This window comes from Rhipicephalus microplus, chromosome 3 (assembly GCF_043290135.1).
Source record: "Rhipicephalus microplus isolate Deutch F79 chromosome 3, USDA_Rmic, whole genome shotgun sequence".
Taxonomy (NCBI): domain Eukaryota; kingdom Metazoa; phylum Arthropoda; class Arachnida; order Ixodida; family Ixodidae; genus Rhipicephalus; species Rhipicephalus microplus.
Genome location: NC_134702.1, coordinates 69350311 through 69638668, shown reverse-complemented (window position 1 = coordinate 69638668; position 288358 = coordinate 69350311). Strand labels below are relative to the sequence as shown.

At 46.4% G+C, this 288358-nt stretch overlaps 3 protein-coding genes across 10 annotated transcripts in view; 2 read left to right on the top strand and 1 right to left on the bottom strand.

Moving 5' to 3' along the window:
- The window catches only part of LOC119173915 (E3 ubiquitin-protein ligase MIB2), a 121614-nt gene extending 9129 nt beyond the window's left edge, over positions 1–112485 (top strand). The window contains exons 2-19 of one of the 6 annotated variants that reach the window (XM_075889747.1): positions 10013–10064; positions 10766–10863; positions 20724–20775; positions 26901–26998; positions 38115–38216; positions 40903–41035; positions 42951–43075; positions 50091–50195; positions 69202–69326; positions 71026–71101; positions 73420–73571; positions 81066–81228; positions 83310–83464; positions 98025–98151; positions 103428–103607; positions 105571–105737; positions 108290–108498; positions 111765–112485. In XM_075889747.1, coding sequence (XP_075745862.1) covers positions 10025–10064; positions 10766–10863; positions 20724–20775; positions 26901–26998; positions 38115–38216; positions 40903–41035; positions 42951–43075; positions 50091–50195; positions 69202–69326; positions 71026–71101; positions 73420–73571; positions 81066–81228; positions 83310–83464; positions 98025–98151; positions 103428–103607; positions 105571–105737; positions 108290–108498; positions 111765–111976 — 2319 coding nt within the window. In that variant the 5' untranslated portion in view covers positions 10013–10024 and the 3' untranslated portion in view covers positions 111977–112485. Of the gene's footprint in view, positions 1–10012; positions 10065–10765; positions 10864–20723; positions 20776–26900; positions 26999–38114; positions 38217–40902; positions 41036–42950; positions 43076–50090; positions 50196–69201; positions 69332–71024; positions 71102–73419; positions 73572–81065; positions 81229–83309; positions 83465–98024; positions 98152–103427; positions 103608–105570; positions 105738–108289; positions 108499–111764 lie in introns of all 6 variants that reach the window. The other 5 variants (XM_075889746.1, XM_075889748.1, XM_075889749.1 and 2 more) reach the window with 5 other exon arrangements.
- A 12154-nt stretch (positions 112486–124639) lies between these two features.
- On the top strand, positions 124640–162489 carry LOC119161091 (uncharacterized). Its single transcript, XM_075888335.1, has 23 exons — positions 124640–124763; positions 125771–125950; positions 126873–126933; positions 127305–127435; positions 129300–129406; positions 130004–130161; positions 131091–131189; positions 131473–131587; positions 132521–132593; positions 133929–133991; positions 135185–135260; positions 135624–135763; positions 137448–137627; positions 140324–140387; positions 141277–141410; positions 148634–148734; positions 153976–154130; positions 154772–154873; positions 155922–156036; positions 157806–157878; positions 160377–160439; positions 160623–160698; positions 162094–162489. Exons 1-23 carry the CDS (start codon positions 124714–124716, stop codon positions 162244–162246), a joined length of 2469 nt encoding a protein of 822 aa, XP_075744450.1. The 5' UTR covers positions 124640–124713; the 3' UTR covers positions 162247–162489.
- Positions 162490–170897: 8408 nt separating this feature from the next.
- Positions 170898–265649, bottom strand: LOC142803775 (uncharacterized). 3 transcript variants are annotated; one of them, XM_075889744.1, is made up of 16 exons: positions 265404–265649; positions 257869–258326; positions 256070–256279; positions 252417–252806; positions 251472–251704; positions 245484–245598; positions 243956–244198; positions 219717–219904; positions 219455–219569; positions 179763–179891; positions 178544–178646; positions 176949–176989; positions 174966–175166; positions 173491–173699; positions 172839–172917; positions 170898–171670 (listed from the first exon to the last, which is right to left on the bottom strand). In XM_075889744.1, the coding sequence occupies exons 2-16, from the start codon at positions 258307–258309 to the stop codon at positions 171572–171574; spliced, it is 2796 nt and encodes a 931-aa protein (XP_075745859.1). In that variant the 5' UTR covers positions 258310–258326; positions 265404–265649; the 3' UTR covers positions 170898–171571. The 3 variants fall into 3 exon arrangements, with proteins under 3 accessions (XP_075745859.1, XP_075745858.1, XP_075745860.1); XM_075889743.1 differs by having other exon boundaries at positions 256070–256282; positions 265404–265648; XM_075889745.1 differs by lacking the exons at positions 219455–219569; positions 219717–219904 and having other exon boundaries at positions 256070–256282; positions 265404–265647.
- Positions 265650–288358: the final 22709 nt, after the last annotated feature.

The following is a 288358-nucleotide window of genomic DNA, read 5'->3' as shown; positions in this document are numbered from 1 at the left end:
AACACCACATGAGATCACTGTCACGTTTGCGAAGTAACTCGCAAGCACAGAGACTATTGTGTGTAGTACGGCTTGAGTCGTACGACATGCACAGTTTCGGGCCGATGTTGTCGACGTGACGACACTGTGCCGTCCGGAAGTACTTCGTATGTAAGGTCACTCACACGTCGGATAACCTTGTATGGTCCGAAATAACGGCTCAGAAGCTTTTCAGACAAGCCTGGTCGTCGGACAGGAGTCCACACCCACACTCGTTCACCCGGGTGGTATGCGACGTTTCGACGGCGAAGGTTGTAACGTCGTGCATCTGCGTCTTGTTGGTGACCGATGTTCACGCGAGCCAGTTGACGAGCCTCTTCGGCGTACTGCGTGTATTGCTCGGCTTCTGGAGAAAGAGCATCGCTATTATCGTACGGCAGCATAGCGTCAAGCATCGTTTGTACGTTGCGTCCATAAACAAGGTGGAAAGGTGAAAATCGGGTTGTTTCCTGCATTGCCGTATTGTATGCGAACGTGACGTATGGGAGGATATCGTCCCAGGTTTTGTGCTGCACGTCCACGTACATTGACAGCATGTCCGCTATGGTCTTGTTGAGCCTTTCCGTCAGTCCATTACTTTGTGGGTGGTAAGCCGTTGTTTTTCGGTGACTCGTGCAGCTCAGTCTGAAAATGTCCTCTAGCATTTGTGCCGTAAATGATGTTCCTCTATCCGTAATCACACATGACGGCGCGCCGTGCCGGAGGACGATGTGCTGCACGAAGAACTTCGCCACATCAGACGCCGTGCCGCGGGGTAATGCCTTTGTCTCAGCATACCGGGTCAAGTAATCGGTTGCCACTATAATCCATTTGTTACCAGTGGCCGACAAAGGGAAGGGTCCTAGAAGGTCCATTCCCACGAGGTCGAAAGGTGTCCGTGGTGGTGTAATAGGGTGGAGAAGGCCCGCAGGTTTCACGGGTGGCGTCTTGCGACGCTGGCACTCGCGGCAGCCTTGCACGTAGCGGTGTACACTGGTCGAAAGTCGTGGCCAATAGTACTGCTGGCGCACTCTGGCGAGAGTCCGCGAGTAGCCCAAGTGTCCCGACGTGGGCTCGTCGTGGCACGCGAGTAGGATGTCATCCCGCATGTCGGCTGGTACAACGAGGAGGAAGGCTTTGTTGCTACCTCGAGCATTTTTCTTGTAAAGAATGCCCCTCCTTAGACAAAAGGATGACAATTCGCGAGCGATGCGCCGAGGAGTGTGAGAATTTCGGCCTTCTAAGGAATCAATAATAGGGCGCAATTCCTGATCGGCTCTCTGTCTAGACATAAAGTCAGAATCACTGAGGGCTCCGAGAAAACCATCAGCATATTCCGAGTCCATATCAGGATGTCCCACGGGTGCTCGAGAAAGTGCGTCGGCATCTTCGTGCTTGCGCCCAGACCTATACACAATCATGATGTCGAACTCTTGTAAGCGTAAACTCCACCGAGCGAGACGACCAGACGGATCACGGAGATTGGCCAGCCAACACAGCGAATGGTGATCGGTCACCACCTTGAAGGAACGGCCGTAGAGGTAAGGTCGAAACTTTGCCGTTGCCCACACGACTGCGAGGCATTCCTTCTCTGAAGTGGAGTAGTTGGCCTCGGCTCGAGAGAGAGTACGACTGGCGTAAGCTATGACATGTTCTACGCCGTTGTGCCGTTGTACAAGGACAGCGCCAAGTCCGACGTTGCTTGCATCCGTGTGAACTTCGGTATCAGCGTCCTCATCAAAATGCGCAAGAACAGGTGCCTCTTGCATTCGCTGCCGTAACTCTGTGAAAGCTGCTTCTTGCTCTGTAGTCCAGGCAAACGGTACATCATCTCGGGTGAGTCGCGTGAGCGGTTCGGCTATCGTCGAGAAGTTGGTAATGAATCGGCGATAATAAGCACACAAGCCGAGAAAACGCCGCACCGCTTTTTTGTCTGACGGCACAGGAAAGGTGGCGACTGCTGCAGTTTTTTCTGGGTCAGGCCGCACTCCATCCGCACTCACAACATGTCCCAAAAATTTCAGCTCATCGTAGCCGAAATGGCACTTCTGGGGTTTTAGCGTGAGTTCGGCCGAACGAATAGCTTCCAGAACCATTCTTAGACGCTTCAGATGTTCTTCGAAACTCTCGGCAAAGATGACCACATCATCAAGGTATACAAGGCAGCTTTGCCACTTCAAGCCAGCGAGAACGGTATCCATCATTCGCTGGAATGTTGCGGGAGCCGAACAGAGGCCGAAAGGAAGAACTCTGAATTCATAAAGCCCATCGGGAGTTACAAACGCTGTCTTCTCTCTGTCTCGCTCATCGACCTCTATCTGCCAATAGCCGCTCTTCAAATCTATCGATGAAAAATACTTCGCGTGTCGTAGCCTGTCGAGAGAATCATCAACCCGTGGGAGCGGGTAGACGTCTTTTTTTGTGACGCTATTGAGTTTCCTGTAGTCAACACAGAATCGCAGCGTTCCGTCTTTCTTCTTTACTAGAACGACTGGCGAGGACCACGGGCTGCTCGACGGTTGTATCACCCCGTCGTCAAGCATCTCCTTTACCTGCGTCTGTATAGTCTCGTGTTCTTTAGCCGAAACACGGTAAGGTTGCTGGCGGATTGGGCGAACATCATCGTCGGTAATAATTCGGTGCTTTATGAGGGGTGTTTGACCGACTCTAGATGAAGAGGCGAAGCAAGATTTAAATTCCTTCAGCAGGGTATGCAGTGCGGCCTTCTTCTCGTCCGAAAGCTTCGAACTGACGTCGATGTGGTCCAGAAACTTATCTCCATCAACCATTTCCTCGGATGCGAAGCACTCGGTGACATCCGCTACACGGTCTCCGAAGGCCACGGTGGTGCCGCGGAAAAGATGTCGGTGCTCGAAGTTAAAATTTGTGACGAGTATCTGCGACCGTCCGTCACGCACACGCAGAATGCTTCGCACTGCACACACACCTTGAAGCAGTAAAAGGGATACGTTGCTCTCGGCGACCACGTCACCGTCTTGGAGGTCTTCACAGGTGACTTCTACGAAAGCAGTCGCTCGGGGAGGCAACGTCACGCTTTCGTCGGCAACACGCAGCGCAGGTCTACGACAGCTATCAGCGCCTCGATCGGTTGCAAGTTGCGTCGAGAAAGTCACCATTCGCTCGCGGAGATTTATGATCGCGCCATTCTCTCGAAGGAAGTCCATTCCAAGGATGAGCTGACGAGAACAGTCGCGTAGTACGAGGCAGGTTACCACAAACGTTGACTCGCGTATTTCCACTCTTGCGGTACAGCGACCCAATGGAGTAATAACGTGGCCTCCAGCAGTGCGAATACGCGTCCCATTCCAAGGTGTCATCACTTTCTTAAGACTGGTTGCCAATTTTCCGCTCATAATAGAATAATCTGCACCTGTGTCCACCAATGCGCTAACCTGAAGACCGTCTATCAGCACGGGAATGTCGAGTGAGACTCGGCCACTGGGTTCAGACGCACAATCCGGCATTTCTCTCGCACTGCACTCAGACGTCAATTCAATGTCTGCAGCGTTTTGTGGAAGCGTCGATAGGAGGTCTTCCGCACTTTTAGTCCCAGCGACCTCGCCCCCGAAGGTCGCTGCCTTCAGTTTTCCCGACGAGGGCTTGGGGAACGTCCCCGTGCCATCGTACTGAGACGTGGTCCAATAGCTGCGGGTCGTCGTGGAGATGGAGACCGCGATTGACGCCGTGAGAAAGGCAGGCGTTGCTGCGCGAGGTAGTCCTCAATTTCTCTTGGCCTCTGACCAACTAGGGGACGAGGCGAATGAATAGAGAAACCGCGCAGTCCAAGTTGTCGGTATGGACATTCCCGGTAGATGTGGCCGGCTTCACCGCAATGGAAGCAGAGGGGTCTTCTATCCGACGTACGCCAAATATCGGACTTCCGCGGAGGGGCACGGCGACCGTCGATGTCCAAACCAGCATGCGCAGATTGAATTGAAACTGGCGGCATCGTCTGGATTGGGACTGCAGGGCTTGAGACCGGCATGGAAGTGCGCAGAGCTTCGGCATATGTGCGGTTCCCAACATCAGTGGACGCAGGAGGTGGTTCTAGATTTGTAACCGTTGGTTGAGGGCGACGGCTGTGAAGCACCTGCTGGACCTCGTCCCGAATAATATTGGTGATGCTGCTTACCTCCGGCTGTCTCGCCCCGTGTAGTTTCGCGATTTCCTCGCGGACGACGGAGCGGACGATTTCGCGAATCCACTCAATGCTGTTGCTCCCGAAGCTGGCGGAAAATTCAGTAGGTGATGCAGAATTCACTTGCCGGTTGAGTAGGGCTGACCGCTGATGAAGTACCCTCTCCATCGTAGTGGCTTCGGTCAGGAATTCTGCTACACTCTTCGGAGGACTCCGCACTAGACCAGCAAAAAGCTGCTCCTTCACGCCTCGCATCAGATAGCGTAGCTTTTTTTCTTCTGGCATTGCCGGATCCGCTCGCCTGAAAAGCTGCGTCATGTCCTCCACGTACATGGTGACGGTCTCATTAGGCATCTGGATGCGTGAATGCAATGCACGTTCAGCACGATCGCGGCGGTCGGGGCTCCGGTAGGTCTCCAAGAGGCGATGCTGGAACTCGCGCCAGGATGTCAAGACATCACTTCTGTTCATGAACCACGTTCGGGCGCCGTCTTTCAAACACGCGTAGACGTTGCGGAGTTTGGCGGCTTCGTCCCAGTAGTTGATCGCTGCGACGTGTTCGAACTCGCTCAGCCAGTCGTCCACATCCTCAAACAGCTCTCCGTGAAAAGGACTAGGCATCAGCGGGTTCTGGACAGTGCAATAAATTGGTGCCGACGACGTAGGAGTTTCCATGACGCCTTGAGGCGAAGTCATAGTCGCTCTATGGATAAGCTGTGCCGGTGTCTCTGGTGGTAGGCCTCGTTGGCGGCGGCTTGTTCTGTGAACTGGCGTGTCCACGGGCACAGGGCTTGTGTTCCGGCTCCTGGGCGGGCTCTTGTGCATGGGGTGCGTCGTCAGTTGTCGTACCCAGCAGCTCCACCAATCTTGTCACCAATCTTGTCACCAATCTTGTCTTACTCAAGGAAACCTTCCGCAGAACTGCTCGTCAAGCTAGGAAAAACAAAAGCGGCCCAGTCCCAACTTCTTCGTCCTCTTCCACACGAAAACCACGCGAATTCATGCGGCAATATCATGCTCTACCAAAGAGGTTTTCCCTGGTTTGTCACAAAACACGTCTGCGTAGTCTCTAACTACTTTCGTGAGGTCATCACGCTGACTCTCCGTGAGACTTTGCTCTTCGGCAATAAGCTGTACGAGCCTGTTAGTTGGCGCGTCGCTTTCACGTGGAAAACTAGTGGATGTTGGACCAAGCAGGGACGCCTGAACGCTCTGCTGAAGCGCCCTGCTTTCATCCACCTCCGCAGGCTCGTCGCGTTCGGCAGCCAATACCGTATCCGGAGCCCTACTGTCTTCGATGTCCTGTGATACACTAGTCGCCTCTTGGCCCGAGTCTCCCTGGGGAGTTGTCTCACGCTCGACTGCCTCTTCGTTCGAAACCGAGACCTCAAGTCTCCCCGCGAGAGCGCGGGACCGCGATCGCGTGAGTGCCATGCACGCGAGGGAAGATGAAAATGACTGGCACTTTTCTTTAAGGAGCTGCTCTGATTTGTTGGAAAAAATGTACGGAAAATCTTGGGGCAAATTAGGGCTCACGGCCGCCTCAGTGCGCAATTTTCCAAAACTTCCCTCTAGAACAACCGCAGCAATTGGCAAACAGGCACTTTGCTCTTCTGCAACCTGTCTGATCTAGGCGCATTCACCAGTATAGTCGCCAGGGGAGATGCAAGATGGGTGTGCTATGTCCATCGTCGCAGCTGAATCACGGAGTGCCCGGCATTTCTTTCCGTTGACCACAATTTCGCGCATGTAAGGCTCGAGTAACTTCAAGTTCTCGTCCGACTCGCGAATGCCAGCGAAAACAAACTTTTGCTTACAGCTAGATGAGATATGACCCTCCTTTTTACAATTGTAGCATACAATTGATCGTTTTGATTCAAAAGCTCGAGCGGTGTTGACGCGTTCCCTCGCACTTGCTGTCGACTCAGGTGCCTCTCCTGGCTTTCTCCTTTCCCTCTCAATGTTAGTCGCTCCTTGACTGAATTCGTCACGCGGCGGAGCCATCTTTTGTGCTGCATTTTGAGCAGCAAGCCACCTTGAGGAGTCCCTCTTCTCTTTTGTATCCTCGCGATCCAACTGAAAATTCCTTCGCGTATGATACTCATCAGCGAGCTCAGCAGCTTTGTCAATGTCTGTTCCCTTCATTCTATCCTGAAGCCAGAGTCTGGCAGCTTCAGGCAAAACACGATAGAATTGCTCGAGGGCCACACAATCAATCACCCTGTCGTGGTTACCGTAAGCATCCGCACTTCTAAGCCATTCTTTCAAATTAGACTTAAGCTGGTACACGAACTCTGTGCATGATTCACTGCCCCTTTTTGCTTGCCTAAATCGCTGCCGAAATGTCTCGGCAGACAAGCGGTACTTACGAAGGAGGGCCGCTTTGACCTTAGCGTAGTCGTCAGATTCTTCTTTAGACAACCGTGCGATTACTTCCGCGGCCTCTCCCGGAATGACTGACAGAAGCTTCTGGGACCAGACACCCTCATTTATCCCAATTTTCTCGCACGTGCGCTCAAAGTTGACTAAAAAAAGCGCGATGTCTCGACCCGTCCTAAACGGCAGAATCAAATCTAGGATTTTCTGTCTTGGCATTTCGTCTGCCAGGGATAGCGAACTAGACTGTGCCGATGTTATGCGAAGTTGCTCAAGTTCCAGCTCTTTCATTCTAAGAGCATATTGACGCTCTTCTCGCCTTTTACGCTCCTCAGCCTCCTCAGCTTCGCGTTTTTGACGCTCCTCAGCCTCCTCGCGTTCGCGTTTTTGACGCTCCTCAGCCTCCCGCTGTTTTTCTTTAATTGTCTCCATAGCCTCTTCTACCTCCTCTTCAGTTATTCCTTCCGCTCTCATGACATCAAGAATATTTCCTTTACGGCTCGTCCTAACAACAGAAACACCCAGCTGCTCACAAACATCGAGAAGGTCCCTCACTCTAAGCTTCTCCATTGTGTACCGCAACTCGTGCACGTTCCTTTCTGAAATAGCTTTGTCTCAGAAGCTATATTCTTCGACGTGAAGCAAGTCGAGAACCAGCCAAGCACTATCCAGCTAAAGATCTAAAAGAACATATTTGGATACTCTGTGCTAACAGGGTCTGACGACAAAAGACGAACGTCCGGCACTCACCCAACTAGAGCGGGTGACTTCGGCCATCTGGTCGTTGCCGTCGAGCGGTGTCGTGGGTGTCCTCGGGCCTGCCAAGAGCCGCTTCAACTTTCAAGCCGTAGAAGTCGGCGTAGCGGGTCCCAGGGCAGCAAAACGATATCACGGTGGTCGTCTTCGGGCTTCCAGGGATCCGATCCAACTTTTCAGCCGTTGAGATCGGGGTAGCGGGTCCCAGAGCAGGAAAACGTTGAGGACAGGGGTAGCGTATACCCGCGTATCCAAACGCTGATATCAGGTCGGTCGTGCTCGAGCTTCCAGGGGTCTGATCCAGCGTGCCAAACGTAGGGTATCGTATCCCGTAGCTGCCAACCACTGTTAGGAATTCGCTCTGTCGTGATGGTAGCGGTGGCGAAGAGCGGCGAGCCGTCGAGCGTACTTCGCTGAAGCCTTAGCCCGAAGGTGAAACAGGGAGGCAATCCGTTTGGAAAACAGCAACAAAAGGAGCGTTTACTGTAGCAGGTTGTCGTTTGTACATAGCCGGCCAGCGCGAGAACGTCGGCTGGGGCGAAATCTCCTAACATGGGGCCGGCTCGGCCTGAAATAGCGTCTTTGGTCCATTCTCTCAGACCAGTTCTCGGGCTCGGAGGGGGAGACGTAGCCATACCCGGAACTGCAAAGTGGTTCGGCGGAGGAAGCGACGTTATCCCCGGAGCTGCACGGTTCTCCTGCACAGAAGGCGGCGCTGCGAGGGGGGGGGGGGAGACAGTTCGTCGAAACAGCGCTCCATCTTGTGAGACGTGCTCCCGAACGAGGAACATGTCTGTGGCACAACACCGCTTTCCCTTCACCCCGCTCCGCGGCCTCGTCTTCCATCCGGTGACTCCGGGTGCAAGAGAAAGCGCGCAACATGCATTACATGTATAGAGTAACTGTATACGCTACTTACGGGAGCAGAGTAGCGCATAGGCCCGCCATCTTGCGAGGTTAGCAACGATAATTACGCGGCGAAGCCGTACTCTGTTTTTGCATGAGATTTGCTTAAGTCTGTTGCCAATCGACGAAGCGTGTCGCGCCACTTGCCAGTCGACGTGCCTGGCGTGTCAACAAGTGGCCAAGAAAAAAGAAACAGATGCTTTCGGGACTGTGCCACGGGAATTAAACAGGCAATTTTAGTCTGTCCGGTAACTAAAGCGCTAATAAGGCGTAGCGTAGTGCCGAATAGCATGTACCTTACCGCATGGTGAAGTGGCGCACGCTATGGAAGATGAGCTGAAATTCACAATCACAAAATATAGGTCCTGCAAGTTCAAGGAACGCCCCACCTAGCCAACAGCATTGATTATTTCAGTATGTTTTTTTGAAAATGGCACCGAATCCACGCAAATACTTTGCTGTCGAAGCTTAAGGACATGAATCTAAAGCGAATGTGAGTACCAGCTCGTAGCTAACGATCTACAGCGCGCACGACAGTCACTTTATAAATTCTAGTTGCACGGCGACCGCTTTTGGTGGTGCGGCCTGTGCACCAGCTTCTCCGCAGCGCATGGTTGCTAGCGGCTATCCAAAGCAAATGCGCTACTGTGCTGCCTAAATGTAGCATATACACTTACGCTATATACACTTACGCTATACGGATGAATGGATGGGTGGATGTATCCGGTGGTGCCCTTTAGATCGGGTGGTGGCTCAGAGGAGGAGGAGAAGGAGGAGAAAGAGAAGAAGTTTTTAGTGATGCGAAAAAGATAATACATATAAAATAATATACATAAGTTATCCAGGGCATGGGTATGCGACGGACAACTCTATGAAAGCGCCGACCGTGAGAACGTGAGAGGACTCGCATTCGTCGAGCCGATGTGACAATCCGGGCACAACAACAAGCCAGGGAGAGCCTGTTTTAGTGCCCGGATCCGGCATGTGTTGTGCCCGGATCCGGTTGTTGTACCGCCGACCCGGCAGCTTTCCAAGTTGCGCTAAATCGCGAATGGGAACGCAAGCGCCAGTGACGGACGGATCCTGCAAACCACGCTCGCGATGTCAAGCGCTTGCAACAACGCGGTGCCGTAGCGGGAACGACAGCGTCAACGCGAAGATTGCGGGAGAGCGTTCGTATGGGGGCGAACGCACGCTTTGGGCGGGAGTTTTCTCAGCGGCACATTGGCTTCGGCAGCGACGTCTGTGACCGCCTGTGGTTCGAGGACAACCACTATGATTAACGCGTTGCGAAACGCATTTGAACCCCTCAGTACGCTCCTCCATGACCGTGATCATGCGCGACGCAATGTGCGCCATGTGAAACAAAGGCTATGGTAAACCCAAACCAAACGTGCCCAACCTCATTCAGAAGCACGGACATGTAACCAATAATTGCGAAAGGCTTCCGTGTCACATCGGGCTCAAACCACTGTTAGACACCGGGGCCGCACGTTTCAGCTTTCTCTTTCTAACCATTTTTTTAACGGAATGCTTTGGCGGCGATTTTTCGAGGCGTCCTCCTTTATCTCTTTCATGTGTACTTGCCTCACTCCAGTGGGCGGACGCCAGTTGTAGGCAGTGAAACCGCAGATTGCTGGTGCCGCTCTCATTATTGTGCTGAAATTAACGCCTCATTTTCCCGAACAAGAAATATACATTCATAAAATAACATTATAGCCCTTCAAGTCGTACTCAACCCGAATAAGTCTTGTGCTGCGTGTTGGAAGGCGTGCTCAATTCCCTCTTTATTTGCAGCTTCCTTCCAAGATGGGGAACAGCTCTTCTACTCCATCTCGACAAGCTACGAGTAAGTATGTGTGACAAAACACACCAGAAAGAAAGCTGTAAAAGAAAAAAAACATTCTGGTGGCTCGGCAGCTTCTTGCATGCAGCTTGATATTCGTCGCTTGCACCTCATCAGCTCTTCATTCTTCGAAGCAGAGGTGTTCGTCAGTAACCGAAACAATGGATTCGAGCTCTACATTGGGTCACTGCCGCCTATAAGCGAAACACCAATGAGCATATATATAAATAAATAAATATATATATATATATATATATATATATATATATATATATATATATATATATATATATATATATATATATATATATATATATATATATATATATATATATAGGTGTGCGCTGCATTTCCTTTCGTGGGAGAATGGAGGAGTGAATGCTGCTCGCAGTGCCTCCCTCCCTATTATGTCAATCCTCCCCACCCCTCTTAGGCAACTAGGAGCTTCCCGCCCACCCCCGCCTCCTCTCCCACGCCACCCTGCGTAAGACTATGTCAGTGAGCTTGAGCGTATTGTTTCCAACGCGTACGGCTATAGTCGGAGCAAGGAAGGGAGGTACAGGAAGGAAAGACGGGGATGTTAGCCATGCAGCTTGAGAGGGCTGTTACGCTATCCTGCACAGGGGAAAGGGGTGGGGGAGTTACGCAAAGAGGCGTATTGACACAGCTGAGGGCCGACACTGATATAACTTGTCTGTCGACAGCTCCTCCACAACGTCCGAATGCCGGAGAGCGAAACGATGGCGCTGGCTCGCAAACGACTGAGCGAGTTTCCATCACCGGGAATGTCGCAAGGCCACAGGTAAATACCGAATAAAAAATTAACGGTAGGTATCTGAAAAAAATGCAGTGCGCATTTTGGAAATGAACAAAGTGACACTGATCATATTACACAGTACTAACGATGCCTGAACTGGCAACGCCCGGCCTATTTAGTGAATGTGGATACACTCCAGGCCTTAACTGTTCGTTATGCTTGGTTGCCGAGTTTAACAGTGTAAGAGCTTCTCCAGTAATTGGCTTCAAGGAATTGCATGATGACCTGCAACATTGATAAGGGGACGTTTTGATGAGACGGTTCGTCGTGCTGGTGGTTACTGACTGTGCGTCAGTGTATCTTTATTTCGTGTGGGCGCCAGTTTCTGAACGCATGAATGGAGCACGCTGTGTGGATCAATTTGTAATGATTCAACGAGAATACAAATTTGTCTTAATTCGGGCAAGAATAAAATTAAGTTTATTCCTCCTAGATGTTTCAATCCTTTTATAACCTACAGTACTGCAATGAAAATTGTACCATTAAAAAAACTAATACTCTGCATTATTTTGTAACTTCCTTATGTTTGGCCGCATTTCTGGCATTTTTCATAGCGTGCTAAATAAATTCAAGCAGCTTTTTCTTATTTGCGAATTTGGAATTAAGCAAGCGTGGGCTTGAGAACAGCATTACTTCAACGTATAAAATTGTGTCCCTAGGCATTTACGTTCGTTTTTATGGCCTTTTTATTCAAGCCTAATTATTTTTCTTAATTTTAACGAGATTGTATTGATTCAACATCCGGGCGTCATTTTTCCCGCGAGTATTCATATCAGACTATATTCTAATATCTCACTGTCTGAACATCTCGAGTGCGTGTGCATGCTTAGTTTTACAAATGCACACATGTTTACGAGTAGCAGCGAATTACGATGGACGAAATGATTGAGGCGGGGACATTCTCATTTTCTTTCAAAAATGTTTTTCCTTTTTTCAAGTGAAGCATAGAGTTGACTCGCAAGGCTTGGAAACTCTCTGTGCCTTCTATGTTCTTTGAAATACTGGAATATCAAATTTTTTAATAACAAGAATATTCGAAGAAAACTGTTTTCCAATATGAAGCAATGACACTCAATTGTTCTAAATTTCATTCAAATCAAAGTGAAGGACAGAGATTGCATGAATTCTTTCGAAAAAAAAACAACGTACGTACGTTCACGTACGTATACACCTGCCATTATAATGAACCAAATGTTTTGTGAATGAGTAGCAAGTGAATTGTGATTGTCCGTAGTGCATGATTAACATAATAGTAAAGGAAAGAAGTGTGCATTTAAGGACTCGTTTTTTTTAGTTAGACATTATATTTACGCGACAGCGTTAAAGAAATTCTGGCGGTGGGGTCGGTGTCGTTGCTTGTGAGCGAAAAAGCATATTTGCGGGAGTGAAAAAATTGAAAAAGATGCAAATAAAATAATAAGAACGCCAGGCCTGCGCAGAAGGCGGAGCAAAGTCGCAGCGAAATCCAGAAGAGTGTCCTTTCAGAGCCCTTTCCAAACACTCGTTGGGTAACTGCTGCAAGCTCACTTGCTTGATACCCACTACAGCATTAATAATAAACATTTTTGGGTAGTAGGCCGGCATTCGCTGCGCTTTTTTTGTCATTGTTCTGAGAATCGTGGTATTCGCTAAACGCTTGCAAGGAATTTTGTGCTATTTTTCATGCAGTGTCTGAGGTCGATGAGGAATTATGCCTGAAGTGGGTATGCGCCACATTCCAGAGCACAAGATGCGAACGCCCTAATACCGCAATTTTAGCCCAAAAGCACTTAACCGTCACTTGCCCATATTTTGACGGTATCGACATCGATCATGACTTCGTAGAAATACTTCTTGAAAAGACGAGGTCAGATCCTCTTTACATTCTTAATATTTACAGCAGTCCCAGCTCAAGACACCGTGGATTTACCACCATTTTTGCTCGGGCTAAACAGGAAGCCCGGAGAAACCCACTGCTCATTGTTGGCGACTTCAATTCTCCAAATCAGTTATAGGGTCACACAACATCCACGCCTAAAGGATGAGCCTTATGGGCCCACATACAGGATCATCAACTCACCCTGCACAATGACTTCGACATGCTTACCCGCTTAGGGAACAGCGTCTCTAAAGACACATCACCAGATCTCACCATGACCTCTCGGGTTAACTCAGTGTCACAGGTCCCGCTAATTTGGGAGGCAATCGCCGGGCTAGTTCCAAGGGCCGAAGTATCGGCCCCCCAAACCGCACCATGAAAGCGTGGACAATTTAGAAGTGGTCCTATTTGGCGCGCCAGCGGACGCCGGCTGTGGTCCAAAGAACAAGTCAGAGATGAGAGTTGATAAACAAAACAATAATATATTCTCAATAATGGCAGATCAAAAACAATACACAAGTATGAACACTCCACAATAGTTAAATACAATATGCCACCAATCAGACAATGTACTACACAGTACAATAAGCCACACTCGAAGCAACGGACACAGACAACAATACGCACTACAACGCAGTCGCATGCATTGAACAACCAAGACCCTTAAAGAATAAAGAGATAGAAAACCTATTCAGTCCAAAGTTCTTGGAACAAAAGTCTGGATGATACTCTTCCGAGAATCACTCACTCAAAGTCCAATGTTGTTGTCGTTCCGCTGCCCCCAAAGTTTCTCTTCCAGGAAACCTCGCTCTGCTGCCTCCGAAGTTTCTTTTCCAGAAAACCTCGCTTTTTCACTTGACGTTCTCCAGGCTCCAAACTTCTTCGCCGGAAACACGTCGGCTTCCCACACGCAGCTGTTGCCACGCGTCTTCGCTCGATAGCGGTAAACACACACTCTTGCCTGTAGCTCGAGTCGTCACCCCTCAGGTGGAAATCATCTTCTTCTCCTGCTTTGTCTCTACGGACAAAACCTTCGCCGACTACACGGCGGAATCCTTACGCGCTCTAGCGCTAAGTTCCGTCTTCTCCTGATCTCTCATCTCGGCTGCTCGATTAAATACCTTCCGCGCGAGATTCCAGAAAGTTCTCATCGTTTCGTCGGCGCGATACGCAGCGAAGGCTGGGGAGAGGGCGAGATGGTTCGAAGGCCGTCCGCGTCGGATGACGCAACCTGGCATCACCCTACCCCTTTACATCTAGAACATTCGAGGGCTTGCTCGGGCGCCGATGAGAGGAGGTTCGTCAGCGAACCCCCGCTTCCGAGGGGAGAAGGACGCTCGCCCGGGGAGTCTTTGGGTGCTTGTTTTCTTTTTTTATTATTGTTGACCTCGCGGCGTCACGCCGGCGTTTCGTCGCGAGAATGTGGCGGCGCGCCCTTTTGTGCGCTCGTTTTGTGACACTGCCCCCACTTTAAGAATATTATCTCATAATATTTAAAACCACACCAACGAGCGCGAACAGTCCCCACACTCTGAAAGAATGTAACCTAGTCCGTCGCTCATGACACGTCACATTCACAATATATCACTCAATACAATTGTACATTGTACTTCAATCTCACAACACATGAAATATAACGACAGGTGCATGAGTACAACACTCCATCACATATTCCAGACAATACAAATGTACAAAGTTCTCTCAGTACAACAATTGCACAACCCTATAAATCACGTCAAAGCACAAACACTTCGACACTTGTTACACAGGATAACGCAATAACAACACAGCCAAACGCATTCCGATTTGACCTCAGCACCTATACCGTGTACTTCGAGCTGCGCTTGCGTCCTTTCTTGCGGTGCTCGCTCGATCTCTTCTTATTTTTCCTCGTTCTTTTTCGGCGAGCCCTTTCCAACGACGGGGTCTGAGGCGGCGTTTCAGCCATCGTTGTCCCTTCCGTCACTGTTAACGGGTGATAACGTTCAACCGATCCTGTTCGGTCATTCACCCGCTTGTTCATGTCATGACATTGTGCCTGGCTGGCCGACTCCGTCATCTTTACATTGTCGGTCAGTTGAGGTCGTGCCGACGTAAGTCCAGCTGCCCAGCACGCGAACTCATTCAACACGATCATTTTCTCATTCACTGTCCCTTGCACTGCGGCTTCCCCTTGGGCTCGAGTGACATCCGTCACGGGATGCTCCTCCACTGTATCTCGCGGTCCCTGTGTCGGCGGGGCCTCCATCTTCGGGTCTTCCTCCAAACATTCTGGATCATTCGGCCCTCGCGCCCCGTCGATGTTTCCGATGACGAGGTCGTACGGGGGGGTCGTCATGCATAGAGCCGTAACCTTCCCGTTGAAGTACGGAGTTTCAACCACGATTTCTGCTTCGGGAAGCATCCGAACCGTACTGTCAATTAGGCAGACTGGTTTCGTTTTGCCTCTTAACTCACTTTCCCGTACCAAGTTTTTCCGCACGATAACAGTGGAGCTGCCGGTATCTCTTAACACCGTAACCTTCTTGCCCGCAACTTTTACAGGCAGCGTTGGCATTCCTTTCGTAACACCAGTTGGCTGTTTTGTCATTACAGCACCCACAATAGGAAGTTTCTCCCCACTTTTCGACTCTACAAATCCGTCGGTGACAGCATCACCATCCGATTTCGGTGCTGTTAGCACACAGGATACCCGGTGAGTTTGACTCACTCCGTTACGACATGCGTTTACTTTGTGCCCAGTCTGACCACACTTGAAACATTTTACTACCGTAGGGCTCGTAAAGTTAGTACGACAGTTGTTCGTGCGATGACCCACTCGGTTACACAGAAAACATCGCGGAACACTCTCCGGTGCACGCTTCTTTTGTTCGGGTGCCGAATTTTTCGAATCTTCGGGACACTCCTTCTTGACTCCGGCCAAATTTGTGCCACCTTGCGCTTCCAAGAATTGATCAGCCAATTCAAGCATGTCTTCAAGTGACTTAGCTCTCCTCTATTTCAAGTACAGTGACAGGCCTGGGTGGCAACTAGTAAGAAATTGTTCTCTAATTAGGAGCTCTCTAAGCTCATCGTACTCCTGCGCTGTCCCTGAAAGTTCAATCCATCTGTCGAAATAATGGCTAAGTCGGGCGGCATACTGTGTAGCCGTCTCACCATCAGCTGGCTTTCCTGTCCCAAATCTGTCCCGGAATCTTTCCACAGTAAATCTAGATCGCTTCAGTAAAGCAGCTTTCGCCTTTGCATAGTTGGCTGCATCGGTCGGCGTCAGCCTACCGTACACACTGAGTGCTTCACCACTCAAGCAAGTACTCAAAGCAGTTGCCCATTGATGTTCCGACCAATTCTGGCTTCTCGCAATCGTCTCAAATCTGTGAAGGTACGCGTCAAGGTCTTCCTTCCTTTCATCAAATGCTACGAGCAGCTGCTTGGGTTCAAGCGGAAGCCGTGGTCCTCCCGTTCGCTGCTTTCAACTCTAGCTTGGACCGAAATTTCACTTCGCTCTTGCAAACGGAGCCGCTCAAGTTCCATCTCGTGCTGCCGCTGCTGTTCGCTTTCAGCCATCTCCGCTTTTCTTTCTTCTCTCGCCCTTTAAGCTGCCAACTTTTCTCTCTCCAGCTCCAAATTCAATTGCTGCTCTCTTTCTTCCTTCAGCTGTCGCTCCTTTGCTTCTCTTTCTTCTCTTGCCCTTTCGGCTGCCAACTTTTCTCTCTCCATCGCCTCTTTCTCCTTCTGGCTTACCCACTTCCGTAGTTCGGTGCCAGAAAGACCCATCTTCTCACCAAGAGCAACTAACTTTTCGAGATCCATGGTGTCTCGCAAATAAAGTCTTGCCGCGTGTAAAACGTATCTGCCTAAATCAGTCTATCAGAACACTCTCCTGCACTTGTTAACAAGAACACTGAACAACACAGAAAATCGTTCCGATAGCACTATCAACAACTCGAGGCTCTTTCTCAATACTTTGGACACACTGTGCACCAAAAGGTGCTGTCGCGGACGCCAGAATAATTGTCACAGGTCCCGTTAATTTGAGAGGCGATCGCCGGGCTAATTCCAAGGGCCGAAGTATCGGCCCTCCGAACCGCACCACGAAAGCGTGGACAATTTAGAAGTGGTCCTATTTGGCGCGCCAGCGGACGCCGGCTGTGGTCCAAAGAACAAGTCAGAGACGAGAGTTGATAAACAAAACAATAATATATTCTCAATAATGGCAGATCAAAAACAATACACAAGTATGAACACTCCACAATAGTTAAATACAATATGCCACCAATCAGACAATGTACTACACAGTACAATGAGCCACACTCGAAGCAACGGACACAGACAACAATACGCACTACAACGCAGTCACATGCATTGAACAACCAAGACACTTAAAGAATAAAGAGATAGAAAACCTATTCAGTCCAAAGTTCTTGGAACAGAAGTCTGGATGATACTCTTCCGAGAATCACTCACTCAAAGTCCAGCGTTGTTGTCGTTCCGCTGCCCCCGAAGTTTCTCTTCCAGGAAACCTCACGTCGTTCCGATGCCCCCGAAGTTTCTCTTCCAGGAAACCTCGCTCTGCTGCCTCCGAAGTTTCTCTTCCAGAAAACCTCGCTTTTTCACTTGACCGTTCTCCAGGCTCCAAACTTCTTTGCCGAAAACACGTCGGCTTCCCACACGCAGCTGTTGCCACGCGTCTTCGCTTGATAGCGGTAAACACACACTCTTGCCTGTAGTTCGAGTCGTCACCCCTCAGGTGGAAATCATCTTCTTCTCCTGCTTTGTCTCTACGGACAAAACCTTCGCTGACTACACGGCGCTATCCCCACGCGCTCTGGCGCTAACTTCCGGCCTCTCCTGATCTCTCGTCTCAGCTGCTCGATTAAATACCTTCCGCGCGAGATTCCAGAAAGTTCTCATCATTTCGTCGGCGCGATGAGCAGCGAAGGCTGGGGGAATGGTCGAGACGATACGAGGGCCGTCCGCGACGGATGACTCAACCCGGCATCACCACGCCCCTTTCCATCTAGAAATTTCGAGGGCTTGCTCGGCCGCCGATGTGGGGTGAGGAGGTTCTTCGGCGAACCTACGCTTCCGAGGGGAGAGAGTCGCGTGCCCGGGGAGTCTTTAGATGCTTGTTTTTTTTATCGTTGACCTCGCGGCGTCACTCCGGCGTTTCGTCGCGATAATTTGGCGGCGCGCCCTTTTTTGAGCACTCGTTTTGTGACACTGCCCCCCACTTTAAGAATATTATCTCATAATATTCAAAACCACCCAAACGAGCGCGAACAGTCCCCACACTCTCAAAGACTGCAACATAGTCCGTCGCTCATGACACGTCACATTCACAACAGATCACTCAATAAAATTGTACATTGTAATTCAATCTCAGAACACACGAAATATATCCACAGGTACATGAGTACAACACTCCATCACATATTCCAAACAATACAAATGTACAAAGTTCTTTCACTACAACAATTGTCCAATACATCCCATCACACCACCGTAACAAACATTTTGACTCGCTCGACATACAGTTGTGACACAGGATAACAACCACAGTAACTTAACATATAGCACTGTCAAACACATTCCGATTCCACCTCGGCCCCTATCCTGTGTACCTTGAGCGGCCTTTTTTGTGGTGCTTGCTCGATCTCTTCTTGTTTTTCCTTGTTCTGTTCCGGCGTGGGGTAAAGTATCTATCTATCTATCTATCTATCTATCTATCTATCTATCTATCTACCTATCTATCTATCTATCTATCTATCTATCTATCTATCTATTTATCTATCTGTCTATCTGTCTGTCTGTCTGTCTGTCTGTCTGTCTGTCTGTCTGTCTGTCTGTCTGTCTGTCTGTCTGTCCTTGCCTGTAGTTGTCATGGTCGAACAACGCCGCTGCAGTGCCACTGCTCCACTTTCGCGAAGGGCAGGGTCTTCGCGCCGCCGTCGCTCAGCTTGTCGAGCAGCCTCGGCATTGCAAGCTCTCGCCTCAGGATTTTGCCCGCGAACGCGCGCTGCCGCCGCTTTCCGTTACCTCCGCTCCACAGCCTTGTCTTCCATCCGGCGACTCCGGGTGAAAGCGAAAGCGCGCAACATGCATTACATGTATAGAGTAACTGTATACGCTACCTACGGGAGCAGAGTAGCGCATAGGCCCGCCATCTTGCGGGGTTAGCGACGGCAGTTACGCGGTGAAGCCGTACTCTGTTTTTGCAGGAGACTTGATTAAGCCTGTTGCCGATCGACGAAGCGTGTCGCGCCAATTCCCAGTCGCCGTGCCTGGCGTGTCAACAAGCGGCCAAGAAAAAAGAAACAGATGCTTTCGGGACTGTGCCACGGGAATTAAACAGGCAATTTTAGTCTGTCCGGTAACACAAACCGCTAATAAGGCGTAGCGTAGTGCCGAATAGCATGTACCGTACCGCATGGTAAAGTCGTGCCAGCTATGGAAGATGAGCTGAAATTCACAATCACAAAATATTGGTCCTGCAAGTTCAAGGAACGCCCCACCTAGCCAAGAGCATTGATTATTTCAGTATGTTTTTTTGAAAATGGCACCGAATCCACCCAAATACTTTGCTGTCGAAGCTTAAGGACATGAATCTAAAGCAAATGAAAGTACCAGTTCGTAGCTAACGATCTACAGTGCGCACGACAGTCACTTCATAAATGCTAGGTGCACGGCGACCGCTTTTGGTGGTGCGGCCTGTGCGCCAGCTTCTCCGCAGTGCATGGTTGCTAGCGGCTATTCAAAGCAAATGCGCTACTGTGCTGCCTAAATGTAGCATATACACTTACGCTATGTACACTTACGCTATGTACACTTACGCTATACGGATGAATGGATGGGTGGATGTATCCGGCTGTGTTCTTTAGATCGGGTGGTGGCTCGGAGGAGGAGGAGGACGAGAAGGAGGAGGAGAAGGAGGAGAAGAAGGAGCAGAAGAAGAAGGAGAAGGAGGAGAAAGAGAATAAGTTTTTAGTGATGCGAAAAAGATAATACATATATAATAATATACATAAGTTATCCGGGGCATGGGTGTGCGACGGACAACTCTAGAAAAGCGCCGACCATGAGAACGTGAGAGGACTCGCATTCGTCGAGCTGATGTGACAATCCGGGCACAACAACAAGCCAGGGAGAGCCCGTTTTAGTGCCCGGATCCGGCATCTGTTGTGCCCAGATCCGGTTGTTGTACCGCCGACCCGGCAGCGTTCCAAACCGCGCTAAATCGCGAATGGGAACGCAAGCGCCAGTGACGGACGGATCCTGCAAACCACGCTCGCGATGTCAAGCGCTTGCAACAACGCGGCGCCGTAGCGGGAACGACAGCGTCAACGCGAAGATTGCGGGAGAGCGTTCGTATGGGGGCGAACGCACGCTTTGGGCGGGAGTTTTTCCAGCGGCACATTGGCTTCGGCTGCGACGTCTGCGACCGCCTGTGGTTCGAGGACAACCACTATGATTAACGCATTGGGAAACGCATCTGAACCGCTCATTACGCTCCTCCATGACCGTGATCATGCGCGACGCAATGTGCGCCATGTGAAACAAACGCTGTGGTAAACCCAAACCAAACGTGCCTAACCTCATTTAGAAGCACGGACATGTAACCAATTATTGCGAAAGACTTCCGTGTCACGTCGGGCTCAAAGCACTGTTCGACACCGGGGCCGCACGTTTCAGCTTTCTCTTTCTAACCAGTTTTTTTAACGGAATGCTTTGGCGGCGATTTTTTGAGGCGTCCTCCTTTATCTCTTTCATGTGTACTTGCCTCACTCCAGTGGGCGGACGCCAGTTGTAGGTAGTGAAACCGCAGATTGCTGGTGCCGCTCTCATTATTGTGCTGAAATTAACGCCTCATTTTCCCGAACAAGAAATATACATTCATAAAATAACATTATAGCCCTTCAAGTCGTACTCAACCCGAATAAGTCTTGTGCTGCGTGTTGGAAGGCGGGCTCAATTCCCTCTTTATTTGCAGCTTCCTTCCAAGATGGGGACCAGCTCTTCTACTCCATCTCGACAAGCTACGAGTAAGTATGTGTGACAAAACACACCAGAAAGAAAGCTGTAAAAGAAAAAAAAACAATCTGGTGGCTCGGCAGCTTCTTGCATGCAGCTTGATATTCGTCGCTTGCACCCCATCAGCTCTTCATTCTGCGAAGCAGAGGTGTTCTTCAGTAACCGAAACAATAGATTCGAGCTCTACATTGTGTCACTGCCTATAAGCGAAACACCAATGAGCATATATATAAATAAATAAATAAATAAATAAATATATATATATATATACATACATACATACATATATATATATATATATATATATATATATATATATATATATATATATATATATATATATATATATTTAGTGTGGGCATTTGTAACTTACATCGTCCTCATCCCTGCATAATCACAATCACCTTCATCCGCTTGTCTGTTTGCCCTCATTGCCACTCTGGTCATCATCATCGTCATCGTCTGTGTGCTGGCTCTGCCCGTTCGTTTTGCGAGGTCTTTCCTCAAATAAACGCTGTCGCAGCCAAGACTACCAAGACTTCATACGTGGTGGAGGTGGATTTTCGGTCCTCTGACCTCCCTGAGCCCGGTATACCCCCTGGAGCTTCGTTCAGGCCGCCGCTTGCGCCCACAGTCAGGCAGCATGTCCCAGACTGAGCCTGCCGGCACTGATGTCATCAACCACGCACCGCCGCAAGCTGCCCCTCCTACTTACATAGACGGACATCAGCGGGAACCCCCGCTCTTCGCTGGTCTTTGGGGAGAAGACGTAGAAGACTGGATTGATGACTACGACCGCGTAAGTGCCGCTAATAGGTGGGACGAGGCCGCCAAACTGCGTTACGTGCCTTTTTATCTGGTCGGAGTCGCGAAGACATGGTATTTTAACCACGTCGTTGACTTACCCGACTGGGCTACCTTCGAGCAGCAGCTGCGGCACGTCTTTGGGACACCAGTCATTCGATCGGCCGTCGCGAAGAGAACACTCGATGCTCGCCGACAACATCCCGGTGAATCGTATACTTCATACATCGAGGATGTCCTCGCACTCTGCCGGCGTGTCAATAAATCCATGCCGGAATCGGACGAAGTGCGCCACATATTGAAAGGCATTGGGCCTGTTGCCTTTAATGCCCTCGCTGTGCAAAACCCAGCTACCATCGCTGATGTCGTGGCGACATGCCAGCGCCTTCATGCACTGGACTCCGTCCGCCTTCAACCAGACATCGGCGACCACCACTCCACGTCAGATGGCCATCTGCGTGACCTCATCCGGGACATTATACGCGAAGAATTGCGGTCCATGGGCTTCACACCTCCTACACCGGGACCTACAGAGCCTCCGGGAATGCCCTTACGTGACATCATCAGGGAGGAACTTACATCCCTGACTGGCTCTGCGCCCGTACAGCCATTTGCTTCTCACCCTATACCCACGTACCCTCAAGTTGCTGCCGTGCCTCCCAGCGACGCCCATGCGACATTGCCACGTCCATCCTACGCGTCAGTTGCTGCCGCTACCCCTGTGAACTACCATTCCGTGCCCCCTGACCCTTCGGCCCACCTGACCGCGCTAGCTCCAGGTGCCCCGAATGCCTTCTATTCCCCACCGTGGCGCTCCTCTCGCCCTGTATGCTACTACTGTGGCTATCGCGGCCACATATCTCGTTTCTGCCGAAAGCGCCAGCAAGATGAGCGTCGGAACGATGTGCGTGAACGGGATTTGTACACCGGGGCGTATTATCAAGGTCGGCGTTATTCGTCTCCCCGGCACCAGTCACCATATCCTCCGGCATCGACTGCACCACGAAACAGCCGAAACACGAGACGCCGCTCGCCTTCGCCCTTTCGCCGTTCCACTTCTCCACTTCGGCCCGCCTCATTCACCTCTAATATTCATTCGGAAAACTAAGTGATGCAGTTTGTGGAGGAAAAACTGCATTCGGAATTAGAACTGAAATTCCTTTATTAGGCTCGTGTAACATGGTTTCTGTGGAAGTGGAAGGAGTGCGAGTCGATGCTTTGTTGGACACAGGTGCGACATTGTCTGTGATACGTGCTGATTTGTGTGAATATTTAAGGAATGTAATGACGCCTTACGATGGCCCCACGTTAGTTGCTGCACAGGGGAACATCATTCGCCCTTCCGCGCTTTGTACTGCGCGTGTTTTCATCGACGGCATCCGCCATCATGTCCACTTTGCGTTCCTGTCCCGCTGCTCTCACCAACTAATTTTAGGGTGGGATTTTCTATCATCTGCTTCAGCGGCGATTTGTTGTGGACAACGCGTCGTTCACCTCGCTGACACCGACTACATGCTTGACGACGATAATCAGAAGCCACTTCGTCTGGTCGCTGCGAAAGACATCGAACTCCCGCCACTACACGAGCAAATTGTCAGCATTACGTCCAACGACATCTATCACGGGGATGTATTGGTCTCACCGTCACCACTTTGCGTTCGCAAAGGTATAGTTCTTCCGTCCGGTGTCGTTCGTTTTTGCAATGGCTCGGCACTTGTCACCGCTGTCAACTCTACACCGGAGAAGATCTTACTGCCATAGGGCACTACTGTGGCCCGTGTTGCTGACTTCGAGCCTGTACTCGTCACGCCACTTCAGGCCATCGCATCCAAAGAACCTTGCCTCGGTGAGCATGTTTCTTCCTCCGCCTTTACCACCACAATCAGCAGCGAATTGACATATTCACAGAGGCAGCAGCTGCTCGCATTGTTACAGAAACATGCCAATTCTTTCGATATTTGCTCGTCTAAGCTGGGCCGCACTAATACTACAGCACATCGAATTCAAACTGTTGGGACATCTATTGTACACCGCCGACCCTACCTCGTGTCTCTAACTGAAAGAAAAATTATAGAAGAAAACGTTGCGGACATGCTTAAACGGGAAGTCATCCGTCCCTCATCTAGCCCTTGGTCGTCTCCTATTGTTTTGGTCCATAAAAAGGATGGCTCTGTGCGGTTTTGCGTGGACTACCGGGCGCTCAATAAGATCACACGCAAGTACGTGTACCCTATGCCACGCATTGACGACGCCCTTGATTCCCTACAAGGCGCGGAATTCTTTTCAAGCATCGACTTGCGTTCTGGGTACTGGCAGATCCCTATGCATGAAGACGATAAGGAGAAAACGGCATTCGCAACCCCCGACGGGCTATATGAATTCGACGTGATGCCTTTCGGGCTCTGCAACGCACCCGCGACTTTTGAGCGCATGATAGATACCGTGCTGCGCGGCCTGAAATGAAAAAGTTGCCTTTGCTACCTGGACGACATTATTATCTTTTCGTCAACGTTTCCTGAGCACCTAGAACGATTGGATCAAGTTTTGACGTGCCTTGCCGGCGCCGGGCTTCAAATAAACACGAAAAAATGCTCTTTCGCTAGCAAATATATTAAGGTCTTAGGACACGTCGTTAGCAAAGATGGCATCCGGCCCGACCCTGACAAGATTTCTGCAGTCCTTCACTTTCCGCGCCCCGAAAAACCAAAAGAGCTTCGCAGTTTCCTTGGCCTTGCCTCCTATTTTCGCCGGTTTATCCAGAACTTCGATTCTATTGCTGCTCCATTACACCAACTGCTTGCCTCCAACGTCCCCTTTCTGTGGTCTCAAGAATGCCAAACAGCATTCGACCTGTTGAAGCGGGCACTCACGTCTGAACCTCTGCTCTGCCACTTTGACGAAGCCGCACCAACTATCCTCCATACCCACGCTAGCGGCCTTGGTATAGGAGCCGTTCTTCTACAACGCGACAAGTCTTCCCTAGAGAATTTTGTTGCATATGCCAGTCGCGTACTCATCGCTGCTGAAAAGAACTACACTATAACTGAGCAAGAGTGTTTGGCTGTGGTTTGGTCGGTTCAGAAGTTCCGTCCCTAACTCCACGGCCGTCACTTCACAATCGTTACGGACCACCATGCCTTATGCTGGCTTTCTACACTGAAGAACTTGTCCGGACGCTTGGGTCGGTGGATACTACGCTTGCAGGAGTACCACTTTGACATAACTTACAAGTCAGGCAGAAAACATCAAGACGCCGATGCTTTATCTCGTTGCCCGCTTCCAACTACCCATATGAGCGTTGGTGAGAACTCAACCGCCACATCTACCAAAGTTCATACGCTCGCATAAATAACGCAACCCTTTTCGGACGACGAGCCAACATTTATCTCTCGCCAGTGGTCTAATTCATACTGCAGACGCATCATGGACCACCTTTCGGGAGTTTCTCATCCACGAAACGCACGACTCCGTCATCAACTCCTGCACTTTAAGCTGGACAATGGGGTTCTCTACCGCCACGTCTACCACCCTGACGGTCAGCGCTGGGTTCCTGTACTGCCACGCTCTCTTCGACTTCAGGTGCTCGAAGCCTTCCACGATGACTTGACTGCTGGTCATTTTGGTTTAAAAAAAAGAACTCTTGACCGCATTCGATGTCGTTATTACTGGCCTGGCCTTTCTTCTAGTGTAGCTCGGTACGTCGGTTCCGGCTACCCATGCCAGCGTCGTAAACTCCCCACGTCGGCACCTGCTGGACCTCTACAGCCACTTCCGTGCCCTTCGATGCCGTTCGAGGTTGTAGGTGTTGACCTTTACGGGCTTCTCCCCGTCACATCTGCTGGCAAACGATGGATAGTGGCTGCCGTGGACCACCTGACACGCTATGCTGAGACTTCCTCTGTTATTACAGGCTCAGCGGTGGAAGTTGCAGACTTTATTTTTCACGCAATAATACTGCGTCATGGGGCTCCTCGTGTACTGCTTAGTGACCGCGGCAAAGTGTTCCTGTCACAAGTTGTAAATGAAGTACTGCGCGCTTCTGGAACTACTCACAAGACAGCTTCAAGCTACCACCCTCAGACAAATGGTCCCACAGAAAGATTTCACCGAACCCTTGCAGACATGATAGCCGTTTACGTCCAACCCGACCACAAAAACTGGGATACTCTTTTACCATTCCTGACATTCGCTTACAACACCGCTGTTGAGCGAACAACTTGCTACTCACCGTTTTACCTCGTGTACGGACGCACCCCGACTACCTTTCTCGACGTCTCCTTCTTTAGCAGCCATGGGAATTCATGTCAGTATTCTAGCGAAGAATACATTTCCCGCCTGGCCCAGTCTCGCCATCAGGCTCGCATCAATACTGAAGCGAGACAGCACGAGCGGAAGATCATCTATGACGAATCCCACCACGTTGTGTCTTTCCAACCTGGTGACGAGGTGCTGCTTTTGACACCTATTCGCACTCCGGGTCTCTGTGACAAATTCTAACCACGCTTCATCGGGCCATACATTGTTTTAGAACAAACTTCGCCGGTTAATTATCGTGTGACACCACTCGTCGCCCCAACAGACCGCCGCTACCGCAGCACAGAGATTGTCCACGTTTGTCGCATGAAACCTTTCACGCGACGTTCCCCGTCACTTTGACTTACGGCGGCCAGGGTGTCCGCTTCCAAGTGGGGGGCATTAGTGTGGGCATTTGTAACTTACATCGTCCTCACCCCTGCATAATCACAATCATCATCATCCGCTTGTCTCTTTGCCCTCATTGCCACTCTGGTCATCATCATCGTCATCGTCTGTGTGCTGGCTCTGCCCATTCGTTTTGCGAGGTCTTTCCTCAAATAAACGCTGTCGCAGCCAAGACTACCAAGACTTCATATTATATATATATATATATATATAAATATATATATATATATATATATATATATATATATATATATATATATATAGGTGTGCGCTGCATTTCCTTTCGTGGGAGAATGGAGGAGTGAATGCTGCTCGCAGTGCCTCCCTCCCTATTATGTCAATCCTCCCCACCCCTCTTAGGCAACTAGGAGCTTCCCGCCCACCCCCGCCTCCTCTCCCACGCCACCCTGCGTAAGACTATGTCAGTGAGCTTGAGCGTATTGTTTCCAACGCGTACGGCTATAGTCGGAGCAAGGAAGGGAGGTACAGGAAGGAAAGACGGGGATGTTAGCCATGCAGCTTGAGAGGGCTGTTACGCTATCCTGCACAGGGGAAAGGGGTGGGGGAGTTACGCAAAGAGGCGTATTGACACAGCTGAGGGCCGACACTGATATAACTTGTCTGTCGACAGCTCCTCCACAACGTCCGAATGCCGGAGAGCGAAACGATGGCGCTGGCTCGCAAACGACTGAGCGAGTTTCCATCACCGGGAATGTCGCAAGGCCACAGGTAAATACCGAATAAAAAATTAACGGTAGGTATCTGAAAAAAATGCAGTGCGCATTTTGGAAATGAACAAAGTGACACTGATCATATTACACAGTACTAACGATGCCTGAACTGGCAACGCCCGGCCTATTTAGTGAATGTGGATACACTCCAGGCCTTAACTGTTCGTTATGCTCGGTTGCCGAGTTTAACAGTGTAAGAGGTTCTTCAGTAATTTTCTTCAAGGAATTGCATGATGACCTGCAATATTGGTAAGGGGACGTTTTGATGAGACTGTTCGTCGTGCCGGTGGTTACTGTCTGTGCGTCAGTGTATCTTTATTTCGTGTGGGCGCCAGTTTCTGAGCGTATGAATGGAGCACGCTGTGTGAATGAATTTGTAATGATTCAACGAGAATACAAGTTTGTCTTAATTCGGGCAAGAATAACATTAAGTTTATTCCTCCTAGATGTTTCAATCCTTTTATAAAATACAGTACTGCAATGAAAAGTGTACCAGTAAAAAAAAACTAATACTCTGCTATATTTTGTAACTTCCTTGTGTTTGGCCGCATTTCTGGCATTTTTCATAGCGTACTAAATAAATTCAAGCAGCTTTTTCTTATTTGCGAAATTTGAATTAAGCAAGCGTGTGCTTGAGAACAGCTTTACTTCAACGTATCAAATTGTATCCCTAGGCATTTACGTTCGTCATTATGGCCTTTTTATTTAGGCGTAATTGTTTCTTTTAATTTTAACGAGATTGTATTGATTCAACATCCGGGCGTCATTTTTCCCGCGATTATTCATATCAGACTATATCCTAATATCTCACTGCCTGAACATCTCGAGTGCGTGTGCATGCTTAGTTTTACAAATGCACAAATGTTTACGAGTAGCAGCTAATTACGATGAACAAAATTATTGAGGTGGGGACATTTTCATTTTATTTCAAAAATGTTTTTTTTAAGTAAAGCATAGAGTTGATTCGCAAGGATTGGAAACTATTTGTGCCTTCTGTGTTCTTTGAAATACTTGAATATCAACTTCTTTAAAATCAAGAATATTCGAGGAAAACTGTTTTTCAATATGAAGCAATGACACTCAATAGTCATAAATTTTATTCAAATGAAAGTGAAGGACAGAGATTGCATGAATTCGTTCGAAAAAAAAAACAACGTACGTACGTTCACGTACGTATACACCTGCCATTATAATGAACCAAATGTTTTGTGAATGAGTAGCAAGTGAATCGTGATTGTCCGTAGTGCATGATTACCATTATAGTAAGGGAAAGAAGTGTGCATTTAGGGACTCGTTTTTTTAGTTAGACATTATATTTACGCGACAGCATTAAAGAAATTCTGGCGGTGGGGTCGGTTTCGTTGCTTGTGAGCGAAAAAGCATATATTCGGGAGTGAAAATATTGAAAAAGACGCAAATAAAATAATAAGAACGCCAGGCCTGCGCAGAAGGCGGAGCAAAGTCGCAGCGAAATCCAGAAGAGTGTCCTTTCAGAGCCCTTTCCGAACACTCGTTGGGTAACTGCTGCAAGCTCACTTGCTTGATACCCACTACAGCATTGATAATAAACATTTTTGGGTAGTAGGCCGGCATTCGCTGCGCTTTTTTCGTCATTGTTCTGAGAATCGTGGTATTCGCTAAACACTTGCAAGCAATTTTGTGCTAATTTTTCATGCAGTGTCTGAGGTCGATGAGGAATTATGCCTGAAGTGGGTATGCGCCACATTCCAGAGCACAAGATGCGAACGCCCTAATACCGCAATTTTAGCCCAAAAGCACTTAACCGTTACTTGCTCATATTTTGACGGTATCGACATTGATCATGACTTCCTAGAAATACTTCCTGAAAAGACGAGGTCAGATCCTCTTTAAATTCTTAATATTTACAGCAGTCCCAGCTCAAGACACCACCGATTTACCACCATTTTTGCTCGGGCTAAACAAGAAGCCCGGAGAAACCCACTCCTCATTGTTGGCGACTTCAATTCTCCAAATCAGTTATAGGGTCACACAACATCCACGCCTAAAGGATGAGCCTTATGGGCCCACATACAGGATCATCAACTCACCCTGCACAATGACTTCGAATTGCTTACCCGCTTAGGGAAGATCTTCTCTAAAGACACATCACCAGATCTCACCATGACCTCTCGGGTTAACTCAGTGTCACAGGTCCCGTTAATTTGGGAGGCGATCGCCGGGCTAATTCCAAGGGCCGAAGTATCGGCTCCCCGAACCTCACCACGAAACCGTGGACAATTTAGAAGTGGTCCTATTTGGCACGCCAGCGGACGCCGACTGTGGTCCAAATAACAAGTCAGAGCCGAGAAATGATAAACAAAACAATATTATATTCTCAATATTGGCAGATCAAAAACAATACACAAGTATGCACACTCAAGAATCGTTGAATACAATATGTCACCAATCAAACAACGTACTATACAGTAGAATCAGCCACACTCGAAACAACGGGCACAGACAACAATACGCACTACAATGCAGTCGCATGCATTGAACAACCAAGACACTTAAAGAATAAAGAGATAGAAAACCTATTCAGTCCAAAGTTCTTGGAACAAAAGTCTGGATGATACTCTTCCGAGAATCACTCACTCAAAGTCCAGCGTTGTTGTCGTTCCGCTGCCCCCGAAGTTTCTCTTCCAGGAAACCTCACGTCGTTCCGATGCCCCCGAAGTTTCTCTTCCAGGAAACCTTGCTCTGCTGCCTCCGAAGTTTCTCTTCCAGAAAACCTCGCTTCTTCACTTGACCGTTTTCCAGGCTCCAAACTTCTTCACCGGAAACACGTCGGCTTCCCACACGCAGCTGTTGCCACGCGTCTTCGCTCGATAGCGGTAAACACACACTCTTGCCTGTAGCTCGAGCAGTCACCCCTCAGGTGGAAATCATCTTCTTCTCCTGCTTTGTCTCTACGGACAAAACCTTCGCGGACTACACGGCGGAATCCCTACGCGCTCTGGCGCTAACTTCCGTCTTCTCCTGATCTCTCATCTCGGCTGCTCGAATAAATACTTTCCGCGCGAGATTCCAGAAAGTTCTCATCATTTCGTCGGCGCGATACGCAGCGAAGGCTGGGGAGAGGGCGAGACGGCTTGAAGGCCGTCTGCGTCGGATGACGCAACCTGGCATCACCCCGCCCCTTTCCATCTAGAACATTCCAGGGCTTGCTCGGATGCCGATAAGAGGAGGTTCGTCAGCGAACCCACGCTTCCGAGGGGAGATGGACGCTCGCCCGGGGAGTCTTTGGATGCTTGTTTTCTTTTTTATTATTGTTGACCTCGCGGCGTCACTCCGGCGTTTCGTCGCGAGAATGCGGCGGCGCGCCCTTTCGAGCGCTCGTTTTGTGACACTGCCCCCACTTTAAGAATATTATCTCATAATATTTAAAACCACACCAACGAGCGCGAACAGTCCCCACACTCTGAAAGACTGTAACCTAGTCCGTCGCTCATGACACGTCACATTCACAATATATCACTCAATACAATTGTACATTGTAATTCAATCTCACAACACATGAAATATAACCACAGGTGCATGAGTACAACACTCCATCACATATTCCAGACAATACAAATGTACAAAGTTCTCTCAGTACAACAATTGCACAACCCTATAAATCACGTCAAAGCACAAACACTTCGACACTTGTGACACAGGATAACACAATAACAACACAGCCAAACGCCTTCCGATTTGACCTCAGCACCTATACCGTGTACTTCGATCTGCGCTTGCGTCCTTTCTTGCGGTGCTCGCTCGATCTCTTCTTATTTTTCCTCATTCTTTTTCGGCGAGCCCTTTCCAACGACGGGGTCTGAGGCGGCGTTTCAGCCATCGTTGTCCCTTCCGTCACTGTTAACGGGTGATAACGTTCAACCGATCCTGTTCGGTCATTCACCCGCTTGTTCACGTCACGACATTGTGCCTGGCTGGCCGACTCCGTCATCTTTACATTGTCGGTCAGTTGAGGTCGTGCCGACGTAAGTCCAGTTGCCCAGCACGTGAACTCATTCAACACGATCATTTTCTCATTCACTGTCCTTTGCACTGCGGCTTCCCCTTGGGCTCGAGTGAGATCCGTCACGGCAGGCTCCTCCACTGTATCTTGCGGTCCCTGTGTCGGCGGGGCCTCCATCTTCGGGTCTTCCCCCAAACATTCTGGATCATTCGGCCCTCGCGCCCCGTCGATGTTTCCGATGACGAGGTCGTACAGGGGGGTCGTCATGCATAGAGCCGTAACCTTGCCGTTGAAGTACGGAGTTTCAACCACGATTTCTGCTTCGGGAAGCATCCGAACCGTACTCTCAATTAGGCAGACTGGTTTCGTTTTGTCTGTTAACTCACTTTCCCGTACCAAATTTTTCCGCACGATAACAGTGGAGCTGCCGGTATCTCTTAACACCGTAACCTTCTTGCCCGCAACTTTTCCAGGCAGCGTTGGCATTCCTTTCGTAACACCGGTTGGCTGTTTTGTCATTACAGCACCCACAATAGGAAGTTTCTCCCCATATTTCGACTCTACAATTCCGTCGGTGACGGCATCACCATCCGATTTCGGTGCTGTTAGCACACAGAATACCCGGTGAGTTTGACTCACTCCGTTACGACATGCGTCTGCTTTGTGCCCAGTCTGACCACACTTGAAACATTTTACTACCGTAGGACTCGTAAGGTTTGTACGACAGTCGTTCGCGCAATGACCCACTCGGTTACACAAAAAACATCGCGGAACACTCTCCGGTGCACGCTTCTTTTGCTCGAGTGCCGAATTTTTCGAATCTTCGGGACACTCCTTCTTGACTCTGGCCAAATTTGTGCCACCTTGCGCTTCCAAAAGTTGATCAGCCAATTCAAGCATGTCTTCAAGTGACTTAGCTCTCCTCTTTTTCAAGTACAGTGACAGGCTTGGGTGGCAACTAGTAAGAAATTGTTCTCTAATTAGGAGCTCTCTAAGCTCATCGTACTCCTGCGCTGTTCCTGAAAGTTCAATCCATCTGTCGAAATAATGGCTAAGTCGGGTGGCATACTGTGTAGCCGTCTCACCATCAGCTGGCTTTCCTGTCCGAAATCTGTCCCGGAATCTTTCCACAGTAAATCTAGATCGCTTCAGTAAAGCAATTTTCACCATTGCATAGTTGGCTGCATCGGTCGGCGTCAGCCTACCGTACACACTGAGCGCTTCACCACTCAAGCAAGTACTCAAAGCAGTTGCCCATTGATGTTCCGGCCAATTCTGGCTTCTCGCAATCGCCTCAAATCTGTGAAGGTACGCGTCAAGGTCATCCTTCCTTTCATCAAACGCTACGAGCAGCTTGCTTGGGTTCAAGCGGAAGCCGTGGTCCTCCCGTTCGCTGCTTTCAACTCTAGCTTGGACCGAAATTTCACTTCGCTGTTGCAAACGGAGCCGTTCGAGTTCCATCTCGTGCTGCCGCTGCCGTTCCCCTTCAGCCTTCTCCACTTCTTTCTTCTCTCGCCCTTTCAGCTGTCAACTTTTCTCTCTCCAGCTCCAACTTCAATTGCTGCTCTCTTTCTTCATCCAGCTGTCGCTCCTTTGCCTCTCTTTCTTTTCTCGCCTTTTCGGCTGCCAACTTTTCTCTCTCCTTTGCCTCTTTCTCCTTTAGCTTACCCACTTCCGTAGTTCGGCGCCAGAAAGATCCATCTTCTCACCAAGAGCAACTAACTTTTCGAGATCCATGGTGTCTAGCTAATAAAGTCTTGCCGCGTGTAAAACGTATCTACCTAAATAAGTCTATCGGAACACTCTCCTGCACTCGTTAACGACAACACTGAACAACACACAAAATCGTTCCGATAGCACTATCAACAACTCGAGGCTCTTTCTCACTACTTTGGACACACTGTGCACCAAAAGGTCCTGTCGCGGACGCCAGATTAATTGTCCCGTTAATTTGAGAGGCGATCGCCGGGCTAATTCCAAGGACCGAAGTATCGGCCCTCCGAACCGCACCACGAAAGCGTGGACAATTTAGAAGTTGTCCTATTTGGCGCACCAGCGGACGCCGGCTGTGGTCCAAAGAACAAGTGGTCCAAAGAATGCCTAAAGGATGAGCCTTATGCGCCCACATACAGGATCATCAACTCACCCTGCACAATGACTTCGAATTGCTTACCCGCTTAGGGAAGAGCTTCTCTAAAGACACATCACCAGATCTCACCATGACCTCTCGGGTTAACTCAGTGTCACAGGTCCCGTTAATTTGGGAGGCGATCGCCGGGCTAATTCCAAGGGCCGAAGTATCGGCTCCCCGAACCTCACCACGAAACCGTGGACAATTTAGAAGTGGTCCTATTTGGCACACCAGCGGACGCCGACTGTGGTCCAAATAACAAGTCAGAGCCGAGAAATGATAAACAAAACAATATTATATTCTCAATATTGGCAGATCAAAAACAATACACAAGTATGCACACTCAAGAATCGTTGAATACAGTATGTCACCAATCAAACAACGTACTATACAGTACAATGAGCCACACTCGAAACAACGGACACAGACAACAATACGCACTACAATGCAGTCGCATGCATTGAACAACCAAGACACTTAAAGACTAAAGAGATAGAAAACCTATTCAGTCCAAAGTTCTTGGAACAAAAGTCTGGATGATACTCTTCCGAGAATCACTCACTCAAAGTCCAGCGTTGTTGTCGTTCCGCTGCCACCGAAGTTTCTCTTCCAGGTAACCTCACGTCGTTCCGATGCCCCCGAAGTTTCTCTTCCAGGAAACCTCTTTCGTTCCGCTGCCCCCGAAGTTTCTCGTCCAGGAAACCTCACGTCTTCACTTGGCCGCTCTCCAAGCTTCAAACTTCTTCACCGGAAACACGTCGGCTTCACACACGCAGCTGTTGCTACGCGTCTTCGCTCGATAGTGGTAGACACACACTCTTGCCTGTAGCTCGAGTCGTCAACCCTCAGGTGGAAATCATCTTCCTCTCCTGCTTTGTCTCTACGGAAATAACCTTCACCGACTACGCGGCGGAATCCCTACGCGCTCTGGCGCTAACTTCCGTCTTCTCCTGATCTCTCATCTCGGCTGCTCGATTAAATACCTTCTGCGCGAGATTCCAGAAAGTTCTCATCGTTTCGTCGGCGCGATACGCAGCGAAGGCTGGGGAGAGGGCGAGGCGGTTCGAAGGCCGTCCGCGTCGGATGACGCAACCCGGCATCACCCCGCCCCTTTCCATCTAGAACATTCGAGGGCTTGCTCGGGCGCCGATGAGAGGAGGTTCGTCGGTGAACGTACGCTTCCGAGGGGACTGGTCGCGCGCCCGGGGAGTCTTTGGATGCTTGTTTTCTTTTTTTTATTGTTGACCTAGCGGCGTCTCTCCCACGCTTTATCGCGAGAATTTGGCGGCGCGCTCTTTTGAGCGCTCGTTTTGTGACGCTCAGCTAAATGAAAAAAAACATTCAAATCAATTTTGGTAGCGACCACTAGGTCATTCAGACCTTTCTTAGTTTATCTCATAAACCGATTAACATCAAACCTCCCAAACTAACGGGTTGGGACAAATTTCGGCAAACTCGTGTGAATAATTCTCCCACTTTCATAGAAGATTTACAAGAATGGATGCGCCAACTCCAAGCCGAAGTTGACAAACATACTAGAACTATGTCTTTCACACATTTGATGCGAAGCTATACTGCATATGTGGGAAGCAAAGGAATCGCTATTAAAACGATGGAAAAAACACTGCCATAACCGCAGGTTTCGCATCCGTGGCTCGATCACGACATACATGCACCTGCTTCCCAGCTAGTCAAGTCAACAATGGGATCAAATGTGCCAGAGCATGCTCGGTAATCTCGATAGTAAGAAGACTTGGCCATTTCTGAGACATTTGCTCGACCCATCGACATTGCGTGCGCATCAAAATCATTACATAACTCGGTTATTGCACAAACACGAGGTTAATATCCCGCATCTTTTTCAGGAGCTTGCGCGATTGCACTTTCTCCTCATTTCAGCCCACGCGCATTCAGATTATGCTGGCGAGGTCAATGAACTTCTTGACGCCCCAGTAAGAGAAACGGAAGTTAGACATGCTTTATTTTTTTCTTAAAACTACATCTGCCCCGGTTATCGATAAGGTAACTAATACAATACTTCGAAATCTCGACGATCAATCGATCACTGTCCTCACAGACTACTACAATCACTGTTTCAATACTTGCTCTCCGCCTAACTCGTAAAGCTAATAAGCCCTCAGACATAGCTAACCTTAGACCTATTTCTTTGACGCCATGTTTAGGAAAAACTCTCGAACATGTCCTTCTTAATCGCTTAAACAAGTACGCAGACGATAATCGGTTTTTCCCACCAGAGATATTTGGCGTTCGTCAATCGCTCTCTTGACATAATGCCATGCTGAGGCTCAAGCATGACATTCTTACTCCCAGTGGCAGTAAAGACACTCAAGCCAGTCTAGGGCTATGTTGTTAAACGGACCTGCACGGTCCGTTTAACAACATAGCTCATGCCTCCATTTTATGCGAATTGGATAACCTTAACTTTAAGAAGAAAATGTATGACTATATCTGCGAAACCTTCAGCAACCGCATGGCTATCATTAGTCTCAATGACCCAAATTTTCCCCCAATTACCCTAGGTAGCTTTGGCACACCTCGGGAATCAGTCCTCTCGCCATTACTTTTTAACCTAGCTAAAAGTTATATTTCTGAGACGCTAGTTAAAATACCAGATCTCCAATATATTGATCTTCGATAACATTACCATATGGATGAAGGGTGGATCTGATGGATACATTCAAGATACCTTACAAGAGGCTGCAGACGCAGTTACTACGACAGCTAGGCTTATGAACCTCGAGTGCTCGCCAGCTAAATCTGAGCTTTTACTGATCTCTGCTAAAAAGTGCGACAAACCCAGCATTCATATACACCTGAATGGGAAGCAAGTTCCTGTCGTATACAAAATACAGGTACTAGGCATGCACATTCAGTCTAACTCAATACTTACATGCTCCAAACGGTTGCCACCAGCATAAACCACACAACCATAATTATAGGAAGAGTGTCCAATAAGCACGGATGCCTTCGTGTGGCAGATTTATTAAGACTCGTACAAGCATTTGCCATCAGTTAAATCACCTTCTCCCTCCCATATCCTCACCTCAAGGCCTGAGGAAGATAAGGCTCTAATTCTCTGATACGCAAGCTTTACAAGTTTGCTCTTGGAGTGCCAAGTACAGCTTCTATAGAAAAACTTTTGGCTACAGATTCGTTCAATACCTTTAGCAATCTCGCATAACCCTACCTGACAGCTAAATGCCAACGCTTATTGAACACCCACACTGGTAGGCGTATTTGAAACTCCCTAAATCTTACTCCAGCACCGATGACTAAGGAGAAATTTAATATTCTCACCAGCTACATGAAAACTTTCGTATCCCCCCAATCCCTAAAATTATGCACCTTGTTCATCATGAGCATAGAAGAAAAGAACGAGCTAAATCTCTTCAGAAAAAGTTCTTGGTCTGCAATGATGTGGTCTATGTTAATACCGCAGATTATCCTTGTGGGCAGAGATTTGCGTTAACAGTTATTAATTCTGACGGCAGTGTTGCAACGGCAGCATCCATTCGAGTCTCGTCTTCGGAAGAGGTGGAGGAGGCAGCGGTTGCACTTGCTGCTGCGATTGCTCATCCTTCTGTCATATAGTGAGTGATTTGAAAACTGCCATATACAACTTCGGGGCGGGTAGGGCTCGCAGGACACCCCTAGCCATTTTCTCCTGTAATCCGCCATCCGAACTTGTTGCGTTAATCTGGACACCTGCTGACGCAGGCTTAATTAATAACGAGGCAGCCCACGCAAGTGCTCGAGCTTTCACTATCCGAAAAAGCTCTCCCAGGGAACGTTTCAGAAACCAGCAAATTACCTATGTATACCTTAAGAAAGATTACTTACATGCGACGACATTTGCGGGCACTGCCACCTCGGTCGCCTATATAGACTTACCGCCTTTACAACGTCAGTTCTCCCGCAGGCGTGAGGTCCTCTGGCGTGAACTACAAACCCGAACTTTTCTCTCCCCTACCTTACGCCACAAAACTTATCCCGGACTTTACCCCAATTCCGACCGCAAGTTTTGTACGGTAAGGAAAGCGGACCTTAACCACATTATGTGGCAACGTCGAAATCACTCTTTTACCCCAAGCCTTCGTAAACAAATAAGTAGTCAGGAGCTGTGGGAGGCTGTCATGCGCAGGTACAACCCCGACCTTCAGGAGGCTACCCTGAGGTGGGCTGAGGTGGTAGAAGAGGCCTACTGCGAGTAGGATCCCTCACCTTCTCTCAGCCCTTTTCCCTTAAGATGGGATAAATAAAGTTGTTTCTCTCTCTCTCTCCGCCGAGTTGGCTCGCTGTTACGTTTTGCAACAGACGTGCCGAAAGCACCTGACAAGTTCCGTGTGAACGACGTTTATTGACCCATGCTTGTGGGTTCGTGGCTCCGGCAAGAAGAGGAGCGCTATCTCTGCTTTTTAACACCTAGTGGCGCATGCGCACTTCGCAGAGTGCTCTTATCAATGGAGCGCAAGCCGACACAACACTCGCGATATCAGATGCTTTCAACAACGCGGCGTCGCGGCGTCAATGTGACGATTGTGGGAGAGCATTCACCGAGGCGAACGCTGCTTTCGGCGGTAGTTTCTCAAGCGGCACAGTGACTTCGGCAGCGACGCCTGTGACCGCCTTTGGTTCGAGAAGAACCATTGTGATTAACGCATTGTAAAACGCTTTAACTGCTCATTACATTCCTTCATGACCATGCTCATGCGAGGCACAATGTGCGGCATGTGAAATAAACACTGGTAAATTCAAGCCAAGCGTGTGTCTAACCACATTAAGAAGCGCGAACGTGTAACGAGTAATTGTGAAACGCTTCAGTGCCACGTCGGGTTGAAGCCACTGCTAAACACTGGAGCCGCACGTTTCAGATTTTGCTGGTTAACCATTCGTACGGAGTGCTTGGGGGTGATTTTTAACTTTCAGATGTGACAGTCGATTGGTGGCGTATTTTGTGTATAAGCTGACAACGGCTTTCAGGCATCGTTTTCTCCTGGAGACCTGGTGAAGGTCATCGACAACCTGACACAACTGAAGATCCTCCAGCAGGGTCACGGTGGATATGTCGACAAGATGGCACGGGTGAGATGTGTCGTCATTCTCCACTGTAGATGATCATTTCGTTCCTCGAACGTCAACATTGTTGAGCTTTCTTCAACGGCAGTTAAAGGGAATTATTTACGCCGAAGCGGGCGTAGCCAGGCGTGTAGGAATGGCAGTGTTAAAACGGGACGCCAAGTGTGCCACATATCTCTGCCCAGTTTCAGCCGCACTCACTGTGTTAAGTGCATCCAGGGTTATGGTCATGCAGGTTTCTGTCAATAAGGATCCCTGATGTTGCGTCCCAAGAGGTGCTTGATACCAAAGTTTACCCCTGCAGAAAGCCGACGATAAATTGCAGACCTTTGTGAGGAGGAACGTGATCGGATAATTTCCATTTTTTGAGTTCGTAGCGAACATGACTTCCTTTCGGACGCAAGCAATCTGTGGAGACCATGGTCACTGCGCTGTAAACTTGTTTGTACTTCAAATGATTCAGCTGTTTATCACTAGTTGAATGCAGGCCTTGTAAGCCTCTCACGAATCACGTGCCACAGGGAAGAATGATGCTATAGTAGCTGCAGTCATAAGATTGGTATCGATGCGATGCCTCTTTACTGGTACAATAATCACAAGTTCTACAACTGTCTGTCATGTAGCGCTATAACGCCTACGCAGCTTGTAACGTGTTCACGCGTGAGTGTGTACCATATGCTGCGGACAAGTCCCACGTACCCATCATTTGCGACGCGATGCAGCATCCAACGGCACGTAGTGAACAGCACATGTTCCACGCACGGAGAACGGCGTAAAAGCAGACATGATGGGCGGTCACGGACGACTGTGGAACAGGCTCTATGCAAACAACGGGGTACAGATGCTCAGGATTATTTTGCCCTCTGTGTCAAACCGTTTATTGCAAATTGGTTTTGATATTTGTTGTTGCAGGAGAGCGCATATTGCTTTCTTTCTGAGCTGCATGGTAACTAAAATGTGAGTAATTAGCTTTATCTTTGATGTAGTGTTTCCTTCTTTCGTCTTTCTTTTTATTCCGCCGAAACGCGTGTGCATGCTGTGTTCTTTCGGTGATCATGTGCGAGAATAATGTATTCTCTCTTTGTGCTCATGTACGAGAGTTTTTCTATCCGGTCACTTGCTGAATCAACTGTAATCGGCTGGGAAGCTTAGTCAAGCTCAAAGGAGCTTTGTCTTCCAATGCCCCCTACTTTTTGAAACGGTAAAAAGAAACGTACAGTTTCGCCAAAAGCGTGAAACAATGAATGCGATAGCAACACATTCGAATGTTTTACGAAGCAAGGCTAGCATATTGAGGAGGAATAATAATTGTAGTAAACATGCGCTTGCTAAGTAACCAAGTTTCCTGCGGCGTGGCCACTGTGGATGACAAACAAGGCTCGTGCGTAGTGACGGCGTTGATGAGAAGCGCCTCCCGTGGGCAACGCATGCTGTAGCAGGCTATATGTCGTGTGTCACCGCTGGTGGCAGTTGGTTATGTGTAGAGCGGATCTATATGTGAACGGCCGCTTCAGTTACATTTTTGGCACCGTTTTTTCGTGTTGATAGCGCAGCCCGTAGAAGCTCCTGCCTGCTTTGGGGGCAAGAGCCACGCGCTTATCGTTGCCGTGATAGCGCGTCAACTATAAGCGCCCCCCTCCCTTTCTTCGCTCACGATATAGACGGTTTTCCACAGTTTCAAGCACGTGATATAATGGTCTCCTTTTCGCTTCTGCACCGTCGCCGATGGCCGGCCGATTCATCCCCGCCGCTCCCGGGTAGAAAGCCACCAAAGCAGGCGTAGAACATAGTCCTCGCCGCCCTTTTTTCATTTTCTTTTTTTATTCTTACGCACTGGCAGACATTAGGTGTCCTTCTCCTTCTTCAAGAGCCACTACCACAACCATTTCTCGCCGTAGGCTGCAAGGCAACGTTTGGAGCACGCCACATCGCGGCCGCGCTGCCGAGAAGGCCGTGGCACCATCTAGTTTTGCATAGACAAACTAGCTGCAGAAAAGCGTCTATAAGAGCGCTTGCAGATGACGTTCGCACCGCAGTTAGAGAAGGCTAGCGCATTTTCCCCCGTATATTTACCCGCGACAACATATATATGGCGGCGAGGGCAAAAACCAGCCGAGACTGTTCATATAATTGCTCTCGCAATAACAGTCGACTGTTTGACTCTTGCGGCCAGCGCTCGTGTGCGTGGTGCCCGCCCCGCCGTGGCATGGGCGTGGAAGTGCTGTTCGGGTCATGGAGAAAAAATGAATACGGCAATCAAGGGTTGTCGACACCACCGAGGGTCCGCAAGGACCACTGCAAGAAGCGTTGCAAGGAAGCATCATGAAGGGCATCATTAATGGCACTCGGCATCCCAAGGGGGCGTCATGAACATGATCCTATATAGCTTCGCTCGTGGATCATCTTCGCGAAGTGGATAGACAGACGTTGTGAAGGGCCAGTTGGTACATGATATTGAGGAGGAAACAGCGCAGAAACTGGACAAAGAAAAATGACCACACAACACAGCGCTTGTGTCATTCTTTATTCGTCCCGTTTTTGCGCTGATTCCCCCTCAGTACTATTATATGTTTCAGTGCGCCCGTGCTGTCTCCCATCAGCTTCCATTGGGGACAGATGGTTCGAGGAATCCCATAGTACTAAGTGTTTAAAGAAGGGCAGTGTGTTTGTTCATTTTATTTACGTTTTGCAGTGCGTCGGGAAAGTTGGTGTCGTGGATCGTGTATATACGAGCCGAGACGTGGAGGTGATAGTCAACAATGAGTCCTGGACGTTCAACCCCCTATGTTTGACTTCACTGGGAAACAGTGCAGGCAGCGAAATCAGTTGAGTTAACCAAAGTTCTTCCTCACTTTTTGCAATTTTAAAAGCCCAGTGTATCCAAGGGCATGATCAAACAGAGAAAGCAAGAGAGCAGAGCCCACAGAGTATACTTTATTTTTATCTGAGGGCTTTGTTGTTTTCTATATACCACTAGCTTCTAGCGACATTACGTTCCTTGCTTGGCGACTTTTGGCCCGCTTCTTGTGAACCGTATGTTGAGATGCTCGGCTGTGTCTGAAAACCCAGAATAAGATGTTTTAGGTTAATTGTAAGACATAAATGCATAATTTTGCTTAAGATACGAAACACGAAACAAGACAGTCGGGATAACTAAGGAAGGTTATTGGAGTATGATCATTGTAAGAGTGGACGGTTTTGTTGGAAGCAGCTGCTATTATTGCGGCACCTGGTGAACCTTATCTCAACCACGTGCTGATTTCAACAGCGTGATGGCGCTATAGGAGTTCATTGCGGAAGTCATGCAGAGGGAAGCGCAGCTGTCAAGTCCCAGCCTTGACGCAACTGTAAAGGGTAAAATAGTGCAAGTTAATCGAGCAATGGCAAGTACGCATCGAAACTGCACAAACTAACACATCACCTCACGTAAGTGAAACAAGGAAATCGACGTTTAGCAGTTCACTCTTTCGCTTAGTGGTACCCGTTTCGTGCCTTCTTTTGTGCAGTAAGTACTAGAGGCTCTATACTGCCGCCCTAGGTACTCGAATTAGCATTTCGGTCACCTAAGTTATTTTTGTAAGGGACTCATCTATCTGTGAAGAAGAAGATGCACCTTTGGCAAGCCGCATCGCCAACGCCTTGGTACTGGGCTCTTCTCTCACCTCGTGCTGATCGTCACCGGCATCTGCTTTAAAGGCTGTTCTGTTCCGATTGCGTTTTATTCGTGGAGCCGCCGTCACAGCACACGTCAATAAACCCCTTTTCCCATCATTCTTTTTTGGGGGGGTGGGGGTGGATGACTGTGACTCAACTTTGGTTCCTGGAAATATTGATAGGTCTTATCGACTTTCTGACGGTGTGTCTGAGACACATGTATTCGTAGACCCCACAAAGAGAGACAAAGAGAGAGTACGAGGAATGCATTTTTATTGAATGGCCAGGTTTTCGTCTGAGTAACAACTGAGTCGTTTCCTTCTTCCTAAATGTCGCGAACTTAAGCTGCTCGTATTCACAAGCTAACCACTGAAGCAATGTGTACGACTGGGCCATGGGGTATGCTTGTACACGACAGCGTATAAGCACAACCCAAGCACACGATATCGTTTCTGTGTTTTATCAGTCATCTCCGTTGCACTGCTTTTTTAACTATGGTCCCACTCGCCCAAACTAAAGTTTTATTTCAAAGATCGTCGTTTTCACAGGCTCGCTATTGTTCGAAGGCTGTAGGGACATGACATGTGATTGTATGCTTGTTTTTGGAGCTTGCGTTATCTTGAAAAAGCATCCCGCACAGCAGCGGCCGACGGAAAACACTACTCACTTGTGAGCGCCCGCCGAAAAGCGCACCCACCAGCGAGCGCTGGCGACATCTACCGAACAAAGTATGTCACATGGTCCGTGCCTTTCACGATGCTACAGAAATACCTCCTAGGCTCTAAATGAACACGGTAACGTTATATCTGAAAAATAGCGCGTGAACAGTGAGCGGAAAGGGTCACGTACGTTACTGTGCATGCGCATTTAGATACCGCTATCCCGGTAAGCCTGGTAAACTTTAACTGCCTAGTAAAAAGGAGCAGATACGAGATGATGTCGCAGAGACTATAGCGTTCGGAGGAACCGTTAGGGTCGCGTGTTTTAAGTTCTTCATAGAATGTTTAACACTGATGCTGGTTCACTACAAGTGTGAAGCTCGCGGGGCAATTCACCACTTGCCGCCTGCCTTGAATCTTTCAACAGGAGCAAGGCTGCGTGCCCGTGCAAGTGGCAGGGATGTTTCCGACGAAATCGCCGAACACTTAACTCGTGCTTTCTTGGGCTCGTTCGAAGCTTCGCTTGGACTCAGAACCAGTGGCCGCAAGACGGTGAGATTATCGACTTCACGAGTTCGCTTTAGAATGCAGATCTGCTTACCTTAGCTTTTAGTTGTGCAAGCCATTATATCTTACGTTGTTTGCTATCTAAATGCTAAACTAATCCTCTATCATATTTTGCTTAAGGAGACCGACAACCAGTGTTTATGGTACCTGCTTTCTTTAGCACTCCCGAAAGCTCTGGTCACATTGTGTAATCAAAGAATGGTAAAGATCAAAATGCGCTTAAACACCTGTAATCAATTTTTTGCCGGCTACTATAATGCCGTATACGCGCAACATTTTGTTACGATCAGTGGAAGGCGAGTGCGAGGTTGGTTCGTGTTATTGCGCAGCGGTTTGCCGCACATACTTGCACTCTATGCGCATGCGACATGTTTCGTTAGTTGTCGCGATGGTAACGCCGCAACTCAGCGTTCAACTCAGTTTATCTCGTAAGCAACAAGGAATAGAGCGTGGGAGTAACACCACCAGGTCTTAAAGGTGAATGCACGCCGAAGACAACTCCAGAACAAATAATGTCACCACCAATATGCCTAGAAGCGCCTGGTGGAAGCAAGACAAGACTACTTCTTAAGGCGAGTGGAAACAGAAAGAATACCGCGAGGTCACAGATGCAAGTCCCTTGTACTGCATTTAGGTTCCCCTCTTTTAGGAAGCTAAAAAAATGGCAGCATATCCACGGAGTGAATGATGGAGAGTGGGGCGAAGAATTCGTCCGTCCATTCGTTCTTGCTTCCGTCCGTTCATGCGTCCGTCAGTGTGACCGTCCATGCGTCCATCAGCCCGTCCGTGCGTGCGTCTGTTCGTGCGTCCGTCCCTGCGTTCGTCCATGCAGCCGCCCCTGCGTCCGTTCATGCGTCCATCCATGCATCTGTCTATGTGTCCGTTCGTCCATCTATTCAACACTCCAAGTACCACCATCTCGCATCTTTTCATTATATATTTCCCATATAGAAGCACCGTCATCCAGCGGACATTCCAAGGACTAAACGAGAGGTGGCACACGCACACTTTCTTACGGCTTGCGCTTCGGGTCCACTTCCCACCTTTAACCACCTCGAGTTCATGGTATATACTAGTTCACTGTATTCATGGCACTGCGGCCGAACGCTCGCTAAACCTTTCGAAAACCAAGGAGGTTACGCCCAGCGAGTATGACGTAGCAAACTTTTTCAGTCAGATAGTGCTCAATGTACATGCCAATGGCTGCTAATGGGAAATGAGAGGCGGAGAATTCGCCTTTTACTTTCTTACGGCTTGCGCTTTGTATATACTTCCCATTTTTAACCACCTCGAGTTCATTCATGGTATATACAAGTTCATTGTATTCATGGCACTGCGGCTCAACGCTCGCTAAACCTTTCTAAAGCTAAGGAGGTTACACCCAGCGAGTATAACGTAGCAACCCTTTCTTGTCAGATATGCTCAATGTACATGCCAATGGCTGCTAATGGTGATCGCAGCCTGCGCGTTAACTAAAAGCCGAATGCTCCTGTCTCTCATTCCCCATTAGCAGCCATTGACATGTACATTGAGCACAATTTTTTATTGTTCAACAACGCACAGAAGAAGTCTCTCACCGACACCACCTTGGAGGTCAAAATGTTATACTTGGTACATACTACGGGGGACGAACGGGTGCCGCTATAAGGAGCTTCGCCCCTAAAACGTCAAGGTTGAGGGCAATACGGAGGACCCATCTTATTTCAGCAAAGAATGGCGATAAACGAAAAGGCAGAGATTGAGACGCAACATGTATTTCTTCAAGCGTCATCCAGGAACTTACACCCGGTGATCGATATAAGAAAGCATAGCGACCTGCAGAAGCTCCTGCGCGTCGCCGCCTGGGTCTTTCGCTTTGTGGATCGATGCCGTGGACTTCAAACTTCACTCAGCGAATCAATTTAGGCACGGGAGCTAAGCAAGTCTAAAATGTTTTGGGTCCGATATGTTCAGCTGGAAGTATTCGCGAACGACGTCGAACAACTGCAGCTTGGACACACTCTCCCGAAACAGTCTATGCTGATCGATCTTCACCCTTTCTTGGACCAAAACAGACAACTTCGGCTTGGCAGACGATTCGAAAGAATGGACGCCACATATGAGGAAAAACATCCGGTCATACTGCCACAGAGACATCCTTTCACGTCTCTGGTAGTGATTGAGGCTCACTGCAGAGATTTGCATGGTGGTGTGGCAAGCACTATGATGCAAATACGACAGCGGTATTGGATCATCTGCGCTAGACAAGAAGTCAAGCGAATGACATACGTAATCGGGTGCAGCAAAGTATTTCAACACCGGCACCATTCATAAATGAACCCTGAGACTGGCAAGACAGTCGGTGTCGGCTTTTTCAGAAAACCAGTACAGAAGTTGTACAGGCTGGAATTGAGCGACGCTACTGGGGGGCTGGAGTATGTTGGAAAAAGAAAATAAATAAACTTGTGCAGGCTAGTACTCCAAGAAAAGAAGAGGAAGAAGTTGGAAACAAGGAACGGCGTTCGGTCTGGTTTCTTCGCCAATCGACAGTTTTCCTTCACATCGTGGTGCCGAAACCCCTCGTGCGGACACGTCTCCTTCATCGCACGACTCGAGAGGACCTTCTACTCGACCGCGTCGTTTTGCAGGCGGCGGGAACTGCAACGAATCGTTCCTGATCGGCTTCGACCAGACTAGACTTCAACACCGGATCCGATGAATCGCCTCAAGACCAAGCGCTCCGCTCGACGAGCCCAGATCACCAAGCTCGTGCAAGAAGCAAGGTCACTGCTAAGTGGCCTTACAGCGGACAAGCCCAAGCTCACAGGTATTTATGACCGTTTGTCAACGAGCTGTCGAAGATCAATGATGCGCTCGAGAAGTATCTAGTGGACGAGGAGCTCGAGGCTGAGTATGTCGTGGCAGCAGAGTATAACGACAAAGCTATAAGCATGCTCGCTGAGATTAGCTGCAAGATAGACGGTTTGCGACATGGAGACAGTACAGCAGCGGCTGCTCCTCAGAATGCAAACCCATCACCTTCTGACGTGACAACCGCACTTGGCCCAAGGCTGCCGAACCTTGGCATGCCAACATTTAGAGGTGATATACACGAATGTTCGGCTTTCCGGGAGTAGTTTGAGCAAGCTGTCCACCTGGAAAACGCTTTGTCAACAACGACGAAGTTCTATCTACGTCATTATCTTGAGGGTGAAGCGGCAGCTGCGATATGTGGTTTTCCGACTTCCGAAGCCTGTTATGCAGATGCGATCGAGTTATTGAAGGAACGCTTCGGAGACCGAAAACGGATCGAGCAACACCACCTATCAGCGCTTCGCAATCTACCTCACATCAAGTCGGGAAGCGACTTCCGCAGCCTTTGGCGACTTTATGATGCTGTGCAGCTGAATATCCGTTGTCTAACTGCGCTAAATGTTCCTATGCTTAGCTTTTCCGCTATGCTGATTGACATTTTACAGAAAGCCCTACCGTACGACATCATTTTGGCCTACACACGTGCAAAGCGCAGTCAAGCACTGATAGAAAACGGGTCTGCTGCCAATGTCTTTGAGCCAAGCGTGGCAGCTGCTACATCTGATGCGGAGTTAAATGAGCTGCTGACCTATACACGTATAGAGCTAGAAAGTCGGGAGCAGTGCAAGCTATTTAATGACCGACTGCTGGATGACCGTGCACAGAGGACTCGAAGCGGCAGCACCAGCATGGGTTCCGTGCTGCACAACACATCAAGCAGCTGGGGTGACTTTTTTTTTCTGCAAGTCGAAGAAACATGGCACACGCGCTTGTGACGCGAACCTTGCTATTCATTCGAAGATTCGAAGAAAGAAATGCTTGCGAAAGACAACCGCTGCTATCGATGCACGTCGCGAGGACATCAGGCACGTCCGTGCCGCGTCAAATCACCTGCTCGAGTTGCCACGGGAGGCACGCATCAAGTATGTGCGACCCGCACTGCACATCGAACCAACCAACGACACCTCGTCCAGTTGACGCCTCCGGCAGCACAATCGGAATGGTGTCGTCACAATCAGTTATGCTGTGTGACAAGGATTCACTGAGCGGGGGCACAACAAATCACAGTGAAGTTTTTCTACAAACATTTCGCGCCTTTGTCATCAAAAACAGCAAAACAAGGTATGTTCGAGGGATTCTCGACGGAGGGAGCCAGCGATCCTTCGTCACGGAAGATCTCGCCAAGATATTACACCTACAGGTGCTGGGAGAAACTCAAATTGCGCTGAATACGTTTGGCTGTTCATCACCAAGTACTGTGGAAAGACGGCAAGTGGTAGAAGTTCCTCTGCGTAGCCAACACGGTTTTTACACCTGCACGTGGCGCGCAATCGTTGTTCCAGTTATCTGTCGCGATATTGCTTCCTCGAAAGCTGACAGCGATTTCCTTCGGAACCTGCGTCTTGAAGGCAAAGTCATTGCGGACGAAAAGAAGTTTGATGCGGGAACGGAAAATAGCCTCAGCTTGTTGATCGGTGCTGACCACCCCTGGCAAATCCACCCCTGCTACCAGTTCCAGGACTGGTAGCAATCGATACAGCGTTTGGATGGACGCTACAAGGACCCAGTCACCAAAAAGCCTTTCTTGACTGCAGCTCTAGCCTAATGGTCTGCATTCTGAAAGTGCAAGCAATTGGTGGGGACGAATCAACCGCACAGACCTTGCAATCGTTTTGGCAACTAGAAGCAATGGGCATCTCAGATTCAACGGAACTTTTCTCCCACGAGTCCGTTGCACGATTACATGAAACCATTAGCAAGAAAAGCGACAGATACACTGTGGCGTTGCCTTGGAAGGAAGATAAGAAACCGCTTCTAGGGAACAACCGGGAAATCGCGCTATCGCGTCTACAAAGATTAACACGGAGGCTATCAACGATGGAAGGAATGTTGCAGCAATATGACACAGTAATATGGCAATATCTGGAGTTGGGTCATGCGGAAGTGGTGCCTAAGGATACTCCTCGGGATCGAGATCACACCATATATTATATGCCACATTGGGAAGTAATAAGAAAGAGACTAGAAGAAGGCGGAAGCAGAAGGGTTACAAGGTAAATGCAGCAACGTACAGAAAGCAAAGGAAAAGGTTGCTCAAGTATAGCTACACGAGATCTTTCTGGAAGACTCTTACCTGTGAATTTTCACGCCAAGAAAACTTGCTCAGCGACAAAGCAGGTTCATCAAGGTCAACGCGTCCAGAAGCACGAGTTTGGAACAAGCATCGGAAACACCGCTGGAAGAGCCGGCACAGGAGAAAACTTCGATTGTCCCATATGGACTGACTTGGAACTCGATTAACTACTGACTAGTATTGTGTACTAAGAACCTGCACGTGTGTTTAGTGTTCTTCGTCGTCATGCGTCATTATGGGGGCGCGGGGGATGTTAAATATTGAGTGAACGACGAAGATAGTCGCTATCATCATTAGAGGATTAGACCGGCATTCGAAATAAAGAGGTTGACGGGTGGGCTTCGTCATGGGCACGGCGGCTCGTCCTTTTCTCAACATTAGTATGCGTGCAATAATTTTTCATCAAAAATTATGATGCGCATGAAAGCATCAGATTTCGTACAGCATAGTGCACGACTCCATGATAATCCCGGTGCAAGGCTCTTTCACTAGACTTGCGGGTAACACCGAGGAGACGCGAGCCAAGGAAGCCGAGCTCGAGCATCTTCCACGCGTTCCGCCTCCCGTGTCTGCGTTTCAAACAAACCTTTACTCGAGTAAACACTACGCCGAGTTTAGCTTTCGAACCGTTCTTCGAGCATCCGCCTCGACGCTCGTTTCAACTGGATCAACGCCGTGTGCACCGCTGTTGCTTTCCATCTCATCAGGATTTCCTTCGGGGAGATAATCTATAGTTTTTTTAGGGGCGAAGCTCCTTAATCATTCCATCCCTGCTTCCGGACGCCCGTTCGTTCTTGCTTCCGTGCGTCCGTGCCTCCATCCGTTCACCTGTCCGTCCATCCGTGCCTCCATTCGTTCATCTGTCCTTCCACCCGTGCCTCCATCCATTCATCTGTCCGTCCATCCGTGCGTCCATCTGTGCGTCCACCCGTGCATCCTTCTGTGCGTCCGTCCGTCCCTGCATTCCTCCATGCGTCCATCCATCTGTCCGTTCCTGCGTTCCTCCATACGTCCATCCGTCTGCCCGTTCCTGCGTTCCTCCATGTGTCCACCCGTCTGTCCGTGCATTCATTCGTCCATCCGTGCATCCATATGTTCATCCGTGCGTCCACCCGTTCGTCCGTCCATGCCTCCATCCGTTCGCGCATCCGTCGGTCCGCCCGTGCGTCCGCCCGTGCGTCCACCCGTGCGTCCGCCCGTCCGTCCGCCCGTTCGTCCGCCTGTGCGTGCGTCCGTGCGTGCGTCCGTGTGTCAAACAGACAGATAGATAGACAGACAGACAGACGACGGACAGACGTGGCCAGCGAATGATTCGTGGTTTGCGGATAAAAAGTATGATACGCGCAAAACGGTGGCGGCGCGCGCTCAAAGACGGAACCCCGATGTGCGATCGCGCGAGCAAATAGAAATAACGTCACGCGAATACGTTGGCGATCACGTGTTCGTCGGCGGCGCCGTACGCTAGGGGGCGTGGCGTAGTAAAATAAAAGCCGTCTTGGCGCGCGCGCGCGCGTTCCGAAAGTCGGCAGGTGGACAAGGCTGCAGAGCGGCGTGCCCGCAAGGCGGCGGCGGCAGCTCGCGCTCGAACACCGAACCTCGATGTGCGAGCGCGCGAGGCAGAAGTGTGCCGTGAAGCTGTGTGACGGTGCCGACAAGATCCCGACGTACAAGAACGGAGGCCGAAGCGGCAGTGGCGTGCGGACCCAGCTTCGCTCCACTCTCCATGACTCACCCCGTGGATATGCGGTCATTTTGTATGTTTGCTATCACCGGTAATGCGATATATGGGGGGTCATCATTACGAGAATTCATTTTTATAGTGGTCATAAATATGGCTCCATTTCTCTCTTTCAGGCTTGTAAGTTTTCGGTTGGTCAGAAGGTGAAGATTTGCGGTGACAAGACACGAGTGAAGCTTTTGCAGCTTGGCCATGGGCGCTATTCCAACGACATGGAATCTGTGAGTATGCAATGTAATTCCTCGAAAGTACACAGGCGTCGTCATTCTAGGGGTGCACTGTCAGCGCTTAAGGGTTTCATTTTCTCCACGTCCATCATGTTATTTAGAAGCCACAGTGAACGCACCCACCCGGAGTCGAATTTAATTGCCCCACTTCCTCCGCAAAGCGGATTCGCACAAGCATCTACGAAGCGATACGCGATCCAGTCTGACGTCAGGAGCAGCACTACCGTAAAGTTTTTGTCCCCAGGATTCCGGCCCACGAGCAGGAGGCGCGCTTTCCCGCATGGTGGGGGCGGTTCCCGCGTCACTCTGTGGGACCGGAGAGCAAAGCGATAATAACTCCTTTCCCTTTCTGATTTTCTCATTGCTTTCCCGGATTCAAGTAGCAACTGTATGAATCTTTCTTTTGCCGGAGTTATAGTATCGTGGTTGTAATAGTGCGAGTTCCCCAGCTTATTAAAACATAATGCACAGCGCCTATGGGCGCTCTCGGAAATATCGGCTGTTTTACCGCATTTGAATCGCTACCGTGGAGCCGTGCTTGAAGATATCCAATTGCTTTCTGGGATTTAGGTAGTGGCATATGTCTAGTTTATGATGGTATAGAGCGTGTTTGAATCGCGGGGTAAAGAAAAGTTCCCTGGCCAGTTTTGTTCGGGGTGTGAGAGCTGTCAGGCCCTTGTAGCTCCATCTATCGTTGAGATGGTGCCACGTTGAGACGGTGCCACGTAAAGTTGAAAATAGGGTACGCGTGAAAAAAGAGGATTCCTATGGAAGGCACTTTTATGACCCCGCTAAACAATATTTAGGGTTCATTGAGGTAAAGATTGATAGTATAGCACATCAACAGGGTAATGGTAAAAAGGATGAAGTGCACGTTTTCGAACATTTAGTGTATGTACCCTATAGAGGCCTCAATTTACTGCACATTCTCGAGTTTTACAAGTTACATGGAAGTTATAGTTATCGACTAATTAGTTAATAAGTACTAATAAAATATGGCATCTCATGTCAGGCTTTGAAATTGCGAACAATATTCACCGGGCACGATATTACGGACAGGGGTATCAACTCGCCGTCCACGCCGCTTAAATCCAGCATACCTCAGGGACTCCTTCGGGCCTCTTTCCTTTTCGGCTTATATCAATAATGCCACCCGTGATATCCCAGCAAATCTAAAGCTTTTCGCAGATGCCTGTGTGCTTTAATGTAGTCAACGCTTCCAGTGAGCAGGTTCTTTTAAATAACTCTTTATCTAAGATTGAAGTTTGGTGCACAAAATGACAGATTACCTTTACCGCGGGAAAAAAACGGGGCGATAACCATAACCCGCAAAACGGATCCATTAAATATCCAATACAACTTAGGCAATCAATTCTTGTCCTTTGTCTCGCAATATACGCACCTTGGTCTCATCATCACATCTGATTTAAGATGGAACGAACCTGTGTCGTATACTGAGAAAGAGGCTTTGAAAATACTAAGCTACCCAAAACGGGCACTCGCTAAGGCTTCCGGCGAACTTAAATGACTGCATGTGAAACGTACGTATTACCAATACAAGAATATTCATCGGCTGTCTTGGACCCGCACACGCAAGCTAACACAGATAAACTTGAATCAATACAGCGAAAAGCTGTAAAATTCATATTCAATGCCTAAAGGTAACACATCTCCGTCAGTTTTTTCTGGAGAGCGCTAAACTAGAAACCCTGGAATGGAGGCGTTATCGCGAAATAACGAAGCTGTTCTATCTCATATATAATAATAACCTGGCTGGCAATACAAAAAACTAATTATACCAAACCAATTTTGCGCCACGAAACACGTGCCTCCAATCTTGAAAGAGTGACTGAGCCCCTATATACAGGCATCCTTTTTTTTCGCACAAGCTGAGAGTGGAAGAATTTATCACCAAAGATTCTTGAAAGTGTCGATCTCAACTAGTTTCTTCGTGCGTTAGCTGTTTCACATGGCTCATAACTACAACTTCATATATATTACAGTGCGCTTCATTTTAATACCCACCTTGATCAGACTGCTTGCTTGAGGTTCAATGCCTCGCTTCTGAACGATTCTTCAATGCTTCGATTCTGCGTTGTCTCGCTTCTTAATATTGCCGACTTTATTTTTTGCTACAGTTGGTATTTGAGTTCTTTTTACTTTTTGCCCAAACAACATAGCCTAGTGGGCACTGCTTTTATAGTCTTTGTATTGTTTAGTGTATTATGGTCATTCTTGGGATTGTGGACCGTATTTCATGTCGCTTCTCTTTTTTTTTTCATTTTGAATTTTCGCGCTTTCATTCAACACTATCTATCCTGCTGTACCTCCGACACAATGTTGCGTCCCCCGCGTCACACATCCCTGCCCTAAGTCCGGCATTAGACTGGCAGTTTTCTCTAAAAATTAACAAATCTCTAAATAAATGAATCCACTTCATCTTTTTTAATATGCAACTCTCCAATTTAACTATATAAAAAATATTAAGGGAAGTAAGTTAAAAGAGAGAGATATAATGCTGAAAGGCGGGGAGGTTGAATTTGTTAAGAACAAATAACCCTATTTGCACTGTGTTATGTCCACGGTAGCCGGAATAACAAGCGTACGTAACAGGGAACTGAGTTTATTACTTTCAAGAAAGGCATTTGCGCGCAGCACAGTCCAAATTGTCCGAGCGCTGGCTTTCGAGTCCGCTGTGGGCCATAAAAGGGGCGAGGAGCACAAAGGAGAGGCAACCAGTGCGCGGGCGCACTGATTGCCCCGACAGTCAGTCAGTCCCCGGGCGCGCGGCGTCAAGTATCGTGGGGGGGAGGTGGGGGCAGGGCGCATCCCTGAAACTGGCTGGAAGGGGGAGGGGGAGTGATTATAAATGAAAAGAAAAGTGAGCCCCGTACCTCTCTCTCAGGGGGAGGACACCTCAACAGTAGCTCACGAGAGATGGGGGTAGAGAAGGGAATAAAAGGATAGGATCAAAAGGTAGAGACATAGAGAGAGAGGGAGGAGAAGCGAGGCGCAGGGATGGGGAGCGACGGAAGTAGAGAGAAGATAGGAAAGATGGACACGGTTGCAGGAGTCCGAGGATGGGGCAACACAGGCGAGAACTCTTGTCGGCGACAAGATGGGGGCAGGAATTCCCGGTCTATAACCCCTCCATGCGTTTTCCGGTAGAAGACGCGATGGCGGGGCTTTCAATTCAACAAGCCAATATCTCTGGCTGAGACTTTTCTTTCTTTGTTTTTACGATGGCCGCCGTCCATTCAGGCATTCTGTGAAAATGGCGGGCGACCACTGGTTGTCCTTTGTGGAGTTTCCAGCAACGCGAGGCGTCTTTTTTACTTGGTATGACCTTTCAAGGCGGTTCTGGTAGAAGGGCTGAGATGTGTGTTCGCAGCTCGCAAGAAAACATGAGATTCTCCGGTACTTGGCTCGTCTCGCCCGTTGAAAGTTGCTTGGAAAAAAAACATGCAATGCGCCACTGTAATGACCTCCTGGTAGAGTCTCTTGCATGAGCACGTTTTAGCTCTACCACGTAGCGTTTGGCCTGTCCTTTTGTGGCTGGGTGGTTCGGAGAACATTTCACCACTGTGATGCAGTTGTCACTCGTAGGATTTCTGTATTTTGGCTGACACAAATGCGATTCTGTTGTTTGAAACTACCTTGTGGGGTAATCCGAATGTTTCGAACAACCGCATGAAATTGATGGCAGCTGTCGATGTTGTTTTGTTCACATGGCGAACTTGAACCCATTTGCTGTAGGCATCCGGAATTACCAGAAACGTCTGCCATGGTGTGCTCGCTTTTCACCAGTCCGGTGCTGGATCTCGTGGCGGTGCGCGTTCATTTAAGTGGCGGGCTGTGCACTCTGCAGCTATCTCGATGCCCTTGTCGATTCCCGGCCACCACATGTAGCTGCGGGCGCACTTCATTGTGATCACGCCTTGGTGTCCGGCATGAATGAGAGCCATTGATCGTTGTCTAAGTGGGCCATGAATGAAAACTCGTGATCCCAATTTGCTACAACTACGATGACAGCTGTACTCCGTTTCTCTCTTGTGAAAAACGTTGAATTTCTCATTCTTGAAGTTTTGAACTCTGCCCTCCATCAGGACGTTGTAGAGCTTGAACAATGTCGGGTCATCTTGCATGGTCATTGTGACTTCGTCCGCTGTTAGTGGGGGACCTTGGTAGCGCTTTGAACATGAGCACGCAGCCAACTTGAGGTGTATCCTCAATGGTTTCGCTGAGGGGTAAGCGGCTCAGTGCGTTGGTATTTCCATGCTTGTTTCCAGGACAATACACGCCGTCGTAGTCTTATGCTGACATTTTAATGCACCGTCGGATCATACGAGGCAAAAGTGTCTGTGGAATTGGCATCTGGGGCCCTAGGATACTCAGGAGTGGCCTAATAAATTTCTGTAACATAGCCTAGGCTTTTGCAAATACAAGTAATGTTCATGAAGCTTTCATCACATTCTAGCTGCCTTAAGCATTTAGTTCAAAATTGTCCATATTTATTTACTGGTTTCTTTTTTATTTGTTTGCTGTGCCAGCAGCGTAGCCAGAAACTCTTTTCAAGTGGAGGCTTTACTGTTCCTTATGCATGCTGGTGCATCTATCTGTATGTGTACGTGTACACAAACTCCCCCCCCCCCCATCCCAGCACTGCCTACGCCAGGGTTCTGTGTGATTTTTGCAGCTGAAGTGAGTAGTGGTAAAGCCTGGTTGATGATGGGCTCTAACTCATAAAGAGAAAATTGTTGCTGAGCCTTGATAAGGACAAGAAATGAAAGTACTTGAGAATACTTCATTTTTTACCTTTTGTTCGAATGTATACAAAGTGCATTTATTACTGAACACGGTGCTTGAACATATGTACCTACCTTGTGTTATAATCTTGGCATTTGCATCTATTTATAGGTATAATTTGTAAGTTTGTGCGCGCCATAGTTCTTTTATATTTGTATCGGGATATGTATATAGGTTGCGCACATTTTTTGGCGGCTTTCGTGTTTGATTTTTCGCGCACTTATTTCAAATGTGTGCATAATGAATGTCTAACAATCTTTTTATTTGTTAGGCACATTGTGGAAATAGATCATTATACAGTTTTACAAAATGCTTTTTTTTTTCTAAAAAACGAGCTGCGTTGTATTTCGCATGTGCATTTTTTACAACAAAAGACAGTTCTATTGAGCCTATCACTCCACGCAGGTACTTTACCTTATGAGTAGAAGGTAGTTCCACTTCTCAAATCAAGTAACAAAAGCTTAACTACCAACTATCGCCCCAATTCTTTTACCAGCACATGCTTCTAACGATTATATAATCACTTCGTAATCAGAAGCATCCTCTATTTTCTGTAAAATAACATCTTCTTTTCGCCTTCGCAACATGGTTTTAGGAAATCATAATCATGTGAGACTCAATCTGTACCTTTCACTGATTTAATTCTTGATCGTTCATCATCCGCTGGCTGCATTTGTTTTAGATTTTGCAAAATCATTTGATAAAGTGTGTCATAAACTTCTCATTCGCAAGTTACGGAACTTAAATATTGACATTAACGTATTAAAATAGGTCGGATGCTGTCTTGCTAATCACTAACATTACGTTACTGCTTACGGCTACAGTTCATAAATGTGCCATGTCATCTCAGGAGTGCTCCAGGAGTTGGTAATTGGTCCTTTGTTGTTTCTAATATATATTATTGACCTACCCTCTCAAGTAGCTTCTAATATCCACCTTTTTTCTGATGATTGCGATACTTTTACAGCAGTTGCTTCAAACGACTATTGTAATCGCTTACACTCCGATTTAAATAAAATATCTAACTGGTGCAGCTTGTGGCTAATGAAACTAATAATTCACTTATGTAAAGTTAAGCATATATTTAGGTAACCAAACTCTTCTCGGGCATACTACTTAAATAACTTCCCTTGAGATCAAGTAACCTCGTACAACACTTAGGAATTCATATCATATCCAATCTTACTATACACATGGGCTTGTAATAGTGCAATGGTGACTACCCGGTGCCCTACACAAGCCAGGGTGTAGGAGGAGAATACCCATTTGACAGACAGACGTTTTTTGTTATCTCGTTGAACGCGAGCAAGGGTTCGTCTCAAGGTAGGCGGACTGCCTAGGCCGCATGGTCCTCTGGCGTCGTCGTCCGCACAATGAAAATTCGGCGAACGCCTTCCTCAAACCACATTCCCACAAACACAAACGATTCGCTGGGGGAAGGGGGGTAGGATGGACGCCAACAATGGTCACAGGTCCAGCCTAGCTCCCAACGAAAGAGAATGAACATTTTTCTCTTTGCAAAGTCTACCCCCCCCCTCCTTTTTTTTCTCTCAGTAGTCGGCTTGATGGAGGGATAATCATTACGGCGGGAGCAGGTTTTTCTTGCCGGAGTGCTGGTGTGTGGACAAGTGCGGAGGAGTCATAATCGTGTCCGAGTCGGATACGTGGCAGGATTCCGACACTGCTTTCGGAAGAGATAACCACAGCATGCAGCCAGTGACCCAGTGCTTCCATTTTGGACTCGCTCGCTTCATATAAGGCCTTACGCTGGCTGCTCTCCGTCTCATCATATTTTGGTTGTGGTTTTACTGCGCATTTGCTATTGAACATTCTTTTTTTTTGCATTCTCTTTCTATGGTGTGCCTGGATGTTTATTCACTCGTGTTCTTACCGATGGAACGGGCACACGAGAGAAGTTTTCCTACATGATTCATTTCATTACAATAAAAATTGGCAGATCCCACGTACAGTGGGAATCGATGATATGCGAAACATGCACAAATGAGAAATGTTGATATCTCTCTTTAAAATCAGCGCAACGTTACGAGGTGGAAGTAATTGATGCCGTACATGACTTCCGTTTCATGATTATCATGTTTGGATGTGTAGTTTACCTTCTTCATCTGTTCACGTCGCGTGACACAAAATTTAGTATATGTGGAGCGAGCAAACCGGCCGCGAGCACGCTATGAGCATGGTATGTTGACATGTTCCTACATGACACGCGTGTCCGGATTATCATGTTTCCAAAAGTCATATACCTTCGCCATATATTGACGTCACGTAACACAGAATTTGGAATATGTGGAGCGAGCAAAACGGTGGCGAGAGCATTATGAAGGGCCCAATATCCTTCAATGTAGCGTCGACGCTCGAGCACACTGGGCACAGCGACGCTACGTTAGCAAAACGCGAGCACTGTATAACCTGACGCCAGGCGCGACCAACGTCCGTCGGCGCCACCCGATGGCAAGTGGCAAGAAATGCGACATGCTGCATTTAGTGCCGATGCGTTACCAAGACAATACTGCATCTTCCTCTTTTCAATATGGAGGGACGCTGGACGCGCTGAAACGCGCATGCTTCAAAGCAACGCAGCGCGCCTGCGATTGTATGGCAGGACCGGCGCCTGGCGGGGCAACGCCAGCGTGACGCGACGAAATGAATGCCGGCGAGCACGCGCACCGCGTCACGTCCAAACGTATTGCCGCCTTGACTTAGGCATGTAGTCATGTTCTCACATGACACGCATGTCATGATTATCATGTTTGCACCAGTCACATGCGTTCGTCACCCATTGGCGTCACGTAATACCAAACTTGGCATATGTGAAGCTAGCGAAATGGCCGCGAGCGCATCATCAGTGTGGCATGTAGTCATGCTGTTGCACGACAGGCATGTCGTGATTATCATGTTTGGATGTGTCATTTACCTATGTTGTCCGTTCGCGCCGCGTAATACCGAGTTTGGTACGTGTGAAGCTAGCGAAACGGCCTCGAGCGCATCATGAGCGTAGCATGTAGTCATGTTGTTACATGACATGCATGTCACGTTTATCATTTTTGCACCAACATCATACCTTCTTCATCCATTCACGTCTCGTAGTACCATATTTGGTATATGTGACGCTTCCGAAACGACCGCGAGCACATCATGAGCATTGAATGCAGTCATGTTGTTACATGATACGCGTGTCATGATTTTCATGTTAAGTGTGTCGCGTGTGTTCGCCATGCAATCATACTATACGATACCAGTTTTGCAACATGCCATGTGAACAAAACCACCGCAAGAGCTACAGGACCATGAAATGTAAATCATGACATTCATGACATACATGTTATGATTTTCATGTTATGACCAGTCAAATATGTTCTTCATACAGTAATGTTATGCCATACCAAGTTTGGTATCGATACCATTATCGAAACGGCCAGGAGAGCTAAAGTCGTAGGTGGCTAGATAGATAGATACACTGAGAGTCACCGAAGTTCGCTAAGAAATGAAGGAAGGAAAATAGGAGGAAAAGAACGGCAGGGAGGTTAACCAGCCCATAGGCCGCCGGTTTGCTACCCTGCGCATGGGAGGGGGAGGGGGGAGATGAAAGATAGAGAGCAGAGAGGGAAGAGAGATGAGCACGTCACATTCGGCCCCACACGCGCGCACACTCAGTCATAGTCCAGTCTTGTCTTTCGCGGTGTGTGACATAGCTGTTACAGCCGCTTGTTCAAGTCCCTGTCGCGCAGGAGTTTCAACAGAGCTTTTGTCGCCTTCTGTTGCAATGTCTTCTCTCGGGCACTTGACAGAATAATGTCCACAGACATTTGGTTGCTGTCGATGCGCGCAAAAACGGACGCCAGTGACTGTATCTGGATGTCATACAGCGGACAGTCGAACAGGATGTGGTGTAGCGTCTCTTCGCAATGACAGGCATCGCAGAGAGCGTTGTCGCCCATTTTTATGACAAAGGAGTAAGATTTTGTAGGTGCCACTCCTAGCCATAAGCGATGAAGAAGGGTGGCTTCTCTTCGGTCGAGCCCAGTGGGCATGCGGAGAGCCATCAAAGAGGACAGGTGTTGTTGACGATTCGTCTCGTTGCTTGATGGGCACCACAGTGAAAACGTGATTTCACGCGCAAATCGTCGAAGATTACTGGCAGCATCGGCCCGCGAAAGTGGTATGGCTTCTTCTCGTGTTTCTTCAAGAGCTGCCCGCGCGGCAGTATCGGCATGTTCGTTCCCTATGACGCCGCAGGGACTTGGAAGCTACTGAAACGTCACATGATGCCCTTTCTCATGTGTGAAGGGGGCATCGAATTTTGAAAACAAGCTGTTCGTACGGACCGCGACGCAGTGCCGAGAGCACAGATTGTAGGGCAGCCCTTGAGTCGCTGAAAATCGACCATTGTTGCGGTGGTTCCCGATTGACCCCACAAAGTGCAGCGCGCAAAGTAGCTAGTTCCGCTGCTGTAGATGCCGTGGAGTGGTAGTCCTAAACCTGATGGTAACACATCTTGCTGGGACAACTACTGCAATGCTTCGCATTTAATATTGTGAGATGAGCAATGCGTGCGTGTGGGCGTGTCTACCCTCTCTATATGTAAAGTTTATTAGATCTTGTGGTACCACTCAAGCCTCGTGATGATTTTCAGGCCGCGTGCAGTAGTTTATTCGTGTTTTAGGCCCGTAAGTTATTACTGAAATATTCTGAATTTCTGCTTGAAGCTTATCAGCATTGTGATTGCCGTGCATGTGTTGCAAATGACCAACGTTAATTGCGAATCAACCTAACCTTATTTTTTGGTGAATGAGAGAAACATAGTAAGAGGCTTTACTGTTAGTCCCCTAGCTAATTCCGCGTTTTTGCCGGACCACCTAACATTATTTTTGTTTTCTTCGGGCCCCTTTTTAGTCATACTTTATTGTGTATTTCTTTTACATCTCGAAATTATTTTTTTCGTGAATCATCGCCGGCATTACTAAAGAGCGCGATATTGTCCGCAGAACTGAAATAACAAAGATATTAAACGTTAAGTCTTATTATTTTGTTTTCGTTCTACTCTTTTAATGTTATGAAAGTGTCGCGAATCCAATTAAAGAGATTCTAACTCTTACTGAGCGCATTATCGATTATGATTTTCTTGCTTTTCTTAAGGTATACTGTGGTTATGGGGTCGTTTAAAAGCACGTAATATACTGTTATGTAGCATATGCTACTACGAATATGAGTATTGCTAATGACACTTTCTTTTATCATATTCGTACTTACGTCGTTGCCACAAGCGTCTGCTTATATCTAAATATTAGTGTTTCTTTATAGGTTGATTTTTTCAATTTGTCAGGGGCAGCAAAATGTATGGAACTTTTTTCTAGAGGAGGAGGGGGAAGCAGGTGTTTAACCATACTTCATTATGTTCATGCGTGTAGTTTGTATGTGTGCGCGTACATAAACACATGCATCCACGCACTCCTGCCTTGGCCAGGTGTTCGCACAATTTTCGCAGCTGTAGTTAGTTTTGATAGTAATGAGGTGTGCATAGCACTACCATGATTCTATGCTTGAGAGAACTGAAAGATGTAGCTTTAATAATCTATGGTCCCGAAACGGGGATAGGATCTTTCTGACACCAAGAAAATTGTTGAGGCTTGATAAGGACAAAAAACAAAAGTACTTTCAATGTAATTATTTCATTTTTTCGTTCTTTGTTTTGAATATCTCCACAGTGAATATAACATTATATTGTGCATGCATATACGTGCCTTGTATTGTTATGATCTTGACATCCGTATTCGTTTGCAGGTAAAGTTTGCAGATTTGCACAGCATAAATTTTTACATTTTAATTGGGACATGCACATACGTCTCACACATTATATTGAGGTATTTGTGTTATTAAAGAAAACTTATTTCTTATTGATTCCTTGAGAGCACACATTAAGTATCCAAATATATTTAATATTCTAGACACATTACAAAATATATCATAATATTGATTTGTAGCGCATGTTTGATTACAAATGAACTGCGTCGTATTTTGCAGGTATGTTTCTTCCTTTAGGCCACCACTCTATCAATGACAGAAATATTTTACTTTTCTCGGAATATTTTACAGGCTCAATATTTTCGGAGTATTTTACATGACTTAATTCTACAAATTGACAACGAATTGAGTACCAATTGGATTACTACACATTGACTACAAGTTTGGTTACTGTGATTCGGTTTGTGGTGGCAGCTATAAAACTCCGACGACAGAAAGACTTATGAAAACATACGATTGACGACATCACTGCCGTCTATTCCTATATTTGCTCGAGTAGAAGAGTTTGCTCAGTATTATACACTGCACTATAATTCAGAAGCATAGCCTCAGAGGGTGGGACTTGGACAACGTCGGTAAAAGAAGGATACATAGTTCCCACGCTGAGTGATAACACCTTCACACCTAAGATATTTTGTGTGCGCCAAGGCATCTACTAGAGCACACAGTGCTCTAGAGATGCCTCAAGGCCTTCAACGTGCACTTTTGTGACGTTCAGGATGGTAACTATATGTGAATGAGGGGGTTCTCACCCCCACCAGATTTTTTGTAATGCTTTAGCTTTTCGGATGATATAAAAGTATCTCCACGCCTTCACATCGACCACCGTTGCCAAAGTTAGCCGATTTACACAAAACCAGGCGGGTATGCTTGAACTCGTTCAATTATTTCTTCGTAGTATCAACTTCCAAGACAAGCACGCTCCATGAATGACGATGACACGAACGCAGATCAAAGCAGCAATTCAATTACACAAAGTATAAATCTGCTACTTCAGGTGCTTATTAGCAAAGCAAGACACATACAGATATTGGACACCCCCTCCCCCACACACAGATATATATATATATATATATATATATATATATATATATATATATATATATATATATATATATATATATATATATATATATATATATATATATATATATATATATATATACAAATGTTGCCTGCACAGTACAAGCAACATTTTAGCAGCCAGCACTACACAAAACATTTTTTTTATTTTTTTATTTTGCTTTTTTGGAGGTCATTAATTTGTGGAGTGTGAATTCTATAAGCTTAAATGTAAGCATTTTGACTGAAATCTGTTGGGCTCGGTAGAAGATTTAAAAAGTTGGGAAGTTCGTAGAGGGCCTGGGTTGTGAGGAACGACTTGGTCACTTTCTCAGGATATGTCTGTGTTTGTCACAAAAGCATCTCCGTGTCTTGTTTTGCCAAAGCGGTGGCTTCCCGTTTCCGACACCTTTCAAAAGCCGTGAACGTATACTGAGGAGATTGTTCCTAGAGAGCGGTTCAAGTTTGTTGGCATGTTGTAAATGTGCCAGGATTTGCGCAAGGACATCATTTCGAAATTCCCTGTTTCTAGAACAGAAAAGCTGTAGAAATCAATCATATTGTCGGGCTTCTCAAGGGCTCTGCAAAAGCACCGCGTTGCACTTCTGCCTTCCTGACGTCGTTCTTAAGTTGGCGTAATCTTAACGAGTGGGCGCGGAAGTTTATTCCTGCCCGGCAAGGCGCACGTTAGCGCTCAGCGGCTGACTCCCTCGTCAGGAACGCCAGTCCAAGCCTTTCGGCCGCTCCACGGGCTTTCTGAATGGAAACATTCGCTTTTGCCCACGTAGCTGGCTGGACACTCTGAACACGGCAACTTGCAGACTACTCGCTGGTGTTGCTTCTTCCTTCGGCCGTGGTAGCAAGCGGGTGAGCATCGAAGCAGGCTTGCGAACCACCTCGACCCCCGATTTTCCGAGAATCGCGGAGAGCTCTTCACTGGCGCCCGGCACCTATGGGATGACAATGCGCTTGGCTGGCTTCAACTATTTTTCTGCTAGTGGGGTGACCAGCGAGGGAAGGTTGTCGCGTAGTGTGTCTTTCACGGGTCCCTCTACACGGTACAGTGATCGTTTTCTACCCATGGTGACGCCTGCTTATAATAACAAAAACGCAGGCAAAAAACGGAAAGAAAACAAGAGCTATCTAAATGCACAACGCTGGGTAATATTTTTGTCAGTTTGTACCTCTCGAGGGGGCGTCACAAAAGTGTAAAGAGTGAACTTTTTCGTTGATAAATGTAAAACCAGGTTGCTGAGATGTATTAATAAAGGCAAGCTAACTGAAAAAAAATGTTAGGAGTGATTTAGGCTGTTGTATACCTTAATTTTAAAAAATGCCGTAGGTAAATATTGTGTTACTGTGTTGCTTTCTGGCACTAAAACTCGGCTGTTCCTCCAGTAGTTCGTCACGTACACCTCAGCACCAAGAATGTAACCCTATTATCTGTGATCAATATTTTAATATGAGCATTTAGTGTGTTCACCTATCTATACGGTGAACAGTTTAAAAAAAAGGCAGGCTTATCAACAGAATACTATTCTAGTTCCATGATGCATTTTATTGTCGCTTCCCTTTGTAACATTTACAAACTAGACCACTTCGGGTGCTTTAGCACTGTGCGAAGAAATGCGAATTGTATAGCATTAATATATAAACGATCGTTATTGCTGAGCTAAAGAAAAAAAAAAGCAGATTTTACTGGCGCACACGAGAAGACTGTGGAAGCAACGATGCTGGTGGCCTACCCCAATTCCTTTAATTTAATTTACCTATTCCTCAGTTTTCTTTCTCCCTTCTTGCTACATCAGTCTATCGACTCGTTATATATATATATATATATATATATATATATATATATATATATATATATATATATATATATATATATATATATATATATATATATATCAATGTTTTGTTTCCGCTTAGCTGACACATGTGTTCCAAGTTCGGAAAGGCCGTCAGCCAGGCTGGAAATGAAGCTTAAACACTCTGCCGTTGAAAATAAAATGCTACATGTATCAAACACGTGATTCACCTAAATTTTCATCCTACGCTCTTGTCTAAACTGTGGGAGGATCAAAGCTGTAACACTGTATACGATGGCACCAAATGTGAACATCAGTTTTCTTTCTTCCTGGAAGGAAAATCAAAGCATACTGCTGCCCGTAATGACCTCACGTTAGCAACTAATGGAATATTATCAATAGATACCTGTTTTATAGACTAATAAAAATGTTCTGCGTCACTTTTTTTTCTTGGCTACAGCATGATTAGTGTTCCTGCCATTGCCATGTTTACAAATACATCAGCGAGACCATTGAGTGAAAAGGTGGATTATCATCAATATTTTCCAATCTAATATAAGCAATAATTATGGTGCATTCACTCTTCTATCGCAAAATCAAGCTCTGAATTCCGATAACATCCGGGGGCGAGAGGAAGCACTACGTACTTGAGATGTACATCTAAATAAACAGTGTGGGTTTAAAATTGCTTTCAAGTTAAGCATGTTAGCCCTTACATCGTACGCCAAGGACCCCATTCGATAGCTCTTTTATTGGTGCACAGGCCTTCAACACATATATCAACAATGCGGAGATCGTTGCACATTCGACTATCTGTTGCATAAAGCACTTGTAATGTGCGCAATAACGCTATGAAATTTCCTTTCACATGTCGCAATGAAATCTCGCCAGATGAAGTGTTACATAAATAATTTATCTATTACTATTTGTAATATATCAAGGCAATTGAAATGAGCCAAAAACATAAAGACACAATATTTCTAGGTGTAGCAAATCTTTTGTTAAACACACGATGCTGCATAATCTGAAGTTGCGAAGCTCGTCAATTAAATGTTGTCAGGTAGTAGTGCAAGAACAATCAGGCACACGCTGTCCCTTGAAGCAGGCATCGTTTGAAGTACATTTTACGGAACCATGCTGAGTACCTTATAAAATAAGACACCTGTAATGAGATGCCAGCAAATGAGATGTTAACACTAAATTACAAAAAGGTCTACAAAACCCGCTCCTCCAGCTTACACTGTAACTGTGCTGTCCGTCCCGAGCATCTGGTGCTCTTTTCTCAAAGAAACTATACGTAGTTCCTTACGCACATTGACGCAAAGAATAAGCGCTACAAAGAAATAAGAAAGCGAAAGAGCTTCCGCAAAGGATAACCAAACAGTACAATCTCGGAGCGTTTACTATGCAGTTAACAAGCACATTCCTTCTGCCCCTTGACTAATGTATTGAACACATTATTTATTATTACTATTTGTTTACAGTTACTGCAATCACCATTTGGTGATTTCAGCAGGGTGGTACATATACTTAGTCGCTGACAAAAACATGACGGTAAAAGTGATGAATAAAAGTAAGCGGAGAACTAAAACCACTTTGGTAGCTTCTGTAAGAGTCGAGTAAGAGGTTTTTAGGTGTAGTTCACCCTTCAGCTCCACCTATTTATCGGGCACTAGAAGTAATTGCGTTATCTACGCGAAACTGCGTGCGCATGATGCGGTCAAGTATACAAAGGTATTTCAGGACATATCTTTGCACCATTGAAATCATTTAAATTGTACGAGTTCTGTCACGTCTTTTCGATACATTGTTGCAAAAAATGTAGTTTTTCTAATAAAAACTTTGCTGGCAATGCCAGAATTACTTATGTCCAGTACACTCACACCAAGATGCAATTGGTGCACATCGTGCGCAATTTAGAAGGAAAAAAAGAAAACAAGAGGTGGCTTGACGTGACACTCTTCAGGCCCAGTCATAGAAAATTAAAACTGGGGCATGCTGGGAATCTATCAACAGCATGAAGCATGAAGAGGATCAGCGAACAGGATCAACTTTTTCTCGTGACAAAACAAACCCCGCTTGTGTTTTATAAGAATATTAACCTAACAAGGCCAAAAGCAGCGCTCTATCTAAGAGAATAGCAGTATGTGTGTACCTATTTGTTCAACAAATTAATCCCAGTGTCCAATATACTGGACATGCTTTTCCTGTGAAAATCGTTCTACTAACATCTTTCTGAATTTTTTGCGGGCTTTTCAATAGCCTAGTAGCTAAAAAAACAAGATTAAAAACTTTGTTCTGCCCTACAGAAAGTTTGGGTCGGAAAGTAATATGGCTTGGCCCCAATTTAAGTATTGAACCTGATATTATGATAACAATAGATTACCTACGACGAGAAAAAAAAAACTAAAGAATGTAATGCAGTTGGTCGTAGCTTCTTCGTATATAAATTATGTATGACTATATCAAAACTGCGAGGACTCGAATTCAACCAAGGCAAGGAAAAAAAGAAGTCCTCAGTCTGAAAAATTGTTCATGGCCGGTCCGGAACCTGTTCGCGTACTCTACACAGGCCGGCTCTTAAACGGCGTGAGTAAGAATGCACTGACAGCGGGTCGCTATTCTTTGGTTCCCGCAATGAGGGGCGGGCGAGAACAGGTTGAAGAGCGAGGCCACTTCCGTAGGGAACTCGTCAGCGTCGTGGTGGGAGGAGAAAAGAGGGAACGAGGGGGAGGGTTCAACTTCATGCGGCACGTGGTGGACGTTTAAGGAACTAGCCCCTCGTGGGCCGGAATCCTGGCCTCGAGAAGTAAGTAGCGTCATGCGCGTCAATATGCAGGCTCCGCCCTTTCTCCCGAGCTTGGCAGCCTTGGAAGTGTAAGTGCCATTTTGTCTGTCCTCGATCTCGCATTTGCTTTTACAACCACGACAACACCGCCTTATGTTTTTCCCCGTGCGCCAGGAGAGGAGCCGTTGAGAGAGGATATACCTGTGGCCGTAGTGGGCTGCTCGACGTTCAAGGGGTGCCCCTGCAGCTGCTGACAGAGGAGGCAGAGATGAAGGAACGGGGTTGGTGCTACTTTAGATTTTTTTAGGCAGTTTAGACTGCCTGTAGCCCCACCTTCTGGGAATAGTGGCATATGCGTGGGCGGGACTAGTTTTTCAGTCTCCGAGGCAGCTAGCTCCTGTCCTGCAGCCACCTGGGCGTTGCCTCTGGGGACTTCTCAAGTTTCAAACTACGAGAAAGACGGGCGCCAATGTGGTCTTCTGAAATTGTGATTGGCGGCAGCTCTGAAGGTCTGCGTGCCTCAAGAATACAAAACGGAGCGAAAAGCATTGCCTTGAGCCACTTGGAGTGCACGGACCGTGCTTGGACACCGTTCATTATGTTCTCCGTGTGTATTACCGATCTTCAATACCCACATTCCGTGCGATTTGTGCCTGTTTAGTTTAAATAAAACGAGATTTAGGGCTTGTTTCTATATATGTGGGTACAGCGTAATATAAACAGGAAAACACACGGTGGGAAATATTGTTGACTATGCGGCTTAAGCGACCGCAGTGGGGGGTAGAGTGGTTATGGCACTTTTCTGCGGGCCCGAAGGCCGCTCATAGTGCCGGCCACGGCCGCCGCATTTTCGAGTGAGGCCCGTGTGCTCAGACTTGGGTGCACGTTAAAGAATCCCAGGTGGTCGAAGTTTTCGGAGGCCTTCTCTATGGGGTTTCCCATTATTATATTGTGTTTTTTTTGGAGGGAAACCTTCATATGTTATTATTATCATGCAGCACAAGGGAGATTCGTACCGCTAAACAATCTAAGACTCGGTTATTTCTTAATAGTGCCACGTGAAGCATTTTCTATGAGGCACCAGAACAAAGAACATAATGCTCTAGTAACTCGACTAGCCGTAGTGTTTATGGTGCCTACACAAAAGTTCAGTGAAGGAACCCTAAATCACTTAGTCAGCATGGCCAGAAAACGCTGCCAGTCAATAGTGACTGTGAGCGAAACAATGCAGTGTGGCAAGCGGTCTTGAATTCGCTAATAATTCTGAAATGTAGATAGAAATTTCTCCTTATTCTCTCGACATATAATGTCATAAAGCCAAATGTTCATGTCCTAAGCCCGAGGTCTCCGACTATTGACTGATTTCTGCATTATGTGTTGCCCCACCTGCGGCGGCTGCATTTTCGATGGAGGCGGAAATGCTGTAGGCGCGTGGGCTCAGATATGGGTGCACGTTTGGGTGCAAGAACCCCAGGTGGTCGAAATTGAGGTGGTCGAAAAAGTAGCCGGTGGTCAAACCCTGAAGAACCCCAGGTGGTCGAAAGCAAGGGCTCCGTGTACTGAACGCAAGACCAGTGCTCATGCGACATTGTAAACAGCATTGTTATCTACGTGTTAGTGCAACTTCAAAGAGAGTGGCAACAACTTGTAGTGTGTTTGACAATCGGCATACGTCAAAAAAACGCGTACCAAAATGAGCGTACAGTGTTGCCAGCATTCCCGTCAACATTACTGCCAACTTGCTTACAGGTGTACGCATCTGTGATAAAACACAAAATACTTTTTTTCTTGTTTCAGTCATGTAAAGGATAGTTTATATAAACAGAAGTACGATTGAAAATGTGTTAAGAACTATCAGACGCAAAATATTGCATGCATGCGGAGAAAATGCTGTGCCGCCTAATGGGTCCCTTGCGGCTTCTGTACAAAGCTTGTGAAAGTGCCGTGTCGCTTAACTCCATCTCCGTTGAACTCCTTAATGAAGTTTAACGTTGATGGAGTTTAACAGAGTTGGTGGTGGCCATGCTACTGGGGTATTACGAACCACTTACGCACGCGTGAATGCGCTAGCGTGTGATCGTGTTCTGGCAGTGCTTGGGCCAGCTGTTGCCCGTGCGTAGCTAAGGGTGGTTATGCACACCGGGGTTGAACTTCACCATAAGCTGCCTGGCATCTAGAAAGGTGCTCAAGACTATGACGCGTGCGTCTTGCGCCCTTGTCATTCGCGCTTTCCCTTGCGTTGGTTTTTGCACGCTCCCTGGTACGAGAGGTGAGAAAAACAGCCTGAAGCGTGTGACAAATCTCTAACTCTACTTGACCTTAATGGAGTAAAAAAATAATAAAATACTGCTAGTCCGCTCATCTGGTGGAAATGAACTGCTTGACTAAAGCCATTCGATGATTACTTCGAAAAGTGTTGCAGGGCCACCTTTGTATACATGAGTGCCTGTGCAACTTGTATAGGGAATGGTAGCATGTGTGCGTCGAATGCTCGACACTGTAGATCCACACGTGCGTCTTTGTCTGTGGTCCTTCTCGCGGATGGTGGGATAAGTTTTAAACTGGTGGCTATGTTTGACCATTCTAGCAGACATGTTTAACTCAATATTGTACTCAAACACGTAAGCAATGGCATAAACATAATTTTCAGTAGTAAAGTTGTCCCAAGATAGCGCTGTTCCATCGGAACGAGTTAATTATATGTGGCAATTTTCAGGTACTTGGGCGCGTCGGTACGGTTGCCCACATCTACTTTGATGGCGACATCCAAGTGAACTTTCGCAACGGAAGGAGTTGGTGCTTCAACCCTGACCTTGCGGAGGCAGTGTCGGATGATGAATCTGAATGTAAGCATCATGGGCATTTTGGGCTCGTACGAATGAGAACTTCCGATGGAGGCGGAAATGCTGTAGGCCCGTGGGCTCAGATTTGGGCGCACGTTAAAGAGCCCCAGGTGGTCTAAATTTCCGGAGCCCTCCGCTACGGTGTGTCTCAAATCATACGGTGGTTTTGGGAAACCCCACATATCAATCAATCATCAAATGAGAACTACCATGAATGCTCTTGTGAGTCGAGCACCACTGCTCACGTGGAAGTGGCGCGAACGAGAGATAACGACACCAGATGCAGCGACACAGTGGTGCAGGTGGGGAAAGTCGCGCGCGTTCCATTCGCAATCTTCGCTTTCGAAGAAACGATTCTTCAAAGTCAGTGCGTGTACATAAATGCGGAAAGCACACGTAATGGACGTACGCTCTTTTAACGCATTATAGATTGACAGAAGGACAGGTGTGATCGGTCGGGTAGTCGGTGAATGGAACATACACTGTTAGTTACAAGTTGCACGTTTTGGATGTGTTGTTGATGAAAATAACTAGAAGCAGCGCGAAACCGCGACGACAAAAGGAGCACACGCAATAGGACTGGCGCTGGTCCTGCTATTATTCGTAACATGCTTATGCATTTAACAATCGCTGAAGTAATTGCGCGCTCCGAGCAAGCGACATTATCTTCGGGGGTTACACAAAGGCCGGATAAGTCAGAATCAAGCGTGTGGCCACTTCCCTTGCCACCTCAGTTACCACAATAAACATTCCGTAAGGAAATCGATTTGACTGTGGCGAGATGGCGTGCACTCCTGTAATTCCTTGTGCTGAAAGCCATGCATGGTTGTTCAGTTAAGTTAGGGACGTTGTTTCTGGAACGTTCGGTAAAATACTGAGAGCCGGAAGGGCATACGTGCGTGCCGCATATCAAAAAGAAACAGTTTCGACCTTACGGCTCATTCACACGTTCTTACTGTAGCCATATAACAGAACAGCTTAAAGAAGAATCTGGTGCTTGCTTCCCCATCGTCACTGCGATGAAACAAAAGAACTAGTAATCGAATCTCTTTATATAGCAACCAATCCTTACAACGTTCACTATGATGTAGCAGTACTCATGCTAGGAAAGTAGCGATCCACAAATATTTTCTCGAGTTATTTCATAGTTGCTGTAATAAATCGCGTGCGGTGTTTTTCCAATGTTTGCTGTCACGGAGAAGGCAAGTTCGAGTAATCACCTCAATAACTGTATTTTCCCGGCGACTCCGAACAAACATTGCAAACAGATGCACGTTGTTTGGGAAATATTGATCCGGTTCTTGATTTAGCACGGGGTCATTTAGTCAAGTTCGCCGTCTTTCGATGTTTGTTAGGACGTTACGGTAATACCATCTAATTATATAGGTGCCATAGTACACAGGGATCTTCACGAGTGCTTTGTTCTTGACAGCAGTCGCCTTTGCGCTAACTTCGGTGAGCTGCCGATTGAACCGAGCTGTGTTTATTCAGTTACGTTTCTCATGAGCTTAATTCTCGTTGTGTACAAAGTGGTTTACTCTGTGAGTTCTGTACTAAAGCTTCTATACTTGACGAAAATCATTATAACCGCACCCTCGAAAACTAGGAGATTTACGACAAGGTTACCCTCTGTATGAATAAGAATACATCAAACATTGTATGTCGATTTATATTCATTTGTGTTTTATTTCACTAGCCAGTGACTCTGATAGCGAGGTTCCTGATGCTCTGCAGCGCATGATGCGTGACTTACTCGGAATCGACACCACAGGGGTAAGTTGCCTTGAGCAGTCACACTTTCAATCACGAGCTGTAGTCGTGTACACTTTACGAGATAAACGCGTGCGTGCGCCTGCGTGGTTCGCGCGACCGTGCAATCCAGCCACTGACCTTTCGTGCCATGGTGCGATGGAAAGCATGCATCATGCAAATGACTAGCCATTTGTAGACGCTATACTAAAAAAAAATGCTAACTGCAACGTCGGCAAGCATCGGACGAACGCCATTAAGTGGAAGCTACATATTGTCAGCAATGAACGACGAAACAGTGTCAAAAACTGCTACAAAGGCTGTTCTAGACTTTATAAAAAACAGTGGACTGGATACTATACTGTAGGGTACTATACTAAGTGGCTACTGTACATACGCCCCATCTCTTCTTGTCTCCATCATCACCCTTCATCCCTCTTTCCTTCCCCTTTTCCTTATCCCCTATGTAGAGTAGCAGGCTAGAGCAAACTAGCTCAGGCCGACCTCTCTGCCTTCTAATAAATTCTTACTCTCACACATACATCAGGTGTTTTTGAAAGAAATATACTTTTTTCAGTGCGCAAGGAAGGTTTCAGAAAGAAGACAGATAGCACAGAGCGCGCACTCACAGCCATTGTATTGCACAGATGCTGGATATACATATACACAGTCAAGAGGGGAGGAGGCGACACGCAGAAAAAATGAGCAAATAAGGGCGCAAGCGCCAGAACATCTTATTCAATTATTGAAACGAAAATGGAAATGAAAAGATAGTGGTATTCATTAACCAACAGATTGACGGACGGGCCACTTCCGCACTCAGTTGGCACAGTGATTTGCCAGGTGGCTGCTTAAGGATCTGCGCGTGAGATTCGCGTGCTCCCAAAAGGCTGTTTCACATGGCGCGATTGCAGCGAAAAAAAATCGTTCCGTTCGCTCCAATCACTCTGTTCGCAACCGCCGCTAATGGCGGTTTCGTTTCACGTGGACCGAGAACGGTCCGCGATTTTCGCTCTGCGGCTGGAAAGGCGAGTTCTTGCCACCGCTCTTTGTGGCAGACACGAATGTTTATGTAATAATATGTGCATTATGATATCATGGAGTTTCCGTGAACGGTAACGAAGGGCCCGCTTGTTTCGTCTTTTAAGAACACTGTTCAATCTCAATTCATTTTAAATTGCAACACGTCGACTCTACTTTGACAGCTTTGCTGGCCCGGCCTTATTTCGACGGGGCCCGACCGAAAATCGCTGCCGCCGCAGCGATCAGAGCGAAAACTTCCAATGTTGGAAGTTCGCCGCGGACCGCTGTGGCGGGAGCAAACTGTCCCCCCCCCCCCGCCCCCATTTTTTTTTTCACTGCGAGCGAGTTCGCGGCCCGAAAATCGCTACTTTTTGTGTCATTTAAAATGGCCTTAAGGCGATCGTTCAGTCGGTGCCTCGTATGTCCAATGTAGTATCGACCACATGAGAGCTGAATAAGATACGCAACGCCTATACTACATTGTACGAACATTTTTGCGTGATGTCTTCTTTCTGAAACCTTCCCCGCGCACTAAGAAAGTATATTTCTCACAAAGTGAAATACCAACTAGCCCAAGTAGCCACTTTTTTGTTACAGCTGGTGGTTTGTGCATTCATTCTTACCCGCTTCGGCATCGCGCAGACACTCTTTTACTAACTCGCGAAAAGGTGCATTGCAGTGCGTGACGTTCGGGTGGTGGTGTGCCAAAGCACATGGGTCTGGTCACGTGGTTATTTTCGGAGAGGGTCAGAAGATCGCTCGTAAGTCCTTATCCACCAACTGAACTAGGCCTAACCTCACGTTTCCCTCAAGTTTCTCTACCCTCTGCGTTACAAGGGCACAAGAGTGGAACAGGGTAGAAGGTAACAATGAGATTGGTTCATAAGTACGGGCTTAATTTATTTATTATGCTCAATAAGGACTCAAAATCGACTAGGAAAACTCGACATAAGGATGAGGTTGGTTTGTGAATACGGGCCATAGCTTTGTGCGCGTTGTGCTTTTTTCGCAAAGTGGGTGTTGAAGCCATGGACAACCCAAAAGTACACTTCACTCACTGAAGTGGCTGCGTCTGGAATTAAATGCTAGTTGTTTTTTTATATGAAATTCCAATAGCCGTGTGGCTAAACTGTAACTTTTTTTTTTTTGCGAGCAAGCGCTCTTCTCGTCATATTTGTCGTAATATGCATAGGAGCCTCCATTCACATCGCAGACCTTGTCACAATAAACTAGTTGGCAGCGCATTCACCGCTTAGCGAAAAATGGATGAAGCATGAACCTTTATGGTGTTGCTAAACCACACTGCTTCTCTTGTCCAGGATGGAATGGTTCGAAAATTGCAGCTTACACCGTTCCTTGTAGCCTGCCACCAGGGTGATGAGTCGTTTGTCATGGCGTCGATCACCACCGGTGCCAATGTGAACGAAAAAAACAACCATGGAGACACGGCGCTGCATTTTGGTGCCTATGGGCAAGTCATCGTGTTGAATTTGTTCTTTGAAAATTGGCGCGTTAGAAGGAACGCATGGTCGGTCATCTGCCTGCATAATGCTCTAGTACGTAAGATGTGAACCGAAAAGTCAACGCGTAGGAATAGTGGCAGATGACTTATTGGCGTAGCTATTCGCCGCGAAAGCAGCCCCTAGCCAGTCGGCTCTGTGATTAAAAGGGTAGAATAATATATACTGGTTGTGTAATTCTAGGCACCTTGTGTTAATTCTCGGCACCGACATGTGAAAAATAAAAAGAAGCAGAAATTACGCCATCTACCACTAAAGATAACCACGCGTACACGCGAAGCTACGCTGATGTTCACTTGTCTCCATTTGTATGTGGCCGCGCATGTTTCATTTTTGTGTGGAGTTGTGTATATGTTGTGTACCGTTCCCTATAGAAACGTTCCGTATGCGATGTTCAATGATTCCGTATGCTTCCGTAAGAGTCTTACGGAAATATATAGAAAATATATGGAAAATATATGGAAAATATACGGAAAACATATGAATTCCGTATAGAAACATATGGAATTATTTGACTCGCATACGGAACGTTTCAGTAGGGTTTATGCTATCGCCTCCCATTTGTGCGTATTACCGTTTGTATGCCACAAAGTGAACACCCAGTGCTGCTAGGAGAGTGAAACGGTGCTAGTACGCGTCGCAATATGTATGAGCGCCCAACTGCGGTGGATAGCTAAACGGGAGACGAGAAACTAAGCGAAGGCAGCGCTCCGGCACCTTCTTCCACTTCCTTCCGCTCACGCGAAAAAAGAGCCCACGGCTAGCCTGCGCTGCCCCATGCATGCGTCAATTCTCCCCCTCCTATCGCGAAAGAGTGGTAAGAGGGACCTCCCACCTGCCGCGAGGAGAGGGGGAGAGTTGGCGCATGAGCATTAAGGAAGGTCACGCCGCACAGCGGATAGAGCGCCGCCATAAGCTGTTCCGCATCTGAAAAAATTGCGGTGAAGCCCTGCCAACACATATACAGAACAGTGAGCTTTGGTTAACGACTCAGGAGCAGTGGCACAATGCTTCACATTTATATCAAGTCAATACAGTTGATCACTTTCTTTAAATCGATTTCTTAAGTTCATACTAACTACCAGCGTTCTTAAACGAATGCCTGTTCCTTTGCATATGTGGCGAGCACAACATCCGACACGGACTCAAAAGCTCGCCCTGACGTTTATTAGCACCTGTGAGACCCCGTATCATCGAAATGGCTGCTTGGTTCTCGACAAACGCGTTGGAAGCTCGCTCGCGGAATGCTTTATTTTTTTTCCGGGCTGACCGCGGAAAATTCAACACATTCCCGGCCAGGTGGGCCCATTTTTTGGCCGCTTCTCGGTGCCGTTTACTCCGCCACGCAAGCACGAACGCCAAGTCCAACGTCTCAATGCACGGCGCCATAAGCCCGCCAGCCTCCTAAGAGTGCCCGAATCCCAACGGCAATGCACCAGGCTTTTCCGAGAGCTAAATAAATGCCGTAAAGGTAGAAGTATAAGATATCCAGCAGGAAGATTTCGGCGAAGGAGCAGGCTGGTGTAACGTCAGGAGAACAAAGCAGGTCAGCAGCACATACAACAAGTCAATGCAAAATCAGCAGACAAAGACACAGCAACAGGCGGCTACCACGTCGACTGCGGGGATTGACGCAGCCGCCGTCACCTAATCTATCTCGAGTTTATGTAGGTTCACTGACGGCCTCGTCACGCATCTGTCACCAGCCTAGTGTATGAAAAAGGCCTTAACGATCGCTCGCGCCATCCTGTCTATGATTGTCGACACTTCCCTTTCATTCAGTAAAGGGTGTCAACTGCATTCCTTGCAATGCGGCAGTGATTAGACGACCTTTCAGATAATTGCTGTGGTGAAATAATCGGTTATATAAACAGCGCCCGGTTTGACCGATTAAAAACTTCCCACATGATAGCATAATATGACGTATACTACCCCCTTTTCACATTCTTTATGGTGAGGCATGAAAAACAAATCATCGGCCCGCACCATAAACATATATCAGGCAATGCCAATCAGAAAAAAAAAGAAAATGAAAAGGGCAGAGCCTTTTCACACTCACCCAACCTGTCCCGGTGTTTGACACCACACGCATTTTATTTTTTTTTTCGTCTCGTCACTTTCAACTTTTCTTTCAACCGCTGCGCAGATACGACCTAGCTTGTTCGGGGCAGAAAACACTTTAAGTCAATCCCAAAACCAACGGTGGTACTGGGCGAATCGCATGGATATGAGGGCTTTCTACGATCTTTCTCTTTTAGGGGCGAAGCTCCTTAGGGCGTGGGCTGTGCGTCCCCTGTAGCCTGTATGTAGCCACCTCTCGTTTAGTTCTTGCAGTGTCCACTAGATGGCGGTACCGTCTCCTGTATGTCGCCTCTTCTCGTTTAGTTCTTGCAGTGTTCACTAGATGGCGGCTCCGTCTTCTGCATGTAGCCACCTCTCGTTTAGTTCTTTCAGTGCTCACTAGATGGCGGGACTTGTAGCTGATGATGAAAAGATGCAAGATGTTATAAACTAGACGGCGGTACTTGTAGTTGATGATGAAAGATGCTAGATGTTATAAAATAGGAATGATGTTACATATGGCACGTGTCATTGGTGGAAGGCAATCGTTCGATTTAGTGCGGCGACGTACGCTAGGGGGAGCATTGTAATAAAATCGAGTAGGCAAAATGTACGGAAGATTCGTGGTTTACCAGGTTTTCCTCCAGAGCTTCGCCCACTCATCATCATTCACTTCGTGGATATGGCGGCACTTTTTTTTGTAGTATGCAGATGACGAAGATGTAAATAAGTAGTTAAGTCACGCTGCTGCAGTGCGTAGCATATGCAACACAAGCTAACCACGTAAAAACAACGCAGCTAAGGCGTGATTTAGTGCGAAAGCGTGAAGAGAGTCACCCAGGGTGAGCATCCCTATGAAAGGCAGCGCTTTACTCGCGGGCAACGTTGACGTTGCATAGGTGTCATGCACCGATTCAGTAGAGAAGAGCGGCGATATTATCAGTAAACTGTATAGTCAACGCATTTCATCCGCCGACAATCGGTTCAGACGGCACGGAACGGAGCACCGCTGCGTGCATTTGGATACGCGCCGCGGACCGTTTATCCACACCTGCGCGGGGACGGTACTGCCACCTATAGCCCGATCTCGCCCCGAAAAGGTGGCGCGCCGTGCAATCCAAGATGGCTGCGGGAGGACGATCAACCAGTGAACTCGCTTAGAAATAAATAGGACGTACTCCCTGTGCCGCTTTGCCCGGATGGTCTTTTGATCGTCGAATGAATGTATATCGGACCAAAGTTCTTTCTCAAACGATAGAAGCTAATGGATGTTCGCAACCTCAATTCTTTCCGCAGTGTGAAGGGTGGTGGTGTCAGCTGAACAACCGTGTATCGACGATGCTCTGCGTAATACTGTGCGTGGTACAGAAAGCTGTGCCAACTATAATTCACGTGTGAACTGAACGGCACTCCGAGATAATTGGTGCCGAGCCTGCCTGGCGGACTGGCCGCAGTGGTAGGCCACTAGCGAGTAGCGCGCCGTCGCGGCTGCACATGACTGAATGTTTAACATAGCGATGGTTTGCAAACATACTACGTTGTCGTCATTATTTGCACTGTAAGCATCATGCAGCTGCTTGTTCAACGGAACACAAGCATTTAACTTCCCATTAAGTAGCGCTTGTGTCAGTCATGATCAGACTCTTAACAGTGCGCTATTCGCTGCTCTCGGATGTTGCGGGTTCCATCAGCGCGATCGAAACAGCGATATCGAAACGAATACACGCGTACGCTTTTCGCATCGTCAAAATTGCGAAAATCTGTCGAACAACGTCGTTTGGATGGCACTGGTGAAATGCAGGAAAAGTTTGCGTGAACTCTAGTCGTAACTGCAAATTTCATAGCTCTAACCATTTCGCTTTACTGGTCGAGCGTGTTGGGGGCATGCGGTGCTTTGTAATCCACTGTAATTGGGTTACATTCAATGCACAATAAAAACCATGCTTTTATTTTGAGCTCGCTGAAGGATGTTATACAATAAATACAATCAAAGTGACATACGAGCGAGAAAAAAAAATAACGCACGACGGGACGTGAAGTGCAACTCGCTGCTCGTGAGCTAGCAGCTGATCGTGTGTACACTGTAAACAAAAGTTAGCCGAAATGGGAGTTTCTCCAGCACATGAGCCCACAAAACTCCCCTGCCCCAATTATTTACTCCCTGGTAGGGAGTGAACTCGGCACATGTCATCGTAAAACGCCCCCTCCTTAATCACAGAGTTTATGAACGACATGACCTTGTTAAACTCCCCAGGGAGTTTCAGGTCACGTGGTTACAAACTCCCTATAGGAGCTTTAAAAACCCTCTTTGGGCGTGACGTGTGTGTGTGTATGTGTCTGTACGGGCATATGTTTGCACGTTGGTGTGAAACACATGTGATTTGTGTGGCTAACCGTGTAAGCATCTGTCAACAGGCAACGAAATTATAAGTGCAGCGAAGAATAGCAACGACCGGTTGGTATTTACTGGGAACATTTCAATATATTTCGCACCTTAAACCACGCTGCACATCGGTCCGATTCCTCAACGAAACGTCCTGAATGCCACGCTTCAAAGGGCCGAGTAACAAAAAACTTCGAAGAATAAATTAATGGTAGCAAAAGTAAGCTGTTACGATCGTCAGCGGCTGCTCCTGGAGTTTCACCATCAGAAACTTCGAAGTGGTCTGAAGTAGGCTTCGCTCGACTACGGCAGGCTGGCCGGCAACCGGTCTCAGAGTTGCGCCGGCGACGCGCTCGCCCCGTCTCCGCCGATAGTGGCTTCTCGGAGTGTCACCGGTATTTCACCGGCTGTAACATCTAAGTGGTAAGAAGGCCTCGCTATGCCGTCGGTATCAAGCCGGCATCGTATCGAACTCGAACTGTGCGCTAGCCACCGCGGCAAGCGCTACGAGCTAGCACCGACCACCGGCGATGCAAAGAATGTGTTTCACAAAAAATGAAGGCTGCTGGGATGTATAACAGTCTTCTGCGCCTTGCGACCGTAGCTGTCAATGACTAACTACAAGGCGAGCGCCGAACGAGGCGGAGTACGATCGTCAGCGATTGCACCGTAAAACTTCGAAGCGGTTCGAAGTAGGCTTCGCTCGACTACGGCAGGCTGGCCGGCAACCGGTCTGAGAGTTGCGCCGGCGACGCGCTCGCCCCGTCTCCTCCGATAGTGGCTTCTCGGAGTGTCACCGGTATTTCACCGGCTGCAACATCTAAGCGGTAGGAAGGCCTCGCTATGGCGTCGGTATCAAGCCGGCATCGTATCGAGCTCGCACTGCGCACCGGCCGCCGTGGCGAGCTCTGCGAGCTATACATGCAATGCATGCGAGCAACGGGAACAGCGACTGCGAACCGTCTCATTCGTTTAAGTCTATCGCTCCGTAGCTTAAACTGCGTGGATAGCGGACACCTATTTCTGTGCATGGGAAAAACGAGACGTAAACTGCACATCAGCAAGCATTTTGTGATCGCCAGCTGTCATTCATCGAATCACCGTGCCGTACTCGTGAGTGAGGCCTAGTCGTCTCGAACGCGGTAGCGGCGGTCTACCTCGGTTCATCGCTGGAGCTGCTGAATGTGCCTCGTTAATGTGTTCATTCAAGGCCGCGCGCACTTTGTGTATGATTCAGTGCATTTTACGGGTCCACAAACAGCACTGCTGATGCGAATTCAGCCTGTACGACAGAGCGTCAACTGATAAAACTTTTTCGTTATAGTAAAAAAATATTAAATATTAGGCAGGATTAGGATAAAAGGCATGTGTGTTGAAGTGCTTACATCAGACCACCGCAAGTTTATACTTACGCCGTGCGTATTTATTGCTTAATTATTAGAAACAAAAAGGCTTTAACCTGGGCTACAGGAGGTCAGAATGTGGTGCCTATATATACTCGGTGACTATATGGTAGGTGTGTACTGCGTGTGGCAAGCTGTGGTGAGTGCGAGTGTTGTGATATTACGTGAACGTTGTGATAATGTTTGTGTACTGTAATCATTGTTGTGCGTATTAAATGTAATGTAATTAAAGTTACGCTTGCGCATGGTACGGCTGCTGACGTAATTTTTTTTCTCGGTCGATGCAAAAAATTTACTCCCATACTGACCTGAAAAAGTTCCCCTATGGATGTAAATAAAAACCCCCCTGACACCATGCGAAAACCCCCTTCTGATGGGGAGTAAATTTTTTACTCCCAGAGACGGGTTTTTTAAAACTCCCATCTGGGTGTGCGCTAGAGGACAAGGTCATTTACTCCCATTTCGGCTTATTTCTGTTTACAGTGTAGTGGCTAAGGTACTCGGCTGCTGACCCGCAGGGCGCGGGTTCGAATCCCGGCTGCGGCGGCTGCATTTCTGATGGAGGCGGAAATGTTGTAGGCCCGTGTGCTCAGATTTGGGTGCACGTTAAAGAGCCCCAGGTGGTCGAAATTTCCGGAGCCCTCCACTACGGCGTCTCTCATAATCATATGGTGGTTTTGGGACGTTAAACCCCACATATCAATCAATCAAATTAGCAGCTGATCGTTCATCGTCGCTGTCACTCTCAGCGTGTTGACAACTATCTACGTCCACTGAAAAATCCTCCACGTCAAAACAGTTTTTTTTTAACATCACTGCTTAAAGTAATCAGAGGAATTCTTTCCGCCGAACGACTTCGATTGCACCAACAACGTTTCATTCACCACGCAAAACACCCACACGGCTTCCTTCACCACGTTTATCTGCGGGTACGGTGATAATTTCGCTCCGATACCCGGCAAGAAAGGAATCGCTTGCAGTGTGCTGCCATTTATCAATGAACGCAAAAAAAAAAAAAACAAGAGCTGCAGCGTAGGCCAAGGTTTGGAAGCGAAAATCTTGAGCCTATACTCTACTTTCAGCCTCCAATGAATGTTGTGGGATGACTGCACTACAAAAGCACTCACGAATTCTATACGCACGTAAAGAAGGCGATTTTAAACTGTAAAGGTCAGACGATAACATTCAACTATCCAACGTGGTTGCAAATATTCTTGCGATGCTGACATGTGTAATATGCGGGCTACAACCAAAAGCGCGAGTTGCCACGTATTTTCACGAAAACTTCGCGTGCCGCAAGTACGAATCAGATTTATCGTGTCACGGACAGTCCGGTATATTCACTGATTCATGAAATATACAAAGTAGTTTGTGTTAGTTTCTTGCTAACGCGTTAACACTGTGGCTATCACCGCCCAACAAGGGAGCGTTGGGACGAGCGTCTGCTTATACTGATCATCCTCGAGAGGATGCTCCTGAATTCCGCTAGGTGGCGTGACTGTCTAGGAACATAGCGAATAAACTGATGTGCACCCGCATTTAGCCCATGCATGGCACTAGTCTCTTATGTTACCCATTTGTTACTTTTTTTTTTTCAGTGACAAGCCAGCTATTCTGGAGTTGCTAGTAAACTTGGGCGCTGATATAAATGCGAAAAACAAGAAAGGGTACACGGCTCTTCATGTTGCTGTCAACAAGGACTCTGTAGCGTGTGTGCGCGTCCTCACCAACTACATTAGTGATCTAAACGTGAACACTCAGGTAAGTACGAGTTTATTGATTCAATTTCAGCTATTTGCTACTTGCAGTGCCACCAACCACTTGGTTGTCCTACGTTTTGAACGCTGTACTTCAAAGTGAAGCCACACAGCTCACGTTACAGTCTTTATAAAAAAAGAACTTTGTAATCTGATGTTTGATTCGAAGCGCGGCTATATTTACGTATTATAGTATGACTTCTTTAACGTGATATTGTTAATGAGCTCGTTTCGGAGAAATTCAGCGGCAGTGGCAGCGTTTTTCGGTTTTGAGCAAAAAAGCGGCGTTGTCCAAAAAAAAAAGCTTTAAACTTACGAAAATAAAAAAATACACCATTTCCCGCTAAAGAGAATGACGTGTTGATGTGTAGCAGCGGGTGCTAACCTCGCCGTTTCGCAACCAGTGGGCACCCACTGGCGGTGACGTTGAGGCTAGCGTGCCTCGCGGCGTTGTGTAGGAGAAAAACTTGGGGAGGTGCAAATCCCGCAGTGTGATGGACCGGCGTATACCCTACCGCAACATGCCAATCGCTGTCGATGGGCAACGGGAAGAAGAGGACACCGATTGGACACAGAGACCCGCAGTCTGTTTTTAGTTAATGTGCACGCTGTAAATTTTTATTGTTCGACAACACACAGGAGAAATCTCCCAGTGGCACTACCTTGGAGGTAAAGATCTAGTGCCTCTGTATAAGGGGTGGCCAGGGAACAATTATTGCATATGGGCCTCTGCTAGTGAATACAATTGTGCAGCGCGAGCTGTTGTTTTTTTTTTTCAATCAAGAAAGAGACGAGCGTAAAAAAGGAGAGAGGGAAGGGGACTTGGATGAGCAATGGGAGTGTAAACGCTGTGGAGAAGAATGCCTAGAAGAGAGAGAGGGAAGAGCGAGCATACCGGGTTAGCGGATGGTTCCTGCGTCCGCACTGCATGGCGAGAGAGGAGGAACATAGGAGAGGCGAGAGAGGGGGAGTGGACGCGCATGAGCAGTAAGGGTGGTCACAACGCACACCGGATTCAGCTCGACCCTAACCCGCTTCGCATCTAAAACGAGCTGAAGGGTGTCAGCATTTTGGCTTTTCTTGAGTAATGGTTCAGGTAACACCGGGAAGCAAACGCGGGCTAGCTATTGAAAGAGCGATGGGTACACGACCTTATTACACTATTCGTTCTACTTTTTTCGCTGCCGCCTCCTGGGGAGAACGACACGTGGTGTCGTAGTGTCCCCGTTTGATAGAGGCGCTTCGATGGCGGTTTTCCCGCTTTCCGACAGATGATGTGGCCACACCGTGTGGATGCTCCTTTACAAACACGTCGTGGGTGCATAGCTGTGCTCGTGGACGACTTTTCTTGGCAATGCATTGATGTTTACGCCGTTAAATCACGCGTATTTCACCCCTAATAAATGTAGTCCGACAATCGTGTCCTTATTTATTACGTGAAGTAGGAAAAATGCGGCCTTCACTTTTTTTTTTGCATGAAGACTCCGTAAGAAACGCTGATCGCGCACAGCCATCACTTTCCACAGCGGAGCACAACGCATCACCTTCTGGACTACATCACGTAGTAGTACATGTGCAGAAGCTCCGGCCCAGCAGCTTTCCATTTAACTGCCAAGAAAAGTGGTCCGTGAGCATAGTTACCCGTAATAAAGGGTGCATACATTCGTGTGCGCATTTTATGGAGGCGTACTCAATTCATAGATACTTCGAAAAAAAAAGACAAATGTCTCGCGCGTAGACGTTTCTTCACGCCAACGGTATGATGAAGCTTGTATTGGATTGGCCACTCACAATGACTTACTACAGTGACCTGTGTGTGTGTGTGTGTGTGTGTGTGTGTGTGTGTGTGTGTGTGTTTGTGTGTGTGTGTGCTGTGTCGTGTTGTGTTGAATGTGTTGAATATTTGCGTTAAAGCCATACACCGCATGACGATCCCTTTGCTCGCTGCAGCAGCCGTTTCCGAAAGAAACGAGCTTCTAACCCTTTTTTTTTTTTCGTGTGGCATTTCAATTTGTTTATCGCGTTTATTGCGCCGACCTTGCGGCGAAGATGACTTTCTGCTAAAGATTACGTTGTTTTCTACAGGACGAGTACGGAGACACACCTCTGCATGATGCTATAAGAAAAGCGAACAACGATATCGTTGATCTGCTCGTGAACTTCCGGAGCATCGACTTTACGGTGAAGAACAAACGTGGCTTCAACGCATTTCATTATGCCGCCTTGAAAGGAAACATACAGTAAGGTTTCTTATAACCATCTTACTGAACAGAGCAATGCAAAACGGGACGCATTGGTAACGAACACTTCATATTTCCCGTGCTTCTATTTGCCTTGCTCTATCTGATACGATGATTGTATACCAAGAAGTCACTGTTTGATATGCCAAAAGAGCATACGAAACACGCGTTTGTTTGAGTGTGGAAAAATCTTTGAAACCTTGGCCACCATCATGCCCTGCGAACGTGAGATTCCACACATGTCCATTGTGGGGGAGGAGGGGTCTTATTCATTGGTAGAATGGTAGTGATAATCGCTTTGTGGTCACTGTAGTAGGCCACGAGTGTTGAAGATTGGGCGAGATTGGGCAAGTGGTTAAAAAGCACCCGTCACAATTAACTCGGGAAATTATATAAGCGCATTGTATAGCAAGAGCTGGCAGCACGTGTTTAGCACCCCGTCTTTGGTTTTATCTGAACATGATGTGGCCTTCCTTAATCAGCATAACCGCCTATGAATCTGTGATATGTGACGGTGCGATGTTGTGTGTAATCTTGTCGTTGCGTTGGGTGGTTTTGTATGCTTGCGCTGGTCTATATATTTGATGCAGTTTGACAATAAAGCTCAGTTGGAAGTTAGCGCTCTGTCCTCTTGTGTTGGTCTGCTCGGCCGTTTCTTCTTCCCCGTAATGCGCTATACCAGTTCAAGCACTGTAGTAGCCCGTTACTAGTTGCGCCAACACTCCCAGCAAGAAGAATTGGCTCCTTTCTTTGCGCGTTGCACCCACGTTGTTCTTACGTCTTTCCTTTCGGTGGTCTACTATGGCACCTTTAAAATGAGCTCAACGTGTTGCTTGTCGTGTTTTCGTGTATTCCATATATATGTATATATATATATATATATATATATTGTTATGGCGTTTATTAGCAGGCACACAGCGAGTATAGGCAATGGCGACAGTAACGGCCAAGCACGGACTCCCAGCGCGAGCGGCGTCCTTTTTTGGGTAGACCCACTAGAGAACACTTGAGAGTTTGACCCACTTCAGTGTTCGGCGGCTTCTCTACAATCACCCCGGGGTCGAAGAGGGAGCCGCCTGGCGACCTAGCAGCTTGTCACTACGAGTGGGTCATAGTAAGCCTTCAGGCGCTCCACGTTGACTATGTCGCGCCCGCGGCGGCGCATGTCCGAAGATTGTTCAATTGGCTCGATAAGATAGTTGACCGGAGATGTGCGCTCGATCACACGGTAGGGATCTTCATATTTCGGGAGTAGTTTGGAAGAAAGGCCGGCTACAGAGGTCGGGATTCAGAGCCATACAAGGGAACCAGGAAGGAACGTGGGTTCAGAAGTGGCGGAGCCATCACGAATACTCTTCTGCTGCTCTTGCTCATGCGTCGTAAATGTCTTGGCCAGCTCGCGACACTCTTCAGCAAGCCTGGCTGTCTCGGAAATAGGTGCACACTCAGATGGATCCGGCGTGTACGGGAGTATAGTGTCGATGGTGTGTGACGGGTGCCTTCCGTACAGCAAGAAGAAAGGTGAAAAACCGGTCGTGCTCTGAGGGGCGGTGTTGTAGGCGTATGTGACGAAGGGCAGTATAGTATCCCAATTCGTATGGTTGGCGGCGACGTACATCGAAAGCATGTCGCTGAGGGTGTGGTTAAAGCGTTCGGTCAGGCCATTCGTCTGCGGGTGGTAAGCAGTTGTTTTGCGGTGGACAGAATGGCACTCCATGAGAATGGCTTCGACGACTTCTGACAAGAAGACACGGCCTCGATCGCTGAGAAGCTCCTGAGGTGAACCATGGCGCAGTATAAATCGGTGCAGTAGGAAGGACGCAACATCACGCGCAGTAGCCGCAGGGATAGCGGCGGTTTCGGCGTATCGCGTTAAATTATCTACGGCGACGATGGCCCAGCGGTTACCAGCCGACGTCAGAGGAAGCGGCCAATACAAATCGATACCTATGCGCCCAAACGGACGCTCAGGCCAAGGTAACGGTTGAAGACTGGCTGGCGGCATGTGTGCTGACGGTTTGCGGCGTTGGCAAGCGAGGCAGGAGCGAACGAACTGCTGCACGTAGCGGTGCATCCCGCGCCAGAAGTAGCGTTGCCGAATACGACGGTAGGTTTTGAATACCCCAGAGTGCGCGCATTGCGGATCAGAGTGGAAGGATTCACAGATCTCTGACCGCAGACTGCGGGGTATCACGAGTAACCACTGCCGGCCATCGGCGTCGTAATTGCGTCGGTGTAGAAGGCCGTCACGGATGGCGAAATGGCGAGCTTGACGACGCAAGGCACGCGTGGATGGCGTTGCGGATGGATCAGCGAGCAAGTCAATGAGCGGGCCGATCGAATTATCCTTTCGCTGTTCGGTAGCGATGATGTCAACATCAATGGCAGAAACTGAAGTCGAGGAGAGCACATCACCTTCAGGCAGAGGGGAGCGCGAGAGGGCGTCGGCGTCAGCATGCTGGCGTCCGTTGCGGTAAAGCACGCGGATGTCGTAGTCTTGTAAGCGAAGAGCCCAACGGGCGAGACGGCCTGAGGGATCCTTCAATGATGAAAGCCAGCATAGTGCATGATGGTCGGTGACGACATCGAATGGGCGACCATACAAATAAGGTCGAAACTTTGTAAGGGCCCAGACGATCGCCAGGCACTCTTTCTCCGTGACGGTGTAGTTTGTCTTGGCTCTCGTGAGCGTACGGCTTGCATATGCTACGACATATTCAGGGAATCCGGGTTTGCGCTGTGCCAGGACAGCGCTGAGGCCCACACCACTGGCGTCTGTGTGCACCTCCGTCGGGGCCGTAGGGTCGTAGTGGCGTAGAATGGGAGGAGACGTCAGCAAATGGCGGAGCTTCACGAACGCGTCATCGCACTCAGACGACCACGAATTGAGGGGCCCGTTACTTCCAAGGAGCTTCGTCAGCGGTGATATAATCGTAGCAAAGTTTCGTATGAAGCGTCGGAAGTATGAGCACAGGCCCACGAAACTACGCAGTTCTTTGACAGACGCAGGTTTGGGGAATTCGGCCACGGCCCGAAGCTTGGCTGGGTCAGGAAGAATGCCATCCTTGGACACGACGTACCCAAGGATGGTGAGTTGCCGTGCTGCAAAGCGGCACTCCTTCAGATTTAGTTGCAAGCCGGCATTGCTCACACGTGCGAAAACTTCTTTCAGACGTTGGAGATGCGTGGAGAAATCTGGGGCGAACACAACAACGTCATCGAGGTAACACAAGCACGTGTGCCATTTCAAGTTGCGCAGAACGGTGTCCATCATGCTCTCAAAGGTCGCAGGAGCATTACATAGACCAAACGGCATGACGTTGAATTCGTACAAGCCGTCGGGTGTGATGAACGCAGTCTTCGGTCGAGCGTCATCAGCCATGGGTACTTGCCAGTACCCCGAGCGCAGATCGAGAGAAGAAAAAAATTCGGCTCCGTGAAGGCTGTCAATTGCGTCATTGATGCGCGGCAGTGGGTAAACATCCTTGCGCGTGATCTTATTGAGCCGTCTGTAGTCCACACAGAACCGCACAGAACCATCTTTCTTCGCGACAAGAACAACAGGAGACGCCCATGGACTGTCCGAGGGCCGAATAACGTCGCGTCTGAGTTTATCATCAACCTGCTCGTTACTTTCCCGACGTTCAGCAGGCGACACGCGGTAGGGACGTTGCCGTAATGGTGGATGGGCACCAGTGTCGATACGATGTGTAACAGCGGACGCGCGACCGAGAGAACTTCGCCCGACATCGAAAGAAGAATGATATTCTCGCAGCAGGTCCAGAAGCTGGGAACGCTGTACCGACGTAAGATTGTCATCAATGTAGGGGCCAAATACATCAGGAGATGATGAATCATAAGTGGAAACAGCACTGACGGTACACGAACTGGAACAACGCGAGTCATCAGGTACGTCCAGGACTTGTGCGTTATCCACTGGTTCCACTCTGCCGAGACATTCCCCTCGAACCAAGGTAACAGTGTACGGGGATGGGTTGGTCACAAAAATATCGGCGTTGCTCTGGGTGATTTGCATGGTCGCGAAAGGTACTAGCAACCCTTTCCTTCGGCAAGCACGGTCGGATGGCGAAATGAGCGCAATTGTGTCGGAGAGTCCAGCGCAGTAGACAGGTACACCCATCGCCGAGCTTGGAGGCACTAAGGTGTCGTCTTTCACGAGAATCTTACTCAGTTTTGAGGGACTGTCTTCCGGCATCAAATGCGAGAAGGGTGAGAGTTCAATTTCGGCATTGGCCGAAATTGAACTCTCACCTTCTCGCATTCTTTAGTTCTGTTGATACGATACGTTTGTATTCGTCTGTCGGATCACCTGGGAGGCGCCCGTAAAATCTTGAGTCGTCTAGTTGGCGGTATGCTTCTTGTGATCCCAGGTGATCCGACAGACGAATACAAACGTATCGTATCAACAGAACTAAAGAAACTGTTGGACGCAGAAAAGATAACCAACACTGACCACAAACTGATGCAAGCAGCATACCCTCGTCCAGGTCGCTTCTACATCCTCCCAGAAATTCATAAACCCGGTAAGCCAGGTCGACCAATCATATCAGGCGTCGGTACAATAACTGAACCCATATCAGGGTACGTGGACAAACTAATAAGCCACATTCCATGCACCCTCGCGTCGTACATAAAAGACACCACACATTTTCTTCGAGACATTGCGGGTATCTGTGTGCCGAAAAACTCGTACTTGGTTACTCTTGATGTCTATTCATTATATACAAATATTTCTCACGATGACGGCATAGCTGCATTACAAAACATGTACACAAACCATAGACAATCTAACACCCCAGATTTCTCTGCCATTGCAACATTGACGAGGATGGTCCTCGAATTAAATTCATTCGAGTTTAACCAAGACTATTTTCGACAAATCAGCGGGACAGCTATGGGCACCAAAATGGCACCTAATTATGCCAACATATTTATGGGAAAGCTAGAATCTGAATTTCTTGCACAAAGTTCCTTGAAACCAATGTTATACAGAAGATACATAGACGACATCTTTCTTATTTGGACCCACAGCGAGGACGAACTTCTCAGCTTGATAGACACTTACAATGCTGTACATCCGAACATACACTTCCCACACACATACTCGCAAGTTACCGTAAATTTTCTTGATGTTACCATAACGATAGAAGAAGAGAAGCTCTCTACAACCCTATATCGCAAACCAACGGATCGACAACAATACCTTCATTACCAAAGCGATCATCCACGCCACTGTAAAAACAGTATTCCATACAGCAAGGCTCACCGGTTTAAGCGAATCTGCTCTAGAGACGCTGACTTTGACACGAGCTCACAGAGGCCAAAAATTATGCTCGAGCAACAAAAATACCCCCCACATGTAATTAATGACGCTGTTCAAAAAGCGAGAAAACTAAAGCGTGAAGACTTACTTATGAAGCGACCACCACGAGAAGACCCACAACGAACAAACCTCTGCTTGACTTACAGCACAAACTTCCCCAATGTAAACAAAATCCTTAAACGACATTACAACATTCTGGAACAAAGTGAACGTCTGAAACGCGCATTCCCATCCGCTCCAGGCGTCGTTTACCGACGACCACGTAACCTCAAAGACACCCTTGTCCACTCCCAAATTAACACATCACCCCCCAATAATTCATGCCGCCCTTGCTTAAAGCCACGATGTCTTGTATGTAAGGCGATGCGAGAAACAGACAAAGCAACCAGCACGCAATCCAAGTTTTCGATTAACATACGAGGAAACCTAACATGCGATTCCTCTAATGTGGTGTACCTACTCGAATGCAACGTGTGTGGTATGCAGTACATCGGACAAACAGAAACACCATTTAGGATTCGCTTCAATAATCACAGAGCCCATGCGAAATCAGCCCCAAGTCTACCTCTATCAAAACATCTCAATCTTCCCGACCATGCATTCGACAAACTATCAGTAACGCTCTTAGAGACGGGATTTAAATCAAATCGAGAACGTGAGCAACGAGAGTCATACCTTATCCACCGATTTAACACCCTCGATAGAGGAATAAATGAGAATCCTGGTACACTTGCAGCAATTAAAGCATTAGAAAACAATAACGGCAACAATGAAAATAGTAACTGAGTTCACGGCACTGCAGCTGCGAAGGGCACTGGACAACCCAAAACAATTCCAAGTGTAACTACTCTTCCTAAGTGCAGCTGTCGTCTGTTTTCTGTTTTATTTTACTACCCAATCAATTGTGCCATGCACGACATGCCCAACAGCAACTATGTGCACAGCCGGGAGGCCCCCACGACACGCGTAATTTAGAAGCGGGCCAGGAGTTCGCATTGCACGCGCTTGCACAGCCTACCGCAATACGGGGCACCCCTATTTTTACGACGAAATGTTGACAGGGCGCGGAGTAGTTAAAGGCTTAGAACTTCCTAAAATGCCCGCTGACCAGCCTCTGCCAAAATACGCGGCCCCCGTCCTTCTACGACGAATTGTTTACGGGACCCCGAGTAGTTAAAGGCTTAGGACTTCCTGAAAAGCTCTTTTTTGCCCCACACCGAACCGCCAGTGCCAGGAGGGGCCGTCTGATCGGGAGGAATGCGCTAGTGAACGGAAACATACACAGACCGCTGACATCAGAAAGGTGAAGGGGAGAGGGGGGAGAGAGATGAGGGGGGAAGTGGAAGGAAAAGTGGAAAGGGGAACCCGAGGGGCGTCCACGTATATTATTTTTCTCTTTTTTCTTTCTTTTCTTTCTTTCCTTTTCTTTTTTTCTTTCTTTTTTTCCCTCTTTTCTTGCCCTCTGATTTGAGATTGTATAAAGCTGAGCACCGACAAACTGTATCTTTATTCCTGATGAAGGCCAGACTCTAGGCCGAAACGTCGAAATAAACCACGTTGTGACCGCTCACGGAGGATCTACTAGACTATATGCAACGCTACGGCCACTCAACCACCATGCCTGCCTATATATATATATATATATATATATATATATATATATATATATATATATATATATATATATATATATATATATATTGTGACGATGGAACGCGTTTATTTACAATATGGGTAATGCAGAGGTGTAGCTCAGCCAAGGATCCACAGCGTCGCTCGCGAGCCAGTCGAGTCTCTTCCTCCTCTTCGTCGAATCTTCGCTAGCGCGTTTCACTTCCCGGTTCGCAGACGATGCCCTCTGGGCGAGTCACTCAGATGGTTGATGGTGGCACGGTTTAAGGCGCGCAACGTGTCAGTTGTGTTTTGCTAGAGCGGCGACCATTGCTTGTGACGCTCGAGATTACGTACGTGACGTCGCTGAGGCGGTCAAGAATGACGAATGGACCGGAATAGTGAGCCAAGAACTTTTGGCACAAACCACGTTTGCGGACTGGTGTCCATAACCACACAAGATCGCCCTTACTATAAGATACGGAGTGATGGAAGGCGTCGTAACGTTTCTTAGAACGCTGCTGGGATGCCAAGGTTCGGAGGCGTGCGATGCGACGGGCTTCTTCTGCGCGGCAGAGCGTCTCGGCTGTCGAGGTTTCCACGTCTAGTGTAAAAGGTAGTATAGTGTCGAGACAAAATCGTGGGGAGCGAGCATACAGCAGGTAAAATGGAGAGTAACCTGTAGTCTCATGCTTCGCGGTACTGTACGCGTACGTGATGTAGCGTACGTAAGGTAGCACTTCGTCTCAGTTTTTGTGCTTAGAATCGACATAAATAGACAGCATGTTCGTGAAAGTCCGGTTCGTGCGCTCTACGAGACACTTGGTCTGCGGGTGATATGGTGTGGCATGGCGGAAATTGCAGGCAGACAGACGCAGGATCTCTTCAATGACGTCATCAACGAACTGACGTCCGTGGTCGCTAATGACAACGCGTGGAGGACCATGGCGGAGAATTATACAGCGAAGCAAAAACTGCGACACGTGCATGGCCGTTGCAGCAGGTATTGCAGCAGTTTCTGCGTAGCGCGTTAGGTGGTCAACACAGACGACGACCCATCGATTGTTACTGCTCGATCGTGGAAATGGACCGAGCAGATCGACACCAACAGTCTCGAAGGGAGAGTTAGGAGGTGGAACAGGATGGAGAAGTCCTGGTGGCGTAGCCGTGGAACGTTTGTGTCGTTGGCATTGTTCGCATCCAGCAACGTATTTTTCCGTGTCGTATCGCATCTTGGGCCAATAGAACCTTTGCTGGATTCGTTGAAGCGTTCTGGCGAAGCCCATGTGGCCACAGGTTGCGTCGTCGTGTAAGGACCGAAAGACGTGAGCCCGTAAAGTGCGTGGAACAACTAGAAGCAGACGGGCGCCTTGTCCGGAATAATTCTTCTTGTAAAGGACGCCGTCATGAACCACAAAAGAGCTTGGGTTTGCGTGTTCATTTGCGGAGGCGAACAGAGAATCTAAGGAGCGGTCCTCTTGTTGGGCTGTCCGGAAAGTCGCGAGATCAGGGAACTCAGAGGCAATAGCGCCGATATACTGGTCGAAGTTGTCAGCGTCGCACTCCGTCGTCGGTAGAGGAAGGCGCGATAGGCAGTCGGCGTCTGCGTGCCGGTTACCGCTCTTGTAGCGTACTGTGAAGTCGAACTCCTGTAAGCGCAAAGCCCATCGCGCCAGTCGTCCAGATGGGTCTCGGAGGCCTACCAACCAGCATAGAGAATGATGGTCGGTGATTACCGAGAAGCGACGGCCGCAGATGTATGGGCGAAACTTGTGCACGGCGAAAACAACTGCGAGGCACTCCTGTTCTGTGACTGTGTAATTTCGTTCTGCCTTGCTCAACGAACGACTCGCGCAAGCGACCACGTGTTCAGCATTGTCATGGCGCTGAACGAGCACTGCACCAAGGCCGATTCCACTGGCATCTGTGTGAATTTCCGTTTCAGCAGAAGGATCGAAATAGCGTAGTACCGGTCCTGAAGTCAGTATGAACCGAAGCTGCTTAAAGGCTGCTTCGCAATCCGGTGTCCAGTGGAAAGGGATATCCTTTTGCAGCAAGTCAGTCAGTGGTTGTGCTTTATCAGCGAAATTCGGAACAAATCGACGAAAGTAAGAACACAGGCCCAGGAAGCTACGCAACTCCCTGGGGGACTGCGGCTGCTTGAAGTTGCTGACAGCGGCGACTTTCTGCGGGTCCGGTCTCACGCCATTTTTATCCACCAGGTGTCCCAGAACCAAGGTTTCACGTTCTCCAAAGCGACATTTTTTTTAGTTCAGTGTAAGCGCAGCTTCCTCGAGACAGGTTAGAATGAGGTCAAGGCGATGATTATATTCTTCAAATGTTCGGCCAAAAATCACCACATCGTCCAGGTAACACAGGCAAATTTCCCATTTGAGGCCCCGTAAAACGGTGTCCATATATCTTTCAAATGTGGCGGGGGCACTACACAAGCCGAATGGCATAACATTAAACTCAAACAGACCGTCGGGTGTAACAAAGGCCGTCTTTTCTTTGTCAGCCGGATCCATGGGGATCTGCCAATACCCGAATCGCAAGTCCACCGATGAAAAATAGGACGCTGAATGCAGGCAGTCGATGACATCATCGATGCGAGGAAGCGGGTACACGTCCTTCTTAGTTATAGAGTTGAGACGTCGGTAGTCAACGCAGAACCTCCAGGACCCATTTTTTTTCTTGACCAAGATAACAGGCGCGGCCCAGGGACTTGACGATTCTTGAATTACGCCAGAGGTTAGCATCTCGCTGACTTGCTCTGAAATTACCTTGCGCTCTGACGCGGAAACTCGATAAGGTTTCTGTCTGAGGGGGTGCGCAGATCCGGTGTCGATCTTGTGACGAGTGCGTGTGCTGGGCGTCTGAGGTCTATGCGACTTCCGTGCAAAATCAAATACTTTAGCATGCCTGGCCAGCAGTGTAACCAACACTTTGCGCTTATGCGAGAGAATAGACTTGCTAACCATGTCATAAAATTCGTATTCCGTGCCGGATACATCAGCATAGTCCGAATTTGCCGCATTGCTGAGAGCTCCTATGCAGATACTGCACTGCCCTTCAAACATGGCAAGGCGCATTCCCTCTGGTAGTACAACAGACTCGGATGAGCAGTTAACTACCCATAATTTAGTTTTTTCCTCGGTGAGAGACACAACGCAGCGCGGCAGAAAGATGTTTTTCTTCATGCAAGGCAAAGGCAACGGCTCAATCACAATATCAGGAGAACTGAAACTCGAGTCGGCATTCGAAGCAGCAACGGGCACGCTGGCAGTAGACCATGCCGGTAGAATAGTGTCTTTAACTACAACGAGTTTGTCATCTCCGCTACGCCGAGGCTGCTGGGCGAGGGCGGACACCTGAACTTCGCCTGCCCCGCAGTCGACAGTCGCACAGCACTCTTGCAAGAAGTCAATTCCGAGGATAACGTCATGCGTAGAATGAGCGAGCACTGCGGATTCTGCCTTGAACGCTTTACCAGCAACACGAACAGACACAGTGCACACACCTACTGGACACAAAGCCGTGCCGCTGACTGCTCGAAAAGTAGAAGATTTATCCCAATAAAACATAACCTTGCGGCCAAGTCTCTCCTTGAAAACTAAACTCATTACAGAAACTGTTGCACCGGTGTCTACCAGAGCCATCGTGGGAACATTGTCAATGAATACATGAACCTTGTTGTGAAGCATGTGAACTAATGGAGGCATACTTGTGTGCAAAGCGGTACGTCCAGCGACCTCGCCTCCATCGGCCGCGCCGGCTAGTTTCCCGGTGGCGGAGAGGAAAGCCGCGGCTGGGGACGGGGAGATGGGGACCGTCGCTGGTGCGTGGTAGGTGGCGTCAAGCTCCTCACAGAGGCAAGCGAGTTACTGCGGATGTTCGGCCGGTGCCCGTGCTTCTGGGCAGTTGAATCCGAAGGCCAGTAGGCGTAATCGGGCTGTTGACTTCGCCGTGCAAGCATCGCTGGTCGGTCAAAAAACGTCGTGCGTGGGTGACGTCCCGATGGGCAAAACCGGGCGATATGTCCGCGAACACCGCACTGGTAGCACACGGGGCGTTCCCGAGGCACATTTAATGCTGCGGTGTGGAGAGGATGCTCAGGGAACTGTTGCCACTCGGACAGAAACGGAGGCGGTTGGCTGTCGTAGCTATAACTGCTGCGGGGCGCATAAGACGACTCGACGTAAGTAGCCTGTGGTGGCGGAGCCCTCAGCCGTGGACTGCGGGTGAAGTAACTGCGCTCGTCGAAACTCGCGGCATTGATGCTTGGGGATAGTGTATCACACTGCGGGTCTCCAGCTTGCATGGGAACAGAGACATGGCGACGTAGTTCCTCCCGTACAATCTGACGAATGGTGGAGGAAAGGTCGGCAGGTAGAGAATTCCGGCAGACATCGACGGTGGCAACAGTCGTGACGTTGGCCAGACGTCCGAACTTCGATGTGATGCGACGAGTTTTAAGAGCCTCGAAGGTTCAGCAGTGGTTAATCACGTCGGCCACGCATTCCAGGCTCTTCTTGCCAATGAGGAAGTGGTAGACGTCATCGGCGATGCCCTTGAGTATATGGCCCACTTTGTCTTCTTCCGTCATGTGGGCATCCACCGACTTGCACAACTTCAGAATCTCTTCAATGTAGGTTCTGAATGTCTCACCGGTGACTTGAGCCCGTGACAACGTCTGCTAGGCACGTTTCTTCTTCGTTGCTGGGTCTCCAAAGCATTTCTTAATTTCCTCCACAAACTGGTCCCAGGTTGTCAATGTGTCTTCATGGTTCTCAAACCATACCAGCGCCGTGAAATCGAGGAAGAGCCCCACGTGAGACAGCTGGCTAGCCACATTCCAACCGTTTGAACGGCTCACCCGCTGATAGTGGCTTAGCCATTCGTCCACGTCATCGCCGGGTTTCCCTGTGAAGGTTCGCGGCTCCCTGTAGTGGTAGGGCGACGTCCTTGCGGCTGGTTGCTGGTTGTCTCCGTCCGAGCTCATTTCTTGAGGTAATGGTGCCAAGCCCGCTAGTCGACGGCTGCGGCGAAGCTCGTGTAGCGGTTCCGTCGTTAGGGGACGGTGCCTCTCCGGTATCACTTGGTAGTAGCTAGCTTACCCAGCACCTTCCACCACAATTGTGACGATGGAACGGGTTTATTTACAATATGGGTAATATTTACAATAACGTCTCAAAGGCAATCTGTCAAGGCCAGCGATCGAGCCCGCCTGACGCGATCAACTCGACGACGTCATCAAGCGGCGGCGCCGGTCTGTGTTACGCAACGTACAGCGAGCTCTCTCAGCCCATGAGCCCGGTGAAGCGATCGGCGCCTTCCAGTGTGGCGAGTCTTACGCAATGCGTGGCAACATCACTCGTCTTTTGGTGCAACCCCGCGCAGCGGCTCCAGATTTGATGATCATGACGCAGCCCAGTCTAGTGTTTCCATTGGAGGATTCTGACATCACGGTGAGCGGCGCTTCTGGTTGGACGTTGGTGACACAAAAGATCCTCCCAGCGCCTATAAAAAAGCCAAGCGGCGCGTCGCCAGCAGTTGACCTATGCGTCAGAGAGAAGCCGACGTATGTGTGCGAGAGGAGACCTCTCGGCTCTTCGAGTCTCTAAGCTGTCGGCCCTAGTGCCCAATATGTAGCGCCTCTATTTCTATGCTGTACATAAACCTTGCCTTAACTCACCGTCGTCTCGTCCGCTCGTCTATCAACTCTGCGCAGAAGCAGTCGCGAGCTGAGTTACACACGCTACGAAACGGTTAGTGACCTTGGCGGTGGAGTTCGGAGCATTGGCGCTTTCGGGACCGTGTTGGCGTCGCAAGAAACTTACGCGGGTGGAAGGATGGGGATGGGCACTTGCGTCTGACTGCGTCTTTTATTTCACTTGGTAACACCAACTAGAGCCTCAAAAAAGCCGTTTGAGCCAGGTGAGGAGAAGCAAAGTGATAGTGAGAAGTTATGTGAGGATTAGGAGGAAGCATAGGAGGAGTGGAGGCTGTTGCATAGCGTAGCAGTATATATTATAATGCACCAAGGTGGTGGGTAAAGGAAGTTAGGGTGAGGATGTGTAACGAAAGGGAGATGACAGAAAGCAGGCGGGGGATGGTAAATCGCCAGGCTGCGTATTATAAGTTGTAGCAATTGATGGCGGAAAAAGGAAAGGGATTGAGGATGAGGGACTGGAAGGTAATAATTTTAATGGACGGTGTATTGTGCAGTATAATGAGGTGTTGTGAAGGGGACAGCACAGGAGGGTTTATGGCGGGAGGAGGGAAGAGTGGAGGGGGAAAGCCGCGGCTGCATATGAAATGAACGCTTCTTTTCTCTCCGTATAAGCTGAGGAGGGCGCATTTTTGGAGCATCAGCGCTTGCTCCGCGAACCCCGGCGTCGCCGAAAAGCACGGGAAGCACTGATCCGCGATTCCCACATATTTCGCGTCGAGTGTAACTGCGTACATTTTCACTGAGGATTGCTGGTTACGCTGTGGATACAAGCGCGAGGTTTCATCATTATTACGTGTTCTATTTTGTTTGCGGGAGAAAAGAAACTGGGGCTTTTCTTTCGCATGTATTCACGTACGACATTAGTGTCTCCGTATCGTGCCGACATCGTTCTGTGCAGAGAACATGCTTATCCGAATGTTATCCACTTATATATTGATTCATGGGAGTGGTGCCATTTCAGGATTATTCTGGGGCCTTGGCGTTGAAGGCAAAAGTGCTCGGCGATTTCGCAGAGTCCACCTTGACTGAGGTCAGGTAGTCAATATAAAAGACATTATTGCCCGCTGCACTGACACCTCCGAGGTCAAACAATTTACTTTCCGAGACTGGGTGAACGAGACCTTCGGTCTGCCCCACCGCGGTGGTCAAGTGGATAAGGTACTCGGCTGCCGACCCGCAGGTCGCGGGATTGAATCGCTACTGCGGCGGCTGCATTTTCGATGGAGGCGGAAATGTTCTAGGCCCTTGTGCTCAGATTTGGGTGCACGTTAAAGAACCCCAGGTGGTCGAAGTTTCCAAAGCCCTCTACTACGGCGTCTCTCGTAATCACATGGTGGTTTTGGGACGTGAAACCCCACATATCAATCAATGAATACCTTCGACCTAATCACAGTTTAGACGCTATTTCAATCGACGCCCGGCTTTTAATCCCAACCACCCCTGCTTAGCCCCTAATCGCTAGCGTGTGTCAATTCTCGCTCAATTTTATTCCGAATCTTTACCACGGGCGCACATCGGGATGCATTCATTTCATTTTACTGCTTTAAAGACACTGTTCGGTATGTCGCATGAAGGGATATAAGAGAAACAGCTCTTGTCATAGTATGAGTGGTTATTGCACTAAGATTAGCTAAACTCTCGACATCTAGGATGTGTCCGCACATAAATGTTTAAAACATCTGCTATATTGCGCCCGCAGCTGCATGACGACGTGCTGTCGACCAACGCATCAGTGCTACAGGAATGACGTTTTTGCGTATGTATATTGGTGTGCAATGCGAAAATTCGGGCAATAATCGCATGCCGTACGTCACAAGCGACATAGACCTTTTCTCTGACTGGCATTTTCTTTATTCTTTTCATTTTCATAGTGCCATGGAAAGGTTACTTTCCAAAAAGCTGGAGCTTGTGGACTCCAAGAAAGAAGATGGTTACACTTGTTTGCATCTTGCGGCAGTCAACAATCACTACAGCATTGCGAAGCTCCTGCTGACAAAGGTGGGGCCACGATAATTATTTTTCTGCAAATTGCTATTCGCAAAAAAAAAAGACTATTGACAAGTTTCTTGCCAAGCAGCTAGACTTTACTCATACGTTTATGGGCGAGGCTGTGCCCTGCCGGGGCTTTCGCCAAGCACCGTTTCCCTTCGATTTCAAATTCAAACACAGTGTCGCCGAACAAACCTCAACGTTTGCACATGCAGATAACATGAATTGTCATCAAGATGAAATGAATTGTCATCTAGTGTTCACTGCTGGTTATGAAATTTGTGGCCCGTGTACCGAAACTTATGTGCACGTTAAAGAACTCCTTGGGGCAAAAATTTCCGACGTCCTCCACTGCGGCGTGTCTCATAATTATGTTGTGGTTTCGGAACGTGAAAAACCCTTCAATAATTCTTTACCATGTGTGCTAGTTTGTCTGGCGTGATATCCGATGACTCTGATTGCCGAGGGAACCAGCGCAAAAAGCAAGGAAGGAACAGAGAAGGAGAGTGACTGAAATCCTTGGCGATAAGAACTCTTTGGTTAGGCAGAATTACAACTTTGTATCCACGATCGGCCGGCGAGTCTCGTAACGACTAGGCAATCTAGGCACGCTAGGATTTGGCTAGGATAGCATAGCACAGTGTTGTATAGTGTAAGGAAGTGACGATGTGGGGAAGGTAATTGAGTGTGAAAAGAGATTTTAGGGTGAGGAGAAGATGAAAGAGAGAAAAACAGAGAAAGAGAATCAAAGAAAGAAGCAACGAATAGAAAGAGAACTCGGTAAATGCCGAGAACGAAAGAAAAGACATGGCCTCAGAGATGGCTGGCGCGCGGTGGGTTTTTCACCTGCCGTCCCAATCGCGCGGAGAGAGCGTGTTTCCAGAGGTGGGCGTGGCCTGCTCTTTCCTCCGCACCGCGGCGCTGCTTCGTATGGTCAAAAGGAGGGTGGAAGACAATCTGTTCTCACTGACGCAGTGCATCGAAATAGCAGAAAAGGAACACAGGCCCCTGTGGCTAGCATTTTTGGATATCAAGGGAGCGTACGATAGCGTGGTTAAAGAGGAATTGTGGGGAATACTGGACACACTAGGCGTGGAACATGTAGTCACTAATCTTTTAAAGGGTATCTACAAAGGTAACAAGGTAGTTATAAAGTGGGAAAAACAAGTATCCAAGCCTGCTGAGGTAAAACTGGGGCTTAGGCAGGGGTGCCCCCTGTCACCCTTATTATTCATGATGTACCTACAAGGATTAAAGGCAAAATTAGAGGGAAGTGGACTGGGCTTCAACCTCTCTTTAGTCAAACAAGGAAAACTTATTGATCAGGCACTACCAGCATTAATGTACACAGATTATATAGTGCTAATGGCCAACAACAAGGAAGATTTGCAGAGATTGATGGACATCTGTGGTAATGAGGGAGATAGGTTAGATTTTAGATTCAGTCAGGAAAAATCAGCAGTCATGATTTTCAATGACAACGAAAGTAGCGAGCTTAGAATACAGGAGGTCACACTAGAGATAACAGATAAATACAAATATCTGGGCGTATGGATAAGCAATGGGACCGAGTATCTGAGGGAACACGAAATATACGTGACGACTAAAGGTAACAGGAATGCAGCAGTCATGAAAAATAGGGCATTGTGGAATTACAATAGGTATGATGTTGTGAGAGGAATATGAAAAGGGGTCATGGTTCCTGGGCTGACGTTCGGCAATGCGGTCTTGTGCATGAAATCAGAAGTTCAAGCAAGATTAGAAATTAAGCAACGTGGAATAGGTAGGCTTGCTTTAGGAGCTCACGGGAATACACCAAATCAGGGAGTACAAGGTGATATGGGATGGACATCATTTGAAGGCAGGGAAGCTAGCAGCAAGATAAAATTTGAGAAGCGATTGAGAGAAATGGGGGAAGAGCGTTGGGCTAGGAAGGTTTTCAGCTACTTGTACATGAAGAATGTCGAAACAAAATGGAGGAAGCGAACCAAGAAGTTGACTGGTAAATACTTAGAAAACAGCAGGTGGCCAAACCAAAAAGAACTATCGGTTAAGAAGAAAGTGAAGGAAACGGAGAATGACATGTGGAGAATGGGCATGATTAAGAAGTTCGCACTAGAGCTCTATCGAACTTTTAAGCAGGAAATTTCCAAGGAAAGGATCTATGATAATACTCGGGGTAGTTCTCTACTGTTTGAGGCCAGGACGGGAGTACTGTGAACCAAGACATATCGGGCCAAATACGAAGGGGTAGACACAGTATGCTGTGCATGTAGAGAGGAAGAAGAAACTGCCGAACACTTGATAGTGTTCTGTAAGGGGCTTCATCCTATAGTTCAGGATGATGGCACAGAGTTTTTCAAAGCACTGGGGTTTAGGGACCGGGAGGACAAAATAAACTTTAAGCGGGTAAACTTAACTAGAAGGAGGTTATCTGATTGGTGGCTAAAGTCAAGGCACGAGTGAAAATTTAACTCTTCACTGCAAAGTACGAATCCTCAAACTCACTTTTTAAGGAAAAAAATAAATATAGTTTTTGGTTCATTAGGTATTACGGCTTGGTGGCGCTAGCCACCGCCCGATCTAAAGGGTACAGCCATATCCATCCATCCATCCATCCAAAAGGCTGCCGCGCCGTGGGTGACGCTTGCATGTGGCGAGAAAAAAAGGGGGGTTTGCGCTTTTACATAACTTCGCGCTCATTTGGGAATGTAGTGCCAAGACGTACGAGAGGAAAAGTCAATGCTTGGGCGTATACATTCTTAAGTGGGCTTTATTTGCTGTAGGTTTGTGCCGCCTATATTAAAGCACTTATAATTGCGATGCCTCTGCAAGAGATACGCACGTGCTGGAAACTTACTGTGCTTCAAAATTTGCAGGCTGTATAGTAAATAGAGGACACAGGCGAAGAAAAAAAATGACAACCCGATCAACTAGCAAGGTCAGAACAGTGCCGTGTTCTACGATCACAGGTTACACTCTAAAAAAGTGGTTGCTTTTTTTATCCTTTCAAAGATATAACGCTGATTTGTATTGTAACGCCATTTAAAGAATCCTACCGTCGAGCCGCAGAATTAGGATACAAGTAGAATGGTGCGGGTGGTCGCCATGCGTTCAGACTATAGTCGCTGGTTACAGGCACGTTTTGGTCACCTATGGTCGCCCATTTGCACTGTCAACTTCACGGTGTTGAATGGATATGTAAGAACGAAAAACGAAATGCTTTGCTTGTTCAAGAAGTAAGCAACATACGTTCAGAGTTTAATGAACCTGGTATGAAACATTGCAATATTACATAGCAGTGACAATTTGAACTTTTTTTTCATCAGTAGTCTACCTCGGCGAATACTCAATTTTCGTTAAAAAGACGCTGTTCTGCTACATGTGCGACCCTTTGATTTGAATGCAGTCGAGATTACAGTAAGTGTACATGAGACTAATATTGCCTTTGTGCTACCAAAACATGACAAAAATTCAGGTGGCGAAAAAGGAGACGATGTCAACTCAGGCACTTTCAATGTGAACAATGTGGGGAGGGAATGTAGATCGGTTAATTGAAGCCTTTGCAATATTCCGGCAAATTACTTCACATTTACCTCATTTGAATGAAATAACAAGGGCAGCGAGTTATCTAGAGGGTAACTGCACTTCGGTTGACCACCTCATAAACACCCGCACACAATATAATAGTAAAACTATTAATCAGGATAGGAGAGCAGTATAATAAACAACAATAATTAGTCCAGTTTTCTTCCATACAAGTCTCCAGAGGAAAGGAGGGGTGGATTGACGGTCACCAACCATACGCAAGCACAGACAGACGGACAGAAGCACCAGCTCACGGACGGACAAACTGATGAACCATAGAGTTCCCTAAATTAACTAGAAGGGACTCTGGCACTGCGATCGTTCAGCGGCTATGGGAATAATGGGTGGTACACATGTTTGGCTAGTCTTCATACTTGCGGTCGACGAATCCTACTTCTGGCTTTCTTTATTGCCGTGTTTCGGTTTTGTTTCAAAGGAAAAAACGAACCCCTTTGAATTTCGTGACCCGATTTGAAAAACTAAGCCTAAAAGAATAAGGTGGTGAAGTGCAATCGCTGAACATTTGCTTATTTTTGTTTTCTGAGAAAACAGCTCCATGCCGCACGAACACACACGGTGTCATAAGTACGCATATTAGACAAATCCATGTTACCCATCATTCTCAGGCTCTCTGAAGCGCCGTGCGTTGTAGCCCCCATAGACGCCAGTGCCAGAGTTCCCTGTAGTGGAATTTAGGAAACTCTATGGGACGGACGCATGGACAGGCGGACAGAAGCATGAACCAGGGATGGGCGGACACACGTACGGAAGGAAGCACGGACGGGTGGGCGCGGACAGATGAACAGAAGCACGGATGCATGGACGAATGGATGGACAAAAACACTGACGCACTGAAGCACAGACGAATGGATTAATGAACGCACGGACGAATGGACACACGGAAGGACGGATGGACGGATGCTTCACCCCATTCATCATTCACTTGGTAGATATGCTGTGAAAACCACTAATTCTATCTAGTTACTCTATCCCCAAGGACATATACACACATCATCTATTGAGCAACTCATAAACTAGAGGTGGCTACATACTGCTACTACTACGACTACAGAGATGGGCACGAACCGCGGCCTAAGGAGCTTTTCCCTTCAAAAATTCTGGGTCAGAGTGGGGACCGCACCAGGATTGTTTGGATTCGAGTGGGAATCGAATACGGGTCGTTTGCGTGGTAAGCGGATGTTCTACTGCAGGGCAACGCATATGCTTGTGAATACAGTGAAAAGAACTTACTCTGCTCATAAATGCAATGAATGCATCTTTCACACTTTACAAAAAAATGCATGTCATATTGGAGTAATAACACGTGCTACAAGCGCCCATTACCAGTGGGCGTCAGAAAATGACTATCATAATGACTCCATTGTTTAACCTAAAGCTAGTCACCCACTACAGAAGGCACACATGTTACTGCGCTTAAAAGGCCGCGTTTGCGGAGCACAGCAAGTTAGAAAAGGTTTCATTCACGAAGTGTTTGAAGTATGCATTAGCAACAGGATATCGCTACGGCATTAATTCTACTCCTAAAAGGGAAGTTTTAGGATTCCCATACGGTTTTCTCTACTGTACCTTTAAACCACTTCACTGTTAGAAACCTTGTATTTGCGGATCCCAAGTTTGGATGACACCCAAAAGAACAGCGTCCAAGCTGGGGTGAATTTCCTGCCTGCGTTTTTTAGGGCCGTTGTATGGTTGACCTCAAGAACGTCAAAGGAGAAACAGCTCTGCTCTTAGCTGTGCACAACGGGCACTGTGAATTGGCTGAGCTGCTTGTTGAAGCCGGCGCGGACATCAACGAACCAGACGAGGATGGTAACACTCCAATGCACATGATCTTGCTCAGACTACAAAAAATCAAGGTACGTTCCATCGGTTCTTCCAAAGCACCAGTTTAAGGGAAGGTAGTTTGAAATACCTAAGTTATCAAATAGAATCAATTTTTATTTTCTACCCTGTAAACCTACATATAGAAGACTACGGGAAAAAAAGCTGCCGAAAGGCGGGTTGATTAGTTCGTAGCCCAAAATACACCATGACATGTGGGCAGCAGCAAAGAAAAACAGTTCACAAACGAAAAGATCAAAACATATGATTAGTGCAGAATGAAAATGTACAACAGCCTGGAAAAAATATACAAAAATACAACGCCAGGATAAATGAAGTTAGTTATACAAACATAGATCTATGTGCAGCTGAGAAACAACAAAAGAAATCAAATTGAACAACTGAAAATGGTTTAACAATGATGGTAAAGAATAACATAAACGCTCTATGCGAGTATTCAAACGGGGCGTGGCAACTTTAAATGTTCTCTATGTCTCGTTTTATAGTAGCGGTGATTTGTTTCCAAATGTACTAGGATGTCTAGATTATGTATGTTATGTCTTACTGAGTTATATATAAAATATACGCGTATAACCGGAAACCTAACCAAATGAAACCGTGTCGACAAGCAAATCAACTCAGGAGTGAAGGTAAAAAAAAACCTGGAGGCACCAAAGCAAAAGTTTGAAAAGAATAAAACACAGAAAAAAAAAGATGTTTCGGCTCCCACAAGGCAGCCTTGTTCAGAGTAAAATTTATTGTGAACAAGGCTCCGATTAATTCATTACTGAGAATTGGGAACATCTGGACGTGGCGCCACCTCTCGACAGCAGGAACGGCGGCCTGTCAAAACTGAATGGGCAATGGGTGAGAAAAATTGAATCTCTTGAAAAAAAGACTTTGTTATGAAAAACAACTCCGCGTTATGTAAAGCAGGCACGAACTGGTACACTGTGGTAAAACTAAGTATAGCACTACAAAGCGTGTGGTTTCTCAGGACAATTGAACACCGCCCATGGAAACGCATCGGATCTCAGTGCTGTGGGAAGCCACACGGTTGCTAGTGCGGTACTGTAACTTCGCCAGACTGTTCAACTAAGTCTCTGCTGTAGAGAACCGGGAGTGGTTTTTGATAATCAAATACGATTTTTTTTTGCCTATTTCTCATTTAGTTGCGGCAGACCACCACTGTGACTGATGACAGATCGTGCTACGAACAGAGGCCCCCCCCGCCCCCCAATCTTGGTTATGTGACACTGCTATTGCGTTCCTTGTTATTTTCATTTCCTGTTTTGGTAAACTTTTATGCCATAATAGGTACAAACATAAAATTTTAGTCTAGTCTAGTGGACAAAGTTTTGAGTAGTTTTGTGGCAATGTAGGTGGTATGAAGCCACTCGTTACACCCCTAAATTATCCGCCCAACGACTTGATTCATGGCATTGGTGATTGCATATCATAAAGTAATTCGATTAATATAATTTCATTACTGCCAAGTCAGGCCTCCACAGCTACGTCGTAGTGGGTGAAACAGAGGCGCAATAGTTAAAGATTCAAGAAAATTTATGGAATATAGGCTGCCTCTCTTGGCTAGGTGCCCTGCCGTGGCGGTCTAGTGGCTAAGGTACTCGGCTGCTGACCCGTGAGTCGCGGGGTCAAATCCCGGCTGCGGCGGCTGCATTTCCGATGGAGGCAAAAATGCTGTAGGCCTGTGTGCTCAGAATCGGGTGCACGGTAAATGACCCCAGGTGGTCGAAATTTCCCGAGCCCTCCACTACGATGTCTCTCACAATCATATGGTGGTTTTGGGACGTTAAACCTCACGCATCAATCAATCAATCAATCAATCAATCAATCAATCAATCAATATCTTGGTGAGATATAACTTTTGGTGAAGCTGTGCTTGATATAGCCGCTTGCATCTTGCCCATGGCGACGCCTTATTTTAAAAGCAAGCTTTGCAAGCCAGCAATTGCGTGTGTTCTTGTGTTTTGGCAGATCGTGAGTGATGTTACAAGCTCAGAGACCAACCTATCGTTGGCCTGCTTTCTGGCCAACAAGGGCGGCGACCTCTACAAGAAAAACAAGGCTGGGAAAACGCCCTTGGATGTGGCTGGGGGCACTAAATTCGTTGAGTGGCTCCTAAGATCGAAAATGGCACCAAGGTAACTTCTAGTTGAACAGCACAATTCTGGTCTGCAATCCTTTACGCTGATGACGAGGCGTACTCTTTTCAGAAGACGTATAAATGAGTGCAAACGCTGGGACATCATGCTTAGACTGAATGCTTCAAAAATTCGCGCACGAACAGACAAAGCTTTTAATACCCGGTAAAGATCCCATGATTCTCTATATTTTTGGAACATTTGATTACGGTGGGGCTCATTATATCAAAATCGTGTCACGTAAGAACTCTGATATTCTTTTATAAATAATAAATGCTAACTAATCTTTGCGAACAGCAGGAACTTTTAATCTATCTATCTATCTATCTATCTATCTATCTATCTATCTATCTATCTATCTATCTATCTATCTATCTATCTATCTATCTATCTATCTATCTATCTATCTATCTATCTATCTATCTATCTATCTATCTATCTATCTATCTATCTATCTATCTATCTATCTATCTATCTATATATCTATCTATCTATCTATCTATCTATCTATCTATCTATCTATCTATCTATCTATCTATCTATCTATCTATCTATCTATCTATCTATCTATCTGCCTGCCTGCCTGCCTGCCTGCCTGCCTGCCTGCCTGCCTGCCTGCGACTTTTAGCTCTCCTGGGTTCAATAATGGTATCGATACCAAAATTGGTATGGCATGACATGACTGTATGGCGAGAATAAGTGACAAGTCATAAAATGATAATCATGACATGTATATCATGAATGTTATAGTCTTGCTGCTGTTGCGGTGGTTTCTTTCCCATGAAATGTTGAAAAACTGGCTTTGTATGACACGACTGCATGGCGAACACAAATTACAGCTAGAGCCTAACATGGAAATCTTGACAGGTATGTCGTGTAAGTCATGAGTCATGACTACACGCCACGCTCATGCTGCGCTCGCGGCCTTTTCGCTAGCTTCACATGTGCCAATTTTCGTATTACACGACGTGAATGAATGACGAAGGTATGTGACAGGAGCAAACATGATAATCATGAGATGCGTGTTATGTAATAAGATGACTACATGCTACGCTCATGATGCACTCGCATGCGTTTCGCTAGCTTCACATGTACGAAATTTGGTATTACCTGACGCAAACGGACGACATAGGTAAATGACACGTCCGAACATAATGATCATGAGATGCGTGTCATGTAATAACATGACTACATGCCACACTTACGATGCGCTCGCGGCCGTTTCGCTTGCTTGACACTTGCCGAATTTGGTATTACGTTACGTGAAGGGATGACGAAGGTATGTGACTGGCAGAAGCATGATAATCATGAGATGCGTGTCATGTGAGGACATGGCTACATGCCACAGTCAAGGCGCCAATACACTTCGACGTGACCCGGTGCCCGTGCGCACCGGCCTTCGTTACGTTACGTCACGCTGGCGGTGCCACACTATAGGCGCAGATTTTCGACGCATGCGCGTTTGAGCGTGCCCGGCGTCCCTCCGTCACAAAGAGAGCAAGACGCAGCGCAGCATGTCGCATTTCGCGCCGGTTGCCACCGGGCCACGCCGACAGCCGCCGGTCGCGCCTGGCGTCAGACTATAGAGTGCTCGCGTTTTGCTAGCGTAGCGTCGTTGCACTTAGCGTGCGCGCGCGTCAACGTTACGCCGGACTTTATTGGGCCCATCATGATGCGCTCGCGCCCGTTTCGCTGCCTCCACATATACCAAATTTGGTGTTACGTGACGTCAATAGATGACCAAGGTATATGATTGGTACAAACATGATAATCATGTCACGCGTGTCATTTAAGAATATGACAACATACCACGCTCATGATGCGCTGGCGGCCCTTTCGATAGCTTCACATATACCAAATTTTTCATCACAGGGCGTGAATAGACGACGAAGATAAATGACATGTACAAACATGATAATCATGACATAGAAGCCATGTACGGCATAATTTACATCTGCCTCGTAACATTGTGCCACTTTTAAAGTGACATATCAACCTTCCTCACTCATGCTTCGCATATTATCAATTCCCACTGTACGGGGATCTGCCATTCTTTTTTTTTTCATCTTAGCAGTCAACATTTCAGAACTTGTGTAAAAATTTTCCATTAAATATGTGCTGCGGTATTAATGATAAAAGCAGCGCGTCAGGCTGTTTTCTAAGGGACTGCCTAAAAGTGTGAAAGTACATCTAATGTAGACTGAAGACGCTGTAAAACAATTATTTTTGCTTCTTGGGCGCCCGCGGTACAAAAGGCACAGCTTTTGTCGAGCTTTGAAATACGCGCTCTAAAAGCATATCGTCTTCTTTCTTGCAAATATGGCAAGTTCGGCCAGTCAATAAGCATCGCTCGGAGGTTGTGAAACACGCACAGACTCCGAAAGTATGTTCACTACACCGCATCGCTGTTTCAATGCATCTGCATAATTAGTAGGACAACGAAGCCACATTGAACAAAAGTGATATTAGTTTTGAAAGCAGGCCCAGAATACTCTGCATACCGTACTTCACATTTTAGAGGCCCGTCACGAAGCACTGCCTTGTATTTTTAGGGCACAGGTGACATCGAGCTCTGAGCAATCGAAAGGCGGAGCGACTGCAGGTGCGGCGTCGGAAGATGGCAAGTGCAAAATGTGCTGTGACGCTCCTGCCAGCGTGTGGTTCGAACCGTGCGGCCACAGGCTGTACTGCCCGGATTGTTGCCGCCGCATGAAGTGCTGTCTCTCCTGCGGCGAGCGCATCACGGGGAAGGTCTCGGATGGTGAGCGGAGCTCGGCGTCATTTTGTTTTGTTGTTCGTCTCTTTTGCTCGCGTAGACCGCTTGCTGTACGCTGCAGTGAACTACTGGCTTTGGTGAGGTGCCACTCACAAAAAAAAAAAAGAAGGAAGGAAAAGAGCTGACATTGTTTCATCGTGCGAAGCTTGGAATGCGAAAGACAACAAGCGCGCTGTGCATGAGCGCAGTGTCGCGCCAGAGGCCTAAAAAGTGCTCTTTTCAGTCGCAATAGGCTTCGGTATGGAAGCGTATCATTTTTTTTGTTTGCAGTAGTGATTACAATGAGTGAATTTTCAACAAATCACTATGAATAAACGCACGGGCACAGACACGTGGTGTCACACCAGGCCCATGCCACCTCCCCTCCTCCCCTTCCCCCAGAAAAAAAAAACTGTTTTCGCCGTGGCATACAGAACGAAAAACGACCATCTCAACGGGGGGCCCCCTCCCCCCCCCCCCCCCGTTATGAGGTAGCTCCATCTGAAAAAAAATTCTGGCTAAGCCCCTAACTAAAGGTACATTGCATTAACGAAGCACAGTCCCATAAGTCACTTTGTCACTTCGCATAAAGCAGAACAAAATTAAGTAATTCCATGGGGCCACGTTTGAAATGAAGCTACACAAGTGGCACTGTTTGATAGGAGCATATTTTGTCCATCAATAATACCTCGATTATTTTTGCTTCTTCCAGCAGGTGTTTTACATCTGATCGTCTTCAACCCATACAACCATTCTCAGTTGTATTTTTTGTAGCTGTAGAGACTGGTGCATAGGGCATCAGCATTTGTTAAATACATATTTGAAAACTTGGTCGGCTACGTAGCTTTTTACCCTATCTTCTAAAGATGTTTCAATTTCGACCATCAAAATACAGTAGTCTGCAGTTTGGGAAAAAGAGGGTTACGGGGAAGTGTTATGACATGACGCAGTATACACAAGACGAGCACAGGAATTGACTTTAATAAAAAACAATCCACGCATCACCACGCAGTGAATCATGATGAGTGGGCGAAGCACTGGGGAGCTTTATCACCCGCCCACATGCGCATGTAAATGAATGACAGCGCTTGTGCCCGGTATACATGCAGTGTTTTTATTGGTCATAACCCGTATGTTGGGTTGAGTTCTGCATACAGTTTTGCCTTTATTATTACCGCTTTGGGGTACGTGAAATACAGAGCCAATGGTTGGCAAAGACGAGATCTATGACTGTTTTGTTTATAGTTAGGCATTTCCGGAGGGATGGGTCAGCCACAGCACAAAGCGCACATAATGTCTTAGTGATGTGTAGCGGGTACCTCGCTTATTAGCAGAATGGCAATTGGCATAGTGGCTTAGTGGTTGGTAGTCCACTTTCCGAAAGTTACAGTAAGTGCCTTGCATGTGTTGTGTCATGAGGGACATAGGGTTGGAGTATAAAGGGTATATCGAATGTGCTGTGGCGGACAACGCACGAGCTTACACGCTAGGGTGCTCGCCCTCAAAACGTTCTGCTTAAGTAGCTTTATACATGTTTTAGGTACACAATGATGACAAGGTATGATGTAAACGGGATGTGCGTATAATAATGGGCACACAGGCTTCTTCTAATTCCCCCGAAATCTATGTACATGACGCTTTTCTCTATTTCTATCGCTACGTCTCCACCCAGATATGGCCACCATAGCCGGTAATCAAACCCATGTCCCAACTCGCCACGGTTGTCTAGTGGATGAGGCATTCAGCTACGAGCCTACAGGCCACGTGATCGAATCCAGGCTGCATCTGCAGCCTTTTCGATCGAGGCAAAAATGCTTTAGGCCCGTTTTCTTGAATAAGGTGCACGTTAAAGAGCACCAGGTGGTCAAGCCTCCAGTACGCGGTCTCTCGTAATCATACGGCGGTTTGGGGATGTTAAACATAAGCAAATAATATTATTATTATACCCATGTATTCAACCCACACTATATATGGCTTGCAAAAATAAAACATCGCTGTATAAGGTTCTTCGTTTATCCTTAGTCATCATGCTCTCCTCCTTCATGTGGTAGAAAAAAGCTGCATAATGGCGATATTTCGTTGATTGTAAACGGTACAATAATATCACTAGAAATATGTGGTTATTGCTGAGTCTGATGTGTAACAACCCACTTTTCAGCTCGTTCAGTCATTTCTTAGCTTGTAGTCGCACTTCGCCCGTCAATTTCATTTGCTCCAACAGCCGGGCTTGTTAAGAGTCGTATATTTTGCTGGCGGCGTTCTCGCTTGTGAGAAACCCAGCATTGGCAGTGAAACAAATATACTAATGCGGGCCTCGAGGGTACGACGGCAACATGCGCCCATTAAAGGCGATAGCGTTAAAGAGCTCGTCCTGGAGTAACCCGATGTCGGCGGCGTCAGCCTTTTTGGTTGTGAGTGAAAAAACATCCGCTGACCTTGAGCAAAAATACCAGGTGGATGCAAATAAAAAAAACACAATCTTTGGTACGAGTGTGGTGGAAAATATGTAGTTACAACAACTCGTGCCGTGGCGCGACATCTTTAGCCGCTGAAGCACCGTGAATGTATCCTCCAGCACCACGGCCCCCTGGATCGGCTGCGCGCGCCCTATATCCAGGTGGCCGTACTATTTATACACACTAATGAGTACGAGCAAGTTATATACACCTTTAGCGTCTTGATAGCAACGCCGTGGTGGTCTAGTGGCTAAGGTACTCGGCTGCTGACCCACAGGTCGCGGGTTCAAATCCCGGCTGCGGCGGCTGCATTTCCGATGGAGGCGGAAATGTTGTAGGCCCGTGTGCTCAGATTTCGGTGCACGTTAAAGAACCCCAGGTGGTCCGAATTCCCGGAGCCCTCCACTACGGCGTCTCTCCTAATCATATCGTGGTTTCGGGACGTTAAACCCCATATATCAATCAAATCAATCAGCGTCTTGATAGCAAACCCACGAGATGGCGCCAAGGTCCCACGTCCCCCTGGTTGGGTCTCCGGTCTTTTGGTTGCTCCGCGTGTATTTGTATAGAAGACGTCATGCGTCCACACTGTGGTCTTCTTTTAGGTGAATTGTGGATGTCCACCTAGAAGCGAAGGAGGCTATAGTGGTTGGGAAAGCCATGCGCCCGCGGTTCGATTACACTTTCGTGTTCTCTGCACTTGTAAGTGAAGCTCAATCTTTGTTCTAGTATTTCAGTGAGCTTATTTCATTAGACTCGCTGTACACTAATTCGCTTACTTTGTCTTTGTTCTCTTCGTTATTTGTTTCTCCGCAGGCGAAAGACCCGCAGACAACGAATCCCAGCAGCGGGAACTAGAAGCCAGGCTGAGGAGGCTGGAGGAAGCCCACACTTGCATCATCTGCATGGAACGAGAGCGCAACGTGGCCTTCATGTGCGGCCACGTCGCTTGCGACAGATGCGCTGCCAACCTCAGCGACTGCCACATTTGCCGAAACCCAATTGACAAGAGGATTACCCTGTTTTAGATAAACGAGAAGCAGAACAACACACCATCGAAAACCGTGATCCGCTCTTGTGATGTCTGGATAACGGGCACAACACAATACGCGAACTTTTTTTCTATAGACCTTTGTGAGAACTGCCACAATTGTATCCTGAATATAGAAACTCAGTGCAGTAATCATTGCGAATTTTCATCGTGCTCACGCAAACTTCAACGTCAAGCTGGTGTAATCGACAGCACCTAGTATTAGTCGGTGCTTTTCGATCTCTTGCAATGGGGCTTTGTGGCTTTTTTTATACAACTTAAACAATTTTGGGCAAGCGCCAGTCAAAGGCCCATTTTTGTGCAACGTGTGTTTGGTCTTACCTGGCTGGCCACGAATGACATTGGACGTGCTTTAAGTTAAACATGTAATTTTTGTGTCTCTGAGATAACATATGATTTTGTGAGACTGGAATATTTTGCTTGTTACGCCATGAGTATTACTCATCTTGAGCTTCATTTAAATACAGCCTTTTTTTTTGTGTTCAATGTTGTCTCTGTTTTCATTATAAGCTACATTTCAATGGGCAGGCTAGACCATGTAAACATGGCTTTATTTGATTTTTCGCTATTAATTTGCCATTCGAAAAAGCAAGTGCGTATTGTATAGATTTGCTTGAGATCAAATAATAATTTTCGTTGACTGCTTAGTTCTCTCCGTGACCTGACTTGTCGTGTTACGTACCAGCTTCAGATATAGCCGCATACGTTTGGTTCATACAAAAATCACAGCATAACCACGGAGTGCACGATGATGAGTGGGGCGAAGCTTCCGTCCGTCCATACGTCCATCCGCGCATCTGTCTGTCTGTCCATCCGTCCGTCCGTGTGTGCGTCTGTCTATCCGTGCGTTCATCTAGTGAACATTCTAAGAACTTCCATCACGCATCCTTTCATCATATATTCATCGTATAGAGCGGCACACGCGCACTCTCTTACGGCCTGCGCTTCGTGTCTATTTCCCACCTTTCACCGCCGCTAGTTCATGGCACTCGCTAAACCCAACCTCGCTAAATCTTGCTAAAACGAAGGAGGTTACGCCCAGCCAGTTTAACGTGGCAATCTTTTCTGGTCAGATAGTGCTCAAAGTGCGTCCTTCTGTTACTAGCTTCAAATTCATGGCAAATTTAGTTGGACCTTAAGTCACCAAAACTTGTCGCTCTAGCTCATTTCGTCATAAACAAATGTGTTTTAAATGTGAAGCATTTCATAGCGAACTTCGGCGACTTTGAGCGTATCTATCTATCTATCTGTCTATCTATCTATTTATCTATCTATCTATCTATCTATCTATCCAGCCGCTTACGTTTGGGTGCTCTCCTGGTCACCCCCTTAACATGGCGTGAACCAAAATTAGCGTGGGAGGGTAAGATGGTTTGACAAATATGACGGGCTGGTCAAGACATGAATAACGTCACAATTCCATCGCGTACGTCGTCAAACACTTCCCGGCAGAAAGTGGCACATACCCACGGGCGGGTATGTGCCGGTGGAATGCGGTATGTGCCACAGGGGATTGACACTTAGTATTTACCCAGGAACGACGAGAACACACACGGGCAATATTAACGCGTGAGCGTCAAGCAATACCCGACATAGGTACCGTCGACTTAACGAAAGAGTAGAATAAATGTCAGCATCAGGAAAAACCTGATATAGGCAACGTTGACCCCCCCGACGAATGCTAACAATAAAAGTCAGGGTCCCAGCAGGAATTGAACCCAAGCACCAAGCATTCTGCGTGGCAGTCAAGCATTCTACCACAAAGCTATGCCAGGTCACAGAACTACTTTTCAAATAGACGTCAATAGTGTTTGCAGTGCTGCCTACCCAATTTCGCAAACATTACACATGTACTACTTTGACACAGCCATCACATTGCGCTGACGTCAATTGTGGTTAGGTGCCATGCGCTGAAGTTGATTTATGTAGCAGTGTCCAGGGCCAGCATCTTCACGAGCATCAGTGCTTCATATCAGCTGCTCGTGTTGCTAATACTCATGTTCCAGTTGACATCTTTGCGCAGGTGTCAACAACTGGTTATATAAACATCTGCAACCCTTCAACAATCGTCATATATTTAGCGTCATTTCATGACGTGCCGCTCAATAGAAATAAATATGGCAACATGATCACTTTCCCTCCGCAAGCTTCGCATAACGTCGATTCACAGGTACGTGGGATCTGCCGAATTTTTTATTTATGATTAACGTTCGCGGGTTTCCTCCTCAATCCGAAAGAGTGCGCGCGTGCCGCTCTTCTAGTCCGGCCATGGAGGGGGCTTCCTACTACTACTACTTCTACTACTACTACTACTACTACTACTACTACTACTACTACTACTACTACTACTACTACTACTACTACTACTACTACTACATGCATCACGGACGCACGACCCACGGCTTAAGAAGCTTCGCCCCTAAAACACTTCTTCAATGGCAAGCCTCTTGCGTAGAGAGCATTCTTTCTATAGGAGGCAAGCCAATTTTTCTCACTGTCAGGTGCTCCTACACCCTTTGCAGATGGTCGCTTTCAGTTGCACGGTCTGAATGTAGGTTCTTTGGTTGTTTAGTATAAAACCACTACTAAAACAATTTAAATAATACAAAACTAGTAGCCAAATACATAAAAATTTAGACATATGCATGAATTCCGCGATATCATATAGCTGAAACTTGAAGGACATGCGGCGAAATGCAGAACAGAGTGTGAAATAATTGTAAAGGAAACTAATGTAACTGTTTGAGTAAAAGCTTGAGAAGTATTTACTTGCAGTGGCTAATTTTATGCCTGTTGTCTACATGGTGCCTCGGTTTTTTTTTTCTTGGAAACTAGAGAATTTTATTAAAGGTCATATCGCAATCGGGAATCTCACGTTTTCACACATGAACTCTACGGCTAGGCACCCCATTGGAGGTACACTTTTACGAAACACCGTTGGGGTGGCTGAAATGTTGTTAGGTTCAAGTTAATGTGGGTAAAGATGTGCACAGGGCGAGAAATAGGCTTAATCTTTAACTGCCACTGAGAATCGGCAGCTAAACAAGATGGCTGAGCTGCCGCCCACAGAAGCGCTTAACGCACTGTCGTCTTCATCATCTTCGGAAAGTTCCACGCTTGCTCTTGTCAATGGTGCAACGTAACGAAATATTGCTCACACTGGATCCTTATCTGGCCATACTCGCACTGAATTTTTCGATAATAATTGACTCATATGCACAAGCTGCAGAAGGTGGCCAATCACCTGTCTCTGAATATAGAGGCTCGTAGTGCAGTTGCCATTTTTAAGTGTTTATTTTCTTTGCAAACTTTCCCGTTATGTTGGTTTAATCAAATTGATTATTGTTCGACGTCCTTTGATTTCTTGTAATATGGCATAGTTCGATATACCCGCGACACGCTGGTTAGCGTACATGCTGGTTGAATGACCATTTTTGTGTAAGTTTTGCTTTGCCCAACATGGCGGGCCACGAATGATGTTGGGCGCGTTATGTTTACGTTACACCATTTCGTTTTGTCTCTCTGAAAAAAAAAAAAGCTTTATTTTTCGAGGCTAGAATATTCTTCTGGTTAACAGCACGTGTATACACAACAGTTAACACTAGATATATTTAGTATTTGATGTCACCATTCACTTTTTTTTGTAGCATTAGATGCACTGGCCTCGCTGAGCCAATTTCGCATGGTACTGGTCTGCGCATGTGCAATGATACTCCGCCGCCACCGCATGCCGCTCGCCGCCGGTGTGCGCGCAATTCGATGCGCTGCGCAGACGATCAGTGGTGTCACGCACCGGAGCCGGTACCTCCCTCGCACTCGGCCGCGGCCGCGCGCGACTCGCCGCCGCCGGTGTGCGCTTTCCAGAGGAGTGCCGTCATAGCCTTGGTATTTAAAGCTTCACTTCAACGGACACGATGCGCTATTGCAAACCTATAGCTCCAATTTTGTTGTTGCGTTCCTACTCAGAAAAGGCATTGCATAATATGTAGGTTGAATATTAAATGAATGTTTTATTAAGTGCCGGATTCTCCTTGGCCTGACTTGTCTAGTTGCGAGCCTATGGAGGGTTCTCGCGTAGATATGTTTCGTTCACAAAAACACTCCTTCATTGGCAAGTGATTGGTGAAAATGGCATTATTTTTATAAGAAAGGCAATATTACTTATATGCAGGTACTGGTCCACCAGCGGTAGACTGTAAATACCACTCGCTCTTAGTGTAGGTTGGTTGGTTGGTTGGTTAGGACAATATAGATAATATCGAAGCAGGTGAATGGACTTTGGTTTATCATCATACACTTGAAGGATTACGCACAAGCAAGACCACCTGCAACTAAATGCAAAAACATGCGTGGAGTATTCAATTGTGTGGAAAAGAATAATTTAGCAGTTTCAATTAAGGCGTTCAAGGCGTCTGTGGTATTTGCTTAAGTGACTGCTATTTTAACGGCAGATTTTCAATAAATATTGCATGGCATTCGAGCTCTTGTCGTTTTTGCACCCTTGCCTCAAAATGTATGCCTTATATATTCCATAAAACCGCATTTAGTAGCTCTAGGTGTATATATGGAAAGCGATCTTTACGGCAATCCGGTGGGAATAGTGAAATCGTGTCGTTAGATTCGAGCTAATGTAGCATAAAATGAGCAACAAATGATTCCTCAATTTCTTCTAAAATGGAACTATATTTGGGGATTTCATCTGAAAAATCGTGATTTGAAGGCACGCCATAGTGAGGGGGCTCTGGAATAATTTCGGAAGCTTGGAAATTCTTGAATTGCATCGAAGTTCAAACACTATGCATGGTGTTTTTTTTTTGTTTTGTTTTGCTTTCTATCTGCATCGGAAGTGTTCTTAAGACATGTGATATTGCGTGGCAGAAGCGTTGATTCGCGACAGGCGTCAAAACACGTTGATTTTGCGGTGACTGGGTGTTCTAAAGGCTCACTAACTACTTAGTGCTCAGACACATTTCATCCTGATCAGCAGCAAAAACCATGAGCAAAGTGAACAGCTGCGTCGGTTCGCCTGTTGCATTGCAGACATGTAGTGGGTCCTTCACTGGTTTGCAAAAAGAATAATTGTGGCGTAGTGGGAACTTAACAGTTCCATTTCTAAGAGGCATTCTAGAATACCTTGAAACGGGTATAGTCGTTGATTTCCCTACGGCAAGGCTGCGGGACGCACCGAGAACCGATGCGAAAGGTGACGCGCTATGCGTCTACTCATGAAGGGATGCTCAAGCGTCATCAAAAGTTTAAATTTAACTTGTAGCAAGAATTATTTTATCTTCACATGTTCGTATAAAATCAGTATTATATCACCAGACCTCCACGTTACCCCTTCGTCATTCTTACATACCTTTCCTCTCTCTCTCTTCTTGGGCTATTTCTACTCCCCCTTTCTCTTTTTGCAATCGCCATTACGACCTGATGTTGGCAGAGTAATATAATTAGCCATAACACGTACAGTGGTTGTCAGAAATTCGCAGGCCGCTATCCCATGCTTGTAATCCTGGGATAAGCTAGGCCTGGTAATTGTTTTTTACTCTCCCTGTATATACGTGTAAGACGACGAGTTACGCTGGGTGCAAGGTCATAAAAAGTCGATATATACTAACTATGCGTGCTCAGAAACGCTTGCGCACTCTTCCACTCATCTTCTCATTCATACGCATGTCCAACTACCAAGCCACCAACTTTGAACTACAACAAGGCGAGAAGGAAGTGCATTGCGTGTTGGCACTTCTCGTCGCATTAGTGCATCCAACCTGTAGCAATCAACCTTTATATTTGACAAGTCCGGATAGAAGCGTTCCCTTCATTCGCGCGAGCTGTAACGACATCGAAAACAGAAATGAAAGAAACTACAATTAACAGTTCTATATGCATGCACTCAGCGCGGCCAGCGAAGGTGCGCAATTTCTTTCCCAATGTTTCCCACACAATAGCACGAATGCCACAGCCACTCTAGCTTCCCCTCAACTAAACAAGCGTCGAACGTGTCTGAGAGGATCTCAGACGTAGATAGACGCCGTATACAAATGCCCGCTGTGTCACTCTCCCGCAAAGTGCTATCCCCTGTGTGTTTGCTGTGCGAACCACGCACGCAACACTCTTGGCTGTTTTCGTTCGTTCCACGAACCAGCTGTGCAAAGACAAGGAACCTCCATTAGAAGTTCGCGCGGCTCTTTCGCCAGCCCTACCAATCGTGTGGCTTTTCGGGCGCGAAAGAGCCTCGATACGACATCGGGATAGGTACTACATTATCACGTAGACCAACTGACTCGCAACCCTTCGTGGAACCCATGAACTGAGCCATGCAGTAACGTCCGGGGTATCGACAGGATTTCGTTTACCCTACGTCTCCTAGAAGCTACTTTTTGTTTTTTTTAGAAAAAGGAATTGGGGGAGGGGGGGTATGCAGCGTTATGTCAACTGAGCACCTTGCTGAGCCTTAGTTGAGTAGTTATGGCTTTTTTTGTTTGTGTTTTGTTTTTACTCGTTGAAACCAAACACAAAGAATAACGCTGTACATTCAAGTGGTTCGAGCTGCACCACGGTGCAATTTTTTGTGCACCGTTTCAGTGCAGTTGACGCTGCGTACAGGTGAAGAGCACGAGCTGCTAAAGGTACGGCTATTTTGTTGGAACTTGAAGGAAATTTGTGTGCGTGTTGTAAAGCTGGCTTTATTTCCGACTTTCTTTAGCGCTGTTTTTGTGTGTGTGTGTGCGTGTGTGTGTGTGCGTGTGTGTGTGTGTGTGTTGCAGACACGTGAAAAAAGTCATGCGATTTGATGAAGGTATTTGTGCCTGTATTAAGGCTGTCGCAGTATTTAACCAAAGCCGTGCAAAATGTATTTGCGGCAAGCATGATAGGAGAGAGAGAGTGACAAAGTAAAGGCAGGGAGGTTAACCAGATTGTACGCCATTTGCTACTCTACGTGGCGGGAAGTGGAAATGGCAAGAAAATAATAGTGAAAACAACGAGAAAAGAGAGAATAAGAGGTACGCCACCATACGTCAGCGTTCATCACGTGCACTGTATAGTCATAACTAAGAAGGCTTTCAGACCAGTTGCTCTGCGGTTGCCTAAAAAATAGAGTGGGATCCAATATCTTCAAAAAAGACTAGCAAGGGCTGGTTCCAACGAATCGAGAACTTGCTAGGCGCATTGAGCTGCTAGAGTTTTCACGCTGTTGATGAGAGTGCGCATCGCGGCCACGATAGACTTCAACAAAGCGAGGAGTTGTCGGCTTTCGTCGTAGAAACCGTCTTTGGACGCTGGTGTACACCACGAGGCATTCGGCACCGACCCTTTATGAGTGCGCAGTGGTGGCAGTGCGGGCCACGTGACGTCTGCCGCATATTTCGAAGCCTTTGCGTCTTTTCGGCTCTCCGACTGTGATGCGTTGAGCGCTGGTGACAGTGGTGACAGCGGTGATAACTGTCGCTCAAGGGAAGGTCTGTCGGAGCCCATTAGAAAGCTGACTAAACCTGAATAGTCACTCAAGTGTAAAGTCGATATTATTACAAAACTCTAGACATCGTAGGAGAGATTAACATTATAATTACTTGAACTAATGAATTATTGAATATGCTATGCAGACGTCACGTTTAAGTTTTGCTTTGTGGCTTAAGTTAAGCACACGTAACACTGTGATCCTCACAGGGTGAGATATTGCCAGCCATCTCGTTTGCACGTGCCGTCACCGTTTTCGCCGTTTTTTTTCTTTTTTTTTCGTTTGAAATCAAGTGCCGTTGCGGTGTTCATCAAATGATGTTACGCTATCAAGGAGACGACAATGAAATGTCTATGTAACCGATGACGTCATATCTAAGGTCCCGATTATTTAGCTTTTTTGCCGGATTGTGAGGCAAGAAACCGATACCGTCCATTATATCACGGAGGCGCAGCGCCATTCGTGTCCCTCCCAAACAGCAGTGTCTGCGGCAACCACGTCCAGGAATTGAAACGGCTGCGAAGGAGGAAGCAACAAAAAGGGAGAAGGCAGGGAGGTTAACCAGAAAGACATCCGGTTGGCTACCCTACACTGGGGGATTAAGGAAGGGGACAAGAAAGACGAGAAAGAGGGAAGAGAGGGAAAAAAGTGGGTGGGCGAGAGACTGACAGTAATTTCACTGCAGCGTGTTGAACTCTACCGCATGTCAGAGGCGTTCACACAAGCCTGTCTTTCTCAGGAAACGCAGCAGGGCTTTCACTGCCTTGTGGGCTGTCGAGGCATGTGGACGTTGCTGTAATAGCACCTGCACAGAAAGAGGCCGATCATCCAATCGGCGCATTGCGTTGGCAAGTACTTGTCTATCTGAGGCAAATCGAGGACAATGACACAGCAGGTGTTCGATATTTTCGTCGGTGCCGCCAACATCGCACGCCGCACTGTCAGTAATTCCGATTAACGTGGTATAAGCTTTCGTGAAAGAAACTCCCAGCCAAAGGCGATAGAGAAGCGAAGCTGCACGTCGATGTAGGCCGGGTGGAGGCCGGAGTTGTAGTGAAGGGTCGAGCTCGTGCAGTCTTGTACGTCATATGCTTGGTGTGTTCCACTCAGTCAGTCTGAGACAGCGAAGCAGCCGTAATACTGACGAGGCAACGATCAACTCGTTTGAAAAGAATATACAGACGACAACCGTGAGGTTGTGATGTTAGCCGCAAAGAAAAAAAAAGACTACATCCCATTATATGTCCACTTTAAGCACTCTTCTAAGCCATAAGGGGTCATCCTTTACGCATTTGTATAAGCTGTACCATGAAAAAACTCAACAGGAAAGTGCATCTAAAGATATCGAAGCAATCGTCGATAAAGCGAATAACGACGTCAAAATCAGAACCGTTAGGTATATCGGAGCGTTGTTATGTGAAACGCATGGCCACACATTTCAGACCTTGAAACTATAAATCAAATGCGGTGCTAGTAAGCATGGCTCCTCCTTCGTTTCTTAGGTCAACGAAGAGATCAGCGGTGTCCTGAGCATCAACGAGGCTATATAGAACGCTGATTCGCCTATATTCATGGGGTCATGTGGACGTGGATATATACGCATGAAATATGGGTGGCATTCGCAAAACTTCTGTTTCATAAGTGCATTTTCCCGTTGATCTGTCGATTTCACTAATGATGTATCCCAGTTATTCTCCTGCGTAATTCTTCATGCTAGATGTTTTAGTAAATATGGGCGCACCTTTCACCCAAGCTTCCCACATCGAGAGTCGATCACATTGAGTGATCGTCATATTAAATGTCTAATTCCTTGTGGCATACATCAGGATGGGTAAGCTCCGCCATGTAATGCAATTTATCCATTTGTTCAAAACTCGGCCTAAATTTGCGAATCGCACGAACCTTTAGCACGTTAGCATAGTGTGCACTACAGCGCAATCACTTGATGCCGCTTCTGCGCAAGTGCTTCGCGAAATCGACCACTTCAACACCACCACTGTCCAGTTCCGCTATACTCTCACGGACGCTGTATGACACATTTAGGAAAGAACGACAACTGATTCGCAACAAAATTACCATAACCACATCGAAGAATATGCAAGAAAGCCACTCTGCTCGACGACAGGTTCCTGTCGTAATCCTCGAATGGCGTGGACACTGTGTCCGTTACCAATGTTCACAAAAAATCACAGCATATCCACGGAGTGAATGATGATGAGTGGGGCGAAGCGTCCGTCCGTTCGTTCGTTCTTGCTTCCACCCGTCCGCACGACCATCCGTGCGTCCATTCATGCATCCGTCCATCTGCCTGTGCGTCCGTCCGTGTGTCCATCTGTCACAAAACGAGCGCTCAAAAAAGGGCGCGCCGCCAAATTCTCGCGACGAAGCTACAGAGAGACACCTCGAGGTCAACAATAAAAAAAGAAAACGAGCATCCAAAGACTCCCCGGGCGCGCTTCCCTCTCCCCTCGGAAGCGTAGGTTCGCCGACGAACCTCCTCACATCGCGGCCGAGCAAGCCCTGGAAATTTCTCGATGGGCGTGGTGATGCCGGGTTGCGTCATCCGTCGCGGACGGCCGTCGAACCATCTCGCGCTTTCCCCCAGCCTTCGCTGCACATCGCGCCGACGAAATGATGAGAATTTTCGGGAATCTCGCGCGGAAGGTATTTAACCGAGCAGCATAGATGGGAGATTAGGAGAAGAAGGAAGTTAGCGCCAGTGTGCGTGGGGTTATTCCGCCGCGTCTGTCGGTGAAGGTTTTGTCCTTAGTGACAAAGCAGGAGAAGAAGAAATTATGCGCCAGAGTGCGTAGGGTGTTCCGCCTTGTGGGCGAAGCCTTTTGTCTTCCGTGACAAAGGAGGAGAAGAAGAGGATTTCCACCTGAGGGGTGAAGACTCGAGCTACAGGCAAGAGTGTATGTCTACCGCTAACGAGCGAAGACGTGTGGCAACAGCTGCGTGTGTGAAGCCGACGTGTTTCCGGCGAAGAAGTTTGGAGCCTGGAGAGCGGCCAATTGAAGACGCGAGGTTTCCTGGAAGAGAAATTACGGGGGCAGCGGAACGACAACAACGCTGGACTTTGAGTGAATGATTCACGGAAGGGTATCATCCAGACTTTTGTTCCAAGAGCTTTGAACTGAATAAGTTTTTTAACTCTTTAGTCTTTAAGTGTCTTGGTTGTTCGATGCATGCGACTGCATTGTAGTGCGTATTGTTGTCTGTGTCCGGTGTTTCGAGTGTGGCTGATTGTACTGCGTAGTACGTTGTTTGATTGGTGACATATTGTATTCAACTATTGTCGAGTGTGTATACTTGTGTATCGTTTTGATCTGCCATAACTGAGAATATAATTTTGTTTTGTTTATCAACTCTCGGCTCTGACTTGTTCTTTGGGCCACAGCCGGCGTCCGCTGGCGCGCCAAATAGGACCACTTCTAAATTGTCCACGCTTTCGTGGTGCGGTTCGGGGGGCCAACACTTCGGCCCTTGGAATTAGCCCGGCGATCGCCTCCCTAATTAACGGGACCTGTGACACCATCCATCTGTCTGTCTGTCTGTCTGTCTGTCTGTATGTATGTATGTATGTATGTATGTATGTATGTATGTATGTATGTATGTATGTATGTATGTATGTATGTATGTATGTATGTATGTATGTATGTATGTATGTATGTATGTATGCATGTTCATGCGTCCATCCGTCCGAACGTCCGCGCGTCTATCCATCTCCGCCCGTCTGCTAGTTTGTCTGTCCGTCCGCGCGTCTATCTAGTGAACAATCCAAGTACCGCCATCTCCCATCTCGCATTCCCTGTGGCAATAACCTGCTCTAGAGCGAGTATGTACCACCGGTGGCTACATACATACATACATACATACATACATACATACATACATACATACATACATACATACATACATACATACATACATACATACATACATACATACATACATACATACATACATACATACATACATACATACAACAGATAGACAGACCCACGCCCTAAGGAGCTTCGCCCCTAAATCTTGCTTCATCATATCACCCATGCCAATTCGTCACTGCCGCCAGCCTGTTTATGAGCTAGCGATATTGTAACGCCGAGCTTCAAAACAGACAGTCACAGCAATGCTGAAGTTTCTACGAGCGACAAGCCTTATACTGACCAATTGTGACATCCACGTGTGTTTGTGTGTGTATTTGGAATTATCTTCATTCCTTCCTCATTCTTCTCGTTATTACCTTTATTGCGATAGCAACTATAGAGTGGTGTTGGTAAATTTTGGCCGTCACCGCTGCCGTCATGTTCAGTAAATTAATAAGTATGTATATACAAAAAAGCCCCCCGCCCCGAAAAAAAATCAATACATCAAAATTTCGAAGAACCCGATCGAGGATTCTAACCCCTAACACTCACTCCGCAGCCCACCGCGTTAGACAACTCTACCCTGCACCATGCATCAACGACTTCAGTAACGATGAGCTATTTATAGAATACATACAATTTACCGTTGATACAGTAAGGATCTTAAAAGAGCTTGAGCGTGTTCTGTATCATGCAACGCTTTCACATTTTCTTTTCATCTTAAAACTGCTCTTAAGCCACGAATGAAAAAAGTGGCCCATTTGAGCACCCACTCTTGATGTGGAACGACCGAAAGAAATAAAGCCGGGCACACCTTGCGTCAGACACCACCGCATGGAAGGAGACGCGGAGGGGTGACTCCGTGCACCGAAATTGCACAGAAGCGTCAGGTTCTGCATAGCCGACGCTTTCAGCGCGCTGTTCAAACACAAAGACGTAATGAATTTGAGTGTTGCTAATTCACACATGCGCTGTCCATGCCTGGCCTTTTTTTTTCTCGATCGTCCTTCTTTGTGGTTCAGTGGCGCGCTACAAGTTTGGAGCTGTTTGTGGTCCTTCGTGCGACATTTTAATTTTTCCGATACCGTATTCATTGCTTGTTCTTGCGGCGAGACTGATACTTTTCTTTATACTCTACTCCACCTGCAGCGCAGGGTATCAAATAAGATGTTTACTTTCCGGTTAACGTCCCTGCTTTTCCTCAGTATACATTCACCTCTCTCTCTCTTTGTTTATTCTGGAGAGTAAACAATAACAATTTTGGAGGGACCGCCTCTTCCTTTTTTATAATAATTAGCAACCTTATCACATATTTGTGCTCCCCTTAGCATCAGACGCCCTTCGTACTTTTCTGATTATGCAGATCGAGTCCAACGGCCACTCGACATGACGTTGCACTATATTCTGGATTTAGGAGCCAAAGGAGACAGAAAAAAGTGAGAAACTTCAAGCCTTCTGGTGTCAAGACTAATCATAATATCCGCTGAGTAGAAGCGACATTTTTCAGGCACCATTATTTTTTTTTTTTTTGCAAATTGCTCGTTAACTGGCGCATGTGAAATCTTTTCTCAGGCTGTCGAAATTGAATGGAAGCGGTTCAATGAGCTTGTGCAGATAAACCTTTCATACTCTTCATGTCTGACATCCGCATAGAGTTTTTATGAAGATCATGAAATTATATACGATGCTGCTTAATCAGTGCATTCATATGCCTATGTCACCCGAAATATCATAGCACGTTCCTCCTTTTCTTTCGGCCGCTGCATTCATAAACCCTTACCTCCAAAACAGGGCAGAAAACTGAATGCACACCTGGCTGACTTCTCTGCCTTTCCTTGCCTTTAGCCTCATTTTCCTCCCTTTTAATTCTTAAACATTGCTTCATGATAGCACAGTTTTAACAGAGCGCGCAGATTTTCGGCGGTTACGTGAAACAAGTCACGCAGACGTGTCACTAACTAAAGGGAAGCAGAAAAACCAATAATAGCTTATCGATTATTAATATTATAATTATTATTATTATTATTATTGTTGTTGTTGTTGTTGTTGTTGTAGTTGTTGTCCCGGCTAGTGTTTCTCTTGATATGTGATCGTTTTCTTTATCCTGTTTGTTTCTGTACCCCTCGTTGTTTTATCATTTGTGTATTTCGAACTGTTGTATAAGCACGCGAGTGTGAAAACCTTTCAAAGTTGTACAGTGCAACAGACGATGAGTGATTACCATTCAATTGATTGATTGATTGACATTCGCCGTGTTTTGTACATTTTTTTTATTTCTCAGTAGTGCCGATGCAACATGTGGCTTGTGTGCATACTGCGTTGATTCGTTTTGTGGCTCGCGTGGAAGTGAGAAATGCTTGCTGTTCCTTTCCGGCCGCATGGTCGGCTATATCGTCAACCCTGCACACTTGGATTTCGTATGTCGCCGCTTGCACGTGCTCAGGTACCAGCGGCGCATCCGTTTGCTGCGCATCGGCGTCTTCATGCTGATGGCCACTGGTTTCCTCTACCAGGCATCAAAAGTAGTTAAGGCGTATCTCAGCTTTCCCAGCGCCGTGGACGTTCGCATCGAGGGAGCCGAAGTGCTGCTCTTCCCTGGCCTCTCAGTCTGCGTCACCAACTGGTACGTGTGACACAATGTGCGCTCCTATTGCTGTCCGCACACACGCTTACTTTGCGAGAGAATGTAAAATGTTCACAAATTCTTTCCTTTCTACGTCACTATTAATCCATTCTCCTTTTATCCCTTGCACCCGAGTTTAAGGAATTAGCCCCAGTTGGTGAAATGTTGTCTGATCCTGATTGTTCAGTAGCGCTCGACAACACCACAGCCACTCGATAATGAATGAACAGGTGAACTTTATTTAAAACTGGTCCGGCAGTTTTCCTTCGGGCGAGGCCAGGGAAAAGTGGCCATTTTGTCCCGTCCCACACTCCCTCAACGATGATGAAACAATTTTTTTTGCTTGCGCTGAAATTACCATATCCTATTTCGAAAACGTTTGCTACTGTTTCAATCACGGATTCTCTGGTTGGTGCGTCCAAGACATCGCAATAAATGCTGGAACATCTAGGAGACTTTTAAAAGGAGTTTTCTTTTTGAGATCTGATTAAATCTTGGGACAGCAATATTATTGGTAAATTTTCAAGAAGTGCACCCGCTTCTGGTTAAGTGTGCACGCACATATGCGATACACAGATCTGCGCAAAACGAAACTGCTGGACTGTCCTTACAGTTGTCACGACTCTCATCCTTTATTCTGTTCAAGAACCACAAGGGCCACTCCTTGGCCACTTAGCTTGCGTAAAAATAAAATAGGCGGACATTGCATACATAGCGAAGCTTTGCGGAGATACCTCAAGACAGTATACGATATCGCAAATGATTAACTGATATATTTTTCTTTTAAATGGAATTTCATTTATCATACAATATGCAGATCTTATTACGTTTCACGCAGTGAATAAGTGCCATATTTCAAATTGCTAACTGAACAATCATCTTTTTTCGTTTTGTGTTATTCATCTGCCTAAAATTGTTGTAGGGTCAGCAAGACGAAGCTATGCGAGCACTATCCGGATTTCTGCGAGACTAACACCACTGACGTAGGTATTCAAAACGGTATTTTACCCAGTCCTTTTATGGTAGTTGGGCGTCAACATTCATAACATTTTTGTTTATCCATCACCAAAAACGACAATGTTAGTAAAGAAAATATTAGCTCAAACACTGCTGGAAACGATGTCTCTCTCAATTGCCGAATTGAATATCAGTGATTCTTTCTGTCATCTTTCCTTCGGGAGGGACAGAATCTAAACAATAGTAAAGTTGAGGGGAAATGTGCTATTGGAGTGCATGCTTGTGGCAGTGACGCCAGTCGTCAAACTGATTACCAATTTTCAAGTGCGTTTGCGTACGTATATAAGCTTTTCTACAAATTTTTCTTCTCTTTTTATGTACAATCGTGCTTGTGCAGGTGGAAGAGCTGAAAAAATTATTACTGACTGGCGGCAAACTGGGGGACATTGCCCATAGCTCGGAAGACGTTTTGCAGATCGGCTTTGTAAACCCGACGCAGTATTTCTTCGAGTTCTACCTGAGCCCGAAGTAAGCAACACTGCGTCGATTGGCCTGCCTGCTGGTTTTTGTTTGCTCAATGGCGATTGTTCAACAAAATACCAATCAAGAAGGCTGTAAGGCAGGGGGACACAATCCCTCCAATGCTATTTACCGCGTGCTTACAGGAGGTTTTCAGAAGACTAGAATGGGAGCAGTTGGGGATAAGAGTTAATGGAGAGTACCTTAGTAACCTGCGCTTCGCCGATGACATTGCATTGCTGAGTAACTCAGGGGACGAATTGCAACTCATGATTACGGAGTTAGACAAGGACAACAGAAAGTGGGGTCTTAAAATTAATCTGCAGAAAACGAAAGTAATGTACAACAACCTCGAAAAAGAGCATCGCTTCGAGATAGGTAATAGTGCACTTCAAGTTGTAGTAGACTATGTCTACTTAGGGCAGGTAATAACCGCAGAGCCGAACCACTAGATTGAAGTAACTAGAATAATAAGAACGGGGTGGAGCACATTCAGCAAGCACTCTCAAACTATGACAGGTAGATTGCCACTATCCCTCAAAAGGAAGGTATATAACAGCTTTATCTTTCCGGTACTTAGCTACGGAGCAGAAAACCTGGAGACTTACAAAGAGGGTTCAGCTTAAATTGAGGACGACGCAGCGAGCAATGCAAAGAAAAATGGTAGGTGTAACCTTAAGAGACAAGAAGAGAGCACAGTGGACTAGAAGACAAACGGGGGTTAAGGATATCATAGTTGAAATAAAGAAGAGGAAGTGGACATGGGCCGGACATGTAGCGCGTAGACAGGATAACCGCTAGTCATTAAGGGTAACAAACTGGATTTCAGAGAAGGGAAGCGGATTAGGGGGAGACAGAAGGTTAGGTGGGCAGACGAGATTATGAAGTTTGCGGGTGTAAATTGGCAGCAGCAAGCACAGGACCGGGTTAACTGGCGGAACATGGGAGGGGCCTTTGTCCGGTAGTGGACGTAGTCAGGCTGATGATGATGATGATGATTGTTCAAACTCCTAACAGCATCAGGTCACGATCGTCTAAAAGAAAGTTGAACCAAGAGAGCTTCAAAAGCAAGCAAAAGAACAACGGACTACAAGGTTCAAGCAAAATTCACAAGAAACCTAAACAAGCGTGAAGTGAGATCAGATTATGAAAATAAACAACAAACATTTCGAAATACATTATCGGAAAAGTCAACGGAGAACCATCGTGGAATAAATCAGCACTTGACAAATCTGTGCGTTTTAGTTTGCAACCTTCTGAAAATGCTTTTGAACTACGCTTTTTTGATGACGGGGAAAGCGACCCAACTTTCGATTCGCTCCTTGATTTTTTTCCCGATTTTGCATGTAGCCTTCTAAATGCCACTTGAAGAAAAAAGTCAGTGCCAGTTTAGCCCCTAAGTACGTCAGCATTGTGCCGGGCCCTGGCAAAGTCGAGACGCTTTCAAACCGGCTGCCTATAGGCTGCTTAACCTCCCTGCCGTTCCTTTCCTCCTATTTTCCTTCCTTCCTTCCTTCAGACCTTGCATCTATGAGTGATTACATAGACGCAACTGGAGGAGCTGGCCCAGCGCTAACGTCACCTAATACTACACCTTGCAAATACATCGAGCAAATATGAACTAAGATTTTGTATCGATTAACTGGTGTAGTTTTCTCTTTTTTTATAGTAGTGAAAGATCATTGAAATTGGAGTGTCACTAGAATCAACGTTTTTAAATGTGAACTTGTCTTCGTAAAGGGAGCTACTTGACAAAGACATGTTCACAACACGACATGTTGGCTCAGACGAAACCTTTTCTTCGCTGATTTTTTTAATTTCTTGCCCCTTCTATAGTACGCTGAAGTTGTTTCTTGTTTCTATTTCATTGCAGCGTTACGCGACAGTCCTACTCCCGGCTACCGAGTCAGATGTGCTACACTATGAACTGGAGGCACGACCCCAAGATCGAAACAGTCCATCAAAACGTTTTGGCTTTCGGTACGTGCACAGAATTAATTTTTACGCTGAATATTGCATGTGTCATGATGGTATCGAGATAATAGAGTTGGCCTATGTTTGGCTTTGCAAAGAAGCAGGTCAGAGGTGCAAGTGCAGCTATCTGTCGACGAGAATAAAATGCTTACTGAGATACAGGTTTCAACGAAGGTCTCACTTCGACAGTACACGAACTCCGGCAGTTCAGTGACGCTGCGTTTGATGTCCCTGCAATGAATAGTTCCTTGAAGGGATAAAGACTGGTTGGTAAGATCTCTAATATCTTTCTGGTACAGTTTTGCGCAACGTCTGAGGTCTAGGGAATGCAAATAACAAAGCGTTATAGACGCTATATCCACGTTGTTATAAAACGCTCACCCGCAAACATCTGCGGTGAATGAAAAGTCGTTTTGCATCTCTCTGTGCTCGCGAGTAACCGTACCTCAGCACATAATTTTACACTTAGCAAATTTATTGAATTCGCTCAGTGCCCTATAAAGTTTTTATAGGTATGTACCGACTACTATGTTGGTACATACGTATGAGTGAATAGGTGATAAAATTGAGAAAACGTTTAATTTGCGTGAACGACATTTCCAGAGATGAACGTGCTCTTTGCCTGGCCTGAAGACGACGTCATAGAACTGGACGAATTCGAAATGAATTTGGGCTTTCACCACGTCGACACAAACACCGCCGGAAAGAAGCACGCTATGGCTTTCAAGCCTTCGGGTGACTTCGTGTTCGGAATCGTGCAGGTTAGTAGTTTCAGACAATCGACAACTGTGCCACTAAATAGCACTGCAATCAACTGACGGATCACACTGCGTCCTTGAGCATGTGCTGGTCACACATTCTTAGAAAGAGATCTGTCCACTGTAAGAAATAGAAAATTTTGATGCCAATTTTTCCCCCTTAAAGTTATAAGTTCAGTTATGTCGTGCTCAAGGATACCAAGCATTTTCCAACAAACAGTCACCGCTTGAAGATGCTTGAAAATATTTGCCTTGCGGATGTCTTGTTGGCATTGCATGCACTTTTTTCTCCGTTGTTGTACGATGTAGGGATTGTGGACCATAGGTACGTGACTTCTTGGTCATCCTTATTTACGCTAACCACGAACCGTAAAATAATAATGCGTCAAATAATCAGTCTGTGTTCAGCACATTATTTTATTCCAAAATTTTAATTGTAGATTATAGTAACTGCGGAGAAGACTGAGGCTGTAGAATAACTTACCCGTGCACACTTTGAGGCATCCGCTATTACTAATGAGGCACCTAAAGAGATCGTATCGCTTCACGTCTAAGGCTCACTTTGACACACATATGAAAACTTACAGCAATTTTGTTCTACGTTTTCTCAGATGTCTCAATTTAGGTAGTAATTAATTACAATATATTGATTTCGTCAGTGCCTGTGTGCTTTCTTATTTCGATTAATACATGAAATGCGTGTGAAAAAAATTACCAGGTTGTGGAAGAAATCAAACATCTGACATGTAACTTCATTTTAGAAGTTTGCCAGTCTTAGTTGGTCACTTTTTTTGACGTTCGTGTTTTTATGATCGCACGGCGGCTGCCCCTTACACTAGCCATCTGTTGCCAAATAAAAATTTGTGTCTTTTCAATCGCTGTGTCCTAGCATTCCTTTAATGAAATTTCGTTTGGGGGCGATGTATTGGAAGGAGGGAGTGGTATCTCTGCCTGCGCCCTTCGCCACCAAGTGTGACAACTACAGCCGGTATCTGCGCCTCCCCAACTACAAAGTGAAGTATTCAAAAGAGGTGAGCCAAACCTTCTCTAGTCACCGGACCTGTTCATTGAGAAAAACTGTAGCGAATGAAGGATTAAGAATTAGAATTATGACTTGGCTAGTTAGTAGATATTCGTGATAAATTAAGGAAGGTGTGCAAGCATGGACCTAGGAGACAAATCGAAGAACTCACTTGGGTTGACCTGATTCATCTTTTGTGCCCATGTTTGCAGGCCTGGCGTCTTTATCACGAAATTAATGTTGCTTGATCGTGTTTCCAATCTCATTTCTGTTTCCTTACCCTATATCTCAAGATATGCTACGAAGAATGCCGGAAGGAGATAACACGAGAAGTCTGCGGGTGTATTCCAAACGATTACGCATGGCGAAATCACATAAGCGACAAGGTCTGCGATTTACATGAGACTAGTAAGTTATGCTTGAATCTGTGTGTACTCAACAGAATGCATTATTTTTTTTAATTATTTTCAATGAAGTTTACTACCTACCTACCTACCTACCTACCTACCTACCTACCTACCTACCTACCTACCTACCTACCTACCTACCTACCTACCTACCTACCTACCTACCTACCTACCTACCTACCTACCTACCTACTACCTGCCTGCCTGCCTGCCTGCCTGAAATCCTAGCTGAGAAGTTTCGAGTGAAGAATCGTGTTAGGATTCTGAACCATAATCTTTATCCAAAATGAAAAAAAAAAAAACTCGAACGAAGAAGTCACTAGCGTTATTTGTCTTTTTAGTTTCGAAGTTGGATGATTGCGGACCTGTTGTGTTCCTACTTCTTTTCCCCTTAGAGATCTTTTTTACTGTGTGTTCACAGTGGTATATCTGCACTCCAACACCATTTTATTGCACGTAAAATTCTCCACTCATCCTATCCTGCGCTATCAGCTTTTCCATGGTTGGCACTGGAAGAATTTCTTCAACTCAAAGTTATCGTACCACAGTATGCGTAGTATAAAAATGTTCATGTGATAAGCATTCAAAGATTGGCTACATTAGAGGCGACTACTGCAACTCCTTGAAAATTAAGACCTAATTAAAACTAACCCCTCCCCCTGCCCCGAATCTTAAGTCATGGCATATAGGGCGAAAAATGACCAAGGTGGTGCCGCCCCGAAATCAAGAAGGTGCTACCATCCCCCTCATCCCCCACCCCCCCCCCCCCCCAAAAAAAAAGGCTACGCCTCAGGTCAAAAACATTAGATACACACAATCACCTGCGTGCAAAGAACGTCTTTGTTCAGTTTAACATTTGAACATGCCTGGCAAAATATGACATTCTGAAGGTAAGTGACACTGCTTTTTTTTTCTTTCTGCTTCTTACCCTCAGCCAACTGCGTCCATGCCGATGGCAGAGCGATGTACAGCGTAATCTGCAATGACCGCTGTCACACAGCGTGCAGGTGGGCATCATGCCTTCATGGTTGACTCTAAGGTCTAGCGATGAGAAGATAGATAGATAGATAGATAGATAGATAGATAGATAGATAGATAGATAGATAGATAGATAGATAGATAGATAGATAGATAGATAGATAGATAGATAGATAGATAGATAGATAGATAGATAGATAGATAGATAGATAGATAGATAGATAGATAGATAGATAGATAGATAGATAGATAGATATGTGGGGTTTAATGTCCCAAAATCACCATATGATTATGAGAGACGCCGTATACAGTGAAGGGCTCCGGAAATTTCGACCGTTTGGGGTTCTTTGCCTTACACTCATATCTGAGCACACGGGCCTACAGAATTTTCGCCTCCATCAAAAATGCAGCCGCCACAGTCGGGATTTGATCCCACGACCTGCGGGTCAGCAGCCGAGTACCACTAGACCACTAGAACACAGCGGTGGTGCATTGATCAGAAGAAGGAATACGAAAGATAACCCCGTTACTAAACATGCTGCTGTTGTTTCATGCTTCATAGCTTCTTATCTGTATTTCATGGTTTAATGCCAAAGCTACAAAACGTCACTTTGCAATGATTAGTTTTGCCACAGTGCAGCGTACTCCTTTGAACGCTCAGACAGAACTTCAAAGTGAGCATTACATCAGACCGTCTCGAAATACATGTCGAGATGGTTATCTGTCAGGTTGATGTACGCATTTGACTGCACGTGCAGTTTTCTTGCGTTGGTGGCCGAAATATTCTACGTGAAAAGTGTACAGGAAAATTGCATGCAATTTTCGCGCAATATGATTCACCAAATTGTATCTTACTGCGATTAAAAGCACACAGTTATTGATAGAATGATCATGTTTCCGAAATGGCCGTTTTCTTCAAGCAAGTTTGAATGAAATACACGTTCACTTTAACGAATGCAATAATAAATAAGTGGTAAGAGTTGTAAATGCCTGTTTTTATTCTGTGGGATTCTATTACTTCCAATACGTTGTTTATGAGGCATAAGTGGTAGACTGAAAGCTTATATGACTTGCACTTTCAATAATTAATCAGATGCCTGCATTTTCAGGTACCTAATTTATACATGAGGTTGTTGGACTTTATTTACTATTATTAGGATAATGAACAAAGGTACGAAGCGTTGTAGCAGTCAAGTCCGCTTATTATGGAGTATTTGATATCTAAGTTAAACGAAAAGAAAAAAATTACACGCAAAGAAACGAAATAAAAAATTGTAATAATGCCTTATAAAGCAGGGCCTACTTCACGAGTGCGTACAAAACCAAAACAATATTTACAAACACAACTGTGTGATCCTTCGCAGGGAGACGATATACAAAGCGACCCAGTCGGCGTGGAAACAAGAAACCAGCGTGTCTATGGAGGGGTGAGTGCTTTGTCTACGGATTTGATGAAAGAAAAGAAAAGTAGTTCTTATCGTTAACCTTCGCGGGGGTTCGTCGGATAACGAAATATTGCTGCTGCAAGTAGTTATGATGTCACAAGCACAATGTCCCTTTCAGTAAAAGTACATGTTGCGTTGAAATACAGGAGAAAATCACACTAAACGTGCTGTACATATAGCTTCAAGAAAATTGACTTTTCTACGAATTTTTGTTAATGCGAACAATGATGATGGTGATAATAATAATAATAATAATAATAATAATAATAATAATAATAATAATAATAATAATAATAATAATAATAATAATAATAATAATAATAATAATAATAATAATAATATAATAATAATAATAGCAGTAGTAACATGAAGAACATGGAGAGGCTACTATAATGCTTGACTTAGGTATGTATTGCTGGAAACCACGCGTCAGCGTTCCTGTACCCAGGCGTATTCCTTGAGTGCACTTTTTCTCTCCTCGCGTAGCCGAAGTGGGTTCCAGAGGTCACTCAGAAAGAAGCTCGTGGTTCAGATCGGCTCCGCCAGATGTTGCAACAATCTCGGCTACTCGCAAAAAAAAGTGTCCGCCGTCTTAATGAAGTCATTCAGTTATTGTCATTATTAACGTGAAAGTTCATTCTGACCTATCAGCAGTAAGCGTATGCTCTGGCATCACAGGTATCCATTAAAACTCTAAAGCGGCTTTCCCATACTTTTGTGCGTGGCCAGAAAACATTGCCGATTGGTAGCTCAGGCTTCTGACAACACGTGAGCCAAACATTAGAGCCCCGCACGAGGCCTTTAATTTGCAATTATTTATCTAGCTGAACTAGAAAGCGCTCTCCGTCATCTCGGCGAACCGCGCCATTTGTGTCTACGGCCCTGCCATAGACACGAAGTCTACGGCCGTTGGTTGATTTGAGCATTGTGAGTCGCATGGTTACCATATCTGCCACTAGATGCCACCACGTGCCTGCGCTGGGCGGGTAACTATGGATCCACTCATGTGGACGGTTGCACTTGAAAACGGAAGAAAGGAAGCATTTAGCACAAGCATTTAAATTCGTCCCATTTGTTTACCGGAATTCAGTATGGTATGTCTGCCAAGCGGCAGTTATGGTGTACAATGATTTAACGAGTGCCTTATTCTTCTTTTTTTTCTTTTTCCCTTTCAGACTCACCTTCGTCAAAGTGCGTGCACTCATGACATCAAGGAGCGTCGACGCACTGCACTTTATTCCTCTATTAACGGTCAGTGAAATCACTTTCTACACTTTGGCAGAAAACCTTCACTGTATCAGCACTTATTTGTACTTCTGCAACGCCAGTGAATTTTTCAAGGCAAATAGTGTGTGAACGCTTTGATACAGACCTTTTTGATAATAAGGACCATGGCAACAGCTGTGAGCCAGCTAGCAGCTATCAAGCAGCAAGCAGCATTTGAACATAGACTAACATCCAACTCGTAAAAATGGTAAGAATATGAAAAGCAAAGTTACCTCTGCTTTCTTACTCTACACTGAGTGAGAAGAAATGTTAGATGGAAAAAGGTAGCAGGACAGGCCCGGTTTCCAGGCTCAGTCTAAAGGCCCGAAATATTTCATTTCCACACAGGGCACCCAAGTGTTAGGTCTCGTAGGAGGCTACTCTGGTTTCTGGATGGGCGTGGCTATTGTTGTGGGGGCCACCGAAAGCGTGAGGGTCGTCTTCGACTTCTGCCGCCGACGTGTTCGAGGAAGGCTCCGCAAGGCTGAGTGAGTACCACGTTATCATATGAAGCGAAATACCTCTCCCGCTGTAACTACGCCATAATAACACTGTCTTAAGTTATACCTGTGACACAGATGGGAAGTAAATTGAGTGGAAGAAAAGGCGACTTGCCACCGGAAGGAACCGAACGTATACAGCCTTGGTATTACGCGCTCTTACCAAATGAGCTAATGCTGTGGTTAGCCGTGCTGCGTGAGGCCATTTCCTTTTCAATTAGGCAGGAGTTTTGAAGTTTATTTTGAGCAAAATGAAATGATTTTCAATCACGCTATTTAAGGAAGACTACTTAAGTATACTAGAGATGGAAAGACGTGAAAATATAAGGGCTCGTCCTTCTTTGTCATATACAAAAAAAAAAACGAGCCCGTCGCAAGAATGTGTACAAAGTTTAATGAGATATTTCTGATATCAAGCGAACTCCGAAATTTCATTTTAAAGTACCATGAAGACATTTCGAGGGCCATAATAAAGTCTCGTCATGTGCTTCGACACAGGAAGGCGTTCAAAATTGGCGCGCGATTCGAGGCCCGTTGCATTTCGGCTCCACTCCGCACGATGTCGGTAGCGGCAATGTTGATTCCCTTGAGCAACTTTAAGTTCTTTGAGGTTACAAGAGAACGCGTTGTGTACACACCGAATGCGTGTTCCCACCGCCCATCATAGCAAGGTTTGGCAAAAAAAAAATTAACCTGTTTCCTTGAGCCTTGAATGTGCAGATGAAGTGGGCATGGGCGTCTTATATCTGCTTCTTTTTTTTTGCTTGATCTTGTATGAAATTAAACATCGAACATTAACAATAAACGCAAGGCTAGGATTAGTGAACGGGGATAGGGGGAAAGGGACAGTGAAAAAAATTATTAGATAGGCGTGATGCACGGGTCTATTAACGATGAAACCCTCGCCTTTGGATTCACAATGGTGACAATCTAATTCATTGTGACAAAAAAAAAAAAAGAGAACAGCGCACCACACACCGCATTTAAAATACAAAGAGAAGTCCTGATCTATAGAGAAGTGGTTTGACAGGATAACGGGGAGTAAAATATCACGAAGGAAATATGACGAAATATAGTACACTACACTTTCCCAGTTTTCGGGTGTCCACAGAGCGTGAAAGTGCGTATGGATAAGAAAAAAAGATGTACGCAGAACATGAATGGCCTCAGGAACAGTTTTAACTATGTCCGGTGGTTGTGAATCTTGTTTATTGTTTTAAATTTACGTGGACTCATTCTATTCTGTTTTTTTTGTTTGTCTGGTGATTTTTTTTCGCCATACAATGGCTCGAATCTCAGGCGTATAGGTCGGTAAGAACGAGCTTCCTGAAAGAGAACAATCATTAGTGCTACCGAAGCTTCACGGCTGTTACGGTTGTCAGAATTCATTCCATATATTTGCCAGTGCGGTTGTTAAGAATACTTTATTGAGTGAGTGGTTCATTAAGTAGTCATCGTAGTTGGTATATCACAGCTGCAGGGCCTGAGCGCACCGCTGCTCATACCAGGTCTCTTGGACAGAAAGTACGGGCCTATGGCGTGGGACGCCGAGGTGACATGCTATTAATTTGCCCTGCGATTACAGCGAAGACGATCGCTTCGCCGTACGTATCGGTTTACCTTCGGCACAAGATCGACGCCTGCGCGTGTGATTTGTTCCCCGACGCCGCAGGATCACCTTTCTGTTCCGCGTGGTCAAGATGCTGATGGTGCAGGGATGCTTCGTGGCGTGCTCGTTCAGCATCTACTGGGATTACGAGAACTACCGCCACTTCTACACGGCCGTCACCTACGAGCAAGAGAACATGCGGGGCGTCTTCTTCCCTGCCGTGACCATCTGCTCATACGAAGCGTGAGCCCCTTGTTGCCTCTGTAGCGTTGCGTGAAGTTAGAGAGCCCCTATATACCATTCCGCGTTCATATGCGAGTGAGTATAGTTTTAAATGCGAAGCATTTCCTTGTCTACTACATGCACTTTCAGCGTTTATCTACATATCCATTCAGCTATCTATCAAGGCGCCTACGTCTGGGTGCTCTCACGATCTGCCCCCCCCCCCCCCCCCCACTGACTTGGCATAAACCAAAATTAGCACGAGAGGGTGAGATGGTTCAAAGAATATGAATCGCTGGTCTTGACATGAATAATGTCACAGTCTTGTCGCATACATCGTCAAACACTATCCGCCAGACGTGTGGCACATATACGCCGGCGTTAATAATAATAAAAAAACTCACATCGTCAGCGTTGACCTGACGAGAGCAAAGAATAGATGTCAGGGCTCTATAACAGGAATCGAACCCTAGCATTCGGCGTGGCAATCAAGTAAGCTACCACAGAGCCACGCCAGGTCTCCGAACTACTATTCAAATAGGCGCCAATGCTCATGAAACGTCAGTTGTGGTTGCAGTATTGGCTATCCATTTTTATAAACACGAAATGTGTACATTTACGATGCAGGCGTGACGTCGGGTTAACTTCACTTGGAGTTAAGCGCCATCCGCTTATTTTGATTATTGTAACAATGTACTGGACTACCATCCTCGCGAGCACCAGCGTTAAACATCAGCTTACCACTTCTGGTGCTGCTAATATCGATGTTACGCTCAGCCTCCCGCTGCGCAACTGTACACTGGTTATATAAAACAAATGAGGCTGTCTAACGAGTGTCTGTGCGTGAATTTGTACATATCTTTAGCGCCACTTCGTAACGATTCTCTCAATAAAAAAAAAAATCAACACACTCACCTTCCATCCGCATGCTTCGCATAACATCGATTCCCAAGGTGCACGTGATCTGCCGAATTTTCTCTTGCCTTTGCAGCTACCCTTCTTATAGGCGCTATCTCCTCACTGCCGCTTATTCATTCATATAGAACAGGTGCACCACGTCAACACTAACCGTTTCACCTATCAGGAGTTCGTGCGTTTCGGCTACATGCCGTTATCAGCGCTATAGTGCAGATGAAGATGCGTCGAACGAAGTGACATCAGTGGATCGATCATGACAATGATCTAGACAAGTCACAACGGACGTGTGACTGGATGGCAGAGCTGAGCAGTGGATAATGCTCATCCCTGGTACATAGATCAATTGAAAGCTTATTTCCTGATGACGTCACGCGAAGAAACTACTGACTTCAAGGATAGTGCCGAACGAGCGTGAGAACATCAGAAGAGAACTGCGAGCTCGTTTTAGTATTTCCACAGGTTATTTAGGGGTCCTTCAATGTTTTCTGTGGTTGTTATTGCCGCGTGATAGGGTTGTGCAACTATTAGAACATCTTATTTTTCTGCATAATCTGCTTCAGCTTTATTGGAAGCTTGTTCTACAGTACCGGACTACAGATACCCTAATTCCTGTATGTGGATACGCGGCAGCCAGAGCGGCCATGATGCACTTATCATGGACAGTGCTTGTTCAAGTGACCAGCATATGTAGCCTTTATTGCAATAGTCGAGAAGATACAGTATATACAAGTGAATGCTCATACGGCGAAGAGCTACCCCAAAGAAAAATTGAGGGCGAACGAAGAAGTATCACATCACTGAGCGCTCACCCTCTACTAAATGTTTTTTTTTTTTTTAAGAAAAGGCGGTAATTTAAAAGATATCACCGATCGTTCGTGGCAATTGTAGAAAGTCACGCTTGCCCAGTAAAGGCCAGATGAGTGTAACAGAAGTCACGTCACGTGCGGGAAAAAGACGCTCGTGACAACGAAACAAGTGAAAATCGTAACGTGAAAAGTGTAAAGAAGACGATATACATGAAAAAAAGCAAAAAAAAAACGAAAAGAAGTATAATCGGCCAGTTAGCCCATTCCTATGGTACATTAAGCTAGCTTTTGTTCAGGAACTGAAGACAGTTTAACGCGACATGCTCTTATTTCATAAAAGACTTCTAACAACCCTCTAAGTACACAAACACACACACACACACGCACAGACACGCACACACACACACACACACACACACACACACACACACTCACACGCACACGCACACACACACCCAAAAAAGCGAGCGCGTCATTCTATTTTGAAAGTCGCCTTTCTCGGGTCCTTCATAATGCAAGAACGGTAATTCACGTTCCTTCATTGTGTTACATAGTCTCCACAGGTTCATGTGCGCAAAATATCAGTTGTGAACTGTCCCTTACGTTGCTTTGTCGTGAAGCCGGCCACCCGTTCTTCCTTGTTTCGCCTTATTGTGCGCGGGCAACTGATTTCGCTTCATTATGTGCGTTTCCGAATGCGCAAGGGGAGGTGACAGTGTGTAGCCGACGAGTGCGAAATCTCGACATAAGCTCATCGCTCAGTGTTGACACTCTATACGTGTTTTATGAAAAAATAAGTGGAAAAAATCTTTCGCAAGAAGGGAAGCAAGGGTGAGAAAGAAACTACTGCCTTGTTTTTCAACACGCGGTGGTCAGGGCCGCTTTAAGAATTGTAATAAATTCATCAAAAAGACCTTCGAAGTAAAAAATTACAGTTACCTATTACTGCCGCAAGAACACGTTAAACGGTTATTTTACGTGCGCTCTTTACAGCGTGAACTTCACCAGGATGTGCACAGAGTACGGCAGATACAACAAGTGCGTCGCCGCTACATTCGTAAGCACGTTAATTTGTTTCTCTAGAAAAAAAAATATCCATCTCATTATAAACATAACGGGAACCAAAAGCAGTGGCTTCCTATAGTGTTTTTTAAACGACTCAGTTATTGCACTTGGCCGTCTAATATGCAATTTGATTGTTCTTGCTTCTGAATTCATGTAAACCCCCTTTTTTTATTTAATTGTGCAATGTATTGGGTAATCGACCGGAGCGTGAAATAAAAAGGCAGACGTAGTTTACCTGTGAGATGCACTAAAAATATGGCATTATTTGTCCACGAGGACATAAAATCTCGTCACTCGTGGGAAATGTTTTCTGTTATCTTTTCTCCTTTCATTTCTAAAATCTCGATAACAACCACCCCTTGTCTGCGACGTCACGTTTAGCGGTTGCATTCATAATATATGCATGAAGTGCAGGAAGCAGGAGGAATGCTACAAAAAAATAAGCGTTCTATGTTCTACGCATAAATTACATCATTGGACATCCACAATAAGTGATAATGTTAATGATTTAATCATATTGCGTTACACATTAAAATCCCGGATAGTAAGTGTATCTTAATTACTAATATTCATTTGCGAAAACAGGTTCTAGCAATATTGTGCAAAGATGTCGGAGTCTCCCTGCTATTGCAAAGTTATCTGTGTTCATTTGTATAAGCGTTTTTGTAGATCATACCCCGCACTTTGTCCTTCGTAAGCTTTTAGGTTTAAGCTAACCTTTTTTCTCAATTAGCATGTTTTCTCCACCGATGTTCTTTTCTGCGATACGCATAGTATTGAGGGTACGCAATGCAAGGGTACCATCGCCATTGTGCATTTTGCAGGCACTGTATTATGGGAAAGCTTTTTTTCTAAGTTAATGTTGCGCTTTTTTTTTTCAGGATACGACAGTGGGCAATGATATCGTCGCCATGAAGTACGTTATCAACTACACCTATCCCCCGGCTGACGTCTTTTCAAATTGCACCATGACCTTCTCAGGAGAGATCTGCGAAAGCTTCAAGTGCGACAACCTGTAAGTATACAGCTTGCCAGCCGGCTAAACTACGTGCTCATTTGGTGTTCTAACCAATTAAAATAATAGAAAATAAAAGTTGATTCGTACATTCAGGTTGCAAAAAAGTAGCGTGACACATCGTTTTTTTTTTCATTGATAGAAACACCATTAGAGTTTCGCAGACTTCTATAGGACATGAATGATCATCTACGTTCAATTGCTCAATAACGGGACAGCCAAGGTGGGTCTACACAAGCAATGCTTCGTATGGCAAGGACCAGCCGCATTTATCATGTGGCCGATGCTACATCGGTCAGATGAACGATTGCCTTAGGGAGCACGCAAATCTGATACGCGGATCAGTGGGAAGCCACTTGGCAAGTCACTGTGCGAATTGTGGGTGCACACCGAAGTTTGATGAATGCCAAGTAATGGCAAGATATAAGGACCGGAGGGCACGCGAAATATATGAGGCTTTTTTTATTCGTAAAGCAGGAACTGAGTGTGTCAGTGCCCCGTCCATGAATCTCAGTTAGGTTGCCACTTAGGTTGTCAATGAAAGACTTCAGTTAGGTTGTCAATTAAAGACTGGAATAAGGCGGTCTACCTCATGCGCTATTAATTGTTTTCTTCTTTGTGTGGTCCCCTCGCCCTTTTGATTGTATATATATTCCCGCCGTCCGTGCAATAAAATTGGTTGTAAGTGTGCGCTCTGTCCTATCTCACTGCTCTATCTTTTTTCTCAAACGTTCCCTGTGCACTAAGAAATGTAAATTTCTTTGAAAATGCAACACCAACAAGCCCAAGTATTCACTTTTTTGCAGCCGCAGAGCGTGGAACTAAGAAATGATTTTTAAAAATGTGTTGACGTACGCAATACAGCAGCTTTAGTTTCAGCATGTTGTCACCTGTATTACAATGCACAGGTCGGCAAACTCACTCATCGGTAGACCTACTTGGACTCATTAAGCTAAAATATTAGCTCGAGTTTGAGTTTGACCAAGTCTGGGTGAGTAAAGTGAGGGGTGAATCCGCTCGTGAACCAATTTTGTGAGTGTTGCTCCGCGTGAGTCCGGTTCAGGAAAATGTGAGCGAGTCTGAGTGAGATTGAGCCCTAAGCGCAATAATACTTAATAAGCGAGTTTCAGTGAGCTCCACTTTTTTTTTCTTTGCCAACCGATTGTCATATATATATATATATATATATATATATATATATATATATATATATATATATATATATATATATATATATATATATATATATATATATATATATATATATATATATATATATATATATATATATGTTCACTTTCATCATTACTATCAGTTTCTTGTGTGAATCCTGTCTTGCATAAAAGTGTATTTACTCATTGAAACCACCGATATCCCGCTATCTGTACGTACAAGGTCAAAAGTTGCCACGTAGAGCACCGATTACATCAGATATTGGCGTTAAAGAGCATTGACACCATGATCGAAAAAGGGGATCTTACGCTAACTCATTCTTAAGTTTATTCAATCATGCTAACAGAGACCGAGTCGTAGGGGTGCCTGGTGGGCCTGGCTAAGTAAAAATGTTGGTGACCTTGAGTCCCAGTAAGTCCAGCTGAGGAAAAATTGGACTAATATACTCCAGTACGACTGCTTAACAAAAAAAAGAGACACAGACAACAGAGAAGACACACTGTTGGGTTCTATGTTTTCTGTGCGTTTTTAAGTTTTTTTCCTTCGTGCGCAGTTGTTCTGAGTTATGAATTACGAATTTACTCGAAATACTGCTCTCATATTAATTCACTCTGCGTAAGTTCCAAATTTGTTGCCCATTTATGGTGGTCGGTAACAAATCCTGGCGTAATAACGGCTAAGTTTGAGTGCAAACGACAATGAAAAGCAAAAACGAGTACGGGTAACACTGTTTTCACAAACGCTTCGTGCCGGAAAACATCAATGTCTATATAGCGATCGGCAAGGGAGCCCAACACACTGAGGTCTTTCCGGACCTCGCAGCATTTCGCGGGACCCCGCTTAAAATTGCTAGCTCTTGCAAAGCCTCACCGAGTCTCGCCATGCTTTTGGTTTCCCTTGATAAGACCTCACAATTGTGTTCGCGAACTTAAGTAATCGAGAGTACGACGTACTCTCAAAAGGGGGAGCATTAAGCTGTCTCTTGGAATGTGTACTCCTTCTGGTAAAAGTCGAATCGATCTATACGTAGCCACATGTAAACTACATCCACGAAAGTGCTGGCTCATGCCCTGCACACACTATGCATTGCAGTGGACAACACAAGTAGGAAGTAAAATGACAATTCGTACCTGAGTATCGGGAGCTTAAGGAATATGTTTGGGACCATTCCTTTAATAAGGCTGTCGGGCGACGTGGTGCCTGCGGCTCGGATAAACAAAAACGAGCTGCCGGTGAATGCCGGTGCTCGGCACATACATCGACTGGCTACGGTGGTGTTTTTCGGGAAGTGAACCTTCGAGAACACGTAGTGATGAGGGCCGGAACACCTTTGCCAGCGGAATCTACGACCGGGCGGTGGGCCCAGGCGATTGCGGGGGCCTCTGACAGCTACGGCAGCTAGCGTCTACACAACAGGCTTCGGGCTCCAATTTACGACTTCAAGTGCTCGCCACGGACTGCGACTCTACCGCGCTAAATGGCCCGACGACTATGGCGTGGCTGACCTCGACGGCCGGAGGCATTCGAGCATTGTGGCCAAACCATAGGACGTGGCCTTTGCCCGAGAACACCGTGCCCGAACTTAAGAAGACCCCGTGCAGCTGAGTTTTTAACAGACGCACGGGGAGGGTTTGGGGAGAGGTGAATTCCGGAACGCGCCAAGTGCGATGGTGAAAAATTGGCAGATCCCACGTACAGTGGGAATCGATGATGTGCGAAGCACGAATGAAAAAAGGTTGATATGTAACTTTAAAATCAGCCCATTACGAGGTAGAAGTAAATGATCCCGTTCATGACTTCCGTGTCATGATTATCGTGTTCGGATTTGTCGTTTACCTTCGTCATCTATTCACGTCATGTGATACCAAATTTAGTATATGTGGAGCTAGCGAAACGGCTTCGAGCATGCAATGAGCGCGGTATGTTGTCATGTTCTTACAAGACACGCGTGTCTGGTTTATCACGTTTGCTACAGTCATATATTTCGTCATCCATTGACGTCACGTATCACCGAATTTCGTATATGTGGAGCTAGCGAAACAGCCGCGAGCGCATCATAAAGGACCCAATATACTCCAATGTAGCGTTGACGCGCGCGCACGCTGGGCACAGCGACGCTACGTTAGCAAAACGCGAGCGCTCTATAATAGTCCGACGACAGGCGCGACCGGCGTCCGTCGGCGCGGGCCGACGGCTTCTGACGCGAAATGCGACACGCTGCATTTGGCGCCGACGCGTTATCCAGACACCACTGTGTTGCCCTCTTTTCATGACGGAGGGACGCCGGACGCGCTGAAACACGCATGCGTCAAAGCAACGCAGCGCGGCGCGTGCCTGCGAGTGTTTGGCAGGACCGACGCCTGCCGTAGCAACGCCGGTGTGACGCGCCGAAATGAACGCCGCCGAGCAGACACACCACGTCACGTTGCAATGTATTGGCGCCTTGATTGTGGCGTGTAGTCATGTTCTCACATGATACGCATCTCATGATTATCATGTTTACACCAGTCACATACCTTCGTCATTCATTAACGTAACGTAACACCAAATTTAGGATATGTGAGGCTAGGAAACGGCCGCGAACGCATCATGAGTATGGGATGTAGTCATGTTGTTACATGACACGCATGTCGTGATTACCATGTTTGGATGTGTCATTGACCTATGTTGTTCGTTCGCGTCACATATAACCGAGTTTGGTACATGTGAAGCTAGTGAAATGGCCGCCAGCGCATCATGAGAGTAGCATGTAGTCATGTTGTTACATGACACGCATGTCATGTTTCTCATGTTTGCACCAGTATCATACCTTCATCATCCGTTTACGATCCGTAATACCAAATTCGGTATAAGTGAAGCTAGCGAAACAGCTGCCAGCGCATCATAAGCGTGGCATGTAGTCATGTTGTTACATGACAGGTATCTCAGTACTATCGTGTTTGCACCAGTCACATACTTTCGGCATCCATTCACGTACCGCAATATCAAATTCGGTGTATGTGACGCTACTGAAATGGACACGAGCGCATCGTGAGCGTGGCATGCAATCATGCTGTTACATGGCACGCATGTCATGACTTTCATGTTATGATCTGTCGCTTGTGTTCGCCGTGCAATACCATTTTTGCAAGATGCCATGTGAACGAAACCACCGCAAGAGCATCAGGGCCATGAAATGTAAACCATGACATTCATGACATTCATGTCATGAATTTCATGTTATGACTACTCAAGTATGTTCTTCATACAGTCATGTTATGCCATACCAAGTTTGGTATCGATACCGTTATCGAAACAGCCAGGAGAGCTAAAAGGCGTAGGTGGTTAGATAGATAGATAGATAGATAGATAGATAGATAGATAGATAGATAGATAGATAGATAGATAGATAGATAGATAGATAGATAGATAGATAGATAGATAGATAGATAGATAGATAGATAGATAGATGCGCTCAAAGTCACCGAAGTTCGCTAAGAAATGATATGCATTTAATAAACCAACTGCATATAACCAGTGAGAGCCTCATTCCCACCAGTGACATACGAGAGTCAGCTTTCTCGGTTCGCACCCAAGAAAGGGGCATGCACACGAACTTCACTAAGGGAAACTTACCCATACCTTCTTTCTCTGTGTTATTGGCTTTGTGGGCCTGTTTCGTATATGTATCATCATAACGTGTAGTTCAGTTTCGCGTTACTTCGGGCCACTTCTGCGGCCACCTGCTATCGCTGTTCCACGGCCTAATAAACACCTGTCCGCATACGCGAGCGCACATTGTCTGATTGTTTAGTGACTTATTCAAGGCCTTGGCTCCGTTTACCCAGTGGATTTTGTTTCGCCACGAATGAAGGAGCACCACTAGGTAGACAGACATCGCTGTGCAGCGCTACAAACTTCGGCACCATGCTTCGCGCAATGTAATTCATTAAACTACGGCTGCGTTCCTTGCTCTTTCTTTTTTTTCTCGCAAAACGAAGCTGAAGATCAAGACTTCGCACGTGTCAAGGCTTCAGAGGAAATTCAATAGAGGATATTGACAAATAGTGTCTGGTTCGGGGGCTTAGCGTATTTGGAGTTTCAAAACACAGCGAGAATCGAGTTGAATCGCAAAGCCGCCGGGAGCATGAGCGGCTAGTGATAAAAAAAGCTAGATGGAAATCGGGGAGCTCGCCTGCGGCAAATCAAGAAGTATAGAAGATTAAATTTTCGCCAGGCAAGCTGTATTTTAATCAATAAGCTGTATGGAGCTCCTGGTGAGGGTGTTCAGGCACCGTACGTTTCTTTACTCAATTACAAAAAAAAAAATACTTCTTCAAAAGCCTCATTTACTTAGGATATAACGATAACCAATGTGTTGTACAGCGTTGAACTTAAAAGGCCACTCACCAGGTTTGACGATTTTGAGCTGACAAGCGCAATGCGTAGACGAGGCGTTCATGATCACGTCTGCCAAAATTTGCAACGCCGCGGAAATGGGTGAAATTTCAATATGAACGCTGCTCCTCCTTCCTTTGGCGGGGGCGCGCCCAGAGAAGGATGGCATGACATGCACGCATGAATGTCCCTACGTACACGGTAGTGCAGTGACGTTGGTCCTCTACGTAGACGACTGTGCTCTGACGTTGCCAACAGTGGCACATGACATGGCAAAAATTATCTAACGCGCCATGCGTATATTTTGCTTGAAAAGTATAATAAAGCTTTAGATAAATAATGAAACGCAATAAGGGAATGTGAGCGTCTTTTTTCATTTTTCGCCCACGAATTTCAACAAGATGCGGGGCTGATGTGTCGGCGTTTCGCATGCGCTCGTGTCCCCGCGGTCAGCGCATCGAGCAGACGACCGCCGTGGAACGCTCCTATGTGTTCGCGCACTCACTTTTCTCATCTATTCTACCGCGTCTAAGCCAGCGTTTCCAAACCATCCCGCAAAAACAGGCAATAAACCTCAAAACAACGATGGTGGAAAAAAAAACGCTGCTCGCGTGCACGAGGGTTGGGCTTGTTCGGGCACGTCATGTGCACGTGACTTCTTGGTCGGATGCCGGAGAGGGTAGGGAAGATATTTGGCTTGCGATGGCTACGCCGAAGAGCGGCAAGGGTTTTGTAGGGTTTCGAGCTCGCTTCCTCTCATCCTCGTTTCACGCCGCTTCAAAAAAAAAAAAAAACAGTTTTCTCAGCTTGTGAACCGATCAAAATTTTCCGGCAAAATGTTTCTCATCGGAAACCTAATAACTTCCACGGGCTTCCTAAAATTTGGTACGGGGCATGGTGAGGGGCCGTTTAACTTACGGTATAGGCTAGCAAGAGCGTAAGAACGACACTTCATTCCGATTTGAAGTTCTTCTTTAGAGGGGCCCTGAAACACTTTTTCAAGTAACCATGAAATAATTTCACTGCAATAGCTTACTGCCTCACAAATTCAACGCCACAAAAATTTTAAGAATCCGTCCAGTGCGAGTAGAGTTACAAAGGTTTGTCGCATGCTGGCATTGCATTCTCTCTTCTCTCCTCCCGAATAAAGTGCTGGAACCTAAGCAGGAGGGATAGCAGGGCCACAGAAAAACTTCACGCGCACCTCGTGACCTTTAGCACTTTTTTTTTCTTCAAAGACGCCGCTTTCTCAGTGTGATCGCGCGCACACAGGTGGACAAGTAGCGGCCTCCCATGACTATCCCTGTAACGACTGAGCCCGCCAGGTTCAAATCAGCCAATGACTGGTAGATGTGCTTGCTACGTGTGATATTTGGGCATATTTCATGATTTGTCGAGAGAAGAGAAAGCTATTTCTAGCTTTGATAATTTGTTGTGAATTCCAGGCCGCGTGCTTTGCTATAATATTTGGCTCGCGTCTTGTCGGGAGTGTTTTCTGACCATGCAGTGTTGCAGGGCCCCTTAAAAAATTACCCAAATCGTAGCGAACGGATTGTTTTACGAGGCGAGCATGGTTTGGCATATTATTTCGCTGGGTTTCTCTTCAGCAATGACATTAAACTCGTGTTTTTTTCGCAGCTCATTGACCACGTCACTCACTAAACTGTTCGCAGGTGGGATCCCACGTACACGTTCGTGAAGACTGGGGTCTGCTTCATTCTTAACATCGGCAGGTCACCGGAACTCCAGAGGTGTCAAGAGCAGTACAAATACCGTAAGATAAGGAAACTATCTTTCTTTCGCCATCGAAAGTTCAGCGTGACAGATAATGTCAGTAGAGTAGTCGTACAGAGTGATAGCATCCGTGCAGAATGATCACACTACTTGCGATTCTCGGGGAAGGCAATCGCGTGCTTCTTTCGAGCCTTAAGCACAATGTATGATGAAGCGCAATGTAGATGCATGACATTGCGGAATTTTAATCTTACACCCACTAAAAATGTGTATGGTGAACGCTTACTACAGTTCGTAGGAGATCAAGTGTGGAATAACATACCACTTCAGATTAAAGATTCTAGGTTTTTCTCGAGCGCACTCAAAAAATATTTGCTACATGTAGATGTATAGTAATGACCATGTACTAAGCCTTACACATAGTTTGATGTTTTGTCAATACTTGATTATTTCATTATTTATGAACAAAGTGCAACAATGTGTATCTTCTTGTATTTTTGTTCGTTTGTTGAAAAATCAACGTTTTGATGTTTTGATTTTATTCTTATATATAAATTGTATTCTGCTTGTATACTTTCTCCCGTTAGACCCCTTACTAGCCTATGGCTATGGGTCTAATCAGTGTTGTGCATTTCTTGAAATGTGGTCATAACAACCTCAATAAAATGTAAAAAAAAACTGAAGATTCCTGGGGGAGCCTTTCACCTTGCAGCTAGATATATAAACATGACGGGGATAATCATAATTTATCATGATGATGAAGACCATAATGACATAGTATTGATGGATAAAAACGGGGGCAAGTATAGTAACGAAGTTTAACAACCATTTCGGTTGAATTTAATTACATGACACTTAAATAAACCTTCTGAAAGTTATAACCTAATTGCATCCCTGCTGCACTGTTCGGCTTGTCCTGCAGTTCACGCAAAAATTTGTCCGTTATTTATTTATTCATTATTTTGTACTGGAGATCACGTAAGTGTTCCCACGCATAATTGTCTTCAAAGCTGACAATGAAAGTAGAGAGAAGTATGAAAGCCACGGAAATACCTCAAGCCTTATCCGAAACCACTTGAACGGACAAGTAAACGGATGTGCACGCCTATGGCGCCCTGTATCTTTTTTCCCGTCCTGATTTGAAAGCAGATGAATAAATCTGTTCGCATGGTTGGCATTGAATTATTCACCATGTTGCTCTAAACCTTCGTGTGTTACAGAATTTGTTGAAGATACAGATGACATAATGTTGACATACTGTGCCTGAAGTTGTATTCGCTTGTCGTCGAGGCGCGTACAGTGAATCCTCTTCTGTAACCCATTAGAATATTGATACCATGGAACCCTGGCAGAGTGTTATTCACGCTCTCAAATTCCTATTGTAAATCAGGTAAGGCGCTTCGCAGGTTTGAGCTGACACATTAGCAGAGTGTTTTGATTCTTCTTTTCATGCCCCAACCAGAGAGCGTTATAAAGTCTTCTAGTTAAAGTCATCAACCATTACGATTACCCATGATCCACGCTTCTATGGATATTGTCACTCGTGAGGAACAACCATCCCTATAAATAAGCGTCGCCCTTCTGAACGTCTCGCAAAAGTTCGAACACGGGATTCATGAAATACAAAATCCGACATTTAGTCTTTGCGTTGACTTCTTTGCTTCTTGACTCGCGTGGAGTGGTTGAAGTGGGATAAGGTCAATACGTCACCGAACCATTATCACTGGATGATTCCAGATCTCTTCCCGTGTGTGACGTAGAAAGTAAAATTAAAAGGCATAGAGCTCGGGTAACGCCTCGTGGGCTTACACACTTGCCTAGCATGGTCCTTCCGAACTCTGGATAGGTCATTTATCAACGTCAAGTCAACTTTGAAGAGAACCTTATTTTCTTTCCGGGCACATAATGCTTCTTGGTACTAAATCTCATTACGGATGAATGATATGGCTCAAACGTTTCTCGGCTGCTTCTCTGTGTCACTTCTGGCTTTCCGCGAAGATCGCAGCGCTTCCGTTGAGATGACCCGAATGGTCCACGCCTGCGTTGAAAGAAGCCTCCCACCCTGCACACTATTATTTTTGTCATTAACATCCTACTCTGCTGAGTGGCCACGCAGTATCGATCATTGCTGCAAACATAGTGAACTATATCGGACGTCTTTTGTTGCTATAATTCCGTTTGCTTTATTTAGCTGCATTGTCCACATTCACCAAGGCTATGTGTTCATTCTACACGTGTCATTGCTCCAACTCTCCGGCTATCTCTAAGTAGTTCTGATGCTGCAAAATTGCGTATTACTGTTCAGAAAAAAAAAAAGTTTGTAACAGTTATGTAAGTTGAACGAGTTATCGACGCCGAAAGAAGGGGCAGTTTTTGCGATGAGAATGACATTTCCTTACTTTAATATTTGGAAGTTGAGTAAGTGAACACAGACACTGCATATTAAGCAAAAAAAAAAAAAAAAACGCCAGGCCTGCGCGGTAGGCATGACACAGACACAGCGAAAGCTGAAAGAGCGGCCTTTCAAAGCCCTTTCAGAACACTCATTGGGTAACTACCGCAAGCACACTTGCTTGATACCCACTAGGAAAATAACAAAATTTTTTATAGTAGGCCAGCATTCGCTATGCTATTTCTCGTCATTCTGAGAAGGGTGGTATCCGCTAAACACTATCAAGAAATTTTGTGCCAATTGTTCATACAGCGGCTGACGACGATGAGGATGTATGGCTGAAGTGGGTATGCGCCACAGTTAAAAGGGAACAAGAACAAGCTTTTGTGATGATTTGGAGCATAGGACGGCCCACTTGTTACGCTATTCGCGTTGTGCGACGACAGGTTGTTCTTCCGCTGTTTTAAAACGCTTTATAAGTCGTACTAACGCGATTGCTTTCCCGACATCAAGCCTGCCTAAGGCAAGCTTGACAAGTCACAAGCACCGGTGTAGCTCAGTGGCAGAATACCGGGCTGGCACCCAGCGGACCCGGGTTCGAGCCCCACTGTGTCATTGGTGCTAGGTCATGCCTGCCTAAGGGAAGTTCAACAAGTTATAGGCCCTGGCGTAACTCAGTGGTAGAATGTTGGGCTGACACGCAGCTGACCCGGGCTCAAGCCTTGGTGCAAAGTTTTATTTCGCGCGATGTTGTTACGCACAATGGCGGCGGCGGACAACTGTGTGACCCTAGAAGGGATCTATAACAGCTTTCGCTGTAAAAATCAGAACACAAACGCTCAAGTTCGTGTGTCCTGTAGCTTTATCGTACTGTGCATTGTCCGTACTACCTCAGTGCTCCTACAGAGATTCACAAACAATTAACCCACCTTGTAGCTTTGCTCGGTTCCCTCACTTGCTTAAATATTTTTCGTTAGCGCCGTGTGCAAAGAAGCCTATCGCATACTGGAGGGCAAGAGCATCACCACCGACACTCTCACGTGGGTCGCCGTCCACATGAGATCCATCAGGGGAGTCCCCGTAAATCTGATCAAGCTGGCACACTCTAAGGCTCGAGGTCTCGCTTTTCTCGACCATGAAGCACTCCCCGCCGGCCCGCAAATGTGGAGAACATAGATCACCCAACCACTTATAACAATATTACGCAGCCCTTTTATCTCGCCAGGAAAGACTTCCCATTCCTAACAAGACGTTAAATCAAGCGCAGGCATTGACTCTCAGACTACTGCAGACGGGTTCGTATCCCAGCCAGGCTTTATTGCACAAAATTTATCCCGACATTTATCATAATAGCTCCTGCATGCAGGCACTGCAACAAATTCGCTAGCCTTGACCACATACTCTGGCATTTGATTGATATGTGGGGTTTAACGTCCCAAAACCACTATATGATTATGAGAGACGCCGTAGTGGAGGGCTCCGGAAATTTAGACCACCTGGGGTTCTTTAACGTGCACCCAAATCTGAGCACACGGGCCTACAACATTTCCGCCTCCATCGGAAACGCAGCCGCCGGAGCCGGGATTTCCCCAAGCCAATGTAAACAAGTAGTTATCCGCAATCAAGAGCCTCGATGTTGCGGCAATCGACATAACCACTCGGTTATCTGCGGAAGCATGCAGAACATAGTGTACAGACACTCATAATCATCATCATCATGATCATCATCGTCGTCGTCATCATCATCATCATCATCATCATCATCATCATCGTCATCAGCCTGACTACGTCCACTGCAGGACAAAGGCCTCTCCCATGTTCCGCGAGTTAACCCGGTCCTGTGCTTCCTGCTGCCAATTTATACCCGCAAACTTCTTAATCTCATCTGCCCACCTAACCTTTTGTCTCCCCCTAACCCGCTTGCCTTCTCGGGGAATCCAGTCAGTTACCCTTAATCACCAGCGGTTATCCTGTCTACGCGCTACAGGCCCTGCCCATGTCCATTTCCTCTTCTTGATTTCAACTATGATATCCTTAACCCTCGTTTGTTCCCTAATCCACTCTGCTCTCTTCTTGTCTCCTAAGGTTACACCTACTTGTTTTCTTTTCATTGCTCGCTGCGTCGTCCTCAATTTAAGCTGAACTCTCTTTGTAAGTGTCCAGGTTTCTGCTCCGTAGCTAAGTACCGGCAAGATACAGCTATTATATACCTTCCTCTTGGATAATGGCAATCTAGCTGTCATAATTTGGGAATGCTTGCGAAATGTGATCCACCCCATTCTTATTCTTCTAGTTACTTCAATATCGTGGTTTGGCTCCGCGGCTATTACCTGCCCTAAGTAGACATAGTCTTTTACAACTTGAAGTGCACTATTACCTATCTCGAAGCGCTGCTCTTCACACACACACACACACACACACACACACAGTGCCTCCACACAGTGATCTCACACAGTGCCTCCAGACAAAAGACTATCGTTTTTTGGTGACATTTGCAACGAGGCACGCAGATAGGTGACCCATTTGTTCCCGCAGGGCTAAGATTCACACCATCACTGACAGGCCTCGGCGGCCTACACAACTATTTTACTATTTTATTCTCTTCATCTGGCTAACCTCCCGGCCTTCTTATCTTCATATCTTGTCGCAATGAGAAAGCATTTAGTGTCACATACCGTACGTCTTTCAGCTGAAGTTAATGCACGGGAAAGGGCGAGTGACTTACTTCTGCCTACAGTGACAACTAGGGCTCTTGTTCACGACGAACGCAAGCGTCAATTGCGCTTGCGTCGTGTAATCAATCACCGCCTTACGAAAAGCATTCACCCAAATTCCCTCGCGCACATGCACAACGAACTTGCTGCTTGTTGTTGCTGGACGTTTCCACAGGACTCAACTTCCGCGTTCGCGCGGACACCAAGGATCCTCGGAACGAGAACATGGCCTTCTCGGCATTGGTGCACGCCACAAGCAGCTACACTTCTGGGATCATCCACACTTTCCGCTTCCAAGCGGGTCGGAAGTACACCATTTCCGTAGCTCAGGTGAAGATGTTACCCGCCTGTCTATGTTGAATATTAGGGTGGCTAGCGCATTCGAGAGCGAGCGTTAAAATTGGAGAGTTCTTGCAACAAACGCAGTTTAACTACAGTGTAGTGAGATTGACGAGGTCAGATATTCATTGCTGCAAAGCGTGATCGTGATGTATTACAAGGCAGGCATCTTTTGGCAGAAAATAACGCCGAGTAAAGGCCGTATTCAATAAGCTGGTACTATTTATACATTAGGGACAGCACCAAAATGACTATTAATGCAGCTATCATCTGATATCGGGTTTCAATTTCAAGTTCAAATCAGCAGGTCCACCCTTTCGTTGTGATTACCGAAAAAATGCTCAAGATAACGCATGTGCTTGAGTAGTTCATTGTCAGGCAGTTAGTCTGCTTTGAGCTGTACCTTTTGTTCATTGAGATATCAGCAATAAAATCGAAAAAAAAATAAATGAAATGAAATTGGTATATTTGTCTTTGTTTTGGACAAGTTGCCTACAGTGTAAGAGTTTTTAAAAAATTCAATATTGTGAGCCACGACAACCGTATCGCTTAATAAGTACGTTGCCATGCGAAAACTCATTGAAATCTTCTCAGTTATGTTTTTATCGACATCGTTGACGTAATTCTCGCAGACGGAGCTGGTCTCGTTACCTCTACCTTACGAGACGCGATGCATTGACTACGAAGCTACGGCAGATGAGTCCTTGTATGACGAGAAAGAGATTCAAGAAGAGGCAAGTGCTCGACTTTGATTACGGTAATGTGTTGAGTGGTAACACTGCAAATGTATATCGCGTCTTAAGAAATCTTATCCCTGCCTAGCCACTGTCGATTCATTTACCACCTCAAGATTCTACAGTCTAGTGGCTAAGGTACTCGGCTGCTGACCCGCAGGTCCGAGCTGGGGCGGTTGCATTTCCAGTGGAGGCGGAAATGTTGTAGGCGCGTGTGCTCAGATTATGGTATGTTAAACAACCACAGGTGGTCGAAATTTCCAGAGCCCTCAACTACGGCGTCTCTCATAATCATATCGTGGTTTTGGGACGTTAAACCCCACAAATCAATCAATCAATCAATTGAGCTTTTACAGAGCAGGTAAGCTCACCAAAGTGACACCAGATACTCAGTATCATGTTACTGAGGCGCCGTTGTTTTCGTACTAAATCAAAATGTGTTGCCACTCCGCAAATAAGCTTGTGGTGTAATTCACCCAGCTTCGTTTTTTTCGCCTCCCAGTAGCTCGGTCCAGTGTTTCAGATTTCACGCTTTCGTTTTAATCGAGTGTTACCTGTGCAGAGACTTTTTATGTTCAGCTCAGTGAACAGGCAAACTAACTTAGGAGGAATGATCGTATGCTTTACGTTCTGTAAATATCTATTTGTCTTCACTGTCAAGCTACGCATTACAAGCCATACCGATTTTTCGACTTTTTATACATACATGTGAATTCATTTTGCATACCGGAACTCGCGCTCAGATCCTCGTGACTCACGTCCTCTTGAATTGTACTGCGTCTGAATACAAAGTGTTCGACTGCATTACATGTTTTCCTCTCTTCCTTGTTTTTCTTCTATTCTTGTATTTCTTTTCCACCCTCCTCTTTTTTCGTTCTTATGTTTTGTTTGATAACTGAGAAGGAGGTCATATACCTCGTGCCACCATAAAGGCACCGATCTCACCTGCCATAATTTCAATGAAAAAAACAAACCAAAGGTATGGTAATGCTTTTCCTAACATACTAGCAATGACGTGCTCATGTGTTCTTTCAATTTCTGCTGCCAGGAGTGCAGCGAGTTTTGCGTGGCGCAAAGATGGATTGATACGTGCGGCTGCTTCTCCAAAATGTATGCCGTGAAACATCGCATGAGCGGAACAGTGTGCGAATATGTGCCACATAGTAAGTGAAGAATCTTTCCGCTTCTTTCCGATTGCTTTCCTTTTCTTATTGTCTTGACTTGGCTAAAGCACGGTGATGAGCCATGTCACATGAAGCATGCCGTACTGCTTTACACTTTTTACACTGCGTAGCTAAAATGCGGAGGATTTTTATTTTGAGAGGTAGGCAAAGAAATTGCATGATATCATCCTATGCTACAGGTATATAGTGAACTAAGCTTACAGCAGGTCAGCCTAAAACATAACATCGTTCAGGGAGAACACGTTAAGGGGGTTTATGGCCCGAAAGCAAACCTCCTGGCTCGCGAAATGTGAATTGCGGCAATCAAAACGAATGAGGCCGAAACGTCACACACACACAAAAAAAGACATCACATGAAACTGATTACGTCCTATAAAAAATTATCGCAACGATGTAAATCAGGAATTTGTGTGTCGTAATAATTACATAATCAGTGACAGCACGCATGACGCGTCGTCTCCTGTACAAAGGTTCACCGGACCCTGATGTACGGCAACACTGGGTAAGGTGTGGAAAGCTTGAGGTTCTCGAATGTAAAGAAGAAACTATGTAGAGCCAACTGGCCTTGCACTGAGCCATACTCCGCCACGCCGCGGTGGTCTAGTGGCTAAGGTACTCGGCTGCTGACGCGCAGGTCGCGGGGTCGAATCCGGCTGCGGCGGCTACATTTCGATGGAGGTGAAACTGCTGTAGGCCCGTGTGCTCAGATTGGGTGCACGTTAAAGAATCCCAGGTGGTCGAAATTCCCGAAGGCCTCGTACGGTGTCTTTCATAATCATATGGTGGTTTGGGGACGTTGAACCCCACATATCAATCATCAATCTGAGCGATGCTTTGGCGAGATTCGCCGAAAATAATCACCCAGTCAATCAATGCGTCTATCAATCAGTTTTATTTGGCATTCATACGACTTCATACCACAGTAAACCACTTCTATCCCATTGTAATTTGAGTGTCACGTGAGAACCCAGGTTGTCATTCACGCTGACCTTGGCGCTTCTTGGAGGGACTGTCTGCATTTAGGGCGCGAAGCACTTTTATGGTCTAGGTCAGTCCATCCCTCCGGCGTAGCCAGCACAGCATATCCACTGACAGACAGACATACATCCAGACAGACAGACAGACAGACAGACAGACAGAGACAGACAGACAGACAGACAGACAGACAGATAGATAGATAGATAGATAGATAGATAGATAGATAGATAGATAGATAGATAGATAGATAGATAAACAGACATAATTCACTCCGTAGATATGCTGCGATTTTTTTCCTCTGGACTATTTTGATATCGATCCAATATAAAAACGAGAACTTATATGCAACACTACTGTATTGATAGCGTGCACTTAGTGCACCTCTCAATATCTGTCGTAACTTTTTGACGTTCCACTGTGCCCAATTTGATGAAGATCGCCGGACTCTCCAGTGTGCCTTGAATAGACTCGATGACCGGCCATTTAATGAAGCAAAGATCTTAGGAGCCCGGTCGCGCAGCACATCTGCACAGAAAGCCACACGAGCCCTCCTGAGATACTTAACAGCAACTTCATTGAGGGACCACCTGTGAAACTCGGCATTGTGTGGGTGATCTGTGTCTATCCTTCTCTCTCTTTTTTACTCCCCTCTCCCCCTCCCCATGTGCAGGGTAGCAAACTGGACGCATAGTCTAGTTAACCTCCCTACCTTTCCTACATTCCTTCTCTCTCTCTTTCTCTTTGACGTTCACTTTTTCATTTGTTCGCAGTGCGCTGTATCGACGAACTGATCCGTCAGAAGTGGTTTGTGTCCTGCCAGAACGAATGCACCAGAGGATGCAAGTACGGCATGTATTAACAAAGCTCATAATATTGAGTGGTTCACTTGGCGTTGGCGATTGGTGTTAAGGAAATATACTCGGGCACAACATTTGTAGGCATTGAATTGAAAGATAATGGAGCGCAGCTTCTGCTGCACATGCAGCCAGCACTACGCGAAGTAGTCTGATTCGGCACGTGTCTCGTAACGTACGCTGTGCAAAGTGACGGGGGTGCAGCATCAGCGTCTCATGTATACGTAGACGAAGACGCGGCTCAGCGTTTGAGGTACACGTAAAAAGGCAAGACTTTCTCACTCGTCCGAAAAGGCTGTAAAGTTAAACAAATACAACTGTCTTGCTGGTGTGCGCTGCGTCCGGTCTCAAATAGCTCCACGCAGAAAGTAATGAACATTTATTTTTGACGTTAGAAATGCCGGCGCTATCGTGGAACTACATTCACTGGTGGTAGGATACACACGATTTGGCTCGACAGCCTTGGCCTGAATGCTAAGCAACGTTGTCACAGAGTGTAGTTGTTCTTACCCTGTGCTTCGGCATTATCTTACCTGTCACTAGGAAAGCGGATCGAGATATGCAACATTAATTTTTTTTTCATATTCCTCAAGATCTTTTTCAATAAAGCTTATAAACTAAAGACCGTGTGAAACAAGCAAGGAGCCATTTGATAATATTTCGTCTGTTTGCGATTAGCGCTGTTCCCTTCCTAAAATGTAGACAGTGTTAAAGAAAATACTTGAGTAACGAAGAGTGCCCAAAACAATTGACAAGATTGTTACCGCCGGACGTTCGTGAAGTGTACTTAATATAATTCGCTGCTGTCTAAATGAGCAGACACTCATCCTGAGGGAAACCCACGGGACGGCGCTTTAAGCTCTTCCGTAGTTGAGTACCTCAAGTACTCTAAGTCGTTACCCACTTTTTATAAACACACAGTTTCTCAGTAAGATGTTAGGCCTACGGAACGGCTTTCTGCTCCCCCATAGTAGAGTACATCGTACTCTAAATCATTAACAACAATTTCTACACACACACTATTGGTTACTTAGGAGGCCCAAGGGACGGCGTTCAGCTTTCCCATAGTAGAGTACTCTAAATCGTTAACCACTTTTTTTCTAAACACAATATTGAGCACTTGTTCAGTGTCAGGCTCTCGGGACGGCCGCTTCATGCGCTCCCATAGTAGTGTACTAAGTACACTAAATTATTAACAACTTCTTCTAATCCCCTCGTCATTTTTTCTAAACATACAGTGTTGTGCCGGGCAGCTTACGGCTTTCCGCTTTCTCATAGTGGAGCGCTTATCGTGCGCTAAAGTGCTCACAATGTATGCCCCACTGAAGTGATTTTGTTACACACGGTGCAGTTTTACTCACCCGAATTGACGCTGAGGCATGCTCCCCTTTAGGTTTCAGAAATTGCGTCTTTTCCTTTTTCTCAACCTCTCTTCGCCCCCTCATTTTACTCATCTGAACTGCTGTTTCTAGTATGGAATAAAATTACCTTTCTCAAGAATTGGCTGAAATTGCGTCTATAGCGTTGGTATGAGCTATACCGACGCAATTTCCAAGTTTTTAGTGTGTAAGTGCCTCTACTGTTTGCGAATACTGATTGAATGAACTTTCCTTTGTTTCCCTTTCACTTTTACGGGAATGTGACGATTTTGTGTTACCAGTGTCGCATTACAACGAATAGGCTAACTAGTACTCGATCAGCCAAAGTTTCTACGCCGTTGTAATTGCAACAGTAAGTTTTACTGTCAGGTGCCTTCTTGTGAGAACGCAGTCAGAGCTTCAATGGCAGAGCTTCTGCGCATTCGATTTGTAGCAGAGTTAGGCAAGGCACTTCTATCTCCCCGCCGGGGAGATAAAAGAGATCCACCCAGACATCAAAGCGGTTTTGATGTCTGTGGATATTATGCGCTAGCACAGTTTTTCAACTGGAGTGACATAAAAGTTTACAAAATCAGGAGCACAAATGGAGACCATTCAAAGTAAATTTAACACTTAGGAGTGTGTCTCGTCAAAATGTTCACAAGTAGGACTGAACCAGAGGTTGGGATAAATAGCGTGCTCTCTATTAGGTGTAGGGCGTCAGGGGACGTATTCACAAAGGTGTCCTCGCTGAAAAATTTCTTTGGTTATTATTTCAGTCAATCACAATATGGAGCACATCATTATCGTAGCTGGCTGACCAATGGGAAAACGAAGTTACGAAAAGAAAGTTCTGTGAATTCGACCCTAGTTCTTCATTTTAAGCTGCTCTGTGGGGATGCTACGATTGCTGGTGCTTGACGACACTAAGCTATGCTGACGACCATAAGCATGGTAATAAGTATGCTAAACTCTTCAGTCCGTAAACTTATACAAACTCAATAGCCGAAGTAGAACTATACTCAATAGTGCTCCCTGATTGGGCACAGCTTTTGTTCAACACGGTTTCGAACAGTAATCCTTGCATTAAACTAAACTGAACGACATATTCTGTCGTTTTTTTTTTCAGAGACACTCGTTATAGAGGCCTGATGTTTCAAACCGGATTCATCACGGACTACGTGAGATACGAGTAAGTTCTGCTCGGAATCAATGCTCCTTTATTGTCCATTTGTTCTACTATATCTACGCGAAGCATGATTGTGGTTCAGCTTCATGTTGTCGGTCGGTTTAACATGTGGCTGAAAATACGGAGGATACGTCCACTACTACAGCGGGGTTGGCTATGACCGATTTAAGGTTTCTTCTATCCCAGGAACCTCGAGGCAGACCTCACGGTGGTTCTCGGCTCCACAAAGCGCAAGATTGTCAGCAACCTGCCAAGAATGACGGTCTGTGTTTTTTTTTCTTATATAAAGCACAGTTTTGTTACATTTGCCTCGAAGCCAGATCCTATATGTTTCACCAGTTATAACTCGCAGTCAAATACTAGCAATGCTACAAAGAAATGTGAATGGAACTCGATGTTTTCACAAATAATGATGAAATACATAGTATAAAGAAATCATTTGCTCGGTCATATGGTTTCCCGCCATATCATAATTTTAGTCGCATCTATCATACTTACTAAGTCAACTGTGTCTTCACGCGGACGTAAACATACAAACTCTGCCTTCAAGTTTGTCGATCAAAAAATGAAAGGACCCACGTTTTATAATTACCACAGTTACGGAGCCCTCTGTGTTTAATTCATCATTCCTAACCTATTTGGAATCTCTGTCAATTGTACAGTGTTCGTTGTTTACTTCGTTTGAACAATCACCTTATTAACATGTTGCACGAATCACAAACATAACACTGCATTAACCACTTATGTCTCCTTCCTCCCCTGCCTCATGTAAGGCCTCTAGTTGGCCTTTAGTGTATTTGACTGAATAAATAAGTATATAGTATCGCCGAGGTGCTGTTTAATAGAACCTCTTCATTGTAAACCCAATGAGAGAAAGGAAAGGCTAACAACTTATTGGTCAACCACGATGCCTGTATGCGTCTCGAATTTGGTGTCTTACGTTCAGTGGTTGTAAAACGCTACCACATACTTTCCTTACGCGAAGGCACTCACAGGTAAATTTGTTGGTTATTATCTTTATTATAAAAACAGCGAACTTGTTGAGACGTAGGTGAACACCAAATAATTTGCCGAGAAACTCGCGCCATTTTCTGTTCACACAGGTCTCCGAAGTACTATGTGCCTACCTTTAGAATGTAAATAAAATATACCTTTGTGCTGGGCGATTTATGTTCATACTGGGAGATTTACCATAGTACGTATGATGAAAATAAAAAAAAATCTTTCATTTTTATTGGCGCGGAGATAGAGCGTGAAAGCAGTTTTTCCCATAGAAATCGCGCTTCACAAACTTAATAAATTGTCAAGGTTTGCGTACGTTAGAATATTTTACTTATATACAAAAGCCGTTTAAGGAGTGACTCTTTGCTTCCTGCTTTTTTTTTGTATGAGATTGCATGACCTACTACAGCAGTTGATATACTCCTTCAGTGCTATTATTGATGGGCCTCCTAGCTTGTGTATAAGTTCATGTCAGCTAGGCTGTGTGTGTATCCGTACCCACTGCGCTGTGTTGATTGCGACAGAACAGTAATCGTTGCTCAACCTATTTCAAGCAACTTAGCTGATTTGGTAATAAAAAAAAACAGTCTGATGAATACTTTTCCTTCTGACTTCGTCGTTGTCTTGATCGTGTCATTTCATTTGCATCCTCCAGATGGCCGACTTCCTTCTTTATTTGTCCGGTCACGTGAGCATGTGGCTGGGCGTGTCACTCATTGCTGCAGGCCCTCTGGTGGTGGAAGGGGTCAAGTACTTGGAGCGGCTCTTCAATGCCTTCGCAACCTCCATGGACTTTGTCGTAGACTAGTGACGTTGCATGTTTTTTGTGTGCTGACGTCACGCTTATACTAGGAAGACGGCTGCTACGCATTTGGACCCGCTACAACGACAGAGCCCGCTTTCGCAAGCAAAACATGGGGAACGATCATCGATATAATATTAACATTATTTTCATTTATTCATTCGTTACCTACCCCCAGCTCGTGTCGGAGAACTTCGAAGACGAATATGACAAGCATTGAAAAATATAATAAAACAAAGGAGCCAATAATGTCTGATGCAAAGTGCATCTTGGTGACTCTCGTACAAATGCAGTGTGCACGCACAAGGCGAAAAGGCCAGAAAAACATGGAAGAGATTTAAAAACTGAGAAGATAAGGACGTTTGTTTCAGGCAGCAGGCGGGAACAAAAGAGAGAAACGCAAGGGTGACGATTGCGCACGAATGATACTTGAAAGCATGTTATCATTTAATATTAACACTTTGTCCGTCTGGATATGGTACCGCAGTGAACGCCACTCGCAATAACGAGTGAGTCGTTTTTTTTTTCACTTTATATTTTAATTGAAATGGAAGATGTCATATAAGCTGATATAGTATATATATAAGGTGTCACATAAATTGTCATATAAATTGCCATGAACTGGGGAGATGTCATATCGTGGGCAGCATTCCTGGAGGCTGCTGACGGGGCTAAGATGGAATGTATCGACAATGCACAGACTGCAGCCGTAATGCAATGTATGTGTCTCAAGGAGCAGCCCGTACGATAGCACGACGCACCAGGGAGCACGTATTATTACGAAGTACGTGTTAGGGGGTCGGGTCGGTCTAGTGGTTTGGTTGGTGATTCATGGTGACTGTCACACACTTCATTTGTCTGTCTTTTTCATCATCCCTGTTTACGTCTGCGCTTTAAACAAAGATTGTATGTTTGGTAACATTGAGTACTTTAAAAGCACTGCGGGGATAGAGAATATATATGATAAGAAACAGCACCATAGGTCAAAGCTCCGCAAAGTGGCTGTGCTGTTCGGGCATTGTTGCTACCTTATACATATTAAATACACGTATTGTGAGGGAAAGCGTGGACGTGAAATTGGTGACAAAATTTTCACTCTAAAGCGACCCTGAAGGATAAAACGATTTTTCGCGCATTAGTAGAGTACAACTTGGGAATTACGAACACACCACTCTTACAGCGACGAGACGCTTGGGAAGGAACAAAACCCTCCAAACGTTAATATGGTTGGAGACGCCGCCTTGAAATTCCCGCACTAAACACCATGACGTTACAAACTTTGACGGCGTCTACTAGGTCGTAAGTAGTTCGTTATACCTAAATATAGAGCACATTGCCCCCCCCCCCCCCAACAAGCACCCTTTGACCCTACATACGGAGTTTCCGAAAATTGCGGTGTGCCAATGTTGCTGACTTACGATAAACAATTCGAAATTCATGACGTCACGTACAGAAGTTTCACAGCGAAATTTAGAGTGAAACTTAGACCTTGACTCTTTCTATATGGAAGTGAAATTAAGCACATTAAAGTTCTGACAGCACAATTTATCAGTACGAACCTGACTTTAAAAAAAAATTAGTGTCACTTTAAAAAATTAGAGCCTCGACAGCACCCTGACGCCATAATTCAGGGCTTGACGTAGTTCCGGGGCAAGCTTACAGTGGTTAGTTGCATAATGTCGTAGTTTGCTCGTGACCTGCAGGTGGCGGGTTGAAATCCCGGCTGCGGCGGCTGCATTTCCGAGGGAGGCGGAAATGTTGTAGGCCCGTGTGCTCAGATTCGGGTGCACGTTAAAGAACCCCAGGTGGTCGAAATTTCCGGAGCCCTCCACTACGGCGTCTCTCATAATAATATGGTGGTTTTGGGACAGTAAACCCCACATATTAATCAATCATAGTTTGCTCGTGACTATTATGCACGACTGTGAGCACCACAAAACTCGTGGTATGGTTCAAATTAGCATATTATACAATTAAAGCTGTTATGCGAAGCCGACAGTACTACCAGACCTTATGGCTTCACTTGGGGCGTGGTTACCCAATATCTTTTGTCTTTCGCCTTAAACGCTCATGTTAATTTACTCTCATCATTTGCGAACGTCAATGCACAGTGAAAGCTCACTATCTGTAATGTGTTGGTTTGAACAGCAAAGGATCAATGCTTTATTAGGCAAATATTTATTGAGACTTAGTACAACGTATCCGTATAGGGCAACTTGCATTGCCAGTCACGCGAGTTAAAATTGTGTGCCAAGTCCATCAAAGCTTTACGAGGCACCAGTCGCAGATAATTAAGTGCATAGAATATGGTACAAAATAGTCATGAAATATAAGCAGAGATAATCACAATTTACATATCGATGGAAGCTTTGGCTCTTATTCTTTCGTTAAGGTGGCGGTCCTACGCTGGCGACAACCGCTCCGCATTTTACACATTGTTTGTGGACGCACTGTACTCGCTGCGCTTGACGAATAAGTTTGAATTGGGTTAATTCTGGAAGCTTATGATATCCGCTTTCCATTGACATCTAGTGTTAATGCCTGGTCGAAAATGTCACCTACTAATGAAAATAGCGTGACCAACAAAAGGCATTTTGCTGTACAAGCCTCCGTTGTACTGCGAGTACGGCAAGACTGTTCAACATAACAAAGCGAAATTCACTGTTTTTCTAAGAAGTGCTATTCGAAGTGTCCATGAAGGCATATTGAATATTAAATATTAAGTAATTTATTTACGCTCCAATAAAAAAAGGCAAAATTGTAAAAGTTCGCATGTGAATATTTTTTTTTCTTTCAAAGCAGAACCATAATGTTCAGTGGTTCTGTAGACTATACTACATTTAATTTCTATGCGAATGTTACTTGTGCTGTGACAAAAAGTTGACGAATTAATATTGTGGGAATTCGGCATTTATAGCTGTACTTGGTCATTACCAATGAAGCGACAAAACTGTACAAGCTGATACCCTTAACTTCCATATAAAGAACCAGCAGACCAGTTTCTAAAATTTTATGAAGAGAAATTTTTTTCGTTAATTATAGGGTACCTACAAGGCCGCAGTGAACTTATTTTTCTGCTGCCTTGTTCTGTAGAAACTGGCTTTTGTAGACGCTAATTAATTACCAACGACCATTGCGCAATAGTAGGTGCATACTGTGTCTTGGTTTTACTTCTGTTTACTAACTTAGCAACTCAGTGCTTGAAACAAAATATTTTCAAGAAGTCATAAATCTTACAGGCTTTTTTTGGTGGTAGCGCTATCTATGAAATAAAAAGTCAAGTTGTTTTATGCGACTTCAAACGCTAACCAAACGTGGCGCAACTAAACATTAAAAAAAGCTGGTAGAGCAGGCATCGATTATTTCTCCAGGCTCCATAGTTGTCCCCACTGGGTATGTCTAGTGGCCACGCGCAACAAACACCAACTGTAAAAGGTGGAGGGCTTAGTTATATATCCTTTCCACCCGAACCACGTCAGCAGGTGGAATAGTTTCATCTAGTGCTACTGGTAGGTAGCATATACAGCATATCCGTAGGGAGCATACAGAGGAACTCTATTCGGTCATTCCAGCGACGTAGGTGGCGCCACGCTGCCCGTTTCCGAAGCTGGCACGCGGTGATCACGCAGTTCAGCCACAGAACACCTATACTACAGTGGCTAGAATAGGAAAGTGTGATGAACGCGCCGGCTAGCGCGTAACGCCTTGGGAGGAAACCGCCAGATGGCGCTGGCACACGTTCGCACGTCACCCAAGGCGGCGATGCGCTGCGCAGAGACGGCAATCAACCACGCGCGCGGGCAATGTCAATTATTTAAAATATATATTTTTTGTTCGTGCATGGCCTCAAATGGCGACCGAAAAAGTACGTTAATTAGCTTCTGGAAAACAGGATGCCTACGCGGGCGCACGACTGATCTGAAATATCGTCAGGTCAACAGGATGCCGAAAGTGAGAGCGCGACGGAACTGCAACATTTTATCGATGTTGATTGATTGATTTGTGGGGTTTAACGTCCCAAAACCACCATATGATTATGAGAGACGCCGTAGTGGAGGACTCCGGAAATTTTGACCACCTGGGGTTCTTTAACGTGCACCCAAATCTGAGCACACGGGCCTACGACATTTCCGCCTCCATCGGAAATGCAGCCGCCGCGGCCGGGATTTGAACCCGCGACCTGCGGGTCAGCAGCCGAGTACCTTAGCCACTAGACCACCGCGGCGGGGCATTTTATCGATGTGAAGCGGTAGAAGAGTGGAACGATGAACTCAGTTGTGAGCCATTGCTTGCAACACTTTCCAAGGCGAACCATCATTTCCTCAAGCACTAATCTGTAAATAAAGCCCGTAACGTCAAACTTAGAGACGAGAATGATGAGTGGTATATATCTGAATGAAAACCTTTTATTTTCTGCACACAGGTCATACAATACATCTCCGAGTGACTGACTGTCTGTTTACAACAATGCATTCTTAATAGTTCGTCGCGGGTCTATTTTTATCCCAAGAAAAAAGTTTTATATTTCACAAGCGCCTCACAGAACATTGGGGTGCCAGCCTAGGTGATGCGCCTGAGCTTCAGGTACCTCTTTTCACGGAGAAATGCTAACTCATCGTGGAGTACCTTTGTGTAAAAACGCAAATGGGTGAGCAGAAAAAAACTTGTTTACTGAATTGGTGAGGCTCGGATCATGTTGTGCGCAGCCCAGTGCGACACGTTTTTTTTTTTTTTTAAGCAGAAAACAAGCTCTTCCAAGCTGTCATTGTGAGGCTCGCTGTAGCTAAAGCACTTTGAAAAAGTGATTTCAAAGGCATCTACAAAAGTGAAGAGCTTCTCCAAAAGGCCTACCCATAGACGTCCGCACGAGGGGGGCAAAGGGGGCTGGCCACCTGGGAGAGGGGCGCTAAATCTGTTCTATACATTCACTAGGCAGCGGGGCACACGTTTAGTCATCTAGAAGAGGGGCGTAAAATCTGCCTCATACACTGATTTAATAGTAAGGAGGCACCCTGCAATGAACCTTCGCAACACCCCCTCCCCCCTAATGGCAAGCACGCCCATGGGGGTACTACTTTCAATGCGGGCAATTTCGCTAATCACAGTGTTCTCGAAGTGCCATGAGATGTACCTCTCGCCGAAGTGCAGCTCGCACACAGCCGAGTTTTCTTGAAGCAGCTTGTCAGTGCACGGGATCGCTCTCCGCCACTGTGCTAACAGAGCTTCGTCCTTCGGAACGACGAACAACGCATGCTTCTTTTAGGGGTGAAGCTCCTTATGGCGTGGCTTGTGCCTCCCTCGTAGTACGTAACCACCAGTGGCACATACCCGGAATAGCGGTCCTTACGATTTTGACCTCCAAGGTGGTTCCGGTGAGAGATTTCTTCTGTGCGTTGTTGAACAATCAAAGATAGTGCTCAATGCATATGTTAATGGCTGCTAAGGAGGAATGAGATACAGGACCATTCGTCCTTTAGGTAACGCGCACGCTGCGATCCCCATTAGCAGCTATTGACATGTACATTGAGCACAATCTGACAAGAAAGGGTTGCTACGTTATACTCGCTGGGTGTAACCTCCTTGGTTTTAGAAAGGTTTAGCGAGCGTTCGGCCGCATAGCCATGAATACAGTGAACTAGTATATACCATGAACTCGAGGTGGTTAAAGGTGGGAAGTAAACCCGAAGCGCAAGCCGTAAGAAAGTGTGCATGTGCCACCTCCCGTTTAGTCCTTGAAATGTCCGCTGGATGGCGGTGCTTCTATATGGAGAATATATGATGAAAAGATGCGAGATGGTGGTACTTAGAGTGCTGAATAGATGGACAAACGGACACACAGACAGATGCATGGATGGACGCATGAACGGACGCAGGCGCGAATGCATGGATGAACGCAGGGACGGACGTATGAACAGACGCACGCACCGACGGGTTGATGGACGCACGGACGGTTACACTGACGTACGCAGGAACGGACGGAAGCAAGAACGAATGGACGGACGAATGCTTCGCCCCACTCCCCATCATTCACTCCGTGGATATGCTGCCATTTTTTTAGCTGACTTGTAGCCTGTAGTCAACCCTCGGAAGAAGCAATGACTTTGTTTTCGCGCCATGAGGTTGCATACAGAAGCATTGGTGTCAGAGTGCCACCGCAATTTAAAAAATGAGGACTAACGCGTCCGACGAAACTGTCGGAAACGTGCAAAGGACGTATAAACGATTGCGCGCGCCTCCACGCGGCTTCTCCTCGGAGGCTTCAGTGAGCTCCGTAGGCGCCGCTCATCACACTTTCCTATTCCAGCCACTGTACATATACACTTGGTTCAGCGTTCGGTCTCGCGGTAGTCATGGGCGCGCCTTCACGCACTGAGACGGTGGCGCTTTGCGGCGGGCCCATGGCCACGTATTCCTCCGCGACACGCATTGTCGGAAAGCGTATAATTCGTAATAGAGCCTCTTTTCCCTCACAAACAAGCGTTAAAACAGGTGAGCTCCACCGCATTCAGACGGTAGCATCAAGCCCACAGGGTGACCATTCCCCCTGAAAGGGCGCGCGCAAAGAGAGGCGGAACTAGAGGTCCTGGCGTGCTTTGTTAGTCGTGACGCGCACGCTTACGACGTCACCTCATCACCGTTTCGTCCGCCATCTTGACCTACCATTACGCCGCCTATCGTCGGTGGAATGATCGAACCAAGCGACAATTGGTTACGGCATAGACTTTCTCAAAATTAACTAGAGGGCACTCTGGCGCTGCGATCGTTCAGCGACCATGGGAATGATGGATAGTACACACATTTGCCTATAGTCTTCGTACTTGCGGGCGGCGAATCGTACTTGCGGCTCCGTTTATTGCTGTGTTTCGGTTTTGTTTTGAAAGAAAGATTGAACCCTTTTGAACTTCGTGACACAATTTGGAAAGGTAAGTCTAAAAGAATAAGATGGTGAAGCGCAACCGCTGAGCATTTGCTAATACTTGTTTTGTAAGAAAACGGCTCCAAGCCACACGAACACACACGGAGCCAAAAGCAGGCCAGAAGTACTAATATTTGACAAATGTGTGTACTACCCATCATTCCCATGCTCGCTGAAGCGCCGTGCGTTGTAGCTCCCTTAGACACTAGCGCCGCGCCAGAGTTCCCTCTAGTAAGTATTGTGGGAAACTCTATGGGTTACGGTACACCGGAAAATTGCAGGTTCGTCGCGCGTCCGCAGAAGCAGCGTTACCTGGCGCGTCTTTATAATAATGAAGTAATGCTCATCTCTTCGTCGTTCAGCTGCTCCTGTTTCGCGCGGTCCTTTCATTGTTTTCGTGCCTGAGTTAAATTATGAAACGAGGGACGCTGACAGGACGAGCAAATGACATGTATGTATACGGTCGCTTCAAAGGGGACAAGGTGGTGAATAATCTAGTAATGTTGGGTGAATGTTCTCCAAGCCTGCAATTGGCGGTAATTTTAGAGTAAACCTGTAGAGCACCTTGCCGACAACTTCTACTGACCAGTACTGATAAGGGATAAACAAGCAGGTAATTACATTCTAGTTGCAACGATAAGACACATACGAGACTTTGTCGAACACGCAGGACGTTCTCGTCAACGTGGAACGATATGCAATGTACGGGACCCTAGAAACGTTGTCTCCCATGTGCAGAGACGCCCTCACTACGGATAAGACGATCACTGTCTCTGCAACTCATGAGCGCTATGATGTATAGGGAAGCAGTTCGGCGGAGGAGGGCCCCTCTACGTAGTGATAACGCTGCTTCTCACAGCTACTTTACGGTTTAAGGAAGCAGTTCGACAGAGGAGGGCACCTCTACGTAGTGACAAGCCTGTTTCTCACAACTTCTTTGTTGTAAAGCAGCTTGCTCTCCAGCCAGAACTGCTACTAATTCCCGAATAACACGAAAAAAAAAAAAACAAACGACGCACTCGAACGACTCTATATAAAGCCAGTGCCAAGGCCGCCACGTACATCAAAAAGAACGTTAGTGGTACTGCTAGTGCACTGAAGCGCTCCGAAGCCTTTGGTTCATGTTACGTTTAATCGTTATTCCATGAACGTGAGTAAGTGAAAGAGACGGAAAGAGTGTGTGTTTGTGCATGTGCGTATACGCGAGTGTTTACACATGAACGAATAGACACCGTTTTCAGTCTGCTAGCTGTCACTGAGGCACCTTTCGTCGTGTCGTTGATGGCGGCAACAGTTGGGCGATCATAGGTGAAGGACCCCGTCCGCGTTTGTGCTCCTTGCTTTCCGTTGACCGATTTCAGTAGCCTCACTCGAAATACAAGATGCGCGAAAGGCGACGCTGACCACATTTGCGCGAGCAATTTTCTCGCTTTTTATAAACGTGGATGAGTGGCGTCATCTAGTGTCGTTTTTCGAACTAGTGGCAAGATGGAGGGAGTGGAATCGCCACCTTAAAACCTCTTTTTGCCCCTTGTCTGCGATCTAGAATGAAGGTTACAATTGAGAGACTTTCTAGACGCGACAGTAGTTCTTGCGCGTCTCATCGTACACTTGCACATGTAGAGGGGCAAGCACAAAACGCCTTTAAAGGACGTACTTGCGTCTGTGCGCACGACCATTCTATGAGATGATTCATTTGAACGAATACGATGTAGTCTTGAAAAACACTCACAATCAAAGAAACGTTTGACACTTGAGTTTAATAAGGATTAAACCAACTGACAAACTTCAGGTCAATGCTTGATGCAAGCACGATACTATAGCACATGAGATCGTCATTCGCGTCTCTTTTGCATTCCCTTTATATCAAGTTATATAAACATACCTATTTTATCTTTTTGTGAAGTGCCAAAAGGCGGTATTTTATAAAAATGAGTGCATGGCACAAAAAAAAAAAAACTCTCAGTGTCATCTAAAGCACTACAGCGGCTACAATTTCTCAATAATTTCTGGAGCTCAAGCATGGGTTCTTTGCCGTAACAACGCAGCCGATCAGCCGAAATTACCAGAACATGAAGAGTCCATTTTTATTACACGATAAGTCGGATTAGTAACGAAAAATGCATTCCCCTAAACAAGTGGAGTATAAGTGATTCGAGGAGTCGGCAAGTACATATAATGATAAAGCGTTGTTTCTAAATCATCTTGCCTTGTATAACGCTGACTCAAAGACCGAACGATATGATTACATGTATCTCTAGAGTAAAGAAAAAGCACAAACGACGGAGCGCACGTGCCTAACGTATGCATTTGCTGCACTTAGTATTACTAACAAAGTACCGCGCACTGTTGAGCTTGAGCAAAGAATAATGGTGATAGTGATTGTCACATGGACAGGCTTCGTGCATGGTATCTTCAGAGGCCAACCAGAAAGCCGCTGAACTGCGATCCTTCGTGGATGGTGATCTGATACGGTGTGCGGTTGTGGAACCACAGCGAGACGACTTGGCCAGCCTGCGATTGTCGTGAAAATAAAAAAAAGTATGTAAAATTTTTTATATGTACACAAAATGTAAATAAAACTTTTTTCCAGGTATCTGGTCTGGCTCAACTACGCAAGGTCAAGCTCTAAGTGTAGATTAATGATAGAGCCTTTCGTCTTGCCAGCGCGAGAGCCGAAATACAGTTTATGATAACTAGTACAAAGGTTTTCTAGCTACAATAATACTTTCTACCATCCCCTGTCCATGACATCATTGTCGCACATGCTTTAGAGGCCTCATCAAGTGCGAAAATCGACTGGCATCCCACAGCGGCGTTTCCCGTCGGGCACGCGAACTCGAGGGATGCAAAAGATCATCAGAAGATAACTTCACAATGAAGTAACCATTACCAAGACTTGTGACGTCATCATTATATCCCATGATAGTAGCATCACCTAGCGTCGTAACTTGGTTAATGGTGGGCTGATCACGGAGGTTAGGCAAAACCAGGTGAGGTGCCTTCTATACTTGAAACACTGCAAAACCACATTATGTGAAGAAGCCTTCCAGCCGTCACAGATTCCTGTTAGTTTTATTTCTTTCAGCTCTTTGTTCGGCAAGCGACACTTGTGCGCTTTTTTTAAAGATGAATTCAAAGTGTTTCATGCCGGGGGCCACTAATACTTCAGTGACGTATTTCCGCCGCGGGAATAATGTCGGAAGAATGGGCACGAGCAGATCGCAAGGAATTGTGGTTCAGCACCTGTGCTCTCCTACAGTCTTCGGTAATAATAATAATAATAATAATAATAATAATAATAATAATAATAATAATAATAATAATAATAATAATAATAATAGTAATAATAATGAAGCAGCGTTGATCGGGGGTTTGAATTTCGAACTATAGCGCAAATCCTTCTTCAACTGCGCGCATATTTATAAAGATAAAGCCATATACGAGTTCTCTTTATTTTTCTAACCCGTCAATGGGGACCCGTCTGTTTCGGTCACAAAAGCAAAAGCTTCAAACTATAAGCTAGAACCTAAACAGAAACAACACACAATCCTCCAAACTGAATCTTACTAGCAAAACAAATGGTTTATTTTTTTCCTTTGTTGAGCTCAAATTTCTGTTGTTAAATAACGCCGAAATCACTGAAAACAACCACGGTTTTCCCATATATTGACGCACTCACCCGAAGCATCAGGGGCCCGTTGACCGCCAGCGACATGGTGTACTCGCCATCACTGAACTCGCTCGTAGTGCGGAGGGACCTGAAAAAAAAAATAGATATACAAATGTCGTGACTCGGGGAGGTAATAGCGCACGTTGTGTGCGACTGCTCCTTGACAAATAAAAGCCGGTGCAGTGCCGGAAGCTTGCGTTGACACGATCGCAAAACTTCTGAAAACATCCTTCGATAATCTTTAACGTACGGTGTCTTTGCCAGACCAATATGTAGCGAGTAACTACGCATTTCGTAAACACTTTTGACAAGAAAGTGAGCAACATATGTGTCCCTTAATATTGCACTCACTATAACACTGAAATATTAAATTTCGGCAGACAAAGAACAAACTCCAGGTGGTACGCACTACATTAGGATATTAGGTTAAATGTAACATTATTATTTTGAAATTTATTTACGACCAGCTGGTGCCCTTAAACGTATTGCTAAATGCAAGTACACAGTGCGAGTGCATTCTGCCCCTGTCAAAGCACGTTCGACGTGGTCGGTAATGACGCCCGTCTCATTAGTCTGACACGCTCGTGAACCACAGTTCTGCTGAATGAATCCAGGGCTCCCTCTCGTGTACTGACTACGTGCCACTGTTCGGGATACTCACAGGTTCTTTTGGCACCTCGCGTTCAAGCACACCAGGAGCGACGCGTCGTTGGCGGACGTTTCCAGCTGTTTGCGCAGCGCCCTCGCCGACGTCGGCCTTGTTGCGAAAGCCGTGGCGAAGAAGAGGTACAGTCCGCTCAGGGGCGCCCGGAACATGCCACGGGTTGCGTTCAGACCGGAGCCGCGCTCGAAGCTGCCCTCGGCGAACGGCTGCGGCGAAAGTAGTTGTTGAGCATTGCATTGTTCAAGAGCTCACTCACGCTCTTCAAACAGAACAAAGCTGATCGTGAAGTACAGCGAATGCGTAAGCAATTAAGCTGCTCCCATACAACAGGGAGGAAACAAGTTCAGAAACTTCCCCTATCGGGACAATGGCACCGAACGACTCTATAAGGCATGTGTGCGTCTACCGTACCAGTATTCATTCAATCATTGATTCATTCTTTCTTTCTTTTTCTTTCCATCTTTCTTTCTCTCTATCTTTCTTTTTCTCTTTCTTTCTTTTTCTTACTTTCTTCAACGGCTGTCTAGATAAGAAATCTCAAGCCCGCAGCCCACGGGCCACATGTGATATGTGGACCTTTCGCTTGTGCCCCGACTCCCACAGGACTGTCCTAACCCGGTTTTTTATTTTTCTTAACAGTACGTTCATGAGCTACACCAACGAGAGTGGCGTGACGTAATTTGTTCATGTAAATGGTAAGCATGCAACAATAACTGTGCGTATCAGAAACAGCGTCTGAATTTCAGTCATTCTGGAAACCAGTATGAACATTTTCCCCCGAACTTGACGTCGAATCTTCTTCAGAATGGAGCCTTGCACGCGATACGAAAAAGGCATTTTTTTTAATGACAATTTTAGCTGACATTCTGTTCGTGCTGCCAACACCCCTCCACCCCCTTACGTTTCGTCCATCGTCACGATCTCAGCACATCGGAACACTAAAGTTCAGGACTGTGGCCCGCTGGCTGAGTTGAGATTGAGACTCCTGTTCTACATGGTGGTAAAGTTTTATAGTTCCCACACTCGAACATTCACCTAAGTCACACAGATTCTGAGATTTTGAATGTCGAGATATTGCGGTGAAAGTGCCGAATACGTGAGCACTGGACAACGGGACTACCACTCATTGACCCCCGTCGGAGTCACCTTGCGGAACTTCCACCAGCTTCAACAGGAGACATGCTGCAGGGAACTCAAACACTGAGGTCAGCGGCCATATCGCAGCTCTACAACGAGCCACCCAGCTTTGCCGGGACTGCCGCCGAGGATGTCGACGATTGGTTAAAGCAGTAGGTGGGCAAACTTAATGGTTGGGACTCAGCAGCTCAGCTGCCACATGTAGTACTCTCGTTCACGTGTACTGCTTCGGCAGATTAGACCCACTAACAATGTTTCGAAATGTTAATATATATACTATAGGCCCCAAACCGAATGCACGAAACTTCGAAGAAGTTTGTTAAGTTGTGACTCACCCTGTGAAAAGGGTGCAGACGCAGCTCCTTGCCCTTCCGCGCTCGCACCTCGTCCGAGAGCTCCCAGAAGAAGCCCGACTGAGCTCGGGGCATCATGCTGGCGCGGTCGATCTCCACCAGGGGTGGCAGCCACGGCAACAGGGAGTCACTCCCGTTCATGCCACCCGATAAAGGCAGGGTGCAATTTGTCGTGTTGTGGCACTAGATGACGAAAAAAGAAAGTCACTCGCTTTAATTGCAGAGCCACCTTCTCAAGTGGTGACTAGAGCAGTAGAATAGATGGGTGAAGTTTGGTTCCAGACTATTCGAGGTATCACTTATATTTTTCTGCAGATTGTTATAGTATAGTATAATATAGTATAGCGTAGTGTATTATAGTACCTTAGACGAACACTACAGAAAAAAAAAACAGCCGACGGGTTATTCGAAGGTCTCTGGTTCTGGATCCTGCCGATGGCAAGATATTTTTTAGACCACGTTCTTTTGTTCACATTTACAATACAATCACTTCTCATTATTCTCAGTACCTCTCTCGGCATCATTTTCTATTACTTTTCATTAATTTCACGCATTGGAAATTTACGCATTCCCAATTTCATTATCACCCCTGTCATTACGAGAATAGCTAAGCGAGAAAATGCGCAAAAATAAAATGCGAGTTGCAATCATGCACCGATCGTCATGACGTCATACATATTGACGTCATCTACTAGAAATAGGTAGTACGTAGTTTCTATGCAGCAAAAACAAAGAGTATTCGTTTGCGAAGGGGGCCGTATCGCTAACATACCAACTTTCAGGAGATTTTATGTAACCAATGTCGCCAAAATACAAAGAATGCACTTTTATATCCCTGACGTCGCATGTGGCGATTTCGGTGCGCTTCTATTTTCTTTATTAATAAACACATGATGGAGGAATTCTCAGAGTACTTGTTTACAATCTACATCGATTCAGTGTTTTGCTTTAGTGTCCATTCAACGTGGGTGAATCGCTGTAACACACTTAATCAAAACGCTGCATGATTACACGAATACCAACAAGAAACCCCTACAGCAGCAAAGTGTTCTCTTTTGCGCTGGTATATTTTTGCCTTCTGTTTTTCATTTTTCTGTGTATCGTATTCGTTCAGTAGTATAGTGTAGCAGTATATTAAGATCCGGTGTATTGAAACTTGAACCAAAGTGAGCCGCTATACAAGCCTCGGCGGCGTTCCTATGAAAGGGTCAAAGAGCCGCAGGCCATGTCACGTTACACAACTAACAAAATTTCCGATTGTTTATGTTATTCTAGCTTAAAAAGTCAATTTTGGTACACTGGCGAAGTTGTTATTCTATAGTTTTACAATAACGAAAGCGCTAGAGGAAAGAGGACGACAAGGAATCCATACAAAATACAGCCCATCTCCCATTATGTTTTCACTCTTGTTAGCACGTGAAGCCATATTCGCGACCATCGATTCACAGAGCCGAATCATCAAAAAGATAGTTTGATTGATATGTGGGGTTTAACGTCCCAAAGCGGCCATATGATCATGAGAGACGTTGTAGTGGAGGGCTGCGGAAATTTTGATTACGTGCGGTTCTTTAACGTGCACCCAAATCTGTGCACACGGGCTTACAATCAAAAAGATAGTCCAACACTGTATCCAGTTTCCAGAGGCGAGGCACTATAGCTTCAATTGCTCGTACACGCACTGAAGACTAACAGCGTTGTAAAAGGCCATTCTGAAACCTAAACTTAAGGAATGCTTGAAGAAATCAATTGCATGAAGCTTTCAATAACGCAGAGAATCATTGTGCAAGTCACAGAATGTCCATCTAACAGCTGTGAATTGACGTTGTTTGAGTGGTACAAAAACAATTATGGGCGTCCTGAGCCACAAAAAACAAATAAGCACGAAAAACAAATTCTAAACATTGTATACTTTGCTAAACTGCATTTGTCGCCAAGTCTAAAAAGGTACACAACTGTACAACTAACCTGCATTTCAGCCATAACTTGGGCTCGCCTTTCTGCAGCCTCTGCAAAATGAACAGGAAGTACACCTAAATAAAGAAGGACATGACTAATATGATGTCAAATGCAATTAGCATTAGATCACTCACCTCGCGAAAATTCCTGGAACTTAGCGGCACTATGGTAGTCAGCATGCTTCACCAAGAAGCTCGCTAATTGTGCTTAGCAGTAGACCAGAAAAAATCTCTCGATTTTATTATAGTTTTGTCATACACATGCAACAATCTGAATCGTGACACGTGATAACATGCGTATACATGTATACACAGGAAAAAGAAATTCGCTGGTTTTGCATAGCGCCTTTTAAAATACTGCTGACACGAATCTAATCATTTTCGGGGCTGTTGCTCTCAATAAAACGGGAGGTGCAGAGTAACGTAAACGAGTCTGGTAAACGCATCGAACACGGTTTTTATAACGACCACACACACAAAAAAAAAACACACATCCAGTTTCGGTTTCTATATTGAGGGCAGCTTGTCAGCGACGTGTCATAGCAGTGTCACGTCATGGGTAGAGAGAAACTGATGACGTAATGACGACAAGTCTGTGATGTGCTCGTGGCGCACACCAACGAAGATGCTTGAATTGTCATCTAGCGAGTCAGTCTGGCAGTGATTTCTGCGATATGCTGCATGTAGGATGCGGACCTCGCATGCTCAAAAACAGGGGTCAAGGCACATATTGTGTGCCATGGCACAAAAAGTTTCGGTGGAAGGGGCGAGGGGCCCGCTGTTTTACTCCACGGCTATACCACTGCTCAGGAACTGTCAAGACTCGTCGGGATAATCAACATTCTTGCAAAGCTGGTTTGATGCTCATTGTCGAAAACTTTAAAATCAACATAAAGTATTTTATGCATGTTGTCAGACTCCGCTGTATGGAGAGCATTGACATCGAAAGGGTCATATACAGTGTCAACGCTCTCCATATTACCTTTTTGCGATGTCTGCAAATTGTGTCAGTCCCGCCTCAATAAAATTTGCTCCCTAAACATAGAGGTGTTAGTGCGCGTTAGGGGAACAGTTCGCTAATAACAAGTAGATCTGAAATAACTGCTTTCACGGTGTACGTGTCGTGTTTCAAGGGTGATTTTGGTTTGCTCAATGCACCGGTGCACATAACTGGCACATGACGCAAGGTCGCTTTACCAAACCGTCTACAGTTTGTTATATAACACAAATGTTGATAACTTGTCAGCTATATTTTCTGTCATCTCACCCATCACGAGGCGCTCCTTTAGCTTAATAATTACAACTTCTCGTTGCTGAGCTCGTGGTCTGGGGATCGATGGTGGCGGCACATCAATGGGGCTTAGATTTCGATGGATAATAAAGAGTCCTAGACAGTTTAATTTTTCTGTAAGTTTACATAATTAAGTGCCTGAATGAAAAATTTTGTTCCGGTAAATAAATTTAGGAATGTGTTGTGCGTAAAATTTAAAAAATGCTGCATGAACTACATAGAGATCGAGCCTACCAAGCCGACCTTCCGCCACTATTTGTGCATGCGCGCGCTTTTGAGCGCAATCACGTACAACTAGACTTAATTTTTCCCACCTCTCAGGAGCCCCTTGAATTCCCTGAACATATCTTCTCGCGTGATGTTGGCACCCGGTGGGCCTCTTGGACCTCTGGGACCAGGGGGGCCCTGTGGTCCTTCCTGCAACAGGCGAGAGGCTAAGGTCATTTTCTCGGCACGTCTTAGGAGCGAAAGAAAAATAAAGATTTCATGAAAGTCTCCGGCTGTTGTCGGTGCTCGATATGAGGCAATATGCATCATTCACATGACAACTCGCACGTATATGTCACACTGGATGTATTACATATGACAAATTGATTGTGAGAACAACTCAACCGTTGGATCGAGAGAAGTGAAGACCGTGCCACGGCTTGACACTTTCCAGCACACACAAAAAGCTTGTGACCATAGATTGCGGCAGGACAAGGCGGCTGTACCCTACAGTTAAGCGGTGTAATGAAATTGTATCGACCAGATTATTTTTTACTCTCGCGCCCACGTTTAAAGCAAGCATGCCTAATCTTAACCCCAGTTGTCATCCGTAAGCAAGACCAGCGTAGGAGATGCGGAATGGTTACGTCACCGCCGATAGCGAGTGAAAATCGGTGGCCATGATATGATAACAACAAGCTGGATGATCGCTTAGTAACTCATTCCACGTGTAATCAGCAACCCCCCAGCAAAGATGGCTGTGCCTTGAAAGCGATGAAAGTCTTGTTCTACAGACTACAATGAAAACTAGTGAAAGGAAACTGGCTGTTTCATTAAAAAAAAAAAGATGAAGATCTCTCCCATCTTGTGAGTCCTGCCTTGCGTGAGTCCTGTGTTCATCAGGCTGAGGTCAATGGGCAGGTCGACAAATTTGGTGAATTCATGCAGTTTCGCAAGGGACTAAATAAAAAATTCAATCAGGGCAGGTTTTTGCCTTTGTTTCTTTAGCTCTGTGCCGCAGTGATGCTAGAAAGTTGTCATAGCACTCTTGCTTCACAAGACACAATATCTCCTTACGCTTGGCTCGGGCCATGCGGTTACTCTGTGATATCATTGTAGGAATAACTTGTTTCCTGACCTTTTCAGTGTGCTCTCGCGTACGAATGCCAACGAAGGAGTGCAGCTAAACGGCGTTGGTGTTAGCGAAATTTATCTGCCCAGAGATAGATCTGACTACCAAAACTGTACGATCAAAAATGCACTACCGCAATGTACTACCAAAGTGTACTACCGATAATTAGAAGCCGTATACGGCACAATTCTGACCATTCTGAGAAAAGACGGATCCACTTTCTTCTTAGGTCTTGCAGTCTGCGTTCTCTCAGAATGACGGAGAAACGTCGCCCAGGTCTCTCGGGGGTCCAGTGTCGTCTGTCGTCCGATCCGCTTTTCTGGCTGAAGAAAGAAAATGTACAAAGCCACTTTATAAACTCAATTTTCTGTTGAGACTTTACCTATCATGAAAAGGTAGGAGCTAGTAGGTAGTGCCCTAGACTCTCTTTTTTTTATTGAAAAATGAATTATTATAGGTGGCCCATCACATACCCGCCAATCTAACAGAAGCCCGTCGTAGCACTACAAGAACACTGTGGCACGTGTATGTCAGCAAAGAAACGAAAACGCTACGAATTGAAAAACAAATACACATTAACGTACTGCACGCATGGTTGCTGTTCTCCATCTTATATTTGTGTTTTGCGCGTTAGTATAAATTCAGGCCAACTATAGCACTCATGGAATTCTTGAAACTATATCCCCAGTCGTGTTAAAATACACCTTACAAGGAATCAGTCCACGAGATATAATGCTCTTGTAAGTTCGACACGTTTGAAATATATCTAATTACCAAGGCTCTGTACTTTGTTTCCATCTTTTTCAATGCTGTAAACGTTACTAAGGCGATGTTGTAATATGTATTTCTGTTGCTTTCATTAAACCTGAAAAGATGAACAGAGACCGTTTCCTTTAGAGGTGAAGACACTAACTAAGCATACCAGTTAGGAAAAAAATATTATTGCAGATTTCAATGAAGACGTTCTCAACCTAGGAAAACTTTCCCAAGTGCAAAAGTCAATCAGCTGTAATGAACTCAACGAAAGTGGATCAGGCAACAATAGAAAAATATTAGGTTAAAAAGTTTATTGGGGGTACTTCGTGTTCTGCAAAGAGGAATTTCACATCATCGATAAGTTATGCTATAGGTGCACACACGTGAGAACTTACTGAAGTGAATGAACAAGGTAATTGTAGGTTTTTAAGCACGAAGTCTCTACGTGGGTCACCGTGTAATTATCAAGAGGTGTACGGGACTTTCAAACATAGATAATAGCGCATACGCCACACAGGAAGACTTTCGTCAAGAAATTTTGAACCACAACCTATTTTATGCAAAGATTTTACCAACAGACTCGGAAGAACAGCTCAGTAAAGCTAATAGACAATACTCTGTTTGGTGGTGCTACCGCGGATGTGTACTTAAAATAATGAAGACGCAGTGCATGTCTTTCTCCTTTTATTATTTTTCCCCAGCTCTTCCCAGAAAAATCTCTTTCCAGGACGCCTGGCGAAGGGCCAGGTTTGTCTGCTTTCGGGACGGTGCGCGACCAATCGATGAACAAGGGCGGAACTTGGCTGCAGTTCAACTTGAGCTACATCGTGTTGCCGATTTTCCCTCTATTTCCCTTCCATTCGTTCTCATCACCGGACGTAGTGAACCGGCCTTCCTCCCAACTTCCTACAAGTACACGTGCTCGGTGCCGTTGCAATCATTTTCCATTGGCAGTGCGTGGTATGGCACGCGCATTCCATTAGTTTCCGCCTCTGTCCTTCATTCCCTCCCGGCAACAAAGGAGTGTTACCGTATTGAAAGCATTGTTGCCGCTGTTGTTTACATCACCGTTTGCGCGCATCTTGCTGTCGACAACAACAACAACAACCACTGCAGCGACAACGCTCAGCTTTTAGCTAAGTTGGAAACGTGGGTCTCGCGAAGCGAAACTTGGCGAGCGTTTTCGATGGGAAACGCCGGAGTGACAAAAGGAGAAAAAAAAAAGGTCGATAAGGATGGAGAGATGGGTGTGGTCGAAAAAAATAATTGCAGTCCTTTTCTTGGCTGCCCCAAAAAGTCAAGGGCGTTCTGGCACTGTGATGTCTTTCAGGAGTTCTTCTTAATGATGTTCATGTCGCTTGGCTACCTACGCTTTTTCTGGGCAGGAGTTGTAGTGTTGGCAGGAGTTGTAGCAACGCGTATGAACCAAAGGATAATTCAGAGTAGCCAGCAACACTTTAGCGTAAGCGATGGGCACGAGGCCTTACTTCCGAGTCACGGGTGAATTTTACCACTCATTACTGGATGGTGTAATGCATCCTCTCGCATCCCTACCCTCACTCTAGCTTCCCTTTCCAAACCGTTGATATACTATGCTCTACCAGTTAGACTTTTTTAACCCTCTCACCTCCGGTTTGTGCTGATACTTTTCCTCCACCTCGCCTTAACATCAGTCCTCCTCACCCTCTCTTTGCTTTCTCATCCCCTTGCTAAGCTCGAGTATACAAGGCCGTGTCTTCTTTCCTTCTAATTTCATTAGCCCTCTTCATATCATTCCTCCCCTTCGCCGCCACTTCTCTTTCCCACCTCTTTGGTACAGTATATTGCGCACGGCTTTGCTATGCTCGGAGGTGCTTAGGATATAACAGCTTCCTGGGGTGCATGAGCACCGAGTTTCTGAATTCGACGCTGGAAAACCCCAAAGCCTTAAGAGCATCGCTGTTTGAACACTGAGTTTCAGAACAAGCGCAAACATGTCTTTGTTCATCCCTGCATTTTTTCTCAAACAATGATTGCCTGATATCAAAGTACAACGTCACCAGTCAGTCGGGTAAGTTTGTTTGGGCACACAAGTCAATGCGAAAGAAACAAGCCAAAGGCAGAATCAAAATATAAGAGTTACCGCAAAGGACAACCCAGTCAGCTTCCAACTGATGATCTTCCAGAAGTGAATGACCTCAATGGCGTATCGATTCGGGGCAATCAATTTTCAACTTGGCCACTCCCCAACTCTTTATTCCATCGAAGCAGTAAACATAACCTTCAGCCGGGCTTTTTTTTTTCCTACATTGAACATGAAGTTTTTCAGCTCGACGTCTTCGTTAGCTGTTTCAAACAACAGGAAAACAAACACTCTTGATATTGATAAAGATTACCGTAGTGCATGTCTTGCTGATAGAATCACAATAATGATAATTCGCTCCACATTCCCTCGATCAACGCAATTCGTGGTCTTCCACTCGAACGTGCCGGTTATCGGTTCAATGCGATTCTGTTTTGCGGTTGATGTCTTGAGTAAGCTCTTGTTTTTATCGCAATGCATTGCAAAGAAACAAAAGTCACAAGTACAACAAAAAGAACAGAGCTCCTTGAACAACTTGCCTGGCAGCGCGGGAATCTATAATAAACAAAACAAGCCGTTAGTTGGATCAATGAATCCCCCAAAGAGAATGCCCCTGGGCTTTTATATTGCTCACTTGCTTGCTGAGTCGTAGCTCTGTTACCCAGCCACCAAGACACTTCTTGATTTCGCACCTGGAACCGCCTGATCGCCACCAGTGTGGTGGAAACAAGTATCGCATCCACAACAACAAGGGCGCCCCATTAGACGCGCGTCCGCAAAATGGACCACTTACTAACGAAGCAGAGAAACAAACCAATGAATGAATCTCAGAGTCAAAAAAAAAAAAACTGGGCCGCTGATGCTCGCTTGCTCATTAGAGCCCGCCATTCGCTGCTTGAAAACTTCTTTTTCTCGACTAGTACAAGGTTTCTTTAGGGTTTAAAATTGCATTTGCCAAAGACGAAAAGGAAACGATGGTGCGAGTTATTGCAACCGGCCTCGGGCTTGCCACAGTGTAGATGCACCAGAAAGGTTTGAATGCTGTCGGGGAGGGAAAAAAGAGTGGGTGTAGAGTGGGTAGCTGAGAGCTGGTGGAGTGGTCACTTGTACTCCAATCAGCTGGAACGAGGACGTATCTGCAGCACTGCTAGACTTTAAGGAAACAGCGAGCTGGTTCTAGACTCAGCTCCATGGCTGCAACCCAGCGATCTTTGTTTCCCTTTGTTGCCAGCGCTGGTAACGTCACAACTGGCACGGTATTGATTGTTTGTCTAGTCGGTACTTGCACGGTATAACGTTCAACATGAAATCATTAGCACACAGATAAACGAGAGAGCAGGGCAAGCGTTGTCAAAGTATTAAAATCTTTTGCGCAGCTTGCACCTATTGTCCCGCAAGGCTGGGTCTCGGCAGAGCTGATGGCCACTTCGATGGTCCTGGCTTGGCGAGGATCTTATTTTCTCACCTTTCTCTTACTCAGGTCTAGCTATGCTATCTTATCTTATACTGCACAAGGTCATGCTTGCTCTTCTTTTTTTTCAGTCTTCGACCTCGTTCTGTTCATATCTATCCGTTTGGCTGTCTATCTATTCACTTCCTGTTTTTCTTCTTTTTTTTCATCTGTTTTTTATTCTACGTCTTTATTTTTCTCCGTATCCGTTCTTTCACCTATTTTTTAACTATTTCGATTTCACGGGACCAACTTATGCAAACGCACATTGTGATGGATGCCGTCATAGCCCATATCACACATAAAAACACTCCTGTGTGTGTGTATGTGTTTTCGCTTCCATCCCCCTATCTCATTCCATCTTTCTTACTTTTCAAGCTCCCGTTCCCCATTCCCCAGTACAGGGTATCAAACCAGATACTTGCTTTTCGGTTAACCTCCCTGCCTTTCTGCATGTCCCATCTCTCCTTCACTCTTTCTAATGCTCATTGCCACCCCATTGCAACACTGCCATCAGAAAGACCATCGCCGTAGTATTGTGTAATGAGTTCAAACTATGCCACGCAACTTCCGCCAGGCTTCACGCTCGCATCTAAGCCAGCGATACATTCGTGGTGCTTCATTCGCCTTAAAGTACACCTCAACGTACCGCGAATCAAAATATAATCTTTGCTCTCAAAAGAACCAGAAACCAGAAGAAAAAATCTCTGGTTTTTTTGTACGATAACTACGCCAATCACGCACATATCTACACTGACGGATCAAATGCTCTCCAGTGTTCGTCCGAAGTAATGGTCATTTCAGTGAAGGCTATCACCGTCAGTTTCAAGACAGACCACCCAGTGATATCGATGACTGCAGAACTTGCTGCTTTTCGCGCTGCACTCGGGTAGTCAACTGCAAACAGCCACCACAAAGATCAGCCTTCAGTGATTCTAAGGCAGCTTTGCAAGGTTTCCCGTCAGCTCTGCGCCACTGATTGCGCGAGCGGTTGATCTTCGAAGTTGGGTATCTTGTCCATACTACAGCGTGACAGGCAATTAACATGCCTACAATGCAGCTCGGTCCGCTCTTCAAGGCAACAGACTCGGGACGATACCCCTATCGAAGACTGATGACTCAAATTAACTATACGATTGGCCGCTCTATAGAAATCGCTTTCGTCACTTTGAATGCAGCAAGTAGGCTGCGCAACCAACACCAGCACTGCCAGAACACTTTACGTCTTGAGATGCCGACTAAACTACGCCAAAATGATGCCGTTCTGCGTTTCCGTTCATGGCTGCAAGTGGCTTTCACGAAGTCATTCTCCTTTCGAATCGAAATGGCCGACAACCCTTTTTGTGAGAACATTGGAGACACTACACGAAAATCTTCTGTGACTGACCTCGCAACAATGCGCAGTAAAAATCACTAGCAGCCGATCTAACTGGCATAAATCACAGAGTGATGACGGCAGAAATAATTTTTGAATGTCGTTCTAAAAGTCCATCGCGGGGAAAGGTTGACAAATGCAGTACTCAAACTCTCTAAGACAACAGACTTGCACCGGTCTGTTGTTAGACTAAGGGTGTTCTGATGACTAAGTGTGACTTCGTGTGCGCTAGTACTCTCTCAATCTTTCAAAAACCGGGCCCCTTTGCCCAGTGTAGGATAGCATACCGCTCCTTCTAGACTTCTTCACACATCTGCCTTTCCTTATCGTCCCGTTCCTTCCTTCCTTTCTTCCTTCCTTGTTGGTAATTCAATTTCTATATTTTTCCCTTTCTACTCACTGCTTCTTTCTGTTTCTCTCTCTCTCTGCACTCGTTCCCCTGTATACCGCTCAGGCCTGGCGTTTCCTTTTTATTTACAGCCATGGATGCGCTTTGACCGAACCAAGTGAACATTACGCGACCAGCTCCTCTCTAATTGATTAAAAAGTTGCAGTTAATTTTGGAAGCAAGCCTACCATCACTGTTCATCATGAACCATACAACAGAGGTCCATGAACTCTGCGTCTTTCTATCGTGCCAGCGGAAGCAACCGTCTGGCCCTTTGTCCCTTCTTGCAGCGTAATTTGTCTTTCACGTTGCATTAACCGCGATGCTAAAAAACTGTTTTTTTCCTAGCGCGAATGAGCGGACTTCCCACAACCCCGCTAATTCGGGGCATTGCTATAAAACACACGGCCACTTTGGGGGAAATGTATGGCACGCTGTCGAGAAAGGTTCTGGCCACCGTCCAAATGAGTCGGTGGGCGTCATTTAGCGAAGCGCGTGCTCTTTGTTGATAATGCTGTATGCCAGCGCTGCTCGATTCGGAGAAGATCTCTTTTGAAAAGCGTTGCGGCGAAACAGTCGTTCCGGACGCTGTTTGTCAGCGTTCACGACGTCTTCTCTTGGAGCTCGGTTCAGAAGGAGGAAAAATTGACGTGTAACGAGAAAGAGTTGCATAATATTATTCTCGATTCCCCTGCTCCCTTTGTGGTTGTTGTTGTTGTGGCTGTTGATGTTGTTGTTGTTGTTGTTGTTTTTGTTTTTGTTTTTGTTGTTTTTGTTGTTTTTGTTGTTTTTGTTGTTGTTGTGGCTGTTGTTGTTGTTGTTGTTGTTGTTGTTGTTGTTGTTGTTGTTGTTGTTGTTGTTGTTGTAGTTGTTGTTGTTGTTGTTGTTGAAGGCAAGTATTTTGCAACCGTATAACAACTTTTCCGAAACGTTTTTTTCAGGCACCAATATGTCACAGCTTGTATTAGGCGGATTATTTACATCAGGAAACTTCCGGAGGCTTTCGAGAGAACTAAAGCTGGTCAATGAAAACATCGTCCGTAACAGAAAGTTAAAATAATGTCACCTCTTGTTTTGAACAAAAAAGAAAGCACACAGGCTCCAAATCTTGCCTTTTTGTCGTTGTTGTTGCTCTTATTGTTGCTTATTTGTGCCAAAGCGCTATTCTGCAGGGCCAATTCGTACAGCTCCACTAAATCTACGTGGACAAACATGCTGCCTCTGCGCAGTGCGTGCCTGACGTGAACGGAGATTAGCAAAACGCGATATACATTTTTTTTCTGCTTCTGGGCAAACTATCATACAATGAACCATTCTTTGCTACACATCAAGGAAATGAAAAAGGGGAAGGTTACTGATGAAATATCTTCATTTGCTCACGCGCTCGTACCATATTACTTTTGGAAACTGAGTTTCAGAAAGAATAGAGAAGTCAGGAATATGTTTATAAATAGTGGAGCAATGATATTTATCTGGAACAGGAAACTCAAATATTCATTATACACCCGAAGGCGCAGTGTGTATACGTTCAAGTGATTAATCGCTCGCTTCGCGAGAAACCCCAACACTCGTTACTATATACAAGCAAGCGGCCCGGTAACATTTTTCTCGGATTGAATTCTGTGGCTGGGAAGCTCCTTGAAGGCAAGAGCCAGGCGCAATCTCTTCATAAGCAGTGCTTCGTTTTATTTTGGTTTGATTGATTGATTGATATGTGGGGTTTAACGTCCCAAAACCACTATATGATTATGAGAGACGCCGTAGTGGAGGGCTCCGGAAATTTAGACCACCTGGGGTTCTTTAACGTGCGCCCAAATCTGAGCACACAGGCCTACAACATTTCCGCCTCCATCGGAAATGCAGCCGCCGCAGCCGGGAATCGAACCCGCGACCTGCGGGTCAGCAGCCGAGTACCTTAGCCACTAGACCACCGCGGCGGGGCATGCTGCACCACAGAAGTAGGCGCAGATGCAAGATAGATAGATAGATAGATAGATAGATAGATAGATAGATAGATAGATAGATAGATAGATAGATAGATAGATAGATAGATAGATAGATAGATAGATAGATAGATAGATAGATAGATAGATAGATAGATAGATAGATAGATAGATAGATAGATAGATAGATAGATAGATAGATAGATAGATAGATAGATAGATAGATAGATAGATAGATAGATAGATAGATAGATAGATAGATAGCAGCGGGAATATCTGATACTTATTGCTTGTGGAATCTTCTAATCGCACAAACGGGTTACTTTTATGTCACTCCATGGCGTAATACGTAACACCACTCGGCTAATCTCGTTGTCCAGTACTGAAATCTCACAGGTCCGTGTATATCGAAGGTGCTCGTAAAAAACTAATTCCGTTCAAGTTTCAGCTTCCAGCACACCCAAGCAAACAGCGAAAGGTAGAGAGAGAATCTTCACTCAAAACACCGGCGAACTCGGCGCAATCAAAGACGAGGCAACTCAGTGCGGTGACCGTGAAGCTTCGGTGGTCTTGACGCGGATCCAATCTTCGATCGGGCCGTGGCGCCGACAAGACTGCGACCTCGTGCGCGCGCCCGACAACCGCTCAATTGTCGCCACCGTTAAGGGGGCGGAGAACGAGGAGAAAGGTCCTAGCCGCTGCTCAAGCTGACGCCTTATTTGGTGGGCCATCTTTGCCTTTTCTTGTCCCCACTTCCTTGGCAAAAACAGAAGCGCTAGCGCCACGGCCAGGCGTCAGAGACGCACACAGCGGGGAGCCACGATGTTTTCCGAGCAAACAGCTCCGCTTTTCGCGGAGCGAGGTACATACACGAGTCCAGCAAGAGTTAGCGTCGCCTGCACAGTAGCCTCCTACACGGGGCCTGGATTGCGTTGGAGCAAACACTGAATCGTATGCCCTTTATCGCTTTTCTTTCTTTTGTAAACCTCGCCAGCGCTGTAACGCCAGTTCGAAGAAACGTCCTCACATGCAGTGTCGATATAGCGTGGCAAGTTCTTATTTTTTCTTATATCGGCTTTCGTTTTCGGGATGCGTGCAGACACAGAGTGATGAGGCCGGGCCGGACTTGGGGTATTGGAGTTTCACTCGCGAAGAAAGTGGTGAAACTTTTCTCCGAACGACCGTTTGAAGGGACGGCAAGAGAGCGTCGAATCTGGGAGGGCACTTTTTCGAATTGTTTCTCCTAGCTTCGTACAAATAGCATTTTTCTGCTGATTCGTTCCCCACTGCCCGTAGTATATTTTCCTCCTATAGTTCTCGGACAATACCTTTATTGTGCGCGGCAAGTTTGTTTTATTGCCCCAAAGTGGTCTATAGTGGTTTTAAGGTACGCCGGCTGCTGACCCGCAGATGGCGAGATTGAATCCCGGCTGTGACGACAGCATGTTCGGTGGAGGCGAAAATGCTGTAGGCTTGTGTGCTCAGATTCGGGTGCACGTTAAAGAACCCCAGGTAGTCGACATTTTCGGAGCTCTCCCCTACGGCGTCTCTCATAATCACATAGTGCTTTTGGGACGTTAAACCCCACATATCACCCAATCGCATAATAGGTATGCGTTCAAAGACCACCCAATCTCGCCTCAAACGAGGAAACACCTCCCTTGCAATTATCGGGAAGTGTACCCTTGCTTATTTTGTCTTTACTCTTTCGGTGGTAATTCACCAAAGCAGCCTTTCTTTCCAAGACAGAGAGAGAGAGAAAGAGATAAAGGAGGAGGAGGATTGAAAGAGGAAGGACAGGGAGGTTAGCCAGTTCTCAGAGGAGAGAGAGAGAGATAAAGATGCAAGGAAAGGCAGGGAGGGGAACCAGACGCACATCCGGTTTGCTACCCTGCATTAGGGAAGAGATGAAAGGGAGAAAAGAGGTTGCAGAGAGATAAGAAAGTACACACAATCACGAGCACACTCGGGGGAGCACACACAGTCTACAGGCGGTCGCTCAGGTTTATTGTCTTCAAGTAAAGTAGGAGTGCTTTAGTCGCTTTATGCGCAATTGAGGCAGATGGCCAAGGACCCAGAATCTTCTGCACACAGAATGGTCTAGAGTTAAGTTTATTTAAAACCATCCGGAGCTGGCATCGCTGCGTGTCGTAGCAAGCACAGCTGCACAGGACGTGTTCAGTGGTTTCTTCAGCTCCGCAAGAGTCGCATGTAGAGGTGTCTGCCATACCAATGCAAAAGGAGTACACCTTTATGCAACACCCAACCAAAGGCGGCATAACAGTGTCGCATCGGAGCGGGAAAGTTATGATGGTAGCTGTATCTTGAGCAAAGTATCCAGTCCCATGACAGCTTTCCAATATATCTGTACCACCTCTCTGACATTTCGCTTAAAGCCCCTTGTCACCACATCACTTGAACGGCCAGCCTTATACTTGCCGAGTCTCCTACTTCTTTTTCGCAACAGTGAGTCCAGCACCGACCCATACATGTAGCGAAACGTCTTCTCTTCCCATATTCTATCTTTCACGTACTTCATTCTCTGTTCGAAACTTTTTCGTGTAACAATTTTCAAAGTAGATGCCGACTTCAGCGTCACTATGCGTCTTTACGTCGTACAGTGAAGTATAACTGTATAATTTTTAATGTTGCGCTTTTTCTTGGCGAATAGCATATTGTTTGGCAAAAAAAAAGAGATTGTCTACGGTAAAATAGAGTAAGTTTGACCATGGCGTAGGGTATCTTGCTATAATTGGTTGAAAACACTGCCTGCATGTCGTAACTATTGAGCCTCTTATTTGTTCTCGCAGCGTCTCACATAGTCGTCGCTCATGAACAACGGGCACACCTTCTGTTGCGCTGGCGTTAAACATTGATTCATATGACCTAATGAGCTTCATTAGGAAAGCATAGTCAAGGTGTAATGACTTGGTTGAGCAATAACCAATGGCAACGCCCATAAAGGAGAACGAGTGGTCAGTAAGCTTAGTAACGTTGAAGGAGTATACGATGGATAGCGTAGCTTGTCTTCTAAAATTTTTCTTCACCTTCTGCGATCTCATGCGTTCAACTAGGACAGCGAAATAACCCATCTTCGGTATGCAAGGGCCTCCAGTAGCCGAGTGTAAAAAAAAATCTGCATTCATGTCACGCAGCTAGTCTATATATCGCAAAACATGCGTCACGGTGTGACGGTGAGTCGCATGGACATGCCTGGGAGAGAACTCCATGAGAAGGTTTCACTTACGCGTTTTCTACGGGACAATCCGGCAACTCCCTTGAGGCCCTCGCGTCTCCTCGAAGGCGCCTCTAGAGCTTTGCGATCAACTGCGGCAACTATTGAAGGCGTTGGCGTCGTACTCCATGCCGACGTCGCCGTGGTAGTAGTAGCCGGTGTCGTAGCTGTGACGACCACGGCCACAGCCACCGCCACTGTGGCGACGCATACGAGCGTCGCCAAGCCGCAGGACACCATGAGCAGCCTCTGCCGTCGCCGATGCCCCTTTTCCTCCAGCAGCACGTGTCCCGACGCCGTTGCAGACCGGGGTTTAGGCCTAGCTCCGCTGCACGAACGGCGCTTGGGCCTAGCGATATGAGTTCCAGGCGCGAAACCAAGTCGTGCGACTTCTCCTGCGCTAGCTAACTGGACGCGGAAGTCGTGTTCCAACCACCGTCTCGTAAGACTTTCAGGAGGTGGTTTGGTCTGTCCAAATGTATACTGGAACGAAAGTCCCGCTTTCAGCAGAGCTTTCGGTTCATCAGCGCTTACTTGAAACTACCTTCTCACTGCACTTTCACGACTGCACTCACGAGGGACCAGAGCGACAAGGAACCCGACCAATGCCCGACGAAACGAGCAAAGATCTTTCCGTCACCTTCTACACCAAGTTGAGAACACCTGAATTATAGAGGCGGAAAGTGAAAGAGGTCCGAGGGAAAGGAAACGAGAACTACTTTTTTGTTTGCTTTTTTTTTCTGCGGATCGGGAAGGTCTACCGTTTCCCGCCCTTCCCACCACCTTGTTTTTTTATTTCCTCGTTGGCAGTAAAGTACGGGAACGTCGTGCAACCACGGCTTCTCTTAACAGGGACGCATAGCTCTGAAAGAAAGACGCTGGAGCGACACCTGCGCAAAGAAGGACCGCCTCGAGAAATTGCACGTACCCCCTCAGCCTTTTTTCCCCCTTTTGTTACAACCCAGTTCAGTCGCAGCGCCGCACACACATGCGTGAACTAGGCATCATTCTTCGCTTCGGTTTCTTTCGCCCTCTTTCTCTCTCTCGCAGCCGAGTGGTTTCGGTGTGTCACAACGCCTCGAGTCGCCCTTGCTTCCCGGCTTCTTGCAACATTGGGCAGAGGCAGCGAAGCTCTCGTACGACGCGCACGTGCGTTCTCTGGAGAAGAGAGCTCCTCCACGGAAAAGGCATCGTCCCGCCGCTGTCCCTCGACGGTGGGGTACGACGCTCCATTGTCCTTTTTTAGTGAGCCGCGCCCGCACGCGCGTTTCGCAGTGGGACGTTGGAAGCCCCGCGAGTTGCACCTGTGCCTACCGAACAACCCCCGTTGACGCAGCGCGGGAACGTTTCAACCGTGCCGTCGAACGCCGTAAACGGAGGAGCACAAGTCGGGAACACCGCCCCCCCCCCCCCTTACCTCCTTCCAGCAAACGCCTCCCTTCCTCCTCTATCCTCACTCGTTGTGTCGAAACTGTTCTGCCATAAGGGAGGCCACTTATATTAGGTTTTTCTCTAGCATACAGGTGTGCTGACTTTCTTTCTTCTTTCCTTTCGTTATTTCTTTCTTCCTTTTTTTCCGTTTTCTATCTTCCTTTCTTTAGGGTTTGCTGTTATACTGCTCTTCATTAATTACTACCCACAGATCGTTTATGGTTCACCTCTTCGATTTAGTAATCCGCGAAAGGCTTCTCTTTAGGCTGCCTACGTACATGACATGTACAGCGGTGTTCTGGTGGTTTTATTACTTGACTTGTCCAGAAGGTCGCGGTATCGAACGCTTGCCGTAGCGGCCACATTCCGATAGAGATAAAATGCTAGAGGCTCATGTCTTCGCATTCAAGTGAATGTTAAAACGAAAACCAAATGGTTAAAATTTCCGGAGCCTTCCACTACGGCGTCCCTCGGTCATGTTGTACTTTACGAATGTAAAGAACAAACGTTGATTATCGGTATTAGTTTACGAGTGGAAATGGTGTTTTAAATGTAGAGCATTTCTAAATCACACGATGCGACGCGTCGTGCGTCGGCGGCAATATTCACATCCCCACTGCGCATGCTCGCGCCTCGCGTATCGTCTCGCATGCTTGCGTCTCGTGCCAGCTGTTTGCATCCCCCCCCTCTCCATTCTATCATCTCGCAAGGCCGATGCAGGCAGCGTCTGCTATATTTCGAACCGTCTGGTCGATCTGCACAATCATTCACTGGTCAACCGGTATATGTAGGCACTGGATCACACATCAGCGTCCCACCACTCGTTGGAGGCACGCTTATCCTTCATTCAACAACAACAACAACAACAACAACAACAACAACAACAACAACAACAACAACAACAACAACGACGACGACGACGACGACGACGACGACGACGACAACAACAATAATAATAATAATAACAAGAACAACGACGACGACAAGAACAACAATAATATAATAATAATAATAAAGACAAAATAACAATTATACATTCCCAACGCAACATTCATGTGATACCCCCCCCCCCCCCCCCGTAGGAACATGTGGGCGGAATTTTTTTTTTAACCGACCAGCAAATGTACTTGATACGACATGCCTCGAATGTCTTGGGCAAGCCGCTAGCACCGTTTCTTTGTGTGACCTGTTTGGGTGAGAACATCGTGAACACACAAAAAAAGAAGAAAAGAAATAAAGGGCGTCTTTGGGGACCAAGTGGCTCGACAAAGTCGGCAGGGAAGGCAGTACAAAGAGTGTTTCGCAAATGTGGCGCCGAACTAATGTTTTCAATAAACCTGTGATTTTTGTGGTGCTGTTCGTGGTTTTTGGAGCATTAATGATGTTCGTTGATCGGCGGCTACATTTATGTGTTGATAGGGTTCTCTATTGTCCCATAGCACCTAGTGTTCTAAATCGTTAACTACTATACCTAAACACCCAAAGTGTGAGGTCCACGGGACGGCTTTCACCAGCTCTCCTATAGTACAGTGCCAAGTGCAATCGTCAAAAACGTTTTCCAATCACGCAGGTGCAACGAGAAATCTCCTAGCACGCAATTTGCTTCAGAATCGTGAACTCGTCCATGGCGTAAATTTTGTCAACACGGCCTCATCAAGTGTGGGCCCACAGGACGGCATTATGCTCTCCCATAGTAGTCACTCTAAATGGTTAATCCCCCCCTTTTTTTAAACGCCCAAATATTACGTGATTCTCTTCAAGCTTAGTGGCTTTCTTTGTTCTATTTTTTGCTTAATTCATTCAGTAATCTTTGATATGGGATAGTGATGTAAGGTACATTGTGCTTATGCTCTCTTGTTTGTATGTCCCACAAAAGCCTCTTTGTTACACGGTGCAGCTGTACTCACCTGAAATCCTGTTGCGAGTATGCAATAAACTTCCCTGTTTGAAATTAGATGGATGATGTAGCTGCACGGTACAACGAATAAAAAGAAAGTAAACCAAAGCTAACTAAATTGTTCCTCATTTTTCGTACAAAAACGTATTATAAAGAAACGAAAAACTAGTACTCATGGGGGAAAATTTGGAACGACAACACCGCCTACGGAGCCTGGATGCAATCGGCTAAGGCGTGTCTTCATTAAGGTGAAAGTCTGACATTTCTTATCAAACGCGAAAATTGGCCGTTGGCCACGACACCGTCGGCGTTCCTAAGCGTCAACATGAGTGAAGGAAAAACATGACTTGATTGCGTCACTGTATGACGTCACAGATTGTCGAAATTTCTGACTTTGCAAAACATCGCATGTCAACGTCATCCCATAACATCGTCGCTCGGTCGAAGTGTGGGCTTATCACGGAGGCAATGGGAATCCAGCTCAGGCTCGGATAGCTTGCAATGTCTCCTATGCTGGAAGCAGTGCTAAACCACTGGAGGAAAGGAGGGAGAGGGAGTAGAGAGGGCTCTGAACTTTTTTGTAATTAGGCAGTTGGACACCTCGCGCAAGTGGGTTTCATTAAAATTAATCCTTTAGACATATTATGCCTGACCTGATTGACAGTTAATTATAGTGCATTGACTTTTTAAATGCCTACTTATCTTGTAATGTGTATTTTTCTTCAACATCTCTCAACTGTGAGATATAATTGAAATTGCAACTGCCGCTCGATCGGTTTTGGGGAAGACTCTCGATCGGTTTTGGGAAAGCTTTCGCCTATCGGTGCCCCGTCCTTGAACTCCCTCGACCTTGTCCCCCATATTTCTAAACCTCATTTATCTGTCACTCCTGTGCGGTGAGTTTTTCTCTTCATTATCTTTCTAGTATTATGTTTATCCCCTTCTGCCGACTCTTACGTGTCACCAGATAGGGCACAAAGAAATTAGCTCTTTTTTTTTTTTCCTTTCTTCGAGACCCACGCATTCACCCATAAGCGGTACACCGCTGCTGGAGGCTCCCCCATCGCGCTGTGCCCGGAGACAGCTTTGCAGATGATGCGCAATTCGTCACGTGATCATGGAGGGCGGTGGCTGGTGGCGGCGAGCTTTGGGCTGGGCGGAGCCTACGCGTCACGACATCGCTGCAAGCCCCTCAGTACGCCGATGACACCTACCGCTGTTTACACACACGCACATAGAGTATGTCAATATAACTTTCGCGCGGAGCCAACACCAAGCAAGCCATGGCTTGTCCGCCTGACTTTTTCGGCATTCAATAATCGCTCGGTGTGCGTCAAAAGTGAAGCTGAAGTACATGCATGCACTATCCGCAACTGGCTTATAACATTCCGGCATCTACCGCGAGGGTTACCGTTTCAAAGCAGTGTTTAAAAGCAAGAGCGCAGTTTTTTGCTCGTTCCCAGAGAAGTCCTACCCGACAGAGCTGTCACCTTTCAGAGAGGTATTGCATCGTAAGAAAATGAGAAAAAAAGGAAAAAAAAGAAAAGTTGGAACGTTGTTTTCACGGCGTGGGCTGCAGCGCTTTTTCACTCTTCCTGTAGTTTCTTTATCGAAATTCCTACGAGGCCCCGCGTATTGGTTGTCCGGATTTAGTATTCTCCAGGGGCGGCTGATTTTTCGCCGCTTATGTAGTCAAAAGACGGAGTTATCACGTTTCGCCAGTGAGCACTGCTCAAATTCGAGTTCCCTCCGGAAACTTCAACCTGAGACCCGAACGTGGAAGCCTGCACAGGCACGCGTCTTTTTCCGAGTCGTATTCCTTTTCGTCCCACATCCCCCTCATTTTTTTTTTTCGGCTGGTCATCGCAGAAACTCACTTTTGAACACCTCCTGTTGTAGCTTAATTTTTCTTTTTCATCCAAGCAGGCATGCATGCGTTCGAAAAGCGCTTGACTGAAAGTCGCGGAATTTAAAAGTGAGTTCTGAAACGTAAATCCAGGGCTGAGGTTTCCATGCTATTGGAAATCTCCACCACGCAGAGTCAGAAAGAAAGTGAGAAAAAAGCACACTTTCATGCCCTTCTTGCCGCACCTAAAGGCACTTAAAGCGTTTGCTTTATTTTTAGTTGCGCGGTAAATATGATTCGCCATTGCGGCGATGCTAGGAAGCAAGCCGTTGCAAACCTACGATGTCTCAAAGCTATACTGAGCGCGAATCGCAATGCCAACGGATCTACATCGCCCGACGTCGGTCTTAAATTTCTTAGCACTCGGACCGAAACGATCGAGAAAACAGCTAAAGAGCGTTTCGGGAAACGACACCAAGTTTATATTATTTATCATTTATAGCTCTACACAGATCAAGACTGTTGGGAAAGTGATCAACCTCTTGTTTTCATGGGCAAGATGTTCACCATAGCGTTGGCGGGATGATGAAACAGCTGTAGACCACAGTTTGTTTTGCCGTGGTCGCGTTTCATCAAACGCTGTCGTTGTACTGCGCGCCTGCTGGACAAGGGTTCACCGGAATTCGGGGTAAGTGACCGCTTCTTATTCGTTCATTAAAGCGACGCAGGTAGCGTCATGCAGCCGTGCATCAAAGGTGTCACATGGTGATAATCAGCGACGCAGTCAGTGACGCAGTGCGGTCTCTCAGTAGGCATGAACCAATGAACGCATCTTCGCGCTCTGTGACACTGACGTGCGCGTTCGTGACATCACCGCCTCGTCCGCCATTTCAACGTACCGTTGCGCCGCCTATAGTCGCTGGAATGGTCGAATAGGGAGACATGGTTCTACAGGAAGGGCCACAATGCACAACAGAATTTGCCCTTACTGCTACTTGTAGATAGCGCACGAATCGCATAACGAAAATCTCGTTTTAAGCCGAATTCAGGCAGAACACCACGACGTGCGTGTTCAACCTGAAAAAAATCACAGCATATCTACGGAGTGTATGATGATGAGTGGGATGAAGCATCCGTCAGCCCGTCCGCGCTTCCATCCATCCGTCCATGCGTCCGTTTGTGTGTGTCTGTCCATGCGTTCGTCCGTGCGCCCGTCCATTCATCTATCCGTCCGCGCGTCCGTACGCATGCTCGTGCATCCGTCCATTTGTGCGTCCGTTCGTCCATCCATCCATGCGTCGTCTGTACGTCCATCCATCCGTCTTTGCATCTGCCCGCCTGCCTATCCGCCCGTCCGTGCGTCCGTCCATCCATCCGTCCATATAGTGAACACTCCAAGTGCCACCATCTTGCATCTTTTCATCATATATTCATCATGTAGAAGTACCGCCATCCAGTGGACATTCGAAGGACTAAATGAGAGGTGGCGTGGCAGGACTATAGGATGGCATGCGCGCCCTTGTTTACGGCCTGCGCTGCGGCATCTAGTTCACAACTTTCACCACCGCTAGTTCTTGGCAATGCGGCCCAATCCTCGCTAAACTTTGCTAAAACCAAGGAGGTTACACCCACCGAGTTTATCGTGGCAACTCTTTCTGGTCAGACGCTGCTCAAAGTGCGTCATTCTGATAAATGTATTTTGTTTCATTAAACATCAAATTCAAGGCAAATTTTATTGGAGAATAAGTCACCGATACTCGTCTCTGTTGGTTATTTCATAAGAAACAACTATCTTTTTTTTTATCAACGTGCGCGGGTTTCCTCCACAATTGAAAACAGTGCGCGCGTGCTGCTCCTCTAGTCCGGCCGCTGAGGTGGCTATACCTACTACTACTACCACTACTACAAAAACTGTTTCGTGTTACTACTATTACTACTACTACTACTACCACCACAACAACTACTACTACTACTATGACTACTACTACTACAACCACTACTACTACTACTACAACTACTATGACTTCTACTACTACTCTACAACTACTACTACTACTACTACTACAACAACTACTACTACTACTACTATTACTACTACTACTACAACAACTACTACTACTACTACTATTACTACTACTACTACTACTACTACTACTTCGAAAACTCTTTGGAAGTTTGAAAGTGTACCAACGATCTCAAATTCACGCGCTTCTCGCGTTAATTTGTTCATTATCGCTGGGCCGTTTCTTTTTTACAATCAGCGATGCAGCCACCACCGAAATATGTAAGTCGTAACGAGCTTCACCTAAATAAAGGACACTCCTCGTCCGCCGGCATGTGCTACAATAACCGCGCATCACCACACGGTGACGTTATGCGGAGCTCGCACCTGTGCAAAGCACAGGATGGAAGAGGAAGCAGAGTGGACCCTCGCATGCGCCTCCTGACCCTTTCTTTCCTTCGACAAACGAGCTGTGCGCAAACATACCTGCGTGCACCAGACCAAAAAGAAGCCCGCACGCTGCGCACCTCGGTGACGACTTTTTACGCCGCCAACGGATGCAGGTGTGCGCGGTTTCCACGGGAATGCGCGAAGACCCGCCTGAATGGAAGGCACTCTAGGAATGTAAGCCGAAGAAATAACAATGCGACAATTTTCTTTAACTTTTGCCTCTATTCTCGCAACGTCCCTGATAAATAACAAAGCTTGAGGCACACGGCACGTGCAAAAGGCCGACGCAGGCGCTCAAATGTGACTCGCTTCAACGAAAGTTGAAGTTTCGGGTGATGTCCACGCTTTCGTGCCATATTTTTGCAATGGCCTCTCCTGCGCTCTGTTTTGAGATAGATACGCAGGCGTAGTCGGGGATCGAAGTTACGAGAAGATTAGATAGATAGATAGATAGATAGATAGATAGATAGATAGATAGATAGATAGATAGATAGATAGATAGATAGATAGATAGATAGATAGATAGATAGATAGATAGATAGATAGATAGATAGATAGATAGATAGATAGATAGATAGATAGATAGATAGATAGATAGATAGATAGATAGATAGATAGATAGATAGACGGACAGACAGACAGACAGACAGACAGACAGACAGACAGACAGACAGACAGACAGACAGACAGACAGACAGACAGACAGACAGACAGACAGACAGACAGACAGACAGACAGACAGACAGATAGATAGATAGATAGATAGATAGATAGATAGATAGATAGATAGATAGATAGATAGATAGATAGATAGATAGATAGATAGATAGATAGATAGATAGATAGATAGATAGATAGATAGATAGATAGTGTCTGGTTTTTCTCCCCTGTGAGCCCCGTGATTACAACGGCCTCTGCATTCATCCACTGGCACAGCAATACGTAAACGTTAAAGGCTGGATAGGTGCACAATCTGGTGGGGCCGAAATGAACCAAGAAAACGTAAAAATGTTATTGCAGAAACCTATTCCATTCAAGTTCACGGGGGGTGTAAATTCACGGCAGTGGCTTGACATCGACTCAATTGACTTTTCTTTTTAACTTTTTGTTTTCATGGAGACTATAAGTGAGAAGAAACAAACGGGTCTGAAATTCTGGTTGCAAGAAGCGTCGCATGATGCCGCTGCCATAGACCGATGACCCGATATTCGGTTAAATCCTTGCCGTAAACACAAATTTCACCAGGTGGCCGCCAATTTTACCACTGCAGTGCCGTCTAGTGTCTGCGTTGTTTCGCCACCACGTCGGTGTTTTGGGTACCGAGGAGCTGTATGCAGTTCTCGTGGTACACGGCCAAAACACGGCAGCACTTCGCGCGTGTAAAAGCGATCGCTATAGTATGTAATCGCTAAGCTGCCCGCTTAAAAATGAATGTGACAGAAAGCAGCGGCGACCAGGAGACGTTCCCGCAGCGTTGCTGACAAACCCAAAAGGGAGTAGAATTTCAGAGCGATTGTTTAGCAACGTGTGTAAATGAATAATAAGTTAGTAGGTTTTGTCATAGTTGGTTTTCTGGGGTTCTGAGAGTATGCATTATAGCGTTAATTTTTGGGGCTACTCTGGAAGTAAGTACCTAGACGGAGACGAGTGAATACGCGCGCCATTGGCCAGCTGGCGCACGTATCACGTTTAAAGTGACTTTCGGGTTTCTGCGCCGTGATTATATAAGTTGAACCCATCTCAATAATGTCCTACAGATCTGCTTACTCTCTGCACATCACAATACACTGTAGCTCGCGAAATGAACAGCACAAACACCGATGCCAGTGTTGATTCCTGTCGTTGTCGTAGTTAAGAGCTTGTGGACTCTCATCGTTGCACGTGATAAGAAACCGATGCACGACGGGAGTGCTCGAAATTCGGCACACATGCAAAACACTGAGACAATGAACAGGAACAGGAAACAGGAGAAAAAGGAAAGGCAGGAATGTTAGCCAGTCTAGAGTGACTGGTCTGCTACACTACACTGGGGACGGGAATGAGGGAGTTTGAAAGATAGAGAGAGAGACAGAGAGGAGAGCGCGCGCACAAGTCGCGCGTCACAATAATCCTAACACTATTAGTCTTATAACTGCCAGTCCAAGTGTGTTGCCTTCAAGAAGCTGAGTACTGCGTTTGTCGCCTTCACTCGGGATGACCTCTCCAGACGACACTCCAGAACAGTGGCCGCCGTCATCAGTCTGCAATCTATGCGAGCCAGCGGAGGTGCTAGTGAATTTCTCGGCGCATTGTAGCCAGGACAGTCGCAGAAGATGGGCTGTAATGACTCCTCGCTACCACAGTTACCACAGAAGGCGTTGCCAGCCATTTCGATACGAAATGAAAATGACTTCCCGAGAAAATGAAAACAAAAAATGAGTGTGTTGCACATCGGGAAGCATGGCAGGACGCAAGTTCGTTCGGCGCGAGCAGTCACCATTGGTGATACGGCAAAAACACGTACGTTTTTTTTTCGCAACATGGTTGTCATTTAATTTTTTATGAGTACTTGTGGAGGGAGAGGGGGGGGGGGGCATCCCGACGAGCGCTTGTATTCAAGTAATGACCTGGTTTTAAGAGCGCGGGCAGATTATGCACGACCCACGGGTTGCCACGGGGGAAAGAAACTGCAGTTGCCTTGATTCGGTACCCAAGTTATAGTCGGAAAAATGACAAGTCGAGGAAGAACGTGGCTTCAAAGAAACGCTAGAAGCGTGCTCCTGACCCAAATAATGCTTGTGTCACACGCCAAAGAATGTTTATGAATGCTTATGTGAAGGAATAAGGAAGGTATGAGAGAAGGGGCATCTGATGTCTCAAACATGCAAATGCCCCCCACCCCCCATCAAAGAAGGCGCCAATGCGGGCCTCCACGAAAGTAGTGGTCAGTGGTGAAGCGAAAGTAGTGGTCAGTGGTGAAGTAGTTTCGATTTTGACAATCTCCACTTCAGGTGTTGTTCGTACCCGGAAAAAGCTGATTATTAGAAATTTCATCAGAGTTCAGCAATGCTTCCCTTGGGTATAGTTCGGATAATTTAATGTCGTATTGTGTATGCTGCTGCATTGAGAAGAAAGCCTTACGCATGTGCCACGGACTCCGAAGCCATCTTGTGTAACTCTACAGGCGACTTTAAGCACCTCTAACATTACTAAGGTTCGGGACATTTGTACAAACAATCCTCGTTAAATGAGCACGTTGAGTATAATCCTTGTTTGGGTTAAAGTATTAGGTGAAAGACACCTATATGATGGATAAAAAAGTTCTCACTGTGTGGTCGTGTTGCAAAGACGCATTGATTGAAATTTATGATTGCAGGGTAATCGCAGCGGTAACGTCAGTTACTTTTTTTTAGGGTAGGGGGGACGGTAATAGTAACATGTTCACCTTTATTTAGGTTTACGTATAGAGCAGAAACGCCTTCGTGTTTTGTTAGTATACGAGTTGCAGATACATGTAAGCTTCCCGCAAAGCGGTCCCCGTCCAACCCAGGCAGAATTTGCATACGTGTCTTTCAGAATTGCAGTCAGATATGTACGTGACGTCAGGTATATAGATTTCGCGGATTTCAGGCATATCACTTGCCCGTACAGTCTAGTAGTGTTCATTTCGCCACATTTGGGTAAAAAAAAAACTGATTCTTGACAAATTTAATCTTAACTTGAAAAGATACGAGAGAGTGGCCTACTTGGAGTGTTCTCTAGATGGACGGACGGACAGATGGATGGATGGATGGACAAACAGATGAACGGACGGACGCACGGACGGACGGATGGATGGATGGATGGACGGATGGACGTACAGACAGACAGACAGACAGACAGACAGACAGACAGACAGACAGACAGACAGACAGACAGACAGACAGACAGACAGACAGACAGACAGACGAATAGACGGAGGCACGGACGCACAGACGCACGCACAAAAACACAGACGGATGGACGCGTGAACGGACGCTTCGCCCCTCTCATCATCGTTCACTCCGTCAATAGGCTATGATTATTTTTGGTAACAGATACAATACTGCCGCTAACACTGCTGATGACTCACAGGCCGAATTCAAGAAACTTCTCATTCGTTATTGATCTTTGCCAATAGCAAGCACACTTCGATAGGGGTATGTCCGGAATCTCAATTGGTTGAAAACTTGTCTTACGAATACTTAATGAGTACAACATCCATGTGAATACAAGCCCAGTTTACTATCTCCTTAGCGAATAATCGTAGAGAAATGTATTTGGAAAATTTGTTTAAAGACTAAGAGTACTTCGCACTCTATGGGAGAACATTAGGCTATCCCAAATCACATTACTTTGTTTAGAAGTAGTGGTTAACGATTAGAGTACTTCGTACTCAACTATGAAAGAGCCGAAAGCCGTCCCGTGTTTAGAACAAGTAGTTTACTACGGGAGAGCATAAAGACGTCCCGTGAGCTTATAACAATGCTCAAACACGTGACTAGAAAATGGGGTTAACGATTTTGAGTACTCGGTACTCTCCTATGGGAGAGCACAAAACCGTCCCGTGTGCCTCACGCTGGATGAGGCTACCCAGTGTAAGAGTGGGGCTAGAAAGAGCTTTCGAAAGAACGCAACAGATACCAAAGCAACACCATCGCCTGTTAGAGCCATGTTATACGGTAGGTTTGCGACCACCTATAGAGTGCCAGTCTGCTTAACGTTTATTACGCTCAATCGAACAGTAAGCTACGCTTAGCAAGGCAACTTATTCGACAACTCATACGATGTCCTAAACGTACGCCAGACTCTTAATGAAAAGACTCACGCTGTTTAGCCCTTTACTTTATTGGTCCTATCTAGGTTACATCTTTCTAGTCGATGCTACATGCCCCAATGTATGTCGGCCACCAAAGTAACGCCAATAGACAGCTTTAGCAAAGCGTTTCCGCGACTTCGCACAGCCGGCAAGCGAGGGTGCGCATGTACCATGATCTACTGGCCCATATGCTACACTAGATATCAGGCTGTTCGGGATAGTTAAGCGTGTCGGATGAGGTGGCCAAGAACTTTAAATTACTAGTGCAAGTGCTGGCACCATGGAGCGAGCCGTCGGTCTGCTGGTTTATTTGGGAGAGGATGGGTCCTCTATTGCGAAGGAGCATATGTTTATGGAGGGGCCTGATGTCCTCTCGTTGTGGTATACCTTTAAAATGTTTGGGAGGGCCAGGACACCTGGGTCCCTCATATGGCTTCGCCCGAGCTTATGTGCTAGGTATACCATCTTAATCTTTGATTATGTCAGGTCCCCTATAACCAAGTGGCCCAACACAAGCGTCAAACGCTGAATGAAATGTTTTAAAGTCAAGTCTTGCTTCGTTCAAATGCTTACGGTGTACGCCTGAGCCACGGCCACTTGTTTTTTGTCCAGCGGCAGTGCCTGTGTGATCGGAACGGACAGCAGGAAACATTCTGCAGGAACTGCTTGCTGATATCCTTCCAGTACTTCGAAACGAAGGGAAGCTTTCGAGGGGCTTGCTTTTGTTTTACAGGACACCAGATAAATTCAACCCATAATTAGTCAAACGAAAACGTAATGGTCCCTTATTCTTGTCGCTAACTACAGTGCAGCAGTTATGGCTCAACTAAAACTGAATACTTTAATGAATTTGAAATAATGTCGACGAACATCCACTATTTCCATCTGTGGGATCCGAACGCACAGTTTTTGAATCAGACATCCGATACTGAATCAATGAGCTACGATGCTCAATCAGGGGATCATGTTGGAGATACTTCAATCATCTTTTGGCACTAGTTCAATCAGAAGTTAGTGCGTCCTATTGAACTAGGCCCTACCGAAGATTTTCTAGTGGGTCTTCGCAGCGTAGTTGCGATGGAACATCAAGCGTTGCGCCCCGCGTTCCGAAGGACTCGGGCAGGGCGCCATAGCAGTACTATTTAGTGCTATTTAGTGGGCGGGCAAATAAGGCTGTCTGAACAACAGATTTTTCTGCCCGTCCATTCGTATCATTAACTGTATGGATGCGAAAGTAAAAGTCACTGTCTTTTTCATTGATTGGTTGATTGATTTGTGGTGTTTAACGTCCCAAAACCACCAAATGATTATGAGAGACGCCGTATTGAAGGGCTCCGGAAATTTCGACCACCTGGGGTTCTTTAACGTGCACCTAAATTGTCTTTTTCATTGTCCTGTAGATTTACTCCACTGTAATGCCATTCCGATCTGCAAAAATCAGCCAACTACGGTGCATACGTTACGATTATTAATGTATTAAGGAGGTACGAAGGGCAAAGACGGCTGAAAATACGATTTTTCATTTTTCATGGCGAAGAATTCCGGTATTAATGACAAGTATTTGCACCAAGTGGCGAGAAAGCGCGATAGAAAGCGTTCGAAAACGACTCCAAAGGCGCCTGATTCCGGGACTGCACTGTGGCAACTCTGATTTCAAATGGCGCTTTCTCAGAACAGCACTCCTCGTCAGAAAATAAATTTCTTTACTGTAACCGCTGAACCTAACAAATGCAAACTTTTCTGACTTCTTTCCGAATGTCATGCGCCCTTTCTGAAGCAAAACATCGTTGCTTCGACCAGAATTGTATTTTAATGAATTTTTTTTCTTAAGAAAGAGACCTAAACTTATGGTCATCTATCTTAGTTTTTAGCTAAAGAATGGTCATGCCTACCATTAAAATATCGAGGCAGTAGTTGCACACCTGTCTGTGCTACCCATCGCCCCTTAAAGACAGACACGCATGGAACACAAGTGCGGATAATTATATACCATGTTACAGCGGCTACGCTGTCTTTATTGTTCGAATAATTGTAAGGAAAGATTATTTAAATGCGCGCTATTTTTCTCATTCCACCCGTCCGACAGAATATCATTGGAGTGAATATTCGTTCGTAATGCTGGTATGAGTCTAAAGACTTGCTTATGGAATCAGTGAAATCCTTATCTTAGCATGAAAAATAAGTTATTGACAAAAATTCTCGATGACTACTCCACCCCTCCTCCCTACAACAGGTACCGCAACTATCACACAGCTTCTGGGCTTGCGAAAAACGTCTGCATTCCCGGTTGACGGCAGCAGTGGTCAAGCAGAAATAGCGCAGGCGAAAGGCACACAACCTTTGTCATTGGAGTCGCTAATAATATTCGTCACTGTCGTATACTCCGGGCTTTCCAGGTAGTCCCCGGGAAGCATACATGGACCGGCTAGACTGCCGTTGAAGCAATTCCTTGCGTCGCGCCCACTCCTGGACGGACAGCACCTGCAAATTTCATTTGCGAATACGTGTTCAATGATACAGTGACACGCGAAATGTTCGAAAATACAAAGGTGTTGTTTGTAGTTTTACACATTGAGCTTTTGTTGAGCTCTTAACATTTTGCGATTGAATTCTTACGTAATTTTTGCAAGCATATCCTGTGCATTATTAACGTGTGGCCATTTTCACCACTGCGAAGTACACGTTCTCGTAGCATGTTTTGAAGCACCTGTTTTAGCGCAAGACCTGTTCTTAGCGAAACGCAATAAGGTTCTTCACGCGTCTGTGAAGCACGCTGATGTGATTACTGTTTTTGGATTTATAGACGACTGTCTGATCGTTGCCAATAATGATCACAATTTTGAAACGGTTGTTACAGGAACTCTAACCATGTTCATGACAGTGTTATCTGCCTTGGTGCTGACGCATGAAGTACCAAATGACAATTTCATAAGATTCCTTGACCTCGGGCTGTATTTTTCGCCAGCAGGAGTATGCTGAAGCTATGAACCGCGAGAAAATAATCCGGTTCTTCCATTCACGCCCGCTCACTCAAAATTTATGAAGCGTGCCCCCCCCCCCACCCCCGATGATAAATATCTGTTTTCAAAATTTACCGATGAAGTCGTACCACCACAAGCTTGATGCAAGCTTGGGGGCTCAAGCTAAACGTTTGTTCAACTCTGGTTATTCCTTGCGCCTGTTAACCGCCGTCGCCGAAAATATAAGCAGGAAAGATAGGGAAAACGTCAGAGACCAGGCAGCCGGCGCTAAGGCAGCCAAGGTTGCTGTAGTGCCCTACATGCATGCCATTTGACATAAGTTGCAAAGGATGGCGAGAAATGCTGGTGCGGATGTAGTGTTTTCTGCTCCCGAACGATTACAAGGAATGTGCAAAACGGTTAATGCAGGCAGTACTGGAAAATGTTATTGTGAAATGAAGCACTGAGAAAAATTCGTGAATTCTTGTCGCGGCGTTGTCTATTGCACACCTTTGACCTGTGATTGCATGTACATAAGCCAATACGGAAGGTGTGTGAACGAAAGACTTAGGGAACACAAGTACAACAGAGAAAAAGCTGTCTCTGGTCATTTGTCCCTCCAGTGTCAGAGGTGTGGTTGCGTCCCAGTGTTTCAACACACCCGTATTCTCTACAGGACACGTGACAGAACTACGCGTGAAATCGTTGAAGCCTATGAAATCGACAAAATGAATGAAGGTGGTATGCCACTTCCAAATCAATACAACGTTGCGAGGTGACGATTGTGCTGTACACGACTTCCATATCGTGATTATCATGTTTGGATGTGTTGTTTACCTTCGTCATCTATTCAAGTCACGTGATGCCAAATTTATTGTATGTGGAGTTAGCGAAACGGCCGCGAGCACGCTATGAGCGTGATATGTTGTCATCTTCTTACATGACACGCGTCTCATGATTATCATGTGTGCACCAGTCATATACCTTCATCATGCATTGACGTCACGTAACAACAAATTTGGTACATGTGGAGCTAGCGAAACAGCCGCGAGTGCATCATGAAGGGCCCAATATACTTCAAGGTAACATTGACGCGCGCGCACGCTGCGCACAGCCACGCTAGGTTAGGAAAAATTGGCAGATCCCACGTATACAGTGCGAATAGATGATATGCGAAGCACGAATGAGAAATGTTGATATGTCACTTTAAGATCAGCACAACGTTACGAGGTGGAGGTAAATGATGCCGTACATGACTTCCGTGTAATGGTTATTATGGTTGGATGTGTCGTTTACTTTCGTCATCTATTCACGTCACGTGATACCAAAATTAGTATATGTGGAGCTATCGAAACGGCTGCGAGCACGCTATGAGCGTGGTATGTTGTCATGTTCTTACATGACACGCGTATCAGGGTTATCGTGCTTGCACCAGTCATTTACCTTCATCATTTGTTGTTACGTCACGTAACAACAAATTTGGTATATGTGGAGCTAGCAAAAGAGCCGCGAGTGCGTCATGAAGGGCCCAGCATACTCCTATGTAGCGTTGACGCACGCGCACGCTGGGCACGGTGACGCTACGTTAGCAAGACGCGAGCACTCTATAGTCTGTTGGCGCGACCCGACGACAACAGGCGCGAAATGTGACATGCTGCATTTCACGCCTATGCGTTACCCCGAAAACACTGCGTCTCCCTCTTTTCGTGACGAAGGGACGCCGGAACCGCTGAAACCGCATGCGTCGAAACAACGCAGCGAGGCGCGCGCTTGTGAGTATATGGCAGAGCGTCACCCCCGGAAGCTTTTCAGGCCTGCGCGTCACGTGACGTGACGTCGACGACGTCACATCGCGCCGGCCGCCCTTTGCTGGGTGGCTGCGCCAGCCGCGAGCGCTTGCCGCGCGCGCCCTTCACGCCTATCGACTCAGGCGATTGATTGATATGTGGGGTTTAACGTCCCAAAACCACCATATGATTATGAGAGACGCCGTAGTGGAGGGCTCCGGAAATTTCGACCACCTGGGGTTCTTTAACGTGCACCCAAATCTGAGCACACGGGCCTACAACATTTCCGCCTCCATCCAACTCAGGCGAGGTTCCTTGACACCATCTCCGCACGATTTATCAAGGTATCGATTGATTGTATGGTTTAACGCGCCGACGCAACGCAGGCGATGAAGCGCGCCGTAGGGGAGGGCTCAGGATTAAGTTTGACTACCTGGGAATCTTTATTGTGTGCCGAAATCTCGTACACACGGGCGTTTTGGCTTTTCGCCTCCATCAGAAATGCGGCCGCCGCAGCCGGGTATCGAAACCGCGCCCTAGTGCTCAGCAGCGCTACGCCTTAGCCACTGAGCCACCGCGGCGGGGGAACTTATCAAGGTATCAAGAAATAATGAATATCGTGAATGGAATAATGCATATTTATTTATCACAGCCAGACGCCGTCTGTACAAATATCACAGTGCGCATTGTTCTCGGTCCAGGCAGACGACAGGCAACACAAGATGTTTCCCTTAATGCTGAAAATATGCCAAAAGTACAAAACACAATATCTTGCCACATAAAACTCAGAAAACAAAACAGATTGTAACAGCAAAAACATCCCCGAGCTTTGGAACAGAAAAAGCACACTTTCATTTAAATTGTAGGTTAGAGGAAAACATACCATTCGTTTATCATAGTAGCAGTAGCAACACAAGGTATCAGGTTCAAACACTTGCCAAAAAATACAATACATAAGAACACTGGTGACTAAATTGTGGTCCACAGCATGATAAATGACAGAAAGAAAAGTAATTGTACTGCCCCAGGTAGGTGCATGTCCTAGGGAAAAAATCAAACAAAAATCTAAGAAAAAACAAATCACAGTGCACAACATGTCTGTACACAGAGTGCACAAGGAATGTGTACACAGCTTAGGTACCAAAACGGACTGTACAACTGCTACAGTAGGCACCGAGGCAGTTCGAGTTAAAAAAAAAGAAAAAAGTACAGCACTTTTAAAAGCTAACAACTTGTAAAGAGATACAAAACTGGAAACAAGGCTCATTTTACATAAGGCAGAAGAATACCAAGGAAATCAAGTCATGACATGCAATCAAATACACTCTGTGCAGTTTCACAAGAATAAATGTGAAGAGATAGACGCGACGCTTGGAAAATTACTTTCCGAGAAAAATTCGGGCCTTTCTATTTTTCGCCTTCCGATCTTTTTCAATGCGTAAAAGATCGTTCCTTTGCTTGCACAAGTTGTTGAGCATTATATTTGCTGCACAGTTTGCAACCAATGTGATGAGGAGCTCGTAGGTGTGCCCGTTTTCACACGTATCTATGTCCTCAAGCCTTGGCAGAGAGTCCAGTGTAAGTTGCCGAACGACATTCTTTTGGTTCGGCCCATGGAGAAACTGGGTAGAGGTACTTTCCGTCATGAGCTTTCTAACTACAACCTCCGTGTACATAACTACTGCGATTACAAGAGCAGAAGGAAATTTGAGGCCACCCCGATCCAGTTGTGCGATTAAAGAATGGGTGTCCTCTCCTGTTTCGGCCGTATTTCCGGTAACGACCAACTGCCTCTGGCAGCTTTCACACTTGAGAACTTTCATTGCAGCGTGTGCACAATACCCACCAACATAACCAATCACCGGCATTTGTGCTCTGAGCTCATCAAGGTCAGCAGCGCTAACATGAACACTAAAAGAAGTGCCCGCATCCCTGACACTGTCCGTCTCTTCGATTCCTCTGAGATCATCGTTGCTCATCCTTGGAAGGGCATTTTGAAGGCGAATCCTTCCCTCGGTTTCGCAAAGCTGGCGAACAGATATGTGATACTGCCCACCAGCCATCTGCCTGTACTGTCCAAAGCGACTCTCGAGGGGATCCGTCTGGACTTTCCCTAGCAGAATATACTTAAAGTGAAGCTCACTAACGCAGTACTTCACCAATGCCAAAAGGGATTGAGCAGAGAGCCTCAAGGCACTCAATGTCTCCTGGGTAAGTACTCCGGTGTCGTGCCTATAAAATTCCCACACATCGAGCCATGTGATAAAAGCGCTTAGAAAGCTTGCCTTTGGGTCATCTGTGTGGTTTGACATGGGCTTTTCGTAAACATTACGGTGATGGAAGCCCTTACTAGGTGTCTTTACATTGACAATGCTCCACCAACGAAGAATTATTTTGATGAACTCGGCGGTTGCTGTAGCATGTTGAAAATCAGTATGACCCTTGCGAGCGGCCAGGGCTTCGGCTACGTGCGGATTAAAAACCTGCAGTACGAGTTTGACGTCCTGTCGTTCAAAGCTGCTTGGATTTAGAGCTTTTGACGTCAAGCCATACCCAGACTTCAGAAGCAGGGGTGACTCCTCTTTATGCAAATCTCTCAAATGCTTAAATGAAGCAGTCATCTTGCATTCGGGATGAACTTCATTGTTCGAAAGCTCGAAGCGTGGGTAGAAAAAGCAAGTTCCAGCATTTTTCTGGTTGAGCCAGTTATTTCTTACGCATTTAAATAGATGTACGGCATCCACCACGTAAAATAACGGCCGATCTGGGTCTGCCGGATGCGGGTAAACAGGGCTAAGCTTTGGTTCTGGCAGAAACATCTTCATTGCCTTACTGTTCAGCGAGTTATTGTCACAGACAACGGCTATGACCCTGTATCCAATTTCTTCTAAGCCCAAGATCACCTTCTTCAGCATGCAATGAAGATCTTCACCCTGTAAGGTTTTTACCGGAAGAATGTGCGCCACCTCCTTGAATGTGCTCAGCAAACTTTGTATCATAAACACGTGCACCGATGTGGCCACTTCGTTGGAGTTAACTGCTGCACCACATATGTTCCCACCTTTGTAATCTAAACAAGGTTTGATATGAATCTCGTCAAGCGTCAGCGTCACAGTGTGTTCATGTGCCTGCAGTTGTTTGAATCTCTGAGACACATACTGAAGGAAAGTGTCGTCAGAAGAATCAACTTGTGGGCACATTTGAATAGACGAGCACACATTTCTAATAGTGCTTGGGTGGGGCAAAGTTAGTGCACCTGTGCTTCTCAGGAACTTGTAGGCATGTGGTGATATTGTACGCAAGATGCATGCAAAGACCATCACCTGTGCGCTATACTGAATGCGCTTTGCAGAAAGGAGTAGTAACTGCTCCTTCATAAAGTTCACCGTCTCTTTCTTGCCTTCATCAATGCTGGCTTCCAATTTGTCCAGAAGGGAATGTATTGCTTGAGCCAGGTGGCGATAGGTGCAGCGCTCCTCAGACAGCATCGACAGGTTGTTCGAAATTTCCAACAAGGAACTTACTTTTTGAACTGAGTCTGGTACAACAGCGCTACCAAGGTTCTTGATTGGTGAACCTTGATAACAGGCAAAGACTTCAAGGTTTGCAAACACGGTCAATGACGCATTCAAACAAGGTTCACGATAGTCGATAATGTTCAAAAACATGGAGCACTCTTCTTTATGATTCACAGTCCACTTCGGAGACACTGACACCCCTTGCAGGCGAGCCCTTAGTTCTTCGAGGGACGAAAACCGGTCTCGTTCTTGCTCCGCTTCATATGACGCCAGCGACTCTTCTACAGCACGGGCAAGTTGGGAGGCTTCTTGTCGGCTCCTCTTGGCGTCAGGGGTTTCTCTCGTGCTCTAGTCTCGTACTGATAGGTAGGACGGACAGCCGGGAAATACCGTTGGGACAGATCCAGGACGCAACCGTGGTACTGGGAGTGCAACTTCAATAACTCTCCCTGTCCTTGGATCCGTGTACGATGTCGTCTTCTCGATGCATGAAGCGTCGAAATGATCCGCGCACACCTGCACAAACGTTTCAAGAACGTCTGAGACGCCACTTCTCAAAAGAAAAAAAAATGCGCTCCCGTTTGCATGAGCGTGTTTACAGTCCGTGTAGCTAAAACAAAGTCTACCTACGTTTCGCAAGCATCTAAATAAAAGCGCTGCGCTAAGCGGTACAAGCAACATGAAAGGAAACACGGGAGCGTGATGTCACCGCACTCCACGAAGCGCTTCCACCGAGAGCTTGCAAGAATGGACGACACCACGGCACTGTTAGTGAACAAAGCGCAGCTGACCATCCTTGCTGTGAACGTGCCTTTCTGGGCGATTCTCATCAACTGCTGGCGTCAGCGCTTCGCGAGGCCCGGCGGCCACACGCTCAAGTATTTCCCATCATAGGTGATTTCTACCCGAACAAGCAACGACAAGCTAAGAACAGGAGCATCTCAAATTCTTACCTTAGTGCACGAAGTCGGCACGAAGTCCTTCCTAGGAATGGCGCGTAGCCATTGTTTGAGAGCGTCGGCGTCTTTAGGGAAGGAAAACACTTGTATCTTCTTTCCTGTTTTGTAGTTGCCGGTGCATCCGGGTACACAACACTTATTCGGCATTGTCGCATCACTCCAGCATCACGCACGGAAACGAAATTGCCGCAAAACAACAACGGAAAGCAACAAACGTGAAACACCGTCAACACCACGCCGCCGAACCGTCACCCCCGCCGCCCGCGCTGCGCTCGCTGCCGCTGCGGCTTCCCCGAGAGTCGGCCGGCCGGAACTGACGTCAGATTGCTGGGCGCAGGCCTGAAAAGATTTTCCGGAGGTGACGGGCAGAGCCGGCGCCTGGCGTGGCAACACTGGCGTGACGCGACGAAATGAACGCCGGCGAGCACGCACACCGCGTCACGTCAAATATATTGGCGTCTTAACTGTGACATGTAGGCATGTTTTCACATGACACGCAGCTCATGATTATCATGTTTGCACCAGTCGCATGCCTTCGTCATTCATTGGTGTCACGTAATACCAAATTTGGCATATGTGAAGCAAGCGAAATGGCCGAGAGCGCATCATGAGCGTGGCATGTAGTCATGTTGTTACATGACACGCATATCATGATTTTCATTTTATGGTCTGTCGCTTGTGTTTTCCATGCAATCATGTCATATCATACCAGTTTTCCAATATGTCATGGGAACAAAACCATCGCAAGAGCAGCAAGACCATAAAATGTAAATCACGACATTCATGACATACATGTCTTGATTTTCGGGATATGTCTAGTAAAATATGCTCGTCGTATAGCCATGTTATGCCATACCAAGTTTGGTATCGATACCATTATCCAAACGGCCCGGAGAGCTAAAAGTCACAGACAGACAGACAGACAGACAGACAGACAGACAGACAGACAGACAGACAGACAGACAGACAGACAGACAGACAGACAGACAGACAGACAGACAGACAGACAGACAGACAGACAGACAGACAGACAGACAGACAGACAGACAGACAGACAGACAGACAGACAGACAGACAGATAGATAGATAGATAGATAGATAGATAGATAGATAGATAGATAGATAGATAGATAGATAGATAGATAGATAGATAGATAGATAGATAGATAGATAGATAGATAGATAGACAGACAGACAGACAGACAGACAGACAGATAGATAGATTTGATTGATTTGTGAGGTTTAACGTCTCAAAACCACCATATGATTATGAGAGACGCCGTAGTGGAGGGCTCCGGAAATTTTGACCACCTGGGGTTCTTTAACGTGCACCCAAATCTGAGCACACGGGCCTACGACATAGACAGATAGATAGATCGCGTGAGTTTTTGTCACGCTGCAAGAGTACCGCACCGAGACCATGATTACTTGCGTCGGTGTGAAGGATGGTGGGTGCGGTTGAATCGAAGGGGCCCAGTACCGGATCCAACGTGAGGGCTTGCTTCAATGCCGTGAAAGCGCTTTCGCAGTCTTCGGACCAAGTGAAGGGGATGTTCTTTGCGAGGAGTTGATGGAGCGGAGACGCAAGTTCCGCGAAACCACGTATGAAGCGCCGGAAGTAAGAAGATAACCCAAGAAAGCTGCGCAGGTCCTTCTGACGTAGTGGACGAGGAAAATCGAGGACAGCGGCAAGCTTCTCGGGGTCGGGCCGAATTCCTTCTTTGCTGACAAGGTGGCCGAGAACTTTGATTGTCTTGCTAGCAAAGGTACATTTCTTGGTGTTAAGCTGTAGACCGGCTTTTGTAAGGCATGTGAGGACTTCGTCAAGACGTTGTAGATGCTGCGAGAACGTGGATGAAAACACTACTATGTCATCGAGATAGCACAGACATGTTTTCCATTTCAAACCACGCAATACGCCGTCTATCATGCGTTCGAAGGTGGTGGGCGCATTACAGAGTCCAAAAGCCATCACATTGAACTCGTACAACCCATCTGGCGTTGAAAAGGCGGTCTTCTCTTTATCAGACTCCGACATTGGTATCTGCCAGTAGCCTGACCTAAGGTCGAGGCTGGAAAAATACTCTGCGCCCTGTAATGAATCCAGTGCATCGTCGATCCGAGGGAGGGGATAAACATACTTGCGCTTTATTTTGTTTAGCGCACGGTAATCGACGCAGAAACGCACTGTCCCATCTTTCTTTTGAACGAGAACAACTGGGGATGACCAGGGACTCGAGGAAGGACGTATGATGTTGCGTCGTAGCATGTCTGAGACGTTTTCCTCGATGATCTTGCGTTCTGCCTGAGACACGCGATATGGACGCCGATGTACAATACGAGAGCCGTCAGTCTGGATGCTGTGAGTAGCGGTGGTAGTCATGCTTAGGGCGGGCGAGTTCACGTCAAATAGAGAACGGTGTCTATTTAATAGGGCGAGCAAATCTTCAGTTTGATCAGGTGTTAAGTCATTGCTTATTGTCGCCGACACAGGTGTGGCAGAGGCATTGAATGGCAATGATTGCGACTTCGGAACATCGTTGTGGTTGTTGTTCGGAAGAGTAACAATCGCAACAGGCTCACTGTCGACCGCGCAAGATACTGTTGAGCCACAGGGGAGCAGTATACACTCGGGCGTTTGATTTATGGCGGTTAGGTACGTACACCCATCGAAGAAGCGAATAAGCCCCGGTGTGATCACAATGCCCCTACGTAGGGTATGACCGTAAGGGAGAATTAGTACGTCGCCATCCACAATGTCGGTGCAATTAACACTTATAATTTCTTCGATGTATGGCCGAAGTACATAATCTGACTTGGTGACAAGGCGGATGCGTCCATCTTGTTCAAGCGGAGAAGAGTCAGTGGCGTTTAGATGCAGGAGGCGCTGATGACATGATATGAAAGCGGACGCAGAAGACAAGAAATCCCACCCAAGAATGAGAGCATGGGTGCACTCACGAAATACCGCGAAAACAATGTGATGACGAATGCCTTCTATGCAGACACGAATGGTACACTGTGCAAGTGGACGAATGAGAGCGTTGGTCGCCGCACGTAGAGGTGGGCCGCCATAAGGTGTGGTGACTTTTCGAAGGCGGGAACAAAAATCAGCACGAATAATCGAAACGGCAGCGCCAGTGTCTACAAGAGCCTCAACACGTGCGCCTTCTACAAACACTACTATCAAATTCGATGGCCGCTCTGGAGGAATTGTTAGCTGTCCAAGGGATGCAGTTTCCCCTCCTAAAACTGCATTGGGGAGTTTTCCGCGTGGGCGTTTGTGGAATGGGAGGCGGGCCGTAGAGGTGACACTGAACGGCGACCTGGCGAAGGCGACCTGCGGCGAGACGTACGGGAATTCCCAGGCATGTCCGTGTGGTAAGTAGGTGATGGTGAACGGTAATAGAATGATCGGGAGGGTGGCCGTAAGTAGTTCATGGTCGGACGGAAGCTTCGATGTTCTTCGGGAGCGTAGCCGCGTTGCTCGTCTTGTTGGCGCCTTCGACAAAACCGAGCGATATGTCCTCGATAGCCGCAGTAGTAACAGGTTGGGCGAGGTGGGCGCTCAGGTGCGTAGTAAGGTGGTGCACGCACTGGCGGTGATAACGAAGACACAGGCGTATGGTCTGCTGTTGTAGGCACAGAAACGGTGGGTGCGGCAGAGAGCGCGGCAACTTCGGCGTACGTGCGCGTCTGGCGCACGCAGGGACTGTTGGAACACGTCGCACGCGATGCGGAGGCGATCTCTTGTTTAATCAGGTCTCGCAAGCTATCTTTTTTCAGGAGGTAAAGTAACTTCTGCAGCACAGGAAGAGCAGCGCCCGTGCAGCTCTTCACGAACGATGTCGCGAATAAGCGCACGCAAGTCGAGGGGTGCAGGCAAACGAACGTCGGTGGCATCGTAGCAAAGGCGAAGAGACTGAAGCTCGTCAAGCCGCTGACAGATGGTTATCACGTCCTGGGTGGTGGCAGGATTTTGCGTGGCGAGGGCGTTAAAGGCGACGGTGTTAATTCCTTTAATAATGTGGCGTATTTGGTCGTTTTGAGACATGCCGGTGTTAACGCGCTTGCACAATGCAAGGACATCCTCAATATAAGAGGTGTAAGATTCACCCGGCAACTGCGTGCGTTGAGCGAGTTTCTTCTTTGCTGCCTCAGTGCGAACTGCAGGGGCACCAAATACCTGACGAATTTGCTGCTCGAAAGTGTCCCAGTCGGGAAGATCCGGGTGGTGGTTCCAGAACCAAGTTTTCGCAACATCGGACAAGTAAAATGGGACGCTGCGCAACTTGTGTGGATTGTCCCACCTGTTCAAATCGCTGACGATGTCGTAGTTCTTGATCCAGTCTTCGACATCATCGCCTCGGAGACCGGAAAACACAGGTGGATCACGCAGGCGAGTGTTGTTGGGCGGAGCGGGTGGCGGTGGCTGCAGTAAGACGGCGACGTTGGATGGGCCAGGGTTTTCTTGGGCCGCCATGGTAGGGGGTTGTATGCGAAGACCCGAGCGGAGCTCCAGCGAGAACGGGCGAGAGGACTTGAGGGAACGAAAAGCACAGTCCATCACTTGTGAGGAACCGGTTTTTTCGGCCAGGCTCGAGCTCAATCACGCTGGTGATGATATTTTTAGATGAAGAAGATGTACAGGTGATGATGATTACAAAGAGAATAAAGAGACATTCGCTTGTCGCGCTCACAATACAGACAGACAGACAGACAGACAGACAGACAGACAGACAGACAGACAGACAGACAGACAGACAGACAGACAGACAGACAGACAGACAGACAGACAGACAGACAGACAGACAGACAGACAGACAGACAGACAGACAGACAGACAGACAGACAGACAGACAGACAGACAGACAGACAGACAGACAGATAGATAGATAGATAGATAGATAGATAGATAGATAGATAGATAGATAGATAGATAGATAGATAGATAGATAGATAGATAGATAGATAGATAGATAGATAGATAGATAGATAGATAGATAGATAGATAGATAGATAGATAGATAGATAGATAGATAGATAGATAGATAGATAGATAGACAGACAGACAGACAGACAGACAGACAGACAGACAGACAGGCAGGCAGGCAGGCAGGCAGGCAGGCAGGCAGGCAGGCAGGCAGGCAGGCAGGCAGGCAGGCAGGCAGGCAGCTAGATAGATAGATAGATAGATAGATAGATAGATAGATAGATAGATAGATAGATAGATAGATAGATAGATAGATAGATAGATAGATAGATAGATAGATAGATAGATAGATAGATAGATAGATAGATAGATAGATAGATAGATAGATAGATAGATAGATAGATAGATAGATAGATAGATAGATAGATAGATAGATAGATAGATAGATAGATAGATAGATAGATAGATAGATAGATAGATAGATAGATAGATAGATAGATAGATAGATAGATAGATACCCTCAATGTCGCCGACGTTCGCTAAGAAATTCTTCGCATTTAAAAAAGCGGTATGTGTTGATCGCACAACTGTATAACGATGCAGTGGCACGAAATATGTGTCGTCCGTTTTGTATTTGCGGCGAATAAAAGGTGGGACATCAAGAATATGTAGACACTGAGCTGCTGAGCTGAAATGGCCTCTGAAAAATTAAGTACTATGTACATGTTCTTTTCCTGCTTTCGTTAGGTTTATACTGTATGGTTACGTCCAAACGAAGTATATTGTACAGGGCACGCGCAAGATACCGTTACGTTTTCATCGCGCCATCTATGTGGCAAGCAAACGCGTAGTCAATGATAAACAAAACTTCGTCAGGTGACTGTGGTGACAGTAACGCCTTGGGCAGAGTGAAAGGTAGTAGTAGTAGTAGTAGTAGTAGTAGTAGTAGTAGTAGTAGTAGTAGTAGTAGTAGTAGTAGTAGTAGTAGTAGTAGGAGGAGGAGGAGGAGGAGGAGGAGGAGAAGCTTCAGTGGAAGTGGTAGTAGTAGCAGTACGATATCTCATTCGACCCAGTGTCATGCGCGTCATATGTCAACTCGGCCGAGACATCGATGAGAGCTATGCAAGAGGGATCGCTTATCGCAAACATTGGCTGTACATTCTCGAGCACACACCACGAGATAGCGAACGCTCCACTTTGCTCGCTCGCTTCACGGGTCTGCTGAACAACTGTCACCACTCGACAAGAGGAAACAAATGGACGTGGGAGCGGCCATACATTTTTGCACCTGACAACATTGCTAATGAAGGGTAAAAGTGAAGTTTTAAAGGTTTTTTTTTTTTGCTAGACACGATGCTAGTAAGAACTAACCAGCAAGAATGCCATGGAAAGTATGAAGAATGTTACTTGTAGTAATAATAAAATGAATGAGAAGAAATTAATATGGATGCAAAGATAACTTGTCGCCGACAATGACCGACATTCGAATTATTTAGATCTATATAACTAGTACAAATATCATTTCCTATAGTTATCTGGGTATTATTGTCTCCTAGTTATGATAATTACTTTGTCTAGCAATCCAATTAGTCATTCAGCGGCACGCAATCACGATAATCCGCACAGTACACACTGTAGCTCGTCGTCACGCCATGATGTCAGTGCCAGTAGGTGCACAATGCTATGATTGACTATAATGATGAAATAACATATCTTAGGAGCATATCCTGAGCTCTCCATTAAGGTAAAGACATCTCTATACTGAATGGAGGAAGAAGAGATGGGCATTAGGGGGTCATTGTAGAAGGCGAGGAGTGGAGGCATTCCATGAAGGCAAGATAGCCGTTGGTCAATAGAGAGAAAAGACTGGATTTCAATAGAAGGCAAGTGCGCAAGGGGAGGAATAAATTCAGGTGAAATGATGCGTTTAAACTGTTTGCGGGAATAGCATGATCGCGGGAAGCACTGCATTAGGTTAGTTAAAGAAACATTGAACAGGTATTCGCCTTCGAATAGGTGTAGTCAGTATGCTGATGGCGAATACAATGCGACTACTGTCATTTACTCATTTTACTTACAGATTTCAGGGCAGACTCTTGAATGTAAGAACCGCATTGTGAGCCGCCTTCTTGAACGACCGGGCAATGGACAAAGTGGGCAACTGTGTTCACTGCAGTTCTTTGCACGCACTCCCTGCACATAGCAAGAGATGAACAAAAGGCTGGAAACATTCTGCGCAATGCGGCCACCTTCTCTGCTCCGGACTTCACTTCTGATGGGTTGAAATTTCTGAAAACGTTTCTTAAGAAGCTGTAGTGCAACCACACTGACATGGCGTACCTGCACAGAAAGTGTCCGCACCAGAGAAGATCGATGATTTCCCCGAATGGAGTCTCTGCCAGACACTGGCTACATTCAACCGCGAAGGACGCTGGTGACTGATCCAAGGCAGCGTGTGGACCCCCTAGAACACTCCTCGATGCGCCTTGCTGGTCGTTCACTGATGTAGTACTACTGCTTGTTGGGGTCTGGAAGGAAATTAATCCAGACGTATCGAAATCATGGCACGCTGATATGGCACTTTAGACGTTTTTATGTCGATTTGTGTGAGTGGGGTGAAGTAAGGGTGCGCACTCACATGCTATACTTTACTAGCTATTGTACTATGCAAAAGAGCGCCATGTAGCGGGCTCTACTCGCGGTTAATCTCGGTGAACTTTCCTGGTAATGAAATGCGAGAACAGTCTGACGTAAGAACGCAATATATTTAGTGCAGAGTACAGCCGCAAAGTCCACGAGGACCTAAAGAAAATGGCACTATACCGAACGAACTCAAGTACGAAATCTGCCACAATGGTGCAATAGAGTTTCTGCGCTTTCACTTAAAAGTTGGTGCTTGGTTCATCACTCATAATTGTGTGATAACTTCTTATATCATGACACAGCTTCGAATCTTTATCACACTACTTTGTTAATTACCCACCGATGTAGTCTCTAGTGGTTCTGGCTGCTGGCCAGCTGTGTTAGTCCCAGCCACGGCGGTCGCATTTGAGGCGGAGGCGAAATGCCAAAACCTCTGCACTTCGATTTAGGATAACATTAAATAACCTCGAGTAGTGGAAGCTTCAGAAGCCCCCCACTACGGCGAACCACATGATCACATCATGGTTTTGGTACGTACAAACGCAACAATTATTTGTTGTATTAGCAGTGTTGCTTCATACAGGAGCATGCAGGGGCGCGCTGAAGGAGCACGCCGACACACTGTTCTTCTCTGTTGATCTGAGTATAATTACTCGTTACACAAATTTCACTAGTTATCTAACGGCAATTACTGTAATTTACTACATCTTGCCTGTGAGTTCACAATGTGTCGAAAAAATTGTCGAAGTGATACTAGCTACCAGCCCCAATGACTGAAATCCTAACGAGAAAGCTCACTCTACTGTGCGAGATCTCACATGTCGCGGACAAGATCAGCAGCTGCTCTGGGATGAATGCGGCTCCTGCAAAGACCGACTTAGTACTTTCCACGATATCACCTCTCACTATTCACACGATAACTTTGAGCGGCACCCTCTCGCGTATGGCGCCATCGTAGAGGCTCAGGGTCCGCTCTACGCTCGTGCGCTCGCTACTGTAAAGGCTTCTAGACGCTACCAGCTGGTGTCTGCCCTGCTATAGTTACTGAAATTTTAGAGAGCAAGTTCATAAAGCAATGTGCACTGAATTCCCAAGCAAAGCGTTCTTCGAAATCTGGTGGTATTGCCGTTAGGGGCAGACTCTGAGTCAATTCCTCTTAGTGTCATCTAATATTGATGCCCCAGCCAAAAGGATATTGACGCCCCAGCCCATTTTTCGCCCCATCGATCTCTAATCGTGAACACAGGTTCCTACCGATCCTAGTGGTGTTGACCTCGGCGTTGCGCTGTAGCGCGTAGGCGACAGCTAGCGAGCAAATGATATCGTACGCCAACCACTCCTGGAGTCACTCCGAGAGCAGTGGTATATGGTTTCAAGATCGCAATCGTTGTACCCCAAAAAAAACCTTCGGTCACCTTATTTACCAGCTCCTAACCTCGAAACTGAAAGCACGTTCTCAACTTTTTCTCAAGAGTAGGGAATGCCTCTCTTTAGTTTTTCAGATAAAAAAAACGTGGGTAAAGTTCAAAGGAATCTCTTGTCATTTTTATGTAGCTCAAAAAATATTGATTTGAATAAATTTTGCCAAATAGTGGAAGCAAAATGTGGAAATTGAGCAGGCTATTTTTTAAAGCTCTTCTTGCTCACCCATGCTCTGAAGGCACATCGGTGGACGAAACCAGATGTCATTGAGGGTCTGTACATGAACAGAATGAGAGTGTCTGAGAATCGTCTTCACTGTGGATTGGTCACAACAGTATCACTACAGGCAGCCCTCTGGTGTGGTCTCGGTTAATCATTCACTGTGCTCTCTTGCGAATCATCGGGATCTCTCTGGTGAACTAGTACGCTGGGCGTATGCGTATATGAATGCGTATGCATGCGTCTGTATGCGTATATGAATTCCGCTGCTTGCTGCAAGTGCAACAGACGACATGCTAATGCTAATCTTCTCTCTCGCATGGCACTTCCAAACATTGAATGTGACTCTGAGAACTTTGGTCAATGTATCCCTTTTGTAAATTCGGAATTCCCGCATATAGATGCTCACATCTTAACGGTTGTTGAGCAAACACATGGATATACAGAACAAAAATACATGAATGGCTGCAATCTAACTGGTTTTTAATTTTTTTAACTCAACAACTTTGAGATCTGTGCAATATGGTCGAAAAAAACACATGACATTTCTGATACCCTCATGTCCGAGAAGCCACCACAGGAAAGGAGCTTACAGTCACTCTTTGCGGCCGCAAAGGAGTGCGCAAGAGACACTCTTTTTCGCCTATGTGTCTGCTTCCTCTATAAGAAAAAGTACTCGACCACCGGTGCAAGCTATCGTTTTGTTGTCCGCAAAAGTATTCGCAGTCACGTATTATTCACCAAGCACGATTAATGAACTTCCGGTCATCTTCGGTGCACAAGAACACACTAAACTGCTCAGTAATATTTTACTGGCCTCAGATACGCAACAATGCCTAAAGGTTTATTGCCATGGCCCCGAATGTCAGCGTGAAAAGCGACATATCCTTGTGCGCCGTCTAGTCGCCATAAACCAAGTTCACCTCCTAATCCTCATTCAAATAAACTGCAGTAGATCTTATGGGACGTACATTTCTCTCAGTCGACATACGGCAGTCGTTGGGTTACTACTTACATAAATGTGCTAGCCAGGCATTGTGAGAGAGCAACACTGTCATCTGCCTCACCAAAATATGTCTATCTTTTTGCTGTTTGACGTTATTCTCAGACATAGACCTCCCCATAACCACACATCGTAATCAGTGACCGTGGGTGCCAATTCACCATGGATGTTGTCGAAGAGACTCTTCGTCGGTGTTCACATAGTTTCCATCATTCCACGCCATACCATGCAGAAACTAACGGTGTAGTCTATACATACGAGCAGTACGCTTGCCAACATGCTGCCCATGTACGTCGGCTCCGCACACGTGAACTTAGACCGTATTTTTTTTTCTCGCATATGTCTTGACCAACCAGACACATGACACTACTGGTTACTCAACTTTTTCTCTATGTTGTACACCACGGTTCTATTTCGACATCCCGTTCCCTTACTCCACCGACAACAGTGAACCAATTAAAGAAATTCACTGTAGTGGCGAATAAACGTGACGCCTCACTCGGCTATGTCCAATCAAGACCAGTCAAAGACCCACTATGATGACCACCACCGACTTGCTTATTTAGATTCTGGTGACCATAGTCTGGACGCCTTCGCGGAAGCATGGCTTGTGCCAGAAGTTTCTCGCTCACTAACGCGGGCCCTACGTTACCCTTGATCTCCCCAGTGAGGTCAACTATCGCATAGCACGACTCATAAGCATTGGACGAGGCCCGTTCAAGACAAACGATGCTTGTAGCTTGCATGAAGTTCTACAATTCACGAACACGGACACTCGCCCGGCGGACTTCATCTGCCAACGGGACAACGTCACAAGTATTAGCAATGAACCACTTATATAGCGCTAATGAACAAGCAGAGAGACGGTAGAAAAAGTAAATAAAGTTTCGTGTACTGTCTTCATACGCCTAGTTAAAAGCGCCAACCATGTAGACTTGCCTGGTCCACAATCTTTTGGTGAACTACTTCACTGTAGTAATATACAAAAATAATCAACAAATAATTTGAACAATTTTCTTAAGTCACACAAAAAGAATTCTGAAACTTCTATCTAATGCCTTCCCCGCTCAGGAGAGGGCACCACCACCAAACCAATTGCGCATTGCCGAGGACATCCCTAGGCTGCCAGCTCCACGCTATTCCGCAGATTTCAAGGTAGTGGAGTTGCTTTCACAAAAGCTACATTTTTTCATTCAAATTTTTTTTCGTAATTTTATAAAAAGCTCCTTCTTTCAATAGGCGTCACTTTCGCACAGCTCAACTGAAAATTTTGTTGACACAGCAGCATACTGCTGCTGGCCCATCAGGCGTCAAGAGTGCCCTTCAGAAAGGGAGATGAGAGTGGTTGTTGGCAATTCGTCACAAACCATAGTGCCCTAAACAAGCACAAGGTCTCGTCTCCATCTCGCCTCCTGTCCCTTTAGAGCGCTATAATTGCTCTTGCTGAGGTGCGTTAAGAGTACCATCCAACGCACTCATCGAGTGCTTATTGAACGCTAAGTGCGAAAGCACCAACTAATTAAGACACGAGGCAAGGTACCTCATGACAGCCTTGAAATACCGCCGTTGCTTCAGTTTCAAGAAAATTTTTACGTAGTAGATAGTTATCTCGCACTGATTGTCAACTTTGTTTCAAAATGGAATGATCATTCTTCTCACGGAATCTGTGTATTCAATTCTATAGTTAATGCATTTTTGAGTACACGAGGTCGATTTCAAACACCTTCACACAAAGACCCACCATACTGATAGAAACTATACGTACTGAAGAGGCCTTGGCACCCAGCTTTTGTTGATTATCTGTGGTATGCTCATTATTTGTAGAGCCACACATAAATCATGCAGACAGCAAGGAGTTATTTCACCTTTTTTATGCTTGGTACTGAAAATGAAACGATTTGATGCGGACGTAACTTAGGTAAAAGATGAGGGCTCCGCATCATTAGGGACATCACGTCCCACACGCCACTGCTATATGACGGTTGACGGTGGTGCACGGGATTTACAGCCGACTACTTCTATGGCTTATTTTGCAATGAAGTATTCTTCTACAGTTCAATTTTTTTATTTATACAGGTATAGCCTTCTACCTTTAAGCTGAAAACCGCAGTTTGCACTGACCATGTCATAGCCCCATCAAAAGGAGGAAAATGTATATGCCTTCCTTTTTTTCTCCATAAAGCTAGGTTTGATTGATATGTGGGGTTTAACGTCCCAAAACCACTATATGATTATGAGAGACGCCGTAGTGGAGGGCTCCAGAAATTTAGACCACCTGGGGTTCTTTAACGTGCACCCATCCATAAAGCTAGGCCTTCTAAGCCTTTCTTACGAAGGCCCCGCCGCGGTGGTCTAGTGGCTAGGGCACTCGGCTGCTGACCCGGAGGTCGCGGGTTTGAATCCCGGCTGTAGCGGCTGCATTTTCGATGGAGGCGGAAATGTTGTAGGCCCATGTGCTCAGATTTGGGTGCACGTTAAAGAACCCCAGGTGGTCGAAATTTCCGGAGTCCTCCACTACGGCGTCTCCCATAATCATATGGTGGTTCTGGGACGTTAAACCTCACATATGAATCAATCATTTCTTACTAGGGCAATAATTAGGCATCTGTCTAGTGAGTACAAACACGCTGTCAAAACTACAGTAATGTTACTGAGAGTTAAGTGGTGGTTGCTTTGGAAAGATTGTGGATGAAATCTCATTTTGTGTTTTAATGCCACACTGAAAAAAAAAAAGGTTTTACCATGTGCCGCAGGGTTAGAAGTCAACGCGAGGAAAAGCCATCACTAGAAGTCACCGCAATCTACAGGCAACTTCATAGGCCATCCGGGTTCAACACGATCATGGAATATATTCTCGGTAAATCATTATTTCATGTAAAGTCTATCCTTCGGATAGAAGATATATTGCAAGTATAAATATGAGCCTAACAAGATTTTTGTTACTTGTTTCTGCAGCGAAGTGGCAACATGGACTCAAAAGTTTGACGATGGAGTATAACAGCACAAGCAACGTGCGTTACTTTTTCTTCTGGAACGGTAACCGTAATCGGTTACCTTTTCTGGGTGATAACGTGGCGTGGTAACACGTTCCTTTTCTTTTTGTCTGCGTTATGAATTACGTATTTACTCGCTTTGTTTTGGTAATGCCTCCAAGACTGCTTAGGGTTCTAAAATTGGAATCCACAAGCCTCAGAGCGAAAGCATATTTTGGGGTCCGCAAACCTCCCCTTCAGGAAAAACACACAAACAAAATCACCACCAAAGCTCTCCGCAGAGATGGCTAACCAGCAAAACTGAAACTTGTGGCCACGGGTGGTTGCAGATGTCGCAGTCAAAGCCATCTTTTGTTTCGCCTAGCCATGTACAAATTTCGCTGTAAAAACAGCTTTTTTTTTTCTTTTTTCTTTTTTTTTGAAGCACTTCACTTTTTTGTCACAGTGACACTGTCTGATGGTTGGTAAGCTTTACTGCACAGCATTTTTGCATTGCGAGAGGCTAACTCACCTTTCCCTTCCTTCACGAAACTATTGCAACGCTTTTGTTGCCGTTTTCTACGGCCAGCATCTTTGCTCCGGGTTTGCAAACCCGAATAGAAAACGCGGCTAGAAACAGGTAAAATTTGTCTGTGGGAACACAAATTAAAGACAAGCTGATGTGATCGAATTGGCGTGGCACTTTTGTTTGAACATTTTTCGCTGGGGAGAAATCGTAAAAGTCATCTATTTCTCATAGCATGTTGTCTTAATTTACCTCAAGAGGTCTCCGTAACTTCCATTCGACTACAAGGAATCCTTGAAGCATCCATGGCTAAGGGCCACTGGCTTGGGGTGAACTCATCTGTCCGATTCCGTTCTTTCGAACCGTATCTATCACAGTTTAATTACCATTATAATATTATACTGCCACTTCGTCGCCCCGTTTTTCTTGTTATAAACTGATTCTCACAATATATCATATCGATCAAATAGAATCCTTACCTTCCTGTTTATGTTGGGCTACGTTTTGCTTCAAGTTTTATTTTATTTTCCAGGTTTATGAATAACCACACCTCGTCGTAAACGTGACAAGTTCCGCAAAAAGCGTAACGTCACTCGGTGCTAGACAACCATCGATGATTCGCAGTGCTTCGTAATGAATAAAGACCCGAAGGAGCTCACAAAGAACTTCTTTAAACTCTCTGTTTAGAAAAAAATCATTTACACTATTCATAGAGCATAAGTTATGCATGACAGACTGGTGTTCATAAATACATTGACATCTTCACAATTTTACTATCGTTGTCAAATGAAATCCAAACAGCGCCAAGCCTTCGCGATGGTATAGTGCGTACCGTACGCTTATTACCATGGACAGGATCGCATATATATGCACAGAGCTCGATTGAATGATTGATGTGGGCTTTAACGTCCCAAAACCACCATATGATGTGAGACGCCGTAGTGGAGGGCTCCGGAAATTTCGACCACCTGGGGTTCTTTAGGTGCACCCAAACCTGAGCACACGGGCCTGCAACATTTCCGCCTCCATCGGAAATGCAGCTGCCGCAGCCAAAATATATATGCACAGAGCTGCCGAACAGGATGCGCGCGCCTGTCAACGGTGATGACTGGACGGCGCGCACTATACCGTCGCGAAGGTTTGCCGCTGTTAGGGTTTCAATTGATGCCGAATGTATATCAGAAAAACTAACATTTTTGCATACGGCGAACAGCTGAAGTCTGATCAACATAAAAAATGCACATAGCTCACAATTGAACCAATAGGAAAATATGATAAATGGTGTGCACACACTATTCCTTCGTGCACGTCAACTTGGTAATAGGAAGTGAGATACCAAAGGCGGTTAACACAGATCAAAAGAGCAAGGAGACAAGCACATCAACTCCGACTTCACGTTGCGGCTTAGCGCCATGTCGGCCGAAAATTAAGTTCACGGTCAACGTTGACCAATGAGGCAGAAACTCGTGCTCCCCCAAAAAGAGGACCTCCTCAGAGAGGAACGCGAGGGTCTCGCGCCTCATGTGCCCGATATTGACCATAAGGCACGTGGACGGCCATTCCCAGTGACTGCTTCGAAGTGGCTACTCCAAGAGCTGGACAGGCCGGCAAACTGTAAGAGTGCTGCGAACACCCTAGTAAGCACCGGCCACCGTACACGAACTATCGGACACCCTGTCCACGAGAACCGGCATGAACCACAAGCAAAAAATTGCCCGCAGCTTCCCTCGGGGGAACACTGAGGAGGATGCGGAGCATATAATTGGTTAACGGGGTGTTAAAGTGCGACTTACTTGGGTCGATGGCTAAATTAGTTAACGTGGTTGTGAAATGGGGTGTTAAATTGCGACTTACTTGGGTCGCTGGCTAAATTGGTTAACGTGGTTGTAGGAGGGGTGTTAAATGAGTGAACACGTACGACACGTATGCGAAAGGGCGGTGTTTATTTATTGCGACGAACTTTGAGCCTCTCGTCACCGACACTTGCACTCGGCTTCCCGTTTTCGAAAGTCCGGGTCCTCTTGTCGACGCTTACGTTTCAAAGCGGCCGAATCCGGTGCTGCTGCTCGACGCTGACGTCTCTCAGCGGCTTCACGTTCTCTAAGTTGAGCATCTTCCGCTCGACGCCGACGTTTACGTTCGGCGTCGCGAGCTCTTCTCCGCGCTGCCTTGTCTTCGGACGACGACTTGGTTGCGGTTCCGCCAACAGTTTGGCCGGCGCTGGTCGAAGGGACGTCGATCATTGCGACCTCGGACGTCGACGCGCCGTACAAACCAACCGACGAGCGGCAACTGAGCGAGCGAGCACCGACCTTGAGTATATATACAGCGCGACGGCGCATGCACTGTCAGCTGTCGAATGTTCGAGAAGGGGGAGAAGCGCAATGGCGCATGCGCGCGCGTCAGCTGCCGATGTTCTCGAAGCGCGACGGCGCATGCGCGCGCGTCAGCTGCCTATGTTCTCGAAGCGTGACGGCGCATGCGCGCTACATTATGCAGCTAGCGAATGTTCATGAAGAGGAGAAGCGCATGCGGTTTGTAGAGGAGGAAGGGTGCACAGATGGTGGAGGAGTGAAGCGCGCGCGGTGTGTAGAGGAGGAAGGGATGCACAGATGGTGGAAGAAGGAGGAGGAAGCTTGCGGACGGCGCCGCACTACAAGCCTCGAGTATTAGATGCTCCGCATCTAAAAAAAAAAACGGGTGACCACACACCGTTGCATGTCGGTTGGCCTTAACCACGGTGCAAGCAAGTGCAGATGCATACCAGCTGCGATTATTGTAGCCGACCTCGAGCGGGGAGCAAGCCCCATGAATCATCGCCAAACAAAGTTACGAAAGTGACCTGGCAACGCCCCTGTGGCCATGTGCTTCCACTGTCAACTCATGACCGCGTGCCGGTGTCGGGGTACCAAAAGCTATCAGAGGGCAGCCATTGTGTCCACAACTTTCGCTTCTAAAGGCTACATGGATCTCAGGGCATTTTAGCCTCTAGACAGCGATGGAAAGCCCGGAGAGCATGATAAACAGTCGGTGAATTGGAGTACTGCCAACCACAATTGTAGGACCATCGGGCCCTAGGACACGTGGGGATGGACCTAGGTGGCAACGTGATAGTGTCTGCACAGGCGTACCATGATTATTTAAAACGCGCAATGAAGTGTGGAAGGGCAGCATGGAAGGCACGACCGCAACGTCCGGGAAGGTCGCACTTGCTTCATTTGTTGCGTAGTTGTGCTACCATGGGGTGCGATAAAACTTCCGTGCCATCAAATCAAAAGAACAAGCTGACTAAGCTGTGAACTTCCTGTGAAATGCGGAGGGGGGGGGGGGGTCGATGGTGTGACACAAGAACCAAAATTTTCTCAGGTAGACCGACTGCGGCGTTCTAAGGGAGGAAAATCAAATTTCTTAGTCGCATCTATTTTGTGTGCTACAGTTTGTATAACAGATGCTCAAATATTTGTCGGTATACCGAAAGTATTGTGACATTTAGCATCTCCATGGTGGGTGGCCATCGGAAAGAGTTAAGACGCCCAGAAGGTTATCCAACGATGAAATACCGACTTTTAGACACGAAGCAGCTCTTTGACGCCTTGTAACGCTGTCCCACCGTGCATCCATACGAACGCGCCGCAGCTGTTGCAGAGGTGCCAAGTTAGTCACGCCGAAGCTGCACGCTGACGTCACTTTCTTCCTCGCCAGCCACGCGCTCGCCGCAGCGCCTGCAGCTGCAACACCTGCCACTACCGCCGCTAGCTCTGCTACCACGACCGCCGCTCTCTACACCGCTGACCCGTCGGTTCACGCGCAATAAACCTGACGAGTGCATTGAAACACGCCTGTACGAGTCACCTCTCTCTCACTTTACCCTGTTCTCCCCTCGCAACGCTCGAGCGCACATCGAGTGGTGCTCTTTCGGCTCGTTTATCTGTGATGAAAAGGACGCCGGAAAATGATGCTCCTTCGCCCGCTAAAAAATCCGCCGAAGCAATTAGGCCTAACCTGGTCGTCGCCGGCGTTGCGAGGGTTAGCGAAGTCGATCGCGTTCGTGAATGGTGACGTCGTGCCAGCAACACCGACGAAGCACGAGTATAGGCTTGAACCATGGAAGCCAAACGCAAGCGTAGGCAGAGAGGAAAACCGACGACATTGACGAGGCGCGAATCAAGAACGTTGATCGTGTATGGGCGCAATGCTGCTGCTTCGCATCTCATCAGGGTTCCCTTCGTCAAGATGATGAGAATTTTGATAGATTTAAAGAAGCACACGAAAAATCACACTGATGTGTTTAGAAAGAGTGTTGAAAGATTTTGAGCATTTCATTTTCAACAGTGGAAGAGAACCGTCTCGAAATACAGTGCTACGAATGAGCAAACTGTATTGTAACACTAACTGCAAAAATATACTGCCGTCAAAAGCCTGCGTGCTTGTTTTGGTTGTATTTTTGGTTTGCTCAGTATGTCAAAATATCATTCAAGCCAAACATAAGGTAAACTTGCAAACTGACAATACTTTAAACTAGTTTTGTATCTTTTAGACTAACGTCTTTCATCCTCAAATAGTACACCGAATGCACTTGAGGAGGCTACCGTAAAACATCGATGCCACCACACAGAGACACGCACATGGGTGTTGCGAGAAGAGCAAACGCAGGATGTAGAAACTCGGGAGCATGTTGCTCGAGGCCCCCTCGGATAACACGAAGTGGAAGTGCTCATTACATTCTGGGTCCGAGCTAGCAAGCTGCGCCTCAGAGCTCCAAACTGCTTAGAAGCTCTCCCGTAGCATTATCGAAAGTTTCGTGACCAGCGGAATGAATGAATGAATGAATGAATGAATGAATGAATGAATGAATGAAACATTTGTTGCAGAAAATGCTACAGTGCAGCTTATGCGAGAGGAATGGGTGTGTCCCTATTCTGGGATTCCACTGGGCTGAGCCGAGATTCGCGCCCACTCGAAAAGGCTCCGTTGACCCTCGAGAGCTTGGATGGACAGCTTTCTCCCACACCTCCCATGTCGGTTGTGTAATTTGCGCTTCTATTAGACTGGTAGGCCCAAACCATGTGAAACAGGTCCGTGCCGCAGAATTTACACACCGCACTAAATTATTATGTGTCTGTTTTGACCATTGTGACCGTACTGCTGTACGACACGGTTTGCAGTTGCGCAGACAGGTCTCCTCGGCTTGAGTAAGTCACTTAGAACGATGAGGCAAAGCTCGTCTTTGTCAACGTCTCTGCAGACGATATAGCGGCAGTGTATCTGTGATGCTCTATCCGGTATTGCTTGAATGCCATGGTCTGAGATGTCAGTAGGCCGAGCGCGGCGATGGAATACTCGGGCTGAGTTGTGTGCTATCTCGTTTCCATTTACTATAGCACACATAAAGATGAGCTGCTTTTTCGTGGCTCGTGGTTGTGCCTGTCATATAATAACGCGAGTTCGAAGTGAAATACGTCTTCTCGTGTAGTTTTTGTAGGCTACCTTAGAATCTCTAAGTATACAGCAGTGGAGCGCGTTGTTGCTAGGAAAACTGTGATTTTCTCTAGGATAGATGCATCAGAGCATTTAGGTGATAGGCGATCAACTACTTTACTTTAGTGTATTACTGCTATTATAGAAATTCCTTCAACGAGGCTGGCAGCGTCTACGAAGTAGGCTCCCTCTGTATTACTGCAGCGTTCATTGAACGCTTACTTGTCGCACTCCTGTATTACGAATAGGTCTTTGAATCGCAGTTTAATCTTCAGGTGAGAGGCACGAAGTGGACTCGTAGGTAATTAAGTTGAAAAGCTTTGATGTGGCGCAAAACTACGTGCAGACGTGAGAAGGGACATAATGGCTTTAGGGGCCCGGCTTGACATATTCCGTAGGTGCCATGTGGCGTTATCACGCTCGCCATCAGGTAGTCCATACGAGCCTAAAAATGTTAGCCCTATTCAAAACAGTGTTAAACAAAGAACATGAAACAACATGAAAAGTTAGAGCGATAGGTTTCATAAAACAAGCGGCGAACGTGTGACATTTGCCGCGGCTTTTTTTGCTCATGCCGCGGTGCGTAAATGTCGTGGCACCCCAAATGGGACCCTTACCGCTCACCATGTTCACGTCAGCCAAAGACCGCGTCTTTTTGGTATTTGACGCAATTAACTTCTGTATATGACAGCATTGCTTGAGCATGGCAAATAATTTTCAGCTATAACATCGAACTCGTGTCACTCGGGCCCTTTCGAAAGGCAATTCAGTCGACGGCCCACTGATAGCACATGGTTGTTGTCGAGAGTGTGTGCAGTTCGCACACTTATACCAGCAAAAATAATCTAAAAATAATTGACAAGTCACATATACTGCTTTTAAAGTATACTGGTTATATATATATATATATATATATATATATATATATATATATATATTTCAATCGTGTGAACGAAAGGACACACTTACACAATTTCTAATTCTGTCGCTCAATGGCAATCCAACTTTTAGTGGAGTAGTAGGATGCTCCATTGACTTAGTGCCCTATTGGCTCAATGACCTTCGAAACCACCCGTGTGGCAGCTCGTGCTCGACAGTTGAATCAACAGACCATCGATTCAATTGCACGCATTGTGCTACGCCATAATGCTTGGCTCACATGCTTACTGAAGGGACGACAGCCGATAGGCAACATTTTGTGAACATGTTCAGAAATTGTTGCAGAACACCTTCAAATTTCAAAGCCGAAACACCATTCACACTCCACAATATGAAACTCACGAAAGCAAACACTAAACAGCAGTCGTATTTCACTATTTTATTTCATAAACACAAAGTTATCACTCACTTGGGACAATCTGCAATGTAAAACTCGCCGACAACCACCCGATTCATACAAGTCAATGTTCACGAACAAGAAAAGACGCTCTACTTTGATGCGTGCTCTCACGTGAAAGGGGGCCATGTACGCTCTTGCGTTAAAATGCGTTCGCTCTTGGGACGCTTCCTCTTTCGGGGGCAGTCTGTGTGCTTCGAGTATGAGTGTCGAAGACAAGGCGTCGGAGCGGAGGGCTCGGAAGCAATCTGCAGCGTGTGCTCACCATCTTTACGTCATGATAGACTTGGTTTGGTTTACGGAAGATTCGCGATTTATTGACGTATCTCCGGAGCTTCACCCACTCAACATCATTCACTCCGTGACTATGATATGATTGTTTTAGCATTCTATACGTTGCTTTGGCAAAATGGCTTGTACACGATTATTTTCCTGATGCGAAATGCATTCCTCTACCTGACTGCATTTTTTTCAATCTGTATACATCAAAAATACTTCAGTTTTTCTTAGGTTGATGGAGAAGCGGTTCGAAGGATGCGTTCAAGAGAATGCATACGCATGTTTTCCAGTGCTCACATGTACGTCTATCTATGTGTACGTTCCTTTCTCATTTCTGATGAGCGTTACTATGAGCTATCGTGGACTAGCTAGCCATCTAGCGCATCTCGAGCGAGTTGCATAACATCCCTGCTTTGTACCGAGACTTCTGGGGACCACTTTGACAAGAACTGACAAGCTAACTTGAGGTGAATTATCTTCTGCAAATTCATCGTTTACCAGCGTTCGCAGTCTCGGCTTCGCTGTTTTTAATATCAGTTTTTAATGAATCCGACAATGATACCATTCTCCGAGATTCTAGGTTTTTCACTGCAGTATATCTTCTTCAGACAATATATTCTAGTGCACATTTATCCTCACCTTTCCTGCAGCTGACGCATTTTTTTGTTTAGTCGAACCTAATGCCATCGTCAACTCAGGACTATGGTTACATTGTCATTTTTTGTTTAAGTATTTGAAATTAGTTTAGTTATTGGTTTACTTATTGATATGCTTTAACGCAATTATTCTCTACAAATTTAGACTCACTACATACACGGATTGAGTAACCAAAAAGCTGTTTATATACCTCAGTCACTTCCTACAAAGCTGCATATAAGAGGGCAGTGTTTCCTCAGGGCTACGCCCCTATTAACTACGTGCACATAAATGAAAAGCAAGAACGCCTGTTACAGCACTTGTGCGATTTTACAATAGCATTCAATAGTATGAAAGTACCGATGCTCTAACCGTGAAGGGCGTGCAGTGGGCAAGCATGTCTCACTATAAAGTTTAATTGATTTGAACATTTGCAAACTCGTTAGGAACTGCAACGGAGTGGGATGAAGTAGAAGAAAATAAAGGGCAGTTTGGGTCCAGATTGAGGGCCCTGCTTTTGAGAAGGCTTGTGCACATGCCTTATTGGCCGTTTGTCCAATACAGCTGCCGAGATCATTGAGGAACGTCGCATAAAAACCAGGTGTCTGATTTAAGTGGAAAGGCCCTATGAAATGGCGAAAATAGTTCGGTTCGGCTGTGACGACAGACACCGCAGTGTGTCGCTCTTACAAAAGGTTGAGGTAGCCATAAAGGCGTGGTGTCAGCGCTGGCAGAGTCTCCGGTTGGGGTGGGAGTCCTGCTACGTCGTCGCCTGAGGCTGGAAAAAGAATTTTTCGGCTCACTATTATTTGCCACATAGTTTAACAACTACAGGCGTTAACAATATACATTTATTTCTATTTTAACCAGACTGACAAATACCTCATTGTACTGTATGTTGCTTCCCTCCTGCGCTCATTAAATGTTTTCTGGCCCGTAGAACATTCGGTAAGGTTGAAATTTCGGACAGTTGGTGACAGTTACTCGTAACATGTGAAGCGGCGCACGACAAGTCACAGAAGGTGGAAAATATTTGACAGTGAACCACTGCAATACGGTAGAACATTCAGAACTCTGCAGAACACTGTAATAGACTAAAGAGGGAAGCCACATATTGTCTGCAAAGTGGGCGACGCGTCTCGAATCAAGATAGGGATGCAGTAGATGTTAGTTTAAAAATCAGTAAAGCATGACTACAAAACTAAACGCCAAAATTTCTGTCTCGGGAAACTACATATTGTTCAACGCTGTTTTGAGAAGCCTGATAAACTCTGTGCAAAAACGAAGAACATACAAGCAAGCTATTTCATCTGTACACAGCCAAGCACACATATTATGCTTGGTTTGTACCAGATACCTACATGTGCATGAGAGAATAAAGATGACTCGAGCGAGATCAAACCGCGCCCGCCTCTGGCTTATTGTGCAACTTTGTACCTCAAGACCTCTCGGTACTTGTATGCGCGCATCTGCTCTCATCCTCATCGGTACTGCTGTTTGTTTGTTTCACTATTTCGGCACTTCTTTCTGGATATACTCACCGGTTGAAACGCTGAGTCTTGTACGGGAGAGTTGCACTGGCTCCCGTCCTCTAAGGTGACAGGGCAGAGGGCGGCATTCCCAGTCATCTCAATTGTGTTTCTACATATGCACTCCCTGCACAAGATACGAAACATTTCAGGTACATAGGCTCTTCGTTAACAAAAATGAATAAAAGTGTCTGCCAGAGCAAAGTTCTTAGAGGCGAAGCTCCTTATAGCGGCACCCGTTCGTCTCCCGTAGTATGTAACAAGTATAACATTGACCTCCAAGGTGGTGCCGGTGAGAGACTTCTTCTGTGCGTTGTTGAACAATAAAAAATAGTGCTCAATGTACATGTCAATGGCTGATAATGGGGAATGAGAGACAGGAGCATTCGGCCTTTAGTTAACGCGCAGGCTGCGATCACCATTAGCAGCCATTGACATGTACATTGAGCACTATCTGACAAGAAAGGGTTGCTACGTTATACTCGCTGGGTGTAACCTCCTTAGCTTTAGAAAGGTTTAGCGAGCGTTGAGCAGCAGTGCCATGAATACAATGAACTTGTATATACCATGAATGAACTCGAGGTGGTTAAAAATAGGAAGTAGATACGAAGCACAAGCCGTAAGAAAGTAAATGCCGAATTCTCCGCCTCTCATTACCCATTAGCAGCCATGGGCATGTACATTGAGCACTATCTGACTGAAAAAGTTTGCTACGTCATACTCGCTGGGCGTAACCTCCTTGGTTTTCGAAAGGTTTAGCGAGCGTTCGGCCGCCGTGCCATGAATACAGTGAACTAGTATATACCATGAACTGGAGGTGGTTAAAGGTGGGAAGTGGACCCGAAGCGCAAGCCGTAAGAAAGTGTGCGTGTGCCACCTCTCGTTTAGTCCTTGGAATGTCCGCTGGATGGCGGTGCTTCTATATGGGGAATATATGATGAAAAGATGCGAGATGGTGGTACTTGGAGTGTTGAATAGATGGACAAACGGACACATAGACAGATGCATGGATGGACGCATGAACGGACGCAGGGGCGGCTGCATGGACGAACGCAGGGATGGACGCACGAACAGACGCACGCACGGACAGGCTGATGGACGCATGGACGGTCACACTGACGGACGCATGGACGGACGGAAGCAAGAACGAATGGACATACGAATTCTTCGCTCCACTCTCCATCATTCTCTCCGTGGATATGCTGCCATTTTTTTTTCGTTCAAATTATATTTCACGATGTAATTGAAGGTTCTTCTTGAAATATGCCGCGTCCTTGGAATTTCGCCGTATGGGGGTGCCAAACATTGACAAATTATGGAATTAACACAAAAATCAAGGGTCATAGAGAAAATTTAGAATTTCCAAAGAGATACGGACAGACGATTCATAATTGCAGCGCTAATTTTTCCTATTAAAGAAAGCTACCGCAATCACTTAGGTTAGTGAGCAGAACAAGAGTGTCTTCAAATATCAAAAACACCACCACGTTGTGCACAATACGTCCTAAGCGCTGCCAGTGGCGCCAACGTTCAATTAGCGCTCAGTTTATCCAGTACATAAAAGCGGTAAACTACACTTCATAGCGAATCGTAGAACGCACGACTGCATGAGACGTTCAGGTAAGCCTGCAGAGAGCGTAAGTTTTTCGCTGTCTTCTTTGTGGCGCGTCAGTTCACATCTCATTGGTCCCCTATTAACGATGTCCTATGCCAGTGAATAGCAAAACCCCAAGATAGCATCAACACTATGGCACGGCCAGTTTGGAGCGAGCTTGCACGTCCGTACTGGCCATCGATAAGCAGAAAAAAAAAAAAGAGGTCTCACGACACGTTGCGAGTTGGTTCACATTGAAAGAGACCATGAAAACATGATTCAGGAACGAAATACTGCTGCTCTTATAAAATTCCATTTCTTAGGTTATAGTATTATTGATCATGAAAAACAGGTGCGGGTTTCCGTGACTTGACACGTAGCAGGCTTCTTAGAAGGTAAAACATGTGATTACTACGCAGGTCGGTGTGCATATCGCCACACACGCCCCTTTCTATGTACGTTTTACGTCACCGCCCTATTGCACGTGCAGATGATGCCTTACGCGAACCGTACCAGAATATCTCGGAGCATTCGATATTTTAAGAACCATCTGTTAGGCTTGGACACACAAACGCGAACAGCGGAGCTGTGTGGTGTGGTGCTTAGAAAAAGTTGTTAACGATCTAGAGTAGTTCATTCGATAGTTCTCGAATGTTCGCTTCCCCATGTGTAAATACCGACGCGCTTTGCTGTAGATCAGTATATCGACAGCCGACGCTCTGTTCAACGACATCTGTGTACAGCGCGTATTGCTTGTTGTAGTTGGAGCTTCCATTTTCCCGGCCACAAGTTCGGGCAAATAAATAGTTTTATTTTGCACACGCCACCACTGTCTTTGTTAACGTCGCGACCACGTAACAATATTTAGACTGTCTTGCTTAAATATGAGATGTGAAAATGAGAAACGAAACTGTCATTCCCGAAAACCAAGGGCAGTAGCGGAGGGGAACGGGGGTGGGGGCTGAAAATAAGGAGCACACCCTGCAGCATCGCTCCTCCCCGCTTCTGTGTACCCTCGCTACTTGCCTTCATGACCTCCGAATCTCAACATACTCCACAGTTTTCGCAAATATCGTAACCCTAGTTTGCGAAAGAAGGCTTCACTTTGGTTTGGCTTTTGATTTATTATTTAAGCCCATGTTTAGTCTCATTCACGCAAGCGATACGGATCAGAAAAAAAAAATTAAAGCAGCTACACCAAGCCTGAGGGAAGTGCGTAGCTGGGCTGCCTTCTTTGTTTCTCTTCGATTTTTTTTTTCTTTAATCTACTCTTTCTTTGTTTTTCTCGTTTTACAAGCTTTTTTTTCGCTATTCTCATTTCTTTCTTCCTTCCTCTTTATCGTGTCCTTTCTCTGTCTGTCTGTTTCGAATTTTATTCCTATTTTCTTCTGTTTTAACTATTTCGTGCACGCTCCCATTTGTTTTCTATTTTTATACGTGGCTTTGCCTGCGTTTCACCAAGCGCACTAATTGTATTTTACTGATCAAGATAAGTGATCATCACCAAGGCGCTCCGAAGAGCAGGAAGAAGAAGACTTTTTGGGCGAGAGTGCGCACTCAGAATGCTTGCTCATGGGGCGTTTCTCCAAGGGACAACGACGGCGTATTTTCTAAAGCGTAACGCGACACAGCAAAACGCTCCGCACTTAGCAAGCACGCGTTCCACAAGGGCGCGTCTCACCTGCAGATCAAGTGTCCACACTGCTCTACAGTGATCACTTCCTCGCGTTGGGCATCGGCCAAACACCCGTCGCATTCCACCGATTCCTCTTCACTTGTCGCAGGTGTTCCGGGAAGAGGAGACGTGCTACGGCCGCTAGACTGAAACGAAACAATTATGATTATATTTATTATACTAATGTGTAGACATGCATAAGTGACGCGTGCGGGTTTTGCAATCACACGTATGGAGATTACGTACTTTTTCGTTCTTAGTCCTCGACATCTTCCCTGCGGGCGTGTGGCGAAATTCCGATTCGGGGCACTGAGGTTTCAATGGAAAAAAGGTCGACGATGCAGCCGCACGCTTTGTTCGTGTCGCTTATCTGTGTGTATGTTTCTGTGTGCGTGCCTGCGCGTATTAGCAGCATCTAATGTCGGGATCTTTTTCATGCAGCCTCACTCGCTCCGAAGAAAAAGGTGTATGACGTGGGTGCGGTGGTGATTATCGAAATCGAAACAGCTCGAAATTTCAGGTCAAAACGAAAACAGGCACGACAAATCGCCTATACAGCTGCAACTTCTCAGTTGACTGCTGCGCGCGAAAGGCCATTTAATTGAATACTCTGAAACGCAGGCATATTTTAACTAAAACGTCATTGTTATATGCTATTTTTACGTTAAGTGCCCCTATCTGACTGTTTTTGTACACAGTATAATGCGTGTTTCACAGGCGTTTGTGTTGAGTCTTCCTCCGCAGTGAACTTTCTGTTCGATGAGTTCCACCAGGCTGCTTATGCGAGTAAAATGCAACTCTTGTGAAACTCTGTAGCCATGTTTTCTAAGCGTCATAATGCATTGTTTTAAGTGTTACAACGTCTAGCTTTTTGGTCGTCCTTTCAGCAGGGTTTCCACGAACATTGATCTCAACACTGTCTTCGGTGACATGATTCGAGCACTATAGGCCCGCACAGAACCAAAAGCATTCTTTCTCAATCAGTGCTAAGCTGTTTGAAGAAAATTTACGAAAATTTGTCAAAGAATTCCGAACTCTGAGGCAAACTTTTAAATCGCACCTTGCATCACGCGTTCCCCGAGTCGTTCCGGTAACTTTTCTCACTAACAATACCTCTTCACTTTTCGCTTGCTTGCCGATATTACTCACACCACGTCATCGTAAAGGCGAAGTTGATCTCATGTGCCAGCATCAAGAGGACATTGAGCGGCGAAGTTATCTCGAGTTATCGATCGTGGAAAACTACTGGAATTCGAATAAGCTATAACAACATTGCTATAGTGGTCCCAGTAGGCTTGATAGCCTACAGCAAAGCTGACTCTGGATGCACGTTGCTATAGTGTTTTGTAGTCAACACATTTACTTCTCCTACCCTGTGCAACCCCTTTCACTTCCTTTATTATTCTATCATCCGTGCGGCTTCACTACAGGGAATACCGCATTGGCAAGACACGTAACCTGTTAGGAGGGTTCAACACTACGCATGGGAGACCGCCGTCTTATTTGTGCAATAGGGTGCTAGCGAATGTTATTATGAACTTTCATTGTGAAATAATGCAGCGTATGAGTGCATTGGGGGTCTTAGTGACGAAACGGCATGGAGACGAAAAGAAAGCTGTAACCTGGAGACCCTATACACATTCTGGTGTATTTTTACACAATTAACACCATTTTTAGTGCAATGGAGTAGCCATTTTTCTAGTGCTAAGTGAACGGAATGTGATGTGACTGAAGAACTGGAGAGTGCGTATAGGCATAGAAGACGTCGTAAGAAGACTATCACATTTTACCAAAACCACCCACACGTACACACATACGTAACGCATATGGGTGGCAATCGAAAATATACGTCCACAGACGACGATTTCGTCATACACTACCCCCCTTGTCTGCGCACCATCTAAAGATAATTGCAATTCACAGCTACACAACCTTACATGCGAAGAAGCCAATGGGACGCCCTGACTTTATCTCTCTCTGAAGAAGATAGGACATCATCCAGCGGCATCGACAAGGCACGGCTCACTCGGCTCGTGCTACGGATTGCTGCTTTTCGGTGGACTGTGCCACCTCACCGCTGATTTCGCAGCTGGCTGTTAGCTATATCTGCTTCATGATTTGATCCACGCTGTGGCTCGCATTAAACGCACACACGAGCGACTCGGCTAATGGACCATCCAAGGCAAAACTGATCCACCAAGCGCTCATGCGAAGCGAACTTTAAATTTTCGCCTGCTCACATGCTACCACAGCAGAAAGGTTCCAAGCGAGCACAGCTGCGACGTCTCGCCGGAGGGGATCACGTAGCATGACCTCAAGCCTGCAAAATTTGCGTTCCACGACTCGAGGGGATCGCGATACGATGAACAACTTTGGGACGCATTGCTTAGTAGAGCTCTTGCTTAAAAAAGAAAAAAATAAGGAGTACCTTACAATATTCGAGCCGAAAGCGATGCTAGTTGATCTTAGGGGCTTAAGGCAGCCTTCGATATATATCCTTTTCGTATACAAAGCAGAGTCGAGCCACAGCCGGTCACAGACCCATTCAAGAATGTCCGAACTCTAGCGCCAGAACAAACCTGCAACACCGACTGTAGCACCTCGGTAGAAGCGTGGGCCTTTCGTCACTCATACTCGGCACGCGAGGCGAACATACTCGGCGTGGCGGCTGCGTGGACTCCATCCGTCGGTGGACGCGGTTGATAAACGCCGCCGCATAAGGATTTGTGTTTAGAAAAACGTGTTTCACGATTTTGAGTACTTGGTACTCAACTATGGGAGAGCGGTAAGCGGTCCCTAAACAGGAATCCTGGTCGGCATTCATACATGCGGCGTCAAATGTTCGAGCATTATCGCTATTGGCTGCGTTTGTTTTAAAGAATCAACTCATCTGTTCGCGCTTGTGCCCTGAATGAAACGAAATGATTTCAAGATAATCTCGAATAATATCGGGCATTATGGCGTGATTCGAAGAAGGCACCAGCTACACGTGCGATGGGCGAGCATCATGAAACACGGAAAGAGAGGAGCATGCGTGGAAATATTCTAGTATTCATTGATTTCGATTATGTTGAAGGGCCACTCGCCAGGCCCCATAACAAATTTTAGTTGGACCGTGGAAGTTGAGTGTCTGATGAGGAGCATTATGCCACAATTTTTTTTTTCAGTTGGGTAATTACGAACCGTGAAAACTTTTTTTTCTTTTAGACGCGGCACGAAACGAGGATAGGAGGAGGCGAACTCGAAACCCTTGCCACTCCTCCACGTAGCCTTCGCAAGCCAAATCTCTTCCCCGCGCAGCCGACGAAGAGGTCCCGTAGCATGACGTGCCTGACCAAGCCCAACCCCCGAGCACGCTAGTGGCGTTGTTTTGTTGACCAGCGTTATTTTATGATCTACAGCGTCTTTCTGCGGGATGGTTGAGAAACGCTGGCTTAGATGCGGTAGAATAGATGAGCACAGTGAGTGCGTGAACGCGTAGGAGCGTTCCTTACGTTTCCACGGCTGTCGTCTGCTCGATGCGCTGACCACGAGGTCACGAATGCCTGCCAAACGGCGGCACATTAGCCCCACACCTCATTTCAATCATGGGAAAATATAGAAAAAAAAAAGACGCGCACATTCCTTTATTGCATCTCATTATTTATCTCAAGTTTTATTAATCTCCTCAAGTGACAAATTACACTAACTACGCAAGTCTTGTTAAATAATGTTCGCCATGTCACGTGCCACTGTTGGGCAACGCCAGAGCGCAGTCGTCTACGCAGAGGACAAACGTCCCTGCACTGCCATGTACGTAGGGCAATTCATGCGCGTAGGTCATGTCCTCCTTCATGGGCGCGCACCCACAAAAGGAAACAGGAGCAGCATTCATCTTGAAATTTGACCCGTTTCCGCGGCCCGTAGCGTTCCAAATTTTGGCAGATGTGACCGCGGACGCCTCATCTACACATCATGCCTGTCAGCTCACAATTGTCAAACCTGGAGAGTGGCCCCTTGAAGCGTTCTTACTAGTGAGGGTACACATTGGCTGTGTTCCAATTCTTTCACAGCACGTAGACAGTCTACGTAGACTGCTTAGAAGACAGCACCGAGCCTATGCTGTCCGAGAATCGGAACACTTCTGGATGGCTTTTACGCGACGATGCGCCACGTCACGTCGAAAAGAGAAAGCTAAAATAAACAAACGCAACAGTTGTATTTTTTGGCTTATTTTGTGATGAAATGGAAAACACATAAATGTTGCTCCCATTGACCATTTGAAAAAGCGTCTGTGTGCAGACAGCCATTCCGGTGAGATTTGATCCATCTGAGTGATTCGCTAAGCCGCCATCTTGTTTAGACAGCAAAGTAGCCTGCATCGTATTTGTCTACGATGCGGTCTTCTCGAAGCTGTCTATTTTGCCGGCTACGTGAAAATTGGAATGGGACTTCAGATGGCCGCTGTCCATTTAGCTGTCTATTTAACCATCTACGGTGAACATTGGAACACAGTCATTACGATTATACGGTGGTCCTGCCGGTACAAGGAAGCCTCGCTGCAGGTGCCTCACGGTAAACTGCACGATCACTATCAAGCCTTTTTTTTTTTCAACGATCTTTGTTATTCCCTTTCATTCTTTATTCAAGGACTTCCCCGCATTAGCCGAAGACAATATAGACCCATTCCATGTTTGTAAAAACAGGTAAGCCGATGTCGACATTATGGGTAAAATTATAGCGATGTCCACGCGTAACTTCTGCTATAAGCGCTGAGGGCTGTGATGTGCGCCAACAAACGAAACTAAGTTGAGTGACGCGACTCGCATCCAACCACGACGCAGCCCGTTGGCATACCGTTTTTTTTTTTTTTTTGTTGCATGACTGAGAACACCACATGCACCATTGAAAACCCAGCAGAAACTGCGGTAGGCAGAGCGTCGTTTTTCTACCAAGACAGCGCCACCGCATTTTCGTGACGCAAGTTCGGTGGAATTTGTCTATAGAAGGGAGGTTCTAGGTAGGAAATAAACAAGTCTTCATTGGAACAGCACACCTGCTACCCCTTTCTGACTTTTTCTCAGCGGGTAGTATAGCCAGGGGATCCAAGAATAAGCTAATATCCATATGCTTCCTCCTGTTTCTTCGTTACTTTATTCCTTCACTTACACACTCATTCTCGAATGTGTCCGGCATTCGTTTCTATTCATATGTGGTTCCAATAATGTATTTTATGTGGTATTGAAAATCCTTATTCACGCATTCCCGTGCTCTATGCAAGCACGCACCTGATAGTCCGCTACGTCCGAGCCTTGTGCGTCGTCGGCCACTCCACGAATGAACTGCTCGCAGGTTACGCCCGAGTGGTTCGAGCTGCAAGAGACGCAGTACTCGATCTGGCACTTCGGGCAGTTGAGTCTTCGCGTTCCGGGTCTGACGGAGAACTTTCCGGAACAGCCCTCCATCGGACATCGAATGATGGGCGAGTTCACCAGCTCGTTTCGGATCGCGCACTCTTCTTCCGTCATCACCTGGAAATTGAAGGTATAGAAATTAGTTTCGATCCTGAAGGATACAGCCAAATTTTTGTTCAGATCCGTCCAAAGTACAAAAAAACGAGAAGAGAAATTTATGTTGTGTTCAACTCGAATAAATGGTATAACAAACATAAGATTTAACACACACACACACACACACACACACACACACACACACACACACACACACACACACATACATATTCATTTCACAATGAAGGCACTATGAAATCAATGTTAACATTTAGTAAACCAACACTTTTAAATCAAGTAGGCATCTTCATCAAGGTAGCTGAGTAGCGTTTGCAGTGCTTATCCTCGAAACCGTTGTGTCGTTACATTTTAAGTTTCAAGTTCCATCACAGCATCGATTTGTTTTTCTTCAGAGTACAACAGAAATATTGATATTCTACCAGTGGGAGATAGTGCTGCCTTGATATAGTGAAACAGGGCTCCTTGAAGGAATCGTAAACAATCCCACTAGTTTGGTTAGAGAACACGTCCTGCGGATTACAGACACAGCTATGAACGGCTCAGCGAAATTTTCTAGTATTGAGCGGGAAGAAAAGCTTAGAAGCACAGGAAGCTACAATGTTTTTTTTTCGGGCACCCTCTCTGCATACAGAGGCCAGTGCTCACTCTTTTCGGAGCTACCGATTCCAGTTGTTTGTTGTCAAAAAGAAAAGAGCCCGCATAAATCAAGAGCGGTGTTTAGACCAGATGCTCTCCTCGCCACGACGTACAGCAACGTGCTGGGGCCGTGCTCCATAGTCTGCTGAAACTCGGGCACAGAAAGCGCAATAGAGAGAGCGACCGTGTTTCATCACTTGCGTGCGAAAAGATGAAGTACCTCGCTGAAATCTGTATCCATTGTTATCCCTCTCGGTGTAACTTCCAGCGCACTCGTCAGAACAAAATAATGCAGAAAACGTTTTTGCGACGATTGAATCAGCAGGCAATAAAGTCTAATAAAGTTATTCTATGGATACTCTGTGAAGAGGTTTTGGACTACTTTAAGACATTGCAACTGACAGTGCCATTTCTCCACGCGATACCAATAGTAACCCCACTTCCAACAATCCTTGTAATGTGCTTCTTAAAAGGCACATAAATGCTTTCAGCGAATCACAAAGCTCTTAACAGGCATCTGGTGAAGGGTACTTTTTTATTACAGTCATATCAATTCACAAAAGATGGTTTATGAAAATATCGAAAGCTGTCATAAAAAACGACCACTTTTTTTTTCGCTCTGTTCGCTTAGCTCAGTATAGGTACTTACAGATTTTAGGGCTGACTCTTGGATGTAGGCGTCACAGGAAACTCCCGTCTCTGTGGCGACAGGGCAATGCACGATGTATGTGAGTGAGCCCACTGCTGTTGCGTGAACACACTCCCTGCAGAGACGACGTCGACGTCACACTGATGGTGTGAAACAAAACAACGTGCAACTGAATAGCGATCGCGAGTTTACTTATCAATAACTTTGCTCGGTGGTCCGTTGTCACGTTTTAAAAACAAATAAGCCCATCTTACCATTGTTTTTTTTTTTTTATTTGAAACAAAACCCGCAGCGCCACTTAGGCATTATTGCGGGGGGCACAGAGCCTCATAAAATGAATCCGCAGTCTTGCGGCCAACTACATCGGCTGGTAACGTGTTCCATTCAACAATGGATTGCGGAAAAAAAGAATGCTTAAAAAGATCCGTTCTGGGGTTGTATGGCCGTACTTTAAATTTGTGATCATGACGGGAGGATTGATAATACGCTTTTTTTAAATAATCTGAAGCATTAATGCCCGTTTTATTGTTATATATCGAATAAAATAGTTTTAATCTTAGATTACGTCTTCGATCTTGTAAGTATTGCCAATTAAGTTCTCTTTTCATACAACGGGAGCTTTCAGTTCGGCCATATTTTCCCAGAACAAATCTTGCTGCCATCGACTGAATGCGCTCTAATTCATGAATATGTATTTTGTTAAACGGATCCCACACAGGACAGGCGTATTCTAGTATTGGTCTCACATAGGCATAATATGCGGCCTGTTTAACCTCCTTGGTTACATGTTTAAGATTTCTTTGTAAAAAGCCTAGGGCTTTTCCCGCTCTACTTACAACATTGCCAATGTGCTCAGACCATCCCCCATCCTCAGAAAGCGTGACACCCAAATACTTATATTTGTGTTCATACCTAATAACTTCATTGTTTAAGATGTACTGATTTGTAAATCTATTAACCTTTTTGGTGAAACTGACGTGAACACATTTATTCGTGTTTAATACCATGTCATTATTTTTACACCATGCCTCCACGTGATTAAGGTCATCCTGAAGCTGGGTGGAATCCGTTTGGTCGGTCAATTCAGTATACAACACACAGTCGTCAGCAAACATTCTGATACGACACCTAATTGTATCCGAAATATCATTAATAAACACAAGGAAGAGAAGCGGACCGAGTACGGAACCCTGAGGTACCCCTGATGTCACCGAAACTAAACACGAACAAGATCCACCAAGCACAACCTTTTGTTTTCTTGAAGTTAAATAGTCCGCAATCCAACGGCAAATGGTTTGATGAATGTTCAAGTTCTGCAGTTTTTGAATCAGAATAGAGTGTGATACCGTATCGAAAGCCTTTCTGAAGTCTAAAAATAAACAATCAATCTGTCCTCGATTATCTAAAACTGATGCTATATCATGATAGAATTCAATTAATTGGGTTGTGCATGAAAAACCCTGTCTAAATCCGTGTTGTTTAGGATTAAAAAATTTAATTGAAGTCAGGTGATTCATTAAAGCAGAAAAAAGAACATGTTCAAGTACTTTACAACAAATCGGCGTCAAAGAAATTGGTCTGTAATTTGATACGTCTGATTTAGAACCACTTTTGAAAACTGGCACAACATTAGCTATTTTCCAATCATCAGGAAGCTTGCCTTCATCGAGTGATTTTTTATAGATAACATAAAGGTAACGAGCCACTGCCTCAGAGCAAAGTTTTAAAACTCTTGGTGATATGCCATCTGGGCCAGTTGCTTTACCTTCGTCAATGCGCTGTAACAACTTCATTATGCCATTGAATGAAAGCTCTATCTCACCCATAGGCAAATATTGTTCTTTTTTATTCGTGACAATCACTTGTGTAGGTGGGCGGAAGACCGATTTAAAGAAGTCGTTAAAAAGTGTGGCTTTATCTCGATCCTCAATTACAATCTCGCCACCGTAACGTAGGTTTGGTGGGCTAACCTTCTCAGTACCACATCGTCTCATATATTTCCAAAACCTTTTCTTATTAGAAAAGTCAGCGGCCAGACTCTTAAAATACTTTTTCTTGGCTTCTTTCAGTTCCATTTTATAAAGTGATGTCAAATCTTTCATTTTATTAAAATTTTCAGGGGATTTTTTTTGGCAGTATCGGGAAAAAGCCCTCTTGCGCTTTTTGATAAGCTGAATAAGATGCCCCTTAATCCAAGGTTTCTTTATTTTACTCAGTTTATCGCTTGAGACGCTCGGGACGTGACGCCGAATGAGCCCAGTAATGCGTTCCTTAAACACTTGCCATAGCTGCTCAACAGTTGCTTCGTCTGCACTGCATTCAAAAGACAGAAATTGTTGCTCAAGACCAGCTGATATTTGCTGATAGTTTGCTTTACTATAAAAGAAGATTCTCCTAGATTCGCATTTCTTTGTATTTACCCGAGATCTTGTTAGCTTTGCAAAGACGGCGTTGTGATCACTAATACCGGGAATAACGTGTGTTTCATTAATGACATCAGGGGTATTACAAAACAACAAATCCAGAATGTTGTCACCTCGCGTAGGACTGGAAACATACTGCATGAGGCCGAGCACGTCAGTCAACGTTTTCAATTCACAGTATGTCGCTGCCTGAGACTTTAAGACACAATTACCGTTATTCCACTCAGCATCCGGTAAATTAAAGTCACCAGCAAGAACGACACATTCTTTAGAAAATGTGCAGGCAATTTTTCTCAGCTGACGCATAACATTCGGTTCAAAGACAGGAGGCCGATAGAAAGCACCAACAATGAAACTAGAACGATTACTTTGCACTACTCGGCACCAAACAGATTCAGTTTCATTGTTATCAATAAAAACTTCTTCGGACATCAAAGAATCCTTCACAAGAATGAAAACACCACCACCATGCTTTGACCGGTCTTTTCGATATGTTTGAAAATTGCAAGGAAACATTTCAGAGTTCGAAACTGCTTCGTCAAGCCAAGATTCTGACCCAATGACTAAGTCAGCGTTCACTGACCCAATAAGGCCACCCAGCTCATCAGCTTTATTCTTAACACTTCGGCAATTCATCATCAGAAGGGCAATATCTCGGGCACCTTGGGGCTTTTGTCTCACTTCTTTGTTATCGCGTCACGAACGTCTTACTTTTGTGACATCTTGCGCAACGCTATCCCAAGTGTAAGTCCTACCATCAATGATAAGCTTATCAAAAGAAAGTTTCACTGTGTGACCATCTGCTTTTTTTGATTTTGCATATTCCCATAAGTGCTTTCTTTTTTCGCGCACCTGCTTGGAATAGTCGTCACTGATTGATAAGCCAGAATCTTTCAATTTGTGTGCATTTTTGTAGAGATCAGCCTTTTCTCGAAAGTTGTAAAGCCGTAGAATGACTGGTCTGTTCTTCCCCCGCTTCTTTGCTCCAATGCGGTGAATTCTTTCAACACTCATTAAGGTGACACCCATTTTAGCAGTAAAAATATCGTCAAGAACAGTTTTACGAAGTGATTCAGTTGTTTCACCAGTACTTTCTTTCAACCCATATACAACCAAATTATTACGTCTGCTTCTGTTCTCAAGATCATCGAGTTTCACTTGCATCTCAACAATGCCTGCCGATATTCGATCCACTGTTTTCTCACAACGTTCAAATTGTACACTTTTACCGGCAAGGCATTTTAATTCACTTTCAATTGAGTCTAACCTCTGATCCGTAAGAGCAATGTAGTCGTCGAGCTTCTTTCTAATTGTTCCCATCACCTCAAGTATTTCTTTTTGACCTTTAAGTAGCTCCTGCATTGCAGAATCATTAGGGCCCGGGTTCATTTCAATGTCCCCACTCAGAAGCAATACCAACATACACGCAGCATCAAAGCACTCGGCCACTCCATCACAAAAGGCTCTTGGGCAAGGCAACACCACCAGGCACCGGAAACTCGTGGTGCATTTGGAATAGGAATGTTTTTTACTAACCTGCAGAACGTACAAGAGCAGATTATTCCGTGGCCGCATGCTGGCGGTGAAACCCTGCCCAATGCCGCTGTAAACGTGGGGGGCGTATCTCGAGGCCTCGCCTGTCGCTGTCGATTTGACTGTGTAGTTCAAAGCACCGGAAACCGAAACTTGAGCTGGCCACCGAATCCAGGAAAATTCATCTGTGCAGCAGAATTCAGGACTGCGCTGATTGGCGTCGGGTGACAAAATCACTGGCAGCAGGCTTTCCGGTGACCATCCATCCGATGATAACCCCAGGCACAAGGCGAGAATCTGCAGAACGTACAAGAGCAGATTATTCCGTGGCCGCATGCTGGCGGTGAAACCCTGCCCAATGCCGCTGTAAACGTGGGGGGCGTATCTCGAGGCCTCGCCTGTCGCTGTCGATTTGACTGTGTAGTTCAAAGCACCGGAAACCGAAACTTGAGCTGGCCACCGAATCCAGGAAAATTCATCTGTGCAGCAGAATTCAGGACTGCGCTGATTGGCGTCGGGTGACAAAATCACTGGCAGCAGGCTTTCCGGTGACCATCCATCCGATGATAACCCCAGGCACAAGGCGAGAATCTGCAGAACGTACAAGAGCAGATTATTCCGTGGCCGCATGCTGGCGGTGAAACCCTGCCCAATGCCGCTGTAAACGTGGGGGGCGTATCTCGAGGCCTCGCCTGTCGCTGTCGATTTGACTGTGTAGTTCAAAGCACCGGAAACCGAAACTTGAGCTGGCCACCGAATCCAGGAAAATTCATCTGTGCAGCAGAATTCAGGACTGCGCTGATTGGCGTCGGGTGACAAAATCACTGGCAGCAGGCTTTCCGGTGACCATCCATCCGATGATAACCCCAGGCACAAGGCGAGAATCTGCAGAACGTACAAGAGCAGATTATTCCGTGGCCGCATGCTGGCGGTGAAACCCTGCCCAATTGTTATGGAAAGTGGGTGATGATTTTTTTTTACTTCTTCCCTGAGAAAGTCATATTCGTTAATCATAGTTTCATTAATCCTTGCCAATTCCTTTGAAATACATGGCAATTTTTGATGCATGATTTCTTACCATGCAAGTAGTGCAATTTTGTTATCAACACTGCTTTTGACCTCGGGTCTTCGCGACGAAAGAGCAGGCCGAAGCAAGATACATGCCTCAGGCTAAACTCTGTACCCTGAAGTCAGCTGGATATTACAGTAAGTAGTTAACATTGCCACGAACCAAAGCGTTAGGTATATCTTGAACCACAGGCACTGGATGGAAACGCTTTATGTATGTACGTTTCTATCCAGAGGCCATCGTTAAGCATACAGGTGTACAAAGTCTCAGATCATTCTAAGAGGTCCTGCAACACTTTTTTCATAACCATCAGATGACTTTTTAAATGAGTTTATTGACTCACGAATCGACTGCCGCTAATTGTTTTTTTTAATCCGTTAAGTACGAGGGGAGATGGAAACTTGCCGCACGGTTGTACTTTTGTCTTCCCTCGTCCCGAAGATCGTACTGGACGCTAAGCAAGGTTGAATAGCTCAGGCCAAGGAAGTTGCGTCACGCGCACATCATGACGTTGGGCACTTTCTTTTCTTGGAATGCGCGGCTTACTTTCACTGTTATCGCGAGCGAGCACGTGGGCATGTGGCGGCCTACAGCGGCGGCCTCGCTAACTATACAGCTCACGATGCATATATCATCTAATAGCCGCAATATTGGATATATGATGCGGTAGTTTGAGCGCGTGAAATAATTTGTAGAATTAAGTGACCGGATAATTTCGAGCGGATTTTGAGAATCAGGAGTAAATTCTAGGCCGCGCGCAGCACCATAATCTGTGGTTCGCATGCTCTCAGGAGCCCGGACCACCAATCGTCGCTGTTTTAAGGCCATGTTGAAAAAATGTTGCAAGACCTCTTTAATTTTCGGGGCCAGTTGCACCAAGAGAATAGGCGTGTATTCACCGACGAAGTAATCAAGTTACTTTAATCTCTATAGAAGGAGATAGAGGTTTGCTTATCGTCTTACTTGCAGAGCAAATGGCCGCATTCGGTGACATCTATGATTTCTTCGATATTTGACTCAACTGCGCAAGCGCAGCACTCGACCACCACGGCATCTAGTGGCGGTGCTGCAACACCTTCCGTGTGCCTTGCTCGGGGTGAGGGTCGCTCCGACGCCGTTACCCGCGGTGCGGCGACAGTAACATTTTGCCTTGTTCCCGGTTGGGGATGCTCCGACGCTGTTTCGCAGGGGCGAGGCTGCAGACAAAAAGAAAAACGCAATTCTTCGCAACCGTAACAGAACTTCACGTTCTCGTATACTACATTGCACTGACGAGGCACATGCGACAGAAAAAAAGAATAGGTGCGATGAAAAGTTGTCCGTTAATAGGACTTGAACTACCAGTGCAAGTGAGTGTTCTGTAAAAGTCAGCTAGTTCGACATACTCTAAGTACCCAATATCTCCATCTTTCAGACAAAGAATGAGTGAGTGAAACAGCATTATTTGGTCCACAATTAGACGCGAGTAACCTTGACGTCAATTGGCTAGGCCCACTCTGGGACAGTGACGTTAAACAAGACCACCCTCACGCGGGTCCTCTGGACGGCCAGAATTTTATAAGCCAATTATGCCGATAGACATGGGCGTTGTGAAAAGGCATTCTTATTGTGGTTCACTCTCCTTCAGTTTCTTGAAAGTTTTTGTGCACTAGAGAGGTTTTTCTTGGCAAAAATGTTATATCTAGTTTACATATAATGGCGATTTCTGCGCTATACAAGTGCCGTACACATGTGAAAAAGAGACGACATACAGGCGCTGTCCTTTGTCGTCTGTCTCTCAGAAGTGTGCGGCTTTTGTATAGCGGTAAAATCGACACGTTAGGCAATTACCGACTCGCCCAACAACAAGTTCTTATTAAGGGATATCTTATTGCCCACGTTGTACTTGTGTAATTTGGCATTGCTTACAATGTTCGCTGCTTGCTGAACGAGCACTTCCTTCTGCCTCGATGCTTCTCGGCCCATGGGTTCTCTCACAGAGGTGGCGCAAGGTGGTGGCATGTCGCCCGACTCGTTCTCGTCAGCCCTGCTGCCTTCCACTGTGGACTCCTCCTTCGCGTAGGTCTCGCCGCCGCCGCCAGTCGTCCTTTCCTCCTCCGGCTGCGGGACGTTCGACCGACGGCGATCTCGCGCGTACGCGTCGCAAGTCTGGAACTCGTGCACAGCCTGACACTTCAGGCACGTGATGCGATCGCACAGTGTGCACCTAAGTTGCTGCGTACTAGCGCCCACGTAGACTGTATAAAGGCAATCCTTGCCGGCGCACCACACTTGAATCTCTTCCTCTTGGTCATCGAGCTGAAAAACAGAGAAGCGTAGACGAGAAAAAGAAGGGTGCTTAATCAGTCGCAAATCCATAAAAATCATAAAGGGTAACAAACACTCTGGTCATGGCAGCCATTTTGTTTTATGAATGCCTGTTTTGCTCTTGCTCTTATAAAAATTTAAAATGACACCAAGAAAACAATTTGGAAAACGAACATGGTTTCTCTACTCGAGTAATTGCATTGTTCTCTTCTCTAAAACCAATAGAGCGCCACTTACGATTTTACTAACATCCCATAGCTGAGAGGCTTTGAACTGTGGTACACGCTAAAATAAAAGGCAATAAAAATGCTGAACCCGCTATACCTAACTGTCAAACCATTCAGATATATGATATTTGAAATATAAATTTACAGTAAGGTCCTTATTATGGGTGTCAACCCCCAGCCTGGGCACAGGAGGAATCAAGACCCCCCCCCCCCCCCTGACCTCCTCATGATTTACGGCCCTGCGTTAAGACGAGGTTCTCAGTTCCCGCAGCGAAGCAGTATAATGATATAGCTGCTTGCGGATGGCATCCCCGGACTAAATGGCGCATACAGCAATTTTCGGCGCCCTATCAGCACCTCACCACATATGCCCATTGCCACCACTAATGTTTTCTTCACAAGTGTCACAATACTCGGCGGCGACATTCTCACCAATCGTAGCGCCCCTTCGCCTCGTAACATGTAGATGGCGTCATCGCTGTTATCAGCATTTAGCCTTTTAAGATAGTATGGGCTGAATTCACGCGTAGAAAGAAGTAAAGGAAAAGAACGAGTGCCAAGATGTTCAGAAGCTCTAAAAGGTGTGAAAACGACGTGAAGCAACTGCCACAGAATGCGCAGCTACTGAGTTCCATCTTCACAGCAAAGGCTGTGAACTTCAGCGTGAAATCGGGTTATGCCGTTCTCCACCAAGACCTCACTGACGTACTTAGGCCGAGGATACGACGTTGATTGACATATGGGGTTTAACGTCCCAAAACCACCATATGATTGTGAGAGACGCCGTAGTGGAGGGCTCCGGAAATTTCGACCACCTGGGGTTCTTTAACGTGCACCCGAATCTGAGCACACGGGCCTACAACATTTCCGCCTCCATCGGAAATGCAGCCGCCGCAGTTGCCCTCGCAATCAGAAAGTATATATTTTACAATGTCCTATCATCATATTCGCGACACAAATACGTCATCGGAGCCATGGTGGACCTGCATGGGATAAAACTCCTTTGCGTTAAAAACAAAAAAAGTTTCGTCGCCTGGAATCAAACCCGCGACCTGTCAGTCTGCTACTGAAGATGTCGGGCCTTCTACCAACCACGCTACACCAACACACATGGACTAGGTTCCACAAACGCGGTTTCTTAATCATTTTTTCTCGAACGGTGATCTTGGCTGGCCGGGGCGGTGCCGCTGTCTAAGAATGAAGTACTGCGCCATGACAATAAAGGCTACTTCGCATGCCGCGATTGGAGTGAAAAAAATCGTTCAGTTCACTCTAATCACTCCGTTCACAACCAACGCTAATAGCGGTTTCGTTTAACATGAACCGTGATCGGTCAGGGATTTTCGCTTTGCGACTGGAGCGGTGAGTTCTTGCCACCGCTATTTTCGACGGGCACGAATGTTATGTAATAATATGCCCATTATGACATCATGAAGTTTCTGTGAACGGTAACAAAGGGCCCTCTTGTTTTGTCATCTAAGAACAGTTTCCAGTCTAAATTCATTTTAATATGCACAGCATAGGCCATTACTACAACAAACACGTCGACTCTATTTCGACGGTTTGGAGAGATCAGCCTAACATCGACGTGTCCCGACCAAAAATCGCTCCCGCCGCTGCGATCGGAGCGAAAATTTTCAACATGTGGGAAACTCGCCGTGGACCGCTGCGCCGGGAGCGAACTGTTCTTTTTTTGTCACTGCGAGCGAATTCGCGGCCTGAAAATCGTTACTTTTCGTGTCATGTGAAACGGCCTTACCGAGCGCCGGTAAGGAGAGATTGGTATCGATCGACGCACTTAGGGCACATTGATGTCATTGCGAAGGCCTGCTGGCCGCGTTGACATCGAAGAACCGCCCTAGACGAAATTGTTTGCCTTTCGCTTCGCGTTAGCGTGTGACAGCTCGTGTCGGAGTATTGCAGCTTCGTATTCGAAGCAGAAGGTGGCTTAAGTCGCGCACTCATTCGAGGGCGATGACGTCATGGTATAGAACTGCTGCAACAAGCGCCACGGAAAGACAATGATATCGACGGGAAATACCGTTCCTTGCTGGTGGTTAGAGACGTTAAACCCCACGTATCAATCAAGCAATCAATCAAGCAATCAATCAAATACCGTTACCTGGTGAAGCGAGGCCAGCGAGAAGAGGAACGGCTTACGCTGCGCTCGTCTGGTGACCTTGTCGCTGAATCAATGTGGTAGCGTATACATGATTACATGCGCTAGGTTTACTTATTACTCGGAAGCGCCCCCCCCCCCATCACAATACCTCTCTCAATTAACGACGCTTTGAAGGAGTGCATAATGCCACGTTCCATTTCTCAAGTTTTGTCATCACCCCAAAACACTACACAATTCTCAGCGCAAAACGCGCGTGCAGTTTTCGAGAAGCTTCCAAACTTTAGTAGATCATTTCGATAACATCACGCCTATACTCTGCGAACTGTACAGATTATTCGGGAACCTACGCCACCGCCAGCGATAACGCTAGAACATTCGATGGCAAGAGTATAAATGGCGACGCACTTCGCCGCTTGTCAGTAGTTGATCGACGGCTGACGATCCGTTCGCCGCTGTCAGTGCAGGTCTGCTTCTGTGATCCGGCTTTCTGTATGCCGGGCACAGGTTCGCCCCAATATGCTGTTAAATCCCCACACAAAGTATTCTGTCTTCGGCCACGTCACGACCCCGTGTCATTATCGAGTAAATTCGTTTACTGTGTGCTTGCTGATGTCATTTTGGAGTAGCATTCCCGATTTGCTGGGTCCATGGGCACATTAACAACGTGACCTGCCACACTAGTTAAACTATCATCATGGGCGTTAACGTAAGTGCAAACGACGTTATACCACTGTTGACATTGTATAAGCTCTCATGTATCACTGCGCAATAAACAGTCGACTACTTCTTTGAAGACAACCTCCCCTTTGCTCTACCGATTCTTATGACTGAGCGATTAGTCATGCTTTTTTCTTTTAAACTCGCCCTGACAACCAAGCAATTTAGATTAGAGTTGATGGACTTACCTGCCGCCGATACTCTTCGCACGTAATTAAACCATGACTGGCATTGCAGACTAGGCACGTGGTCTTTCGGCACTTGTAGCAGTAAAGTTCCGTGTCACCGGCGTCCACCTGCTTTTCGAAACCACAGTCTTCGGTGCGACAGATGGCCGTGCGCATCTGGCGTGATGTGCCTCGATCTCCTGACCGGGTCACCCGATCAGCCACCACCGACTGCTGAAGGAGGAAATCCACGCAGAAAAATTGAGAAATGGGAAAATAAGAACACTCGGGATAAACATGTTCAAGGAGTGTTGCCTTAAAGGCCAACTCCGGCGATTTTCCCACCATGTCAAGGTAATGGTGTTTTTATGTTCCTGAGACGCTCTTGTCATGAGCCCAATAGCTCAAATGATCAAGAAACTTCAAAATAATTTTTAATAAGCAAAAAGTGCAATACCAAAACAGAAACCAAACCGGGCACCCTGCCTGCTTATGACGTACTATTTGGTAAGAACCGGAGTCCCATTGGCACGGAGTATGAAAACTGTGAAAGCCAGACTATAGCGAAGCGCTGGTCAAAGAGCACAGAGGAAGAAAAAGCTTTCCTGTGCTATACTCGGGCCAAAACACCACCGCCGTCGCCTTGTGGCCACGCAATAAATGCTTTAATGGCCAAAATAGCGATGCCATCGGTGGCGTCACTTCCGTTGACAGGCCAAACATGGCGTCACACAGCCAGTGTTGCCAATAATTCTGGCAAGCGAGGTGAGATTTTCGAGGCATTCTTTAAAATTCATCTGCAAACAATCAGTGCATCTCTCAAAACTGTCATTTGACATAAATCACGGAAATGTGTGAAGAAACGTATCCGGAGAATTTCATTGAGATCAATTGACCTCAAAAAATTGCCGGAGTTGGCCTTCAGTGGAAGACATTTATTAGATTTGGGTGCCTTTAAATGGCGGCGTTAATTCTGCAGACACTTCAAGCGTTTACATCTACATCTATGTCTGTCTACGCCTACGCCTGTCTGTCTACGCCTACGCCTGTCTGTCTGTCTACGCCTGCCTGTCTACGCCTGTCTGCCTGTCTACGCCTGTCTGTCTGTCTACGCCTGCCTGTCTACGCCTGCCTGTCTACGCCTGCCTGTCTACGCCTGTCTGTCTACGCCTGTCTACGCCTGTCTGTCTGTCTACGCCTGTCTGTCTGTCTACGCCTGTCTGTCTGTCTACGCCTGTCTGTCTGTCTACGCCTGTCTGTCTGTCTACGCCTGTCTACGCCTGTCTGTCTACGCCTGTCTACGCCTGTCTGTATGTCTGTCTACGCCTGTCTGTCTGTCTACGCCTGTCTGTCTGTCTACGCCTGTCTGTCTGTCTACGCCTGTCTGTCTGTCTACGCCTGTCTACGCCTGTCTGTATGTCTGTCTACGCCTGTCTGTATGTCTGTCTACGCCTGTCTGTATGTCTGTCTACGCCTGTCTGTATGTCTGTCTACGCCTGTCTGTATGTCTGTCTACGCCTGTCTACGCCTGTCTGTATGTCTCTACGCCTGTCTACGCCTGTCTACGCCTGTCTACGCCTGTCTACGCCTGTCTACGCCTGTCTGTCTGTCTGTCTGTCTGTCTACGCCTGTCTACGCCTGTCTGTATGTCTCTACGCCTGTCTACGCCTGTCTACGCCTGTCTACGCCTGTCTGTCTGTCTGTCTGTCTGTCTGTCTGTCTGTCTGTCTGTCTGTCTGTCTGTCTGTCTGTCTGTCTGTCTGTCTGTCTGTCTGTCTGTCTGTCTGTCTACGCCTGGGTTTACTAGTGATTGCACCCACCTTGCTCGGTGATGTGGACTGTGCCGCGACGTTCGGGGAGCGCGATGAACCCGCCGAGCTCGTTCTCGCCGAGTCATCTGCCCAGGAGAGTCTGCAAGGTGTTAGCAGTGTCATCGCATCGAAGTACGTGGCAAGAGTTGCTTGTGGCGAAACCCTCGATGGCGACATGTCACCTTCGCTGGACCCTCCGACTTTCGAGGGTGACGGGGTGTCGCCGCTCTTTCGTCGGGCACCCAACGGGGAAGGCGTGGGACTCCGTGCTGCTGGTCTTCGTTCAGCTTGAAACGCCGCGCAGCTCTTGCCCTCGTGCATTGCCTTGCAGTGAAGGCAGGAGAGGTGACCGCACTCCGAGCACCTGACGAACTTGTGACGGAGCCCGGGCTCAGCAGGCAAGGGCTTCCCGCACGTGGTCCAATAGCAGATCATTTTCTCTGCCTCCATAGCTTGTTCTTGCGTGGCTGCAGGATGATATGGATACTTAAGCATCGTTTAGATGACACCCAGCTGTACACAGCCACACTTTGTATTCTAGCTCCTCTTCCCTCTTGAGAAATCTTGATCTTCCTGCCAGAATAACGCGGTTGAAGCAGACTGACAGTAAAACAAGCGAGTGCTATAAAACTAGGACATAGACGAGAGGCACACAGGACAAGCTGTGCTGTGTGCCTGTTCTCTGCGTTGCCGTTTCATAGCGATCATTAGCTTCGCATCAAGGATGTACCAACACACGTCTTGGTAAGTCAAACTGACAGGTCTTATTTTGACCCCTCGATTGCACGGCTACCCAAGAGACGTCCATCCACCATAAACAGAATGCCTATATATGGGTGGTTGCGCTGGCACCCTTTCCACAGCGCCTCCTGGGGACCGTCTACGATTGCTCCTTCTTGCAGTTCTTCCTTTCAATTTCATTTCTGAAGTTGTAGTCTTTGTTTACAACAAACATTTAAGGAAACGGATACCAATGAGTCGAGTCACTTTACTTTCGATATCCCTGCACGTGTGGCCCAAGCCGCCCTGCTGAGTTAACGCACAGCAATAGGTTAAGTGTGAATCGTTGACGGAATCAAAACTATAATATTAAGTTATTATTATTATTATTATTATTATTATTATTATTATTATTATTATTATTCTCTGGTTTTTACGTCCCAACATCACCATATGAATACGAGAGACGGCGTAGTTGAGGGACGTGTTAATTTCGACAATCTGGTGTTTGTTAACGTGCGCTGACATCAGACACCACGTGAATCTTTGCCAATTTGCCTCCATCTGAATGTGACAGCCAAGGTCGTGCCCTCCACCTTTGGGCTATTAACCACTGTTCCTCCGAGATGAACACGATAGCAATTAAAGTGCCGCTGTGAAGTTCGGGCGCGGGTAGTCCTCCACTTGTTCTGAATACACGAAGCAGCATACATCTCTACCACGGTAAAGTACAATAACTCCCTGGACCGATTCCACATCTTTGTTAAAGCACACGGATGCCCTTCAGCTGTCGCGTAACAGGGTATAAATCAAGCTATAATATGCGTTCTAAATAGAGGGCGTGACGCTCGTTTGTTGCCTCCTTTATCTTACTACACAGAGGCAGCTTAACAGTCTCCCGCAGCATAATACCAAGTTCTCTAATCTGCACCCCCCCCCTTACTTTTTCAAATAAACAGTGAGATGGACAGCTGTGTTTTTTTTTTCCCAACAATCAAGGTGACATATTTTACAGCTCTCCTACAGTACACAGTACGCTACCACAGCGCCGTCTGGTGTATAGCGTTATGCGCCACCACACATCTCTCATTTCGGAGATAGTTTCACGAGATGCGACTTTCAAAGCAAGACCTATATATTGCATAGCTTTAGAATCGTCATGTCACCTCATATACGTATTCATGTCACCTTTCACGCTTTATCTACGTATTTCCTTCTTTTCCACTGCGTCATCGGCGTGCAGCTGTCATCCTGAAAAAATGCAGGACTTCTCGATTTGGTTGCACTTTTGCCACTACAGTTCCAGGTTGCTGGACTTCGCCACTCGATCCGACGCTGTGCTGCACTAATTCATCGGCACTGTCACGCTAGGTTCCCTGCGAGTTCTCGTATAATGCAAGTAGGCTGAGGTATATTGCAGGGCTGCGCTTCTGCGCTCGATTTGACCGGTGCACCGAAAACCGCTAGTGTCATGCTGCACTAACACTAGAGGAACTGGTGCTGCACTGACACGACACTTTCGTGAACTATCGTCCAGAAAGTGCTTCCCATCACGGAACGCTAAACTCCACGGTACTTACGAGTGCACAGAATTGCGACACCCATCGGTGTCTTTGCCATACAGAATCCTCGCTCACTTGAACTCTGCGACTCACGCCAAATAGAGCAGCGTTATTGCAGGACCCGGATAGTGTATGGCAAAGACGCCGATGAGCGTCCCTTGAGCTTGCCTGCAGATGCTGTGGAGTTCCTCATTTCTCTATAAGCAAAACGTCGAGTGCAGGTCTGTGTTTAGGCAAATTTATTTTGAGAGATATCAGCTACATTTGAACAGAACATCATCTTGTTAGACATACGTTAACGATGAAGGCAGACTTCATGTACGTTAACATGAACGCGAGATGACGCAAAAGGATAAGTACAATCGATGTTTCAAACAGAGACGCTCAAAAATGTGTCACAAGAAGACAAGCACACATATGCATATTGCATGGTAAACAAAATGCACAAATAAAACATGAATATATACATTCTGTGTATTTACGTATTTACGTGGCATTACTGCCGACGCCAACTGTTCCATGAGCCTACATATACTGTAGGCCGGCCGAAAGACAAGTTTCCCTTGTCTGTCACAAACTAACAGAAAACGGCAAGACCAGTACCGAATGAATCCTTGTACTCAGCCCGATGTCCCCTATAGTTAGCACTTGTGGCTGCTAATGGTGCCGCATTGTCGCTGTACAAGCGACCTGTCGCGAGCCCTTTTAGTTCTTAGATTTTACTCGGAAAGGTTTTACTCAGTGAGACTTGTTGGGAATAAATTTCGACAGCTAACACCACGAAAAAACGCGAAAGAACAAAATATCACGCATGCAGTCTTTCATGCATTTACCCAAGACTCGAAGGCGAGAGCCACCTTCTCCCTTTCGTCAGTTTTTTTCCCCTCCGTCGACTGTACTGACGTGCCCAGGCTCAGCAGCCGTCTTCGTATTGTACCACCTCTGTGTATGAGACACGACTTTGACAAGCAGACGATCCCATGTGATGATGTCCTGTTACGTGACGTCACATTTTTGGGGATCTGTGTCATTATTATGATGATTTATCATTCATTTCTTTTGACCCCGATTCCACCAACACCTTTGCGAGTTTGACGAGCCACCTACCTAATCATTCGGTTTTTAAAAAAAAATACACATAGAACAAGAGTTCGTCCCGCGTGAGCTATTTCCGTCACTGCGTTGTTTCTGGCGCTTCAAAGTGTCAATACAGATTATTCCGAGTCCTAGCTACGAAATGGTTCCGAGGCAAGCCCTAGTGGGGAACTCCGGATTAATAAGACCTCTTGGGATTCGTTAACTGGCCACTTCACTCACGGAAAAGATCGAGTAAAAAGGGGCATCTTTTGGTCCCACAACAAGAATTGTCATCTATCTTGCATTGCTTTCCTTGCACTGTCACAGCGAGCCCGGTACTTTCAAGTCACGAACGACATTCACGCATTCGCTTCATCAGCGTGACAAAGCTTCCTTGATTAGAAACTGACCAGCGCCGAAGAAGCGCAAGCAAGCCGTATGGTCATTATTCTTGTGGTACAAAAAGATAGCCTTTATACTCGATTTTTTAGAGTACATCTGACAAGGGTGTTCTAGAATTTTTCCCCACGAAATGGCGACCTCGATGGGTGCAAATGATACTGGCGTCCTCGGTGCAAGTTCTTTGGCAACTAATCTGCCGCAGCAGATAGAAACTGCAGCTGAAGAAGTGCGCAGCAACCCGGTTTGTCGCTACGTTGAATCGCTATAGCTTCAACAGTCATCGATTCTGAGATGAGTGCGACGAGGAAATCGCTTTGGTTGCCTATGTTGGACTACTGTCTGGAACGTAATACTCAAAACTGCCCGAATTACAAAACAAGCCAAAAGCGTCCAAGTGATGCGTATGCTTTCGAAAACTTCAACGCTTTGTTGTAGCAGACCCTACACGAAGCATTTTATTTTTCGCGCCCCTGTACAGCGCCTTGAGCGGTACTCAACAGGTGTCACCACTGCTTGGAGACCGCACATTGGACCGACCATTCAAATAAACCCTTTAGTTTCAAACAGACAGCCACGTTAGAGTGTACTAGAAGTGTTAGCCACGTCTCGTCATCATCGACAGGAGTTACTGTAACAGCGAAAAAAAAAGTAATACGAAATACGGAAAGAAAAACGAGAACGATAAACACACAAACACGTAGGTTTACAAATGCAACTAAAGTAATGTCAGGGTGACATTACAGGCAATGCTGCAGTACTTAATGCCCGAGCTCTTACTGACTGAGAAAGAAAACACCCTACCGCGAAGAATAGCCGCCACAGAATGAGGCAGGTGTTTGTTACAGGTGTAGTCCGCTATCTCCTCAAAACTTTGCAAATGAAGGCTAGAATGTTCGGTGAAAAAGGGCCGCAAAAGGCGTCAAATCTTTCGGAAGCTCTGGGTTTCAATGCGGATGGAAGTGTCGAGTGATCAGAGGCTGTGATAAGGAAGAGACGCTCAAAGTGTTCCGGGACAAAAGAAAGACGAAATGCCAGGAAAATATTGATAAAGCCTCATATTCTCTAGATACATTGAGAAATGTGCACAGTAGAATAAGAGGCTCGTTTAAAAAAATTAGATACACTGTCGTAATTCTTAAGCTATAACAGGTATATAATAGGGAGTCGTGAATTCCAGAACCTAACCAAACTTTACTGCAGTTAAGTTCGAATAATGAGGTAACCTTCTTAAAGAGAGTTGATGAATTCCCGTTCATTTTCACTCAAAACAAATATTCATTAACTTTAAGAATGGAACATATCCATTACTTTTATTCGACGGAGATCGCCGCAAATATGTGTAGCGAGTAAAGTTCGCATATAGCAGGGATGATAATGATGATGATAGCAGTGACGAGATATCAAAATAAAAACTTTCGACTGTATGTAAAATACAATACATATAGCATCATTAAAAGTGGTACTATGTCACTAATTTTTATATAAAAAAATAAACTTAATCTTGAAAACGCCGCACATTCTGCTCAGTACGTATACGAACAGATAAAGCAGTTATCGCAGCGTGGGCGCTAGCACTAAAAGCATGCGAACAGCCGTGTAGACAACGTTATCTACAAGAGCAACTGACGCAAATACATTTGTGCCTGTTATTCATGTACAATTACCAAAATCGCGCTTCTAAATCTGGATACACCCGTAGTCCACAACAGCTCATGATAATGACCTGCCTCATGATAACGAACGTTGATTAGTGACAGTCTTGTTGGGACGACACCGGATATTCTGAAGCGAATACGCCTCCACGCGGTGATCAAGATAGCGTCAGCAGTCCCGTCGAAGCTTAGACTGCAAGTGTCTTGTTAATTCCCCAGTTAAAGCAAGGAAAATGACCCTTTGCAATCCTAAAGTTTCATTTTGACGTCTTATCTACCAGCACAGGCGTGCTCAGGGTTTTCCTTCAAGGAGGCCACGGCTTAAGTTGTCGCAGTGCCCCCCTTCCCTAGTAAGTCAATGTATAGGCCAGTCTTACAGGGGGGAAGAGGGACCAACACCCTGACGCCCTCGTGCCCACGCCTATGTCCATCGGTGTCGATTATTCAAAAACATCCTAAACGTAGTCCGTACTTTGATAAGCAGTACTTCATTTCAGTACTAAATATGACGTTTTTTGGTTCGGTATTAGAATTTTCGGAATAATCGCACGGCCCTACCTGAATTAGTAATGCTTATCTTCGGGTACAAGTGCAGTGTGGCACCGACAAAGGACGCGCAAATCACCGCATTTCTTTGGTAACGCCTAGTTACAACAAACAAGCCAGGTTGTTATTTGTCGATTGTGTTCATAAAAAGTGAACGTGACTAACGATCATTATTCCCTAAAATAGACCCGAAATAAGGGTTGAGCTTCCAGAGAGAGAGCAGGATACATTCGAAAATACCACGGTATACAGTTTGAAGGCACGTCTAATCATGCTCACAACTCGGTCATTTTTTTTTACGCGCCGGGGAGCTTTTTTTTTTTTTCTTGACGTGGAATCTGCGGCTCACGTGCTATTCCTGGAAGGTAGACGAAAGGTTTCGTTCAACGACTCTGCCTTCGCATCGCTGAAGTGTTTGCCAACCCTATGACAACGAGAAATGCGAAGCGACTGTTACCCGACAAAGTTTCGACAGTGCTCGAAAATTCCGGCCAAACGAAAAGGCGCTGAAGATAACCAGCCAGTGCGATACGGATATAAATAACGCACGCTTCCTTCGAACAGCATGAAATATACGTTCGGTTGATAAAGGTCTCGATTGGGATACGAAAGTCGCCGCGACGCCATGTTGTGCAGTTGCACGTATTCATAGTTTCGGAAGCGGTTAATGGTTTAAATAAACCACCACGCAACACCACCGTCCTGATGTGACAGAGATAACACGCAAGTTAGAAGGTTTTGAGACTCACAATAGCTCGTTGCCCTCGAATCAACAAGAAAAACCTTAGTGATTCCCATGGGCTTTGTCTCGCAGCATTGAGTCAATGTAGTGTCAGGCTCTAACGGTCAATCGACGCTACACATTATGATTATTGAAACGTATTTTGCCCTCTATACTCAACACGTGACTCTATTCGTCCGCATCACATTAAATCAATTTGGACGACTGCCTTGCACATTGCCAATCAACGGACGACCCCGCAAAAGCGAGAGCTTCGATTTCCAGCCCGGGTTACTAACAGCCCAAGTCAATTGCGTTTCAAGTACCAAACATTTGCCTAGCACACAAAAGCTGACGCATGACTTTGAGGCGCAGACCATTTTTATATGCAGTACAGAATACAAAACCAACGACAGCTGACACAGTGTGAATATAAGCAAGCAGTTGACGCAGATAAGACATATCTCCAAACGAAGAGACACTTTGTTTTTACTTCTGAGAAAATGCTCGGATTCCTTCTTCGTATCGCCAAGAGACTACTTTAACGTACGCTCTTACACGGTGCTTGTCTAGGGCAGCCTGATGAATGGCTGCTCTGCAGCTTGCTTTATTTGGGGATCACTATTCGCGCAAACCGCACCCGCTACCTCCAGTTCTATGTGCAAGGTTTTGCTCATATACTTACTACGTGCGGTGTGACTTTGCGTTGTATCATCCACGGCGCCGGCCCATGCGTACTTTTTGCGAAGGACGGTGACCTAATCAACACGTTGCGCACCCTAAAGACGAGTGTGACTCACACGGTCGAAACGATAACCGCGGCAATGCAATCGAAAAACGAGCCAGAGCAGGTTCCGCACTCACCTTCAACGCATGGGCGTCAACGAGATTTTCATGTCCTAATACCGAGCACCTCGCCGGCGTAGCGAAGGCATCGATTCACCTGTCGCACTGAGCACAAGAACACGTCCACGCAAAGACGACGTCGAGTCGAGACGTTGTTTCGAACCACTCGGTTTCTTCCCGTTCTGGCGGTTGTCACAAGGGGCGGCAGGGTTGGCGTCGCGCTCGACAGAGCTGTCGCCGGTTGATAAGCGGCGTGCGGAGAGCAAAAAAAAAAAAAAAAAAAAAAAAAAGCTATGCAGCTCCAAAGTGAAACTGATAAGAGGGGCAGCGTCATACAGGCGCTAGCTCACCGAGCTCCGATGTGAATATCGAAGTCGACAATAGCCGACAGAAGCGAACAAGCCGGCCCGGCACCACCGGCATTTCCAGGTAGCGCGCACGGCGGGATATTTGAAAGAAAAAAAAAACAAAGGCAGCCGGTTCAATTATATCCAACTTAAAGGATTGTTGTATCCGATGGAGGCGGAAATGTTGTAGGCCTGTGTGCTCAGATTTGGGTGCACGTTAAAGAACCCCAGGTGGTCAAAATTTCTGGAGCCCTCCACTACGGCGTCTCTCATAATCATATGGTGGTTTTGGGACGTTAAACACCACATATCAATCAATCAAAATATTGTTGTATTGTTTTCTTGAACAAGAAACAAAAGGAAATCAGGGATTGGGCCACATAGCTTGAAAAAGAAGCAAATTACACCCTTGTACACAGTTTGTACAGCCCCCCCCCCCCCCCCCTCCAAAAAAAATGTGTAGCGGCATCCAGACCATCATGAACAAAACAAGGAATATAAAAGATAGCTCATAAAATTTGTGCGATACAGTGAATCTGGTTTTAACTAGAAAAACTTGCACCTAACATACTTAAATGCCAATCACTCAAGAAAAAATCACAATATGAGACACATGTGATAGCTAACATTTTTATTCTTATTACAATACATGCAGTCGCAACTTGTCGTTAACCTTGTAAAAGAACCGAATCCCGGCAGCGGCGGTCGCATTTTCGACGGAGGCGAAATGCGGCCGCCACACTAAAAGAGAATATTAAGTAGATGTTAATTGTTGAATTAGCGGTCCATGAACCCCGAATTGCTACATTAGTTCCAATGAAGTGCTTACTTTGAAATAAAATCACTTTTTAGTGGTCCGGATCACGTCAGCGCACTTCAAATCCCCCGCCTCAAAGTGGTCTGTCTCACGCCACTGTTGCCGTGCACAACGTTTCCCGCCTTTACTGCGCGGCCGCCGACATTTGTTGTAGCAGAGAGAAAGTACCAGCAACAGAAGCCATCGAACCATATTAACTCTATGATTAAACCATTATCTGCCATCTCGAAGAATAAGGTTCTGCTTGCTTGGTTACACTGAGTTCCTCTAGATGGCATCACACATACAGCCTAACCAGGCGAAAACGGAATTTTCGAACCACTCGCGCCATTCTCCGTGGTAATGCCAGGTGGTTCTTTTTTTTTTATGTCCGACATAAACGGACAAGCGGCATTTCATTATGTCTCTTGATGCACGGAAGTTTCTACTTTTATTGCAGCTAGTTTGACTATTATTGATTATTTGCAGTCGGGCACTCTGACGTCATTGAGATCATTTCCAAAATATCCCACTCACGGGGCCCGTCGTGTAGTACATTTAGCTCGATTTCTCAGTGAGTAGGGCACTGCTTTTGATAATATTGCCGTTTTAGACGTTGTCATGCACTGAGTATACATACGCTGACATGAATTGTTATTTGCATTCAGTGTCCCATTAGCGTCGGCTCCAGTTACGCCACGGGAGCCATCGTATATTTCATAACGATCTATCATGCTAAAGCATAGCAGCTGATTTTCCTACTAAAAAGAAAAGTTTTTTTTTTACCGTGATCTTACCTGCAGAACAAAAGGTCGCATCTAAGGGCTTCGATAGTTTCGTCGCAATTGGACTCAACTGCACAAGCGTGGCACTCAACCATCAGGACTTCTACTATTGGTGCCGCAAAAATCGCCTTGTGCCCCACCCTAAACTTGAGCCGCTCCCTCGCACTTTCGCTGAGACATTACTGTGGACAAGTGGAAACGATTGATGGCGGCACCCATAACAGAACTGCAGCTTCTTTGCTACAGAACTTTGCCGGGCTTTACTTGAAGTCAACGAACCTGAGCGACCACCTGTAGACTGTGTGTGCTCCCCCGAGTGTGCTCGTGATTGTGTGTACCTTCTCATCTCTCTGCAACCTCTTTTCTCCCCTTCATCCTTTCCCCAGTGCAGGGAAGCAAACTGGATGTGCGTCTGGTTAACCTCCCTGCCTTTCCTTGCATCTTTATCGCTCTCTCTCTCTCTTGCCGTGCTAGTTTCTTAAGATTCATAATCGACATTAACCAGTGCAACACGAGAGGTACTGAGTAGAAGGCTACACATATATACACAGCACTAAGTTGCAGTTGAATTGCAGGTGTTTTCCCTAAAGAGGTAATTAACCACGCCTCAAGTTTGGCGAGAAAACTTATCCTGCGGATAGTGAACACTGCTATGAACATCCCAGTAAAATCCTTCGTTCGCGCTGAACCTTACTCGTCCTCCCCCCCCCCCCCAAAAAAAAAAAACAGATTCGAAGCGGAAGTCAAAGTAACCATTTTTTCAGGCGTCCTCCTGCCATACAGAGTAGGGTGTGGGAACGGGCTGTTTGGCGTTGAACGAATGGCAATACCAACTAGCCCGCTTCACGCAATGAGTTTCCGGCTCATTGCACAGAATGTAAGTGCGTGTCATTTCTTGAAAAACAGCGTTGGCCACTCACCCTAACGATGGCTAAGCTCATCATTGAAGTGGTGGCGATAGCAAATGGAAGCTGCGTCAGCAAATTATCCATCGCACTTACAAAAAGATAAGAACCATATCATACTGAAAGTCACCGGCATGCACGTGTTGTTCCGGTGTAATTTCTTCGCTGTTTGGTTTCTGGTTTCTTTTTTCACGTTTTGTGCTTTAACTAATAATTGTTTAGATCCCATATGACAGAGATTTATTTGTCTGTCACTTCAATAAACGATAGCAGAAATTCAGCTCTTGTTCTCGTCGATCCTGTGTACCTTTTGCGCTTCAGTTGTAAGATTTCACACAAACGTCTGAGCTGACTCTCTTCGGAGCTGCCAGCACCTACTGTTTGGAGTTGAACTGCAACTAGCATCCTATTGGCTAATTAATGGCCGTCATAATAGAGGAGTTTGTATCTGACACGCTCCTTACACAGGGTGCTGGCGGCGTGCTCCGTGGTCTGCTAACATGACACAGTGAGCCACACTTGTGCACAATAACACAGCGGGAGAGATCTATACCGTTTCACCACGCACACGGTCGCGACAAACGGTCACGCAACTTCTATAGCAGTTGCGTACATATGGCGTATCATCCCTTCCCGTGTAGTTTCTAACAAGCTGATAGGAACTAGAGGAAACCGAAAGCGCCTAAAGCACGCGTTCTCAGCTCATTGTTGGAGGATTAGAGAAGCTTTCGCAGCAATGTATTCGTGAAACAATACATTCCAAAAAAAAAAGCTTGCTCGATCATTACGCGGAAAAGTGGTTCATGACTCCTCCAAAGACGCTACGCAAGGAGCCGCTGCAGTCTAAACGAATACCTCCCGAGCGAAGGAACTTCTACAATTCCATCCACTCTATCTAGCAGACGCAATAGATTCAAACGTCTAGGCATTCTATTTTTTCTTTTTTCATTCAGCACAGGCAATGACCGGCACGATGCTCTCCTTTGTCCCCCGGCCGTTTAAGGACAAGAAAACTGAGGAGGACCTCTTCGACAACGAAGACGCTCGCTCTCTTAAGCGTCGGTTCACTGGTCGATCACCCTGCTGCACGAGAGAGTACTGAACCCTCGCGAACTGTTCACGCTCCATTTCGCGGTGTGCATCTTTTCCAATGCGATGATCGTCCCGAGCGCGTCTTCCAATAAAAGTGGGACGCCCATGAATCATTGTCCCTTCAACTGATGGCGCCGCCTTTGTCGTATAACGCTCACACGTCCCGAGATACACACTTGGTGGGCTTTCTTGCTTGCTTGCTTTCTTTCTTTCTTTCTTTCTTTCTTTCTTTCTTTCTTTCTTTCTTTCTTTCTTTCTTTCTTTCTTTCTTTCTTTCTTTCTTTCTTTCTTTCTTTCTTTCTTTCTTTCTTTCTTTCTTTCTTTCTTTCTTTCTTCCTTTCTTTCTTTCTTTCTTTCTTTCTGTCTTTCCTTCTTTCTTTCTTTCTTTCTTTCATATTGCTGCATCTTCACGGCATCTTCACAAAAAGAGACTTCTTTGTAGGGCTACAATCGTCCATCTCTGTTTGCACAACACCAGCTTGTATATTTTCTTCAATTTTTTTCCTCTGTAGTGGGCCAGCCGGGGCGAGATAGCCGACGCAGAGAGCTTTTAGTACGCTGATACGACGTGTAGCTCTTCGTCGTGAGTCATTTTTCGCGATACTCAGCGAGCTTGATGGCGAGAGGAGTGAGAAATGGATTTCTAAGATGGGCACATGCCAGGGCGAAGCAAACGCTGAGATGGCATGCGGCCATTTTATTTCTATGGAACTCCATCCCTGACGCATGTTCGGATGTCTTTTGTCGCACGTTGCGCCGGTAAATGAAAAATTAAAAAAAAAGTCAGTGTCCTTCTACTGCTGAGACAAAATGAATAACAGACCAGCGGGAAATACGAGGCACAGCGAGAGAAAATCGACGGCACAGGCTGTCACTTACAACTGAACGAAAATAATACTTGAAAAGCCTGCAAATAACCTCCGGCAACCACCTTGCGAATGCTTGAGCAACCATGCTATCATGTTATTCATTTTGACAATGCACCAAACAGCGTATTTCAGCGCCTTGGCGCCGTCATGGTAATCCTCATCATCATTAGCTTGGCTACCGTCAATGCAGGACGAATGCCTCTCTCGTTTTCCGGCAGTCAACTAGGTTTTGTGCTTGCTGCGGCCACGTCATAGCTGAGAACTTCTTAATCTCATCGGCCCACCTAACAAATTATTTCTCGCTCCTCTTCTTTTCTATCTCTTTCCTAATTCAGACCGTTGTGTGTGCTCATCTTATGTCTATACGCGCGTTTATGCCGTGCGTCTTTCTTTCTGTTTGAGCATCGTGCTTTAAAGAGGTCACGACATGGCCACCCAACAATTGACGGTTCTCGGTGAAAAACGAAGGTAGAGGCTCGGTGAAAAACGAAGGTAGAGGGACAAACATGCTTGTAAACGTGTGCAAACTGGACTGCAAGAGTTTATTTCAGTCCAAAATGAGCCGTGCAAGTCATCGGCTGTAAACTCCGACCACCACCGGCGACCGCCAATTTGTCATGGCCACCGTGACGTCACAAGCCGGAAGGAGCAGGTCGTCGTCTGCTACCAAACAGCACCTTCCGGACGCGGCCAGTGTTGTTGGAAGTGTTGCGATGTGTTACCGGTGCCATCACCATATGCGGCGACGACGTCGTGTACGTCGCGCATTTTGACACCGACTCCATCGCCACCAGCTGAAGTGATGGAGAAAGCGTCGAAGACGGTGTGACCCCAGATGCCAACAACCTCGCCGTTGTGGCAGACGTTGCAGACGGCTTTCCGCAATTATAAGTAGCTTCATTTCAAGAAGCGTGTCAGGTTGAAATGCGAGCTTGAGATGCGGGGGTTTGTCTACGCTGCATTCGCGATCAAGTGTTGCGCCATGGAATTGGCAAAACGTGCAGATTTTTGTGGGCTAGCATCCGTGCATGCAAGGCCGTACCCAGAAATAAACGTTTTTTTCGGGGAGAGGGGGGGGGGCGCCACTATTATTCCCGGAATGGTACCCCCGCTACATGGTCATTTTCCTCTCTTCATGCCATGGAGGTTAAAAAATTGGGGAGAGGGGGTGGGGGAGCACGGGCCAGGTGTACCATTCCCTGGCTACGCCCCTGTGTGCATGTACGACTTTCGGTGCTGAACATAATGAATAAGTGGTCGTAGCAATGCTGCACGTTGGGACTGCCGTTTTTCCATCGGTTGTTGCGTGTGGCATAGGTAAACATGAGCCGAAGCGAACGGCATGTCGCTGTGGCGATAGCGTTACTCTCGATATACATTTTGGCCAAATCTTTGCTTCAACTTTGTCGGTTGCATTCGGTTCCGGTAAACAGATAGCAAGTGTGACGCTCAACTATGGCACTGCCTGCGAGGAGTTTCAATAAATATTTATCCGTAGTGGCAAGCGCCACACGCATTGCACATTCACTGGACACTTTTTGACCGCCGAAATTGCTTGCTGCAAGTACCAGCGCTACACGGGTGACGCGGTGACATCGTTTTTAACCCCTGGAAGTCACTTGGTTCCAGTGGCGATTTGAACAACGCAGAGAACGTTCGATTGCAAGCGCAGCTGACCACAGAACACGATCATCCTCCGTAATGCTATAGTGCCTAGAATATACTAGACACTGTAGTAATGTAGTTCTAGACACTGTAGTAACGCAGACCGTGCAGCAGCTCGTAGCCTAGCAAGCGGTTCGTGACGTCATGGCTAGCAAGCGTGCCAGTGTTGCCCGACTCTCAGGCCGCTCGCTCCTTTATAAAAATATGCAATTACGAATTAATGGCTCGACTAAATTCGCTCAAATGTCGCCGGCTTGTCTGCGAACGTACAAGAATGAACCCACACAACGCGAATCATGGTTTTAAGTGTCGAGCTTTTTTTGTCCGCGCTCTTCCTGTGTGTGCTCGTTTATTACGTGCTTCCTGCTTGAGGCGTGCACTGAAAGTTCCGAGCTGCCATGCCGTTCTCCGCGTGACAGTTGCAATTTGTTAATGCAGCCTACATTCATTCGCCCTTGTGGCAAAACAGTTCACAGTGAAGGCTCAACTACCTCTGCGAAGACACGTCTCCCTTTCATGTCATGCAGATTCCTAAAGAGAAGAATGAACAACGTTTTTTTTCCTCGATTAAGTGGCCTCATGTTCATTAATATTTTGTGCAAGAACAGCTTGTTTTTGAAAGAAGCAAGCTCTCCTTAGTTGCCTTTTTTGTTTTGGTGAGGATTTTCTGCTTGCGAACCCAGTCAAGCCGACTAATACGTTATATGGTAGCGGTTTCAGCAATTCATCAAATATAACAATAACAAGATACTCAACCGTCAATTTTTACGTGGTTCCTATGGTAAGATAAACCACGTATCGTGTGGGGACGGGACGCGCGCGCAGGTGGTGTCTTCTAGCTACGCAATAAAAATAAACGTAAAAGAAATTGAGTACGCTTCCTTTATTCCTTGAGTGGCTCGAACTCTTCGAGCAATTCTTCGGGGCATTCCGAGAGACAGCCCTTGTTCCCGTGATTTACTTAGCTCTCAATTCAATAGATGAACCTTCAGATATAACAACAACTAGTCATAGGTTTCCGTTTCCTTAAGCTATACGTTTTTTTTTTTAAATATCACAATGGTACTGCATGGGAATGGCGCACCGCACGATGGCACTAACAGCATTTCAAACACACAAAACTAAAGAAAGAACAGGAAGCTCCGGGAGCTTTTGCTCCGGGCAGTGGAAGTGTATTACGTGGGTCAAAGGGCAGCTATTTATCTCATGATAACACTTAGGCAACTATAGCCCACGGCAGTGGAAGTTCTTATCAGTGACATCTTGGAAGGATAGTGATCTAGCAAGCATCCTTTGGGAATACGGCCTGTAGCTGATTGGCACACCTTCAGGTGCAGATCTGAGCTGGAATGCCCACAGTCCCCAAGAAAAAGAAAAAGAAGTAAAGACCGAGGTACTTTTTCTAATCGAAAGAGCTTCAACTGGATTGGGATATAGCTTTGGTGCGTGTGCCAAATGTGGGCGCCCACCAACACGCTTCTAAAATTGCTACATGCCATTTTTTTTTTCAGTGTGGTTCCCATTTTTGTCGCCTCGTAGTTTGTACGTAGAAGAGTTGTACAGAAGCTTTCGTCAGGACACTAAATCTTACACATTCTTTTTGTTTTTGTTTTCGAGGCCCACCTTTTAGTAAAAGGCAACCACCGCGGGGCTCCAGTGATTGTGGTACTTAAATGCCGACCCGTAGGACGTCGGGCTGAATCCCTCTTGTGGCAGCCACTTTTCGGACAGCTTAAGCAGCTTTATTTAAAGGGAATAAAAGAGGTAATGTGCCAATTCATTATCACTTTTTTTTACGTCGGAAAACAAGTTACCGACCGCCCAAACAGCTTCGCTATAAATGTAAAGAATGCGGCGTCCCCGTCATGGACGGCACTATAACCCCACTGAACGGTCTCCGCCCATGACTCCCCTTAGGCGATATGTTTCTATATATTTATCAATGTGAGAGCATCATACTTCTTATCGAGTCAAGCAATTACGAAATTTGACAAGAGCAGACGAAACATCGCGTGAATTTGGTGCCTCTAAAAATTATAAAAAAACAATAAAAAAGAAGAGTATATAGGTAATAATGGTTGGTTGAAAGTCACGTAATAGTGAAGTGCCCATGACTTTACGCAAGTCCTATGACGTCGAGGTAACGTGACGTCTTTGTGACGTCGCGTGAATACATAGTCAGGCGACAGGTGCACTAATCCAGGAGGCTGTGCGAAACAACGTTCAATGCTGAAAGCTTAGAGGAGGAGAGAATAATAATACAATCAACTGAGAGGAAGAAGAAGGAGAATTTGTGCTTTGTCTTCGAGTCTACTGAAGCAAATGCATCATCGCTTTTTTTTTCTTCGCACGCCCAGGCCAACCGACGACGAAAAATATGTAGGGGGGGGGGGGGGGGGCATACGAGAATGAAAAAAGCAGGAATTTGACACAAAGACAGATTATGTCTCGGTTTTTGAGCATGCGTTAGCGGCAGACGGTAGGGTCGTTAAGTCTCGTTAAAACGGCTGGCATTCTCTCTGTTTCCCACTCGTTTTTTTTTTTTTGAGCTCTTCACAGCGACGACGCGTGCCAGGAACTGCTAACGACCACGAATGCACTGATAACAGTGCCGAGTATGTTCCATGGCTGCGTTACCGGTCTCACTCTTCACACCTCGAACGCATTAGTCTTCATATGTTGAAACGTGAGAGCCAAAAATACACCTTTCCTCGTGGTAAGTCGTTCATCATGGTGCGAAGTGACAAACAAATGAAAAGAGTCGCAAGTACAAGGAAACAAAAAAAAAATTCGCGGAAGGTAGATCACCGCGAAACTTTTTGGACTGATTCGGTGCAGTAGCTTTTCCGATTCTGCAGCTGAACAAGAAACCATGTGTGCGATCCTCGGCAACACAAGATGCATTCGATGGGGCTGGAGTGTAGCAAAAGAAAAAAAAAACCTAACCCGCCAAGTTTTCGGTGGTCTCATCGTCATAACATTTCAAAATATAAAAGGGGGGCATCCTTGAGCTTCATCACTAAGAGCCGAACGTGATAGTGATATCCACTCCCCAAAGCGTACTCTATTCGAAATTGCTTGCGTCACTGAAGCTTTCGCATACGGCCACATCCTGTGTAATGAGTTGCAAGCTTCAAACCACGGGCAATTGTGCGCGTGAAATCTGTTCAAACTTGATATGCAACCCCCACGTTGCCTTAAGGAAATAGGCGCATGCCACTGTGCCTTTCCGAATGGGCGGCCTGCTTTAAGCCATGAATTCATGATAATCGTGTGTTTTCACGGCGGATTGCAATGTGCACCTGTATCACGCATTATTACTGTGATATTGCATGTTGCATTGTGAAGCATGTATACAGGATGCGTGCATTTCCAAAGTATGCAAGTTATATCCACTACGTTTTCAAGCAGAAAAAGTTTTCGTCAGTGTATTTCCAAGCAAACGCGTGACGGCCGTAGAACACTTTCTTGCTAAGCAAAACTACCCGGTTCGATACTCACTCATGTCCAGAATTGTTTTATTATTTGTTTTGTTTGCATATTTCGCAATTTTTCGATCATGCACAAGATGATTACTTTTCGCTCACAACCAATGACGCCGGTACCGACGCCGACAGTGGAAATTACGCAAAACGAGCTCTTTTACGCTGTCGCGTTAAAGCCTCTCTTTTTTTCTTACATATGCGCTTGAAATACTGTAAAGCACCAGAACACCCCACATAGTTTACTGCAACATTTCTATCAAGCGAGTACATAAAGTACCCTAGCTTCCTTTCCGTTGGTGCACGCAGCCCTCTGCCAGCCGGCTTAGCCCATGAATAGTCCTTCATCAAGTAGGGCAGTTAACGAAAAACTCAGTAGCACGTTGATGTTCATAATGGACCTGGAGCAGAATTAAGATATATTATGAAAACACATTGTTTACTTAACCTGGAGAAGGCATTGTGCCTTACTTCTGTGAGGGCGTGGTGTGTGAGGCCAGTGTGCTTAAATTTAGGTGCACGTTAAGGAACCCCAGGTGGTCGAAATTTCCGGAGCCCTCCACTATGGCGTCTTTCATAATAATGTGTTGGTTTTGGAACGTTAAACACCACATATCATCAACCTAATGTGTGGGGTAAGCTTCACCGCCACACAGTGATGCAGAAGGGTGAATGTCTCGCGCAAGAAAAAAATTATGGTGTGAAACAACGCCACCATACAGTGGTGCCGGTGGGTCAATGTGTCGTTCAAGAGCTAGTCGGCTTTGGTAAACTTCACTGCTACACAGACGTGTAGGTGGACTAATGTATTGTAGAAAACATAATACGTGATGTCAAACTTCACCGCCAGACAGTGATGCAGGTGGCCGAATGTCTGGTTCAAAAGCCAGTAGGGTTTGGTACACTTCACCGCCAGACAGGGTAACAGGTACGCGAATGTTTTGTGGAAAAATTAGTATGGTTTGGTAAACTTCACTGCCAGACAGTAACGAAGGTAGTTGAATGTTTTGTTCAAAAGCTAGTACGCTTTGGTAAACTTCACCGCCACACGGTAGTGCAGGCGGGTGAACGCATTTTACAAGGATAATTATGCTTTGCTAAACTTCACCGCCAGGCAGTAATGCAGGTGGCCGAATGTCACGTCCAAAAGCCAGCATGGTTTGTTAAACTTGACCGCCAGATAGTGGTGCAGGCAGGTAATGTTTTGTTCAAAAGCTAGTATGCTTTGGCCAACTTCACCGCCACACGGTGGTGCAAGTGGGCGAATGCCTCTTACAAGGACTATTCTGTTTTGCTAAAATTCGCCACCAGACAGTGATACAGGTGGCCGAATGTCTCTTTCAAAAGCCAGTATGGTTTGGTAAACTTCACCGCCAGACAGAAATGCAGGTAGGTGAATGTTTTGTTCAAGAATCAGTATGGTTTAGTAAACTTCACTCCCAGACAGTGGTGCAGGTAGGTGAATGTTTTGTTCAGAAACTACTGTGCTTTGATAAACTTCACCGTCACACAGTGATGCAGGTGGGCGAATGTCCTCTACAGGGACTATTATGTTTTTGTTAAAGTTCTCCGCCAGACAGTGATGCAGGTGACTGAATGTCTCGTTCAAAAGCTAGTATGGTTTGGTAAACTTCACCGCCAGACAGTGGTGCAGGTAGGTGAATGTTTTGTTCAAAACCTAGTATGTTTTGGTAAACTTCACCGCCAGACAGTGGTAAAAATAGGCGAATGCCTCGAATGCGGTGGTATACTTTATCACCAAACGGTGGTGCAGGTGAACAAATGTCCCGTACAAGAGCTAATATGCTTTGGGCAACGCCTATTTTATTTTTTTCCAATGCCAGTGCAAACGTGCACTTCTCAATAGCAGCCGTCGGTCCTGCTTAGTTCACGAAGTGGTCGTGATGCGACGCGACGTGATGGGTAGCACTGCTTACGTCACACGTGTTTCAGAGCACTTTGACCCGGAGATGTGATAGACGAGTTTCCCGCTACAATGACATACGTCTATCAGAATTGTTTCATCATCATCATCATCATTATCATAATTTATTAACCCTTAAGGGCCCAGCAGGGCATTACAAAAGAGGGGGGGGGGGGTTACAGAGTTTGTGGGACGTATGATTGTACAACTCTACATACAATACCCTCCGGCAATGCAACAAAGAGTACATCAGTACTAATGATCTCTAAAAAAAGGTGTAGACACAAGAATGCGATGGAGATAATATTAAAAGCATTGGGCAATTACAAAGCTTTTACAACATAGGGCTATTACATAGAGCAACTACAAACAATTGAAACAGGTGTATATAAACAATAGTAGCTGTTGTAAAAATGCATAAGAATGCATAAAAATACATCTGGCTTTAAGTAATGTCGCCATCGCACTACGCCAAGCGCATGCAGTAGCGTTGCAATGACCTTCCTCCATTGGTTGCCCGCATAGCGACACGAACGGTGACATTCTATCTCAAAACGCCATATATTTTACAGAGTGAACATGACTACCAACAATGAGAAACACGACAAATGCTAAGCGCCAACCAACAGATGTGTACACAACTGAACACAAATTAGTTCACATGAATGCCATCGTTTGGCACTACATGGGGGGGGGGGGGGAGTCGTCTCCCCCACGACTGCAAAGCGCACGCGAATGCTAGAGGATGGGCGAGAGCAGTAAAAAAACAGAGGAAAGGGTGGTGAACGGCGGGATCGGGTGCATTTGGCTCACATTCATTAAACAAAGGAGGCGTTGCTTTGTGAAACGTCACCACTAAATGCGGTGCAGTTGAGCAAATGTTTTATGGAGAACTTCCCGTGCGTTGATAAACTTCATTGCCAGACAGCAGTGGTGCAGGTGGGCGAACTGATCTCACAAGAAGTGGTGTGTTTTGTTAAACTTCGTCGCTACACTGCGATACAGTTGGGCGAATGTCGCATGCGAAAGCTAGTACGCCTAGGGAAGCTTCACCGCAATACAGTAGTGCAATTGGGCGAATGTTTCGGTCCAGAGCTTGTATAATCCGGTGAACTTCACCGTCAAACAGTGGTGCAGGTGGACGAATTTCTCGTACAAGACCTGGTATGTTTCGTAAACCTCACCGCCATACAGAGGTGCAAGGGGCAAATGTCTCGTACAAGAGTTAGCTTTCTTGGTAATCATCAACGCCAGAGAGTAGTGGAGGTGGGGCAACATCGCGTACAAAAGCTAATATACTTGAGTACACTTCCCAGTTTTAGAGCGGTGCAGGTGGTTCCAATGTCTCATACCAGAGCTAATGTAACCGTAGGTATACTTTACCGCCACGCCGAGGGGCAAATAGGTGAATTTCTCATGCCAATTTTTATTTGCCTTGCTAAACTTCACCACTGGACACTAAAATTGTGCGGTGAAAGAAAGACTTCGCACTGCGCTGTAGCGTAGGCGGCACTACCCAACCGCCATGCAGTGGAGGAAGAGATAGAAGAGCAAAAGGAAAGGCAGAGATGTTAACAATACGCGCTTCCCGTTTGATTCTTTAGAACTTCTAGCGTCTCTTCGTTTATCGCAAAGCGGTGGTTTCTCCCGAGATTGTTGCAAATTACTTTTGTACCTAATGAGTTTCAGACTTAGCCTTCTGCTTTCCGTGTCCAGTTAGTAATCCTGAGCTAGTAATCCTAAGTTCTCTTCTGCCAACTAATCTACATTAGCGGAAGACATGCCCGTTCCTCAGCACTGTATAAGCGTCACGAGTCGTCCTAGCTTCGTTGAACCCTATTACGTCCCATTCGACACCCCCTGATTCCTCGGCTAGCGCAGCTAGTCTAGCCTCAATGTTTAGACAAAATTGATTTACAGTATGTACAGAGCATTACGTGAAAAATCAGTGTTCAGGGATACAGTAACATTTTCACAATTGTACGTCACAAAAACTAAGATTTTCACATAGACAGAACAGCAGAAGTCTGATCAACATAACAAATGCATATAACTCGAAACTCATGCAATAGGGAATATCATAAATAGGTACGTGCACACACTCTTCCATCGAGTGTATCAACTTGGTAATAGATTCACCAGAGCATGATATACCACGGTGGTGAACACAGATCAAAAGGGCAAAGAGACAAGCACGTTAACAGTTACCGGCTCAGCACCATGTCGGTCGAAAAATAAGTTAAACCCGTTCATGGTTACTGTTGACAAAAGGACATGACCAACCATGTAGAAACTCGTACTTCCCCCCCCCAAAATGGCAGGCCTGCGCGGAAGGCGCAGCACAGTCACAGCGAAAGCTGGAAGAGTGACCTTTCAGAGCCTTTTGAAACACTCATTGGGTAACTACTGCAAGCACACTTGCTTGATACTCACTAGGACATTAATAGATATAATTTTGGCGTCGTAGGCCGAAATTTTCTCTATACTATTTTTTGTCATTCTTCGGAGAACCGTCGTATCCGCTAAACATTTTCGAGGAATTTTGTACCAATTCTTCATGCAGTGGCTGACGACAATGAGGAACTACGGCTGAAGTGGGTACGCGCCACAGTTAATATGCGGAACAAGAACCAGCTTTTGTAATGGGTTGTAGAATTGGACAACCCACTCGTTACGATGTCCGCATTGTGCGACGACTGGTTGTTCTTTCGCTGTTTTAAAACGCTTTATAGGTCGTAGTAACGTGATTGCTTTCTCGACATCAAGGGGACTCGCTCTCTGGATTTCGTGCCCATCGGTTGTGCCCCCGCGATCTCCGACGACAGCGCAGCTCTGACCGACTGGGCTCGCCCTACGCCATTTCCTGACCCTGACAAGAGCACTCCCGAGTGGTGCCCCGTCCTCGGACTCCTGAGAACGTGTCTATCTTTCTTATCTTCTTTTTAGTTCCGTCGTTTTCTGTCGTTCGCTGTCCCTGCGCCTTTCTATATTCTTCCTCTATCTATTTACCTTTTAATCCTATAATTTTAATCCCTCCTTACCCCCATTCCTCGCGAGCTACTGTTGAGGTGTCGCACTCTGGTGCAGATAGTTACGGGGCTCACTTTTCCCTTCTTTTCTCTTTAAAAATCCCATAAGAAGGCACCAAGCCTGCCTAATTCAAGTTTGCCCGCAAGTCCCAAGCACCGGCGTGGTTTGTTTCTGTTCTGCTTGTGGTTTGATGTACGCGCCTATGAACAGGCAATATTGAAAAAAAAACCGGTGGGGCTCAGTGGTAGAATACTAAGCTCGCACTCAGTGGACCCGGGTTCGAGCCCCACTGTGTCATTGGTGCTAGGTTTCTTTTTCTAATTTCGCGCGATGTGGTTATGGACACCGGCGGTGGTGGCGGAAAACTGCGCGTGACCCGAGTCTAGACCTCATAACAGCCTTCGCTGTAAAAGAAGAGCTCCTCAGAGCTCCTCAGAGAACGCGAGGATCTCACGCCTCATGCACCCCAACATTTGCCATAAGGCACATCGACGGCCATTCCCAGTGACGGCGGCGCAGCGGTTGCGCCAAAGGCTGCACAGGCGGGCAACTAAGAGTGCCGTGAAACGCCCCTTGGGAACCGACCACCGTACACGAACTCTCGGACACACTGTCCATGAAAAGGAGCATGGACCACACGCCAAAAAAGGCGGGTGAACCACACAGTCAATCGTTGAATGTCGATTGACCTTAACCATGACGCAGTTAAAGCAACTGGATGTGCGTACCACCTGCCATTGTTGTAGCCGATCTCGAGCGCGGAGCAAGTCCCAGCCCCCATCCATACGAAGGTCACCTCCGTAAACAAAGTTACGAAGGCGACCTGGTTACGCGGCTATGGCCATGTGCTTGCACATGACCATGTGCCAGTGTCGGGGTAGATCAAACGATCCACAAGGGCGGCCATTGTGTTCACCACTTTCGCTTCAGCTATATCGATCTCAGTGCATGTAGTCTCTAGACGGCGATGGAAGACAGTTGAGCGACCAGGGAGGGATAAGCCACGAATCTGTAGATCTCGCTCGATAGCCCTTAACAAGGGTTTTAAGGCTGGAACGAATCAATAAGTAGGTATGTTCAACGAAGCCAAAAGCCTTTCTTGATCTAAGGAAACCAGTAACCCCTGGGCGTATTTTCCAGCGGTTTACTGTATTTTGTCACGCGTGAGCCAGGTGTGACTATGAATGTCGCCACCTGGAATGTAACAGACTTGGTGGGGTGCTTACAATAGTAGCTTGCCATGTGCAGGCTCACAATATGAAGGTTCCTGTCTGTCTACCGCTTTGCTAGGGTCATGACCCCCTATGATCACTTGCATGGCAACATATTCCACAGGACGCTCCTTCAATTCATACACCACAAAGACCTTATACGGCAAACATCTAACACACACACACACGCACACACACACACGCACACACACACACACACACACACACACACACACACACACACACACACACACACACAAGATTAATGTATTAAGGACAAGCGTTATGGCAATATAGTAACGAACGCATGGAAGATCTTTGTTGGCGCATAAACTTAAAGGAAATGAACGGGTGCCCCGCTATAGAAGGGCCGCTTCATGATGTGACAGACGGCAACATTGCTATGCAAAGAAGGGAAGAACTCAAGCGAGTTTTCGTTCCGGTACAACCTGCGAATGATATACACACACAAACAGGCACACACAGAGAGTGAAACGACTGAAGAGGGTCGCTAATGTATATTTTGTCAATTCAGAGGAAACAGAACTTTTCTGCTTGCAATCCATTCTGACGTGCATTGCCCTCTTTAACGCGCTCCAGCACGCGGCTGTCATACACTTATACGAATTGTGAGCACTTCAGCTCTGCGTTCTTCACATCCTGAATACGTGTTTAGCAAAGGGCTGCTTACGAATTCAAATGGACCTTGCGTGGGTGGCATCTTTGTATATATGTGTAGCATATATGCTAAGAATCTCGTTTTCACCTGAGCCCTGCAGGCAAGAAGTGCGATCACAACTTTCACAACTACAGTTTTAACGCCGAGGCCATAATTTCATAGCCCCATCCGCGGCTCATTTACACCACGCAAGCGCTCATTCTTTTGTTTTCTTGCATTTCGTTTGTCAGCAGACTACGCGATGTACGTGGACATACCGGAACGACAAGACTATACGCAGTTTACGTGGACATACGGGAGAGAAAGAGAGCAGCTTGCGGAGCACTGCGTTCCTGCATACAAAATGTCGACGCTTGCAGTGACCTCTCAGATATTCTGCCAGCTCCATTGGTCCACGAACAGGAACACTGCATAGCGAGCGATCCCTAAACGCAGTGCTGTGGACGTCAGCGATGTGATAAGAGAGGGTGCTCAGTGCTCGTGATCGATTCGGTAACACACACTCAATTATGCTGTCTCTGCCCCCATGTCTTTCTCTCTCTCTCTATAAGACTTCAAACGCCCGAAACTGTTTTGCTCGCTTTGAAGCACATGCAGGTCGTTTATTAAAGAGTTGCCGCTGCAGAACGGCAGAAACTTAGTTATAGGGCAGCCACCAAAGTTGCGAAGGAAACAGATGGCCCAGCACTGCGCGAAAGGGGAGGAATCACAAAGTGCTACATTTTAAGCAATTGTAACGCAACGCCCACTGCCCTAAACTTAAGACTAGGTGGTGTACTGTCTATATATATAGGATCACGGCCTTGGTGTCTGCCCACAAGAGTCCGCTACAGATTGTGAAGGATTATGTTTATGGTATTTTGTAGCAGGGGTGTAGTTAAAATTTCAAGGAAGAAAGGGATGGGGGCGTCTGACTACCACACTGCATGATGTATGTGTGTGTGTGTGTTTATATGTGTTCATCTGCACAGTTGCATAAAAGCAAAAAAAGGTCTACAGCTGCCGGTGGTGAAGGGGTGGGGAAGGAGATCAACCTTTAATTCGCTCACCCTCTCTGACCACGCCAACCATTTATACTAAGCACTGCAGTTGATAAATCGAGTTGTACTTAACACTTAAGATAGGTATACTTTCGAGTGACGTATCCTGTTCGGAGCTAAGTTCTGTGAGTGTAGAAAGAAGCAAAGGTCGTTTGCGCGGCTATTACGCCAAAATTTAAGAGTGCTGATGGTTCAAGCTGCAGTTCTCGTGCCACGCTTGACGTGGAGAGACCGTATATTCCTGGGTTTACAGACAGTGTTGCGACGCGCGCCTCCAACGACGTTACGAAGGGCGCCTCCAAATCTCACCGCTGCAACCACTGTTTCGAAAGACGGCGACGCCAACACAGTCCCGAAGGCGCCACTGCTTCGAACTCCGCCGGGAAGGTCACCAGCCGTTTTGGTAGCGTAGGTTTCTCAGCTCGCGACTGCTTCTGCGCAGAGCTGATAGACGAGCGGACGAGACGACGGTGAGTTAAACAAGGTTTATGTACAGCATATATACAGAGGCGTTACAAATTCGGCACTGGGGCCGACAGAGACTCGAAGAGCCGAGCTCTCCTCTCTAACACATAGGTCTGCTCTCCAACGGGTCCGCTCGCGACGTGCCGCAGGGCTTCTTTTATATGCACCGGGTCCAATCCAAATGTCCAACCAGAAGCGCCGCTGGTCGTCAGGGCAGACTTCTCCAATGGGGTCGCCACGCAATGCGTCAGACCCCCAGACATGAAGACACCCGTTGTGTACTCGACGGGCTGGCTTGCTGGGATGACTCACTGCACGTGCACGCCAAAGGCGCCGTCCGCTTGTTGACGCCGTTGAGTTGTTCGCGTCAGGCAGGCTGGCCTTGACACAGATTGCCTTTTTGAGAGGCACGGCCGTTCGCTGTCGACTCGCAGGCATAACAACAGACAGACAGACAGACAGACAGACAGACAGACAGACAGACAGACAGACAGACAGATTGATTGATTGATTGGTCGAGCGAATACCCACCTATACTTAATCTATCAGAAAAAGCAGGCAGCAGATGACTAACAGCACTTACTAAATGCAAAGCTTTCCTAATGTGATCACTTCACAAAACTTCTCGTTGGTAATTCATATTCGCCATTTTCCAAGCTTGTGCTGTTTCTTCTATCGCGTGGCGATGACAGCGGATCTTAATATCACACGCGAAAGCCATCCAAGTGCATCTCGCCCATCCAAACAAAACCAACGGGCGAAGTGTGCGGTAAAATAAACTACATCTGACCGTTGTACTTGGTCCTTACTTCATGCCGGTGAAGAGCGATCATGCGCCCTCAGTTGTCTTGTTCAGTTGTCATGGTCTGGCGTTGTCTTGGTCAGTTGGACCAAGACAATGCCAGCTTCGCCCATCAAACACCGCTAGCCGTCCACCATGTGTTCGCTAGGCGAGATGTGAAGTATCATTGAGTTAATGTACTGACTTTAGAAGCAAAACTTCCCCTAGAGCCCATTCATTGAAATTTATAACCGCATGGTTTCCGTCATGATGTAATATCCAGATTTAAGGATATACTCAGATTGCTCAGACTTTGAGAAGTTACTGAGAACGATACGTATTCACGACTGCATGCTGTCATCACCTTCTTGCATACTTTTCTGTTTCATGACTCCATGTTTCATCGCAGTTAGACTGTTACAAAAAGCCGAGTTGTTGGTTCGTGACAACGAAAAACGCGGATGACGAGAAGTACGACTTGCACGACGCGCAAGCAAGCCGGTGCAGTCGACTACAATCACCACACTCTCGAATACTTATACAGCACAAAAATGGTGGCGCCATCCAGTAAATGAACCTGCAAACACTCCTTTCCGCTCGTAGTAAATTGCATAAGCATATTCATTATTTTTTCCTAAAGGTATACATAAATTTCCTTCTGTTTACAATACCTGAAGTTGCTTCTTTATAATTTATAGCATAAGAATCTGAATGTGGTAAAACGCTATAAGCTAAGGTTTAAGGTAAACTGGTGAGCACAAACAAAGACAATTGTCTTTGTTTGTACACTGAAAAACCCGACAAGGACAGGCGCAAACATTTAAATGACATATTTTTGCACCCTTCATGTATACACATGAAACAGGCGGGGTCACGTGGTCACAAGGTCACGACCAGACACATTACAAGAGCAGACGCAAAAATTTACGCTCACTATCATATATAGAGGTACAGATGTATCGCTAACACAAGCATTGGCTCTTGCAGATATGTAAACGTCCTCCATCAGTTCGCGAGCGACGAGTTAGCGAGCTACGAGGCACGAGTAGTTATCCGGTGGCGTTTGGCGTCCGGGTTCTTGAGCGAGGATGGTACAAAGGCGTCTGCACTGTCCTGGCTTATGTCACTGGGGCTGGTGTCTTCGTCAATTCGTAGGGGCGCCTCACTGGCGGTGCTGTTGGAGTCCTTGTAGATGCAGGCGTCGTCGTCTTGAGATGTAGACTCCTCGATGACACCTGAACTTGTGGTCGACAGAGCAGCAACGCAAGGAGCGTCAGATGCAATATTTCCATCCGAGACGCCTTCCTCATGAGGCGCCTCGTCTGACGAGGGCTTGAACTGCAATTCCTCAGAAATGGCCCCAGGATGCGGGGAACTTGAGTTTTCAGTACCTGGAGGGATTAACAGGTCCGGAATCGTGGGGGCGCAGTGGGCGTCTGGTGCAGCGTCGCGATTGGCGCACCTTGGTCGTGGTCGGTTACCGCTGCTCGCGTTGACGAATCGTCGCACTTGTTCTTAGATGGCGTTCCTGGTTGAAATGGACGGAAATCCTTGGATGCCGCCTCGGAATACGATGGCCTGATGGTGCAGGCGACGGTGGCATGCGGGTCCCCACAACGGCGACACGGCAGCGAGCAGCCTTTCCCGTCGTGCCCATAAACGCCACACCTTCAACAAAATGGAGCTGTGCAGTTTATGCGGAAGTGCCCACTGCCTCCACATCGACGGCACAGTCACTGGATGCCTTTATAGTCACAGGTTACTCGATGGCCCTCGACCTTGAGGTATAGTTGGCACCGGTGACGAAGCCTTCATTTCCATGCGCACGCATCACGTCCCAGTGGTCACGGTTGGGCGTGATCCCATGAGTCCTCTGGTGATGTACAGCACCTTCCCGTAGGGAGAAAGTGCTTGTGCGAGGACTTCGCTGGGTACGCGGCACGGCAGGAACAAGACGGTCACTTGAACACTTGGTTTCCCAGGAGTACGATGGCGACGCGCTCTCCTCGGATGATGAGGTGTGACGCATCCACGATTTGGGCCAGTGCGGCCTCACTGTTGACGGTAACTTGTTAAATCCGGCCTCCAAAGTGCTGAACGCAGTACACTTCTTCGATTCCTACTATTGAAGACGTCGCGTCAACGACGTCTTCGGGACTAGTCCCCTCGAGGAATATTACGTCGAAGGCTAGCGCCTTCTTCGGGGGCTGGCTTGCCATTACGTGCGTCCGCCTGCCCAGCGACGCCCTGAGACGCTAACGATGACAACGAGGGATCACGATCACGAGCAGAACTCCTTATAGCGACACCCGTTCGTCCCTCCTAGCCGTTGTAGTAACAAGTATAAGATTTTGACCACCAATGTGGTGCCGGTGAGAGATTTCTTCAGTGCGTTGTTGAACAATAAAAGATAGTGCTCAATGTACATGCCAATGGCTACTAAGGGGGAATGAGAGACAGGAGCATTCGGGTTTTAGTTAACGCGCACGCTGCGATCCCCATTAGCAGCCATTGGCATGTACATTGAGCACTATCTGACAAGAAAGGGTTGCTACGTTATACTCGCTGGGTGCAACCTCCTCAGTTTTCGAAAGGTTTAGCGAGCGTTGAACCACAGTGCCATGAATACAGTGAACCAGTATATACCATGAACTCGAGGTGGTTAAAGGTGGGAAGTAGATACGAAGCACAAGCCGTAAGAAAGTAAAAGCTGAATTCTCCTGTCACTCATTTCCCATTAGCAGCCATTGGCATGTACATTGAGCAGTATCTGACAGGAAAAGGTTGCTACGTTATACTCACTGGGCGTAACCTCTTTGGTTTTAGAAATGTTTAGCGAGCGTTGGGCCGCCGTGCCATGAATACAGTGAACTAGTATATACCATGAACTCGACGTGGTTAAAGGTGGGAAGTAGACCCGAAGCGCAAGCCGTAAGTAAGTGGGCGTGTGCCACCTCTCGTTTAGTCCTTGGAATGTCCGCTGGATGGCGGTGCTTCTATATGGGGAATATATGATGAAAAGATGCGAGATGGGGGTATTTGGAGTGTTGAATAGATGAACGAACGGACACAGACAGATGCATGGATAGACGCCTGAACGGACGCAGGGGCGGATGCATGGATGAACGCAGGGACGCACGCACGAACAGACGCACACACGGACGGGCGGATGGGCGCATGGACGGTCACACGGACGGACGCATCGACGGACGGAATAAAGAACGAATGGACGGACGAATGCTTCGCCCCACTCTCCATCATTCACTCCGTGGATATGCTGCCATTTTTTTTTCGCCCCCCTTGATGAACACGAGGGAATCTGCTTTCTTGATTGCTGAAGCTTGAGTAAAAGATTTGAAGTGGGGGTGGCGGTAGAGACCCATAGTGTTGTTTGACCTTCTTTCGAATTATTACACACTGTTCAGGTGGAAAATACAAAGGATTTATTGGTTGTAACTTACGTGCTCGAGTTTCAATAAGTTATGCGTATTCCTCGTACTCATCGTTCGTCAAGGGACCAGTAAAAACCTGGGTTTTGGGACGCCACCTCATGAAGTGTGAGGCCCACGAAAAAGCATTATGCTCTCCCATAGTAGAGTACCAAGTACTCATAGTCAGTAATCACTTTTTCTAGACACATCTTACTGCTCTTCAATCGAATAGTACGTTCAGTACCGGTAATCATATAAATTTCTTTGCAGAAACCTTCGTTGACATACTCCATCATGTAATCTCAGGGACAGCCTAGATGTATGCCTCTCTCCTATACCCTTTAGGCGTAAATTATCCTGCATTGTCTGTCAGTAAATGTGTCAAGTTCGCACATGATAATGCTAAGGAACTCAATGTTAGAATCCAAGAAACAAAATCAGTAAGCTTAGGGCGAGTTTAAGGGGTTAATT

Bases quoted from the DNA above. Each gene is read 5' to 3' on its own strand.
- LOC119161091 (XM_075888335.1), top strand. From the start codon at position 124,714: ATGACGTTGCACTATATTCTGGATTTAGGAGCCAAAGGAGACAGAAAA. The intron at 135,261-135,623 runs GTCAGTGAAATC...ATTTCCACACAG, and splicing joins ACTTTATTCCTCTATTAACG to GGCACCCAAGTGTTAGGTCT. The intron at 140,388-141,276 runs GTAAGCACGTTA...TTTTTTTTTCAG, and splicing joins AGTGCGTCGCCGCTACATTC to GATACGACAGTGGGCAATGA.
- LOC142803775 (XM_075889743.1), bottom strand. From the start codon at position 258,309: ATGGAGGCAGAGAAAATGATCTGCTATTGGACCACGTGCGGGAAGCCC. The intron at 252,807-256,069 runs GTAAGTCCATCA...TCTGTTTTTCAG, and splicing joins GCGAAGAGTATCGGCGGCAG to CTCGATGACCAAGAGGAAGA. The intron at 173,700-174,965 runs GTGAGTCACAAC...CTTTCGCCGCAG, and splicing joins GTCTGCACCCTTTTCACAGG to CCGTTCGCCGAGGGCAGCTT.